Consider the following 288,358-nt stretch of genomic DNA (forward strand, 5'->3'; position numbering starts at 1 on the left):
TCTTTTCCCATTCCTGATGAAACCTGAACAACATGTCTGGCTCAGTTCGTTGTTGCAGATTATAATGATCCTGTATGTTCACAGCATAAAGTTGTTCCTTGAGGTAACTCCACAACTCCAAAGTTAAATCTGGGGCTCTTGGTGCTGCTCAGCAGCCACGAGCAGTGTCCCACTGCAGCTCAGCACACGCTGTGTGCTAGGCTGCTGTGTGGGAGAGAGAAGGGAGGGGGACGGCGCCAGACCCGGGCCCCCGCCGGGCCCCACAGGAAGCCCGGGCACACAGTACCCTCTAGGCGCCCCTGTGTGCGGTGCACAGGGGGGCCCACACCGCACACCCTGCACCCATATAGCACACCCTGCATCCTTATACTTACTTGTACATAGTGCTACTCTGCAGTGCCGAGCCGGTGCTGCTGAGCAGCAAAAATCACTGGGAAAATGTCGGTGGCCAAATTCCCAGTGACCCGCGCATGTGCAGTACTACTGTCCCTGGGAAAATGGCACGGGTGCCATTTACCCAGAGACCCGTTCATGGGCAGTACATGGGCAGCACACTGCAGCCAGTAGCACTAATGTAGAGCTGAGCACCAGGCAGGCACCCTGCAGCCAGTAGCACTACTGTAGAGCTGAGCACCAGGAAGGCACCCTGCAGCCAGTAGCACTACTGTAGAGCTGAGCACCAGGCAGGCACACTGCAGCCAGTAGCACTACTGTAGAGCTGAACACTAGGCAGGCACCCTGCAGCCAGTAGCACTACTGTAGAGCTGAGCACCGGGCAGGCACACTGCAGCCAGTAGCACTAATGTAGAGCTGAGCACCAGGCAGGCACCCTGCAGCCAGTAGCACTAATGTAGAGCTGAGCACCAGGAAGGCACACTGCAGCCAGTAGCACTACTGTAGAGCTGAGCACCAGGCAGGCACCCTGCAGCCAGTAGCACTACTGTAGAGCTGAGCACCAGGCAGGCACACTGCAGCCAGTAGCACTACTGTAGAGCTGAACACTAGGCAGGCACCCTGCAGCCAGTAGCACTACTGTAGAGCTGAGCACCAGGAAGGCACCCTGCAGCCAGTAGCACTACTGTAGAGCTGAGCACCAGGCAGGCACCCTGCAGCCAGTAGCACTAATGTAGAGCTGAGCACCGGGCAGGCACACTGCAGCCAGTAGCACTACTGTAGAGCTGAACACTAGGCAGGCACCCTGCAGCCAGTAGCACTACTGTAGAGCTGAGCACCAGGCAGGCACACTGCAGCCAGTAGCACTAATGTAGAGCTGAGCACCAGGCAGGCACACTGCAGACGTAGAGCTGCCCGGAGCATCCTTAAGACACTGCAGTCAGTGCTTTACTTCCCAGAGCAGTCGGCCCCGCCTCCTAGTCATGGCTTCACAGTGTAACAGGTTTAGGGGGTCGGGGCTAGCTCAGGGTGCATTGCCACCATGTTATGGTGAAGGGTGTGCCCGCCTCCTATTCCTACCCTTGGTTTGGTAGTCATCACCATCACTGTGCACTTCCAACAGCCTATACTAGATGCAAAAGATACTCTGAGAATATAACACTGGCTTCCTCCCACACGCATTGGTAGTTACATTGACTTCTGATTATTACATAGCTTCAATGGGGCAGGGATTGATGTGAATGATAAATATTCTGTTAATAATAATTCACAAATTATAATGAATGTTAATCACAACATCTCACAATTTTCCTTATATTTATGCTGTATTGCTTTCCTTATATTATGCTATTAGAGTAACTCAAGCTTATAATTATATCTAATTGTATCGAGAAACACTTACTGTATCAGTATAATGGTGCGTACAGATGAGACGATAAACAACGATAACGATATCGTTGTACGATCTTCCGGGTGTGCTGGACAATCAATATCGATCATCCAGCACACCACCAACTCACCAACGACTATAGAGATCCGCGATCAACGATTTTGGGTCCCTATAATAACCTGGTCAATATCAATATCGTCCATACGTCCCCGCGCATCGCAGGTCGTTGGGCACTGAAAAATGAACGATATGAACTATAACGATTTGATCGAGATCGTTATCGTTCATATTGTCCATTTTAATCGTACAGTGTGTACACACCTTAAGCCATTATCTCAAGAAAATCTTAATTATCTGCCTATGTACCTCTGGTAACAGAAGTGGGTGCTGTCATATTGACTGATTAAGTACTGAGATAATATTAAATATTATTCATGGACTACAATAGAAGATTTTTAGTTGGCTAAACAACAATTCTTTAAAAAAAATATTGGTTGTAAAATAATATATATATATATATATATATATATATATATATATATATATATATATTTTTTGTCTAATGTCCCTTTAAAAACCCATGTTTTTCTAAAGCTTGTATTTACTTATTCCCCTTCCTGTCCTCCCTCACATGCACACATGACACAGCAGTTCACATGCACACATTTCCTCTAAGCTAACCGTGTCTGGCTCCCGGCACAGACTCTGTGTCTGACCCCTGATACTTAGTGCAACAGACTGTATACAATTATGTTATTCGTACTCCGGCAAACACTTGTCACTCATATGATAATGGTGAATGCATATTTCTACTGGAGTTCAGGGGTTAATAAACCGTATTTGGAGCATGGATTGATATGTTCCTTTGTAGCCATAAAGCAATGCTTCCCACTCATTTATTTTAATTTAGAGCTGTACAGGATCCCAAAGAGTAGGGGACTAAGGGCCTGATTCAGAGCCGGACGCAATTAGCGCTCGCTCGTCCAGAAAATAGGGGTGGCTATTCAAATGAACCGTTCGCTCTTTGCGGTCTGTTCACGCCTCTAGGTCTGAACGAGCGAACAAAACTTGCGGTCGTTTTTTGGAAACTACGCCCCCTGGCCGCTCGCATCCTTCGTCATGTCCGCTATTTATTAGATTAATCGAGTACATCGACCAGCGTATGAACTGCTCGCTATTCTTGTGGTTGGTTTTTGCTACCACAATCTTGCGAGCAGTTCTGGCTATAAAATAACCCAGTGACGTGGTCAATGACGCTGCTGTTTTAATTATGCACACCCATAAAACGCCCGTTTTGACCTTTAAGCACGCCTGCGTTCTGATCTCCACTCCCCGTTTTCAAGCACCTTCCCCTGTTACCACCCACATACGCCTCATTCTGTCACTCAAATTATCAGGCATTCGCTATTTTGCGAGCACATGAATTTCGACCACACTGACTGGTTCATGCATGCGTATAACGATCTGTACGCATGCGCAGTTGGGCAAACATCGCTCGGAGCGAACGAGAGGCTGCTTACGAGCGGCTCTGAATCAAGCCCTAAAGCAATTATGTGAATGAATATAAAGACCCAGGGCTGGATGCATCAAACGTAGAAATGCGGTCAGACCCCCAAAATGCGGGTTTGACCGCATTTCCCATATGCACCAAGCCCAGAATGCGATGCACTCCGACGCTTGGTTGCGTTGGGTATCTCCCTGATGGCATTACCCTACAGAAGCCTATGGGCCTCTGGGCCTGATTCTGACCCGGTCGTGAGCGCCGTGCGCTCGCAACCAAGTCGATGGTGGGCCAGTGCGCATGCGCACGACAGAGCCAACTCCGTCGTGCGCATGCGCGAGACCCGGATAGCGACGGGCAATCCGTCGCTCCGGGTCTCGTACCAAAGGGGGCGCGCTGTCGTTGTTGAGTGACAGCACGCCCCCTTTGGTGGGCGGGCCGGGGGAATGGCTGCCCAAACCGAGGCGTTCCCATGTGAACGCCTCCGTTTTGGGCCGACCCCACTGACATCACGAGTGATGTCAGTGGGAGAGATTTCGGCTCTGTGTGAGCCGAAATCTCTCTGGAGCTTGCGGCAACGAGACCCTACCACAAGGGTCTCGTCACAAGCCCGATGGCCGCGATGGTCTTGTGGTCACCCACAGCTATGCGAGCGGCCAGGAGGCTGTTCTAAAAATAAAATAGCCCGGCCCTGATGAAGAGCGAGCGCTCTTTCAGAGCGACCGGCTCTGAATCAGGGCCTCTATCCGCAGAGTGCCCCCCCCCGTGGAGCGTGCATCCTTCTGCACTTGTAAAGAAGGAGGCCAGAGGGGCTTCTGGGTCAGACCCGGAAGTTCATCCATCGCAAAGGGCCGCTCTTACCGAGAGCGGTCCTTTGCGGTTTTCGTCATGCATCCCGCCCCCAATAATTCCGTATGTACATTGACAGATATTGATTAGTTTGTAAACCTTTCCCAGTATAATACCCCTTTTTCACTGCTGCAATAACCCAGGTTATTGCTGGTTCTTCCCAGGTAACGGCTCAGTGGAAAAGGGTTTCTGAAAAATAACCTCGGTCAAGTGACCCGGCAATCCAACCCAGGTAGCTACCAGGGTCAGACCCAGGATGGACCTGGGTAATGGTGCAGTGTAAATGTAAAAGTAAAAAATATATTTTTCAACCCAACATGCTGGGTTATGCTTTTGAAGAAAACAAGATTTAAAGGGTCTATTCATTATGTTAATTACCGGGGTCCGAGCAGACCCCGATAATTAACTTTCCTACTCGCGACAAGCGCTGGAGCAATTTATCATTATTCTGGTGCGGAAACAGCTGATCCGAAAATCAGCTGTCTCCCCAAACGGCTTCACTGCTCCTTCAGCTACTGAGGGGGACAAATGTTTCCATTGGCAGCGCAGGGTGCTGATTTTTCTTGTGTTTTCGGAGGAGGTGCGGCCATGCCTCCTGGATTTTCTCCCCAGTACCCGGGCTCCATTCAGCTCTCACCGGCCCAGCATAGGACATACAGGGCCTGATTCAGACCCGCTCGCAAGCGGGTTGATGGTGGCCCAGTGCGCATGTGCACGACGGAGCCGGCTCCGTCGTGCGCATGCGCGAGACCCGGATAGTGACGGGCAAACCGTCGCTGTGGGTCTCGTACCAAAGGGGGCGTGCTGTCGATGTTGAGTGACAGCACGCCCCCTTTGGTGGGCGGGCCGGGGGCGTGGCTGCCCAGACAGAGGTGTTCCCATGGGAACGCCTACCGTCTGGGGCCGGCACCACTGACATCACAAGTGATGTCAGTGGGAGTGCTTTCGGCTCTGGTAGAGCCGAAAGCACTCTAGGGCTTGCGGCAACGAGACCCTACCACAAGGGTCTCGTCGCAAGCCCGATGGTCGCGATGGTCTTGACCATCGCGACCATCTTCCTGGCCGCTCGCTATAGCTGTGGGTGGTCACCCACAGCTATTTGAGCGGCCAGGAGGCCGCTCTGAAAAACAAGAAGGACGGCCCTGATTCAGAGCGAACGCTCTGTCAGAGCGTCCGGCTCTGAATCAGGCCCACTGTTCACTTCTAAATGATCTAATATTATATTACAGTGACATCCATGTTACCAGTGATTTAGCACAGTGTTTACCAACTCCAGTCCTCAGGGACCCCTAACAGACACAGTGCAGGTATTACAGATCTCCTAGTTGGCGGACACATTAATAAATATCCACACATGGAGCTGGTTATATGACTTGTGATACTGAAGAGATCTGGAAAACATGCACTGATTTAGCAGGTTATCATTTATTTAGATGTTGATTTCATTTTAATGTGCTAACTGCAAAGTATGGCTCCATATGTTCAGTACATTACCCTGCTAAGCACTCTGTGGTGATGAGTTTCAGCACAGTGCTGATTAGTGCTCTCTGTGGTGATGAGTTTCAGCACAGTGCTGATTAGTGCTCTCTGTGGTGATGAGTTTCAGCACAGTGCTGATTAGTGCTCTCTGTGGTGATGAGTTTCAGCACAGTGCTGATTAGTGCTCACTGTGGTGATGAGTTTCAGCACAGTGCTGATTAGTCCTCTCTGTGGTGATGAGTTTCAGCACAGTGCTGATTAGTGCTCTCTGTGGTGATGAGTTTCAGCACAGTGCTGATTAGTGCTCTCTGTGGTGATGAGTTTCAGCACAGTGCTGATTAGTGCTGCTGTGTCTGCTTTTGAGCATCATTAGATAACTCCCTGTTTGGCCATATGGCTTAGTGCGGCCAATTTGCTTTATGTGCTGCAGCTCCCAAGCGCGGAGGAAAGTCAACTCAATGTGCTTCTTCCTTTCTCATTAAATAGGACTGTTTCCTGAGTTCTTCCACTTATCCTTATTCATTACTAAGGGTACAGTGTACTTGTAATTATCTGCATTAGGCATATTTGTACAGCATGTAATACTGAACACATGGATTTATTGGTGCCAATCTGAATATAATAAACAAAAAAACCCCTAAAAAATTAAATCTAAAAAATAACTCATATTAAATATTTGTGAATTCATTTTGAGAGGAAACGATGTACTGTATTCTCACTTATCACCATCATACACTGGCAATAACATAAAATACATTGCAGCGGTGCATGTACCAGTCTAAATAGGCCACCATGGAGAGATGCAATCATACAGCCCGAGGCGTTATCCAGTGGCAAACACAGGATTTCTAGAGGGGGGTTTCCAAATGCTTGATTTTAGAGTGAGTGTGGCCAGTCCATGAATAGAGCATAATTACCACTTATCCAGCTATAATATGCATCAAACAAATTGATTTGTCATAATTTCAGCATATACAGGACCAGTGATCACAGTAAGCCATTAAATGCAGCAGTAGGGCCATCCTGCCTGAGCTGAATGTTTTTATTTTAGATGTGGGCACCATTCCAGGGCTTCGGAGCAAGTCCGGGAGTCTGGGGGAGCAGCAGAAGAACCTAGTACTGCCCTGGACATATATGTACATATTGGGCTCTATAGCAGTGCATCCCTAATACCTCTTTTACTCCAAAAACACAGGTCCGACCTGGGTTTTTGGACATGGTTCCAACCCTGGTCAGACCCAGGTCAGACCCATTTACACTGCACCTTTGATCTTGGTTACTCCCAGGTCAGCCCTGTTTACACTGAACTCAGGTCTGCCCTGCTAAACCTGTGAGGTCATAAAAAGTGGGAGGTGAATGCTCCACAACCACCAATCCTCTCATTTTAGGCATGATCCAGGTCAGATAACCTGGGTTGCACCGTTTACACTGCACCATTACCTGGGTCCATCCTGGGTCCAACCCTGGTAGCTACCTGGGTTGGATTGCAGGGTCACTTGACCCAGGTTATTTTTCAGAGACCCTTTTACACTTAGCTGCGACCCGGGTAGACCCAGGTTTTTGCTCTGGTGTAAAAGGGGTATAACAGTGCATGTTTTCCAAATCCCCTAATTGGTGCACAGGTTATTTATTACAGGCTGATACATGTTAAAAGATCCACAAGTGATGCTATTTATTTCATTTATGACACTGAAAAGAACATGCAGCGCTAGTAAAATTCCATTATATTACTATTTCTATTGTGGTCATGGTGTGGGCTGGGGAGGGGGGTTTCCAGGCAGATGGAAACCCCCCCTGCGTGTGCCTATGTTATCCCCAGCACTAATAACAATAATGAAATGGGCAAAGTGAGAATAAGTTGGCAGTATGGCTTTTACTCATTTGTCTGTAACTCCTGATTATGTCAGCTGGCGTTTTTCATACAGTATGTTCTACTGATCTGAATGACTGTCCTGCGGAACACATGAAAAACACATATGTACTTTTCATGTGAACAGAAGACAAAGGCTCCTTCTGTCCACTTGGGGGTTTATTTATCATTGGTGGGTCTGTGGGTGCATTCTGTATTGCTGCATATAGCATGTAGCTGCATATCGCATTGCTCTTCTGTATTGCTGCATATAGCATGTAGCTGCATATCGCATTGCTCTTCTGTATTGCTGCATATAGCATGTAGCTACATATCACACAGTTCTTCTGTATCGCTGTATATAGCATGTAGCTGCATATTACATTGTTCTTCTGTATTGCTGCATATCACACTGTTCTGCTGTATCGCTGCAATTAGCTGCATATCGCATTGTTCTTCTGTATTGCTGCATATCGCATTGTTCTTCTGTATCGCTGTATACAGCATGTAGCTGCATATCGCATTGTTCTTCTGTATTGCTGCCTATCGCATTGGTCTTCTGTATCGCTGTATATAGCATGTAGTTGCCTATCGCATTGTTCTTCTGTATCGCTGCATATAGCATGTAGCTGCATATCGCATTGTTATTCTGTATCGCTACATATAGCATGTAGCTGCATATCGCATTCTTCTGTATCGCTGCATATAGCATGTAGCTGCATATCGCATTGTTCTTCTGTATAGCTGTATAAAGCATGTAGCTGCGTATCGCATTGTTCTTCTGTATCACTGCATATAGCATGTAGCTGCATATCGCATTGTTCTCTGGTATCACTGTATATATCATATAGCTGCATATCGCATTGTTCTTCTGTATTGCTGCATATCACACTGTTCTGCTGTATCGCTGCAATTAGCTGCATATCGCATTGTTCTTCTGTATTGCTGCCTATCGCATTGTTCTTCTGTATCGCTGTATATAGCATGTAACTGCATATCGCATTGTTCTTCTGTATCGCTGTATATAGCATGTAGCTGCATATCGCATTGTTCTTCTGTATTGCTGCCTATCGCATTGTTCTTCTGTATCGCTGTGTACAGCATGTAGCTGCATATCGCATTGTTCTTCTGTATTGCTGCATATCGCATTGTTCTTCTGTATTGCTGTATATAGCATGTAGTTGCATATCGCATTTTCTTCTATATCGCTGTATATAGCATGTAGCTGCATATCACATTGTTCTTCTGTATTGCTGCAAATAGCATGTAGCTGCATATCGCATTGTTCTTCTATATCGCTGTATATAGCATGTACCTGCTATCACATTGTTCTTCTGTATCACTGCATATAGCATGTACCTGCATATCACATTGTTCTGTATTGCTGCAAATAGCATGTAGCTGCATATCGCATTGTTCTTCTATATTGCTGTATATAGCATGTACCTGCATATCACATTGTTCTTCTGTATTGCTGCAAATAGCATGTAGCTGCATATCGAATTGTTCTTCTGTATCACTTCATATAGCATGTAGCTGCATATCGCATTGTTCTTCTGTATTGCTGCCTATCGCATTGTTCTTCTGTATCGCTGTATACAGCATGTAGCTGCATATCGCATTGTTCTTCTGTATTGCTGCATATCGCATTGTTCTTCTGTATTGCTGTATATAGCATGTAGCTGCATATCGCATTGTTCTTCTGTATTGCTGTATATAGCATGTAGCTGCATATCGCATTGTTCTTCTATATCGCTGTATATAGCATGTACCTGCTATCACATTGTTCTTCTGTATCACTGCATATAGCATGTAGCTGCATATCACATTGTTCTGTATTGCTGCAAATAGCATGTAGATGCATATCGCATTGTTCTTCTGTATTGCTGCATATCGCATTGTTCTTTTGTATTGCTGTATATAGCATGTAGCTGCATATCGCATTGTTCTTCTATATTGCTGCAAATAGCATGTACCTGCATATCGCATTGTTCTTCTATATCGCTGTATATGGCATGTACCTGCTATCACATTGTTCTTCTGTATCACTGCATATAGCATGTACCTGCATATCACATTGTTCTGTATTGCTGCAAATAGCATGTAGCTGCATATCGCATTGTTCTTCTGTATCACTGCATATAGCATGTAGCTGCATATCGCATTGTTCTACTGTATTGCTGAAAATAGCATGTAGCTGCATATTGCATTGTTCTTCTGTATCACTTCATATAGCATTTAGCTGCATATCGCATTGTTCTACTGTATTGCAGCAAATAGCATGTAGCTGCATATCGCATTGTTCTTCTGTATTGCTGCCTATCGCATTGTTCTTCTGTATCGCTGTATATAGCATGTAACTGCATATCGCATTGTTCTTCTGTATTGATGCATATAGCATGTAGCTGTATATTGCATTGTTCTTCTGTATTGCTGCATATCGCATTGTTCTTCTCTATCGCTGTATATAGCATGTAGCTGCATATCGCATTGTTCTTCTATATCGCTGTATATAGCATGTAGCTGTATATTGCATTGTTCTTCTGTATTGCTGCAATTAGCATGTAGCTGCATATCACATTGTTCTTCTATATCGCTGTATATAGCATGTAGCTGCATATCACATTGTTCTTCTATATCGCTGTATATAGCATGTAGCTGCATATCACATTGTTCTTCTGTATTGCTGCATATCGCATTGTTCTTCTCTATCGCTGTATATAGCATGTAGCTGCATATAGCATTGTTCTTCTATATCGCTGTATATAGCATGTAGCTGTATATTGCATTGTTCTTCTGTATTGCTGCAATTAGCATGTAGCTGCATATCACATTGTTCTTCTATATCGCTGTATATAGCATGTAGCTGCATATCACATTGTTCTTCTTTATTGCTGCAAATAGCATGTAGCTGCATATCGCATTGTTCTTCTATATCGCTGTATATAGCATGTACCTGCATATCACATTGTTCTTCTGTATCACTGCATATAGCATGTAGCTGCATATCACATTGTTCTTCTGTATCACTGCATATAGGCCCTCATTCAGACCCACACGCGAGCGGTTGTCCGCTCGCAAGTGGGTCGATGGTCCGCACTGCGCATGCGCACGACGGAGGGAGCTCCGTCGTGCGCATGCGCGAGACCCTACGAGCGAAGGACTTTCCTTCGCTCGGAGTGTCTCATCAAAGGGGGCGTGCTGTCGATGTTGACTGACAGCACGCCCCCTTTGGTGGGCGTGCCGGGGGCGTGCCTGCCAGACGGAAGCGTTCCCAAGGGAACGCCTACCGTCTGAAGCCGGCCCCACTGACATCACTAGTGATGTCAGTGGGAGTGATTTTGGCTCTGATAGAGCCAAAATCACTCCTGGCTTTGCGGTTGAAAAACTCAACCGCAGGCTTCTGCTCGCAGTTTCGATGGTCACGATGGTCAAGACCATCGCGACCATCATCCTGCACGCTCGTATATGCTGTGGGTGGTGACCCACAGCTATACGAGCGTCCAGGAGGACGCTCCATATTAATGGAGGTGGGCCCTGATTCAGAGCGAGCGCTCTGGTCAGAGCGTCCGGCTCTGAATCAGGGCCATAGCATGTAGCTGCATATCGCATTGTTCTTCTGTATCGCTGTATATAGCATGTAGCTGCATATCGCATTGTTCTTCTGTATTGCTGCCTATCGCATTGTTCTTCTGTATCGCTGTGTACAGCATGTAGCTGCATATCGCATTGTTCTTCTGTATTGCTGCATATCGCATTGTTCTTCTGTATTGCTGTATATAGCATGTAGTTGCATATCGCATTGTTCTTCTATATCGCTGTATATAGCATGTAGCTGCATATCACATTGTTCTTCTGTATTGCTGCAAATAGCATGTAGCTGCATATCACATTGTTCTTCTATATCGCTGTATATAGCATGTACCTGCTATCACATTGTTCTTCTGTATCACTGCATATAGCATGTACCTGCATATCACATTGTTCTGTATTGCTGCAAATAGCATGTAGCTGCATATCGCATTGTTCTTCTATATTGCTGTATATAGCATGTACCTGCATATCACATTGTTCTTCTGTATTGCTGCAAATAGCATGTAGCTGCATATCGAATTGTTCTTCTGTATCACTTCATATAGCATGTAGCTGCATATCGCATTGTTCTTCTGTATTGCTGCAAATAGCATGCAGCTGCATATCGCATTGTTCTTCTGTATCACTGCATATAGCATTTATCTGCATATTGCATTGTTCTTCTGTATTGCTGCAAATAGCATATAGCTGCATATCGCATTGTTCTTCTGTATCACTGCATATAGCATGTAGCTGCATATTGCATTGTTCTTCTGTATCACATCATATAGCATGTAGCTGCATATCGCATTGTTCTTCTGTATTGCTGCAAATAGCATGCAGCTGCATATCGCATTGTTCTTCTGTATCACTGCATATAGCATTTATCTGCATATTGCATTGTTCTTCTATATTGCTGCAAATAGCATATAGCTGCACATCGCATTGTTCTTCTGTATCACTGCATATAGCATGTATCTGCATATTACATTGTTCTTCTGTATCGCTGCATATAGCTACATATCGCATTGTTCTTCTGTATTGCTGCATATCGCATTGTTCTTCTGTATCGCTGCATATCGCATTGTTCTTCTGTATCGCTGCATATAGCATGTAGCTTCATATTGCATTGTTCGGCTGTATTGCTCCATATAGCATGTAGCTACATATTGCATTGTTCTTCGGTATCGCTGCATATCGCATTGTTCTTCTGTATCGCTGCATGTAGCTGCATATTTAATTGCTATTCTGTATCACTGCATAAAGCTGCATATTGCATGGTTCTTCTGTATTGCTGCATATAGCATGTAGCTGCATATCACATTGTTTTGCATCGCTGCCTATCACATTGTTTTTCTGTATTGCTCCATATCGCATTGTTCTTTTACATTGTTCTTCGTCATCACTGCATATCATATGCTGAACATATTGCATGTTGCTGCATATTCCATTGCTCTTTTGTATCACTGCACATCACATGTTGTTGCGTGTTACATGCTGCGTATCATATTATTTTGTAGCGCTGCATATTGCTTGTTGCCGCATATCGCATTGTTCTTCTGCATCACTGCATATCTTATGTTGTTGCATATCGCATTGTTCTTTTTTATCACTGTATATAGCATGTAGCTGCATATCGCATTGTTATTCTGTATCGCTGCATATAGCATGTAGCTGCATATCGCATTGTTATTCTGTATCGCTACATATAGCATGTAGCTGCATATCGCATTCTTCTGTATCGCTGCATATAGCATGCAGCTGCATATCGCATTGTTCTTCTGTATAGCTGTATAAAGCATGTAGCTGCGTATCGCATTGTTCTTCTGTATCACTGCATATAGCATGTAGCTGCATATCGCATTGTTCTTTGGTATCACTGTATATATCATATAGCTGCATATCGCATTGTTCTTCTGTATCGCTGCATATAGCATGTAGCTGCATATCGGATCGTTCTTCTGTATCGCTGCATATAGCATGTAGCTGCATATCGCATTCTTATTCTGTATCGCTACATATAGCATGTAGCTGCATATCGCATTCTTCTGTATAGCTGCATATAGCATGTAGCTGCATATCGCATTGTTCTTCTGTATAGCTGTATAAAGCATGTAGCTGCGTATCGCATTGTTCTTCTGTATCACTGCATATAGCATGTAGCTGCATATCGCATTGTTCTTTGGCATCACTGTATATATCATATAGCTGCATATCGCATTGTTCTTCTGTATCGCTGCATATAGCATGTAGCTGCATATTGCATTGTTCTTCTGTATCGCTGCATGTAGCTGCATATTTAATTGCTATTCTGTATCACTGCATATAGCTGCATATTGCATTGTTCTTCTGTATTGCTGCATATAGCATGTAGCTGCATATCACATTGTTCTGCATCGCTGCCTATCACATTGTTTTTCTGTATTGCTCCATATCGCATTGTTCTTTTGCATTGTTCTTCGTCATCGCTGCATATCGAGCATATTGCATGTTGCTGCATATTCCATTGCTCTTTTATATCACTGCACATCACATGTTGTTGCGTATTACATACTGCATATCACATTGTTCTGTAGTGCAGCATATTGCTTGTTGCTGCATATCGCATTGTTCTTCTGCATCACTGCATATTGCATTGTACTTCTATATTGCTGCATATCGCATTTTGCTAAATATGACATGGTGCTGCATATCGCATTATTCTTTTGCATCGCTGCATATTTAATTGTTCTTCTGTATTGCTGCATATTGCATGTTGCTGCATATCGCATTGTTCTTCTGTATCGTTGCATATACCATGTTGATGCATATCACATTGTTCTTCTGTTTTGCTGCATATCGCATTTAGCTACCTAGCACATTGTTCTCCTGTATCGCTGCATTAACTTTTTGCTACTTGGTAAAAGGAACATACCTTGGAGTCTGCATAGCAGGCTATAGGAACCTCAGACAGATGCAACAATAGAGGGTCTGCAAAAGAAATCTGCAGTGTCCCTTTTAAATTGGGAGAAGTATCGATAACTCCTTTCTCTAGCACAAAAAAGTTTGAGAAATGGGCTATCACTTCTTGGTACATAGGGCCTGATTCAGAGCCGGACGCTATTTGCGCTCGCTCGTTCAGAAAAAGGGGCTGGCTATTTAAATGAACCGTTCGCTCTTTGCGGTCTGTTCACGCCTCTATGTCTGAACGAGCGAACAAAACATGCGAACGTAATTTTGAAAAAAACGCCCCCTGGCCGCTCCCATCATACGTCATGTCCGCTATTTATTAGATTAATCGAGTACATCGGACGGCGTATGAACTGCTCGTTATTCTTGTGGTTGGTTTTTCCTACCGCAATCATGCGAGCAGTTCTGACTATAAAACAACCAAGTGACGTGGTCGATGACGCTGCTTTGTTAATTATGCACACCCTTAAAACACCCGTTTTGACCTTTTGGCACGCCTGCGTTCGGATCTCCACTCCCCGTTTTCAAGCACCTTCCCCTGTTACCACCCACAAACGCCTCATTCTGTCACACAAAATAGCAGGCATTCGCTATTTAGCGAGCACACGATTTTCGGCCGCACTGACTGGTTCGCGCATGCTTATTAAAATCCGTACGCATGCGCAGTTGTGCGAACATCGGTAGGAATGAACGAGCGGCCGCTTACGAGCGGCTCTGAATCAGGCCCATAGACCTATCGATTACTCAATTTAAATAGCCAGCCCCTTTTTCTGAACGAGCGTCCGCAAATAGCGTCCGGCTCTGAATCAGGCCCAGAGTCAGTTGGGGTCTGTCGAAGCTGAATAATTGGCTGAGACAAGTTCAGTTTAAAATTTAATCGCAGTGACGCCATCTTGCGAATGGCCGCAAGACTCCATTTTAGAAATGAGATCGCAAGACGCCATTTTGCGAATAGCCGCCTAAGCGCCATTTTAGGTAAACTCACATTTTAGTACATGTGGCGATATTACTATTAGCACCATGCGATCGCATCTCTCATCATTTCTCATACACACAATAATACTCACAAGTGCGCTGTTAACTACTCGCATATTAGCGAATGCATAGGACTTTGTATGAAACCGCTGTAAAATTAGCTTTATGCGCATGCATCTGCCCCAAGTTAACTAGCGTCCTTATATCAAACCCTGAATACCCACACATTTCATATTCACACATAAGGTTCAATAAGCATTAAAGTGTATGATTTAGGTTGGTTCAGTTAGTTTAAATGCTGAGAAATAAAGGTATTTGAGAACTAAGGTATTATGCATGATAAGCAAGTTGTGTTTGGTTTTGTTCTGATGCGTATGCTTTTTACAGCATTCCGTTGTTATCGGTGAAGAGATCGCATCATGCAAACTCAAGTTATGGATCGCAGAACCTACAAGCAACAAAATGTTTTATTTCATGAACAACTGTTAGGATGTTACAGAGGGTGTGACTAGAAAGATCCCCAGCTGTTATGGTGCGTACACACCGGGCGATAAAGTGGACGACTGAACGATAACGATATCGTTATCGTTCAGTTGTCCACTTTATCGTCCATTTTTAACCCCAAAAAGATGAACGATAACGACAACGCGCGTTCCCGCGGGTCGTTCGTCATTATCGTTCATCGGGCTGACATGCAGGTCAACCTGACGATCTCGTCAGGTTGCTGCATGTTAGGGAATGAGGGAGAGAGCCCGGCGCTGAACGATATCGTTAATGATATCGTTCAGCGGCTGTGCTCAATGTCATGAACGACATTGAGCACAGCCTGCCGGGGACAACACTACACGATATCACTCAGGGAGCATATCGTGTCGTGTGTACCCACCATTAGAGGCAGGGAGAGTCTATTTGAACCAGCCTGTTAAATGTGCTGTAACATATGCTTCTCCTCTGGGAACCAATGACATCAGCAAGAAACTTCCCTATTGTCCTGTTTATTCTGGGGGGTATAAATATGTGTGCCCGAATGTTAGTTTTTAGTCTTCGTGCTGAATGCTGTATAACTGGGGTCTCTTACTGATGCCTATCTCCGTGTCCAGAAGCGCTGCGTATGTATACTGTACTTGGGTCTGTATTATTTCCTTTTACGCCTAAATTGTGTATAGATCAATTGCGTGTAACTGCCTGAAATTTTACCTGAATAACACTTGTCCTTTGGAACCACAGATTCCACGTCTAAGTCTTTATTTGCGATCTGACTGCGTACGCAAATTAGCGTTATTCTTAGAGGTTTATAGGAAGGATTTTAGAAGGTATAGGCAGGGGTATATAGAGGTTCTGATCCAGTTTCGTTAGTTGGGGGCTCGTAGTGAAGTCACTTACCTGCTCACACGGTACATACGGCCATCGATATTTCAGCAAAGGGTGGAGTGGCCACATGCAGGGTTTGCCTGCAACCGCTTTGTGCTGAAAGATCGCTATCCGTCTCCGTGTGAATCAAGGAAACTGACTAGAATCCAGGGACAAGAGAGGAAAAAGTTTGTTTTCCTCTGTTGATAGAACCTTGCGTTTAGAGGGGTGCCGCAGTATTGAGTACGCGGCTGAAACGCATTTTTGCGTACGCAGTTAAAAAGTCATAAGGTTGTGCGGTAGTCGCATTATTGTGTATGCGGCTGGTCGCACAATAGCGTATACATACTTCCGGTTGTGCTGCCACGTGTTTGAACTAAGCCATTGAGGTTTACATTTTTTTCTATTACCAATATCTGGGTTAACGTGTATTTTTCTGCGCAGGAAAAAAAGTGTGTAACTGTGAATATTTGTTGAACAAAGTTAAGGGTATCGTATGATCCTTAAGGGCTAGGTGCAAGGGCTAGCCTAGCCACTCGATAAGTAGCTTTACCGTTCTATACACAGTATCAGGTGTACATGTTGTCTTTGTTGTAGAGAGGTGCGTGAGAGTAGCCGACATATAAACGCTCATAGGTGTGGAAGTTGCCTTACTAAATCTTATCCGGGTGTGGAAGTTGCCTTTTTCAAATCTTATCCAGGTGTGGAAGTTGCCTTACTAAATCTTATCCAGGTGTGTGGGCGTCCACAGGTAAGTGAAAGTATCTTGATTGTCTTTTACCAGTTTAAATTTTTATTGAAAAGCGTAGGAGTTGTCTCAGAATGGGAGCCACGCAAACAGTAGAGATGTTAGGCAATGATGTGCTGCTAATGGAGGCACCGATTGGATCGGCCCGTCGTATCATGTATACCAAGTACGGTACTTATGCAATAAGGTATTGTGATTTATGGTTTAATATGACGAGAAAGAGTGTTAGACCGTTTCCCAGAATTGGTAGTTTTGACAAAAATGTGTTAGACAATGTCCAGGATCACATCAGTATGGTGCGCTCCCGAGAGAAAAATATTAAGTATTTTGAATGTTTAAAACTATGGCAGCATGAAGGGGATGTGTGGCTTAAAAATGTGCAAACGACGCAAACTAGCGGTGCGAGCGCATTGCCAGAAAATGCATCCGCTACGCTAAGTTGCAATACGGGCGAGCCGCAAATTGGCGCGCACGTGCGGCAAGGTAGCGTCGTGGAGAGTATTGCCAGCAGTTCACGCTCACCTCCCCCACCTTATGTGGAAGGAGGTGCAAGTACAGTTACCAAAAATACCCATAAAAATATAACAAGCAATTTGTACCCCCTCTTAAGCAACCATAAAGAAAATGTTTATGATGTGGATGATGAGCCTTTTGTAATGTCTGCCATTTCCCATGCTGTGCAAATGATAGATGCTGCATCACCACAATCACGGGTGGTGCCGCCTTCTCCATCAGTAACAGCAAGGGAAGTGTTAACACACTCTGCACCCATAGAGGAAGTTGTTAATACCATACGTAGCAGCAGCAGATTAAACCCCCAGCCAGGTAACCAGGTCAGAGGTAGCAACGCTGCCTGTCTGCATCCCATTCGGACAATAACTGTTCCGAATGGAAATGCGGATGCAAACGGTGTAGTGCCCACGAGGGAAGTAGTAATGCATTGTCCATGGACAAGAGCAGAACTAAATTCCATCATAAATGATTTCCCGATCCCAAAAAGGAACTAGCCAAATGTCAAAGATTTTTGAGAAATTTGGGTAGTTCTCATGAGCCCACTAATAAAGATTGACGTGTGGTGTTAAGGGCCTGTCTACCACGCAATACCGACGTGACAAAATTTATCATGGACTGTGTATTGGATGGCGACGTTCCCTTAACAGACCAAGTAAACCAAGGTAACATTTCCCGCATTGTGACTCAATTGGGTATATATTTTCCAGTAGTAGTTAACTAGAACAAAATCTTCACAATCAAACAAAAGGAGAATGAAACTGCAGAAGACTATTGCGACCGGGCTCTGCAGGCTATCACCCAGTACACTGGGATAGAAGATATTAAAGATAGCACTCACCACAGGGGAATGATAGTCACGATACTAATGGACGGTCTAAAAGAGAATTTAAAAACTCGGGTTCAGACCTCACAGCCTGGCTGGAGGGGACTTACAATAGATAACCTCATAGAGTCTGCCATAGAACATGACAAAAACATCTAAAAAAAGAGGGATCTCCAGAGCGAAAAATTAATGGCTGTCAGTATACAAGCTCTGGAGGGAATGACGGTAACATCACAGCCAACAGACACGCTTGCACTTGCACACACACTCATGTCAGAACAAGTATGTGCTCTCACTAACCCCACTCAACAACAAACACAACTCTATCCCACTAACCCAATGCAACCACAGGTCCCAGGCTATCCACCAACTTCTTATCCCCCACAATACCCTTACCCTCCCTATCCTTACTCATATCCACCACCTTTACCCTCTTCTCAAACTTCACAACAACACATGCTTTCACCTGAATCACGGACATGTTTTAATTGTAAACAAACAGGACACTTAAGTAGAAACTGTAAAAAGAGTATGGACCCCACATCAGGGGAAATCTGGATATCCCCATAAGGGATATGCACAGAGGCCAGCAAATGTTCAGCAGGCACCAGCTCCAATTGTAGCCGTAAATGCTTTATTGGAGAATGGTAGCCAACGCTAGGGGTCAGGTCATACCTGTAGTCTACAGATAGTCAGGTTAACGGGAAGTACTAGGGAAGAACCGGTCTTGATGGTTGATGTAGCTGGTACTGAATATCCTTTTCTTGTAGACACAGGGGCGACCAAGTCAGTGTGAAATCTCCTGTTAATTTACAGGTGACCAACGAGACAATACCAACAATGGGTGTGACAGGTAAAGTGGAACGTTATCCTTTAACAAAGTCCGCAGAGGTTAGTATTGGGCCGTTGCATACCAGACATTCTTTTCTCCTGGCTGCCACGGCTCCTACTAACCTGCTGGGCAGAGACTTGTTATGTAAAATGGGATGTGTTATATATTGCACCCCTGATGGTGTATATTTAGATATCCCAGAGAGAATGGTATACGAGGTGCGGGATATGTTAGACACTCCTCAAAGGATAATGTATCACTCTACAGTTTTAAAAGAAAATCCATCACAAGTAGATGAAATGTTGTCCCAAATTCCAGATTCCCTTTGGACTAAAGATGGACAGGACACTGGATTAATGGCAAACATAAGCCCAGTAATGGTAAACTTAAAAAGAGGTAGACAAGCTTCAAAAATTCCCCAGTACCCACTAAAACAGGAAGTAGAATTAGGGGTGTTTCCAATAATTGAGCGATTATTGCACAGGGAATTTTAGTTCGTACAGCTAGTGTAGCCAACAGTCCCATCTTTCCAGTAAAGAAGAGTGGTGGGAGGGGTTATAGACTGGTGCAAGACCTTAGAAGTGTTAATAAGGTAGTAGAGAGCCAATTCCCTGTAGTGCCAAATCCAGCTGTCATCCTGATGCAGATCCCACCAAATGCAACCCATTTCACTGTCATTGACCTCTGTTCTGCTTTCTTCTCTGTGCCTCTCCACCCCGACTGTCAGTACCTATTCGCATTCACATACATAGGTGTGCAATATACATGGACACGATTACCCCAAGGTTTCATAGACAGCCCCAGTATCTTCTCCCAGACATTGCATGACTGTTTACAATCTTTTCAACCTGCCAATGGATCGGTTCTAATTCAATATGTTGATGATTTATTGCTATGTTCTGACTCGTTTATGTCATGTGTGAATGATACTAAACTTTTGTTACTTCATCTCTCGCATACAGGACACAAGGTGGCTAAGGACAAGTTACAGCCGTGCCAATCCAGAGTAAAATATTTGGGACACTGCCTAACCCAGGGGTTACGACATCTTACAAATGATAGAATCCAGGCCATACAAAACATGACACTGCCGCAGAATCAACAGCAAATTCGTACCTTCTTGGGAATGTGTGGATATTGCCGAATGTGGATCCCAGGTTTTTCTATTTTGGCCTTGCCTTTACAGGAACTAGTCTCTTCCTCAAAGCCCGATTGTGTCATACACACAGAGGAATCAGAACAGGCTTTTTTTAATCTTAAGGATAGTCTGACAAAAGCTCCTGCATTGGGAATACCCGATTATGAAAAACCTTTTGATTTATATTGTACGGAAGCCGATGGTTGTGCTGCAGGTGTCCTTACACAAAAACATGGTGATGCCAGTAGGCCCGTAGCATACTACAGTGCCCAATTGGACACGGTAGCAAGATCACTCCCCACCTGTTTGAGAAGTGTAGCAGCTACCGCTTTATTGGTGAGTAAAAGTGAGGACGTAGTATTGGGCCATGATATGATTGTCTACACTCCCCATGCTGTATCTGCTCTGTTGAACTCAGCTCAAACCAGACACGTCTCCTCAGCTAGGTTCACCAAATGGGAACTAGCTCTAATCCCTCCTGCAAATATTACTGTCAAACATTGCAGTACGCTGAATCCAGCAACATACCTACCATATGTACAACATGATGTACAAAGGGTGGAAGGAGAGGAGTTGCTGGCGGGAGGTGAGTTCGGCAGACATGATGATACTCACGATTGTACGACATATCTGAATCAGACCTTTACTGCTAGACCTGACATATATGACACACCTTTAGAGAATGTGGATGTAACTTTTTATACGGATGGGAGTTGTCATAGACAAACAGACACAGGTGAATTATGTACAGGTTATGCTGTTGTAAATGACACAGACATCATAGAAGCTAAACCTCTCGGTCCTCCTCACTCAGCCCAGGTGGCAGAGTTAGTAGCACTGACTAGAGCATGTGAACTGGCAGCAGGCAAATCTGCTAACATTTACACTGACTCGAGGTACGCGTTCGGGGTGGTGCACGATTTTGGGGCTCTATGGCGTCTGAGAAATTTTATGACAGTAGCAGGCACACAAGTTGCACATTCCCGACAATAAAACATCTTTTAGAAGCAATCCAACTGCCCAAAGCAGTGGCAGTAATTAAATACAAAGCCCATACATGTGAGGATGACCCGATGTCACTGGGCAACAACAGAGCTGATGAAGCTGCAAAATGGGCAGCAGGGTTAAAAATGTTTTCTCCAACTGAAACAATTATGTCATTCCAAACAATTGATATGCTGAAATTAATTGAGATGCTAAATTTGTGTTCAATTCAGGAAAAATCCATTTGGAAGTCCAAGGGGTGTGGGCCAGAGTCCTCTGGGCTCTGGAGTGACGGACATGGTAAGCCAGTAGCCCCCAAGGCATATTACCCCAGCCTGGCTGAGGCAGCACACGGTCTAACTCACCTAGGTAAACAGGGTATGTGCAAGTTGGTGAGGGCATACTGGTGCGCACCAGGTTTTTCTTCACAAGCAGAGAAGATAGCAATGTCCTGTCTGACCTGCTTGAGAAAGAACATAGGGAAAGCGATCCCTACCGAACCGTCCCACATTCCACCAACTGATGGACCTTTCCAGGTGATACAAATTGATTTCATCCAATTACCACCCTGCAGTAACCTTAAGTATGTATTAGTGTCCACAGACGTCTTTTCTAACTGGGTTGAGGCCTACCCAGCGGCCACTAATATTGCTGCGTTTACTGCCAAGAAAACAGTCCAGGAATTTGTATGCAGGTACGGTATCCCTAAGATCATCGAGAGTGACAGGGGTACTCATTTCACAGGTGATGTGTTCCAAAATATGTGTAAGCGGATGGGTATTAATAGCCGACTTCATACCCCCTACCGACCGCAAGCCATTGCCAAGATAGAGAGAATGAACGGGACTATTAAAAATAAATTAAGTAAAATTATGGCAGAGGCTGGATTAGGATGGCCAGAAGCGTTACCTCTGGTCCTACATAGCATACGGACCACTCCTAGACCCCCTCTAAATCTGTCCCCATTTGAAATACTATTCGGCAGACAACCTCATTTGATTATAAGTCCTCAGGAAGACTTGAAGGGTAACAACAAGGTAACTGTAAAGTATCTTATATCAATGAGTAGGCAGTTAAAGCAACAGCAGCAGAAACTGAAATTGTTGTCTAATGATATGCCTGAAACTAACTGTCATGATGTTGAACCAGGAGAATATGTAATGATTAGAAATTTCTTGCGTTCAGGTTGTTTGACTGATTGGTGGGAAGTTCCATACCAGGTGCTGCTGACGAGTACTACATCTTTGAAGGTGGCCGAGAGAGATACCTGGGTCCATTCCACTCACTGCAAAAAGGTCAATCAACCGGTGGAGAAACAAGGCGGAGACAAGGCTGATAGTGTGGACCTGTCGCTCGCGAGCTTGTTCCGGGAGGATTGAAAAGGTCCTAGTGAGATACCTGAACTGAAAGAAATTTTGCAGGACTTGTTGTTAAAATGGACGGGTCTGCTGTGTTCATTTTCATATTCTCTTTTAGAGTGTTCACCATCCTGGTCAGTTCGGTAATATCCAGTGTCTGTGATGGGGGACCGATTGAGGAAACGGGAGCTGATGGCAGTGCTGATTGAGTGGAGACAGGAGGAGTGCAATGCCAATCAGGGGAGTGTCTTTCCATCTTAGTACTGTTAGTGTTAAGAGAGCTGTCATTCCGGATAATCGGGGAAGGTGTGGAGGTTTATCGTCCGAAGATTCCTGTATTTGTGAGCTCTGTGGGTCCCTAGTTGATGAGAACTGTATCCAATGGTGCCAACCTAAATATAATCCGTACTGGGGTGGGTATCCTTTAGAGGATTATCATAGCATGGTAGGCAAAGTGTTAAACCAAACTGATTGCTGGGTGTGTTCACATGTGCCACAGGGACAGCATAATGTAGGGTTGGTGCCATTTCCGCTAAACATCACGGAAATTTTAGAATTACAAAAAGGGAAAACCTTGGATGGAAGATTTCTCTCATCCAAATCACCTCATTTCAAACTCTACCAATTACAAGTAGATAGATCACTTTTGTGTTTACACATAACCAACCCCAATAAACCCGGAGGTTGGGATGTGACGGGGAATAATCAGACGATGACCTCACAAAGAGCTGATAATGAGTCCATAAACTATGATCTGTTACGCTCAATTAAATCAAGTGGGAAACATTTTAGGTACCGGTATACATTGAGTTCCACCAAAGAAATTATTGGTAATGTACCAGATGGTTATTGTGCTAAAATAATACAACCAGAAACTTGCATAAACCAGATGGAAGAGCATGAGATAGGATTGTTTGCAAGGGAAATGTGTTTAATGATAATGATGCATACCATTCCTTATGTTCTCCCCGATAATGTATATTTCATCTGTGGAAGAAAAGCGTATAAATGACTCTCCCCGAGTTCCGAAGGTTTGTGTTACCTGGGAAGAGTAGTCCCAGAAGTTATGACCCTCACACATGTTGAAATGCTGGGAATACATAAAAACACACCGTCACCATATCTTCACACACAATATGAACACAGAGGCAAGAGAAATATGACACCTGGTGCTATGCATAAAGCCGCTCAGTCAATTAGTGAGACAACTGGCTTCCACGTTTTAGTCGCACTGGATCCCACTAGGATTGCTAGGGGTACATTAAATTTTAGATATATTCAGGAACTTGCTAAATTGATAGATAATATCACCGAAATGTACGATGACACATTCAGGTACACAGGGAGAGATTTGCAAGCGTACAAGAAAGAACTGGTGCAACACAGGCTAGTGTTGAATTATTTAACTGCTGTTACTGGAGGGTATTGCGTAACATTAGCCACCCAATTTGGAGTAAAATGTTGCACTTATGTCACCAATGATACCAGCAACCCTAAGGAGGTGATAGACCGAAAGATGGATGAGATTCTGCAGCTAAAGTGGGAATTCCGTAAGAACCATAACGCTTCACTGGCTGAAGCAGGGGAAAAGATAAAAGGATGGGTGTCATGGCTGAACCCAGTGAAATGGTTCTCAGGCCTAGGGGAATGGGTCCAGGAAGTGATCGCCAGCATAGGCAAATTCTTGATCCTTATACTGATTGTCATCATAGTAATTGGCATATGCGTCCGGTGTGTTCCTATTGTGTTGAAGTGTGAAAAATGTAAAAACAGAGTGAAACGAAGGAATGAAACTATGATGGTGGTCAGAAATGATAATATGTATACCGAGGTAGATACAGAACTGCATTACAACCCTGAACTAGGAAATACCATAATTTAATGTATTATATTTAGACATGCATAGAATGTATTATTGAAATGTTATTTATAGAACACCTCAGACAATGTAAAGTCTCAAATTCCCCTTCAAGACTGCTGTTATAAGACTGGTGCATTCCCACACCGGTCACATGATCTTCCAAGATCCGCGGTGTGCGTATAATAGTAGTTTTATGTCCCCACCCAGAGACTCATTATTGATGGATTAAGAACCACCTTGTGCCATCCCAAAATAACACTAAATAATATGTAAATGTAAGCCTAAATTAAATTCAAATAGCAGATTGTGATAGCATGTTGTTTGCTATCAAAGGGTGGACTGTTGAAGCTGAATAATTGGCTGAAACAAGTTCAGTTTAAAATTTAATCGCAGCGACGCCATCTTGCGAATGGCCGCAAGACTCCATTTTAGAAATGAGATCGCAAGACGCCATTTTGCGAATAGCCGCCTAAGCACCATTTTAGGTAATCTCACATTTTAGTACATGTGGCGATATTAGTATTGGCACCATGCGATCGCATCTCTCATCAATTCTCATACACACAATAATACTCACAAGTGCGCTGTTAACTAGTCGCATATTAGCGAATGCATAGGACTTTGTATGAAACCGCTGTAAAATTAGCTTTATGCGCACGCATCTGCCCCAAGTTAACTAGCGTCCTTATATCAAACCCTGAATACCCACACATTTCATATTCACACATAAGGTTCAATAAGCAATAAAGTGTATGATTTAGGTTGGATCAGTTAGTTTAAATGCTGAGAAATAAAGGTATGTGAGAACTAAGGTATTATACATGATAAGCAAGTTGTGTTTGGTTTTGTTCTGATGCGTATGCTTTTTACAGCATTCCGGTGTTATCGGTGGAGAGATCGCATCATGCAAACTCAAGTTATGGATCGCAGAACCTACAAGCAACAAAATGTTTTATTTCATGAACAACTGTTAGGATGTTACAGATGGCGTGACTAGAAAGATCCCCAGCTGTTAGAGGCAGGGAGAGTCTATTTGAACCAGCCTGTTAAATGTGCTGTAACATATGCTTCTCCTCTGGGAACCAATGACATCAGCAAGAAACTTCCCTATTGTCCTGTTTATTCTGGGGGGTATAAATATGTGTGCCCGAACGTTAGTTTTTAGTCTTCGTGCTGAATGCTGTATGACTGGGGTCTCTTACTGATGCCTATCTCCATGTCCGGAAGCGCTGCGTATGTATACTGTACTTGGGTCTGTATTATTTCCTTTTACGCCTAAATTGTGTATAGATCAATTGCGTGTAACTGTCTGAACTTTTACCTGAATAACACTTGTGCTTTGGAACCATAGATTCCACGTCTAAGTCTTTATTTGCGATCTGACTGCGTATGCAAATTAGCGTTATTCTTAGAGGTTTATAGGAAGGATTTTAGAAGGTATAGGCAGGGGTATATAGAGGTTCTGATCCAGTTTCGTTAGGTGGATAAAAACTCTGTTAACCAGGAAGTGGGAAGAAAGGGCATAAGGGTTTTCCTACTGATGCTATTTGTATAATATAGCAGTAACTGATGCTCACTGTATTACATGGTAGTCACTGATGCTCTCTGTATTATACAGTATAGTGGTCACTGATGTTCTCTGTATTATATTGTGGCCACTAATGCACTTTGTATAATATAGTGGTCACTGATGCTATCTGTATTATACAGCAGTCACTGATGCTCTCTGTATTATAAGGTGGTCACTAATGCTCTTTGTAAAATATAGCGGTCACTGATGCTCTGTATTATATGATGGTCACTGATGCTCTCTGTATTATATAATGGTCATTGATGCTCTCTGTATTATATGGTGGTAGCTGATGCTCTCTGTATTATATGGTGGTAGCTGATGCTCTCTGTATTATATGGTGGTCACTGATGATATGGTGGTCACTGATGCTCTCTGTATTATATGGTGGTAGCTGATGCTCTCTGTGTTATATGGTGGTAGCTGATGCTCTCTGTATTATATGGTGGTCACTAATGCTCTTTATATAATATAGCGGTCACTGCTCCTATGTATTATATGGTGGTAGCTGATGCCAGACATGTTTGTGAGACAAAGTACAAGGCTACTTAATTTGATATCCAGTATAGAAAACTTTCACATTGTCCATGCAAAAAACATTTTTTTTGTTGCAGACTCTAGGGAAAGCAATGCTTAGCCCCTTGTCTGTCCTGGTGGCATCAGATGCGACCACGCCAAGCCGGCCTTTTCGCTAACTGCATCTGAATCGACTGTGTCAGAAACGCCCAGCATTGGCTGCTGGCCGTAGGTTTATACAGTTTTAGAAAAAGACTAACAAACCTTATATGTAAATAAGGGGTGTATCTAGGGATCCAAGCGCACCTGGCAATGTAATGGACTGGTGCCCCCCCCATGCAGTGCCCCCAGTAGTAACCCTCCAGTAGCAATCCCCCTATGCTGCATTGCCCCCAGTAGTCCCCCCTATACAGTGCCCCTAGTAGTAGACCCCAGTTGTAGTCCCCCCTATGCTGCATTGACCCCAGTAGTAGTCCCCACTATACAGTGCCCCCAGTAGTAGTCCCCCCTATACAGTGCCACCAGTAGTGGCAACCCCCCTAAATTACCCCAGTAGTGGCCACCCCTATACAGTGCCCCCAGTAGTGGCCACCCCCCTAAATTGTCCCCAGTAGTGGCCACCCCTATACAGAGCCCCCAGTAGCAGGCACCCCCCATAAAGTGCCCCCAGTAGAGGTCACCCCCTATTTCAGTGCCCCCAGTAGTGGCCACCCCTATAGAGTGCCCCCAGTATTGGCCACCCCTATACAGAGCCCCCAGTAGCAGGCACCCCCCCATAAATTGCCCCAAGTAGCTGCCACCACCTATTTCAGTGCCCCCCCTACACACACAAACACACACAAAAAAATACAACTTACCTGATCCCCGCTTCTGACGCGACTGCCGCTGTCCAGTCAGCGTCCTGCCCGCTCTTCTCCTGCATGGGAGAGACGTCATAAATAATGACGTCTCTCCCATCACATGCTGCGGGGGAAGCCGACACATGGAGCTCATGAGTGAGCTCCTGCCGGCTCCCTCCGCGGGCGACGCATTAGCAAATGAGAGTCTGTCTGACTCTCATTAGCTGGCTGCTATTACAAATACACAGCCGCCGCTGGCGGCTGCGTGTTTGTAAACTGTGTAGGGCAGACCGCTATCACTGCGGTCTGCCCTACACTTGTGGGGCCGAGGGACTTGTCCACCCCTTGGCTACTGGTGGCACTGCCGGGCGGCGCCCCCCCCCTTTGGTCGGCGCCCCTGGCGAGTGCCATCCTTGCCAATGGGTAGATACGCCCCTGATGTAAATGGATGTATAGAGTATATATATAATTTTAACACAGTAAATCATCAAATTATGTAATAATAGCTCCATAGCTATGATTTAGTATAATTTATTACTAAATCTGCATATTTGTTAAAAAAAAATTTAAATAGCTATTATGTACATAATTTGATAATAAAGAAATCAACAATTGTGGAAAAAATATTAGCCAGTTAAGTAATGCACTAGCCAGATGCCTGTGGTCTTTCATCAGCTCTACATGTAAAGACAGTGGAACTGATACAGAATTGGTTGAATCCCTGTTAAGTGTTAACAGAGTGCATCTTGTGTGTTTTTGCACTATACGTGCTCCGGAAACAGAAGTACACACTGCATTGCAGCTGCATCTCCACTTGCAACTGAGCAAATATAACTGGTCTGTAATGGGGAAGGCCTGCCTTGACTGCATTGGCTTCAGCCCCTAGATGCTGGGAAGGGCTGCCATGACTGCATCGGCTCCAGCCCCTAGTATCTGGGAAGGGCTGCTATGACTGCATCGGTTCCAGCCCCTAGTATCTGGGAAGGGCTGCCATGACTGCATTGGCTCCGGCCCCTAGATGCTGGGAAGGGCTGCCATGACTGCATTGGCTCCAGCCCCTAGATGCTGGGAAGAGCTGCCATGACTGCATTGGCTCCAGCCCCTAGATGCTGGGAAGGGCTGCCAGGGCTGCATTGGCTGCAGCCACTAGAGGCCGGGAAAGCTGCCATGACTGCATTGGCTCCAGCCCCTAGAATCTGGGAAGGGCTGCCATGACTGCAATGGCTGTAGCCCCTAGAAGCCGGAAAGGGCTGCCATGACTGCATCGGCTCCAGCCCCTAGAACCTGGGAAGGGTTGCCGTGACTGCATTCGCTCCAGCCCCTAGAAGTGGGTAGGGCTGCCATGACTGCATCGGCTCCAGCCCCTAGAAGCCAGGTAGGGCTGCTGAGACTGCATTGGCTGCAGCCCCTAGAAGCCAGGAAGGACTGCCGTGACTGCATTGGCTCCGGCCCCTAGATGCTGGGAAGGGCTGCCATAACTACATTGGCTTCAGCCCCTAGATGCTGGGAAGGGCTGCCATGACTGCATTGGCTCCAGCCATTAGATGCTGGGAAGGGCTGCCTGGACTGTATTGGCCCCAGCCCCTAGATGCTGGGAAGGGCTGCCGGGACTGCATTGGCTGCAGCCACTAGAGGCCGGGAAAGGCTGCCATGTCGGCATCGGCTCCAGCCCCTAGAATCTGGGAAGGGCTTTCATGACTACAATGGCTGTAGCCCCTGGAAGCCGGAAAGGGCTGCCATGACTGCATCGGCTCCAGCCCCTAGTACCTGGGAAGGGCTGCCATGACTGCATCGGTTCCAGCCCCTAGAAGCCGGATAGGGCTGCCATGACTGTATTGGCTGCAGCCCCTAGATGCTGGGAAGGACTGCCGTGACTGCATTGGCTCCGACCCCTAGATGCTGGGAAGGGTTGCCACGACTACATTGGCTCCAGCCCCTAAATGCTGGGAAGGGCTGCCATGACTACATTGGCTCCGGCCCCTAGATGCTGGGAAGGGCTGCCACGACTACATTGGCTGCAGCCTCTAGAAGCCGGGAAGGGCTGCCGTGACTGCATTGGCTCCAGCCCCTAAATGCTGGGAAGGGCTGCCATGACTGCATTCGCTCCAGCCCCTAGATGCTGGGAAGGGCTGCCATGACTACATTGGCTGCAGCCTCTAGAAGCCGGGAAGGGCTGCCATGACTGCATTCGCTTCAGCCCCTACATGCTGGGATGGGCTGCCGAGACTGCATTGGCTGCAGCCCCTAGAAGCCGGGAAGGGCTGCCATGATAGCAGTAGCAGCAACTTCCTATGTGCTCTCTGCTATCACAGTCTGGACTAGCAGACCCAGGGGGAGAAAACTCCTCACCCTGGGACTACCTGTCCATCATGTGATTAGGAGTGAGCGCTTCCAATGGGAAGTCACTGCCACTGCTAGGCTCTGCAGTCCCTGTGAGTGATGGATGTTACTGGGAGGGGTGGCGGGGGTTACTGCAGCCCTGCAGTCCCTAGGTAAAATCCACCATTCGTTAAAACCAAGTGTACTGTTAGGGCCGGTCTGTCTGTGGAGATGTACAATACATATTTAGTTCCGTGCACACAGGGTGCAAAGCAATCACGATTACATCAGCCCCTATGCCTGCAAATCTATCTATGGATGAAGGTAATATATGGGTTTGCATGTACAAGATAGTTATCAGTAAAGAGCATGTTCTGTTATCAGCTGGGATTGGATGAATCAAAGTCTAATTGTTGCGTTAGTTAAATATTTCCATGTGGACGTGATCCATGTTATCATTATTATTACATACCAAGGTATCTGAGGTCTTTTTTACGGTGTGTACAGGATACAATTGGAGTTAAGGTTGTTGCCTGACCTAATCACTTTGATGGTTACTAGTTTGTATTTAGATCCACTACCAGCTGCTACATAACACGGTATCACGCCACAATCACTAGAACAGAGGAAATAAAATACCAAAATACTGTAAAATAAATGATATGCCCTTACTCAAACTAAAGCTGTGCTGCCTTTACAGAGTCATTTATATATGTATAGGCAGATGTTGCTTTGTATTGTCTATTATTTATCTATCTTCTATCTATACATAGTATAAACTCCTGGTAGGCGTCTGCCTGTTTATTCGGGCTAATCTCATGAACCACCGGACGGATTTTTTTGTAGAGCATTTGTGGAGGAAGGTTTAGGTGTATGACAAAAGGGAGCCGAGCAGTGATGCAAGTCAATGAAAAAACAGACATCCGAGTGCTTTCCTGGCTTACGCTGCCTAAACTGTTATAGATGTACCACAATGATGGGCTTTATTTTATACCATGTAAATATTGATACTTTTATCCGGTTTCTCCAGAACAATTGATGTAAGCCCTGTTTACTGATACAAAATTTTATTTTTATGCTTTTTTATTATTGATATTTAATTTATGCAAAAAACGATTCATTTAATTTCAAATGAGTCCAATTCCCAGTCAGAAGGCCTGATTCAGTACGGATCGCAACTGCGAATGCAATAGCACACAATCTCACTGCGATAGTATGCTAATCCATTGCAATCACTATGCCATCGCAGCACTACACAGGGACACCCACCTTACCTTACACACATCCGTAATCCTTAGCAAGACTGCAAAACCATCGGTAACATCGAGCACCATCGCAGCCTCACGCACACTTGCACAAGCTCTGACCTTACTCAGGAATTGCTAACCTCGTCGTACGCAGTGAGTACACAAGCTGCGTAGGGCATCACAATGAATAATTTATGCACGCCTGTAACAGCGTTCAAACACACTAGCACGCCTGTGTTTCGCCGACCCCCCCCCCCGTCACCTCCCACAAATGGCCCTTCCTGTCAGTCACTCTGCGATGGGTCTGCATAGTCTCTGCAGTCCTGATCGCAGTGGCTACTTCACGCATGGGCAGATCGCAACAATTGGCCGATTGCGTGTGTAATCGCAGTTGCGATCCTTGCTGAATCAGGCCCGGAGTTTGCTTTGGCATAACAATAAATAAAGCACAGGGACAGACACAACATGGCTGGAGCTGACCTAAGTGGACACTGTTTTCTCATGGACAATTATTTATGGACCTTATACGTGATACAGTACGTCAAAAAAACGAAATCTTTTTGTGTTGAGGTTAGGAGGAAAAACGACTAATGTCGTCTACAATGAAATCTTATAAAACCTCGGTTATAAAAGACTATCGCTGCAAATTTTAAATTGCTCCTGTACGCAGCTGGGGTGGGTCGCTAGTTCATTTATACAGGGCAAGGGAGACAAATATCCTAAATATAGCCTGCTATATATCTTTGTACACCTTTGGTTCCTGCGAGTGAAGGAATGTACATCCCAGACATCTGTGCTTCTATCATTTGATCAGGGGCGTATCTATAATGGGTGCACACCCTGCACCCATAATAATATTTACCTCTCCGGAGTCCCGCCTTTTGCGCATGCACAGTACAGGGTAAATGGCCGCTGCGGACATTTTCCCAGTGACCTGTGCATACACTATAGACTCTGGGCACACTCTAGTGCCCAGAGGCTATAACTCCGGCGCTGGCCGCACACAGCTCAGTGCGCTGCTGGCCGCCAGGCAGAGAGGAGGGGGCCCGTGTTGGAGACTGCACACGGGCCCCCGCCTCTCTAGAAACACCCCTGCATTTGATTCAATAAAATAAATGTATTTCACCAACCAATTGACTGCAGGCTGAATACAACCAAGTGATGTGTACAGTGACGCTTCCATGCTAATTATGCACACCAATAAAACGCAGTTTACACGCCCAGGCACCTTTCCTTGTTACCACCCACATATGGCGCTGTCACTTAAAGTAGCGCTCAGTCTTTGTGCTACGAGCGCAGGATTCCCAGTCTCAGTGACTGGTCTGCGCACGCGCATTGTGATGCATCCGCATGCGCAGACGTGCAACAATCGCCCATAGCGAGTGATCGCGGCTTAGCGTCTAGGTCTGCATCAGGCCCAGAGTACGATAGAGCAAGTAACTGTGTACCTGGACAAACCATGTTGCAATGCAAGGGGGTGCAAATACATACATTTATTTATTTGTTTTGCATGCATGCAGGGTAAATTCTGACTGTTTTTGCATGTAGCCCCCAAATGCTGGACAGTTCTGTTTTTTTTTACACAGCAATTTAGATTTCAGTTTCCAAAACGACGTCAAACTTATGTAGTGCAACTGTACCTGTAAGCAGAGGACCCGTCTCACAAACAGCTTTATCTCCCAGATGTACTGGCGTTGGAATAGACAATTTACAGTACTGAGGGCCTGATTCAGCAAGGATCGCAGTTGCAAAGATGCACGCAATCGGTCTATTAATTCACATTGCGCATACGTATGCATCACATTGCGCGAAATAGCAATTACGATGGGAAATACGCTTGCAGAGGCTACGCAGAACCCGAGCACAGTGATTGACAGGGGGTGCCATTTGTGGGTGGTGACGAGGGGTGGTCGGGCGAACGCAGGTGTGCCAGTGCGTTGGGACGGCATTGCAGTAGCGTGCATAAATTATCCACTGCAATAACATACGCAGCCTGAGGCCTCATAGCGTGACCTGAAGTTAGCATTTACTGAGTGAGGTCTGACCTGCCTTAAATGTGCGTATGGGTCCGATGTCACTCGTTGTTACCGATTGTTTCGCTATGTTGCCCAAGTATACGGATGTGTGTCCTTATGGTAAGTTGTGGTCGCAATGCAATTGCAAACATTTGCATTTCATCGCTAATATTAGCAACTGCGCTGCGTGCGTTCTAGCAGAATAGCGATCCTTGCTGAATCAGGCCCTGAGATTGTGGCAAGGCCATCTTGAACCTTTCTGCATGGGGACAAGAAGGTGAGGGGCTGAGGGTACCAGGCGCATCCATCACTTTGCTGCAGCCTGACTGATATGACATTATATGAAACCACATGGTTTAAATGGTAAGGGGACAATTAAAGAACATGCACATGTCCAAAATCCACATAAATTGGGGTTAAGATTATAACAGGTGGAAGTTGGTCTATTGGAAGGACTCCCCACTGAAGTCATCCTTGTAAACAACTTAGGCCCACAGCCAGAACCTGGCCACCCATTGTGGTCCCACTGGCGTTCCACCTACAGCCCCAGGCATGCCTGATGGAATGATTTGATGAAAGTGATCGATGTCCTCTTACTGAGGAAACAAAATAAATCAATTGGTAGTGTTCACTGTCTTAAAGGGGAAAGAGGGATCCAGAACCTCTTTTTGAGACTCCTAGAGGTTGATTTACTAAATCTTCTAAAAATGAAGCGTGGTGGTATTGTCCATAGAAACCAATCAGATTCTAGCTATCATTGCTCTATTGCTTCTAGAAAATGATAGACAGAATCTGATTGGTTGCTAGGGGTAATATCTCCACTAGTCTGCTGTAGAAGGTTTGGTAAGCTTTCTCTTTGATTCATCTAATAGACATTAGGAAAGACAATTCCCAGTGATGCCATTAAAATTTTATGATATATAAACTTGATGATTTGGTATGGCTGGAATTATTGTATAATGGTCTTCTTTACAGATGATTCCCAATGGTATACTGCATTATGTCTTAGTCCTGAGCTTTTAATTGAAACTCAACGAAAAATGTTCTAAAATTAAAAAAGTAATGTAATAACAATATGCTGTCAGCAGAATTCCTTAGTGTGATGACCAGCTGCCTGGATGATCTTCAGCAGGACTCCTATCTTGTGTCTAAAGTTCTATACCATTAGTCTTATCTTGTGTTACCAATTAAGATTTCATCTAAATTGCAGCAATCACAAATTAACCTATGAGATAACTCCGGCAATCGTAATTATAAGAATTTGTAGAAAGTGATAATACAAGTTTACAAGGCTATAAATGTTCAAAGAACAGGTTGTTGTAATGTTGACACTTGCAGACAAAGTATTCCCATCTTTGCTAGGCCTTACAAGAACAGAATGAACATAAAATAATATAATTAAATCTCCATTCCCGAATAGGATGAAGAAATCACCCTACACCTCGTCCCCCTCGTAATCACCTTCCTCCATTATTACCGGTGCTTCCATGTTCATCTCACCGTCCTGGGGGACGCGAGGGCTGTGTGACACTGTAAGGGGGAGTGGGGCTGTGCAGGCCAATACTGACCATGCAATTTGCAGCTTTGTATGGACCTCACATCCATCTCAATTTTATAATGGTGAGCACTCTCATTGCAGCTTTAATGTAAATGAACGTTGTTCTTGGTCAGAGCGATCTGTTATATATCTTGTTATATAATCCCGCTCACTTGTCTTCCAGGTTGATCTAACCAATAGAAAGAACAGTGGAGCCATCATGGTGTAAAAACATAATTTCTGAGGATTTATATAAGCCCTTGGGGTAAAAATGTGATTTGCACGTACCACCGCAATTTCAGCAAGATAGCTGGTAAATTTAAAGCGGCAATTAGTTTTAAGGTGACTCTGCCGGCCAGCTTTTCCCTCACATGTTCCGTGCATACAGGGACGTGGGGCAGGGTGCCATGTGCCCACCGGGCCGCAGCGTCATGCGGGCTGCGGGCAGTCTGTGTCACTGTGACATAGACTGCACCGCTTGTGTAGCGCTGACCGGACGGAGTTCGGTCAGCGCTACACAAGTGACAAACACACAGCCGCCGGCTCCTGTCAGACTCTCATTAGCTGCCGTTGCGCCCACTGCAGGAGCCGCTCCATCTTCCGGCTCCCGCAGTGGGTAATGGGAGAGGCATCATGATGTCATGACGTCTCTCCCATAATGCAGAGCGGCCCAGCCCGGGAGGACAGACGGAGGAGCGGATGGCGACGGCGGGAGCGGGGATTGAGGAAAGTGTTTTTTTTTGTTTTTGTTTTTTTATTACGTGTGTCTACTGGGGGATGGGCGGGCACTAGAAGGGGGGGACTACTACTACTGGGGGCACTACAAGGGGGGAACCACTACTGGAGGCACTGCAAGGGGGGGACTACTACTACTGGGGGCAATACAAGATGGGGACTACTACTACTAGGGCAACACAAGGGGGGGACTACTACTACTGGGGACAATACAAGGGGGGGACTACTACTACTGGGGGCACTAGAAGGGTGGACTACTATTACTGGGAGCACTACAAGGGGGGAACCACTACTGGGGGCACTACAATGGGGGGAACTACTACTACTGGGGGCACTACAAGGGGGGAACCATTACTGGAGGCACTGCAAGGGGGGGACTACTACTACTGGGGGCAATACAAGGGGGGGACTACTACTGGGGGCACTACAAGGGGGACTACTACTACTAGGGGCACTACAAGGTGGGACTACTACTACTACTACTAGGGGCACTACAAGGGGAGGGGACAACTACTAGGGGCACTGCATAGGGGGAGGGGACTACTACCAGGGGCACTACGTAGGGGGGAGGGGACTACCACTGGGGACACTGCATCATGGGACCCCTGCTGGGGGCTCTATAAAAAGGGCAATACTGGGGGGAGACTACAACTGGGGCCACTATTTAAGGGGCACTGCATAAGGGTTACCACTATTGGGGGCACTGCATGGGGGGTGGACTGCTACTGGGGGCACTATATAAGGGGCTTACTACTGGGGGCACAAGGGGCACTGCACAGGGGGGACCACTACTGGGGACACTGTATAAGGGGCACTGCATAGGGGGGATCACTACTGGGGGCACTACTGGAGGCCTGCATAAGGGGGTCCTCTCCTGGGGCACAGGGGGGCACTGCAGATGGGCACCACGACGGGGCTGCCCCTAATCTTTATTTTTACTTTACATTAATCCCATATGGACCCGCCTCCTCCCTGGAACACTTGAGGGGTGGGGTGAGGGGGCACCGTAGCACGCACGTTCTTCAGGCACCCTGGCTACACGCTACTCCTCTGCCAGGGCCGCCTGCATGCATTTGCCCCCCAGGCTAAAAGTTGCCAGCCAGTCTCTGCGCATACTGTATCTGACTGATGTCATGCCTAGGGGGTGGGGCCGCTGGCTCTAGGACAGGAGTGGGGAAACTTTTTTCTGCCGAGAGCCATTTTGATATATCTAACATTATTTGTGGGCTGGGTGCAGGCCACGCCCCCTCCATGTTATGTCACATGGGGGTGTGGCCACAATCGCCGGTGATTACAGCAATGCCTGGAGCAGGATGCTCCTGGGAGCTGTAAGGGCAATCTGAAGGATGTCTGAAGCGTCCTTAGGACGTCTGAAGCGTCCTAAGGATGCTCCAGGTGGCACTGCTGCATAGATTCTGGCTGCAGGGTGTTATTCTATGCACCCTGCTAGCCAGATGAGGCTACAGTAGATGAAAAAAGCTCAGAGGGCCAGACCATGCCTTATATGGCCCTCTGAGGTTCCTAGAGCAGGAGGTGACCCATCCCTGCTCTAGGAAGTAGAGCTCCACAGGCTGCAGTGCTAGTCGTTACAGGGTGCTGTTCCAGGCAAGTCGCATCTAGGTGCCGTTAGGCAGTGATGGTGCCGCCCCAGGGCCCTGCACTGCTCGACACCCCTAGTTACACCCCGCAAGGTATGTCTGCAAAAGTGCTCTGCCTCTGATGGATGTGCAACCACAAGCTGCAAAACGCAACCAATTAAACTTATAGGAGAAGTCGAAATGGCTGTGTGCTCTTTTGCACTGCAAGTAACGCTATAAAAAAATTAACCCTTACTACCCCTTTATCTCATTTTATTAATCTCGCTACACAAATTAAAAAATTTAGCTTTTGACCTACTTGGCAAAGCTCACAAAACTGAGGTGCCAACTCCTTACTTGCGCGGAACGTCTACACTTCGACTATGTCCTCCCTTCACTCAGTCACATGCAGCGGTCTGATCATCCGCAGAGAACATGTTTCTACAAACTGGGCCACTCTGGTGCAAACCTAGGAGCACTTGTGCAAACTGGTCATTGGTGCCTTCAGTAAGTCTTGTGCAGTGTACTCAAGTTTATTATACCCCTTAGGGGTATGGTAAGTTTTGACGACATTCAACATGTTGATACCAGAATGTTGATATGGTCAGAATGTCAACAGGGGTGTTATGTCATCATGTACAGTGTCCATGTGCATAACGCTGACACGGTCATGGCGTCCACAAGACGACAGTCAGTATGTCAACATAATGTTTTTCCAGTGTTAGAGCCCTAACCCTACCGTAACCCTAACCCTAGTGGCAGCCTAACCCTAACCTTAAACCTAGACATTGTTCACTGTCATGTTGACATGTTCATTGTCGACATTTAAACCATGTTGACACTCTGAATGTTGACATAATGATGACTACTGTGACACAGTCAGATTAGGAGGTCCCTCTCCTGGGTAGGGGACTCCTTCCTTACACACACACACAGCAGCAGGGAAGCAGCACACCAGTCTGGATGCGAGTACAAGCTGGTCAGCGCCAGTCTTTATTGTACAAATGTCAGAAATAACATAAAGAAAACATAAACATAAATCCAAGCCCTGTCGGGGCACTAACTTTACAGGTGGTTCCCTCACTACCAGAACCTGGCAGGGCCTAATGCCCTCACCAGCAACAAAAGGCACAGCACAACACTCACAGTTGGTTTTCCAGTGTCTCTGAGCAAACTCCCTGTCTGCTCTCCCAGGTGAGACAATCAGCCCTAAACACACTAGGCTTATATTGGCCACTCTCAGGTGGAAAACTAACAAGCCTGTTACCAGGCTGCGAGAACCAAAACCTGGAGTGGCCGTGGGTGGAGCCCTCCCTCTCCTCTCACCCACAACCCCCAGGTCCCAAACCGGCTTTTCAAAAAGCCGAAACTCAAGCCTGCTACACTGCAGACTTTCTCCTGGGGGTTTAAAACACAAAAGACAGGAATCTGGGACAAATGTACCTGCCACAGACCACTTTACCAGTGATCCTATCACACTACATACAGTATCTGCCTTAGCAACCAGTCTCATTATGGGGTCTATATACTAAGCCTTGGAGAGAAATAAAGTGGACGGAGATAAAGTACCAACCAATCAGCTCCTGTCATGTAAAGCTTGGTACACACTGGTAGATATAACGCCCGTTCCATTGAACAGGTGATATATCTATAGTGCATCGCCGGGTGTGCACAGTAGATATGTCTGTGAACACATATCCGATCTGCTGTGCAGCACAGCAGATGACCGATATATCTGAAACCATCTACTGGTTTGTACGGGCGACCCGCCAATCGCCCGTACACATGCTGTAGGGACCCGGTGGTGATTGACAGGCCAACTGAGGAGGTTATTTAAATGCCCATCCAGTTGAGCTGTCAAGCCCGGCACATCGAGCAGACGATTGGACCCATCATCAGATAGGTCGACCTAGTGTGTACCAAGCTTTACAGGCTGTGTTTAAAAAAATGACAGGAGATGATTGGGCTTAGTACATAGGGCCTGATTCAGCACAGATTGCACGGCTGCGTTCCCATGCAGCCGGCCGATGTTTGTGTATGCATCGCAGTGCGCATGCGTGAACTGGCCGCTGCGATCGGGAGGTGATCGCAGTGAGCATGCAGAGTAATGGTGGAGAGGGGGAGGTCGGCAGAATGTAGGCGTGCCTGTGCGTTTGAACACCATTATAATTTAGCCCCTGCGATTGCATACGCTGCAGTGGCGTAACTAGGGCAGGGCGAGCGGGGTTCGTGCCCTGTAGCGATATATTTTTTTATATTTATTTAATAATTAATTATAATTTATCTTTATGTGTGTATATGTATGTACATATATATATATACATATGTATATGTGTATATATACGTTTATATCAATTCAATATTGTATTAACTATTGGTATAGTAGAACTACATATTAGTCGGTTTGTGGTTTAATGGTTAATTTTTACCTGAGTTCTTTAGAAGCTGCTAATGATAGTATGAGATCCACTGGGAGTAACTACAAACCTGCAGAATTGAACTCTTAATGAGCTCTATGGACAAAACAGACCAGACTGAACTAATTAACTAATCAATTAGCTGTGTTCTAGGGCTATTTATACCATGTAATGGACAATGGGGAACACTTGACTTGAAAAAGGCTACAGTAGTAGCCGAAACGCGTTGTCGTTCCCTGTCGGTGCCTGGAGACCTTACCTGCTATCTACATTCAGCGTCCGTCTGCACGCCTCCAAAAAGACAAGCTGGCAACTGTTACTCTGACCAACCTCCAGTCCATCGGGAGTCCTACTGCTTAAATAGCGGAGATTGTATCTACTAACTGAGCCGCTGGGACGCTCACCTCCTGCTCACCTCCGTATTCATTGTATGACCGCTACTTCACTGACACGACCATCACCCGGCTGCTATTTAGAGCCGAGGGACCTCACTGAGACGGATGTCATCTGGCGCAACATCTACAGGTGTAAAACATCATTCACGTCTTTCACCTTACAGTGTCCCGGCTGCTGAGAATTTGCTATGAGGTATTTGGCATACTCTGGAGTGGGCTGGTAGCTGGTATCACCTCACGTCGATGGTACATACCTGGCCTATATTAACTTATCCTGCTACCTACGGCTCTAGTTCTACATCCCCACGGCTATTGCTGTGCTTACAGAGACACAGCCGTGTGTATATATATATATATGTTGGAGGAGGCTGAATGTTGATATTTTTATTATAAATGTGTTTCAGTCAGCTGCGATATATACAGCATTGAGATATTGAGAAAGTACCTTCAGGAGAAAGAATCTTTATTATTACTTTGATATACTCCCTATATTGAATTCTATACGAGACTTTCCTTAGAAGGTTGGACATACCTTATCTGGTCATTTATATACGAGACCTTTCTCACTACTAAGGATCTCCAGGGTCACTAGTATCATCATTTTCAGTGTTTCTATATTGGTACACTCCAATATAGATTGGTTAACTATACCTCTTTGTGTCATTCGTGTATATATTTATTGTCTTAATACTGAGAGTCTGATCAACTCTCTTGCATGTAATTTATTGTGTATACAATTTTTGAATTGGCGTATAGCCTTATTACAATAAAGTGCTGTTTTTATTCTATTGTATGTTTTGAACTGATGTCCCGGCATAGACTCTAGAGCGCAGTCTTTCTCTTTGCTCTACTCCAATTAATAAGGTTGACATAACCTTATTTGACTGCTGAATTATTGTCAGATTTTTCTATTCTATTGGCGCTAGGTTTTTTTCTTTATTTGTTCATATTAATTTGTCATCCTAGCTGCCTGTTTGATAGGAGGATCAATATGACTGAACTATCATGGGTAAAAGAGAGGAGGAATAGGAGAGAGGATTTTCTATCTAAATTTGATGTGGAAATTGATGTTATTGTGGATGATACTAAACCAGATATGAATCGTTGTTTTTTGGAATTGGAATCCCTGCTATTGATTGAAAGTAGGCATTGGTTAGACAGTGTTTTTCTATCCAAATATATAGAATTGGATAGAATACCTAAAGGTCTACAAATAAATAAATATCTTTCTATTAATGATGACCCTGAACTAACCAAGGAATGGGAATCTGCTCTCAAACGATGCTCTGTCTCCTTAATTAAATCACTAATAAACTATAGAGAAAGGAAAATAGAAAAAGTTACAAAAGAGATTGAACAGAGTCAGAAAGATTTACTAATTTTTAAGGATGACCCAGATTTCAATAGGAGAGAATCAGAACTGAGTCAAACACTAATATCATTTGAGAAAGAGCTTATAATAAAGAAAAAGAAAAAATTGTCGAGAGATGAAAATCATTTACAGCCATACCCAAGGAGATTTCCTAATAGATCATATCCTAGACAGAGGTTACCCTCTAATCATAGACCAAAATCACCACAAATACCTTCCTTTAGATCCAGATTCAATAGAAACAATACCAATACTAATTCTATTAATGATCCCATAGATTCAGATAGGAATGTCGCTGCTCCGTATAGATCACCTAAATCTGATCTAGGAGCAAGACCTAAAAATAGAACAGACCAGATACATCAACAGGATTTTCCCAATCGAGACAAAGATTGGAGGACATTTCCTTACCGCAACCGTTATCTACCCCTTCAAGAAAACCCCCCAAAAAGAACAAGAGAGTTAGGGGAAAGAGGGGAATGGGAAGGAGGAGATCTAAGACGCCCAAGGTTCCAGTAACACAAGCTGGTGTGTTTAATCTGTCGAATAGGACATTAAATGATAATGAAATATCCTTACTCTCCAAAGGTCTGAGTTTTGCCCCGAGTACGAATCCTAATCTATTCAATTTATTTTCTGAACTTAATCGTTATGTCAGGTCTTTATGTAGACAGCGCTATTTTTTCTCCAAGACTAAGAAAGTTAGATTGGAGGCAAGTGACAGTCCAATTCTCCTGGATACAAGTGACTTAGAATGTCTATCTATTTTGGAAATGTTACAAGTTGAGGGAGGATCAAGAGATGAAGAAATTGCAATATTTAATATAAAAGATACTCTACCCTCTATAGATAGGAATAAATTTAAAAATAAATCTAATTTTTTCCCACTTAGCCATAAAAGCTCTAATATACAATTATTCTACAAAAATACTCTTAAAGATTTTCAAACTTTATGTAACTCTAACTCAAATAGGGACCTTGGTAAGAGGAACCTGTCATATGGTGAGAGATTAGCTTTGAGGACTCTTCAGGATGACGACTCCATTATTATCAAGCCCGCCGATAAGGGCGGTGGGGTCCTCATCCTGAATACTGAAGACTATATTAAAGAAGCCCTAACCCAACTTCAAGATGCTTGTTTCTATCAGATTTTGGGAAAGGATCCCACTTTAGGGTTCCAGAAAGAACTAAAAATTATATTGGATGATGCCAAAGAGAGAGGTGTTATAAATAAAGATGAATTTAATTTTTTGTTTAATAATCACCCTATTACACCGGTGTTTTATTATTTACCCAAAATTCACAAGTCTTTAATTTCTCCACCAGGGCGTCCTATTATTTCAGGGATTAATTCACTTACTTCTAATTTATCATTTTTTGTTGACCATTTTTTACAAAAGTATGTGGTTACTCAGAGGTCACATATCCGAGATACCTCTGACTTATTAAATAAATTAAGCACTATTACCTGGCGCCCAGGGTATGCCTTTCTTACCCTTGACGTCCAGGCTCTTTATACCAATATTCCACATGAAGCTGGGATTCTGGCAGTTGGAGAAATGTTCAACAAAGATAATACCATTTCCTATGCTCAACGAGATTTTTTGGTGAATTGTATTCGTTTTATTTTAACGCACAATAATTTTATGTTTGACTCCACCCACTATTTACAGATTCATGGAACGGCCATGGGCACCAGATTCGCTCCGAACTTTGCCAACATGTATATGGGTACATTTGAGGATAAATACATTTGGGATGGATCAGCCGGAGCGGGTCTGGTGTTCTATGGCCGTTACATCGATGATTTATTTTTGATATGGGATGGGGATATTTTTTCTGCCACTGATTTCACCTCAGTTTTGAACACTAACACTTTTAATTTATGGTTCACCTCGCACTTTAGTCATACTTCCATTGATTTCCTAGACGTCACGTTGTCGGTTGCAGATGATAAAATCATCTCTACTCTCTATACTAAACCAGTAGACTCGAGCTCTTATCTTCATTACCAGAGTGGACATTATCGTCCATGGATTGATAATATTCCTAAGAGTCAAATGGGGAGAGTTAGACGTAACTGTACGAGAGATGAGGATTTTCATCTTCATGCCGACAAATTAACTGAAAATTTTGTGATGAGAGGTTATCCTCTTGAACTAGTGGAGAATGCTAAAACTCATGCTGAAATGACCCATAAGTCTAGGTTGAAGGAGACTGGGCCTTATGCTAATAATACTATTGTACCAACTAATACCTTGGACAATATAGCCGATATCTCTCTACCCTTAGAAACTAACACTAAATCTATGAAGAAAGATGTTCCTTTGGCCTTTATATCTCAATTCAATAATAAATCAAATAAAATTAAGTCAATCATTAATAAAAATTATAAAATATTATTGTGTGACTCAGTTCTCTCATCCAATATTGCCTCAAAACCCATTGTCATTTTTAAAAAGAATAGGAATTTAAAAAGTTTTTTAGCTCCAAGTACTTTTTCTAGAAATATCAAAGAGAATATACATATTAATACTTGGCTTCCGTTGAGACCAAATGGATGTTTTCCCTGCAATCGTATGAGATGTCTTACGTGTAAACATATTAATAAAAATAAGCAAATTGTATCAGCCATAACAGATATTAAATTTGATATTACTAGTCACATTAATTGTGAATCTAGCTATATTATATATGCACTTAGTTGTGCTTGCTCTTTACAATATGTAGGCCGAACAACTAGGGCTCTCAAAGAACGGTTTCGTGAACATAGACTTAATGTCATTAAAGGTTTGTCGACACATAGTGTTTCCAGACATTTTTCTGAGGTCCATCAGAATAATCCAGCCTGTCTCAAGATTGCAGGGATAGAACACATAGGAATTACCAATAGGGGTGGTGATAGATTCAAAAGACTATGTGAAGCTGAATCCAAGTGGATTTTCAGACTTCAAACACTTTCCCCAGATGGCCTCAACGAAGCACTTGAATTTTATGATTAGTATGTTTATGTATGTTTATGTGTTTATGTGATTGTGTATGTACATGCATCTATATATATGTATACATGTTCTATATGTGGGTGCGGGTTAGACCGTAGCTGCTTTCTATGTACTGTCTGGTCAACCAAGCGACCATGGCCTACCCCCCACCCCCTTCCCCACTTGTTTTTGGTTCATTTGTTCTTGGTCTATTTACTAGACCTTGTTTGTGTATGAGTGGGCTATCATCTGTCCAACTTGCCTATTGGTATTTATCCATGTATTCATACACGCACATATATGTTTTTACATGTATGTGTGTATGTATTAATTTATATACGTTCGTTTGGGTCAGGTTGATTTTAGGATTGAGTTATTCCTATTTAATTATTCTTCTTTGACATCCGTCCAAGGATCTTTCCTCTCTTGCTATTTATTCTATTTTGTTTTATTTTATTTATTTTCTTTAATAGGTTTATATTGTATTAGTTCTAATTATCTTAATTATTGATTCTATTTTTATTATTATTATTATTATTATTATTATTATTATTATTATTATTATTATCATTATTATCACTATTTATTTATATTAGTTGTTTATTATTAATACCTAGATTCTTCAAGTCATATTTATGCCGGGACATCAGATCAACTTTAATACTATATAATATTATTATTAAAATATATAATTTCTATATTATCTTTTTATGTAGCGATATATTTTTTAATATTTATTTAATAATTAATTATAATTTATCTTTATGTGTGCATATGTATATGTGTATATATACGTTTATATCAATTCAATATTGTATTAACTATTGGTATAGTAGAACTACATATTAGTCGGTTTGTGGTTTAATGGTTAATTTTTACCTGAGTTCTTTAGAAGCTGCTAATGATAGTATGAGATCCACTGGGAGTAACTACAAACCTGCAGAATTGAACTCTTAATGAGCTCTATGGACAAAACAGACCAGACTGAACTAATTAACTAATCAATTAGCTGTGTTCTAGGGCTATTTATACCATGTGATGGACAATGGGGAACACTTGACTTGAAAAAGGCTACAGTAGTAGCCGAAACGCGTTGTCGTTCCCTGTCGGTGCCTGGAGACCTTACCTGCTATCTACATTCAGCGTCCGTCTGCACGCCTCCAAAAAGACAAGGTGGCAACTGTTACTCTGACCAACCTCCAGTCCATCGGGAGTCCTACTGCTTAAATAGCGGAGATTGTATCTACTAACTGAGCCGCTGGGACGCTCACCTCCTGCTCACCTCCGTATTCATTGTATGACCGCTACTTCACTGATACGACCATCACCCGGCTGCTATTTAGAGCCGAGGGACCTCACGGTCTGGCATTGTCTGCATCAGCGCCGCACTGAGACGGATGTCATCTGGCGCAACATCTACAGGTGTAAAACATCATTCACGTCTTTCACCTTACAGTGTCCCGGCTGCTGAGAATTTGCTATGAGGTATTTGGCATACTCTGGAGTGGGCTGGTAGCTGGTATCACCTCACGTCGATGGTACATACCTGGCCTATATTAACTTATCCTGCTACCTACGGCTCTAGTTCTACATCCCCACGGCTATTGCTGTGCTTACAGAGACACAGCCGTGTGTATATATATATATGTTGGAGGAGGCTGAATGTTGATATTTTTATTATAAATGTGTTTCAATCAGCTGCGATATATACAGCATTGAGATATTGAGAAAGTACCTTCAGGAGAAAGAATCTTTATTATTACTTTGATATACTCCCTATATTGAATTCTATACGAGACTTTCCTTAGAAGGTTGGACATACCTTATCTGGTCATTTATATATACGAGACCTTTCTCACTACTAAGGATCGCCAGGGTCACTAGTATCATCATTTTCAGTGTTTCTATATTGGTACACTCCAATATAGATTGGTTAACTGTACCTCTTTGTGTCATTCGTGTATATATTTATTGTCTTAATACTGAGAGTCTGATCAACTCTCTTGCATGTAATTTATTGTGTATACAATTTTTGAATTGGCGTATAGCCTTATTACAATAAAATGCTGTTTTTATTCTATTGTATGTTTTGAACTGATGTCCCGGCATAGACTCTAGAGCGCAGTCTTTCTCTTTGCTCTACTCCAATTAATAAGGTTGACATAACCTTATTTGACTGCTGAATTATTGTCAGATTTTTCTATTCTATTGGCGCTATTTTTTTTTCTTTATGTGTTTAAAAAAATGACAGGAGATGATTGGGCATAGTACATAGGGCCTGATTCAGCACAGATTGCACGGCTGCGTTCCCATGCAGCCGGCCGATGTTTGTGTATGCATCGCAGTGCGCATGCGTGAACTGGCCGCTGCGATCGGGAGGTGATCGCAGTGAGCATGCAGAGTAGTGGTGGAGAGGGGGGGGGTCGGCAGAATGTAGTCGTGCCTGTGCGTTTGAACACCATTATAATTTAGCCCCTGCGATTGTATACGCTGCAGTGGCGTAACTAGGGCAGGGCGAGCGGGGTTCGTGCCCTGGGCGCCGTTGGACCGGCGGCGCGGGGGGTGCCGCCGACCACGGTACCGGCCTGCCCGCCCTAGATAGCCAGTGTAGCGCCGACCGCAATGAGTGCGGTCAGCGCTACACATTTGCACAGGACCGGCGCTAGGCTTCAATAGCGCCAGGAGGCGGGCTCAGGCTGTGCATAACACACGCATCGCCGCCAGCGCTGGCGGCGATGCGTGTGTTAAACAGCAGCCAATGAGAGTCAGATAGACTCTCATTGACTGCTGCAGCACCCACAGTAAGAGCCGGACTTCCGTCCGGCTCCTGCAGTGGGTAATGGGACTGACGTCATGACGTCAGTCCCATAATGCTGAGCGCGCCAGCCCGGGCGGACTGGAGGGCGGGAGCGGCATCGGCATCGCGGACAGGAGCAGCGTGGAATCAGGTAAGTATATTTTTATATATATTTATTTATTTTTAAACCTTACCTATCTGCACAACGGGGGAGGGGTTGGCTACTACTGGGGGGGGACATCTACTGGGGGTTCCATTGGGAGGACCTCTACTGGGGGGGGGGCTACTCTACTTGGGACTACTACTTTGGGGGGGGGACTACCACTGGGGGCATTCTAAAAGGGGCCTAGTATTACTAGAGGCACTGCACTCGGGGGACCACTGATGGGGGCAATAATAGGAAGGGCCACTACAGGGACCACTGGATAGGGGGGGGGGTCACTACTGGGAGCCTGCATCAGGGGGACCACTACTGGGGGCACTGCATGGGAGGGGGGACACTACTGCTGGGGGCACTATATAAGGGACTTACTGCTAGGGGCACTGCGGGGACCACTACATGGGGCACTAGATAGGGGGGATCACTACAGGGTGCCTGCATAAGGGGACCACTACTGGGAAAACTGCATGGGGGGGACTACTGCTGGGGGCACTATATAAAAGGGCACTGCATAAGGGGATACCGCTACTGGGCGCACTGCATTGTGGGGACTGCTACTGGGGGCACTGCATAAGGGGGAACACTACGTGGGGCACTGCATTTGGGGGGGCCACTACTGGGGGTACTGAGTAAGGGGAACTAATTGAGGGCTGTATAAGAGGGACCACTACTGGGGATACTGTATATGGGGCACTACTATGGGCCTGCATGAGAGGGACAACAACTGCATACTGGGGGTACTACTGGGGTTAAGGTGCATATGGATAGGAATGTTCAGTTTGAAAATAAAGGGGTGTGTCATGTTAACACGCCCCATTTTTAAGTGACCACGCCCATTTTTTTTGCCGCGCGCGCACATGGGGGGGGGCTCCCTTTTTCAAATTTGCCCTGGGCTCCAAATACCCTAGTTGTGCCACTGATACGCTGCCAGAGGTCTAGATGGCGACAGGAAGTTTAGTAGCTTCTGCGGTAGGGTCAGGTCAACCACAACTGTGCGTATGGGTCCGATGTTACTCGATGGTACCGATCTTTCCGCTGACTTGCGGATGCATGTCATTGGAAGTGGGCAGGCTTTATACAGTGATGGGCGTCTTGGTATAGTGCTGCTGTTGCCGTGCGATTGCATTCATTAGCATATTTTCGCAGCTAGCGGGTGCGTGCGAACACAACCTTGCGATCCGTGCTGAATAAGGCCCATAGACCAATACAGCTATTATTTTTCTAATCCAGTTTTTAAAAAGAAAGCTAAAGAGGCAGTTCTGGGAAGTGATAAACTGGAGAGTGATAAACTACCAGCCACCCAGCTCCTAACTGTCATTTTTCAAACACAGGCCCCTATTTAATAACGAAGGCAGAATTTTTTGTTTAGTATCACTGTGATACAAACAAAAATTTCATTGGTAGTTGTTTACCAGTACTTACTTACCCCTATAGCACGGACCAGCAAAGTCTTCGTTCTCAGCGAGGTCTTTTGATGGGCTGCTGGTCCGTCTGCACATGTGTATGACACGGGGTCCCGGCAGTGCCTGGAAGACTTCGCTGGAGCCGGAAAGGCACCGCCGAGTCTCCATTGCCGGCAATGGGGAGTGCATCGTTCTCGCCATCTAAAAGATGGCGAAAGCGATGCTTGACAAACAGTGGTAATCTTAGATTACCTCTCTTTGTTAGATCCAGAAAGGGTGGTTATGCTAAAGGGGTTATGCTTCGTTGTTAAATAGGGGCCTGATTCAGAGCCGCTCGTAAGCGGCCACTCGTTCGCTATGAGCGATGTTCGCACAACTGCGCATGCGTATGGGTCGTAATGCGCATGCACAAACCAGTCATTGCGGTCGGAATTCGAGCGCTCGCAAAACAGCGAGGAGCTGCTAATTTGATTGACAGAATGTACCGTTTGTGGGTGGTAACAGGGGAAGGTGCTTGAAAACGGGGAAGTGGAGATCCGAACGCAGGCGTGCCTAACGGTAAAAAGGGCGTTTAATGGGAGTGCATAATTAGTAAAGGAGCGTCATCGACCACGTCACTTAGTTGTCATTTAGCCTGAACTGCTCGCAGTGATAGCGGTAAGATAAACCTACCACAAGCACTGCGAGCAGTTCAGATGCCTTTTCGATGTACCCGATTAATCAAATAAATACCGGAGATGACGTGTGATGCGAACGGCAAAGGGGCGTCTTTACAAAATAGCGAGCGCATTTCTCGTTCGCTCGCTCAGGCATAGAGGCGTCAACAAACCGCAATGAGCGAGCGCTCAATTTAAATAGCCGGCCCCTTTTTAGGAACGACCGTCCGCAAATAGCGTCCGGCTCTGAATCAGGCCCACAATCTGTAACGTGAGTTAGGAGCGGTGGTAGTTTATCACTTTCCAATGTATCACTTTCCAGAACGTAGTACATCTGCCCCAATAAGTATCAATTACAGCACATCTGTGCACATGTAATTAATAAGCCCCAGCCAGGACCTTCATTTACCATGCTTCCTGGCTGCATTTGGCTGTATGGTAATGTATGGTAGGGACAAGGACACCATTTGGCTTATTTACCCTGCATCATCCCACCATAATTTCATACTCTGTTTATGTACAGAAGTAAAAAATAATCTTGTTTTCTTCTCTAGTTCCAATGGCTGACAAACAAGATTGGCCTGTACTCATATCACAGGCTGGATGCCATAATTGCATAAAGACAAATGAAAAAAATTGGTAGGATTATCTCTACACAACACCTGCAAGGAAAGAGGATTACAGCCTTATCTTCTCCTTCCCAAACACGGTAATTACAGCTGTCCACTTTTACAATTGTAGGTTTGAGCTGTTTTTTTTAATAGATGTTCTGTATTGTGTACCTCAAAGAACAATAGTGTCTGTGATTTAGTGCTCATTTTATGGCCTGGTGACAACACAATGAAGCAGAGAGTGGTCAATGGCGTAGTGACATCACACACGAGCCATTAGGGATAAGCGGAGAACTTGTTGCAGAAATCATTTGAGGGAAGCACAGTGTTGGCAGCACCATGTCGGAGACTCACCTTCGGATGTGCCTGAGACTTATAACCCTGCTCCATCTTGCTTTTATAATCCATGCAGGTTCCACGCCTTGCTCCAAGTACCAGGTGTCCCACAACAACTCGTGCTATGAATTCGTCCGCCTTCAGCGCACCTTCCTCAGCGCCCAGTCCTGGTGTGAGAGAGGAGGGGGACATTTGGTCTATATTCATAATCAGGGGACGCAGGATTTTCTAGGCCAACATCTGTCTGAAAATGTGGATTGGTGGATTGGTCTTGCTGGCAATTTGCAACCCAGCAGTGACTCAAGTGAAGGTAAATTGTTATTGGAAAGATCATTTTTGTGTTCTTATGACAATAAGCATTTACGTGTCACTCAGTGAGTTTTCTAAATATGCGCTTAAAAAATTAGATGTGGATCAAGACTAAAAGATACAGTATGTAAAAGGCAATTAATAACATGGTGATATTAGATTCTAGCTGTCATTTTTCTGCATGTCTGATTTTGTGAGACCCACACCCATATTCCAAAATTTAGTGTAAAGCTGCTGGGGGACTGGACAGCAGTTTGTACCTAGCCGAGGTCATTCCAGGGTAGGATGTGAATAGGTCACACGGCGACCACATATACTCCTGTGATGTCCTTTTAGAACAGGTACTCCCACTGTTATCCATTCCCCAATATTCATCGTGGTCAGAGATGTCCTACCCCTGTAATTGTGCCTAGCATAGACGTGTGTGTGTGTACGTGAGGACTAAGTCTATGTTATGCCTCTACAGAGGCAATGAGGAGACTCATGGGGGCTCATGCCGAGTGGAACGTACGCCATTTGCAGAACATATCCTGTATATTTTTGTGCATGTTCTGGAACAAGCGTTTGAAAGCACGGGCGATGCTTGGTCGTACACACATTTCAGTGGCATCTCCACTTGCGACTGTATAGGCATCAATGGGCTCTAGCGGGGTGTTCTCCATGCAGAGTTATATGAACGTGTACATTCTCCATCCCCGGGTGTGTCTTTAGCTCCAAGTATAGGTTGTGCAAGTGCGCCCTGGTGATGATGGTGGATATGAAGCTCAGTGAAGTGGCAGTCATGCCGCAGTGATACATACAACTCTGCATGGGCAGGGTGTACTAACAGTACATTCCTCCACTTATCGGGTACATAGTGGCGATAATGTCACCAGTATGTACCTAGGAAATGGCAAAGGACATCTCTCCTGACAAGAGCTTGTCCTTTGCGATATAGGGACTTCCGGGCTTATGATCCAGAAGTTCATCTGGCATCCTTCTACGTATGCGCAGAGGGAGGCGTGTGCCACAGGGGGGAGCTGGTAGGGTTCCGATTGGATTCCTCACATGGGGAATTGCGGTAAGAAGCCCATAGGCTTCTATTGGTTACACATCGGGCAAAGCTCTGCAATGTATCCTGTTCCGGAACTTGGTGCATATGGAAATGTGTTCAAATTCCGAAAACACTCTGTATTTCACGTATTTCTTTAGTACATCCCGCCCCATATGAGCAAAATAGTATACGCATTTATTTCCATACATGCAATGCGACCAGCTTTCATTCATCTCTACATCAGCCCATTGTGTCTGCCACGCTGACTGTTTTTTGACATTTTTTCGCCGTTTCCTTGACCTGACTTACTTGCACTATCTACACCATCACGCGAATCAGATAAAGGCCTATAACAAGAACACGTATATTAATCCCTAAATATTTACACTGGACAAATACACGGTTAGAGTCACATTATATGAGCCTCACCAGAGCTCCTGAGTTTAGCATCACTAGGTGTAGCTGGATGGATAACTATACCGACTGTGCAATAATTGCTCTGAGAGACTTTGTAAATAGCAGGGTTTACAGCCCAGTCTCACCACCTCGCGACATTGGAGAAGTCGCTTTGATTGCCTGTGCTGCCGCAAGTAACAATATTGGCTTTTGGGCAGGGAACTTGTCGGAAACATCCCGATTACAGACCTACATAAGCTACTAATATGTGCCATGTATTATGTATATAAAGGTGATAGGTGCAATTGCAGCATTGATGCTTTCATTAAAGTCAAAAGTTGGTTCTTTCTGCAGAACCCCTGACCTGGCTGAATATGTCTAATGTAAGTTATAGTCACTGGAAAGGTGAAGATGCCTCTACCAGCCACGGGAAGTGTGGCTACCTAAAGAAAGAGTCCGGCTACCAATGGGCAACAACCGAAAACTGCACCCAAGAGTTATTTTTCACCTGTGAATTCGGTGAGTGATTCAACTTTCATAAATTTGTCTAATCTTTTGCATTGCAAATGCAGACATCAAAGCATTTACAAGTAATAGAAACTACACCATATTAATGTCATTTACAGGACATCTTTGTGGAGAGGTAGGAAAGCTGCCCCCTGACAAGAGAAGGCTCTTCAATTAGATACAGCTTGGCATGTTCATTGATAAGAGACATGGCCGTAGAGAGCCCAATTACTAACGAGGGCGTGGCCTAATCGTGGGAGGCGTGGCCAGGCCCCCTTAGGAAAAAAAACTTTTTGTAGCGCTGCTTCCCGCCCTCGGCCTTTAAGGGATGTGCATCAATGCCCCTACATGGTGCGGGCGGTCTTGCCCCTTCAGCAGGCTCCCTATCAACCTATTAACTATCGACCATGTGGCATTGCCCTATACAGTGTCGATCTTTCAACCGGAACCCTTGTTAGCTCCCTAATGTAACAGCCTTATTACAGAATATATATATATATATATTAGCACAAAAAAACGCACAACACCAAGTAATGTAAATATATTGGGTGCCAGGCCAATATAATCGATATATAGAACCGTCCACTTGAAGAGTGATCCACCAGGGGCTCAAGCAGAGACGAGGCCAGCACTCACAGGGCTTCATTCAGAGGCGGTCGTAGGATGCAAGTGGTCGCTCAAGACCATCGCGACCATCGGGGCTTATGATGAGTGTCCCCACTGATGATGTCAATGGGGACACCCACAAAACGGCAAGCGTTCCGAAAGGAATGCCTCCGTTTGGCCGGGCACGCCCCCTGCCCGCGCAGCAAACGGAGCGAGCTGTCAATCAACATCGACAGCTCGCTCCGTCTGCTTCGAGCCCGCTAACGACGGGTGATCCGTCGTTAGCGGGGGCTCACGCATGCGCACGACGGAGCCGTCTCCGTCGTGCGCATGCCCCGTGGACCAACATCGAGTCGGTTGCGAGCGCTCAGCGCTCGCGACCGACTCTGAATAAGGTCCACAGTCCTTTAAGATCACCAATAATTTAATCCAATTGTGTAGATCATAATAGCACTAGTACAAATAGTAAGGGCATCATCAGCATATCATACATATCTGGCATAAGCTGGGCTCCATCCCCCAGTGCCTAGTCCCTTGTCCCAAACACAAGGGACAAGGGATGTGATGTGATATGTATGATATGCTGATGATGCCCTTACTATTTGTACTAGTGCTATTATGATCTACACAATTGGATTCAATTATTGGTGATCTTAAAGGACTGTGAGTGCTGGTCTCATCTCTGCTTGAGCCCCTGGTGGATCACTCTGCAATTGGACGGTTTTATATATATATATATATATATATATATGTATATATATATATATATATATACTGTAGTCATTTTTTACATCCTTTTTCCAACTAAGTTAGCACCCCATAAAAAGCGATTATAAAAAGGTCTATTTAGTTAAATGAAAAGCAATAAAGAAATTAAAAAGAAAAGAGGACTAAGGGCCTGATTCAGACCCATTCGCTATATGTGTGCGCTTGCAAGCGGCCCGATGTTTTGCGTATGCGCATGCGTACGCTTCGTTCTGCGCGTGCACAAACTACTCACTGCGATCGCATACCACTCGCTCGCCCTGCAGAGACAGCCCAGGATAATGAGTGACAGGAGAGACCATTTGTGGGTGGTAACAGGGGCAGGACACTAATAACGGGGGAGTGGAGGTGCGAACGCAGGCGTGCCTGAGTGTTTCAACGCAGTTTTGGAGGCATGCATAATTAGCAGGCAGCATCATAGTACACGTCACATGCCTTTTTTTTACACTGATTTCCTCGCAGTGCTTGCGGTAGGGTAAAGCAACGCAAGCACTGCGTTTGCATCCGATGGTGCTTGATGTACCAATGTTTTAATATACTTCATGGAGATGACGTGTGCTGGTGGAGCGGCTCTGCCTGTGCAATTGGACGTACGCTCAGACCAACTGGCCGCTCGCTAAGACAAGGTGGGCGTGCTTATGCCTTGGCGAGCGTTCGCTTCCCATGGCGTCACTTTGACAAATTTGCATACGCATCCAGTGAGCGTACGCAGATAGTGAGCGGGTCTGAATCAGGCCCTAAGTACGTCCTACACTAAAAGTTTTTTTTTTTTTTTTATAAAATCTGAACTGAAATGTATCCTATTTCCACATACACTCAGGTCCATAAATATTGGGACATTGACAGAATGTTCATTTTTTGGCCTCTATTCACCACCACGATGGCTTTGAAATTAAACAAACAAGATGTGCTTTAACTGCAGACTTTCAGTTTTAATTTGAGGGTAATTACATCCAAATCAGGTGAACGGTGTAGGAATTACAACGGTTTCTATATGTGCCTCCCACTTTTTAAGGGGCCAAAAGTAATGGGACTATCAACTCAAAAGCTATTTCATGGACAGGTGTGGGCTATTCCCTCGTTATTTCATTATCAATTAAGCAGGTAAAAGGTCTGGAGTTGATTCTAGGTGTGACATTTGCATTTGGAATCAGTTGCTGTCGACTCTCAATATGAGATCCAAAGAGCTGTCACTATCAGTGAAGCAAGCCATCATTAGGCTGAAAAATCATAACAAACCCATCAGAGAGATAGCAAAAACATTAGGTGTGACCAAATCAACTGTTTGGAACATTCTTAAAAAGAAAGAACGCATCGGAGAGCTCAGCAACACCAAAAGACCCGGAAGACCACGGACAACAACTGTGGTGGATGACAGAAGAATTATTTCCCTGGTGAAGAAAAACCCCTTCACAACAGTTGGCCAAATCAAGAACACTCTCCAGGAGGTAGGTGTATATGTGTCAAAGTCAACAATCAAGAGAAGATTTCACAAGAGTGAATATAGAGGGTTCACCACAAGATGTAAACCATTGGTGAGCCACAAAAACAGGAAGACCAGATTAGAGTTTGCCAAACAACATCTAAAAAAGCCATTACAGTTCTGGAACAACATCCTATGGACAGATGAGACAAAGATCAACTTGTACCAGAGTGATGGGAAGAGAAGACTATGGAGAAGGAAAGGAACTGCTCATGATCCAAAACATACCACCTCATCAGTGAAGCATGGTGGTGGTAGTGTCATGGCGTGGGCATGTATGGCTGCCAATGGAACTGGTCCCCTTGTATTTATTGATGATGTGACTGCTGACAAAAGCAGCAGAATGAATTCTGAAGTGTTTCAGGCAATATTATATGCTCATATTCAGTCAAATGCTTCAGAACTCATTGGACGGCGCTTCACAGTGCAGATGGACAATGACCCGAAGCATACTGCAAAAGCAACCAAAGAGTTTTTTAAGGCTAAAAAGTGGAATGTTATGCAATGGCCAAGTCAATCCCCTGACCTGAATCCGATTGAGCATGCATTTCACTTGATGAAGACAAAACTGAAGGGAAAATGCCCCAAGAACAAGCAGGAACTGAAGACATTTGCAGTAGAGGCCTGGCAGAGCATCACCAGGGATGAAATCCAGCGTCTGGTGATGTCTATGCGTTCCAGACTTCAGGCTGTAATTGCCTGCAAAGGTTTTTCAACAAAATATTGAAAAGTGAAAGTTAGATTTAGGATTGTTTAGTTTGTCCCATTACTTTTGTCCCCTTAAAAACCTTAAAAAGTGGGAGGCACATATAGAAACTGTTGTAATTTCTACATCGTTCACCTGATTTTGATGTAATTACCCTCAAATTAAAACTGAAAGTCTGCAGTTAAAGCACATCTTGTTTGTTTCATTTCAAAGCCATTGTGGTGGTGAATAGAGGCCAAAATATGAAAATTCTGTCAATGTCCCAATATTTATGGACCTGACTCTATATATACACCTTTTATTTTTAGAATATGACTTAATGTACAGAACAAACCAGTTCACAATGGTGGAGGTGTCATTTACCTGCTTTAGATTGAACAAATCTGTTGTTTAAATATGTGTGCGTGTGTGTTTTATTATATATGTGTGTTTATATATGTTTATATATATATATATATATATGCACAGGTTGACTTTTGGCAGCATAACTGTGATAGTGAAAACTTTGCTTTTTGATGATTCAAGGTACACAAACTTTATTTAAGGCACAAATGTATTAAGAATATAGTATAAAATTACCATCAGGCTGGGCTGTGTGTATAAGGTGTATATAATACATAAATGCATTCTGTGTTTAGATTTGGGTCCCATTCCCAAGATATCTCATAATGGTATGCAAATATTCCATAATGTGGAATGATTCCAAAATTATTTATTTATTTTAGAGTCTGGACATACCATTGCCTGTGATAACCAGAATGCCACAGTACAGTGCGGGTCCGGAGAAGTGGTGCAGATTAACGATAGCTTCTATGGACGTAAAAGTTCCTATTTCTGTGCCCGGGAGAGTTCCACCGTTACCACAAGTGGATGCAGCTGGAACAGTGTGAGAGAGCAAGTCGCAGGTATAGTTGTGGGCTGATCCTATCACAGGCATATGCTGTATATATTAATGGGAATTGTGCCACTATTTTATGCATTTTGTACAGAACTAAACTTGAGACGGTTCCACAGATTGCATTACCACTGGCTTCCAACACAGTGACAGACATACTGATACACTAAATGCACTCCACTATGCTGCCCTCTAATCATCTAAAGGGCCATCCAATATCTTTACTCTCAGTCTCAGTAATAAGATAAAACAATGTATATAATCAAATAAGGAGACACACATCTGTAATAACTAATAACATATCCACATGCATATTAATCAAGTGTTACAAGCTATAATAAACAAATCTGACACTAAAGCTGGAGGGAGCAGGGGGTCGCAGGTGAAGGCTTGGAGGGCCGCATGCATATAAAGCTGGAGGGAGCAGGGGGTTGTAGGTGAAGGCTTGGAGGGCCGCATGCATATAAAGCTGGAGGGAGCAGGGGGTTGCAGGCGAAGGCTTGGAGGGCCGCATGCATATATAAAGCTGGAGGGAGCAGGGGGTCGCAGGTGAAGGCTTGGAGGGCCGCATGCATATAAAGCTGGAGGGAGCAGGGGGTCGCAGGTGAAGGCTTGGAGGGCCACATGCATATAAAGCTGGAGGGAGCAGGGGGTCGCAGGTGAAGGCTTGGAGGGCCGCATGCATATAAAGCTAGAGGGAGCAGGGGGTCGCAGGTGAAGGCTTGGAGGGCCGCATGAATATAAAGCTGGAGGGAGCAAGGGGTCGCAGGTGAAGGCTTGGAGGGCCGCATGCATATAAAGCTGGAGGGAGCAAGGGGTCGCAGGTGAAGGCTTGGAGGGCCGCATGCATATAAAGCTGGAGGGAGCAGGGGGTCGCAGGTGAAGGCTTGGAGGGCCGCATGCATATAAAACTGGAGGGAGCAGGGGGTTGCAGGTGAAAGCTTGGAGGGCCGCCTGCATATAAAGCTGGAGGGAGCGAGGAGAAATCCGACAAAAGTGCCTGGCGCGCAGCTGTTTGCCAGCTTAATGCGGCGGTAACAGCCACACACGCCCGGCACTTTAGTTGGAGCATGCCGGTTACCGCGCCTTAACACCCAGGTTAAGTCGCGAGAACCGGCATTCTCAGACTTACCTGCTTCCCGTCCAGGCAAACAGCGCGTTGAAATGAATAGCTGCGGGAGCTCCCTCCCTGCGGCTATTCAACATCACACTGAACTGCCCAATGTTCCCTTTAACTAATGGAGGGAAATTATGCTAATGATCCCATTTTAATGTACATATCTGTGTTTTTTCTTGCTTCATAATGGGGGTAAGGTGAAATGAGGGAGAGAGCTAGACTCTTTAGGGAGACAGGGAGATTGCTGCTATTTCAGGGAGTCTCCCTGAAAATCAGGGAGAGTTGGAAAGTACGCTGCAGTCCCAGGGAGCTTAACAAAGCTGGTGAGTGTTAACTATAAAATTATTACAATAAACAATAAACAAAGAAGATTGTTATAAGTTTTAAATATCTTCTTTGTGTTATTCTTGTCATTTTTATATCATATGTCAGGAGTATAACAGGGGAGGCTCTGCCTCTCCTGCCTCCCCTGACTGCATGTCCCTGCATACACGTCGCATCCAAACACTGCAGAGAGCAACTGGGGTGCAAACCATATTTGCCGACTTTGTATTTCTACAGGAGAAGCCAGGGAGGAGAAGCAGGTGGGCGGAGTTGGGGTCGGGGCCGACTGAAATTGTGTCATTAAGCCCCGCCCCCTCATGGCAATTCGCAACAACGGCACTTATTTTAATTAGGGGGCGGAGAGAAATGACGCGATTCTCATAGAATCACGTCGATAAGGCCCAGCCCCCAATGCCTGAACACGCCGATCGCCCCTAAAAGTCACCCCATTCTGCCTACTTCACTAGGATGTGGGCAGAATGCGGGAGATGTACCTACCATTGCGGGGTTGCGGGGTGTTACCCAAAAAATCGTGAGCCTACCGCAAATTCCGGGAGAGTAGGCATGTATGGGGCAAATCAACAGCTCGGGAAGCGCTGGGCACGCCTGCAGCGTGATGAGAAAACAAGGCGTGACGTGGCCATGCCCCCTACCCTCATTCTGCCTCCCAAACATTGGGAAGTAGGCAGCCGTGCTTGTCGCCATGGTGCCCATTAGGTTGTACTATAAATCTTACATCAGGTTGTAACTTCAGGAGAGTACTGCTACGTTTTTTGTGAGTACGAATACGTTTCATTTTTCATGCAAAAAAGCACTAATAGGGGGCATATGAGTTGTTATTGGGGAAAAATTCAGGAAACGTTCAGTATAATAAGGGAGGATTACATATGAGGAAGTAGAACGTTTTGTGACCTGACCTTCCACCTTTTGAACTCTTATATATCCCCTATGTGTGCAGTGCACAAAATATAAACGGAGGTCAATAACATTGACATTGATGGGGCGTTTGCTGGATGAAAATCAAGTGCAGCAGTCCTAAACAAGATGGGACTTTTTCTCTTTGCAGTACTGAATTTCAACATAAAGACTAATGTACAGTACATTTTACAGGCTGTGTTTGATAAATGACGAGAGCTGATTGGGTGATACTTTATCTCTCCACGCTTTGATGAATCTCCCCCTTAATCCAGAGAGGGGGAATTAATGGAGTGCGATTGTACTGGCCAGTTGGAACTTGCTGCAAATCACAGGCAATTTTGGGCACCATACCACCAGAATTCATGCCCAGCGGTTTGGATGGTAAAAATGAAAACCGCTGCAATTTGAAAGGTCAAAATGGCTAGCGATATGATCCAAAATCCGCCAGGCGATTACTCTGGCCGGCGAGCATAGAGTTTGAGCAATCATTCTCACCAGACCATGATAAAGACTTCAATCATTTATATTTATTAGGGACATCTTAATTAATTAGTGATGAACCAGTAGCCAAACTATTCATCAGTGTAATCACCAGTCGTCAATCCCCTGCACTACAGAAAAATCATTGTCCAGGGATGATCGAAGATCTCCCTTAACATGGCTTCCAAAAATTAAGGGGTACTCAAATTAAAAACAGAGCAGACCTCTCCTTCAAAAGATTAGGCCCCTTAGCTCTTATTGCAAACTTGCCAAAACTCTGGCAGCCAGGCCGACATAGCGGGGGTGGGGAGGGGGGGGAAAGTAAGTAGTCAAATATGAATTACAGTCACCTGGAGATGGATAATCACTTTAAAAAGCAACGTAATTGTAATATGAGCCAAAGGCGTGCATGCCTACTCTCCCGGGAGTTGCGGGAGGCTACCGATTTTTCGGGTAACCCCCTGCACCCCCGGTAGAGTAGGCATTTCTTCCTAGTGAAGTGGGCAGGATGGTGAGAATTTCTGCGTCTCCTTGTAGGGGGTGACACTTAATAACACGATTCATAATTCGTGTCATTTTACCACACCCCCTATTTAAATTTGAGCCAATCGCGACAATTTACCACCAGGGGGCAGGGCTTAAAGATGTGTCTCATCAGGCCCCGCCTCCCAACACCACCCTCCTGCTTCTCCTCCCTGGGCTTCTCCCGGGGAGAGAAAAACAAAGGTAGGCAAGTATGGTCAAAGGGCTTGATTCATCGGTGCACATTATTGCAGCCTCTGCCGATGTGCATCCATTAATTACATTATCATACATTGCACCAACCCTATGGAAGCACAGGATCTCTGTCTAAACTTGGCCGCCAGTGCCAGTGCACCCCCTGTTATCACCCAGAAATGCCACCTGAAATTTCTTCTCTCTGCATTCGTTCTGCGGCTTTCACATGCGCAGTGCGACCAGGAAACATAAGCTGACTGAAAACATTGGCCGCTTGCGTGCAGCATCATAGAGTGCACTTCTGAATCCGGTCTATAGAGTGCTATGTCCACTGCACAATGTCAGTCAGGAAACAACCTGTTTTTTTTATTTCATTTATTTTTTTTACTAAAAATAAATGTTTGTAAGTTAAATGCATGTAAAAGAGTTGTAGGGGAAGTATTTCCTCCTGTGGGAAGGAAGCCGATAACTAATAATGTTTTTACCAATAAGGTCAGTGTCATGGGCTTCAGGCTTGCCAGATTTCCACAGACGCAGCGCTATTTGGAGATCCCTGCCCCGTCTCTGGCAGTTACCTCGCTGTTTGGTACAGCTGCATGGAGGGTAAGTGTGAAATTGCAACCTACAATGTGCCTACCCTCCAACATGACCCATTCCATTAGGTACAAAACACTCTGCTCCTGGACTTCCCACCTAATTAATGATTGCAGACACCTGTGTAGAACTAGGTAATTGATGAGACAGGTGTTTCAGCACAGGTGGCTGCAATCATCAATTAGGTGGGAAGTCCAGGAGCAGAGTATTTTGTTCCTAATGGAACGGGTCATGTTGGAGGGTCTGAATGTGTTACCTAATGCCGCTAGTCCTAGATGAAATTGCCTTCAAAATAAGATATAATTTTTTTCAAGGCCTACAGTATATTGTTTACAAAAACATAGGCTGACATATTCCTTTATATATACCTGACTAATATAAAATACGCTGTATCATATAACCGACTTAGCTTTCAGAAAATATGCTCACATTTTAGGCACACAGTGGCTTGCAAAAATATTCAACCCCTCAGAGAGTCACCAAATTTACCTCTATTATAATGACTTAAATGAATGTTTTCCGGCGGTGAAAAGGATTCTGGTGTGTGAAACCCTTGAATATATTAAGGTTTAGCGGCAATTGTATCTATGACAGCGAGTTTATGGCGGATCAAATCCCGTACACACCAGTACTATGAGTTATGAATGATTTAGGAATCTCCAACTAGTAAATCAATAAGAAATACGACTTTTACTAAGGTAAACAGCAAAGGGATGAAATAAATTCCAATCCCGTAAATATACATCAACATATTGCCACAAGGACACAAATTCAGAAGATTTTAGCATAAAAACGTTCTCACTATTAAAGACAATAAAATGACACAAGTGAATAAAAATGTAATAGAAACAAGAAAAATACTATAATAAAATCACTATCACACAGGTAAAAATAAATATAGCATATACAATTATAAAACATGAAAAATAAAAAAACAAAAATAGAAAATTCACTGAAGGTCTACAACGCGTTTCACGGCACTGGGCTACTTTCTCTGGCAGTTGGAACTGAGGGCCTGATTCAGAGCCACTCGTAAGCGGCAGCTCGTTCGCTCCGAGCGATGTTTGCCCAACTGCGCATGCGTACGGATCGTTATACGCATGCGCGAACCAGTCAGTGCGGCCGAAATTCATGTGCTCGCAAAATAGCAAATGCCTGCTAAATTGAGTGACAGAATGAGGCGTATGTGGGTGGTAACAGGGGAAGGTGCTTGAAAACGGGGAGTGGAGATCCGATCGCAGGCGTGCTTAAAGGTCAAAACGGGCGTTTTAAGGGAGTGCATAATTAATCCAGCAGCGTCATTGACCACGTCACTGGGTTATTTTAACTCAGAACTGCTCGCAAAATAGTGGTTGAAAAAACCAACCACAAGAATAGCGAGCAGTTCATACGCTGGTCGATGTACTCGATTAATCTAATAAATAGCGGACATGACGTATGGTGCGAGCGGCCAGGGGGCGTATTTTTCAAATTTACGTTCGCATGTTTTGCTCGCTCGTTCAGACTTAGAGGCGTGAACAGACCGCAAAGTGCGAACGGTTCATTTGAATAGCCACCCCTTTTTAGAAAACGAACGACCGCAAATAGCGAGTGGCTCTGAATGAGGGCCCGAGTCTTTAATTCACTGTGTAATTTGTAATTATTAATTATTATGTTGTTGGGTTTAACTGCCTGTTATGTACTAAATATATTATGTAATGAATAACTAGCTCCATATACAGTACATACATAATAGGTTTTCAGCCTAAAAGTATTCAAATCCCACATCCCAGAAAAAAGTCAACATATTTGTCACAAATCTGTTGACTTTTTTGGTGGGTCGGGGGGTTTGAATACTGCAAGTCATTGTATTTGCTGAAAACCTATTATGTATGTACTTAATGTTATGTTCTGGGTTGTTTGTGGACCCGGGGTGGTAGCAGGAGCAATCACAGAAGCGGGTTTGAATAAAAAACTAGGTTTTTTAATATGTGCTTGAGTAGACATAAACTATGGCAGTAAATCATACTTACCTACTTTGCTGGGCAGCTTTCCGGGAGCAGCAGGAGGGGACCTGCTGCTCTCCTCTTCGGGGGGCGGGGACAGACGTTAGACGGCATTAGGCCCCACCCCCTTTACAGAAAACCCCCGTGATTCGCGGGTCCATGAGGAGGGGGCGGGGCTAAATGACGCAATTTGCCTAATTTAGCCCCGCCCCTTCCCGACGGACCCGATAATTTCAGGTAAAATCTCCCCATCCTGCCCACTTCACTAGGAAGTGGGCGGGATGTGGGAGATATGCCTACTCTTCCGGGATCGCGGGGTTTACCCGAAAAATCGGGAGCCTCCCGCGATTCCCGGGAGAGTAGGCATGTATGCAGTAAATAAAAGTCCAGGAATATATAAATGTGCACAAAAGTTCTGTGGTGGGAGCAATGGGTTAATGTCCAGGCAGAAACAATTAGAGCAGTCCAGGTGTGCAGGTAGTGAGACTGAAAATGATCAAGCAGGTATACAGGTAGTGATGCAGGAAATAGAAAGCCAGGTATGCAGGTAGTGAACTAAGGCAAAAGAGCAGGATGTCAGCAGGCTCAGGCACTCAGGTATGGGCAAGGGTGATGGAGGAAGTGGGGTAGTCCAGCGGAAGCTAGGGGCTGACAGGCAGACTGGCAGACAGCGAATTCACAGGAACAGGATAAGCACAGAGAACTCCCTCTCAGCTAGGCTGAGATACACGTTGCACTGGCAATGCAAGGGAGCTCTGAACTCCCTTAAATCCCCAGTGCTCAGCCGTGAATGGTCAGAGAGGAGCATGTCACACAACAGGATAGGGCAACTAGGTCACCTGACCGGAGACAAGATGGCGGCGCCCATGCCAGAACGGAATGGAAGCACCCCCAGGCCTAACCAGACCAGAGTGACAGTATGCCCCCACAGAACCACGCACAGCCAATGCTCTTCGCCAGGCACCACTGCCACCGCCAGATTCCCCTCGCCATAGCGTCCTCACAGGTATTACCCGTCGACTACCATGCCGAGAGACCCTGGTCGTGACAGTACCCCCCCCTTTATGGGTGGCCTCAGGACACCTTCTAGGATGAGCCAAGTGGATTTTGTTGACAGGACTGAAAATGTGGATATCCTCAGCTTTGGTCCAACAGGAACTGGAAACTGAAAACCCCTCCTGGGGTACGAGACTTGAGGCCCCCTTCCTGGGGTACTAGATTTGAAATCCCCTCCTGGGGAACAAAACTTGAAACATCCTCTCGAGGTATGGGGCTGAAAACCCCATCCTGGGGCTGGACACTCAGACATCCCTTAAGGGGCTGAGGCTCTAGAGACCTCCTTTGATGTTGAGACCTTAGCGACATCCTCTGGGGTTGAGGCTTTGGAATCACCCCTCCTGGGGCTACAAAGGACTTCCCAACAGGCGGTTGTAGTTGTATAGCTGTCAAAACTTTTGCCCCAAGCATGGGTGTATTCCGTAGTGTTTCCAGACCACTATCAGGTGATAATGACCGTGACAAGGCGTCGGTCTTCGGAAGGCAAGACGCTTGACATTCCACACTCCATGACTGAACCTGCATAGTGTTCCAATCAATTCTGGGGTTGTGCTTACACAGCCACGGGTATCCGAGTATAACTTCATGGGAAGTCTTGGGTATAATGAAAAAACTGATATGTTCAACATGGAGGTCTCCAACACGAACTAAAACAGGTTGAGTTCTTTTAGACACAAATCCATTACAAAGAGACTTACCATCAATGGAGGTCCAGGAGACAGAATGATCCAAGGTGCTGCAGGGAATTTGTAATTTATCTGCCAACCGAGACGACATGAAATTCCCCGCTGCCCCAGAGTCCAAAAGGGCAGACACTAACACAGGGCTAGAATTAATGTCTAAGGCTATGGACAACACAGAGTCAATACGTTTGGAGGACGGAAGAATTGCTCCTAGCTGAGTGCACCCAGAACTAGCTAGAAACGGGACGCTCTCCGGCTTGTGGGTACAGGAAGCCACCAGGTGACCCGAGTCTCCACTTGTATAGACAAAGGTTCTCTTTAAAGCGTCTCTGTCTTTCTTCATTAGAGAGACGGGTATGATTTACCTGCATGGGTTCTTCCTCGGAAAGGGAGGGAGTGGGACGGGTAGGGGAAGGGAAACGCTTAGCTCTGTGTTTTTCATCTTGGCGCTCTCTAAAGCGTATATCAACTTTATTACAAAGGGAAATTTAGATCACTAAGACTAGAGGGTAATTCACGATAGACCTTGCCAGAAGGCCAATGTCAAGGCTTCTTCGTTCCACTTGAGTTCAGATGCCAAAGTCTGAAACTGAATGACGTACTGGCTGACAGGATGGGTCCCTTGTTTTAACTTCATAATAATGGAGGAAGCAGAGGAAGTTCTTCCAGGCTCGTCGAAAATCCTCCTGAATGTTGCTAGGAACTCTGTGTAATTGTCCAGAAGCGGATCTGAACGCTCCCAGAGCGGAGAAACCCATTCTAGGGCGGAGCCGGATAACAAGGACACAATGTAAGCCACTTTGGTTCTAGGAGCAGGAAAATTAGAGGGTTGCAAAGTAAAGTGCACATCGCACTGATTGAGAAATCCACGACACAGTTTTGGAGTACCATCAAACTTATCAGGTGTAGGAAGATGCAAACGAGGAGTAGATCCAGAGGAAGAAATCACAGGAATGGGGACAGGAGTAGCTGCAAGCACACTAGGAGCCGTTGAAGTAGCTTGTACCCCCAGGCCTAACCAGACCAGAGTGACAGTATGCCCCCACAGAACCACGCACAGCCAATGCTCTTCGCCAGGCACCACTGCCACCGCCAGACGCCCCTCGCCATAGCGTCCTCACAGGTATTACCCGTCGACTACCATGCCGAGAGAACCTGGTCGTGACACTTAATATGACTTATTTGTCACAAATCTGTTGACGGTTTGGTGGGATTAGGATGTGAATACTTTTGCAAGTCATTGCATTTGCTCAAAACCTATTATGTATGTACTGACTAAGGTTATTCTGTACTGATTAAGGTTATGACTGGCTAGTTATTCATTACATAATAGGTTTAGTACATAACAGCCAAATAAACCCGACAACATAATGGGTGCAGAGCCCATGAGTCATGCGGGTCCTACTCCTGCCATTTGATTGGTTGGCCCACTCTGCACCTCTCGGATGAGACCGTCCCCACCTGTTGGCTATCTCCAGTGGGGCGCACTGTCTGGTTCTCTCCCTGGCGCAGCTTGGAGAGCTGGAATCCCATGGTATGTGGCAGCATGCAGTCACTGTCAGGCCTGGGGCGTGTTGACAACCGATGCATCCCGTGATCTGGTGCAAGGACTCTAGGAAACATCTTTGAATATAGTGAAGGAGAAAGAAAGTAGAAGTGGAGGGATGGTCGGGGAAGGTAAACAACACAACAAGGTAAAAAAGGGCGCTGAGGGTGAAAATAAGGAGACAGTATTAGAGGAGCAAATACACGCACCAGAAACACATTAATAGAGGGGAAAAGATGCAGAAAGGACTCAGAGACAGGGCAGTAAGGACAGGGTAAGAATGGGAGAAGTAAAGAGACCGTAAACAGAATGTGTGCGAAGGAAACAACGGAACTAGGACCAAACAATGTGCACGTGTACAATGGGACTTATTTCTAGGTGTACTTTGATTATTAACCATATTAAACAGGTTTATGCCACTATGCCACTGTAAACTTACAGCCTGGTACAAAACTGGAGATAAAGTGGGTTTCTAGCTATTGTCGTTTTTGTGTTTCTTTTTCCCCTTTAGTAAAGGAGGATTTACATACACCACTTTGTACAGTCTGCAGCCAGCAGCACATTATTACTTTGTTATAGTTATCCCATAAAACTCAGATGAATGACTGTACTCTAATCTGCTGTCGCCTTCCCCCCAGGTTTGCAGCTGGATTTAGCAGATAATTGTCTCGTGTTTGATAATGTAACACTCACTGTCAGATGGCTGCTGACCCCTTACACTGGCAATCTATCCTGCATTATAAGCACCGGAGATGGACACACCATTGATCCCTATCAGCCGGAGAAGTAAGTTACTGTTAGCCCTGAAGGACAGCACCTACGGTATAGCTGAGTCTGTGTAAAGGCCCCCATACATCAGAGATTGATTGCAGCAATTGTGCAATTTGCAATTGATTGTGTATAAAAATCTTTCCCTTTTTCAATCGATTGCAGATTGCAGAATTGCCATAATCGATTGAAAAAGGGAAAGATTTTTATACACAATCAATTGCAAACTACACGATTACTGCAATCAATCTCGGATGTATGGGGGCCTTAAGTGATGTGAAGCAGGTGTCACTATTACGTGCCTATTATCATGAACTGTTATCCAATACCTATGCTCTTTTGCAATCACTTCCTCTTGCTTTGTATAAGTGCAGAATACTATTTAGCTATGATACTGATGACTGAGACTGTTCTGTAGTTATGTTTCTGTAATACCGCAGACCTAACATTAGCCCTAGTTACAGTAATAGAGTCAGCGCTGCTGTGTTCACTATACTGACCCATGAAGATATACATATAAAAGTGTAGTCTTCACAGATACACTTTTAATTTTTTTAATTTGGCGTGTGACAGTCATACACACAGTGGCATCACTATGGGGGTGCAGGCGGCACCCGGGTGTCACCCACGGAATGACAGGAGCCGGGTGCTGCAATGTGACATTCTCCTGCAGCACTCGGCTCCTGTCACAGAGGAGGAGGTGACAGGCACTAGTCTCTGGGATCAGCCCAGCATCCCCAGAGTAATGTGACCAGGATTTCCTGTGAGGACACGCCCCTTTTTTGTATACCTCGTCCCCTTTTTGGGTGCACGCAGGCGTCTTCCGACACAGATTTCCTGGCCGCGGTTAAGCAGTTCCGTTGCCCATTCTGCGTCTTTGTATCACCATCGACTACTGCTGTCAGGAGGCGTCTTTTGTGCTCAGCAGCAATGAGGAGAATAGCGTACATCTCTGTATCAGGCCCTATGTTCCTTCAGAAGTTATCTTATGATTTGTCTCTGTCCTGGAGAGAATTTCTCCAAAGGATAACATTCCCCTTGTTGTCTGGGTGGCAGCCTGTGCTCTGTAACTTGTAGTTCGCGCGGGTAAGATTTTGGAAAAAATGGAGAGAAATGGCGCCCTATAGGTCATACATCTGAACCCGCTGATGAAAAGACCCTACGTTTTATTGAAACGTTGGTATGTTTCATGTATAATATAAGCTCATTTAATTGAACCGTAGAGTGCCGCCTGTCTCTTCACGTGGGGGCCTGTGTGCTCCATACTAGTGGGATTACAACATAGCGGAGGAAGGCACCCCGGTAATGGACTTTTTTGTCCAGATTGGCAAACTTCACAACTCTGTGTGTATGTAAACTATGTAGATGTTGATATATATATATATATATATATATATATATATATATATGAGTCCGGCACTCCCGTCCTTAAAACCATTAAATTGCGTCCGGTACCCTCCGTTTAAACTCCCAAGCAAATGGGAGAGAAACATGTAGACAGTCACTGTGGGCGGCACTCAGGACGGCTACTAAATGAAACACATAGACCGCAGGTCAAGCAGATCGACGTTTCAATGCGACGGGTATCCTGAAGAAAATGCTGTCGCATTGAAACGTCGATCTGCTTAACCTGCGGTCTATGTGTTTCATTTAGTAGCCGTCCAGAGTGCCGCCCACAGTGACCTGTGTATATATATATATATATATATATATATTGTGACACAGTCAGGTTAGGGGGTCCCTCTCCTGGGTAGAGGACTCCTTCCTTACACACACAGCAGCTGGGAAACAGTACGCCAGACTGGATTCGAGTACAAGCTGGTCGGCGCCAGTCTTTATTGTGCAATGTCAGAAATAACATAAAGAAAACAAAACATAACTCCTAGCCATGTCGGGGCACTAACTGCACAAGTGGTTCCCTCACTACCAGAACCTGGCAAGGCCTAATACCCTCACCAGCAACAAAGGCAAAGCACAACACTCACAAGATAGGTTTTTCCAGTGTCTCTGAGCAAACTCCCTGCCTGCTCTCCCAGGTGAGACACTCAGCCCTAAACATACTAGGCTTATATTGGCCACTCTCAGGTGGAAACCCTAACAAGCCTGTTACCAGGCTGCGAGAACCAAAACCTGGAGTGGCCGTGGGTGGAGCCCTCCCTCTCCTCTCACCCACAACCCCCAGGTCCCAAACCGGCTTTTCAAAAAGCCGAGACTCAAGCCTGCTACACTGCAGACTTTCTCCTGAGGGTTTAGAACACATAAGACAGGAATCTGGGACAAATGTACTTGCCACAGACTACTTTACCAGTGATCCTATCACAATATATATATATATATATATATATATATATATATTAACTGAAGTACCCGGCGTTCAAGTTAATAAGTTTTATGTGATGTAATCCAAATCCTCAGTGAAGTTTTCTTTCAAATCCATCCAGTGGAAGGGTTTGGGAAGTTTTGGGCCAAATCCATCCAGTGGGAGGCTCAGAACAGGCTCTCCAAGTAAAAGTTCTGCCCAGTGTACACCAACAGGAGGTTTGACCGGGACCCTAACCCCCCTAAAACCTGTCCAGGAACCAACTGGACCACCTCGCAATGGTTTCATCCCAATCGGTGCAGGGGGTGTCTGAATGCATAACCTGACAGACAAACAAACAGACCAATTCATTTTATATATAAGATATACAGTGTATATATATATATATATATATATATATATATATATTATGACCTATAAATAAAAGGACAGCACAAGTCCTAAATTGTATTTGTCTTTCAGTGTGTCTAGCAGTATAATTCACAGCTACGAATCTCCTGGAGAATATGCTGTATTTGTGGAATGTTCGAGCAGTGAATGGCACGTGACAGCGCAGCGGAACATCATTGTGGAAGAGAAGAGCGGCACCCTAAGTGTTACCGGATGTTTCAGCCAACTTCCACTCCAAGATGGGGATTGTAGAGCCGTGTACGGAGAGACCCTCTGGATTCAGGTAGAGCTGAGTGCAGGTGAGAGAAAAGACCCTTTGTTGTTATACATATAAATATTCCCAGAATGCCGTTTGCACATAAGCATTTCTCTCCATGTTCTCTGTCACACTCACATCACACATAGTATAGGTAAGGGTGAAGCATTCATTCCATACTTGCTATCATTCCGGGTTGTAAATGAAGCCCCGCCCCCTGCTGGGCAATTCTGCAATTGTGCCTCTGAGCAGTGGGGGGTGGGGTGACAGCACATTCCCAATTCTCTGGCGAAATGGGCAGGATCCGGTCTACTCTCTCGGGAGTCTGGGAGAACTCCCCCCAAAAAAGTAGGCAAGCCTGATTCATTATATTATTAAAATAGTACCGCACATATATTATGTGTGTGTATGTGTGTATGTTACTGATCGTCAGCTTAGCTCAATGCTCTGCTCTTTGGAGTCAAATAATGTATAACAGTCATTATTAATTATTGTCAGTCAACAGGAAAGCCAACATCCAAACATTGCATGCAAAACCGTACCAAACCTCGCTTAAAAGTTAGGCCCTGATTCAGAGCCGGACGCTGTGACCAGAGCGCTCGCTCTGAATCAGGGCCGTCCTACCTAAAAATGGAGCGGCCTCCTGGCCACTCGCATAGCTGTGGGTGACCACCAACAGCTTATGCGAGCGTCCATGATGATGGTCGCGATGGTCTTGACCATCGCGACCATCGGGCTTGCGACGAGACCCTGCGGTAGGGTCTCGCTGCCGCAAGCCCAGGAGTGATTTTGGCTCTATCAGAGCCAAAATCACTCCCACTGACATCACTACTGATGTCAGTGGGGCCGGACCCAGACGGTAGGCGCCGGCGTTCCCATGGGAACGCCTCGGTCTGGAAGCCACACCCCTGGCACGCCCACCAAAGGGGGCGTGCTGTCAGTCACCATCGACATTGGTGCGAGACCCCGAGCAACGGCTACCCCGTCGCTCGCCGGGTCTCGCGCATGCGCGCGACGGAGCTCCCTCTGTCGTGCGCATGCGCATTAGGGCACCATCGACCCGCTTGCGAGCGTCCTGCGCTCGCGAGCGGGTCTGAATTAGGCCCTTAGCTCCTTGTTCTAAATGATACCTGAATCTAGCTATCAGCAGCAGTGGTGCAGTATAACATTAATACGCCTAAAGCAGCCTTTGGAAGCCACTCGCCTGGCCTGATTTAGATCAAAATGTCATTGTTCACGCAGTTGGTCGATTATTTGCACTGCGCGTGCCCGAAAAGTCCGGAAAACTCCTCTGTTGCTTGTGTTACAGAGTGTACGCAGAACGGTTCTGTTGTGATCGGGAGACAGACAGTACCATGATTCATATATGGTATTTAAATATTAATTTCCAAAGGATTATGGGATCTATGTACTAAGCCTTGGAGAGGGATAAAGTGGATTGAGATACAGTGTCAAACAATCAGCTCCTATCTGTTATTTTTGAAAGACAGCCTGTAAAGTGACTGGAGCTGATTGGTTGGTACTTTATCTCCTTCCACTTTATCTTTCTCCAAAGCTTAGTACATAGACCCCTATGTGATCTGGCTAGAGTTACTAAGCTTTTGCATGCTGCCCATGATCTGCGCCTATGACCCACACATTTAAAGCAGCTATATTATTAAATGCAAAACTAAAAGCATCCAAAAGCCACCGCTTAGCCAGGTGTCTCCTAATCACATTTTAAGTTCATTTTAGTCTACATATAAGCAAGACGACACTCTTTAAATACCCCCTATACAGTGAGACCAATATAGGGTTATAATATGGAGGCCCTCACTATACTGAGCAGCACCTTAATCAGAATGGACTAGTTTCACCTATATTTTGCAAGTTAACTACTGTAATAAATATAAACTATTATAAAGATATATGTGGGTAAATTAATGCCCCCCCTCTTTTATATTCTAGGTAACAACATGAGTTTATTGCTCTTAGCAGATAACATGACTTTAACTGAGTCCAGGGTAAAGAGTGGTGACACTTCCCACAACCTGACCCTGGACCCCGCATCACAACGCCTTATTGGCCCAGGAGTCCAGAAGCTGCAGATCATGGCCTCTAACAACATCACCAGAGTCAGACTCAATGCCAGCGTCACCGTTCAGCTCATTGAGGCTGTGTCTGGCTTAGAAGCCCAGTTGTCCACCAGCATCATGGATGCCGGGAAAGACCTGCACATAAATATGTCCTTATCCCATGGAGCACCGGTTGAGGTGAAGATTGAAATCAAGGGACCTAATGAAACCTTCACACACTCCAGACAGTGCTCAACCCAGCAGCTACAAATACACAATATTACGATTGACACAGAAGGTACGGTAGTTTATTATTAAAAATCATTTAAAATGTATCATTTTATATCTATGGTAGTCTTGCCGATCCTTTCTTCTTTCCCGTTGTATGTCCTGTCTTGGTGTCAATCAGTGTTTGGTTTGTCTCCATCATGTCACATACTTGTGGATTGTGTTGGCACGTTACAGATTACTGATAATGAATAAATGGCACCACTTTGTGATATCCGGCAGACCCATTTCATGATTAACTGTATGTCGCTTTGGTGGACGCAGGCACTTATATGGTGAAGGTTACAGCTGGGAATGCAGTGTCAAACATGAGCCTGGACATTGGAAACATTACAGTAATGAGGAATTCTTCTCAACAGGAAGGTAGGAATGCGCTGATCACTCCCGCATCCCATCCTGGGGCAGGACTACCTACCTACAGTGCATGTGCTAGCGCTTTTCTCTGAATTATTTTGTATTTTATTTTTTATATGGGCAGTGTGTAACTAATTAAAGAGATCCCCCTGGCACTCAGGGGCAATATACTCCTAAAAAGAGCAAAGAGTGGAGTAGTGGGCCAGTGGAGAAATTGCCCATAGCATTCAATTAGCTTCCACCTATCATTTAATAAGATGTTCTTGATAAATCAAAGCTGATTGGTTGCTATGGGCAACTGCTATACTAGTCCACTTCTCCAGTCTTTTAACTGCTTGATACATCACACCATATGTTACATGAAGTAGGCGTGTGCACCGCAGACAGCATCTAATAGGCTATCACATTGACCAATTAGAAACTGGCAACACTGCATTGAATGCTTTAGAAGAAGACGAAGAAACCGGAACGATTATAGAAAAGGTTGAAGCCGAGGAAATTATACGTTTGTATTACTGTGTGTTTTGATCAGTGCTGTGCATATTACTGGCATACTGTAGTATTGGGCTTGTATTATAGGCATTACTACTAATGGACATTTTCGTGCACATTACTACCGTTGGTCATATTGCTATTAGTTTTTTGCTTATTACTGACATATTACTACCTACAGTATATGCTAATTAAATGCACACTACAGTATTTCTAATGGGCACTAATATCAATGATCATCAGTGGCAAACGCAGGATTTCTAGAGGGGGGTTTCCAAATGCTTGATTTTAGAGTGAGTGCGGCCAGTCCATGAAGAGGGCATAATTAGTACTTATCCAGCTTTAATATGTGTCATACATAGTGTATTGTGTGTCATAATTCCAGCATATACAGGACCAGCGGTCACACTAAGACATTAGATGCAGCAGTAGGGCCATCCTGCCTGAGCTGAATGTATTAATTTTAGATCTGAGCACCATTCCAGAGCATGGGAGCAAATGCGGGAGTCTGGGGGAGCAGCAGAATAACTTAGCACTGCCCTGGACATACTGTATATGTACATATTGGGCTCTATAGCAGCACATCCCTAACAGTGCATGTTTTCCAAATCTAGTTGGTGCACAAGTTATTTATTACTGGCTGATACATGTTCAAAAGATCCACAGGTGGTGCTAATTATTTCATTTGTGGTACTGAGAAAAACATGCAGCACTAGTAACATTGTATTATATTACTATTTATATTGTGGTCATGGTGTGGGCTGGGGAGGGGGGTTTCCAGGCAGATGGAAACCCCCCCTGCGTTTGCCTATGATCATGTTACTGGCATGTTGCTGCTGGTGGGCATACAATTGGACGTTATTACTATTTTCCCTGAGATTATATATACACTTTTATAAGTTTTTAATTTACACACTTGGCCTGCCACCATTCCACACTTGGCCTGCCACCATTCCTGATCCACAACGGATGCACAATACACTTTATGCATTGTGTCTATTTGGTTATTACATAAGGCTAATTTTCTTGGCACACAGAGACACAAGACAAGCACAGAATGCCAGGTACAGAGGAAAAGGTGAGTGTTTTTATTTATATTTTTATAAAAGTACAAACCCATGACAACTAACCTAGGAAAGCAATCAAGCAAGCTAGGACATATATAGGAGGATGTAGTCATTAGGTTGACATTAACAATTTTTGTAAATTTTTCAATATTCATATTATTGACACGATAATGTCAACAGTTGTGATGTCGATATTGTTATGGGTTAGGGTTAGGCATTCGGAAGAGACAGGATTAGGCTATGTGGGGGTCGGGAGTAGGGATATGCATTATGGGGTGGGTTAGAGTTAGGGGGAGCATTTAGGGTAAGAATAGGCATAGACTACTCACCGGAACGGCTCCTGTGCACCGGAAGTCACACTCACATGACCCGGAAGGCGCTGCTGGAGCCGCTGCAGCCGTCGGGAGCAGGTAAGTCACCGCTGGACCATTAAGGACAATATGTCGACATTCTTACATGTCAACACTTCATCAGTGTCTACATAATGAATGTCAACATGGTCAATGATGTTATGACTGTCAACATATCATAACACACCCACTATATAACATCTGCCCATAGTGCAAAATAGTGATCAGCAGCTGACTACGAGGAAAGCACCATCAGTGCTCACTATGCTGTTTCCCAACACATAATAGATCATGAATAGGGTTTGCTCAAGTTATGGCTTGTAAGGCCAATTAGAAAAAGTGCAGTGAGCAATTAACGTGCATTCCTCATAATGATCAATTGCTCACTAGTCTGAGGTCTTCTCAAACTGCATTCATCATCTGGTGCTCCTACAAGCCAATAATGGCCACAAGACATGTATACATACTAGTATGACTATGGTGGTCATTGGAAGATCTGATTATTGTAATTTAGGGTGGGATTTATCGAACCTTCTAGACAGATAGTACAGAAGCTTTTATTTTATGGAACATCCCAGCATGCCCTGTCCCAGTTATAGCATGCCCTAACAGCAAAACTGTGACGTTGCATGCAGGGGTGTGTGCTTCCACAGCAGTTGGAGTGCCACATATTGCCTACCCCTGTTCTATACAACTGTAGCTAGTATCAGATATTAGTTGCTGTAGTAACACCTCCACTTGTGCTCTTATAAATCTCTCCCTAAATCATGCTCATGCCATTGCACTGCTCTGTGATAATATAATTATCTTTTCAACTATGTCTCACAGGATATCGTAAAGAAGCAATGGTCAATACAGCTAAAATCCCGCAGCCATGTCAGTCCCTTCTCCAACATTACCCTGCAATGGCCCAGCAGCCCTGGCACTAGTATCAGCTGGTCATGTGGTAAGTGCTGACTGGGCAGCTGCAGTGTATGTCACTGGCGCAATGAATGACTTTGGCTGCACACGTGATAGAGATCATGGAGAAGCCTGTGCTGTTTCTTTCTGTAGGATATTGCTGGTTTGGCTGGTTTGAGTGTGTGGAGCAGAATCTGATTAACACCACCTCCGATAAGATTGTGATCCCAGCTATCTGCCTGCCGCCCCCCAGCGCTGCATTCACTGTCCGGGCTGCAGTGGTGCACAGTGAGCAGGGCTCGGCACAAGATGAGAAGTGCTTCTATGTGACGGCCAAGAACCAGCTCCGAGCCAAAATCAGGTGTGACTCAAGTACATACACTACCGTCCCGAGGAAAAAACACAACTATTAATTCACTGCAATATTGCCATATGAAGGTAGATTTTGAAATAGAGCACATCTTCCTGTCTCTTTATGACAATAAGGGGCTTATTTATCATTCAATATTTTTGGCATATCCCCCGAAAACACTAATTTTCGGGGGATACCTGTAATTATTAAGTATCACCCCAATGTATGGAGGAAGGACAGCAGCAGGTATGGAGACATCCCTCCACTTATGACAGCAGCCACAGCCCCCACGTGTTTCTGTTGGGGCTGCAAAGCTGTCAGATTTTCCATCTAGTTTGGCACCTGCAGCTAATGCCAGAGCCGTAACTAGACTTTTTGGTACCCTGTGCCAGAAAGAACATTGGCGCCCCCCTCATTCTTCAAAGGGACATAATGCACCCAAAGAAGGGGAATGGCCTCATGGGGAAGGGCCAGGGAAGAGATAGGGGAGGCCAGGAGATGCTGGGGATGAAATAAGAGGAAGCTACAAGTGAGAATGATAATAAACAGAAATTTGACAGGCCCAAGCAGCGCCCCCTGCCCTGTGGTGCCCTGTGCCATGGCACCGGCCGCACTACCCTAGCTACGGCCCTGGCTAATGTTATCTGAAGATAGCGTTGTGCTGCTGTAGCCTATGGAATCGTCCCCAGCAATGGCTGCCGGTGCCACACATGAGTAGTCAGTGGACTACGCAGTCACATGTGGGGTCCCGATAGAGGAGCGAAGTGACCGCTGATGCCATCACTTCACTTCTGGTAACCCGGGTCGTCCCGGCACTTGGAGATGATGTCATCTCCACTCCAAGTGCCAGTAGAAGAGTTCCACTGCTCACGGGCACAGTGTGAATGGAGCTGACCCAGGAATAACTTGGGTTGGTGCCACAGTGTGACACAGTGTGAAAGAGGTATATAAGAGAGAGCTGAATTTATTGATGATCAACTGTGCAATAAACCTCTATAGCTGACACACACACAGGAGATCTGTTCAGACGCCAGCAGATCCCTAGTTATAGTTATTGAAATGGGAATTCTGTGAGCCTAAACGTTTGTCTCAGAGTTTAATTTACACATTTTCCATTTCGGATATTTAAAATTAACCAAATTTAAAAGAAAAACAACAACAAAAAAAAAACTGTTTTGTTGGAATTGTGAATTAATTTTTACATTTTTTTTATAGTCCCAATGGACTGTTATTTTTTTACGTCTGCTGTTTTTGTTATTTGTATTATTTACTAGCATTTATGCTTTATTGAAAGATCTCATTAATCTTCTTGCTTCAGTTGTGAGACCAACTGCAAGGATGTTAACCTGTCCAATGCCATGGTGTTCCGTGCTGCGTGTGAGGATTGCGAAGACGTAACATATAGCTGGTATCTTGATGCTAGCTCAACAAAAGTAAGTTCCTCCCATCCTACAAGTGTTTAAAACAAGGATAGAAAGCCTATGTCTGCCCAACAGGTGGTATCCAGGGGTGCCAAGAGGAGGGAGCGTAACACAGAGCCCTGGCCTCTCTGGGGGTCCGGTGGGGTCCTGAGCGTGCCAGGGAGGTGCAGCCACACTCTCTTCAGTGGTGGCACAGCATATGGAAAGGATTCCGGTAATCACAATTGGGGCATGGCTACACCCACACACCTAGTATCGGGACACAAAAGATAGGATTTGCAGGAATAGACGATTTCTTCCTGTGGGGGGAGCTGTAGGATAAGTACATGACTAACATGATTAATAAATGAGTTAAGAACTAATTTTTGCTTTGTGGAAGGAGATTACTTATATAAAATCCAAGGGTTGGAGAAGTCGCATTCAGGGACAATCCCTGCTGAGAGGGGGCTTTCATTTTATGGTGCTCAAGAGGTGCCAGTAATATGGAATCACCCTATACTTTATGTGGCCCATACCTTGCTCAGCCCAATTGTGTTGCTGTGAGAGGAGGGGGCCCTCGACGGGGGATGCACATGAGCCCCCTCCTCTATAAAGACGCCCCTGCCCCCCCAGGGGTGCCTAAACCTAACCCCCCTATCCCAGAGGACAGTAATACTTAGCCGGCATCCGGATGTTCGGGATTCCGGCAGTCGCTATCCTGATCTCATTCATACTTATATATAAAAATGACAAGACTTTAATAGATTTATATCATATAGTTTTGTACAGTTTTTAGTTGATGATATTCAGACCACGAAGATTAAATTCCAAATATGTTTCATAACTTTTTTAATCTTTTCCTTTCATTTCAGCCTGCGAGCCTTCCTGCCGTGTGCCACCAGCGTGATTTCAGACGGAGTCCTGTGATTTTGATACAAAGTAACACGTCCACCTTGGTGCTGAACAGCATTTTCTTACAGAACCAATCAGACGGCGTTTTCAGAATAAAGCTGATAGGTGAGTGATAACTATTGCTGTATCAGGTACTTGTAGTGTAAGAAGTCTGAGGAAGGGGGAGGGATAAGGACAACAAGGGAACCTTGATGAACAGTATGAACGGGTGACTTTAAATCATTCATTTATACATGCCTTCCTGCATCTTCTACAAAACACATTGTTCTATTTTTATTATATGATCAGGTATGACACTGCTCTTGGATATGACACACATGTGTCCAGTGACCTTCAGCTATCCAGGAGCATTGTGGAAATATAATCTCTTGGATGATATAATTATATCCCTGAAAACCACAGAAGGAAACTAGAAAGAAAAGCAATATATTGGTATAGTAAAATTTCAGGGATGGCAGTTAGTGGGCAATAAATTAAAGCCATTACATATAGGGGTGGGCAACAAGTGTCCCTCCATCTGCTGATGAACTACATATACCAGAATGCTTTGCAAGATTTTAGCATGGCCATATAGCAAAACTGCAGCAGGGCATGCTGGGATATGTAGCTCTACAACAGCTGGGGGGGCCATGCTTATTGCCCACCCCGACAAGGTGGGGCACGCTTTTAAATTCACAGTTATACACTTTCCTCAATGTTTTATGCTGCAATCTTCCCACACAAGGCAATAACAATCTTTGGTTGTTTCTTTTAGCCAAGAACATACATGAGTATGGGGAGGAAACGATTGTTGTTAGAACTCTGCCCCCTCCAGAGGTGCCGAACTGTACTGTAGATCCTAATGAGGGTTCTGCATTGACCAGTTTCCGGATCTCCTGCCTTCCGCCTTGTTCTCTTACTGACTCCTGTATAAAGGATGATCATATCGCTCTCACTTACTGCTTCCACCCCAAGCCAAGTAAGTGTCACTTGATGAGAGAGTGTAAATCTCTTGAACCTGGACAGAGATTCCAAATCAATAAAATAGACCACAGGTTCTCAAACTCGATCCTCAGGACCCCAAACAGTGCATGTTTTCCAGGTCTCTTCACAGAATCGCAAGTGAAATAATTAGCTCCACCTGTAGGTCTTTTAAAATGTGTCGGTGAGTAACGAATACACCTGTGCACCTGCTGGCTGACCTGGAAAACGTTGACCTGTGTGGGGTTCTGAGGACCGAGTTTGAGAACCACTGAGTTAGATCAATGGAAGCAGATGTTGATACTTTTTACTGCATTTATTTTTTACACCCACGTGAGTATGTCACTTCCATTAGAGTCGCCTCTCTCAAATTGCTTGTCTCTTATATGCTCTAGAGTCTCAGCTGTACTGTGGCCCAAATCGAGAACTTCCCTCAGTTTATTTACAACTTGGAGAAGAAGAGAATGGCTTCATGTTGAAACATTACGGTTACTGTCACTAATAACTATGGAGATTCTGTCAACACCACAGTGAAAGTTAAGGTGACCTATTCATAAATACATAACTTTAAATCACATTTGCAAAGGATTTATATATTTTTTCCTATTTTATATTTATAAGGTGGGGTACACATTAGACGATATATTGGACGATTTGTCGTTTTGAGGCAAATTGGAAAGACATATTGTCCCAATTGCTCAGTGTGTACACTCAATCGTGTGTTCACGTATGCCGTCAGCGACGTCGCCCCATCTTATTTTGCTACACGTCAGATGGGCCGACGTTGCTGACGACCGTATGTGGGTAAATGTAGGATAGAAGGGTATATCGTGAGGTCATACAGCGAATCGTGCACTGTGTATGGTGCCTGATATAGCCTTCCATTGGGGTCGGGTGTCGGTGAAGTATTTTGTTTAAAAAACACTTTTATAGTCTACAAAAACAATGGGGTCTATTTACTAAGCAGTGTTAGTGTTATGCGCAATTCTTGATATTACCACTATAACCTGTATGAGCCTTTTTATATCAGGGGCGTATCTTCCTATTAGCCAGGATGGCACTCGCCAGGGGCACCGGATGGTGGGGGGGTGCTAGCATTGCCCGGCATTGCCACCTGCAGCCAGTTCTGTCTGTCAAAAGTCTGTGCTATTGCTGCTAATCTCAGTCAGAAGCATCAGCACTGGGCGTCGAGGGAGGGGGAGGGCGATTGCCGCCCGTACAGCCACCATGTCTGTTTACTAACTGCCAACAGGGTGGGGAGGGGGGCTCCAGTCCCCTACTTTGCCAGGGGCGCTTAGACCCCTAGATATACCCCTGTTTTATATGTCTGCTGCTGATGTTGTTTTCGATAAAAACAGATTGCGTAAAAAATAATGATAAAAACAGTTCTCACTCTCTGTCTGTGTGATACATGCACTAAAAATTGGACTGAATAAGGATAATATAATTTCTATGTATTTAGGCTGTGGGGCTGTTAACATGGAGAGCTGCAATGGGGTGGGGGCATGGGGCCTCACAGAAAAGGCTGGTAAAAATGTTTAGTCCATTCCTGATTAACTTCCATTGATCATGTAAGAGACTCAGATATCAGATCCAATGTTCTAGGTCAGACCTGATGAGACGAGCATCGGCGACCTGGCTTCCTTCCTGTCTGAGAGGTCTGCTGACATTGTAAAGGAGGGGAGTGACAGCAACTCACTAATCCAGCTGTACAAATCAGTGTCTTCTGTCCTAAACCAGGAAGCCCCTGTGGACAACGGCAATCTGTCACTGCAAAGAGACAACAAGAAAGAGGTGGGGCTTATTTGCAGGCGCAATAATGCTGCGTAGTTAATGGATAATTACAGTCAATGTGATACTTATTCTCAAATTTGCCTACTTATCAGTAAAAATGCAAATAAAGTGAACGTTACAAAAGTTAATTCTAGTAATTATAGTACAGGCTTTCATATTTAGGGTCCGATTTATCAATGGTACACTCGCTAAAGGGGTTATGTAATGTCATTTTTTCAATACATAACAAACAGGCGTAATATAAGATTACAGCTGTCTGACACTATATGCCTTCCACTGGCGGCTCCAGTACTATGATTTGAACTGTGGCCCTGACTGAGAGCCGGATGCTCTGACAGAACGGCCTCCTGGCCACTCGCATAGCTGAGTGGCCAGGAAGATGGTCGTGATGGTCAAGACAATCACGACCATCAGGCTTGCGACGAGACCCTTGTGGTAGGGTCTCGTTGCCGCAAGCCCCAGAGAGATTTTGGCTCTTACAAGTGATGTCAGTGGGGCCATCCCCAGACGGTAGGCATTCTCATGGGAACGCCTCCATCTGGGCAGCCACCCCCCCCCGGTCCGCCCACAAAAGGGGGCGTGCTGTTACTCAACATTGACAGCAGGCCCCCTTTGGTACGAGACCCGGAGCGACGGATTGCCGGTCGCTATACGGGTCTCGCGCGTGTGCACGACGGAGCTGGCTATATCGTGCGCATGCGCTCTGGGCCACCATCGACCCGGTTGTGAGCGCTCAGCGCTTGCGACTGGGTCTAAATCAGGCCCTGTATTTTACCACCATTAATATCTACTAATTTGGAGTTTCATATCCCTCCGCCACTGGGAACAGACATTTATTTGTTCTAATATAATTATTCCATTGCTACAATTGTGGCAGTTGATACAATATAACATTTATACTTACGAATATCATTGATGCAGTTATTTTACATCCATATATGTCAATATTTTATTCAGTCTTTTTGCTACGTAGCAATGTTTATTTTTATGTCTAATAAAAGATTTATGTATTTACATTTATCTCATGTTTAATATGTGTTTCTAGCGCCATCCCACCTATACTTGTTGTATTGTTAGAGAGTAACCTACAGATCTGTCCTCATACATCCAGCCTTAATACGCCATGCAACGTGGGCTGCCTGGCATGAGGGAGCCGCCAGGTCCTGTGTGACTCTGCTGGCGCCGAGCATCTATTTCACCTGAAAATGTGAGGAGATGGTGCTAATTCATTTGATGTGAGACACTTGTACATCTGTGTGCGAGTCTGTATACGCAGAACTTGGCGTACGAAAAAGCCGCGGATGCAGCATCGTAGCTTTTTAGATATGGATTCTAACTCAGTCACACACAGATAATGTGCATCCTGAAAGTATTCACAGCGCTTCACTTTTCTACATTTTGTTATGTTACAGCCTTATTCCAAATTGGAATAAATTCATTTGGTCTACAATCGGGAAGCCGGCTGCCTTAATACCGGCAGCCGGCTTCCCCACTGTCATATCCTGGCGAGGGTGAAATGCCAGGCGTCTAGATGTAGACGCCTGACATTTCTCCGACGCCGGTAGACCGGCACCCGGCATCCCAATCGAAGAGATGCCAGGCGCCGCGGGGGGGGGGGGAGGGTTAGGTTTAGGGCACCTGGGGGGGACTTAGGGTTAGGCACCCCCCCGGGGGACTTAGGTTTAGGCAGCGGGGAATGGGGGGGGTTAGGGTTAGGCACTTAGAGGGGGGATAAGGGTTAGGCACTTGGGGGGGGGGGAGGTTAGGGTTAGGCAGCCCTAAGAAGGGTTAGGGTTAGGGGGTTAGGTTAGTCAATACTTACCTATCGACGATCGTGATTTTCAGCGCTGTCGGGCTTCCGCTGCCGGGAACTCTGCTTTGGTCGGCCAGGCGCTGCCGGGAATCGAACCGCCGGCCGCATTCCATTGATTTTTGTCCTCAGAATTCTACACACAATACCCCATAATGACGTGTAAAAAAATTTTGTTTAGATGTTTGCAAATTTAATTAAAAAACCCCCCAAAACTTAGAAATCACATGTACATAAGTATTCACAGCCTTTGCCATGAAGCTCAAAATTGAGCTCAGGTGCATCCTGTTTCTACTGATCATCCTTGAGATGTTCCTACAGCTTAATTGGAGTCCACCTGTAGTAAAATCAGTTGATAGGACATGATTTTGAATGGCATACACCTGTCTATATAAGGTCCCATACTTCACAATGCATGTCAGAGCACAAACCAAGCATGAAGTCCAAGAAATTGTCTGTAGACCTCCGAGACAGGATTGTCTTGAGGCACAAATCTGGGAAGGGTACAGAAAAAGATCTGCTCCTTTGAAGGTCCCAATGAGCACAGTGGCCTCCATCATCCGTAAATGGAAGAAGTTCGGAACCATCTTCCTAGAGTTGGCCGGCCATCTAAACTGAGCGATCGGGGGAGAAGGGCCCTAGTCAGGGAGGTAACCAAGAACCTGATGGTCACTCTGTCAGAGCTACAGCATTCCTCTGTGGAGAGAGGAGAACCTTCCAGAATGACAATCATCTCTGCAGCAATCCACCAATCAGGCCTGTATGGTAGAGTGGCCAGATGGAAGCCACTGCTTGGTAAAAAGCACATGGCAGCCCGCCTGGAGTCTGCCAAAATGCACTTGAAGGACTCTCAGACCATGAGAGACAAAGATTGTACTCTTTGGCGTGAATGCCAGGCATTATGTTTGGAGGAAACCAGGCACCGCTCATCACCAGACCAATACCATCCCTACAGTGAAGCCTGGTGGTGGCAGCATCATGCTGTGGGGATGTTTTTCAGCAGCAGGAACTGGGAGACTAGTCAGGATAGAGGGAAAGATGAATGTAGCAATGTACAGAAACATCCTGGATGAAAACCTGCTCCAGAGCGCTCTTGACCTCAGACTGGGGTGACGGTTCATCTTTCAGCAGGACAACGACCCTAAGCACACAGCCAAGATATCATAGGAGTGGCTTCAGGACAACTCTGTGAATGTCCGTGAGTGGCCCAGCCAGAGCCCAGACTTGAATCTGATTGAACATCTCTGGAGAGATCTGAAAATGGCTGTGCACCGACGCTTCCCATCCAACCTGATGGAGCTTGAGAGGTGCTGCAAAGAGGAATGGGCGAAACTGCCCAAAGATAGGTGTGCCAAGCTTGTGGCATCATATTCAAAAAGATTTGAGGCTGTAATTGCTGCCAAAGGTGCATCAACAAAGTATTGAGCAAAGGCTGTGAATAGTTATGTATTTGTGATTTCTTAGTTTTGTTTTTTTTATTAAATTTGCAAAAATCTCAAAAAAACTTTTTACAAGTTGTCATTATGGGGTATTGTGTGTAGAATTTTGAGGACAAAAATGAATTTATTCCATTTTGGAATAAGACTGTAACTTAACAAAATGTGGAAAAAGATGCAAAAAAGCGCAGAATCATAAGGGACCTGGGACCTCATTCAGAGTCTCTCGCAACATGCGATTGGGCCGGGTATGCAGGTGAAGCGATCCCTCTTTGCGCTATAAGGATGCTTTCTATGTCTTAGTGAGCGAAGGCAGTTAGCGTACGCTGGGCTATAAAACCTCCCACCTGTCACTCGCAGCACACGTCATCTCCGGGAAGAGTCTGATTAATCGTGAAAAACGAGGGCCATCGGAGCTGCTCGCAGCGCTTAGGGTTGACCTAAGCTACCCCAAGCACTGCGAGCAGTTTAGGCTAAAAAACAACCAAGTCACATGTACAATGACGCTACTTTGCTAATTATGCACACTCATTAAACGCCGTTCTGACGGTCAGACACGCCTGCGTTCTCACATCCACACCCCCGTTCACAAGCACCTTCCCCTGTTACCACCCACAAACGGGCACTATCTGTCACTCAAAGCAGCGACCTGAAAGTGGCTTGCGAGCTAGCAAAATCAGATCGCAACGAATGACTTGCGCACGTGCACTGCGAATTATACGCATGCGCAGATGTGCGATTATCGCTCCCAGTGAGCGAGCGTGCCCTAGCGAGAGACTCTGAATGAGGTCCCTGGTGCGCTCAGATTGGCTGTTTGAGGTGACTGCAGCAAGAATTTATGAGGACACATCTGTATTCCAAAATAAAAATATTATTCTGTTTAATGAATACAGCCTTTGCTGTTTATCATAAGGACGGCCTTTATTTAGACGACAGTATATGACTCACTGAAACCTTTTTCTTTCCATTCTAGTTACGCGAAGTAATGCTAACAGCGCTCTCTGGTGTTAATGTCACATCACTGCACACAGCTCTCCAGATGTCCGAGGTGCTGAAAGACATTACATTAAGAAGTGAAGAATTGTCTTCATCAGCTCAGGTCAGGACATAATATACAAACTGATCCTTTATTTGTCAGCTAGGTCACTGAGCACATAACAGACACACTGTCATGTTAAATATTTTGCTACAATAGTTTTACTGCACACAACCTCTTCCTCTCTACCTGTTCAATTCCAGTCCCCAGCATGCATTGCAAACCCACAGATATACACTGCAAAGTTGAGTATGTGGTGGAAAGTTATATTCGCCATGTGGTTCCGCAAGTCACCTTCAAATATATCCTACATTTCTTTAAGGTGGAAGCCATGACTGTACTGAAAGATGTCAGTCAGTCCTTATTGACCTTAAACGATGAACAAGACCAGTCAAAGGAAACAACAGCAAACTATCTCTTTAATGCTATAAGCAACGTCCTGGAAGCCACTGCGAGAAATGGGACTGCTGGGGATAGCCGGGTAGGTATATGTAGGTAATGATGAGATGATTGCATGTTTGTTAAAGAAATCCACTAAAATACTCACATTAGGGGGAAGAAAAGGTATTGAAAGGGGATGTCTGCTTTGCTGTAGGGATGGACTGGATTTGATGTCGGAAGCCCAGCAAACATTTGATGCCAGGCTTCTCACATCAAGTGATGCGATGGCTGCTAGCCATCGCCTCACAACCATTCGATGGTATAACCATTGATGGTTATACTTTGGTCATGCATAGAAGCAGTGAAAGCTTTGCAAATGTGCACTTTAGCTGAGCTGTGGTCACCTCTTCTGGGTGTCCGCAGCTGAAAAAAGCAACCAGGCATCGGAAAGGTACAAAGCCACAGAGTAGCTGCAAATATATCAAAATAAATAAAACTAAGATTTCTTGACTAGTAAAAGGTGTAAAACAACTATTTAGAGAAGAAACAAAAAATTATATATCTAAAAAGTTAACTGCTTTGCGGTCGGAAATGGAGGGATATCTGCTGCAGTCCCTCCATGGTACATCCAGGGGTTCCTTAATATTTTCGGGTACCCCCAAAAATGTCTGTTTTCGATCAATATTCTGTAAATATTGTTTAATAAATATGCCCCGTGATAAGTTACCTTGCTGGTTTGAAGCATGAATAAATGAATATTTTTTAAGATATCTTGAATATTTTACCATTCATGTATGAAGTTTGTAGATTACTGTAAATGACAGATACATTGAGGATAGGAATGTGTACATTAACTGCACCCTCCATTTCTGTAGAGCACAGTGTCACATCATTTACTGAGTGCAGTGGAGAATCTGCAGAGTGCATTACTCCTCGGAAAAGTACCAGATAATGAGCCCACGGTATTGATGGCTCCTACAGCGACTATGTATATAAACAGGTGGGTCTAGGAAATGTACTGTATCTATTGCTTTCAAACTATTGCTGGAATATGAGAGGACTGATTTATCAACGAGTTTTATCACTCACAATGAGTGATAAAACTTGTTATGATAAATGGTGCTCCAGCCAATCAGCTCCCAACTGTCATTATTCAAACAGATGACCGTTAGGAGCTGATTGGCTGGAGCACCATTATCATACGCAACACTTTTTACCACTTGTTGTAAATGATAAACTCTTGGATAAATAAGGCCTTAGGATAATACCTCTTCTTCTGTTAGTGGCCAACTCCTATTTGAGGTTCACTATTAAAAGAAGTCTCTCAGAACTCTGGGCCTGATTCAGACCCGGTCGCAAGCACTGAGCGCTCGCAACCGGGTCGATGGTGGCCCAGAGCGCATGCACACGACGGAGCCGGCTCTGTTGTGCGCATGCGCGAGACCCGTATAGCGATGGGCAATCCGTTGCTCCGGGTCTCGCACCATAGGGGGCGTGCTGTCGATGTTGAGTGACAGCACGCCCCCTTTGGTGGGTGGGCCGGGGGGGTGGCTTCCCAGACGGAGGCGTTCCCATGGAGGCATTCTGTTTGAGCCGAAAGCTCTCTGGAGCTTGCGGCCACGAGACCCTACCACAAGGGTCTCGTCGCAAGCCCGATGGTCGCGATGGTCTTGACCATCGCGACCATCATCATGGCCGCTCGCTATAGCTGTGGGTGGTCACCCACAGGAATGCGAGCGGCCAGGAGGCCGTTCTTAAAAAAAAAAAAAAAAGACCGGCCCTGATTCAGAGCAACCGGCTCTGAATCAGGGCCTCTATGTGCTCCCATAAAGCTTATATCGTAGTGTCACAAATGTCATATCCCGGCAAACAGAAATAGGGAACTGATTTCTCCTCATTAGATGGACGCTTAGCTCCCACTGATGCTGTTCGTCACTAATTAGAGACTTTATCAAAGGCATCCAGACTAAGGCCCGTATTCAACTAGTTTCACGTATGCGATAAAGTTTCGCCTGCCAGAGTTTTCGCCTACATCGCGACTTTTAGCCACGGAAACTTATTGTGCGCATACCCGCGATTCACCCTATTCAATTCCAAAAGACGCGAAAACGGAGACACGCGAAGTCAGAACAGGCGAAAAATGATGTCTGATTCGGGGATCAGCCTGAACCCCCCAAAAAGATGCAGAAACATTGGTGATCAATGCAGTTTGGGGTACTTAAGTTCGCACAATTGCCACTAATTAGCGTCTTTGCACAAGTGGTGAAGAATGGCATAAAGCAGTATTTTTATGAGAACATAAGTAGTCCTGTCACATTTGGGGTACATGAAAATGGGTGCAAGCATATTTAAAAGTTGCCAAAGTGAAGTTATAAGAAACGTAAAAAACGCACCTTCAGCAATTACCTGCAATTAAAAAACACCTCACACATACTTGCAGACCCCCCAGAAATCTATTTTGCTACTTTTTATATTTGTACCCCCACTTTGCACTTTTTCGCCACCATTTTTAAAGTGCTTTTTTGGGGTGTACCTCACTTTGTTTTAGATTTTTTTTTGACAGTTATACTTTGGGGGCTGTACGAAGGGTGCTGAGTGGTTTCCCAACCGTGGCCCCCCCTAAATAGCGATTTTGCATTTTTTTTCTCTACCTATTCGTAGGCGAATCTATTTTGCCCATTACATTGCATTGCGTTTTCGCGTACACAAAAAGTGTTTACAATTGAATACGGAGATAAGTTTCCGACTGACAAAAAGTCGCAATCAGCGATACTTTTTCGCGGATCTCGGCTTTTCGCTTCCAATTGAATACGGGCCATAGTGTCACTGCTTAATAACCCTCCTTAGAATTTCAAATTCTTAATTGTAGTTTTTACATATATACAAACATACAAGAAATTCAATACATGAACTGTAAGGGAGCCAAGCAGTCATACATGTAATAAGGCACTTTATACTGTAAATTATATGGATATTAATAGTCATCAAGGAGTTCCGTGACCAAATCATTATACAGATAAAGGTAAATCCATAATAAGTGACAGTACAGGGCCTTTTATTACACAAGTGTTCATTGCGCACATTAGAACTGTTATATAAGCCATGATATCAGTTCTCACTGTTTATACAGAAATGATTGGACTGGCTTAGAGGTGGACGCTAATGCCAGCGCGACTGCAACTTTTTACGCAGAACTACCGATACTTTAGGCTAATGCCGCAGCCAATGGAATTCGTACAGACACCCACCAGCTGCGGGGATCATCCACCTCTCTGCGTAAAAAGTCGGTGCATGTGCACCAATGAGACGCACGTAGGTCGCAGCATCTGATATTGCACCAGCCCTTTGGAGGCGCAGAATTTCCTTCTCAACATGGCCGCCGATATCATTGCAACTGCAGATAAAGTTTCAGTCGCTGACTGCGACACTCCCGCGTCTGGCTGGCCGTACCCATGTGACCTTCCAAGAAATCCCACTGAAATTGCCTCTCTCTGCGTCACCCAGTGGTAACCATCGGGACATATGCATACTGGTACTCGGATGCATGTGCAGACTGATAACATCGGCCGTTTGCCCCCGATGCTGCAATCAGGCCCTATATATAGGAACTTGTGTATCAGTATCTCTGCAATAAATTAAGCATGTAATGGCACCAGAAGTCATATTTCAATAGGAAGAACTTTGAACCTTGCTCAGAGAATGTGCCTGGCAGGGCCGTAAGTAGGGTAGTGTGACCAGGGCAGGGGGCGCTGTTTGGGTCTGTTAATCTTCCTGTTTATTATCATTCTCATTTGTAACTTCCTCTTTTATCCCCAGCATATCTCCTATTTTATCTCCTGGCCTCCCCTATCTCTTCCCTGGCCCTTCCCCATGAAGCCATGACCCTTTTTCAGGTGCACTATTTTTTTGTCCTTATTTAAAAAAATTGGGGTGCCAATGCTCTCTCTGGCACAGGGCACCAAAAAGTCTTGTTACGGTTCTTGTGCCTGGTTTTATGCCTGATAACAGCAGACTAAGGACAGGCTCTTCCATAACAGCAAGATGGGGAAAACTCCTTCCACTTAATTTCAGATAACAATCAATCAGACTCCTGCTCATTCCATCTCCTACAGCCCTGCGCTATGAGTGAGCAGCCATTTTTGTAAGCGATCCTAACTTTAATCACTAAAGTTTGGTTGACTTATCATCTGCTGTGAGCCCCCTCTTCCCCATGCCTAAAGTGTCTTCTCCAGAGGTTTCTGGTTTAACATACTGGGATTATGTTTTCGATTTGCAGAATCCCGGGAGCACACCTCAAAAAAAGGGAATTCAGAATTCTATTTTCTTTCCCTTTTTTCCTTGTGCATTTCCTCCTTCCAATAATGGAAACTGGATTCTCCCTGTCTCAGAGGGACAAATAACATTTTGCAAAGGATTTGCCTTTAATTGTAATCTCTCCATGTCCAGGAGGGCCTATCCGCGTGCGTTCATATGAATCACTTGCATTACGCAGCACTTATGTGACTCACATTCGAGGACGAGGCTGTTTGATGACTGATTCTGGCAGGCAGACAATATTCCCATCTGACGTACTTATTGCTTTCCACATTCATTACCAGGGAGTAGGATGAGCAACGTTTATGTGAGATGAATCTAACATTGTGTGTAATGTGCTACACTCAGAATTTATTACCCGAATTCTCCCCATTGTTATGAATGTGCCAATTGTTAGCGGAAAAAGAACAGAGCAGTGATCCCTATTGTAAGATCACGCAATCTGTAAAGGTTTCTGTAGCTATTAATTGTACTTACTCTTATTATGTAGAAGAGCATAAGATACTGGACCTCATTCAGACCCGCTCGCAAGTGCTGAGCGCTGGGAAGCAGGTCGATGTTTAGGGCTGCGCACGCGCAGCGGCCGCGCTGCACTTGCGCAAGCCCCGGAGCAAAAGAGAAATTCTCTCGCTCCGGAGCTCACTACAAAATGGGCGGCTGTCGATGGTGATCGACAGCTCGTCCTGTTTTGTGGGCGGGGGGGTGGTTTCACAAACGGAGGCGTTCATTAAGGAATGCCTGCCGTTTTGTGGGCGGCCGCACTGACATCAGCAGTGATGTCAGTGGGGAGTTTCCATGCTCGATCAGAGCAGGAAGCTCCCTGGGGCTTGTGGCTGCCGAGACCCAACCTTAGGGTCTCGTTACAAGCCCTGATGGTCGCGATGCTCTTGACCATTGCGACCATCAACCTGGTCGGTCGCAAAAGCTGTGGATGGTAATCCACAGCTTAGCTAGCAATCAGGAGGCCGCACTTAAAAATAGAAGCGGCCGCCCTCTTTCAGAACCAGTGCTCGCTTCTTGCGAGCGCCTCTGAATGAGGGCCACTGTCCTTCCCATGTACACCTCTATTTTAGGTTCTCGTTGGCCTCCTGTGGTTTCCCTCTTACATTTGGACAATAGGCCTGGTGAACATAAAAATGTAACCTGTTTCCCTCTTGAGCACAGATTTAAGGACATTTACATACTGTATACAGTCTATACAAGAATGTTACATAAAGTTCAGTTATAAGGGACCTGCCTTTGCCTAAAGTATAACTTAATCTAGAACTAATTAAGGAGTTTGTTAGGATCAAATAAAAAGCAATATACTTCCTTTTCATGCCCCATTTGCTGTATCCATCATTGTTCCTGAATGGGGGTAACAGTCTAACGGTGGACTCCACTTGCCACTTACCATTTGGCATGTAAGACGAGTAATGCGGGATGTGATGCCCCAAGAGCTTCTCACTAATATTGAATAATGAATACTTATAGTCATGCTTGTGTTGTGGCTGCAGGTACTTCAGGCCCGATTCAGACCCGCTCGCTAGGAAGCGTTCGCACACAGCCAGCCTAAGTTTGCATTCTGCGCATGCGCAAACCAGTTTGAGCGATCGGAAAGCGTTCGCTCGCTGCGCATAGAAAGCCCGGCTGATTGAGTGACAGGAGAGGCCGTTTGTGGGTGGTGACAGGGGCTGGCCATTAAAAACGGGGGGAGTGGAGGTGCGAACGCAGGCATGCCTGAGCGTCTTAACGCTGTTTCAGAAGTGTAATTAAGAGGCAGCGTCATAGTACACGTCACTTGGCTGAATATTACACTGAAGTGCTCGCAGTGCTTGCGGTAGGGTATAGTCAGCCACAAGTGCTGCGTATGGATCCGATGGTTGCATACACTTCCTGGAGATGACGTGCGCAAGTGGGCATCTTAAGACAGGCTGGTGGCCATCTGCTTACACAATGCGATCGCACGCCAAGACATAGTGGGCGTGCTAATGCCTTCCCCTGTGAATGCCTGCCTTTGACAGATTTGCATACGCTGAGTGCGTGCGAACGAATCTAGCGAGCGGGTCTGAATCGAACCCTTTATTCCATATACTCCAAAAACATACTGGTTGGTTAATTGACAAAAATGAATGTGTGTGAGTGTGTGTGTGAGTGTGTGTGTGAGTGTAAACATGATTAGGGTAAATATGGGCTGAGTCAGAGATGGTTGGAGATGCAGAAGCCCGCACAGCCGCTCTCTTAGTAGCACTTGCGAGAATATGCAAATGCTAATCTCAGCCTTCCTTTGTGCCGGACAGTGCAATGGAGTGTATGAGCGGTGAGACCCCACTTTCAGGCTGCGTGGTCTGTGCATTTGAGATGAAGATTGCAAACACTCCAACATTGTCGCACTATCGACATTTGCAGTAGCCTAGGGTGTACTCTCCTCTAATCCAACTAAACATGGCCTCTGAAGCTTTGATACTCCCATAACACGTCTGTGACACTATCCTAACACGTCTGTGACACTCCCATAACAAGCCTGTGACACTCCCATAACACGCCCATGTCACTCCCATAACACGCCCGTGTCACTCCCATAACACGCCCCTGACACTCCCATAACACACCCCTGACACTCCCATAACATGCCCGTGACACTCCCATAACACGCCCGTGACACTCCCATGACACTCCCATAACATGCCCCTGACACTCCCATAACACGCCCCTAACACTCCCATAACACGCCTGTGTCACTCCCATAACACATCCTGACACTCCCATAACACGCCCCTGACACTCCCATAACACACCCCTGACACTCCCATAACACGCCCGTGACACTCCCATAATACGCCCGTGACACTCCCATGACACTCCCATAACATGCCTGTGACACTCCCATAACACAGCCAGGAAACTGCACCTTTTTGCGATCACTGTAGATCACCTCTCTGTATTTATCCTGAAAACGCCCAGGGATCGCAAACCCCTTCCCAAGAGATAGCGATGCCATACGCAATTAAGAACGGCGTAGGACACTTTGCTTCGCGTGTAAGCAGTAAGGGATTCCTGGACTTTTTGTGCATGCGCAGCAGCAAAACATCGCTCAGTTGTGCTAACATCGCCCCTGGCGTCCACCTCTGTATTAGGCCTATAGACTCTATAGACTGTAAGCTCCACTGGGACAGGGACTGATGTAAATGACCAGATATCCTCTGTAAAGCGCTGCAGAATATGTGTGTATATAAATAACTGGTAATAAATAACTAGTAATAAGTCTCATTACACTGAGGGCCTGATTCTGACCCGCTCGCGAGTGCGTCGATGGTGCCCAAGTGCGCATGCGCATGACGGAGGCGGCTCGATGATGATTGACAGCACGCCCCTTTGGTGGGCGTGCTGGATGCGTGGCTGCCCAGACGGAGGCGTTCCCATGGGAACGCCTACTGTCTGGGGCCGGCCCCAACTGACATCACTAGTGACATCACTAGTGATGTCAGTGGGAGTGCTTTTAGCTCTGATAGGCATTCTGGCATTCTGTTTGAGCCGAAAGCTCTCTGGGGCTTGCGGCAGCAAGACCCTACCGCAGGGTCTCGTTGCAAGCCCGATGGCCATCATTTTGGCCGCTCGCTATATGCAAGTGGCCAGGAGGCCGCTCCAAAAAGGAGGAGGGACGGCCCTGATTCAAAGCGAGCCTTGGATGGAGACAAAGTGAATGAAGATAAAGTAAAGTTAGGAGCTGGTTGGTTGGTACTTTATTTCCGTTCACTGTATCTCCATCCAAGATTTTATAAATAGACCCCTTAGGGGCGGATTAGTCGTTTAAATAAAATGGGTGGGCTTAGGAAGTATGGGGTGGTGCTAAAAGTAACGGTGGCCGGCATGCCAAGTCCTGCTGGACTAAGCAGGAGTTACACAAGGCCTATATCATGTAGGTTTTCCTGGTAAAGGAGAATATGGCATATTATTTATGATATCATGCACTTGTTATTGCTGTATTACTCTATGCTATGTATCTAGATAGTCTTGTTTACCACGCACACACTTATCATTGATAAATGTGTGTCCAGGCAAACTAGTTCTCCAACAACAAAATGGAGGATTCCCCACCTGTGTATACATCATTACCAGTATAACTATATCTCTTTTCTGTGTCTCGCAGGCTGCAGTCTGACCAAGTAGAGGGAACATCGGTGAATATCCCAGACATCAGCACAGCGACGTTCACCCTACCGTCACTCTCCTCTCTGAGCATCCCCCTGGATAATGAGGAAGTGCTGGATCTTCGGGTAAGTGTAACATGGCAGCACAACTTATGTGATAGGAAGAAATAACACAGGGTCCCAAATGTAAAGGCACAGTATAATGGGAAATAACACAGGGTCCCAAATGTAAAGGCACAGTATAATGGGAAATAACACAGGGTCCCAAATGTAAAGGCACAGTATAATGGGAAATAACACAGGGTCCCAAATGTAATGGCACAGTATAATGGGAAATAACACAGGGTCCCAAATGTAAAGGCACAGTATAATGGGAAATAACACAGGGTCCCAAATGTAAAGGCACAGTATAATGGGAAATAACACAGGGTCCCAAATGTAAAGGCACAGTATAATGGGAAATAACTCAGGGTCATCATAGGCAGCCTCCATTCCTTCTGCTAGTCTAATGCCAAATCACACATTTCATTTATGCATATCAAACACATAGATAGGGCATACAGTATGTGACACATGTCACAGTATCATCTTCAAGCTACTTTGTACAAGATACAAAACATTTGAATGGAAGAGATCAGCATCCCAATAGCGGCCTCACAGAGCAGGATACCAGCTAAGGAAGAGGCTCTTTAGACTTTCCTTCTGCTAACAACACACACGCTGTTATATCTAGTAGTAACATATCTATAATGGGTGCAGGGTGTGGGGTCATACTGGCCTAGCCCTCCGCACCCCGGTAGAGTATGCACTTCTCCCACATCCCGCCCACTTGCTAGAGAAGACTTTGCTTCATCACAGTTGGGACAACCTACTATGCAATTTCATAGTGATCCTTTGCCGTCCGCTCTCATTATTGATAGATAGATCCATATGGGGAGGTGGACCAAGCCTTGGAGAGAGATAACGTGGAGAAGTTGCCCAAACCAACCAATTAGCTTCTAATTGTCATTTATCTAGCACAGTCTTTGAGTTGACAGTTAGAAGCTGATTGGTTTCTTTGGTCAACCTATCCATTTTATTTCTCTCCAAGGCTTGATCCATCTTTACCTAGTGTGGACCATATGTAAGAGGGGTGTGGTACGCGATGTTGCCTGTTACCGCTGTACAGGACCCTATGCTATGTGTCACCATACTACACACTACACTCATCTGCTACAAACAGGGCCCTCAACTAACTGGCTAGCAAGTGGGTCGATGGCTGGGCAGTGCGCACGCGCGAGCCCCGGAGTGAGTGAGCACTTCACTCGCTCGGGGCTCGCAGCAAAACGGGGCGGCTGTCGATGTTGATCAACAGCTCGCCCCGTTTTGTAGGCGGGTCGGGGGGGGGTGGCTGGCCAAACAGAGGTGTTCCCGAAGGAACGCCTGCCGTTTGGGGGCGGCCCTACTGACATCACACGTGATGTCAGTAGTGAACTTCCTGCTCTATTAGAGCAGGAAGTTCACTGGGGCTTGCGGTGGACGAGACCCTACCACAAGGGTCTCGTCGCAAGCCCGATGGTGGCGACCATCGCAACCTTTACCTGGCCGCCCGCTAAAGCTGTGGGTGGTCACCCACAGCTTAGCGAGCGGCCTGGAGGCCGGCCAAAAAAAACCAAAACAGGCCGCCCAGATTCAGAGTGAGCGCTTACAAAGATGGTCCGGCACTGAATCAGGCTCTGGTGTCTGACCGCACAGCTAGTCAGGCGAAGCCGGTGCCGTGGTGAGTAATGGACGATTCCAGCCTAAATCCTGACAGCAACCTATTCTAGCTCTTTATTAAACTAAATATTCCCTTCATGCTTACAACATTAACAATTATACAATTCAAGAATAACCCAATACACCAATTATGTTATTGTCTTTGTAACACCTGCCTCGTGAGCCGTCCCTTAAATACTCTCCTGTCTGTATACAGCTGTTCCTGTAAACCACCTATGCCAAGCCAGCCAGCTGCTTCTCTAATACTGGTGGTTATGGCAACCACCAGCCAGTTGCGTGGGGCTCAACATCCCTCCACTTCAGGGGAAAGGGATGTAACCAGAGGGTGGGAGCTCTACCACCTGCCATATGTGTGCACGGGCTGCCTATCTTATCACACACTTATTTACATAACCTGGACCTAAGGCCCAGATTATTCAGGGCACCAGCCTATTTAATTACTAAACCTTAAGTGATCTGGGCCTACTGCCTTGTCATTCACAGGGGCTTCCTATCCAATTATATCTATCTATATATATTTAAATCCCATTTTTACAATGCTCTGCGTTATCAACGCTAAACTCCACAGTCAGGGCAAACGCAACTTATATCCCTCCAGGAGGCTGCATTTGAGACATTCGGTGGCCAATTTAATCACCTTTACGACTACTTGCCCAAACCACGTCCTTACTGTACCGTAGCTTGCAACTGCGCACCCGATGCACAAGGACTCCGCGCCCATTCCAGCCTCGCCCTCAGCCCCCAAGTCATACACAATTTGAAAATAAGATGTAGATTGCGAAAATTTCCACAGACGCAATGAAAAAAGGAAACTTAAATAAAAAAATTGGAATTCGATCTGACTCTAAATAAGGCCCTTTATTTGCACAAAACAAGAGGTCACCTGCCCCGCACATTGCACATACAGTGATGCACACTTTTGCACCACTAGACAGAAGCTGACAACTTGGTATGCAAATGAGTGTAAACAAAAACTAGAGCATTTGCACAAAACTAAGGGGTATATTTACTAAAGTGAGAGTTTATAGAACTGGAGATGTTGTCCATAGCAACCAATCATATTCTACTTAACATTTAACTAGCACCTTCTAGAACAGGGGTCTTCAACCCATGGCCTGCAGGCCATGGGAGGCCTGCGGAGCCATTCCCCGTGGCCCTGTAGTGCAGACAGTGAGTGCACCACACAGAAACAAACACACTGCCGCCGACGCTGGCAGCAGTGTGTTTGTTTTGACAGCCAGTCAATGAGAGTCAGACAGACCGTCATTGGCTGCTGCGCCGAATGCAGGAGCCGGGCTGGAGCTCACTCATGAGCTCCATCTTCCGGCTCCCACAGTGGGTAATGGGAGAGATGTCATGATGTCATGGAGTCTTCTCCCATAATTCAGAGCGGGCCGGCCGGGAGGACGGAGGAGCGGGCGGCGGCAGGAGTGGGGGCAGGGATTCAGGTGTTTTTATTTTTCTTTACGCGTGTGTTTGTCTGCACTGCTGGGGGGGGGATACTGCTGGGGGCACTGCTGGGGGTGCTCTACTGGGGGTACTGCATCGGGGAGGACTACTACTGGGGGCACTGCATCAGGGGGTTCCACTACTGGGGGCACTTTATAGGGGTGGAACTACTACTGGGGGCACTGCATAGGGGGGACCACTACTGAGGGCACTGCATGGGTGGCACTACTGGGAGCACTATATAAGGGGCACTGCATAGGGGGGGACCACTGCTGGGGGCACTGAATAGGGAGGACCACTACTAGGGGCACTGTATAAGGGGCATCACTACTGGGGGCTTGCATAAGGGGGACCACTACTGGGGGCACTGTATAAGGGGCACTACTGGGGGCCTGCATAAGGGGGACCACTACTGGGGGCACTGCATAGGGGGGACTACTACTGGGGGCATTATATAAGGGGCACTACTGGGGGCACTGCATAGGGGGGACTACTACTTGGGGCACAGCAGGTGGGGACTACTACTGGGGGCACTGCATAGGGGGTACTACTACTGGGGGCACAGCAGGGGGGGACTACTACTGGTGGCACTGCATAATGGGGACAACTACTGGGGGCATTGTTTAAGGGGCACTGCTGAGGGCACTGCAGAGGGGGGCAGTTATGGGACATAATTAAAATTGTAGGAGGGGGCAGTTATGGGTCATAATTGTGTTAGGAGGGGGCAGAGTTTAAATACCGCAGTATAGCTTAGTGGCCCTCGGCTTCGTTTAATTTTTTAATGTGGCCCACACTGCCTTAAAGGTTGAAGACCCCTGTTCTACAAGATAATAGACAGACTCTGATTGGTTCCTATGGGCAACATCTCCACTTCTAAAAACACTCACTTTAGTAAATATACCCCTAAGAGTATTTCTGCGCTTTCATAGAATGGTCCAGGCTTTGACTCCGCTATCAACCTTCAGACAGAGTCCAAAGCAGGCAGCACCCCTCTACGTCTTTTTGGAAGTGGCGCTTTCTTTCATGTGATATTCAGGAATATGGCGCATGGTCAGGATATAGCAAAATCTTGATTGTAGTTAGTTACTGGTTCTGCTCACTTCAACTAGCAGCTTCCAGCTAGTTAAATCTTGTCTGTAAGTGGTAGCGCAGCTTTAAGAAATCCAGAAAGATAAGGCAACTAGTAAATGTTGCAAACAGTCATATGAAATGAACTAAATTTGTCTGAAGACATGATTCAACACATTTAACAATGCAAATGTTTGACTACTTACTGTGTGGATTTTTGTGTAGTAGCGTCTGTGATGCACAGAAATGAAATGTGTGCACAGATTGGATAAGTAATCCTAATATTTCATAGCTAGTTTATATTTTACAAGTTAGAAAGATAATGATCTGGTGCCATCTAGTGGAATATTAAAGTAAATCAAGACTTAGCAGTGACAAATTCATATTATTTTTTTCCTTGTTAAGTATTGGTGCATACAGACAGGACGATCGACCACGATAACGATATTGTTGTTCGATCTCCCGGGTGTGCTGGATGATCGATATCGATCATCAAGCACACCATGTACTCACCAACGACTATAACGACCCGCGATCAATGATTGCGGGTCCCTATAGTAACCTGGTCGATACCGACCAGGTTGGCCTGAAAGCTTGGGCAATGGTCGATATCGACCATATGTGCCCACGCATCGCAGGTCGTTGATGGCCGAAAAATGCACGATATCAACAATAATGATATGATCGATATCATTATCATTCATATGGTCCATTTTAATCGTACCATGTATACGCACCATAAGTTAGACTGACCAATATCAGTTTTGAGACATGAATCTGCTCATGTATCTAACTTGTTAACCACTAACCCAGATTAATTCTGCAGGGATGTCATTGGTTGGAGTGATGTACATGCTATCAGTACTGTATGTTATCTGCTACATGTTTGCTGTCCGAGCAATCTACCAGAACATCAGTTTTACATCTGACAGGGCCATAACTAGGGTAGTGTGACCTGGAAGGGGGCGCTGTTTGGGCTTGTCAACTTTCTCTTTATTATTATTCTTACTTGTAGCTTCCTCTTATTTTATCCCCAGCATCCAGGGGCACCGAGAGGGAGGGGGAGCGGGTACAGATTACCCAGGCCCGGGCTTCCTGGGGGGGCCCGGGTCCGGCGCCGCCCCCCCCCTCCCTCACAGCAGTCCAGCACACAGCTTGTGCTGAGCTGCAGTGGAAGACTGCTCGTGGCTGCTGAGCAGTCTCCTATGCCTGTGGGGGAGAGCGATCACACTGATCACGCCCTTCCTGGCTTTGTGCAGGGCTGAGGAGGCTCAGAGTGCGCACACACCCCCCTCCCTCCCCAGCGCGCTGTAAAGCTTTTTTTTTCTTTTCGGGAAGGGGGCATGGCCACGCCTCCCACAATTATGCCATGCCCCCTGTTACCCGGGCCCGCCGCTGCTCTTGGCGGGTCTGCCAGCATCTCCTGGCCTCTCCTATCTCCTCCTCCCTGGCCCTTCCCCATGAGGCCATTCCCCTTTTTTAGGTGCGTTATGTCCCTATTTGAAAAATGAGGGGGGTTTCCAATGCTCTTTCTGGCACAGGGCACCAAAAAGTCTAATTACGGCTCTGACCTCTAATGATCTGTAGTGACCTCTAATGATCTGTAGAGTTGAGACAGGTTTTCATTACATGACCTCTTTGTTCCAGATGGTGAGTTTCTCAGTGAATCCGTTCTTATCTAGTGACACGTTTGACATCAGTGGATCTGTTGGAGGTCTGAGCCTCACCAGCCTGAATGGATCAGTTATCCCTATAAAGAATCTAACTGAATACATAGAGGTAAGAAGCCCTCCCCTTCCCCTCTCTTCCCTCCCCGATTCCCCCCCCTCCCCTACCCTGCCAAGCTTGTTAATAAAAAGCCAATGTAGACCAATTTGTGGGAGGATGCATAGGCCTGGCCTAGGGGAGAGTGGTTTTGCAATGTATTTATTTATACAGAAATGATGCAATTGGGGTTAGGATCACAGAGAACTATGCTGTGTAGGATGATAGAAATCAGGAAACCCGGAAAAAAGGGTGTAAGACAGCAAAAATGGTAAATCTGTGCCTAACTAATTAAGTTTGTGTGTTCATTGTTATTTGTGGCTGTGTAAACATAACTTGTCCATATTGATGTATGATCACAGATAATATTACCCAGGAATTCCACGGCTGACGGAGAGAAAAGCATTTTGTTCCTGGCTAATTTCACGTCTCTCCTGGTAAATGTAACATCGGCCAGTATGCCTCTTGTGATTCATCTAGAACTCAGCGAGGACGTACCTCTGGGACTGTACCTGGGGTACGAGTATCATCCTAACCAAACTAACTATGACATCGATATTCATCTGTCTAAAGGACAATATTCTGGAGGTGAGATTGAATGTATTGCTGAGTCAACTGCGATTACTAAATGCTGGTTCAATCCTCAGATTTGTGGACTGTAATTAGTTCCTAAATATAACTAGTACAAGTTAGTGAAATGAATATTTAAGAAGTTAACTTGGGGAGAATTTACCAGAAGTTACCATGGCTTAGCAAATGGGGTATAGCTAAACTTTTATCTATCTCAGCTATTGGCTGCATGTGTCTGCCACTGCCGAAAGTTGGTGAAATGGGTGGATCACTGGAGTAGATTGTGGTATTTGGCAGTCATTGCCTTGGTGAGTCTAGAAAGGAACACAACGCCCCAGATCTGAGAGGGCAGCATGTGATTGGTTAGCTTAGGCGCAGATCTAGGAGATAACCTGTAAACACTGATCTGTATAGCTGAGGATACATTCTGTACTATATTTACGTCATAGAGAAATTTCTCACAGTCATTATGTAATTTACATGGCTACTATGAGATTTTTGTTATTTTATTTACAGTAGGCATTCATTATTATTAGATACACAGATATTTGATTTAAAGCTATTAGTTTAGTGGCTTTGGAGATTAATGGAGATCAGGACCTGCTTGTCAGAGCGTCTACCATTGTTTCATCTCATAACTACGATATAGGAATAAGCATCAGTTCCTTGGAAGTGTTATTTAGTCTCTCCATATACAACAGGAACCCTGTAATACCATCTTGCAGTCACACAAATACGTAGCATTTAGTATGCGTCCAGTTAAGCGCAGTGCCAGCGAGCCGAGTGTATGCAGAATGGGCGCAGACGTGGTAGAGGATGACACATCGGTAAGAAGCTTACAGGTACTGGCCCTTATAAAATATAATCTCCACCAGAGCTTAGTGCCAGGACACTCATAGAATATTACCAGTAGAGATCCATGGGACGCCATTATACCCGTCCTGTGGGAAGAGACTGCCTTAGTAATAGGCACTGATCAGTGATTGGGGGTCAGAGGGTAAACATAGGAAATAAGGACCTGATTCAGAGCCACTCGTAAGCGGCCGCTCATTCGCTCTGAGCGATGTTCGCACAACTGCGCATGCGTATGGGTCGTAATGCGCATTTGCAAACCAGTCATTGCGGTCGGAAATTGTGCGCTCGCAAAACAGCGAGGGGCTACTAATTTGTTTGACAGAATGTACCGTTTGTGGGTGGTAACGGGAAGGTGCTTGAAAACAGGGGAGTGGAGATCCGAACGCAGGCGTGCCAAACGGTGAAAAGGGCGTTTAATGGGAGTGCATAATTAGTAAAGGAGCGTCATCGACCACGTCACTTGGTTGTCTTTTAGCCTGAACTGCTCGCAGTGATTGCGGTAAGAAAAACCTACCACAAGCACTGCGAGCAGTTCTGATGCCTTTCGATGTTCCGGATTAATCTAATAAATACCGGAGATGACGTGTGATGCGAACGGCAAAGGGGCATTTTTCGTTCGATCGCTCAGACATAGAGGCATCAACAAACCGCAAAGAGCGAGCGCTCAATTTAAATAGCCGGCCCCTTTTTTGGAACGACCGTCCACAAATAGCGTCCGGGTCTGAATCAGGCCCTAAGTCCTGATACCTTTACATACTGTATATATGTTGGATGTGCAATCATGCAGACGGAACGACAATGAAATACTTTGATTACATCTTTTTTTAAATCAGGATACAGGAAATATATTGAATATGAAATGGTAAAATGAAACACATTGATCATAATGTCACACTGTTGTCACATAACATTAATATTGTAATGTATAACGGCTCATTACTAACATCATTTCTCTCTAAGATAAAGTATATTCCTGGGTGATAAACCCTGAGGAGCTTTTTGGGGAGGGGACCTATTACTTGACTGTAACAGCAGAAGTGGAGGAAGATGTTCTCAGTATAAAGGACGTTTCCATATCAGTCACTTGTTTCACCTCCCAGTGCGTGTTCTGGGATGAGACCAACCAGGACTGGAACAGCACTGGGTGCCATGTGAGTATGTGACACAAGGAACCGTATACTGAAAGATTACTGGATACAAGACGTGTTTTGAATGGCTACTTTGTTTAACAAAAAAATGCCCGAGAGAGGGATGAATCACAAACCCAACAATCATGACTTGAAGCTATATAACAAAATGAATTATCCCAAATACACATATCCCACCAATCACCTTTGTACAGGATGTTTCACTCGCTTTTGACCCCAAAGTTTTTCTTATAACTTTTAAAGTAATTGACGTCATTTAGTGAAATTTGATACAACCCCACCTCGTGTCTGTGCGTTACGTGCTGATATGAACCGGTACACAGTTGAACGACGAGTATTTATTGTCAAGACGTAGTGGAAAACTGAGTCGATAAAGGTTCTTATCAGCATGCAACACACAGACACGATGAATGTGGACGCCTCAGTACACAACACCTGTCAGGTTGCAGCCTAGGATCGGCCACTACTCACCACAGCGCCGGCTTCCCCTGATTCCTAGGGTGGTCAGTCGCCAGGTGCGCTGAGCATTATACTTAGAGCCATGTGGACATCCATGAGCTGCGCTGTGCCTTGGTTGCTGCAGTTGCCATCTTGGACGCAGCCATGACAGTTCACATCACCTGACTACCCTTTACCCAATGGTAGCATGGTGGTGGTCAGCTGACACTGTCCACCAATGATCTGCTACCCTAGGGTATAAAGTCAGTCTCTGGACAGAAGGAAGTTGCCTGTGCAATGTTGTCGCTACCTTGTGTATACTTGCCGTTACCTCGTTCCAAGTTCCCTCATCAGGATATCCTCGAGTCTGCTAGTGTCATATCCTTGTGCAACAGTGCATCCGAACATCTTGCCTGTGTGCTATACAAGTGCCAACTCCTTGTGCAACAGTGCGTCATAGCATCTTACTGGCGTATAGTTACAAGTGAAATTCCTTGGAGCTATAGTGCATCAACACACCTTTGTCGGCGTACAGTTACAAGTGCCACCTTGTTGTGCAACTGTGCATCAAAAACCCTTTCCTTGTGTACAACTACAAATATTAACTTTTGGTGCAGCTGTACTTCTTCCTGAAGTATTTCTCTCGGGACATTGTTGTAATTTCTCTATTTCCCGTGGATATCGGATACCTGACCAAAGGACCGCGCCCTGCCTGCTGGGTGCAGCTTAAACTCATATCCCGCTTGGAGAGGTCACTGTTGAACACCTCCCAGCAGGTTAGACTCCGCACCTTTGGTCAGGTCTCGCCAACATCTGACTCCTCCCTCAACCCGACACCTCAGCTTTAACCCCCCTCAGTAGGGGATCCCCCTAAGCCGAACGTGACAACACCACTGTCAGAAGCAGGAATACCTACTGACTAGCAATGGCGGCTCCAGAGGTGGGGCTGCAGCGAGGTCCAAGATTCAAATAGGGGAACCACACCAACTGCCATCCTCACTGGCAGTTGGTGTGACTCCCCAATTTGAATGTTGGACTGCGCTGCTGACTAGGGTGGTGACCAGCTGCCCTTCATTTTGTGCATGCGTGACCAGCTGGCCTGGATGCTAATGGCGAACACTTTCTACACTTGCTATGACTTCCTCATGTTTTTCATAGACCAAGGTTTCTAACTGCCGGGATCCCGAGCGCCGGAATCTCATACCGTTTCCTCTGTAACTTGACAGTTAGGAGCTGACTGATTGGTACTTTATTTCTCTTGACGTTATCTCTCTCCAAGGATTAGCCATCATGAGTTGCGGAGAAGGATACTGAACTACCAGAGGAATTCAGTATTGCTACGGGGTGAGGACAGCTTCTCCGAAGAGCCCTAGCAACACCTTTTTCATTGCTAATTAGTATCAGCGACACTTTACACTGTCAGGTTTGACCCGGAAGTGTTACTGTGCACACATGAGTTCACACATAGGCACTGACAAGGGGGGGGCACATGGTCAGAGGAGACAGAGGGATCAAAGTCTTTGCAACCCGGACCTACTTAGAAATGAGCTGAGCTCTGGGAACTAACGACATCTGATGATGGCGTTAGTTCCCGCAGTCAAACTCTGAACATAGATGAATATCAGGCAGCCACATTTGTCCACGAGGAAACTAGTGTTTCCGGATATGTAACTGGCCCTTTCAGCTTAATGAATAGGCCCCTATATTTTACAACTATGTAATATGGACAGAATAATAATTTTAATTTAAATACTATGTTCATTTTTAAGCTATATATTTAGATAATTCAGACATCAAGCAAACCGTCTATTTGCTGTATAATTGTCTCTTTATTCCAGATTGGACCCAAAACTACTCCCCATAGCATCCAATGTCTCTGCAGCCACTTAACCTTCTTTGGAAGCTCATTCATTGTCATGCCAAACGCTATTGATGTGAGCCGAACAGCGGAACTCTTTGCCACTTTTGTAGACAATCCCGTGGTGGTGACCACAGTTGGGTGCATTGCAGTACTCTATGTGCTGGTACTGATCTGGGCCAGGAGAAAAGATATTCAGGATAATGCCAAGGTTGGTCCCACATGGATTTGATAGATTTATATACTTGCAAGGATGTTAATGACTTAGTTAACATATATATAATATATATAAATTGGAATGTGGTCAATATCTGACCGTAGGGATTCAGGCGCTCAGAATGCCGGCGCTGAAATCCCGACACTTGTCAGAATCCCGGCGCCGGCATCCTGAAGGTAAGTGGCGGGGCTGGGGGGAGGGTTAGCTTTAGGGTTAGACTAGGGTGAGGGTTAGGCACTAAGGGGGGAGGGTTAGGTTTAGGGTAGAGAGGGAGGGTTAGAATACTGACTGATGTCGGGATTCTGACAGCTGGGATCCCATACCCATCCCATATAAATTGACTGCAGTACTTCTCAGTCTGTAGTTTCTGATAAAACGTATCCACATTATTTTTGACCCAGGTGAAGATTATAGCACTTGAAGACAATGACCCATTTGCCCAGTATCGGTACCTCGTCACTGTCTTCACTGGTCACCGCCGAGGAGCTGCAACTACATCCAAGGTACATTTATTATCATTTATTTATTACCAGTTATTTATATAGCGCACACATATTCTGCAGAGCTTCACCGAGAATATTTGGCCATTCACATCACTCCCTGCCCCAGTGGAGCTTACAATCTATATTCCCTACCACAAGTATATTTTTGGATTGTGGGAGGAAACCGGACCACCTGGAGGAAACCTATGCAAGCACGGGGAGAATATACAAACTCCATACAGCTAAGGCTCCCATACACGGGGCGATTTGTATCAGATCTGATGGCACATACGATTTCTCTTGAAAATTCTACCTTTGACATTCTGTACGATTTGTGTTTAGAAAAGGTACGATTGTACAAATGACCATACGATCCGATGTAGTAAGATGTGTCACATCGTACTCGATCGGTCGAAATCTTTCTGCAAAACTATTTGATCTACGATGCCGATACACGACTGCTGGGACGTGCATCGGCATCGTAATAATTTTAGAAAATTCCATTTTTTACACGGTTGGTCGTTACGATCAGTCAATAATGGCCATATCGTGTGAAAGAGCTGTGGTGTGAATCAAACTCAAGACCTCTATGCTGTGAGGCAGTAATGCTAATCATTACACCAACTATACTGCCCATGTTGAAGACAATAGTTTTGACCAAGTTTCTTGTAAAACCGCAACTGACATCTCAAGTTCATAAAACCAGTAACACCTAGAACCTATGACCAGAACATGGTTGTGATGATTTTGTGATAGTTTTTGCAACATTATCCATAACTTGAGAACTTTTTAAGGATAGATTTGAGAACCACTTTATTCCTTATAACACATACAGAGCTTTTTCTGGTAGGTAACCCTTACGCTGTATGGCTCTGACGGAGAGAGTGAGCCTCACCACCTCTCTGACCCAGATGGAGCTATCTTTGAACGTGGAGGGTCTGATGTTTTCATGATGACAACCTTATTTCCACTTGGGGAGGTTCAGAGCATCAGGCTTTGGCATGACAACTCTGGAGCAAGGCCCTCATGGTAAGAATGAACTGTCCACACCACGACCTAGAGATGAGGAAGACATACATTCAACTTTGAGTTGTCATAGATAGATCATCTCTGGGGCTTGAGGTTTGGACTCAGTTATTCTAAGTTATAACTTCCAAAGTTCTCCTCAGATGTCACCCATGGACATGTCCTGAGGACTGTTATATTATAGTGTGACCTTGCTATTCAAGATCACATCAGCACACCTTTACCGTCCATAACACGATCGTGTGTAGATGATCAGCTTGTATTTTCTTATTGGATTGGAAATAGCAAAAAGTTATGGTTAAAATTAGGATGTGCAGTCCAAGCCCCCCATTCGCCTTTACTCTGTATTTGTGTATATAAAGTACACTTTAAGTTATAGACTCCTTCTGCCTGGTGCTAGCACCTCACCCATCAGATTCCTGCATTGCTGTCTACACATTAGAGTGGGCACTATTATGGTATGTACTTGATAAAGTGCTACACTGTGTTAGTATTAGGGATGTTCGGGACCCATCTGATGGGGTTTACCTTGGCGTGGTGGATGGGCATGCATTTTTGGCCAAACAAGTGCTAAGAACCTTATTTATACTCAGTGTTAATTGTAGAGTTCATCATAACTGTTTTGACTATCAGGACTCTTAGTGCTTAGAGTGTGCCCCTGCACCTATTTTTTGGGCCCATTTATCAATGAGTTTTATCATACGCAACAAGTTTTAAAACTCGCTGCATGTGATATTGGTGCTCCAGCCAATCAGCTCCCAACTGCCATCTGTTTGTAAAATGACAGTTGGGAGCTGATTGGCTGGAGCATCATTTATCATACACAACGAGTTTTAAAATTTAATTAATTCGTTGATAAATGGGCCCCATTATGTTTCAAGCTAGGGTGTGCGTCCTTTTCAAAAAATAAAAGTCCACGGTTTGTGTATAATATAAGAAAACATAAAGCAAACAAAAACCATGTACCCTGTCTGGTATGCGGAACTTCACAGTAGTTAGGGAGTTTACCTAATTCTATGTTGCAGAACCCAGTGGCAATCGCAGGATTTCTAGAGGGAGGTTTCCAAAAGTTTAATTTTAGAGTGAGTGTGGCCAGTCCAAGAAGAGGGTAGAATTAGCACTTAACCAACTTTAATATGCGTCATACAAAGTAAATCATGTGTCATAATTCCAGCATATAGAGGACCAGCAATCACAGTAAGCCATTAAATGCAGCAGTAGGGCCATCCTGCCTGAGCTGAATGTTTTTATTTTAGATGTAGGCACTATTCCAGACTATCAAAGCAAGTCTAGGAGTCTGGGGGAGCAGCAGAATAACCTAGCACTGCCCTGGACATATATGTACATATTGGGCTCTATAGCAGCACATCCCTAACAGTGCATGTTTTCCAGATCTCCTAGTTGGTGCACAGGTTATTTATTACTGACTGATACGTGATAAAAGATCCACAGGTGGTGCTAATTATTTCATTTGTGATACTGTGAAGAACATGCAGCAATAGTAAAATTCTATTTTTATTGTGGTCATGGTGTGGGCTGGGGAGGGTGGTTTCCAGGCAGATGGAAACCCCCCCTGCGTTTGCCTATGGAACCCGCTCTCAAATATGTAATTGTTATTAGAGTAGCTCCCATTTGCTCTCCTTACCCTAGGCCTCACCTGAATTCCTGCATAACATTAAGTGCATAGCTTTGCTGCTCAGTAAATAATATCTGTATAAACTTTACATTCTAATGTCCTGGCTTATAATCACTGAGCTCTAATACCGTCACTTCAGTGATCTTTAGAAGAAAAACTTGTATACTATAAGGAATAATCCCACCCCCCTTACTGTAAATTATAACTAATAATAGAAGTCGGATTTCTGTGACCTGTAGAAAAGCACTCGGCCTACAGGCTAGCACTTTTGCAATATAAGAAGTCGGACACTGAACTCCTCAGTGACTTCTAATAGTCATATAGTTTACAGTAGGAATTTATTTTAATTATCCCATGCAGTATATATTTAAGCAATCATGTATGTAGTATTAACATACTGTTCTCAGTAACTATTTATATCAATAAATTTTGTAATCCCGACTGTGGGGCCAATTCAACAGAGATCGCAATTACAACCGGGTACGCAGATCGGTCGATGGTGCGTACTGCTTATGCGTATGCACCGCAGTACGCCTGTACTTGATAGCAATGCGATCGCACTGCAATCACGCACGTAGAAAGAAAGCCATTGCAGAGTGAGTGACGGGACGTCAGCGATTGGGGGTAGCTGTCGAAAAAACGCATGCGTGTCTGTCCGTTTGAATGCCGTTACAGGGGCACGCATAAATTAGCCACTGTGATGGCATATGCAGCTTGTGTACTCACTGCGTGCGACAAGACTTGCCATTTCTGAGACAGGTCAGAGCTGCTGTAATTCTGCGCGAGGGTCCGATGTTACCGATGTGTACGCAAGACTGCGAGGTGTTATGGATGTGAGAAAGTGGCAGTGAGCGTCTCTATGCCGGCTGTGCGATTGCAAACATTAGCATATTTTCGCAGCAGACCTGAGTGCGATTATGCAGCCGAGATCGCAATAGCGATCAGGCCCTATATCCAATATTTTATTGGATTTGTGAATGTCAGTGTATTTCCTTTCTGGATATGGTCTTTCTTATGTTTACAGGTACGTGAACAGAGTTCTGGTACACGATGTGGAAATGGACCGGAAGTGGTATTTCCTCTGTAATTCCTGGCTTTCCGTTGAGGTTGGAGACTGTGTGCTGGATAGAGTGTTCAGTGTCGCCACAGATGAGGATATGAAACAGTTTAGGTAACACTAGATCTTGTCATAGTAACGTAGTAGTGGTAAAAGGTGCCAAGATTACATCTAATGAGTTGCCAAAAGGTTCATCTCAAAGCTGGCCATATAGCTGGACAACTGGCCAAATTGCCGCAGTTTCTGGTGTTCTGTAAGTGTGCCAGCTGCCAAGCAACCAGGCTGCAGAATGCACAACAATCCCTGATGGCTGATTGATCACTAAACAAACTGGCTGACGCTAGGGGGAGGGTCATAGTGCGCACACACTAGACAATATGCTCCCTGAGCGATATCGTGTAGTGTGTCCCCGGCAGGGTGTGCTCAATGTCGTTCATGACATTGAGCACACTTCTGAACGATATCATTAACGATATCGTTCAGCGCCGGGCTCTCTCTCCCCTTCCCCGACATGCAGCAACCTGACGACGTCAGGTTGGCCTGCATGTTAACCCGATGAACGATGATGACGAACGACCCGAGGGAACGCGCGTCGTCGTTATCGTTCATCGTTTTTGTGTTAAAAATGGACGATAAAGTGGATGACTGAACGATAACGATATCGTTATCGTTCAGTCGTCCACTTTAATCGCCCAGTGTGTACGCACCTTCAGGCTGTGGGGGGGGGGGGGGGTAGTGTTAGGCACCAGGGGAAGGGTTAGTGTTAGGCTATAGGTGGGGAGGGTTAGGGGTTCGGATTAGTCATACTTACTGCTGGGTCATCCTGACGTCACCTTCGGACCCGTAAGACACCGTTGGAGCCGCTGTACCTGCATTACCAGGTAAGGCACCACTAGACCACCAGCGACGTTTTGTAAACATTCTAATCATGTCAACATTTCATCAATGCTGCATGTCGACATTATGACCACGTCAACACTCTCATGTAAACATTATGAATGGTTGGGCAGGGCATGTAGCCAAAGGGAAAACTTATCTGCTACACGATTCATGCTAATAAAGAGATTACGCTGGAAGGTAGAATATTATGTGAATATATTTTAGGTCTATCTTTTTGAAATACTAACTAAAGAGGACAACCCCTTTTTTAAAGGGTGTGGTCCAAAAAGTCGACATTCAGAATGTCTATTCACTCTGTCGACACTGACATAATATCCACAAAGCCAGAATGTTGACATTGTAAATGTTGACAGTCGGCATGTCGACAATGTGTTTTTCCATAGACTTATGAACTAACACTAATTGCAGCCTAAACCTACCCATAACTGCCGCCTAACCTTAGTCACAGCCTAAACCTAATGATAGCCTAACCCTAGTCACAACCTTACACTAACCGCAGCCTAAACTTTACGATAGCCTAACCCCAGTCACAACCTTACCCTAACTGCAGCCTAACCCTAGTCGCAGCCTAACCCTAGTCGCAGCCTAACCCTAGTCACAGCCTAACCCTAACTGCAGCCTAACCCTAGTCGCAGCCTAACCCTAGTCACAGCCTAACCCTAACTGCAGCCTAAACTTAAGGATAGCCTAACCCCAATCACAACCTTACCCTAACCACAGCCTAACCCTAGTCACAGCCTAACCCTAGTCACATCCTAACCCTAACTGCAGCCTAACCCTAACTGCAGCCTTATCCTAATCGCAGCCTAAACCTATCCCTACCCACAGCCTAACCTTAGTTACATCCTAACCCTAGTCATAGCCTAACCCTAGTCACAGCCTAACCCTAACCGCAGCCTAAACTTAAGGATAGCCTAACCCCAATCACAACCTTACCCTAACCACAGCCTAACCCTAGTCACATCCTAACCCTAACTGCAGCCTAACCCTAACTGCAGCCTTATCCTAATCGCAGCCTAAACCTATCCCTACCCACAGCCTAACCTTAGTTACATCCTAACCCTAGTCATAGCCTAAAGCTAAACGCAGCCTAACTCTAGTCACAGCCTAACCCTAGTCACAGCCTAAGCCTAACCCTAGTCACACCCTAACCTCAGCCTAACCGCAGCCTAAACCTAACGATAGCCAAACCCTAGTCACAACCTTACCCTAACTGCAGCGGCCTCCTCGCTCGCACACCCCTAGTTACGCCCCTGTCTGTCAGTATCAACATTGTGAATATCAACAGTTTGAATGTATACCCTTTAAAACGTGTCCCCTAAATAGCAAATAGGTCTCTGGCTGTGTGGAGGGTGACTTAAAAGAGGGCAAGTTGTTGTTCAAATATATAAAAGCCTATCATTTTGGTGTAAGAGATAAACTTATTCCTGCATTGCTCTATTTTCTGCTTTCAGCAATCTGTTTTTCATGAAAACATCCAAAGGTTTCCGGGATGGTCACATCTGGTACTCAGTCTTCAGCCGCTCTCCCAGAAGCCCTTTCACCCGGGTGCAGAGAGTGTCCTGCTGCTTCTCCCTGCTCCTCTGCACCATGCTGACCAGCATTATGTTCTGGGGGGTGCCCACAGACCCTGCTGAGCAGAAGATGGACCTAGGTAAAATCATGACTATATCATTTGTTGGTGTGAAAACGCAAAGGTTCTATTTACAGTGTAATTTCATAAATCAGTTTATATGTAAATGTTTTAATATAGATAGGGATAGCAATTGTTGCACATGCTTCTTTCTCAGTGAAAAATATACTATGCTGCTAGTTGCGCCCTCTGACTGCTAGTAACCTGCGCTATAATTGGTTACCAGCTCTCCATCTGCTTCTCATTCAGTGAACTGCTGTAACCAATCAGAAATCACTGAATGAGAAGCAGCCAGACAGACAGTAACCTATGGAAGCACAATATAGTTTCAGCACTAGGCTGTATGTACGGGGCCTGCGGAAATCTCCTGGTGTTCTAGTACAGTTCCTGTTACAGGTGCATTTCAGTTTCAGCAGAAGGACGCAGGTGAGATACATAGGACAAAACATTGTGTTTTGGGGATCTATTGGGCATTTGGGTCTCTACTGGGCATTTGGGGCTATAATGGGAATCTGCCCTTATACTGGGCATTGGGAGTGTTTCAGAGTTGTACGCTAATTACTAAACTATGCTGCAGGAGGCTTCTTGTGTAAATAAGTGCCTCATGCTGGCTTTTGTGATCCGCAGCTGCGTCCAAGGATCCAGCCATTAGATCACTTGTGTGAACATTGCCCATCTGAGTAACCCTAGGGTTATGCAGGATGGCCGTGGGTTTCACTCTGTCGGAGCCAGAGACGCTGCGTTGGAAGACGCAACCACTGGCCTCGGGACACCTTGAAAACGGGGCTGATATGCTCCCATTTTCAAGAACACTCTCCAACGCTACCTCCCACCCTGCCGCCAAATAGCCACAGGTTATCAATCATGCTGCAGCTTACAGGGGACTGACTGCGATCAATAGAGCCTCTATTGCCCAGAGTGTAGTGTCCACTGCACTGCTGGGTAGGGAAGAGGGGGGCCCGGATGGAGATTGCCCAGGGGCCCCCTCTTCTCTTAATAAGCCTCTGATTCTCAGTGCATAGGATGAAGCAAGTACTGTACAATGTAGTGATTAGTAGTAACGCTAATGTGTAACTGGAATATTCACTTTACAACTCTTTGAACTGTCACTTGTCCGGAATTTCTGTACCGGGAGGATGTATCAGACAGCTGTTATGTGTCAGAGTAACACCGGAACAGAGTAGTAGTTTTGTGGGCAAATCTCTAACATTCTACTCACCTCCCAGGTAAAATCGAGTTCACCTGGCAGGAGGTAATGATTGGATTTGAAAGCTCCCTCCTGATGTTCCCCATCAACCTCCTGATTGTGCAGATCTTCAGAAACATCCGACCCAAACAAAAAAAGGAATCGCCAGAGAAGAAGGAAAGAGATTGTACATCAGAATCCTCACCAGTGGTCTCCAGCTTGACGCTCACCCCAGATACTATTCTGAAGGTATAGATATTACAGAACAGGTATCACAGATAGAACAAACAGTTATTGTCAGTGTTTGTGGGACAATGGATGGTAATGGGTCAGCGCTCAAACCAGGGACTTCAATATTCCAAATACCTGAACGCTCCACTGGATTTTGTCATCGGATACACAGCTTTAGAGCTCTCATATATAGCGATAGCGGCTCATTCTCTTCAACAAAGCAGATGAACGCTTAAGCCGTAAACATTTTATATGGTTGTGTATCGTACTTTGTATACCTATGGTGATGCTGTGTGTTATGCCATATTGGTCTGGAGAGTTTGTGGTTCTTTTCAGCAAGCAATGACAAGAATAACACGTCTGCAAGTTTTACTACAAGGTACTCATACATAGGGGAACTTTCTAAAAAGTTGACAAGTGGAGAAGTTACCCATAGCAACCAATCAGCTTATTTATAGCATTTATCAAGTACATTCTATAAAATTATAGGTAGAAGCTTATTGGTTGCTATGGAAAACCTCTTCACTTTTCCACTTCTCCATCTTTAGTAGGTTTGATAGATCTCCCCCATAGTCGACGAAACATACTGAAGAGGGTGGACAGTAAAAGAACAAATATGAAATGTTTCCAATTAAATCAGTTTACAAAAAGCTAAAACATGGCTTGAAGATGGTTCCTCGTTAATTAACCAAATTACAGTTGTCTTATCAGATGTCTATATTTTCCAAGTAAATAACAATTTATATAGTTACAGTACATAGCAAGCACGGTTGAAGATAACACAAGTACAACCGATGCGTACATACTCTAGAAGTGTTACTCCGGAGGAAGACAACATCATGTTGTTTTTGAGTCTGTTGAGACTAAATAATGTATTTTTGCCATTTTGCTCTAACCACACTGAAATGTGTCGATCTTTGTTCCAGGACATCAGGAGAATTGCCAGCTCCCTGTTTAAAGCCCAGAAGGCCCCTTTACCCGATGTACATTTTGGGAAGACAGCGGACATCAACAAACTTTTATCGCTGGTAGAAGACATCATCCTAAAACAGAACAGAGCTGGCCAAGAGTTTTATGATGAGAATAAGAAGAAGGAGAGGTCTTTGACCCTCAGCCTGGCCTCTGTAGATGGTAAACCGGCATGATGAGACACAAAAATATGGCCGTAAAACAAAATAAGCAGTTGCTAAATTAACAATATTATAAGAATTGTATATACATAATGACTAGGTTGTTCAATCAGGATGCTTTGCTTTGTGGGGCCAAATTCACCAATCCAGAACAACAGGAGATCATTATCGGTCAGATGTTGACCAGGTCTGGGGAAAAATCTGTGTGTGGCCCAGGTGGACATAGATCTGATCACTCAGCACTTGGGACATTTTAAAGAGTGTTGTACAGCTGTCTAAAAGAATGTGGATTGCGAGGGTTTGAGACTTGGGTTGTACTCTGTCATTGTACTTACATAGTTGTTTTCCCCCCAGAGGAAATGAGGAGCCCCACCCCAGAAAAAGCACTAGGAGAGAGGCCTCCCCGAGGAGATCAGAACCGCTATCTCTATCAGCAGCTCCAGCACATCGAGAGGAAGTTGGAGCTTCTAGGACACCATCAATTTCAGAATCCTCGGAGTTACAGCCAGGCTGTGTCACAAGTACAGCACATGAAGGAAATCTTGGAAAACCGAATCTATGCATCTGGTTCTGCTAGTGAAATGTGAGAACCAATGAACTAAGCCCTGAAAACAGTCTCCTGCTGCTAAATTGAATTAGAGTAGCTCTTAAATAAAAATAATATTTTACTCCTAGCATGTAAGTGACTGGGTAACCATGTTAGTAAGCATGACTATTACAGTTACTTCTTCAGAAACTTACTCAGTAGCACTACAAGATCTGGGGGTAATGCTGAGTGAGTAGTGTATCAGTTTCCATGGCGCATCTTGCGTGAATGTGGACTTCATATGCTCAGAAAGCGAATGCACGCATATGTGGTTGTGCAGAACCTCACGCGTTTGCACATACTGCCCTTTATGATTGGGGAGAGACGGAACTGGGCTTAAAGGGGTGTTTTTAAATTCAGTAAGGGCATGTTCAGACAAATACGCCCAGCAAGTAAGCACATATAGGCCTGTTAGAAGCACATATAGGCCTGTTATGATGGCTTCCCTCTCCATGCCCACTTGGATGGTAGGGAATGACGTTGGACACTGGCTCATGTTTACGCTAATGTCCAACATCATTCCCTACCATCCAACGTCATTCCCTACCATCCAAGTGGGCATGGAGGGGTAATAAATCCATGTGGCGAGTGAAGTGAGCCACCGTGCCCGCAGTGTGGCGAGCACAGTGAGCCCGCAAGGGGCCGAATAGTATTTCATGGTTATGCTACTTACGTATCTTCACTATTCAGTGAAGATATGTAAGTAGCGTAACCAGGGGGTCGCAAAGATACGGAAGTACCCTTTCGTTTTGCGTCATTTCTGCCCACTTTGCTACCAACTTTAAATGGTCTATACATTTTATTTTCTAAAAAAAACACATATGTTTAATAAGTATCCAGAGAGCCATAAAGGGAAACCTGGAAAAGTACAATAATAGACCCGATTGGAAGATGAATACATTAATAATGAGAAGCTGACAATAGGCAGTCTAGTACCTGATTTATTTTTTACACTGGCGGTTCCCAAACTCGGCCCTCAAGGCACCCTAACAGCCCAGGGTTTAAGGATATCCAGCATTGTGCATAGATGGCATAATCGAACTGACTGATGTACTAATTAAGTCACCTGTGCTTAAGTCGAACTGACTGATGTACTAATTAAGTCACCTGTGCTTAAGTATTGATATCCTGAAAACCTGGACTGTTAGGGTGCCTTGAGGACTGTGTTTGGGAACCTCTGACGTACACATAAACACTACACTAAGGGGGTCATTCAGACCCGCTCGCGAGCGGCAGTACGCTCGCAAGCGGGTCGATGTTCCCCACTGCGCATGCGCACGACGGAGGGAGCTCCGTCGTGCGCATGCATGAGACCCGGACTGCGACAGCTAAGCTGTCGCTCCGGGTCTCGCACCAAAGGGGGCGTGCTGTCGATGTTGATTGAACGCCTACCGTGGGAACGCCTACCGTCTGAAGCTGGCTCCGCTGACATCACTAGTGATGTCAGTGGGAGTGATTTTGGCTCTGATAGAGCCAAAATCACTCCAGGGCTTGCGGCAGTGAGACCCTACCGCAGGGTCTCCGTCGCAAGCCCGATGGTCGCGATGGTCAAGACCATCATCATGGACGCTCGCTATAGCTGTGGGTGGTAACCCACAGCTATGCGAGCGTCCATGAGGACGCTCCAAAAAAAGGTAGGAGGGCCCTGATTCAGAGCGAGCGCTCTGGTCAGAGCGTTCAGCTCTGAATCAGGCCCTAAGTGTACAGAGGGTATGCGTTCAGCATACTGGAGGTCTGGATGCCAAAGCAATTATTACCGGCGCCGAAATCCCGACGCCAGTCACAAGCCCCGCGCTGTGATCCCAACCACCGGGATACCGAAGGTAAGTATTGGGGTGTTAGGTTTAGGGTGCAGGGTTAGGCACTAGGGGGAGGGTTAGGCACCAGGGAGGAGGACGTTAGGGTCAGGCACTAGGGGGGAGGTTAGAGTTAGGCACCAGAGGGGGAGGTTAGGGTCAGGTACTAGGAGGGAGGGTTAGGCACCAGGGAGGAGGAAGTTAGGGTCAGACACTAGGGGGGAGGGTTAGGCACCAGGGAGGAGGAAGTTCGGGTCAGACACTAGGGGGGAGGTTAGGGTTAGGCACCAGAAGGGGAGGTTAGGGTAGGAAGAGGGGGAGGGTTAGCATACCAGCCAACAAGTGACGGTATGTTAACCCTTTCTAGATGCCGGTGTCGGGATTCTAACTGCCGGGATCCCGAGCGCAGGCATCTCATACCGATTCCGTACAAAGAGCTGAACAAGGGAAACTCTGCATTTTTCTTCTGTACCACAGATAATAGATTCTATGTCCGTCTGTAATACACACCGTTAACCAAATGTTACCTCTGTTGTGTCTGTAGATGCTCCTCCAGCGCCAGTTTATCAGAGGATAAGAAGAAGAATAAGACTAAGGGGTTACCTTGGTGGTTTGTGTTCGTTGGCTGGTTTCTCGTGGCAGCTACCAGCGGTGTATCTGGGTTCTTCACAATGCTATACGGCTTACATTACGGGAAGGACAGTTCTATCAAGTGGCTGATATCAATGGCAATCTCATTCTTTGAGAGTCTGCTCATCACACAACCTTTAAAAGTTAGTTTCAGAGAGAAGACGTTTCTGGTTAAATAATAAAAATGCATTATTTTGGTTTAAGTGCTTACAAGATAGTATTAATACTAGTCAGTTGTATCCTTCTTGCATCTGAGCCATTGGCTACACTGGGCCTGATTGAGAGGCGGAAGCAGAGCCATTGTTAGCGCAGTTGCGCGATTATTTGCTACTGCGCATGTGAGGAAAGTCCCGAGTGTACGGACCCTTACACTGTCGCATATGGGAGTGCTGGCATTAGGAACAGCGGGGCAAAACCATGGGCATTCCTGGGTAGTGACTGGGAGGTGGCCTGCGCTTTGCGGCGCTGCAAAACTTTTTTTTCCCCTCGAAGGGGGCGTGGCAAAAGAGAAAGCAAAAAAGGCTGTCTCATGGGCGTGGTGTGGGAGTATCATGGGCGTGTTGTGGGAGTGTCATGGGCGTGTTGTGGGTGTGTCATGGGCGTGTTGTGGGAGTGTCAGGGTGTGTTGTGAGAGTGTCATGGGCGTGTTGTGGGAGTGTCAGGGTGTGTTGTGGGAGTGTCATGTGCATGTTGTGGGCGTGTCGTGGGTGTGTCAAGAGCGTGTTGTGGGAGTGTCATGGGGGTGGTGTGGGAGTGTCATAGGGTGTGTTGTGGGAGTGTCATGGGTGTGTCAGTGAACACGGCTGCGTAATGAAACACAGAACCACAGCCACAGAGGCCATGTTTAGTGAAATATTAGGAGATACTATGCCTGCCATAGGCTGGTACAAGTGTCAATGGTGAACAGGATGGTGTGCCAATGGTGGAGTGTTTGGAACCACAGGCAGCACCATGCACGGGCATTGAAGTGAGTGTCTCAGAGCTTATTGTCAAGTAGTTTAGAGACTCAAAAACTCTGCTACATGCAATGGTCCTGATTGGGAGCCGGACGCAGCCGTGACTGTGTGCTCGTCTTTTACCAGTCGCATGTGTGTAACTTTTGTGATAATACCGCTACAAGCCCTGCCCTTGTGTACAGACATGTGTATGACTGTGCAAGGAATGAGACACCCACTTCCAGTGTCTCCAGACGCTGCAATCCTGCTTGGTGCGTCTTTAGATGCCACCAACGGTTGCACCATCGAAACTTGCACCAGCCCCATGCTAGGTGCAGATTATCACCCCCATAACCATAACATAGCACTTCTCAAACACACACAATGACAGCAGGGTAAGGAAAAAAAGCCGGGTCTAGCAGGACACGCTCTGGCCAATCAACAGAGCATGGGGAGGTGTAGTGTGATTTCCCGCTCTCCCCCCTGCTCCACTGGATACTGCGTAGCTCCGACAGTCATTAGCTACAATTATAGGGAGCTGTAAATCGGCACTAGAAAATATGCGGCTGTCAGGTGAAGACCCTTAGGGTGGTGGTGCCGCAACCCATTTTGTCGAGGTCGCATCTAATGCTCTCTGAGTGGTCTAACAGTCAATTTCACATTCTGCCTGACAGCTATTGTGACCACCACTTCAATAGGCTCTATCAGTAGAAAATATGTGAGAAGCGCTGCCATAACACACCCATACAACAGACCTGCATCTGAATAGCCAACGCCTAATACATTATCAATATACTTCTGCGTGTGTCTGAAATTGCTACTGTGACTCTGTACGACCACGATTAGACGCATTTGCGGTGTTACTTAGACGCATGCCCAGTAAAAGAGACAAAAATGCTCAACATCGGCAAAGTGTGCGATTGAGAATCACTCCCAGCGTAACACTGACATGGAAGAGCGGCAGATGATCACTTCCCATGTAAGAAGCCGCTGGCTGATTCTCCTTCATACCAAGAGCTGACACTCTGATTTAATGTCATTCATACATTGACCTGAATGCCCAAACACGCTCATCTGGGGACAGATACAGATTTGTGCACAAATCCCCCTTTCCGAACGGATCTTGCGACCTTTTAGCAATGTTCCCCTGCTCCATAGCCGAGCATTACGCATCTGTGAGCGAATATGAGGTATTCAGAGCCGCGTCTCAGCCATATCGCTACTTGCAGCTCAGTGGGCGTAACTGGGCGTTTGCACATTTGTCCTCATAGGGCGTCATAGGTGTGTAGGCAGAAATTTCTAACCATCTAAATTCATAAGGATGTCTTGCACCAAACATAGGGTTGGTGCAATTGCGTGCAGGTACTTATGACGGCCACTTTCACAAGCACACAGATAGGGGCGGAGCGGATTCATAGATGCGGCCAGCTCTGAATAAGGGCAAAGCAGCATTTATTTTTTAGCAGGTAAAGCAGCCACATTTGCAGCCAACTTTGAATCAGCCCCTCGGCGGTTTAAGTGCCCCTAAATATTTGTGCCTGCTTCGTCTAATAGTAGCATAGCCACTTAGATGAATAATAATTCAGGGGACGTTATGTATACCTTAAATGCATAAAAATCAGATTGCGGGTTCAGACCTTACCGTTCTTTAAGCCATGCTCTTTATCAGTGTGGTCTTAGCAAATTGCATTTGCAGCTACGGTTGAGTCATGCGCATCTCCGTTGCCCCTCCTCTTGCGGCTGAATGAGCATCGCTGGGTGGTAATGGAGCGTTCGCATGTAAGCTTAGCGAGGGTGTGTTGAGGCAAAGTATAAATATAAATTTTCATGTGGATCCCTTGCACCAGGGATAGGGCTTGTACAAGTGCATATAATGTGGACCTGATTCTAAGTCGCACGCAGAACCCAACACAGCAGCATCTATTGGCCATCACCCGTCTGCGACTTTATGCAAACAGAATACAAACTCCTTCCCTTGTGTACATCTGTTTGGCCGAATGTGCAAAGACTGAGGCGCCCACTTTTAGAGCCTGTGCACGATTGGTGCGTCCTTATACGTCAATATCGGTCGCACCATCGAAACTTGCACCAGCTCTATGGCAGTGACAGTTTCTCCGCCTGAACATGGCCTCCCATGCTTGTGGCCGTGAACGCAGCCGCTTGCATTGACACGCCTGCGACAGATTTTTTTTGTGTTCATTCAAAGCCACCTGGGCTTAATAAAATGCTGCTGCTGCTGTGTGGGGGCCCCGGGGCGACCGCCCCTGTTGCCCCCCCCTTAATCTGGCCCTAGTGATCAGGACCTTTCGTGCATGCGCATTGCCTAAACATCGCCATGAGCAATAAAAGAGTCAAGGTCAAATGCAGAACGCAGGCAGAAGGTCACAACACGAAATCCAAAAATAAACACACTGGGGCGAGTTATCCTTGCAACGGTATTTCCACGCCATTGCTGGAACCGCAACTCATGGCCTGGATTACACAAACAACCCACGAGTCCAGAGGTACCGTACGTACGGCATTTATAGAGTAATTTGTGGTTAATTGAATCAATCCTATAGATTGTAAGCTTGCAAGCAGGGCCCTCTTACCTCTATGTCTGTCTGTTATTACCCTGTTTTGTTCTATCAATATTTCCAATTGTAAAGCGCAACGGAATATGCTGCGCTATATAAGAAACTGTTAATAAATAAATAATAAATAAATCAATCCTATAGGGTCAGAACTAGAGTCACAGGAATCAGGAACTATCACCAGCATGGAGCTGTCAAGATATAGGACTGAGTGGCCAATGAGGAGCAGACATTCTGTCACGTGACTACCTGCAGTAATACTGCTAATAGAATAGCCTGTCTGCTCTAATACTGCTAATAGTACAGCCTGCCTCTGTAATGCAGATAATAGACAGTCTGTCTTAGCTGCAAATAGAGCAGCAAAGCAGCTTCCTTGCATGCTAAAACTGCAGAGCGTCTCCGAATAACACTGTGCAGGTGTTGTTATTAATGGGCTTCCTTTTATTGTACTATGATTATCTCAACTGGTTCATGCATGATTTATAATAGATCCTTTCTGTAAAAACCAGAACCCTGTTAGGGACTGTGGGCCTGATTCAGACCTGGACGCTATTTGCGGGCGCTCGCTGGCTAAAAGGGGCCGGCTATTTAAATCATGTGCTCGCACTACGTCGCGTAAAGCCACCCACTAAGTAATAGTGAGCGGCTGCACTATGCACTCGCACCTGTATAAAGACGCCTCTTTGCCACTCGCAACACACGTCATCTCCGGCAGTTGTAGGATTAATCGGGAACATCGAGAGCCATCGGAGCTGCTCGAAGTGCTTGTGGTAGCCTTTTCACACCACAACATTGCGAGCAGTTCAGACTAAAATACAACCCAGTCACGTGTGTAATGACACTACTTTGCTAATTATGCACACCCACTAAACACTGTTCTGACGGTCGGGCACCCCTGCGTTGGCACATCCACACCCCCGTTTACAAGCACCTTCCCCTGTTACCACCAACAAATGGCATTATCTGTCACTCAAAATAGCGGCCCGACTGCGGGCTACGTACGAGCACTTTCCCATCGCAATGACTGGTTCACGCACGCGCATTGTGACTCATACGCATGCGCACATTGCGTAAAATCACTCAATGCGAGGGCAGCATAGTGTCCGGGTCTGAATGAGGGCCAGTATTTTCGCTGAACATTTAAGGCTAGCCTACTAACAAATATCTGTCCCCAACAATGAATGGACATTTTAAATATATTGCTTTTACTAATTTGATATTTTACATTTTTAGGTATTGGGTTTTGCAGCCTTTTTTGCTCTAGTTCTTAAGAAAGTGGAACCAGAAGATGAGGAAGAAACAACCCTCAATGGAGACTACTCTGCACCAGGTAGCTCCTGGCATCAGTAACTCGGCACAGGCAGAATTATATATAATCCTTATCAGAAATGTTGCCACACTCAGGAGGCAATAGACGTTTATTGTATTGGGTTATATTATACGGTATGATAGTAATATTGTTGGTATAGTGGTTCATTCTAATTGGATTAAAATAGGGTTACCACCTTTTTATTTCAAGATTCCCAAACAGGTGGCCTGGTTAGGGGTGTGGCCAAAACCGCAGTAGGGTCACGGCCATTTTCTTACCAATCTAATGAACACATGACCATATGCCAGAGCCCCCTCATGCCTCTTTATATGCCTCTTTATATGGCATCAGAACCCCCCTTATATGCCTTAAGAGACCCTTCATGCCCAAATATGTGTAAGAGCTCCCGCATGCTATGCCCATGTATGTGCTATCAGAGAGAGACCCCTCACATGTTCCCTTATGCCAGAACAGGAAAAGAGGGTAGAATGCTACCCAGCTCCCGGCGCTAATAGGATTAGTAACAAAACTGTCAGTCGTGATCAGCTGCAACTGCTTGGAGTTTGGTGTGAACTCCTGATATAATTACAAATAAAACGGCACAGGCAATGCGCTGTGATCACATCTGATTAAATAGAATGTTGTTTCATGCAATGGAACACACAATGTGTGAATGAAAATTAATTTTACTTGTAAAAAATACACAGATTACATACAATATGTGGAACATATAAAAGGACTGAGCATATGAATAAAAAACAAATAAAAGAAACAGTTGTATCAAAATAAATGATTGGTAACAGAAGATGGATCTTCTATTTGGCAAGTATGAGGCCGTTAAAATGTAACAAATCAGTTCAATCAAATCACATCAAATTGGATGGAATTGTGCTGGATTTGTCTTTGTGCATGCTGTTTATAAATGCTGCATTCTGACACCTGTGTTAAACAACTTAGAAAGTTGGATTTGGCTTGTTGGTAAATAAAATGGTAATAAATCGTGCTGGCGTCCCAGCATGTAATTGACTTTGTAAAAATCAGTTAGAATGTGAGACTTCTGTTATTAAGAAGTCTCCCCGTAGGAGAGTATGTCTGCTGACACAGATGTAGGATGAGTGGCAGACAGATAGTTTCCCTCTCTCCGTGTGGATGTAGGGAGAGAGTGTGTCTTACCGCTATCAGGAGCTGAATAACAGCGCTCTCCGGGACCAATGTAGTCACTGTGAGGGGCTGGATGGTAGCGCTCTGTGAGAACAATGTCTCTGCTGTCTGTGGCTTCACGGTTAGCTCCGGAATCTCTCCAAAGGGTGCAGGTGTGTAGAACGCAGTGGAAGGGCTTGGCGGCAATGACGTCAACGCGTTTCGTCTCTCTAGTCCAGAGACTTTTTCAAGACTGACATTACAATGATGATTGCCGTATTTATCCTTCACTGAAGTCCGCCTTTGTAATTATTTTAATCATGGACAGCTGACTTGAATCCAAATGAACTTGGCAGCTGTGTTTCACAGTTCATTGAGTTTATGAATGGTATATAAAAAAACATGACTATTTAACATAATAAATACAGTTTTAAAACTCTGAAAAAAACATGTGTGATAACACGCGGAATTCACCAATAAGTATTAACATAGTATAATAGAAATAATGATGAATGATGAAACTGTCAACATAATGATATTGACAATGTAATGGATGATATAAAAAACTGGATAATGATCGCTTATAAAGAAATGAAATGATCAAAAATAACAATTAGGAATAATAAAAAAAATAAAAAATTCTTTAATGAATGTGAAAAATTAAAAAATATATATATCAAAAATGTGATATATCAAAAAAATATATATTATGAACATATGTTGTACACAAATATTCATATTTATATATTTCATATACATAAGTCAATTAATTAATAAACAAGATCAAATGTGTGCAATCTCACATATATGTCAGAAATCCAGTACACACTCATTAAATAAATTTTTACACAGGTCTGATATATTTTACATATGTTCATAATATATATTTTTTTGATATATCACATTTTTGATATATATATTTTTTAATTTTTCACAATCATTTATTTTGATACAACTGTTTCTTTTATTTGTTTTTTATTCATATGCTCAGTCCTTTTATATGTTCCACATATTGTATGTAATCTGTGTATTTTTTACAAGTAAAATTCATTTTCATTCACACATTGTGTGTTCCATTGCATGAAACAACATTCTATTTAATCAGATGTGATCACAGCGCATTGCCTGTGCCGTTTTACTTATGCCAGAACAGAGGATGTATGTAGTTCCGCTTTGGTGCTTTCCCTGATTACATATTTTCATCAGTCCATTTCAGATAACATGTAAAAAAATAAAAACATATTGCATAGCTTGTATATAATCACAAACACCATTTTGTGAGGGGCAATGATCGAAAAGGGCCTTCAATTATAGGGTCACAGTCTGCTTATTTATCTCTTTTATGTGTGAATATCTAATCCACATTCCAACTGGATCACTTTTCCCTTTAGATGAACTTTGTCATATCCCTGGCATGTCCCCTTCACAGCACTTATGCCTCACATGCCATCGTGTATGCCCCACATGCCTCCTACACAGCAGCTTATTCTTCACATGGCCACCTATGTGCCCCATATGCCCAGCTTTTCTTTGACATGCCCCCTCCACAGCACCTTATTTCTCACATGCCACCATGTTCCCCACATGCTCCCAGCTTCTCCCTCATATTCCCCCCTCCATAACAGCTTATTATTCACATGCCCTATGTGCCCACATGCCCTCAGCTTCTCTCTAACATGCCTCCTCCACAACAGATTACTCTTTACATGCCCACCTATGTCTCCACAAGCCCTTCGCTTCTCCCTCACATGCCCTTTCCACAGCAGCTTTTTCTTCACATGTCCACCTAAGTCTCCACATGCCCCTCACTTCTCCCTCACATGCCCCTCTACAGCAGCTTTTTCTTCACATGCCAACCTATGTGTCCACATGCCCTTTGCTTCTCCCTCACATTCCCCCTCAACAGCATCTTTTTCTTCATATGCCCACCTATGTCTCCACATTTCCCCACACATTCATATGACCAAATATGTCCCCATATGCCCCTCGCTTCTCCCTCATATGACCCATCTCCACAGCACCTCATTCCTCACATGCCACCCTGTGTGCCCCACATGCCCCCAGCTTCTCCATTACATGATATCTCCACAGCTGCTTCTTACCTTAGAGTCTCCCTTCCATTGCAGTAGACGACCAGAGGAAGCACTATGCTACAGAAGCAGGACTCAAACTGTGTGTAGGGCACCCTGATTTGTCACATGACCTGCTGAATCATACTGGCTCCGGGAGATCAGAGGAGGCGGCCCATGGGGCGGAAAGCAGAGCAGCTGCTGTAGTGACGGAGTACTGTGATTTCTGGGCACTGTCCATCTGGGATTACCCAGCCTTCAGACCCCAGACAGCTCTTAAAGTTTCCGGACTGTCCAGAGGAATCCCGGATGGGTGGTAACCCTTAAAATATTGCAAGAAATCAGCTTTTTCTTTCCCAAGGAGCAACAAAAACTCTTATCCACAGACTCATCATTTTCCTCCTTGTCTACTGCAACTTCCTCTTATATGGTACTCTCCAAACCCTATCTATCTCTGGTTCAGTCCAATTTGTTCCTAAATGCCATGGCAATACTCATTTTCCTCTCTCATTTTCCTCTCCCATTTTAGCATGGTATGAAATGGTTTAATTTTGATACCATGGCTAAATTTACTAATCATCGGTTTTGCAGTCAATTGCAAACCGTTGTACATCGCCTTCAGTTTAGTATCTAAAACTACATATTTACTAAGCATCGATTTTAACTGTCATTTTAAAACCGCCATCAATGCCCATCGGTTTTTAAGCTCCTATCCTGCTGCAAACAATGTGCCAACAAACCGATGAGAATCCACCGTATATCCGCCTTAGTTTTAAATAGTATCTGTGCAGGCCTTTATGCAGCATGTCAGCCAGCTCCAGACTGGTCAGCCCAGAGCTGGAATACACAGGAAAGTGGGGTTTCCCCCAAAAATGAGGTCCCCCCCCTAAGGAAAACCAGTCCTGAGCTGAAAGCCCAGGAATCTTCTCTTCTTTGTACCACAGGGGCTTTGGGTATATAGGTAATTATAATTTAATGTTAATAATATTGTTCTATACAGGCGGATTACTGGTCCCAACAAGACTGCCTGTGCCTCACGACACTTGGAGAACTACAAGTGCCAGCATCAAAGGCCCGTTGACTCCTGCAATCCTCATGTAGAAATTGTTTAAAATAAAGACAGGATACACACACCATAGGAAAAGTATTTTATTAATTATACACTCCCCCACACCCCTCGCTTAGACTTTTATTATTTAGGTTAAAAATAACTTAAAATGAAAACTTTTTTTTTCTCTGGAGCCTCTCTGTATAATCATTAAGATGTAGAGGGAAGCAACTGATTTCTGTTACCTTTGTATCCACAGGTGATCCAAATCCGTTGCTAGAGTGTCGCAGAGACAGTAACATTTACCAGCCGCCCCCTCCGACCGATGTCTCAAGGATGAAGAATAACTTTATAAAGGAACAAAAAGTTTTTGCCTTAATCAGAGAAATACTAGGTAAGCGCTCACTGATTGCTTGGTACACTGACCCATAATCGTCTTCAGTAGGGTCACTTATAAAGGACAGTTACATACTTGGATCAAGTGTGAAAATGGTAATAATGATGCTCTAAGAGCGCATACACACTGGACGATATCCATGAACGATATCGTTGAACGATATATCGTTCATATAGTCCAGTGTGTATGCACTCACCGACGAACGATGCACGCTCCAGGGTTAACGATGACCCCAGTCGGCTGTACATTCAATCTGTCCTATCAGAGCAGAGATAATGTATCTTTAGATATTGTTGATTCAGCTTTTGTTTTAGTTATTTTAGGCTAAACCTAACCCGAACGATCAACAAACAAAAAAGGTGTCGACATCAAATTGTGATATTCTGATGTGTTGAAAGTTTAGCCATATCGGCCTAATGACCCTGTCGACATTCTGAGTGTCAATAAGTCGACCGGATGCCGTTTATGTGCGTGCGTGTTGCTTAGGTGAACAAAATGACATACAGGTTGAGTCTCCCATATCCGTAATTTTATTAACCGAAATATTCCAAAAACCGAAGTTTTTTTTGGCAGCCGTGACGTCATGACATCACCTGGCGTCATGACGTCACAGATCAATGACCAATCACTATCGGCGTGGGCGTGGTCTATATGCTGCGCTCCCCCCCAGGCACTTCGTGACACCCGCCGGACTCCCCCGCAACACCTGATGGACCCTATTGCAGTAGCCACCCCCGCCGCCCATGCCAGGACTCACATGACACCTGCCGGACTTCACCCGACACCCGCCGGATCACTCGCGACATCCACCGGACACCCCCGCAGCACACGCCAGGCCTCCTGTGACACATGCCGGACCCCTCCGCTGCACACGCCAGGCCACCTGTGACATCTCCTGGACCCCCCCTGCAAGGTATTCTGAAAAACGAAATTATCCAAAATCCGAAATGCTCCTGGTCCCGAGCATTTCGGATATGGGAGACTCAACCTGTATTACTTTGTTACGAAAGATAACAAGATAATTATTGGGGAAACAAAATTGGAAAAACAAAGGTGTAATTTTTCTATATAGTACAGTAAAGTTTCCCAATAAAGTTATTTCAGTATAAAACCAATATGCTATGCGAGCAATGATACACAGATTTATATATACGTAACCTACCTCTGTGACTGTTGTCTTTCAGCCTACTTGGGATTCTTGTGGATGCTATTGCTGGTGGCATATGGGCAGAGAGACCCCAATTCATACTACCTAAATAAACATATTAAGAATAGTTTTACTGATGGTCTTGGAGATGTCTGCAGTTACCAAGATTTCTTTACCTGGGCAAACACGACTCTGATCAACAATCTCTATGGAACTTATACAGGTATGTTTAGGGGTCAGGTTTGGGATACCTACCGACAAATGTCAGTATCCTAACCCTGTCAGGATGCCTGCGTCTGGATTTTGACCGCTGGGATTCCGAGTTCCGGCATCCCGTACCCAACCCATGGTAAATTGACGCCATAGTGATTTCCATTAATATAGATTTTGCCCACAAAATGGCTGCCTAAAATGTATATATGTAACCAGCATTCCCAATGAATATGTGCAGTATTTTCACAATAACATCCCTAGTATTGTATCCTGACTTCATTCATTTTAAAACCTATGTTCCTATGTATCTGTAAGTAATGTAATTGCTTATAAATCACTGTTTAATAGTTTCTACTATATAAGGCTAACTAGAGCAGTGCTTCTCAAATCCAGTCCTCAGGGACTGCTAACTGCATGTTTTCCAGGTCTCCTCACAAGTAGAGAAATGAGTACCACCTATATTGTATTAGTAATTACTATACCCTTCCTGCAGCTAGGAGATATGGAAAACATGCACTGTTAGCGGGTCCCTGAGACCCAGATTAGACACTGAACTAGAGTGTGGGCAAATAATGAAAAATACCTCAGCATACGTAGATCAGATGATATCATATTTTGGTTCTGCATCATTGGAGTATTTTTGCTTCTATTTCTTAAGAAAGGTCAAGTAGGTAGAACGATGATATAAACTTGAAAATCACGTTACTGAAAGTCTGTTTTATTTGCTGTGAACTAGGTTTCGTAACAGATGGTAACTCCAAGTTGGTCGGAGGAACGAGAATCCGTCAGGTTCGTGTTATAAAGGATTCTTGCCCAATAGCTCTTACCCTACGGAGCACAATTGAAGACTGCCGGACTCCTTACTCTCTGGATGCAGAAGATATGGGGCTGTATGGTGAAAACTGGAATAGCTCTGCTTTCAGCAACACAACTGATGCCAACTCAGCATGGCACTACCAGAGCCAGTCCAAACTTAGGGGCCACCCAATCTGGGGCCGAATGACAACGTACCGCGGAGGGGGCTATGTGGTTGATTTAGGAAGCGATCGTGCAACTGCTTCCAGGTACTCCTAAATAGCATGCATATATATATATATATATATATATAAATATTTGATAATATAAATTTTTTCACTCTTTCCAGAGTTTTGCAGTATCTCTTCAGCAATGTCTGGCTGGACACTTACACCAGAGCAGTTTTTGTGGAGTTTACCATTTATAACGCCAATGTCAACCTCTTCTGCATTGTCAGGCTGATGTTTGAGACAAATGCATTAGGTAAGAATAATGGTGCTGGATTTAGTAAGGTTCGATTTTTATCGACATCACAAAAACAATTGCATTAGTGGTTGCAACAGAATCGCTGTAAGTAATAGTTTCATCAACTGAGCACCTAACACTTTTTGTTTTCAAGGCACCTTCCTGACACATGCTAATCTGCAGAGCGTCCGGCTGTATCCCTACACTGATGGCTTGCACATCTTCGTTGTGGCAGCGGAAGTTATATATTTCCTCTTTGTTATTTACTACATGGTGGTACAGGTAAGAATAGTAAAGTCTAACAAGGTGACAAACGTCTAATGTTAGAATGTAAGCTCTTTCGAGCAGGGCCCTCTACCCTCTTGTGCTTCTCCCTACTGTATTTTCATTTATCTCTTACTCCCCACTAGGGCAACTAACACTTGGCTGCTTATGTGGGTGTAAAGGTCGCTAATATATAGCTATGTTTATTATACATGTCTGTGTCCTGCATTGTATTGTATTGTAAGTCGCTGGTTACTTATTTGTTTATGTAGTGTGTAAGACACTGTGGAACACTTGTGGCACCATATAAATAATGATAATAATAATATTTATATCCATCCATATGATATTACTACTAGTCTCCGCCCACTTCCCCCGCTCTGCCCTATCCCGCCCTCCACTCAGTCTGGCTCTGTTCCCACCCCCTTAGGCTTCCCTGTCCCGCCCATCACTCAGCCTGGCTCTTCCCCTACTTTATCACGGGTCCCCTCCACAGCCCCATTATGACCCCACCCTGTTGCCCTGACCCACCCTAACTAGCGTAGAGCAGCAGCATTGAGGACAGATGTGAGTGGAGAGAGATGGGGAGCAGGGAGGCCAGGTAGGAGGAGGTTACAGTAGTCCAGTCTAGAGATGACCAGTGAGTGGGTGAGGGGTCATTGTTGCCTTATATCTCTAATGCTGTATCAAATATCACATGCAGGGACAGAGCTTGCGAGAAATCTCTGTGAATCCTTTACGTACACTTTTCAGGGTATTTTTAGCAAATAATAATACCCTGAGAGTGTTTCTGTGAATGTTCTGCCCCCCAGCTCCCCTCCTCTTCCCCCCACCTTCGTCCTCCCGCCCCAGAGCTTACACTTACCTCCTTCGGATGATCAGTGACCCGGAGAGCTCCTCGGTGATCCGGTCATCTGATCGCTGTGCCCCAGCACAGCATCTCAGTTTACAGATCAGATAACCGGGGCACAGTGATCAGATGGCTGGGCCACCGAGCCGCTCACCGGATCACCAATCACCGGTCCCTGGGTACAGGTAAGTGTTTTCTTTTTTTCCTATTTTTTTTTCCACGGTCTCCTACTCTGGGCTCTGCTTTCCCTGGGCTGAGTTAGCGTAGGTGAGATGGAGGGGGGAATCCTGCTTAACACCATCTCCAGGTGGCATTATAATCGCAGGGCTCCCACCCCGATATTTTGTCACAATTCACTGTAGTACGTTTGAAGCAGATTCATTTCCCATTACAAGTATGGGAAATGCGATACTAAAAATATGCGAATTTAAGGGTTTAGAGGAGTTTTTTAATGAAATCTCCTCCAATTGCCTTTTCATACATTTAGGTGAAATTAGAATAGCGTGAAAAGGGTGTGAGAGGTTTATAACATATTCCATCCACAATAATCCGTATTATATAGACATTCCCTGGGATCTCTGATTCTTAGGGGTATAATTACTAAAGTGCAGGTTTTTAGAAGTGGAGATGTTGCCCATAGCAACCAATAAGATTCTACGTAACATTTATCTAGCACCTTCTAGATAGATAATAGCTAGAATCTGATTGGTTGCTATGGGCAACGCCTCCTCCTATAATAACCCGTACTTTAGTAAATATACCCCTTATTTTCTATGGAGTTGTATATAGAAAAGTACAGCAACTATGTGGCTTAGTCAGTTGGAAAGTGGTCGGACACTCTCAGGGAATGTCTTAGCTCAGAGTTTTCTGCTTTTGTAGTGAAAATAGATTGGGGGGGTTGCCTTCTTCACAAATGAATAAACTAATGGGGGCAGGTTAGGCTTCATGCACTTTTCCCAACCACGTATCTATGTTTCTGCATTATTTACAGGTAAAACTCATGAGGAGCGTAAAATGCAGACGGTACTTTCAGAGCAAGTGGAACTTACTGGAGTTCACAATAATCCTGATTAGCTGGAGCGCCCTCTCTGTCTTTGTGAAAAGGACAATTCTTGGGAACAGAGACATTAACTACTACCAGAGCCACAAGGACGAGTAAATTGTGACCACCACCACCATCATTCACCTTATACATTTTTCCATACTGTGCATGAATACCAAAATGTGTCCTTGTCTAGGTGTGTGCCTACCTTAGAATGTAGCCCCTTGCCCCATGGAGAGACAGAGCAGCTGTGGCAAAGTGTCAGTACAGATATGGTCAAGTAATAGTATCAGCAGGAGCCCTGGGGACGAGACATAAGGAGAAGTACAGGAGGGGCTGATGCAGCATTGCATGTAGGTCAGTTCTGCAGATGGATATTGTGATGCTTAGCACTGAGCATGCTCTATATCTCTACCGGGATGCAGTCGGCATCCTGGTGGTCAGGATGCGGGCGCTCAGAATACCAGCGCCTAGAATTGCAACAGCAGTCAGAATCCCAGATCCAGAATCCTGACCACCGGCATCCTGAAGGCAAGTATTAGGGTTAGAGGAGGGTTAGGTTTAGGCACTAGGGAGAGGGTAAGGGTTAGGCACTAGGGGGAGGGTTAAGGCTAAGCTGCGTGGGGGAGGGTTAGGCACTAGGGGGAGGGTTAAGGTTAAGCTGCGTGGGGGAGGGTTAGGGTTAGCCTACTTACCTACTTGTGTTGGTATTCTGACTGCCGGCATCCCATACCCAACCCTCTGTATCTATGATTTTGAGTCATTCGCATCTCAGTCACATCACCTAATTGTAGCTGAATGGGTGTATCAGGCATATTGAACATAGGCTAGGTGGAGTGAGGGCTTCTAGTCGGATCTGTCTGATTTCTGACGGATCGACTGCACCAGGTTTAGGGCTGGAGCAAGTCGGTGCTGATAATGATGACAGCTGTTTCCACAGGCGTATGATAGTGGCGCGGCGATCGCACAGATGTGTGTGTCTGACTTGTGTGCAGCTCCTCGAAATTAAGTCCAAATTGTTGAGTTAACACGAAACTACCTAATTCAAGCTTCAACCCACTGAGACAGTACAAGTGAATAACCTGTAACTGAATAAATCCCCCCAAAAAACCTCTGTTGGTGCTTAATAAGTCAGTAACCTCATATAATATTACTAATTTGTTGTCTTGTCCATAATATAAATGATGAATCTAGTTGACCCAAATCCTGACCAGTCACCACATGGTCTCTCCTAATTTAGTGTAACTGGGTTTTATTCCACCACCTGCCATTCCTTTCTCTTGTTCTATTTTTATTATTTGCTTAGTAAAACCTGCTAATAAAATATCTCTGTTCTCTGTAGCCTTAAGATGGTTTTCATAACTTTAGACCATTATACAGTGTTCTTGGGAAACTGCAAATCACATTTATGTGCGTTAAAGTACTGTAAGAGGATAAACAGACCAGTTAGTACGATTTCTTTGCCAAGAACATATGGACACAAATTTTCTTTTCTCAACTTCCTACAAGTGAATTATAATAATGACATTGGGATTCATGTCAAGTGAGTACGAAGCTAGTTTGCCCAGTGTATCTTACATGAGATCGCCCTGTGCATCCACAGAAGGTAAATACCTTATATGCTCCTGTGCAGACTTGGGCGACTGTGCACTGATGTCCTCCTGCACCAGGAAAGGTGGGGCATTAATGGAAGGGGCAATCTCACACCGGCTGTGTACAGTAAGGGTGCTCATACAATTACAAACCCATTCAGACCAGGAAAAGGACCGGGTGGTCGGGATGGGGCCAAATAACAGATAATTATGACAGTCGCTAACGGTAGCAAACTGCTTGTGATTGGCTGTTTGTGAATGTACCCATACGTTGTGTATTGTACGTGAGATGGCCTTGCTTCTGCTGTGTTAGAGATATTTTTTTGTTGTTTAATTGATGCCTGGTGACAAACGCGTTGGTTGCAAATAAAAGACAGGCTTTATTATATTGCTACAAGTAGGGCGTAAGTGTCTGTGACTCACATCTGCTGTAAGCCATTCACTGCTGATACTGGCTGGGACACCTCTCCAGCTCTGCAAATGGGTGCGAATATGCTATTTTTGCATATTTACACCCACTTTGCAATCAACTCTGCATAGGCATCATTAGAGACTAGAAAGTAGTTGTGTACCATGTACCAAAGTAGTTGTGTGCACTGGGAAGTACAGATTGGTGGTGCACATCTAGGGGCTGATTCTGAGTTGGCCGGATCTCTGGCGCAAATAGGCAGTTTTTGCATACAGCGCATTTGGAGATGTGAATTTACTATTTCTTTTTCATATCTTCGTCCTATTTTGAGTCAGATGGAACTCGGACAGATTTGCCTTTCTTTGAAATTGGACGTTTTGGGGAGGGAATTGGACGGCAACAATGCTAGCCCACCGAACCACCCTGTCCTGTGGGAGTGTCGTGGCGTGTATCGAAAGCTTCGTGCAGTTTTAAATTGTGCATATGGAGAAGGGAACCCTGTTTCTGACGGATCTCTGTCAACTAGCATGGGGCTGCCGCATGTACCAATACTAATGATGACAGTAGCATAAGATCAATGTGCGGCACTGGTTACCGCTTACAGGTGCATTCGCTGAACAGAGTCTTGGATTAGCATAAGGTAGTAAATCACGCTTCCGCGGCTGCCCGCAAACACAGCCACTTTGAGCCTGACTTAGAAGCCCCTACCATGCATGGTATTCCTTGTGCGGGTGACTGGCCCACTTTCATTTCATGTATGTCTCTTCCTTAAGAGAGATGTAAGGATCAAATAGGGTTGAAGTTGCCTAAAGGATACATGAAAAGGGGCAGACCAGATAGGCCAAGTGGTTCTTATCTGCCGTCAAATTCTTTGTTTCTATGTAACATTTTTGTTCTGCAATGTCCCTTTTTTTTTGCACTGACTAAGCCATGAAATAATGTCCTCATTTTGTTTCTTTCTCTCCTTTTATTTGAAGGTTTGTAAGTTTTAATGAAACTGCGGATGCGGATGCAGCTTTGGGCTACCTGATCGCTTTCCTAGTTCTTCTATCGACAATTAAGCTGTGGCATCTACTGAGGCTCAACCCAAAACTTAACATGATCACAGCAACTCTGCGCAGAGCCTGGGGTGACATCTCCGGATTTATCACAGTCATGGTGATAATGTTTCTGGCCTATTCCATTGCCGTGAGTGCCTAAATGTTCTATTACAGTACTTCAACCATGACATTGTTATTATGAGTGCAGTCCTTACAAGAGGGTAATAGTATGCCGTAGCGTGAAATAACTATTTAACTGATGTACTGTACAGAACAAGTTGCACTAATCTAAGAAACATAAGAAGATTATTGAGCAGTTTTTTTACTTTATTTTGTTACTGATAATCACTATTTTACTTAAAAGAGACGTTTGCAACATAAATACCTTGAACTGAATTGTGCCTGTAATCAGACAACTGAGGCTGTAGTCCCAGGAAGTGGCTTTTGGGTAGTAACAATAATAACCGGATATAGAATGTGACGTGAATAAGCAAATATTGATGGTTTCCACTTTTGATAGACCTTACAATAATGAAGAAGTTATTGATTGCATACAGAACACTACAGTAATAAAACTTTTTACGTTTCGTTAACACCGAAGCCATTGACAACACAGGGCCTGATTTACGTTTGGATGAAAAACTGCAACTTTTGCCAAGACGCATACTTACGTTTCTGTGGCGGTATTTTAAGTCGCTCGTGTATTAATATAAGTACAAGTTTAATTGTCGCATACGGATGCATCTGGATCAATAATGTCACTATCTTCATCATCAAGACACACCACACCTATAGAATTGGCGAAGGCGGCAGGTGTGGCTTTGCGTCTCCGATGGGCGCGTTTGGCTTGCGTCACCACGCCTTTACTGTATTGCGCTTACATGTGAAAACCTGTGATCTGCTGCTCCAAGCGCAAAGGGTCATAAGTGGAACACATTTTACGCAAGTCTTTATTTCTAGGTGCCAAATGAATTTGTGTCCAACTCTAAAACAGGCCCACAGTATTCACTAAGGACTGATAGGGGCTTATTCAGCTTTGGACGCATTTGTGAATCCTAATGCAGATTCCCGAATATCGGGAATCTGCGTAGGTGCAGTACCTGTTCTGCACATGTGACGAACGGATCTGCGATCCCGCACACAGACTGGCAGCAGACTTTCAGTGATTGACAGTCTGCTGCCATTTGTGGGCAGGGAGGGGGCAGCGACGGCCTCCGTTTCCCAAAACGGAGGTGGGTCACCATCGTTGGGGGGAGGGAAGAAATTAGGATTTCTGTCGGCTGGGATTTCCTGGCATTTTCTCTCATCTGCGGTGGCCGGCTTGCGTGACTCCATGGGTCAGCCGATGGTCACGCAGATTATCTAATGCTGTGTTGTACAACACAGCTTGGATCGGTAATGCATGCAGGTGGAGATAAAGAATCACTAATCCCCAAAACAACTGTTCCAACACATTGTCAAATCCTATAATAAAAACAAAATAGTTTTATCCAATAAGACAAAGGCAGATACAGAATGAAATAGAAGGTTCAGTATATTGGAAGTGCTCCAGTGTATGGGATCTCAGGCCTGTCTGATTTCATCTATTTACAGTGTAATTTGATATTCGGATGGAAGCTTAAATCTTACAAAACTGTGTTTGACTCAGCAAAGACTATGGTCAGCCTTCAGTTGGGGATCTTCAACTACGAGGAGGTACAGTAATGAACTAGTACAACAACCAGAGCACACACTAATATAAGGGAAGAATTTCCTGAATGGAATTGTAGAGTCTCATCTTCTGACAAGAGCTGTAAAGTTTCCTTCAATAAGTGTATCATGCGCTAGCAAGCAGATTGCAACTTTAGCTGGGTACACACCTGGGCAACCTGTCCGCCAACCCATGGATCCGCAGACCGAGCGGCCGATTGGTAAGCCTATACACAATTACCAATCTTCCGCTCCATATGTCTGTGCTGACATCACAACTGAGCCGGTATTGAAATTTGCTTGCCCAGTTGAGATGTCAGTCACCGGTGGGTCCTTGCAGCAAGTGTACGGGCGGTTGGCAGGTTGCCTGTACACACAGCCAGCTGCACCGATATATCTGCAAGATATATCGGCATCAGCTGTCTTGCAATATGTCTACGAAGTCGTTCACAGACATATCTTCTGTACAAACGTACAGATGCACTATGCGATATGTTGTTTGTCGGCTGATTGGACGACATATAGAATAGTGTGTACCCAGCATTTGAATCAACATTTGAATATTATTATTTTGTACCTAATTGTACAGTTTTTTAATTTAAGTTACAATAATATACATATTTTGTAGCCATCAGTAAAGTAATAAAACGGAATTCCTTATAATTTACAACATTTACAATTGGACCGCACAGTTTCTAACTTCACGGACATTAAAAAATCCAAACAAGTATTGCTTGGCAACATCGGTGAGTTCCTGGTGACTCTGCCCGGTGTTTCAAAGAAGCAGTAATTTAAAAGGCAAAACCAGGTTGGTTTTGCCTTTTGAATGATTGCCCCTTTAAAACAAAAACTCACCAATGCCTGCATCCCGCAGGCGATTACATTTACCCACTATATTCTTTATTTGTCCATGTTCTTCTGCTTTAGCTGGCCACAAGTTGCCTACCCCCAGTGTACTATTGTGTAGACTTCATTTTAGTATATAGCCCCATTGCCACACTATACCATATTTTTCATATGTCTCTTCTTTGTCAGGTATTGGATTATAATCCAATTTTAGGTTCTCTTCTGGTTGGATCGTGCATTATTTTCATGACCTTCGTGGTGCTGAATCTCTTCATATCAGTGATCTTGGTTGCGTTCAGCGAAGAGCAAAAGAATCATCAGGTAGGTGGAGATCTATCGCAACATAGCTCAATGTATCATAATGTACCACAACGTGCAATTCCACAGATACACAGGGGATGTCACGTGATTACTCAGGAATCGGAGAGCACTACAGGTGCAAATATGAATCACTGAGCATTTTTAAGCCTTTCGCTATGTACTATTATCTAAATACAATAAGAATATATACATATTTGCAATTGCACAATGTAGCTATATGAGATTACCCTATTTAGTTGTGTTTCACGCTAACTAGTTCATTTATACACTGATCCTACTCTCTGGACTGTAATCTCTCATGAGTAGGGCCCTCCTTCCTCCCCCGTTTTCCCATCCATTTCCGATGTCACCTACCACGTACGTCTTTGTATTATTTTAGTAATTATATAAATATGTGAGGTCTAGGGAGTTTAATGGACACACTACAGCTACCTTCCTGGCAGAAAGTGTACGGGGCACTTGTGATGTCATGACTGTCAGTGGTGTGTGGCACAACATGATTCGCTGTGGCAATAAACACATGACCTTATCGCCAACCCTCAACATGCTCCCAGCCGGGAGCATAAATAATCATCAACCCACAGAACAGACCAAACGTTGCCTTTTATTTGTACAGTACATATAGCTTTACAGGCACAGATTTTAGGGGGCTCATGCAGAGATGGATGGAAACGTCATTTACACCCACAAAATCCATCTTATTGTACTGCGTGTGTACCAGAATGCCTTGCGATAGACCAATGAGTCCGCTTATAATAGGAAAGGCTGATAATATATGATTGTGTACTTTTAAAATTAATCAAATGTAGTTTCTGCGTCTTGTTCAATTTCATATTTACATGTTCCGTGCAGCTGTATTACCTTTGAGTTTCACTGTCCAAGCATGTGATCTAGTTTGTGTATGTATTGTATACTTGTCTTTAAGCTTTTCCTGCTGTCGCTGTGAGGCCACACCTCCCTGTTTATTCCGGGAGCACCTGTTGTCTGCAGGAGTGAGGAGGCGCAGTTGGCTAGGCACGCCGAGCTGGGCGCATATTGTGTTTCTGAGCAGCTCTACATAAGTGGCAAATATATGTTTTTGTCCGGAACGTATTTCATTTTGCGATTAGACCCAACTTGCACCAACACAAGCCCCTGCACTGTGCTGCATCATCTCCTCTGCTTCATTCATAGGTTTTTTCTTTTACACCTAGCTAGTTTTTCCAGGATATAAGGCCTGATCCAGTAAGGATTGCTAATGCGATCACAGCTGCGATTTCAAATGGAACACAGCAGCGAAAGTATGCTAATGACTACCAAAGCACTGCTAGCATAAAGATGCCCCTTGCTGCCTTCTCACATGCGTATGGTGTCATGCGTAGGGTGTCGCTTACCTGCATTAACATCTGTACCATCGAGGCACATCGGCCAGTCACACACATTTACAGCAGGTCTGACCAGTCGCAGACACTGCAAGTCTCATTGCACACAGTGAGTACTCAAGCTGTGTATGGTATGCAATCGCAGTGGCTAATCTATGCACGCCCATGCAACGGTGTTCAAATGGACAGGCACCCCTACGTTTTTCTGACCACTCCCCTGTCACCACCCCCAAAGGCTCACAGCCTGTCACTCACTCTGCGATGGCTTCCTCTGTGCGTCCGTAATCGCAGTGCGATTGCAGCGCACATGGTCATATTATATTATAAATAATACCTATATATTGTATTAATCACAAACTCGTCCCCGTACGTGATTAAAAGAATACACACACAAACACGCAATGGCTTGCAAAAGTATTCAACCCCCACAAATTTAGTGTGAACCTTTAGGTACTGTAATTACTGTATATTCATTATTTGTTTGCACATTTTTTTTTTAATTGCTGTTTTCATAAGTATTCATAACATTCTAATTGCTTGGGTATCCCAGCACAGCCGTAACTAGGGTGGTGCGACATTTGCAGTGGCACAGGGCACCGCAGGGTAGTGGCGCTGTTCGGGTCTGAGAATTTTCTGTTTATAATCATTCTCACTTGTAGCTTCCTTTTCTTTTATCCCCAGCATCTCCTGGCAGCTCCTATCTCCTCCCGGCTGACTTCTCCTCTATCTGGTCATCTCATCAAGCACCTTCAGTCCTCTTTTATTTACACACACATTTCAAAATACTCATACCTGGGACTCAGGACCTCATTCAGAGCCGCTCGTAAGCGGCCGCTCGTTCGCTCCGAGCGATGTTCGCACATCTGCGCATGGGTCGTAATGCGCATGCGCCAACCAGTCAGTGCGGTCGGAAATCGGGTGCTCACAAAATAGCGAGTGCCTGCTAATTTGAGTGACAGGATGAGGCGTATGTGGGTGGTAACAGGGGAAGGTGCTTGAAAACGGGGAGTGGAGATCCGAACGCAGGCGTGCCAAATGGTCAAAACGGGCGTTTTAAGGGTGTGCATAATTAACAAAGCAGCATCGTCGACCACGTCACTTGGTTGTCTTTTAGCCTGAACTGCTCACATGATTGCGGTAGGAAAATGCTACCACAAGAATAGCGAGCAGTTCATACGCCTTTCGATGTACTCGATTAATCAAATAAATAGCGGAGATGACGTATGATGCTAACGGCCAAGGGGCGTCTTTACAAAATAGCGAGCGCATGTTTCGGATGCTCACTCAGACATAGAGGCGTCAACAGACCGCAAAGAGCGAGCGGTCAATTTAAATAGCCAGCCCCTTTTTCTGAACGAGCGAGCGCAAATAGCGTCCGGCTCTGAATGAGGTCCTCAGACCCATCACCTCTCACAAGGCAGTCAGACACCTTACACATGGTGCTATCTGCCGAACAATTTCTGATGGTTGGCCCATGAGACTGGCATCATAAATTGTGGAATTTTGGGGTTCGCCTCTTATGTCCTTATTTGAAAACCGGGGGGGGCACTGCCTAGACAAGGCTGTCCCTCATAACTCAGAGTCTGAACTGAAAGGAGACTTGGGGGGAAGCCACAGAGAGGCCATCTATCACCACAGAGAGGCCATCTATCACCGTGCAGGAGCTACAGAGCTCAGTGCCTGAGCCAGGAATGACGGTGCATCAGTCACCCATATAAAGAGCTCTGCACACAACTGGTCTGTATGGGAGGGTGGCTGGGGGTGGCAGCACCATATTGTGGGGATTGGGCATCTTGTTAAAATTGAAGGACCAACGGATGCAGGGCTGGATTAACCATTAAGCAAAATAAGCCCGTGCTTAGGGCATCAAGGGAAGGGGGGCACCATAGAAATGTTCCATTGCCGGATTTACCATATTGTACAAAACTGCAAATGGTGCAGCTGAACCAGGTTCCAAAAAAAGGGGCTATATAAAATAAAAATAAAATGGTAATAAGTGAGTGGAGCGGCGCTTAGCAGTGTTTCCAAATGGGGGGGGTGTCCAAATTTGGAGGATTTTAAAGGCCTTCGCAAGAATTTTGGCGATGTTACTTTGTGGGGATTTTTGGGGAACACAATATATATGGGGGCACCAAAATCATTTAAGTGCTTAAAGCACCTAAAGGTCTTAATCCGGCCCTGGATGGATGGTGCAAAATACAGGGAGATACTGCAAGACAACCCGCTTCAGAGCCTGATGATTCATTGCAGATCGCTATTGCGAATGCAGCTGCGATTACGCACGCAGGTCCACTGCGAAAATATGCTAATGATTGCTATCGCAATGCCGTCGCAGCCTAACATAAAGACGCCCACATCCCCTTACATCATTAGCAAATTAGCGAAACCATCGGTAACATCGAGTACCAACGCAGCCTCACGCACAGTCGCACAAGGTCAGACCTTACTCAGGAATTGCTAACCTCGTCCCACGCAGTGGGAGCTCAAGCACACCATCGCAGTGGATAATTTATTCACGCCCCTCTAACGGCATTCAAACGCACTGACACACCTGTGTTTCGCCGAACACCCCGTCATCATTTCCAAACGCTCACTTCCTGTCAATCATTCTGCAATGGACCTGCGTAGTGTCTACAGTCGCAGTGTGATCACATACGCATGCGCAGAACGCAACAATCAAATAAAGCTTGCGAGACGGTTGTCCTCCCAGCAGGACAATGATACCACGCACAGAGCAACACTGACGTGGTTGAACAACAAAAATGTGAATGTTCTACAGTGGCCAAGTCAAAGTCAAGGGGTAAATTTACTAAAGGTCGATTTGGCATTTTGAGTGATTTGAGGTGCGATTTTTAATTCGATTTGGATTCGATTTTGGTTTTGAGTATTTACTAAAGGCCATGTCGCATGTAAAATCGGACTTCAAATCGACTTTGGACTCAAATCGCCCTCAAATTGACCATCGGAAAAACATTGGTACTTTTACATAGCCCAACACACAAAACCCTCATTTACTATCATTTGATTTGAAATCGTCCTCAAAATCGGACTTCACTCTTCAAATCCCCAATACAATAGACCTGCTTCATGCTTTCGATTTGAGCATGAGCAGTTCGGATTCACACAGATGCATGCAGACATCAGTAAGATGTTTGCATGTATCTCACTGCAAAAAGCAATTAAAGAGTTAAATTAAGAAAAAAATTGACGTGAGGTCACCCCCCCAAAACACAACCAGCCCTGGACTATGCCAACCCAGTTCTGGTTGACTAAGTACAGCGAAAAAATGATGTAGGGTCTCCCTGTACTTAGTACAACCAGCACTGGGCTATGGGAAGCAGAGCTGGTTCTGGATTTACGGGGAAAAATTTGCATAGGGTTCCCCTGTAAGATCCAGAACCAGCCCTGGACCCTTTCTAATGGGGGACTGATGGCATAGCCAGGGGAGCCCTATCACCGGGCCCCCAGCCGCAGCATCAGCCCTGACAGTCAGCCCAGGCCAGGGATCCCTGGGGAGTTGGAGACCGCTTCAAAAAAAGGGGTCTCCTTCTCCAGGGAACCCCTAGCCTGGGCTGATAGCCCGGGGCTATCTCCGGCACCCCTGGGCTGTGGGTTGATTGTGACAGTGTGGTGTAAAAAGGGAAATAAATAAACATTGTCTTTCCAGTAGAACTGCAGGTCCCAGCAAGCCTCCCCCGCATGCTGGTACTTGGAGAACCACAAGTACCAGCATGCGGGGCATTTAGGGCCCACTGGGACTTGTAGTTCACCTGTAAAGAAATGTCCCAAGAAACACAAACACACACCTTACAAAGTATAACTTTAATACATACATACACACACAACCTCACACAATACTCACCTATCTTACCTCCAGTGGTCCCCTTCTCCAGTAGGCATCCATGGGTTAAAATTATAAAACGCAAAAACCAGACCCTCGCATTAAGGAGTAATCAGTCTAACCAGACTGATTACTCCTTCCCGAATGAAGCGCACAGACGTGGCTTCATCCTTTGAAGCTCCGTGTCTGTGCGTTCATTGGCTGAAAGAGGTCAGGCCCCGCCTCTCAGCCAATGAACGGCTCCCTCCATTGAAGTCAATGGTGGGAGCCGCAGGATAAACTCTTTTTACACCACACTGTCACAATCAACCCGCCACCCACCGCCCAGGGGTGGCGGGGATAGCCCCGGGCTATCAGCCCAGGCTAGGGGTGCCCTTTTTTTGAAGGGGTCTCCAACTCCCCAGGGATCCCTGGGCTGACTAACGGTCAGGGCTGATGCTGCGGCTGGGGGGCCCGGTGATAGGGCTCCCCTGGCTGTGGCATCAGTCCCCCATTAGAAAGGGTCCAGGGCTGGTTCTGGATCTTACAGGGGAACCCTACGCAAATTTTTTCCTGTAAATCCAGAACCAGCTCTGCTTCCCATAGCCCAGTGCTGGTTGTACTAAGTACAGGGAGACCCTACGTAATTTTTTCCCTGTACTTAGTCAACCAGAACTGGGTTTCAATAGTCCGGGGCTGGTTCTGTTTTTTTTTTAAATTTAACTATTTAGACACTTTTTCCAAGCAGATACATGCAGGCGTCTCACTCACTGATATCTGCATGTATCTGTGTGACAATGAACTGCTCATGCTGAAAGTGAAAGCATGAAACAGTTCGTTGTGTCAGGGATTTGAAGGGTGATTTGCCATTCGATTTGGACATGAACTTGCCAAATCGAACAGCAAATCACTCTTCAAAACCGACTCAAATCGAATTTGTTTTGCAAATCGCAAAACAAATCGACTACTAGTAAATCCAGTGAAGAAATGGTTTTCACTGCATGCGATTTGAGAAGTGCTAAATCACTCCTCAAATCGTGCTGCAAAACGACCTTTAGTAAATTTACCCCCAGATCTTAATCCAACTGAGAATCTGTTGTGTCACTATGTGAAAATTGCAGACCACAAGCGTCATGCGACCAACCTGTACTGGAGTAGATCTGCAATGAAGAATGGACAAAGATCACTCCTATACAGTGGGCCTGGTTCAAAGATGGAGGCAGTTTCCATATTCCTGCAGTGGAGGCATTTAGTACTAAAGTACATGCGTAAAATGTCAGAGAAATCCTTACTGCGCACACGCCAACCCAAATGCCCGACCGTAATTGCAATGGTGTACGGCATCAGCTAACACTTGAGAAGGGGTTTGCGATCCCTGGGCGTTTTAGGGTGGAGACTGGGAGGTGACCTAAAGTGATCATAAAAAGGGGCCGTTTCACGGGCGTGTAATGCGAGTGTCATGCTACCACGTTCTCAATTACAAATCCAGTGCTTCAGAGGCCATGTTTAGTTGGATTAAAGGAAAGTAGGTAGAGTAGACCCTAGGCTACCGCAAGTGTCAATGCTGCGACCGATGTTGCATCGATTTTGCACAAACCACACAGCCTGACAGTGGGTGTCTCATCGCTCACGCACTCAATCACACCAACCCGCACAGAGGGAAGGCTGATATGAGTATTTGCATATTCCCGCAACCGCTGTTGCGAGGGCGACTGCTGCTGCATTACCAACTGTCTCTGGATCAGGCCCAATGGGTGCAGTCAACACTTATCTTAAAGCTGTTATTGCAGCAATTGGTGGTTCTACCAAATACTAGACTGCAAGTGTCATTTGTAATAGACAATATTTGGGGTATTTTTATTTATATATAATTTACTTGCCTCTCAATCCGATATATAGAAATGAAACGGTTTCTGCAGGCCTCACATTCACTTTCTATGGTACATCTAATCCACATTCTTGGACTTGTTACAGGCATCAGAGGAGGAAGAAATAGTAGATCTCATGCTGATGAAAATATGCAGCTTTCTGGGGCTACGACACAAGAAGGAGGATGCAGAGGGTTAGTCTACAGAAGAGCTCAGCAAGTGATGCTTTATGATGCTCTGTACAGTATGTTACCTTACAGAACAGGTTCTGTAACCCATAGCAACACACCAGACAAATGACAGCTAGGGGTATATTTACCAAAGTGCGAGTTTTTAGAAGTGGAGATGTTGCCCATAGCAACCAATCAGATTCTAGCTATGATCTTCTAGAAGGTGCTAGATAAATAAGTAGAATCTGACTGGTTGCTGTGGGCAACACCTCCACTTCTATAGAAACCTTTAGTAGATATACCCCTAAAGACTGACACAGCAACTCTCATAACAACCTATCAAACACTTACACGTGCACTCAGATTTTTCATTTTTTTTGTTAAAAGTTTTATTTCTTCAAACTTATGTGAAGCTGCCCGTAGTTGTTTGTGTTCAATTCATTATCAGGCATAGATGTGTCAAACCTTGGAGAGAGATAAAGGACTCAACTCATTTTTCAAACACAGCCTGTAACATGACGATTATAAATTGATTGGATGGTCTCCACTTCATTTCTCTCCATGGTTCGATACATCGCCCCCAGCTCATGAGAGTGGTGACTAAGGGATACACATTAGCTGTTTTGTAGCAACTGTAAAGGTGCCTACACACATGGCGATTTTTTACACGATCTGCCCGATTCCGACGCATCGGAATGACAGATCGTTTAAAATATGTCCTAATCTTGAGTGTCCACTCACGATCAAGATGCCGATGCGCGTCCCTGCTGGTCGTACATCGCATCTTCAGTTCTTGCCGTGCTGTAGGGCAGATCTGACATTCTCAGCCACGATGCACTGGAATAGTTAGGAGGCACGATAGATCGTGGGCCAATTTGAATAGCTTTTAACATTAAATCGTGCCCACGACTGCCGGGGAAGAAATCGGACACGATATTGGGTTGTGACCAGATCGCCTAGTGTGTAGGCACCTTAACACAGTTTATTCTTATACACAATTTAAGTTATTTCATATTATGAGTAAAGTTCATATTTATCTGAAACTATTAAACTTTTTGTAATGTATTTTTTTTCAGTGCAATAATGTATTGTGCATGTACAGGACCTACTTAGTTTAAGCATATATGTACTGGCTTTTGTAATGTACACAATAAACTATGAGTATTGCAACCAAATACCAGTGGCCTATATTACACTTGTCATTATTTCCAAGTAGAAGGACTTTCTCTGTATCAGTCTGGAGTGTTATTACTATAATAATTATTAGTTAGTATATTAAGTTACATCATTTATGTACAATTAAAATAAAAGATGAAGTACAGATATTTACACGAATGAAACCTTATCATTGTAGCGGTTACAATCTAAAGTTTGTGCTTTATTTTTAAAATCCTGTAGTAATCAGGAAGGGCAAATACAAACTCCCCGTCATGTGGATGAAAGTGTAATGTGTTATTGGAGGCTTTATAATCCACTTGGTAAACCTGCCAACATTAGCTCCTGTGTCCGAGAATTTTATAACATTGGACCTTAGCAATCTTATTTATATGTCTAACCCTCCCATGGCCACCACGCAGGCCCCATTTATCAAGGATCGCTTTTGCAACGCAATCGGGGCATGCCAGTAACGCCCATGATCGCATTGCAAAATGCGCTCATAGCGGCCGGGACATGCATGGACACAGGCTCCGATAGGAGCCCGTATCTGCGATGTCTCTGGAGAACTGCTGACCAGTGCAGGGGGTGGTGTGCATGCGCAGTCACGCTGACTGCACGTGTACAGCCGTCATAGCCGGGGACGGTTCTGGCGGATCCCTCCACCAGCTAATTATGTGCGGTGTAGCCCATAGGCTACAACGGCTAACGCCACCTTCAGTTGGTAAATTTAGCAGGATTGCATCCCCCATAGATACCTATGGGGGATGCGGCTGCCTGCGGTAATGGAGGGCCCTGCTGCGGGCCCTCCTTAATACATATGGGGGAACTTAATATTTGAGGTAAACCTCCAAAAACTGCTGATTATACCTCAAATACACTTTGATAAATGGGCCCCACAGTCTTATATTTAGTATACAGAACTATTCAGCAGAAGATGCTAATGCAATCACAAGTGAGGGCCTGATTCAGAGACGCTCGCGCTGAATGAGGGCGTTTTTTTTTTTTTGGAGTGGCCTCCAGGCCACTCGCATAGCTGTGGGTGACCACCCACAGCTATAGCGAGCGGCCAGGTTGATGGTCGCGATGGTCAAGACCATCGCGACCATCGGGCTTGCGACGAGACCCTTGTGGTAGGGTCTCGTGGCCGCAAGCCCCAGAGAGCTTTCGGCTCTAACAGAGCCGGAAGCTCTCCCACTGACATCACTGGTGATGTCAGTGGGGCCGCCCCCAAACGGCAAGCGTTCCGTTGGGAACGTCTCCGTTTGGCAAGCCACCCCCCCGGCCTGCCTACCAAACGGGGCGTGCTGTCACTCACCATCGACAGCTCGCCCCCTTTGGTGCGAGACCCGGAGCTGGCTCTGTCGTGCGCATGCCCAGTGGGCAAACATCAACCCGGTTGCGAACGCTCAGTTCAGCGCGAGCACTCTTACGGATTGCAGTTGCTATAATATGTTAATGCCTTGCAAAGCTTAGCCGAGCATAGGGACGCCCACTGCTGTCTTCTCATATCCGTTTGATGACGTTCTATCCAATGACGTTTTACAGCGTAAACATCGGTAACGTTTGGCAGTCACACAGCATGTAAGTCACGTCTGACCACCCGCAAGCACTGCAGCTCTCCTGGCACACAGAGAGGTCTCATGCTGCGAAGGAGACCGCAATGGCTAATTTATGCACGACCATGACACGGCGTAAAAACGGTCAGACACGCCTGCGTTTCCCTAACACCCCCCCCCTGTTACATCCCAGAAATGCTGATTACCTGTCACTCACTTTGTGGGTGATTCCTATGTATGAGAGTAATCACAATGCAATCATTGAATGTGCGCATTCACATATGCGCAATAGCAAACAATTCCTCGTTCTGCGAAGATTTCTGCATTGCGTCCTCTGCTAAATCAGCCCCATGTCCAGTTACAGACTCATGTCCGCCATACAGCCCAATTACCAGCATACAGCCTTGTGTATAGCATGTAGCCCTCTATGTAACATATAGCCATAAATCAGGTTTAGTATATAGTAGTTTGTGTTCTTGGCCCACTTTCTTTCGGGTGTGGTATAAGAGATAGACAATGTCTAGGTAGACACCAGATATTAGACAGCCAATAGGTCGACACACAGAATGTCGACAGGGTCAAAAGGTTGACACAAAAATGGTCAACACTTTTTTTCTAGCCCTAATCTTCACCCTAACAATCCCCTTGGTGCCTAGCCCTAACCCTCCCTCCTGGTGCCTAACCCTAACCATCGGGGTAGGTACCTGACCCTAACCGTCCCTTCTAGTGCCTAACCCCAAACCTAACCGTAACCCTAAAAAAACAAAAAAAATCATGTGTCGACCATTTGTACCTGCCGACCTTCTTACATGTCGACCTTTTTTCGATGTCAAACTTTTGTCTAACATCTGGTGTCTACCTACGGTGGTGTGTCCTGTTGACACGCCCAGTGGCCACACCCCTTGTGGCATGTGGCCACACCCACTGTTCTGCGCATGCCGCAACATTATACCTTTTGTAACTACATACAGTACAAAAGAGAAAGAAATAAAGAATATATTTATGAAGCATTGGGATGTACTAGCACTATATACCATATTGAAGGAAATATTACCAGCTAAGCCGCAGACTGTTAGAGGTCCAAAACTTTGAAAAACAGATTGGCTCCAATTAATCTACAGCAGTTAAGTAAATGAGTATGAAATGGGATAATTTCCTATCCAATGATAAGGGTGCAACCAAATTAAAGTCCCCACCGAGTTGTATGGCCCTGCACCCAGCTCTTTAAGCAGTGTCTGACTATACAGAAGCGAGGTTAAGCTGTTTCTGCCTCATTTCTCATCTCCCTGTAGTCCCAAGGAGCTCCACAAAGCTGGTGAGTGTTAACTATAAAAATGATTACAATATCTTCTTTCTATTCTATCAAATCTCAGGAGTATGACAATGGAGGCTCTTCCTCCTCCTACTGCATGTCCCTGCTCTTAATACCTGAGGTGTCCATCATTCCATGGATTTATGGCACGTCCAACTGCAGCTAAGGCCCAATGCCAGAAAGGGAGCTACCACCTGCCCTGACTACAGTGGACCCTGAGCCACCTCCAGTACTACCCCAGTTATTTCCACTATATCATCTGCCTCCACCCCACCATCCTTCTGACTCTAAACTGCTTTCCTACGCTGAGGTGGTTAGGGCATGGGTAGTAAGCTGCACAGAAAGAGAGCTAATAGAGGCATGCCTCTGAGTATGGGGGCGTGCCTTGAGCACTGATGGATACCTTGGATGTGTTATGTGACCAGGAAGTGCACTGCAGTGTTTAAAGATTGGAGTATTTAAAGATTGGAGTCAGCAGCAGCTAGAGAAGACACAGTGATGCAGGAAGGAGAATCAAAGGACACTGAAGCTTAGTGTAGTGAGGGGAGGGTTACAGTGAGTAGGGAGTGAGACAGGCTCCCAGCACTCAGACCCATCTCCATGTGTGCCTCCCCAGCCATTGGCCTCACCGCACGTCACTGAATAAGAGACCAAAAATACCACTGGAAATATGAGTCAATTAGCTACTACAATGGAAAATGTAGCACAGGTCACCTGCCAAACACTATCAGTCCATAATGATAGTGAACAAAATAAGAAAAAAAAAAAAAAACACAACTGACCAAAAGTATGATACCACGTGAGGGTTATTAAAGTCAAGCCACCAGGAACTGTGGACATCCAGGCTATCTGGGAGATTATGGGACCATTTATCCAGCAACAAGCTGACAAGTTCATGACTGCTGTTACTGAACTGAAAGAAGACCTGCGCACTACCTCTCATCAGGTCTCAGTTAAAAAGCATCGGATAGGGTCGAACTGTCATGAAATCTCTGAGCTCAAACAACAGGAGCTTTCTTTCTACCTCCATTTATTGGCTAAAAGGACATTCCAGAAAATAGGTCACGTCGTAATAATCTTCAGCTGGTGGGTCTCTCCGAATCCTACAAAGGTCCAGCTATTTGGAAATTCCTTTTACCCAATCTCCCTGTGTTGTTAGATGTAATGGCTCAGCTGAAGAATTTGGAAATAGTTTTACACCTAGATGCTCTTTGTTTACTACTTTCTCAATTAGCTATACTTCTTTTATTTTTCCTAGTTACGTTAGCCATGGTTACTTTGTTTTATTTCATACTCCTTCAATGTATATTTTTTGTACAACTGTCCCTATATTGGTACCTTTTCTTCAGTCCGCACTCATACTTCTTTACTTGTTTATGCTCCTAATTTATTTGTATTTTCTTCTTCATATTGCCTTTCAGAGTCCAAATTGATAGGTTATTCAGACTGCCAAAACTATCCTAATGGCAGTGAACTTAAGGCTGTATAACACAGCCTCCAAAGCAGTATAGCAGAGGAACTTGGCTGGCTGCAGGTGATAAATAGCTACCGTCACACTCCCAGCAGGCTCTCCCAGTAGACCGAATAACGGAGACCACCGAAGCAGTCCAGTAGCGCCCTGACAACCTCAGATTAGAGCTATGAAGGACGGTTAAGTATGGGCCAGATGTGAGCGTGTTTTAGCTGGGCTGCGTAGATGGGGTGCAGCAGTGGCAGCTTATCACAGCTGGTGATGCCGGTGGAGATCCCCCGTCACGGTTCCTGGGGCCACAGATGGTGTAGTGGTTGCAGCTGGGATCGGAGTTTACCCAGAGGTGTGGTTGTTGGTGAAAACGTAGCCGCTTCAACACCGGAGCTCCAGCGCCATGTGGCCGCTCATCAACACGCCTGAGCCACTCCCCCGGAAGGGCCTTGATAAAGGGGTTGGGTACGCGATCTCGGTGCTGATAATGCCGGCAGCGGAATCCTAATTGTGGAAATCCCAAATCAAGCAGGTAAGTATTCTAACCCTACCCCAAACCCACACCTCCCACAGCATAACTCTAACTTTCCATTAGGCAGCCTACCCCTAACCATCCCCCCCTTCCCCGCAGCCTAATGGGGCATACACACTGTCACAATTGGTGCTCGAGGGTTACCTGTATCAGGTGATGAACTGGAAACACTGGAGGCCGGCTGGACTGGAACCATGGGGGACATGAATAGCTCTTTTAATAAAAGAAGTGGGTAGCAGTGAGAACTGCCTTGGGTGATGAGTGACTGGAACTGGAAACTTGAGAGGTTGGAATGAGACCAGAAGGAATTTGGAGGGACCGGCAGGTAGGCAGACTGAGCTGGTCGGGGTACCAGTAGATGAGCTTGCAGACGGATGGTAGCGTGGAAGCTACTTGTTGTGGCTTGGAAAGCCGTGGGTAGACGTGGTAGCGTGGAAGCTACTTGGAGCGGCCTGGGAGCCGTGGGCGAGAGGTGGTAGCGTGGAAGCTACTTGGTGCGGCCTGGGAGCCGTGTGGAGAAGCTGGTAGCTGGGTAGCCACTTGGAAAAGCTGGTAGCGTGGAAGCTACTTGGAGCGGCCTGGGAGCCGTAGGCGAGAAGTGGTAGCGTGGAAGCTACTTGGTGCGGCCTGGGAGCCGTGTGGATAACTGAACGTAGCAGGCTGAGAGCCACAGGTGGGCCTGAGGATAGAAAGATGCAGGAGGTCCTGGGGATGGGGAGGCCCAGGGGGTCCTGCTGAGAGACAAGGGGGCCTGGAGAAAGAGAGACATGGAGGCCTGGAGATAAAGAGACACAGGGGGCCTGGAGAACCACAGGAGGCCTAGGGATGGAGACATTGGGGGTTCTGGAGTAACACTGGGGTGCCTGGAGAGACACAGAAGTTTGATCAGGGAAATTCACATTGTTCCTGCACAAAAGCTTCTGTTACTACAGTATATATTATCTGGTTATGATGATGACATGGGTTATATTTTTACATAAACAGGCATCTTCCAGACAATGTGATCTCCTACATGAATAGTGAATACCGGCTGAAGACACTGCCCAGTGAGGCTCAAATTCCTCAGAGGTTCCCTGTTGCAGAGAAACTACCATATAGGTAAGAAAAGACTTTCAAACTGACTGGGGCCCCAAAAACCCGCTGAGGGGTGACACCAAGGTGCAGGGCCGGCGCTAGGCTGTGCTGCGCCCAGCGCCGTCCTGTGTTGCCGCCCTTTCCCTCCTCCGCTCCCTCCCCGTGAGCTTAAATATGTCCTATAGCGCTAGGAGGGAGGCGGGCGTTTCCTGAGCCCTCCAGAAACAGTAGCGCTCCGGGCGACGGATCTGCTTGCCCGTGCAATGTAGCATTAAATGCAGCACTCAGCTCCTGAAAGTGTGAGGGAGCCGGCACTGCACAGTGCTTACCCGTACTTCTGCCACCCCCCACCACACTGTACCACAGGGGTTCAGGCAGGAAGGCCACACCCCTTCCCAAGTGACCACGCCCACTTTCCGGCGGCGCAGCTACGCCGCGCACACAAGGTCCCTCCCTACACAGAGTAACATCATGGGGACAGACGCCACTGGAGTGTGTGTGTGATATTGTTTTCTTTTCCAAGAAACAGTAACTGCCAGGGCCGCAACTAGGGGGGGGCTAGAGGTGCACGTGCACCGGGAGGGGATTGCTTGGGCGTGAAAAAGCAGACTCTGCCATCTGAAAATGGCCGCTGCCGAAGAGGAGACTAATGCTAGAGGTCCTTACTAGAGGTCCGCATGGACTCTGCTGAAAACGGCCATCCAAAAATGGCCGCCGCCAAGGAAGAGACAGATGCTAGAGGTCCTACTGGATCTCTAGTGTCTGTTAGCAGAGCGCAATGCACACAGCGTTCCCGGAAGTGCCGGGAACGCTGGCGCTGCAGGGAGAGGATGCTGAGAGCTGCATCTTCTCCCTTCAAACCCCCCTGGCTGAGCATAAACCCCCATGGCAACAAGCATGGAACCCCATGGCAACGAGCATGGAACCCCATGGCAACGAGCATGGAACCCCTGACAACAAGCATGAAACCCCCTGGCAATGAGCTTAAATCCCCTGACAACAAGCATGAAACCCCATGGCAACGAGCAGGTAATTTTAAAGTAATTAGAAGCATTACTGTGGGGCATAAAATGGTGTCGGGCAAATATGTAAGTGGCACTTTGGTAATAGGCATTACAGTGTGTGGCATAATGTGTAATGGGCATTATGGTGTATGGAATAATGTAAGTCACTATACCAGGGACGTCTGAGTAATGCACTGCCTTATGGAGGAGCAAGGACAAAATCCAGGTACGGGAAGGGGGGGAACGCAAAATTGCTGCGTTGCATCGGGTGACATATCCTAGTTTCGGCCCTGGTAACACAATATCTAGCATGCTAAAACTGGGACCACCCATTAAAAGATCTCTAGTTTCGCCTATGGTGCAGGTGACCGTCTCACATCTGGTGCAAGTTGTGCACATCCTTAGGGCAATGCATTTTGGATGAGGAACAAGCTACATATTTTGCAAATAGCAACTACACCAGAGTTTCCCAAACTTTGCCATTACAGTCCAGATTTTAAGGATATCCATGTTTGAGTCCAGATGGTTAAATCAAATTGACGGGGTACTAATTAAGTCACCTGTACTCAAGCATGGATAGCCTTAAAATGCAGACTGTAATTGCAGAGTTTGGGAGCCTCTGAACTGCATCCTCCCCATGGTGCACAGCACACTGACCGCCTGCACTGTATCAGCAGCATGACCCATAACTGTCCTGTCTCCATCATCCTCGTCAGGCGCCGGGCGGGCAGTGCGCATGAGCAGTACTTGTCACACGCACCAGAGCTAGTTACCTATGTATTACTGTCATTATGACATACTATTATCGCTGTGTGTGTACGTGGTATTATTATTATTATAGACCCCCCTCTGCAGCTGTCCGCTTTCTCAGGCACTCTCTCCCCGCTGCCGGGCGGCGCATGCGCAGCAGGGCAGGTGAGGAGGAGACCGCGGCGGCGGCGGCAGTGTGAGTGACTGATCAGTGCTGCTGCTGGCTGGGGCGGGCGCTGACGCTGTGTAAGATGGCGCTGCGAGCGGTCAGGAGCGTGTACAGTGCCGCCCGCCTCGTACCCTGGAGCGGCTGCTCTGCCGTCAGATCCCTAAGCTACTCCTCCCGCCTCCTCTCCGGTGAGTGCTGAGTTGCCTGTCTGCGTATAATGTCCCTGCGTGTGAGCTGGCTGGGTGCTCCGGTTCTTGCAGGGAGCAGGTCCCCGCGCACCATCCACAACTAACTCTGACTTGTGTAACTCCTGTGTGCTGCCCCTGTACAGCAGCGGCTCCTATAAGATACCCGTACAACTCCTATGCAACTTGTCCAACAACTCCAGTGTACTGCTCCTGTACAGCAACTCCTACATATATCACTGTACAACTCCTATGTGCAATTCCTGTGTTCTGCTCTTGTACAGCAACTCCTACATATGTCATGTGCAACACCTACATATTTATTACCAGTTATTTATATAGTGCACACATATTCCGCAGCGCTTTACAGAGAATATTTGGCCATTCACATCAGTCCCTGCCTCAGTAGAGCTTACAGTCTTAATTCAGTATCACATGCACACACATACACACTAGGGTTAATTTGTGTTGGGAGCCAATTAACCTACCAGTATATTTTTGGAGTGTGGGAGGAAACCCACGCAATCACAGGGAGAATATACAAACTCCGCACAGGTAGGGCCGTGGTGGGACATATGTCATGTGCAACATTTCACTGTACAACTCCTATGTGCAATTCCTATGTGTTGCTCATGTCCAGCTACTCCTAGGCATCTCCTGTATCGCCTACGTCGCTCAGTGTGTACGCAAGATTGCACGCTCCTGCGGTTGTTGGCGACGATGTGCTGCACATCAAACCTAGAGCTATCGCTAGCGGCCAGTGCATTGTTAATGAATGACGGAACATTAAAGTCGTCCAGTGTGGGCGCGCAATGGCTATTCACAGGCATTTGTTCCGATTTGGGAAGGAATGCCCGTCGCTCCAGTGTGTACCCAGCTTTACTCCTGTGAGTAGCTCCTACCCAGCTTGTCAGCAGTCACTCATGTGCCATGTCCCATAGCTTACTTCCCCAATGTCACACAGGGGATGTAGTTATTGTCCCTGACGTCGGCGCCAAAATCCCGACACCAGATTCGATGTATGATGTGGTAACATCACTCCTGTAACGATATATCGCTTCATCGTAAGTCAGATTATGTAGTGTGCATGTGGTATCGGTATGTTGTATCGGACCGTCGCTAGATCAACGTATCGTTCAGGTGTGTACCCGGTGTAGACCTACCATGGGCAATAGAGCGTGTGCTGGTCAGTGCAGATCCACCAGGTGCAATGAGGGGCGTGCTGGTCAGTGCAAACCCACCAGGGGTGATGAGGGGCTTGCTGGTCAATGCAGACCCACCAGGGGCCTATGGGCCGTTCTGGTCAGTGGAAACCCACCAGGGGTGATGAGGGGCGGGCTGGTCAATGCAGACCCACCAAGTTTAATGAGGGGCATGCTGCTTAGTGCTGTATGTGTAGTTTGCTGAGTACTATGTTTGATATCTGCCACCTAAACAAATGCCAAACATTCACGGAATCCACTTTATGATGATCAAAGTCCAACTTTAAAACAAAGTCTGATGTTTCTCTGCTATCTATCACATTGCTCTGTGCCTGTGTTTTATACACTACAAATAAAATATTTTATTTAGCACTTGTTGCTTTAACTTTTTATGCATATGCCTCCTGCGTATACCTAGCTGCATGCACTGCAGGCTGAATACCAATGTACAGACATAACTTAATATCACCCAATAATGCATGTTTGTGAGACATTTAAAAAAAACATTACGTCGTAGAGTGTGCTGTCTATCTTAAAAGAATTGCCAAATACATGTATACTACAATATACCATAGTTGGGGAGCTAAAAATTATTCTACCTATATTTTGTGGGGTATATATAATGGATTTCTGTGTATGCATCTATTTAATGGCTTCACAAAGTCTAATAATATAAATGAGTTTTGTTGGCATTTGGATTCTACAAGACTGACTACACCTGTACTATCACACCTTAATGCCTGCCTGTACTATGCACACCTTAGTGCACGCCTGTACTATTTGTCATGTTGACATGAAATATGTCTCGAGCTAAAATTATATATATATATATATATTTTTTCCCTTTATAATGCGCCACAAGGTTTCCATTACAGTACACTATACATAAATATATCTGAATCAGTGTTTTAGTACTGTTACCCGCAGAATAGTAGCACAGATAAGACAATGGAAGTGTCAATGATTGGCTCTCTTACTACAGCCGTGGCCAAAAGTTTTGAGAATGACACCAGTATTGGTTTTCACAAAGTTTGCTGCTTCAGTGTTTTTTGACCTTTTTGTCAGATGTTACTATGGTATACTGAAGTAACATTACAAGCATTTCATAAGTGTCAAAGGCTTTTATTGACAATTACATTAGGTTTATGCAAAGAGTCAATATTTGCAGTGTTGACCCTTCTTTTTCAAGACCTCTGCACTTCGCCCTGGTATGCTGTCAATCAACTTCTGGGTCACATGCTGACTGATGGTCACCCATTTTTGCCTAATCAATGCTTGGAGTTTGTCAGAATTTGTGGGTTTTTGTTTGTCCACCCGCCTCTTGAGGATTGACCACAAGTTCTCAATGGGATTAAGGGAGTTTCCTGGCCATGGACCCAAAATTTCAATGTTTTGTTCTCCGAGCCACTTAGAGAACCTTGCCATAAGGCAACTGTGATAACTATCATGCTGAAAAAGGCATTGTTCCTCACCAAACTGTTCTTGGATGGTTGGGAGAAGTTGCTCTTGGAGGATGTTTTGGTACCATTCTTTATTCATGGCTGTGTTCTTAGGCAAAATTGTGAGTGATCCCACTCCCTTGTCTGAGAAGCAGCAACCCCACACATGAATGGTCTCAGGTTGACAAACAATACCTTTTCCAGCATGATGGAGCACCTTGCCATAAGGCAAAAGTGATAGCTAAGTGGCACGTGGAACAAAATATCGATATTTTGGGTCCATGGCCAGGAACCTCCCCAGACCTTAACCCCAGTGAGAACTTGTGGTCAATCCTCAAGAGGCGGGAGGACAAGCAAAAACCCACAAATTCTGACAAACTTAAAGCATTGATTAGGCAAGAATGGGCGGCCATCAGTCAGTATGTGTCCCAGAAGTTGAGTGACAGCATGCCAGGGCGAATTGCAGAGGTCTTGAAAAAGAAGGGTCGACACTGCAAATATTGACTCTGTATAAACTTAATGTAATTGTCAATAAATGCCTTTGACACTTATGAAATGCTTGTCATTTTACTTCAGTATACCGTAGTAACATCTGACAAAAAGGTCTAAAGTTATTGCTGGCTTCTAACCTTTGAGGCATTAGTATTATTGCCAATCTTTACGGGATCCCTAATGCTGGTTACACACTGGGGTTTGGAAGCACCATTGACAAGGGATGTCAGTGACCTACAGTAACCGACACTTTGATCAGGGGATGGTCAGCAGAATACCTTCCTTTGACCCCTTCACGTTCACTTGCAGTGACTGTGAGTAAATAGTAGTCAGCACCCATCATACAAGCACAAGTGGATTTGAAGATAATCGGAACCCAATATGTTCCATCTCATCCATGTTTATTAGAAATATATTTAATGCTAATAAAAGCATGTAAACACACACTATTTTCCCTTTGTGAGTAACATCATGCTGACTTGTAGATCTTACTGAGGAATTGGTATGATGTGCCGGCGGACATCTCAATGGTGAAGATCCCGACAGGGGCCCTTAACCCTGCGTTAGGCACACCTCTGGGACTCCCAGGTTCAGGCGCAGTGCGCCTGACAGGCGCCTGTTATAAAATCATCATTAGCACCTAATTAACTCAATTCTAACGCTCTTAAAGTGATCACTGACCATCATTAGGATGTACAAACAGAGAATATATGGAAATCTGATTCACAAAATCACATTTATTAACCTTAAAGCAAGTAAAACAAAAAATACTACATTCTAAGAGGCCACCCTGGACAAACCTACATATTTCCACAAAATACCCACAACCTTTGTAATTTTTATTCATAAAATAAGCAAAATACACAAAATTGTGAGAAAATAAAAAGAAATGCGTACCTTCAAAAGTCGGACGAGTTCGGGCGCAATGAGCCGAGGAGGCAAGGAAGGTCACTACTGCACTCCACGCAGGCGGCGGGAAAACTGACTAGGGGGGCTTCAAACAGCACCTAGAGATAGGAAGGTACTAGGAGGGGCAGGCCCCTGCGCCCCCTTGTGGCGGAGATGTGAGCGAGAACAGTTTTGTGGAGCCTGTCAGGCCAGCTGCGCCTGACGCAGGGTTAAGTAACCTAACATTCCCCCTGTCTCCCCTTGGAGCCTACCGCTAGCCTCTCCCCGGTGGTGCCTTAACCTAACCCTCCCGGGCGGTGCCTACCCCTAACCTCCCCCCGGTGGTGCCTAACCCTAATCCCCCGCCCATCCCTGGCCTAACCCTAAACCTAATCTGCATGCTTACCTTCGGGATGCCGACGTCGGGATCCTGACCCCCGGCATCTTGACCGGATCCTGTTGCTGACTATTCAGCAATATAGCTAGGTTCTGCTTCTTTATGCATTAAATCAGTAAAGTCTATGCTTAGTTTCTGGGCTCTGTAAATGCACAAAATAAACAATTAAATTAGGACTCATTAGAACCAAAATATATACACACACCGCTTGTTACAAACATTGAAATTGCATCCTAAATAGGATAATAAGGTGGACAAGTCAATAATAGTTATATTTAGTGTACAATGATATGAGAATGTTTGTCACTGATACAGGATGTAAAGTGTAATTTGTTTATATATATATATATATATATATATATATATATATATAATTATATATATAATTATATATATATATAATATAATTTATGTTTACATTTTACAATGGGTTTTCTCACCGTTAGAATCCTGCTTATACAATTATCATCTTTTCTCTGTGTCAATCCTATTATATTTTATTATTGTGCTTTTTAACACTGGTACTTTCTGGTTCATCCGAATCTTGTCCTGAGCTAATTGTGTACTCAGTCAGGATCAGGATTTGTGGACATTAGTTTTGCTACAGTTGTTTTGCAGGAGAGGATAGTGTAAGCCATGCAGGCTCATCCAAAATTCCATATGTACTTATGCTGCTCTGTATTGTTATACTCTGATCATTAAAGAGAATATACATTTCTGGGTGATTACTGGTCTGTTTTTTTTTTTCGTTTTTTTTTCTTTTTAACCCAGTGCTAATTTTAGTGCTGAAATTAGTGGTGTTGTAATTGTGAGCTTGATGTACAACTTATCACAGGGCGCGAGCCGTTGAATCCTGCTGTTGAATGTACGTTGTGTATATAGAAAATGATCAAAATCCTATATATATTCCTGTGAGCTGCTTCTACCACCTCTGTAGACAGCAAAGTCTGTATCAGAAAGTGTCCCTGACTCTCTATGCAGCCTGTGATCTGGTTTAAGCCAGTGGTTTCTTGCCAGAGTCGCTGAGCATATACTGTAAATTATAAAAGACTGCAAAACAAAATGTGCTGAGGAACGTGAAATGATGTATGTATGGGAGGGGGACACAATATTCATCATATCAGGAAGTCTGCAAGTACAAAACAGAAGTATGTGCTCATTTTATTTTACATGTCATTGCTGGTTTTATAGAAAGACGTATAGTGACAGGATGGGTTACAGATTGTGTGTAGGACGGTTCTTTCTTACAGTCACCTGTTATTACTGATCATTGCTTCTGGTGCTTCTTGATAACCGATGGTCCCTAACTGTATAAGGCCTAATTCACAACGGATCGCAACTGCGATTACAATAGTGGTTATGCACGCAGTTTAACTGCGATAGTATGCTAAACCATTGCGATCGCTATGCCGTCGCAGCACTTCACAAGGACGCCCACTTTACATCACATCCGCAAAGTTTAGCGAGACTGCAAAACCATCGGTAACATGGAGTACCATCGCAGTCTCACGCACACTTACACAAGCTCTGACCTTACTCAGGAATTGCTAACCTCATTGCACGCTATGGGTACTCAGGCTGCGTAAGGCATCGCAGTGGCTAATTTATGCATGCCCCTGCAACGGCGTTCAAATACACTGCGTTTCGCTGACCACTCCACAAAAGACACTGCCTGTCAATTACTCTGCGATGGGTCTGTGTAGTCTCTGCGATCGCAGTCCCAATCGCAGCAGCTGGTTCATGCACTGCGATGCAATCGGCCGATTGCGTGCGGTATTGGCAACTGCGATCCTTGCTGAATCTGGCCCTACGTCAACTGTGTTGTAGGAGAGCAGTCGCTGCCACCATCAAGCTTGTTCTGCAGAGGAAGTGGGGTGTAGCTGCTGCAGCACCTCTTTGCTGGCAACGTTGAGTTCTGAACACTCACTGTGGTATGGGACTGCTGGGTAGCAGAGCATTGAACAGTTTGCAGGATTCAAGACGTTATGCCCCTTTCAGACCAAAACCCCGGGTTCAGCCCAGGTCGCTGAACATGGGTTTCAAGTAGTGTCACAGCGGCTTGAAACCCGTTCACAATTCAGGCTGGACCCGGTTTATGGCCGGGGCTTCTGCTCTGCCGGCGCTTGGAGATGACATCATCTCCTAACGCCGTTGGGCCTCCCCTCCATAGGGTGGTAAGGGGACCCGGGTCAGATGACCCAGGTCACCTGTTCACACTGCCCAGTAACTTGGGCTATTTTTCAGAGACCCTACCACACCAAGACGTGACCTGGGTTAACCCGGCAATAACCCGGGTATTTGTGGCGGGGTGAAAGGGGTATTAGAGCGTCAGCTTTTATCAGTTGGTCACATGAACAGGACAGTTATAGCCTTCTCTTGCATGTATCGACCCGCATAGGTGTAGGCGTTACATATGGGACTACATACACCTATCTTTAAATCGCAGAATTTAACTCGCTATGTACTATGCAACTAAGCCGCATCTTATTGGCATCACTAATGCAGCTAAAGTACAGTGCACAGGTATGCTGGAGACTGGCATTGCATGCAGCGGCTGTATGCCACTCACCTGGGTAAGAAGGCAAATGACTGAGGCCCGATACAAGAGACTTGCGTCATGCATCGTGCCATCTGCGACTTTCTACTCATACTTTGCAACGAAAATCCTAAGTGCCCAGGACACTGTAATCTCTTTAGATACAGTCCTTATGCTAAGGAGCATATTTAATACCGAGTGATATTCTTGTTATCACTTGTTACTAATCTTACATGGTGCTCCAACCAATCAGCTCCTGTCATTTTTCAAAGACATGACAGTTAGGAGCTGATTGGTTAGAGAACCATTTCAGATTAGTAATGAGTGATAATAAGAATATAACTTGTTTATTAAATATGCCCCTACATTTAGAAAAAAATATGGTACTTGTGTACTTTATGGACTCATTGCCGAGAGAACCCAAGTGTCCTGCACTCATTATTATCAATCACGGTAATGTCTAAATCCCCTTCACGTAGAGGACCTTGATGTCATCAGCCAGTGTCCAGCGTCATTCCCATTGTCCAACATCATTCCCTACCATCCAAGTGGGCATAGAGAGGGAATATAACCTTGTAGTGAGCCACCGAGCCGGGGACAACTTTCGGTACTTGTGTACGTAAAGTACACAAGTACCATGTAAAACATTCATTGGGTTCTCTCTGCAATGAGTCCGTAAAGTACACGAGTACCAAAAATACAAAAGTCTGTGTATGAGGACACATCTTTATGTTTATGGTTTATGCTGCTTTACATTTATCCTTTAAAACTAATTAAAGTACTATGGTCCCCAATGTCGTACTTCCCTCTGAGCTAAATATGGGTCCAGGCGGTGTAGGACCCAGAACTCTGTGCAGCTACTGCTGCTGCCACAACCAGCTCTTGGAGCTCAACTGTGCTACTTAGTTCCTTGGGGCAGGCAGGGGTGCAGCTCTCCTTCACGATTCATAGTATCCTCCGAGTGCTACCAGAATCCTGTGCTGGTGCCTCCTATATGGGGAATCGTTCTACAGTATCACAAATACTGCTGGTTCCCTTCTTACACGCACACTCCTGCAGGGCTCATGTGAATGGTGGGTAGAATTGCTCTCGGTTTCCCAGCACTGTCTTCTCTTAATCCCTGTATTTGGAAGCGGGCAAGGCAGCTCAGACACTGTTGAGACCCGCTGGACCATCAGGGTGAGTGATGTTGCAGAGATGGGATTGATACTCTAGGGAACATTAATCCCTATATGGCAGGGGTGGGCAATAAACTGCCTTCCAGCTGCTGTTGAACTATACATCCCAGCATGTCCTGGCACAGTTTTAGCATGCCCTGATGATAGCAAACCTGTGGCAGGGCTTGCTGGGATGTGTAGTCCCACAGCAGCTGGGGGGCCTCTTATTGCCCATCCCTGCTATAAGGGATAACTTATGTCTTTGCATAGTACAGGATGATAAAAGAAGTGCTTACGTGCTTGCCCACAAATCCCTTCTGTTTCCTGTGAGTTGTTTGGACCACAGGCCGTTTCACATTTTATCTGTCCTTGCCTGTAAAAGCGCTACAAATATATTGCAGACCTGTTAATATCATGCTCTGCAATCCCAAAATAAAATTTATGCAACTATGGGGTCAATCCAATTAGACGCGAAGGGTGTGAGTTGTCGTTGCCACGATGTTACAGCGAAAGAACCGCATGTCGTGGCCCCGCTCCCAGCCCGAATACACTCCTCTGTGCTCACAGCCCTGCGGGGCTGCAAGCAGTTTTGAGCAAATTCAGGCTGCCATAAAGCACGGCTGCCGATCGCACATGTGACTGTATCGCGGCTAATTGTACTGGGACCTGTGTAGTGAGTCCCACTGTTTGATATAATAAATTTACTACAAAGTGTATTTTGATTTTCTTTAAAAGTTTGTATTTACCAATCTTTCCTGTCCTATTATTTCAGAAATCGAGTATGTGCCCGTATATAGTATAGGTTTTCTTTTTTGTTTTTGATAGTACAGTATATATTTATGTGCTGAAATAAATGAGATTTAACTTTGCCTGTATGGTGTGTATTTTACCTTTGCAGCTCGGAAGTACACAGACAAGCATGAATGGATATCTGTTGAAAATGGAATTGGGACTGTGGGAATCAGCAACTACGCCCAGGTATATACTTGTTAGTTAGGAATGCTCCTGTCTGTGATCTTTGAAATCTGTTAATTCAGCAGAAACCGTCTTATCTGAAATTTTGTGACGGACTTTGTCCATTTTTTTTTTTTTTTTCTTATATCAGCAAAGTGTTTTTCCTAGTTAAACTTGAAACTTCAACTTGATCAAGTCTCTCGCTGCCTGTCACCCTGAGCTCGCTGCCTGTAGTTCTTTGTTGAACTGCCGGTGATCTGATTAGAATGTACGGGCAGCGCTGAGCGGATTGGTGACCATATAATAACAAGCACCAAGTTATGTAGAGTTCAGGAGGCAATTGATAGAGTACTGTCATATATTTTGCCAATATTTTGACAAGTTAGACGTGTGTGTGTGTGTGTTATATATATAATAATGTGGCAAACTGGCGTCACTCTGAACGGCTTGAACAAAATGAAACTGACACCACTTAGTGCAATCCTGGCTTCCCGGCATATATATATATATATATATATATATATATATATATATATATATATATATTCCTTCGTGCACGGCCAGAGTTTTGTACCTAGCTTCACCAAATTTGGCATGGTGATGTAGTTTGACCAGGATTAGGTTTTTTTCCTAGGTTTGAACTTAGGGCCTGATTCAGAGCCGCTCGCAAAAAGCGAGCGCTCGCTCTGAATCAGGGCGGCCGCTTTTTAAATTAAATAAAAAAATGGCCTCCTGGCCGCTCGCTAAGCTGTGGGTCACCACCCGCAGCTTTTGCGAGCGGCCAGGTGATGGTCGCGACCATCGGGCTTGCGAAGAGACACTTGTGGTAGGGTCTCGTCTGCCGCAAGCCCAAGTGAGCTTCCAGTTCTAATAGAGTCGGAAGCTCACTACTGACATCACTGGTGCTGTCAGTAGGGCTGCCCACAAACGGCTGGCGTTCCTTCAGGAACGCCTCCGTTTGTCCAGCCACCCCCCCACCCCGCTTACAAAACTGGGCGAGCTGTCGATCAACATAGACAGCCGCCCTGTTTGTCGTGAGCTCGGAGCAAGTGAATTTCTCACTCACTACGGGGCTTGCGTGCGCAATGCACAACCTTTGACCCGCTTGCAAGCGTGTCTGAATGAGACCCTTAGTCAGCGCTGCACACTGTCACACGATCCCATAGACCCGGGACACTCTTAAATTACACAGGTTCTGGGGCTGAGGGGCTGGCTTCATATACACACATCTCTTCCAAAGTGCTGTGTGATATCACTTTTCCATACATGAAATACGGAGTTAGTCAGCCACCTGTGTTTGCCTGATAAACTCTGACTTTAAACAGTGTGCATTATTAGCATCCTGATAAACTCTGACTTTAAACAGTGTGCATTATTAGCATTTCACTCACAGGTGGCCATTCAATTGTTGTGTGGGCAGCGATAATTAATGGGCGCTCAGTGTTGAAATTTAATTGTTTTGGGCACCCATTAATTATCGTTGTCTTCACGCTCTATTAGGCCGTGTTTAGCCACGTAAAACGGCTAAACCCGTCTAAAGTTCTGGTTAGGGTGCCCTAACCACGTGTTTATTGCACATTTTTGCTTGCACCCTCCTGAAAGTACAAGCAGAAATGCCAGCGGCTGAACGGAGCAACAATTGAATTGCTCTGTAGGGTGCCCTAAAAGAAAAATCTGTTTTATAAACAATTGAATTGCCCCCCTGTCTCATCTTACAGCAGCTGCCCCGGGGGTCTTAGCTGAGTGCCTGGTAGGCTCATGTGCAGCTCAGCGCTCGATACATTCAGACTGTGGCAGACAGCATAATCAATCCACAATCTTTGATCCTGGCAAAGTTTAGCATATGGAGATTTTAAACAGCAGGGAAGATTGATCGCAACCACACAGTGCCACTGCGGGCGGGCCCCCTTCTGTCCAGGAACAGGACTCCAGTCTTGACATTTTGCCCCTGATGGCAGCCCTGCAAGACATGGGGCCAAATGTAATAGGGTGAGAGTTTAGAAAATGTGAGAGTTTAGCATTAAACTCTCACATTGGTTGAGTTTTATCTTCAAAATGGGAAAACATCTGAATGAGATTTTAAATCGTGAGAGTTTAAGTCTAAAAAAACATGCAAGTTCGCTTTGTTACTTTGTTTTTGGACTCTATTACATTGGTTTAAAAAGTTTAAAAAGTGTCAAACTCTCACTTTTCTAAACTCTCACCCTATTACATTTGGCCCATTGTCTTTAATGTTGGTTTGCAGAGTGATATTAGGGGGCGATTAAGCTGTGGATGCAGTGACAGGGGATCACGCAGATTCCCGATTATCATGAATCTGTGCATTCGCCTAACCAGTATGGTGCAAGTGCAGTACAGGTCTGCGATCCCATGCGCAGTCGGTAGTATACTGTCAATGTTTGACAGTCTGCTGCCGTATCTGGGCAGGGTGGGGGCGGCGCTGCCCTCCGTTTCTCAAAATGGAGGCGTGTCGCTGCCGTTGGGGTGGAGTGGAGTGGTCAGCATCTCCATCGGCTGACAGAGACTGCCTGCCCTCCATCAATTGTCTGCTGCGACCGGCTTGCGTGACCCCATGGTCACTCAGCCGGCCGAAGGGATCGCAGATGATCCAATGGTGCATCCTTGAACGCAGCTCGGATCAGTAATGCATGAAGGACGCCTCCTGCTGCATTGCCATATTACAGCTATATTAGCTGCGATAACATATCCGTCCTCAGCGGAATAATCACCTACTCTGTTCTGCAGTGATTTCAGAAACTCAGGTAATTTTGGATCTATACTAATTTCTGTTCTGTAAGTCAGTCTGCTCCTGATATACCCCATTCTAAATGGTATGAGAATACGCTGCCTGCACTGTCATTTACTCCTAACTTGCATAGTTATCTAGGTTATAGGCGAGGACAATGTAAGTCAGTCTGCTCCTGATATACCCCATTCTAATTGGTATGAGAATACGCTGCCTGCACTGTCATTTACTCCTAACTTGTATAGTTATCTAGGTTATAGGCGAGGACAATGTAAGTCAGTCTGCTCCTGATATACCCCATTCCAAATGGTATGAGAATACGCTGCCTGCACTGTCATTTACTCCTAACTTGCATAGTTATCCAGGTTATAGGCGAGGACAATGTAATAAGAATGAAGGCTGCAGGTGTACTTCAGGGTACAGTCTTCAACCCGGACAATGCTGGGTATCCCATCTGGTGTTAAATATATATATTAGAAATATAATATTAAATGGTAACATTTCTTACCTCTAAGGCTACTGTTGCACAAGAGGGTTTTCAGTTATGAGTTGAGAACTTACGGTTCATTGTTTAACAAAGACAGTGATTTAATGTGACTTTATGCTATTAATCAGCCAAAGGAAAACCAAAATCCACTATTCTCCATTTCAAACCAGCGAGATGAGATTTGCCCATGAAATTGTAGGTGAATTTAGCCTGATGTTCATGTCAAGAAATTCCAACACTGAGAAACTGAAGGACCATGCAGAGATTGTAGCACAGCCCACTGGAAACCATTGCAAAACAAGTGATCCCTGTTATGAGATTAATCTCTTAAGCATTGAGAGGCTAAACACTGCCCATGTAGTCAGCCCATACCGATGAAACTGGCTTTAGTGCATAATTCAATTCACTTGACTCACCCATGCACCAAGGTACAGTTGTTTACTCAGCCTTCCAAATACTCCTAAATATATTTTATCCTCTTCTGTACAGAGTATAGTGCAGTAGCTGAAAGTCTTTGTCTGGAAATTTGGTCACTAGCTTGAATTTTTTTTTTTTTTAATAGATTTTATATACTGCTGTCAGCCTTATTAATTGTTTATAGAGCCAAAAATGTCATCCTCCATTTTCTCAAGGAAATACATTACAAAGGCATCTTAGTCTGCTCCTCATGGGCTACAGGCTTCATGTGTGTAGGCTGTTCCTGTATAATCCAATAGTTTTACCAGATCTATTCAGTTAAACACTGAAAAACTAAAATGAATAGGTGCAACCATCCTCACTAGAGATTTCAGTAGTGTACTGTGTTGGGTTTATTTTTGGACCTACAGATGTGTCCTTATACAGACGTATATATCTGAGTCTCTAAATCTGTATACAAAATGCTACAATGTAGCGGCAGAAGAGTTTTACATTCCAAGCTCTGCTGTGCTTCATATACACAGTCAGTCACACACATACATAAGTGTCACATATCAAATAAATCTGTACAGTCTGCTGGTGCATCCTAGTCACATCGCATTGCAACTTAGACGCATTTTTGGGCTAAAAGACACCCTGTGCTAGCAGAGCAGCACAGGACCTGACCGCTCACTCACTTCAGGCAAGTCACGCTGCGTGGCGTATTGAGGCTCCATGTATGAGGACACATCTGTAGATGTCTGAGGATGGATATTATTATTATTATGCATTAGTTATATTGCACCTGTATCCTTATTTTATTTAGGTGCATTAATCAATACTAAAGTCTAGTTTATCAAATGATTGCTAGCATTTAGCTTCTGGGAATGAGTACTGTTGAAGTCAATAGATCAAATCCCGACGACGGCATCCCAGGAAGGGTGAAGATCCCGATCGTCCCTAAGGTAAGTATCGCTAACCTAATTCTACCCCCTAACCCTCCCTTAGAGGTGCCTAACCCTAACCCCCCTCTAAGTGCCTTAGCCTAACCCTAACCTCCCCCTGGGGGTGCCTAACCCCCCCCTAGCCTAAACCTAACCCTCTCGGGGGGGGGGGGGGGGGGTTAAGTCCCCCCGGGAGCCCTAAACCTAACCCTCTCCCGAGTTTTCAACGCCTGTCATTAGTACCACGCTGGGATTAGAGAGTCTGGAAGCCAGCGATCGGCATTGAGACCGTCGGCTTCCAGACTACATCCCGTTTTACAGCCCTACTCCTGAACTCTACATTCTCACCCTCCTCTGCATTAGGTGGATAGGAGGATAGGATTGCTAGCTCAACCACTTAAAGCTTAAAGAGGGCCTACCAGATATGCAGTAATTATATTTCACATTTGTCCTGTGTAATCTATGCTACTACGCAGTATGTTCATTTTGAACTCATAATATTGAGCAATAGGTGGCTTGTCAGCATATGGTATCTGTTATTGCATTCTGACTGTACATACTTGAGAGGTGATTCAGTGCTGCTGTAAAGTACACAGGACACGCTACGCACTTGTGAAGGGCAAGTAACCTAATGTAAAGCTGCAAAGCAAAGATCGTCTGGTTTCTTAATGTCTTCTCTTGTCAGTTCATTTGCAAAGCCCAGTGTACTCTTACTCCCGCCATAACCCTTATGTATGACGAAGCATGCCTGGGCTTTTATTATTTGGTAACCACAGTATAGCCAATAGTTGTCCCTTCTCTTAACAGTGTTATTTATATTTCAGGTGTCATTAGGAGATGTCGTTTACTGCTCTCTTCCAGAGATCGGTACCAAGTACAGTAAAATGGGTACGTTCATGTCCTTGACCTTGCTCAGATCTAAACTATATTCAACGTACAAATGTGACTGGATATATTTCAACTCTTGAAGGCTACGTTATATTTATTATATTTAATTAAGCGCCACAAAATGTCTGCAGTGCCTTATGGAGTAAGGGACATAAAATAGAATATGCAGAGAGGGGGGTCAATGTAGTGCACAGTGATTCCGTACCCAACATCCGAGGGGTCAAATTAGTTCACAGTGCTCCTGTAAACCAACATATGGAAGGGGAGTCAATTTAAAATTAGTGCGCAGTGATCCTGTACCAAACATATGAGGGGGGAGGGACGACTTTAGTATGCAGTGCTCCTGTACCCAAAGTATGTGTGAGAAAAACACGTCTGGGTCACTGGACCGTCACTCCAGTCTGAGGTCAAGAGCGCTCTGGAGCAGGTTTTCATCCAGGATGTCTCTGTACATTGCTGCATTCATCTTTCCCTCTATCCTGGCTAGTCTCCCAGTTCCTGCCACTGAAAACATCCCACAGCATGATGATGCCACCACCATGCTTCACTGTAGGGATGGTATTGGCCTGGTGGTGAGCGGTGCCTGGTTTCCTCCAAACATAACGCCTGGCATTCACGCCAAAGAGTACAATCTTTGTCTCTCATGGTCTGAGAGTCCTTCAGGTGCATATTGGCAAACTCCCAGATGGGCTACCATGTGCTTTTTACTAAGGAGGGGCTTCCGTCTGGCCACTCTACCATACAGGCCTGATTGGTGGATTGCTGCAGAGATGGTTGTCCTTCTGGAAGGTTCTCCTCTCTCCACAGAGGAATGCTGTAGCTCTGACAATGACCATCTGGTCCTGGTCACGTCCCTGACTAATGCCCTTCTCCCCGATTGCTCAGTTTAGACGGCCGGCCAACTCTAGGAAGAGTCCTGGTGGTTCCGAACTTCTTCCGTTTACTGATGATGGAGGCCACTGTGAACATTGGGACCTTCAATGCGGCAGATATTTTTCTGTACCCTTCCCCAAATTTGTGCCTCGAGACAATCCTGTCTCGGAGGTCTACAGACTATTCCTTGGACTTCATGCTTGGTTTGTGCTCTGACATGCACTGTCAAGTGTGGGACCTTATATAGACCGGTGTATGCCTTTCAAAATCATGTCCAAACAACTGAATTTACCCTAGGTGGACTCCAATTAAGCTGTAGGAACATCTCAAGGATGATCAGTGGAAACAGTATGCACCTGAGCTCAATTTTGAGCTTCATGGCAAAAGCCGTGAATACTTATGTACATGTGATTTCTTAGTGTTTTTTTTATTTATTTTATTAAATTTGCAAAATTCTCAAGAAAAACTTTATGGGGTATTGTGTGTAGAATTTTGAGAACAAAAATGTATTCCATTTTGGAATAATGCTGTAACATAACAAATGTGGAAAAAGTGAAGCGTTGTGAATACTTTCCAGATGCACTGTGTGTGTGTGTGTGTGTGTGTGTACACACACACGTCCTCATACATGTAGCCTCCTTGCGATAAACAGCCCTTCTAGTCAGGATGTGACTCTGTAGCGCCGAGCGTCCTTTTGTGTGACTTTTTACCTTCAAATGCGTCTTATTTTCACAGTGATGCGAATAGTTAGCACAAGCAGCTCCTGCTCAGTAAAATGATATGCGGCATGCCTATGTTCTGTGTGTGACTGCGGGTATAACTACATGTGAAATGCTACGTTACAGTGTCACCGGCTGTAACACTGTAACGTAGTGTTTCACATGCAGATACACCCGCAGTCACACACAGAACATCTGTGAAAGCAGAAGCTGCTTGTGCTAAATATTCGCATCACTGTGCGAATAAGACGCATTTGAAGGTAAAATGTTGCACGAAAAGACGCTGGCGCTACCAAGTCACATGGAGCTCCAGCGACATGTAGCGCACGGAGGATTAGATGTATGTGGACATATCTGTATATATAATGCATATTTACCCTGTGTCAGTGCAGACAAGTGGAGTGTTTGTTCCTTTACCCTTGTGACTTAGGGCAGTCTATAGATAGAAGCTTAGATCTGACACCTCCTCCTGGCTTTTGACAGCTCTTCCTACAGTTCTTCTCTGTCAAAGGGAATATTTCTTATTATAGATCTGTAGGTACTCAAATTCTATTCATATCCTCCAAAGATTTGTGATCTCTACCATTTGTATAAATGCAATAAAAGCATGTGACCACCTACTACTCAGCTGTTTCTGTACGATCAAGACAGTAATTCAGGGCATACTAAAACCTAATTTCTTAGAAAAGTTTTGAGTTATCACCAGGTTCTCAATCTGAGCTCCCTCCTATCTGAGTGCAGTGTCCTCACTTAAAGATGGAGGGCCTGATTCAGAGCCGGACGCTATTTGCGCTCGCTCGTTCAGAAAAAGGGGGTGGCTATTTAAATTAACCGTTCGCTCTTTGCGGTCTGTTCACGCCTCTATGTCTGAACGAGCGAAAAAAACATGCGAACGTAATTTTGAAAAAAACGCCCCCTGGCCGCTCGCATCATACGTCATGTCCGCTATTTATTAGATTAATCGAGTACATCGGACGGCGTATGAACTGCTCGCTATTCTTGTGGTTGGTTTTTCCTACCGCAATCATGCGAGCAGTTCTGACTATAAAACAACCAAGTGATGTGGTCGATGACGCTGCTTTATTAATTATGCACACCCTTAAAACGCCCGTTTTGACCTTTAAGCACGCCTGCGTTCTGATCTCCACTCCCCGTTTTCAAGCACCTTCCCCTGTTACCACCCACATACGCCTCCTCCTGTCACTCAAAATAGCAGGTATTCGCTATTTAGGGCGCACACGATTTTCGGCCGCACTGACTGGTTCGCGCATGCGTATTACAATCCGTACGCATGCGCAGATGTGCAAACATCGCTCGGAACGAACGAGCGGCCGCTCACGAGCGGCTCTGAATCAGGCCCGGAGTCTCAGCTAATTAATTCCACAGAAGAGGACTTGTTCATGGCTTTCATCAGTCTGCAGCCTACCTATGTGTTCTGAGTCACCCCATTACACTTTGCAGAGGAAAGTCAGTACTTCCAAGTCAGATCCTCTCCCTTTTGGTCTTACAGGATAGAAATTGTAGCAGCTCGTCTTTGGAAAAGAGCTAATGCTGTATATGTAGCCTTACCACCAAGCTCTGTGATATGCGCAGCATGGCTCGCAGGTGGTTCAGCCGTTTGGCTGGCTAGTGAATATCTAAGAAGAGTTCTCTCGAGCCATCGCAGGCAGTCAAATTTCTAAGAGTTCTATTCAACTTACAGAGCCGGATAGTATGTTTACCACCAGTAAAGTCATCCAGACTTGCATCTCCCAAGTCATCCAGACTCGCATCTCCCACTCTCTGCTTTCCGGTTTACCCAGGGTCTCTGGCAACAACTGCCTCCACCATCTTTGTCTCCGTTACCCTATCATCATCTTCAAACCACTCTGTTAAATTTAGGATACGAGAGTTTTTGCATTGGTACCGAGGATTCCAGGTCTTATGAATGGCCTTAACTGAATTGTTTAGTAGCTCAGAGGTATATTTCCCCTGAGGCTATTGAGTACAAGTTTCATCGCTGGAAACACTTGGCTCATCACCCATTTCTTTGCAGCTTGATGTGTATTAAATTATATGTGATGAGCTTATTCAACAATGTCCGAAAAGGGTTTAGAAGTCTGGCCAACAACCGCAATCCTTTTCTAATAACCCCTTTCAACATAATACAGCCCCTATAGCCAGCACTCTATAGTTGTTACATCTATTACTCTGTGTAAGGTATATTTTCCTTATACATCATGTTTAATCATCCTAATCCTGCACATCTCTATGCTTACTTGTGTAAAAGTTAACTTTGTAAGCAGTGCTCCGCCAGAAGACAAGTCCTTTCTATTGCACTACATGAGACTAGTGTTCTGTCCTTTGTCATAGATGAGTTTGGGACCTTAGAAAGCGTAAAAGCAGCTACGGAACTATTTTCTCCTCTGACCGGAGAAGTTACAGAAATAAATGAAGCCCTAGCAGATAATCCAGGCTTGGTGAACAAATCCTGCTACGACGAAGGTAAATAATGGGCTCTTGATAAGTCCAATTACTAAATAAATGTAATAGTGACCCATACCGTAGTTTTACAAAACCTTCATCCACGTCTATGTTACAGGGTGGTTAATAAAGGTGACGGTGGACATTCCTTCTGAGCTGGATGAACTAATGAGTGAGGACGCCTATGAGAAATATGTAAAATCGATTGAAGAGTGATCTGTTGGGGGAAGCGCATCCAGAGAAGAGACGTTAGTCCTGTTTAGATTGAGTAGCTGTATACAGGAGGGTTCCTCTCCACGTGGGTGGTATTTGATTACTACAGCAATAATGGTTAACCAAGCTTCCCCTTCTTGTAGCTTAATTTGGACTGGTCAGTACTGAAGCAACTCCCGAGATCCCCTGTTTAAATGTTTGCTCAGTTTTTCTTTTCTTTCTCCTTTTTTTTTTTTTTTTGTTTTTTTAACCTAAAATTTTACAGTGAATACAAACATAAAACATAACATAATTAACTAAATCTCGGTTACCTGTTTGGTTTCGTCCTGTTTTCGATGCTGCGGCAGAAAGATAGATTTGGCACTTTCCAAAGACTTTACCCCTTGTACCGGAATTACTTGTATAAGAGAACCATTGCATCTTTGCTAGAGATTGTATCTTCTATCATGGTGATGCGTGTGACGCTAAACACTTCATCTTCACTGCAGCTGTTCACCGATACTGTGTATAAATAAAAACACGATCTGGAAAATGGGTTTATCTTTGCGTTCATTTCCCCTGAAGACGGAAATCCATGGAGGGTGATACTTTAGGGCAGTTCTATATTTGCAAGCTGTGGAGAGACTGCACAAGTCTCGCATTATGTCTGGCTCCTTGTCCATTAATATAACCGCCACTACATACGTCCATTTATATTCTGCACAGATGGATATGAAAATCATAAACTGATTTACCGCCGGACCCATGCCCGGCGGTTGGCATCCCGGCAGAGGAGGAAATCCCGATCGTCAAAGGTAAGTATATACTAACCTATTTCTACCCCTAACCCTCCCTTCTGCTAGCCTAAACCTAACCTCGTGGCTATCCACGCCCGGCGTACCTTCGATTGGGATGCCGGACGTCGGGCTCCCGGCGTATGTCTGACAGGCGTCGGCATATTGACGCCTGTCTTTAGACCCTTGCCGGGATATGACAGTTGGGAAGCCGGCTGTCGGGCTTAGGTGCGTTGGCTTCCCGACTGCATACCATTCGGGCCCACCTCTGAATTAGACAAAGTATGCACTCGTCCCCTAGGTTAGTAAAAGGCCTTCATATTCCTAAGCAGGGGCCATAGCTAAAACTGTGTGCCGTAGCCCCCACTCAGAGCACCAGCGTACAGAGCTTGTCACCCGTCATTTTTCCTTTTTTTGGTGCTTGGCCTCTTCTCCGGGACCAGTCCCCTTGTTCTGTACGCTATGAATCCAGGATCCATTTTGTCCTCCCCTTCCCTGTCCCTTTCTCTTCTCTCCTTCATTCTTCTCTCCTTCATTCTTCTCTCCTTCATTCTTCTCTCCTTCATTCTTCTCTCCTTCATTCTTCTCTCCTTCATTCTTCTCTCCTTCATTCTTCTCTCCTTCATTCATTGCATTTCATAAGGGCCTTGCATTATTTCAACATAAACGACCCTACTTTTTTTTTTTTTTTTAACATCTAGTGCAGTCATTTTAACATTTTATACAATAATTTGGCCTAAGATGCCTCAGATCCAACGTTGTTGAAATGTCAGTGCCTTACTCAGCTCCAAGTGTTTTCCCTGCACAGAAACCAGCAAAGCCAAGTGCAGTGTCTCCAAACTTGGCTGCTGTTCTGACTCTATATCTACCTGACGATTTTGTTTGAGCCATTTCTGCCAGTTGGACAATGACCAATGTGATGCTTCCAGATTTCCAGGTGGAATGTTACACTAAGTCCTGGTGGCTGGTTCAATGTTACTAAAGGTGCCCATCCACTAGCAGACATGAAAACGACCGCACGATTACGACGTTGTAATCGTGCAGCAGTTTGTCAGTCTGTGATGAGCTTGCACTGAACGAGCAGTCGTTCAGTGCAGGCTCATCAATCATCTACAAACATGCTGATCCTGATGTTATCGTTGTCCAGCATGTTTGCAAGATGATAGATGTCTAAATGAACCGCGGGCACGCGCATCACTGGTCATTTTAGAAATTTTTTAAACAATCTGCAAACTATTTTCAAATGATTACCGAACGATTATCTAACGATATCGCTCAATTAAATCATCTAGTGGATGGGCACCTTAAGGGAGGTCACTAAAGGGGAACAACTTAAGCTATCTCATTAGTGTGACATTAATGGTCAATATATCAAACTACTACCCTATGAGTCTTTCTTCTTTTTTTTTTTTTTTAAAACACTAAAAATATAGTAATACGGTGCCTCCATCATAATTCTCCCCCTTCTGTGATGCCATCTGTGCTAAAGTATTTTACATCACTTTTACATCAAAATCACTTAAACTCTATGGCAGCCCTTCTGAATGGGTTAATCCTTGTTCAGCTGAGTAGACACAGGACAAAGTGTACACCCATGGACAGTATATAGTGTGACTTCTCCCTTCCCTATCTCTTTCCTGTCACGGCAGCTGGGCAAGAACACTTTTATTTATAAGTGAATATTCTTTTCTTGGTTATCATAAACAAACCTATACATACTCCTAATAAAATAAAACCACAAACAAAAAATACAATTAAATAGAAAAAACAGCACATAATACAGAAATTTGATACCATTAAACAAAACCGCATTAAAACGTATTCATATAGTCGTAATGTAGCCATTTATACAAAAGACTATTACATATAGTAGTACTAAAACCAAATATAAATCACCTTAACACTCTTATTTAGGGTAAATGAAGGATCATTAAAAATATGACTACAGTATGTCACTGGAATCGGTATGAAATACCAACTGCTGAATAGCTGCCAGTTCTCATACAGACGCCGGAAGCCTCTGATAGAAGGACATCCTGACAGGGGCACGCAAGTACGCTAACCTTCCCTTAGAGGTGCCTAACCCTAACCTCCCCGCACCCTAAACCTAACCCGAAGTCTCCCCGGGTGTGCCTAATCCTAACCCTCCCAACCCCCTACCCGCGCGGCTACAACCTAAACTGTCCACAGCTCATCTCGTTCGGAATTTCGCCGTGGGGCTAAAAATAGGCGTTGGCAATTCAACGCCTATCTCTAGTCCCAGGTCGGGATTCCGACAGCCTGCGTTCCAGGCGGCAGTAAATTAACCGCATCCCTATGTCCTAATCATCCACATTATCTAGTAGTCGGAATATGGGAACGTCTTACTTGTCGTCTGATTTAGCATACCTGGATTTTAGCCACCTACGATTTAGCCAAATACTATTACATTTAGATTCACCCTTCTGGGCAATATATAGGTATCGTTCGTGGGACACTGTGGCATATACTAGAGAAACCCATTCCTGAAAATTCAGGAACTGTGGTAGCCATCCATGTAGGTGCTATGCAGATTTTGGCCAGGGAGCACGAACTAAGAATACACTGTCTGGTGTAACGATCAATGGTATCCTCGTCCAGAGTACCTAGTATGCAAACTACCGTTGTGGGAACCGACTGAGAAATACTGGTAGAGGCAATCACTCAAATCACCTGATTCGAAAAACCATGAACCTGTGGACATGTCCACAGGAGATGCCAAAAGGTACCTGGAGTGTGTCCACATTTGGGGCATTTAGCATCAGTGCGAACTCCAAATTTGAGGGAAATGTTCAGGGGTGAGAAGTTCTATGGCTTATAAACAACTGAATCTTTTGGAATCTAATAGATGCTATTTATTCTTTCTGACTTCCCAAGGCCAATGACCAATAGTCATTGCACATCGGTCCAATATCTTCCCACTGTGTTTTAAGGCGTGGTAGATTAGAAGAGTGATGAGCTGCCATTATTTATGAGCATATAGAAGAGAGAGTTCTTTTAGAACTAATAGAGGTAAACGTAATAGTGGAGAGTCTTGTATATTGGGTGATGTCCCTGAAAATTGAGCTGTTAAAGCGTGTCTAGGTTGTAAATAACCGTAAAAAAATCGCATGAGGAAGCAAGTACTCGTTACGTAGCTGAGAAAATGTTTTCATTACATTACCCTCATAGATATGTCTAGCCTGAGTAAGCATCTGGGGACCCAAAAGGTATTCCCGGCCTGTAAAGGTGAGTGTCCAGGTGAGGCTTGAGCTACTAGTAGCATATGAAGAGCAGCCACCGAGGTATCCTGTAGCCAGAGCCACAAATGCGATAATTGGGCGGCATAGTAATAAAAACGGAAATGAGGTTAACGCTAAGCCCCCATCCGTTTTGGCTCTAGTAAGAGTATTCTATCGAATTCGAGCACGACTGTCCACCCAGACCAGAGAAGTGACCAGACCCTCCACCTTGTGTAATAATTACATTGGAAGATACATTGGTGAGTGATGAAAATATAAAGAAGGTTGGGTTGGACGATCAGCTTAACCAGATTTACTCTACCAGTAAGAGTGAGAGGCAATTTGCTCCATAAATGGGTTTTGGCCTTTAAATAAACCACCTGTGGTTGGACGTTTGAAGCAACGTAATCCGACGAGGAGTTACTTATACAAATCCCTAAGTATTTGAATTTCTCTCTGGAAAGATAATTCAGAGTATAGGGTATTGTATGGTCTACTTCTCTCCTTATCTTGCGCCCTTTATGCATATAGTGTGGTGAGTGGGAAGATGAAAGAGTAATTTGATGTAATGCTTTTTAGATACTTCCGTGCTGCCTTAAGTGCTGATGGTCTCTCCTGTGCCAAACAAATACTAATGTTTGAAATATATGGTTTAAATGGCACACAGAAAAGTATAATAATGATATGCACCATGGGGGAAAAATTTTATTTATTAGGTGTGGTATGAAAAAAGAAATAATATAAACGAATTAATTTTAATTTAACTTATGTAAAATGTATAGCATATATTTAGTGGGGGGAAAAGTAGTAAAAACAAATGATTAAGAGTTAGTATTGTTCTTACATTAAATTTTTTAGTCCAACTGTGTTCTAATCCCAATTACAAAAAAATAGCATCGTCCGATAAAAAAACCAAGATGATTAGAGGAATGTCCATAAATAAAAACAATACTGATTAAATTACAAAAGATAAAAAGGGCAATAGAAAAACCTGGTGCACGCACCTCTTTAAAAGATGCTATAATGGGAGAAGATCCTTAGTACAGGATTATGACCTGTTTGTATAGTCAGCTGTTAGGCGTTCCTAAAGAAGTCCCCGCAGCTTGTAGTGTCTGTCAGTATAATGTTCCCCAGCTTGCTGGTGCCGGGATCCTGCTCCGTGATGTCGAGTCTTACCTCTTCTGGACACCAGGTGTAGTGCCGGGATCCTGCTCCGTGATGTCGAGTCTTACCTCTTCTGGACACCAGGTGTATTCAGCGTCATTGAAGATTCGTGCCGGTGAGCCGGTCTGTATGAAGAGACATCTGGCGGCGAGTGTGCATGCTATTACTCACCGCTTGTCACTTCCCGGTACACTGCAGAGAGGGGTGTGTTGTCAACGCATTTCACCTGTCCAATGGCATCGGGCTTCGTCAGGGCGGTGGGGTGTGTGTTGTGGTTCCCCTTAAATGTGTGCTTTGGCTCCTCCTTCTTGTTATCCGGATTGGCAGACGGCATGCTTTGTTGAGGCAATGAAAAAAGATTCTTGCGGTGTTTGATTGATCTCACTGCTGTTAATGGTTACATCGTTTCTTGTGCCTATATTCTCTATTGAGCATCGTATATGTGATAAAGAGGAGATTTTTCTTCTGGGACATGAAATCCAGTATCTAAAGCATTGGCAAGAATGCATTTGTGACAATAAAAAATAAATGAAATAAAAGTATATTGTCATGTTATTTTTATAGTGAGGTTTAATATTGGTTGATATTTCCTTATGGTATCCTAATTATGTTGTAATGGAGAAAGATGTGGGAATGGAAGAAAATCCTACTGTTAATAGTGATAATAATGTTAATACTTGCAGGAGTTGTGAAGAAGGTAATTTTGTTTTTTTTAGATTATTTGGTTGTTCTGTTACCATTTTATATTTTATTATCTTAATATTTTTCATGCATCAAAGAGAAGTCACTGTTAATTATACGTTCATGTATTTTGAAAAAATCTGGTCAGTAGATGGTTCTCTCTTCCTTTTATTACATTCGGTACAGCGAGTTAAGTTTTGAGTCATCTACTTATGCTTGTGTGGTTTCCAAAGTTTTTCCAAAAACTTTTCCTGTACGGTATGTTCTTTGTTATCTTCTCCCTTCTTTAGGTTAGTCTCTGTCTTCCCATTATTCCAGAGGGTTTAGGACATAATTTTAAGATCTAACTACATAAACTTATCTTCCCAGGAGGTCCCCCATCCTGGTACTTTTCAGGCCCTACCCTGTTTAGCTTCCAACTACAGAAGTAGTTGGGCATTCTCCGGGGGGGGGGGGAAGTAGGGATCTTTAAGATGTCCTGCCCTTCTTACAAATATTTGGGAGACTGGACACTTGATCATATGTAGTTTTTATCTTAAATCTTGCAGGAAGCTGTTCAATTCAAAGTCGATGTTGAGGCCTCGTGTTAATGTTCTCATCTCGTGGACATCATTTTGATGTGGTCTCCTCTCCTCCAGGGTTTTTTCACTATCTTAATAGATTGGAAGGATAGAAGGCTTGGATCTCCGTTATGAGCTTTAAAAATTATCAGATACACTGTGTGCTTCAAACTTCCTATCAATATTTCTAATGTGTTGGCCACACCCCCCTCTCTTCAGTGTACTGGAAAGTGACAAGCGGTGAGTAATAGCATTTACACTCGACACCGGACATCTCTTCATACAGACCAGCTCACCGGGGCAAATCCTCAATGACGCTAAATACACCTGGCGTCCAAAAGAGGTAAGACTAGACATCACGGAGCGGGATCCTGGCACCAGCAAGCGGGGGAACATTATACTGACACACTACAAGCTGCCGGGACTTCTTTAGGAACGCCTACCAGCTGAACTATGGAAACAGGTCATAATCCTGTACTAAGGATCTTCTCCCATTATAGCATCTTTTAAAGAGGTGAACGAACCAGGTTTTTTCTTTTGTCCTTTTTATCTTTTCTAATTTTATTCATTATTTTTTTTATTTCTGGACACCTCTAATCATCTTGTTTTTTTTTTTTGTCAGACTTTTTTGTAATTGGGATTATAACACAGTTGGACTCCAACATTTCATGCAAGAACAATACTGTCTCTTAATCATGTGTTTTTACTAGGTTTTTTTTTTTCACAAAATCTATGCTATTCATTTTACATAAACTATTTAATTTTACTTATTTGAATTCTTTTTTCATACCATTCCTAATAAATAAATTTTTCCCCCATTGTGCATATCATTATTATACTTTTCTGTGCATTAAACAATGTATTTCAGACATTTTGAATTTATCCAACGGAGGGAGAGGGGTATCAATGGATTATCCGGACAGGAACCTCGAAAGGGAAGGGTATGTCACCCTCCCAGTTTGTTGAGAGGCCAGAAAAAGTAGCAAATTGGGACATTAACTGAAGTACAATGGGCATAGATGTAGAAGAATCTGACAAAAGAAGGTCATCGGTATATAATGCCACTTTCTCTTCCTACTAATCTAGCTCCCAGGTGTGCACGCAGTAGACAAGCCAGTGGCTTAATAGCTAGCGCAAATAAAGCAACAGGCAGGACACCCCTGGCTAAATCAAAGGAGGGGGATTTATATCCGTTACTATATAATGCTCCAAGAGCTAGATTATCTATTTACTGCACCCATTTTAAAAAGATAGGGCCTATACCAAAACACTTCATGACCTCCCACAGGAATGGCCACTCCACAGTCATGCTTTAGCTGCATCCAGAGATACAATAACCGAGGAGGACTCCTCCCCATGGGACGCCTGAATATGAGTAAAAAGTTGCCTAATATTCACTGCAGTGGACTGCCGAGGCATCAAACCAGTCTGGTCTGGGTGGATGATAGTGGTTATTACCCTATTTAAACGGAGGGGCAAAATTTTCGCATCCGTGGAGATTAGTGAACGAAGGCGATAAGAATCTGGCAATTTAGGATCCTTCCCCTGGTTTTGGCAAAACTACAATCAATACTTCCGACATAGAAGAAGGAAAACGAACCTTCCTAAAATAAATTGTTATATAATTCCAATAATTGAGGGATAAAGACTATAGCATGTTTTTTTTTTATAAAGTTCCATTGGGATACCATCTAGTCCCGGAGCCTTTCCACCCGGAAACGATATACAGGTTGAGTCTTCGATATAAAAAAAAGCTTTATGTTTCATATACACCTTATACACACAGCCTGAAGGTGATTTTATACAATATTTTTAATAATGTGTGCCTTAGACAAAGTTTGTGTACATTGAACCATCAAAAATCAAGTTTCATTATCTTAGTCATGCCAAAATTATTCCGTATTTTGGAATATTTGGATATGGGAGACTTAACCAGTAATGGCTATATCTACCTACTCCTCCCTAAAGGGGAGCATCCAAAACTTCTACATCCTCTGCTGACAAAGAAGGTAGGCCCACAGCTTCAACATATGATACCAAATCAGTGTGGCTACAGGACAATCTGGAGGAATTTACAGACCGAAAATAAGACAGAGACACTTTTGCTATATCAGAAGTACTGGAAACCACAGAGCTTTTGTCATTACTTAGTTCAGCTACTATAATGGAGGGGCCGTCTGCATTTACCAAACGAGCTAAGTATCTCCCCGTCCTGTCAGCATAAGTATATTGTGAGTGTGAGGCATATAACATTTAGCTTTATCCTGCCACTATGATGTCCAAGCAGCCTGGGAGGTCAGCCAGAGAAGCCTAGAGGATTCTAGCCTATCCCCCAAATATACTAGTTCGTTATTTTTACAAGCTCCTCTTCCGTCTATAGAATAATTTAATTTCAGCTACTTGCTTTATTATTAATGTACCTCTTAAAAAGGCATCCCATGTTATAGCTACTGAAACTGAGCCCTTGTTATCAGCAAAAGAGCGGACCAAAGCACCTCCAAATCAAATCCCGTCCCCATCTGTAACCAAATGGGTTTAACTTATAAAAGTATTGGCCTCGAGGGCACACAAAGTCTACTACCATACTAAGTGGAGATTGATCAGCTTTACCCCCTGGTTTCATAAGCAATATGCAAAATCCTGGGTAGCAGGCTATGAGAGGCCAGGGCCAGATCAATCCTCCAGAAGGAGTGGTGTGTGAAAAACAGGAAAACTGATGAACATTGGGATGCTTAGTTCTCCACACCTCCATCCAGCCAAGTCCAGTCACAAGGTTGGAGAATCCACTCCCACCCTGCAACTGTGATCCAGCTATTTCCCTCCATCTGGCCAGAGTTTTTTATTTATTACCAGTTATTTATATAGCGCACACTTATTCCGCAGCGCTTTACAGAGAATATCTTACCATTCACATCAGTCCCTGCCCCAGTGGAGCTTACAATCTATATTCCCTATCACATGCGCACACACATACACACTAGGGTTAATTTTGTGTTGGGAGCCAATTAACCTACCAGTATATTTTTGGAGTGTGGGAGGAAACCGGAGGAAACCCACGCAAGCACAGGGAGAATATACAAACTCCGCACAGGTAGGGCCATGGTGGGAATCGAACCCACGACCTCAGTCCTGTGAGGCAGTAACGCTAACCATTACACCGTCTGTTGAATCTAACACATTATTAAAGTCCCCTAAACAAATAACTGGAGTGGTAGGGGAGTGCGCTATAAACTCTGCAGCCTTTCATAACACCTCATAAGAGAAACGAGGGAAATATATACAACTAAAAGAAATGTAGGAGTCTCATTGAGCTTACAGTCTAAGAATACATAGCGTCCCACCGGGTCAGTGGGTACTGCAGTTAAAACAAAAGTACTGAATACTGGAACTGCCCTAGAAGCCGCCGTGTGAGAGGCCTCCTTCAGTGCTCTTACTGCACCTGTAGAGCGAGACGGCTAGCAAATCTCTAGCGCGTTTCGAGTCTGCCGCTTGCGTACACAGACGCACCAACAATCTTCTGAGCAACCCTACAGTCACTCAATGTCTGGCGGTGGTAAGGAGCCGGAGCCTTAACTACTGTTTATGAATTTGCGGACACTGCATCCTAGCCCTCACTGCAACTGTCATTGGTAATGAAGCTTGGCGCAGGTGCATCACAACTCATGCGCAATATAAAAAATATTGTTAAAATGTGCAAATATCGGCACTAGGCCCACCTCTCAATCAGGCCCCTGTGTCCCTGTGTACGGACTGAACCCATAAGCAGACTGGCTAAGTGCCTGTATGATTCTTTTTTCTACCTAAGGACAAAAGTCCTACAATTCATAGGACCCAGTTTTGAGTTGCGCGTAATGCGAACGCAGCTACAGATGCAGACGGAATGCTCCTGCGACTACACACATTCTGAGTGGCAAGCCTCTTTGCGAGCTCAGTGCTACAGTCGCAAAAGCGACCATCATCACTATCATTGGCACTTAAGCTGGGTACACACTAAATGACTTGTGTACCCAGCAATGCAACCAGCGACCTACACCCCCTGCATATATATATATATATATATATATAACAAACGGTATGGGTGGCACTCCCATGTACTATAAACAATGTTCCAGGTGCCCTCCGGAGAAGCTCCACAACGGGGGCTCCAATATATAGACACACCGGCGGCACTCTGTATAAATAAGGACTCAGACCAGCAGGCAGGATAACTTCAACGTTTCGATGTTATTCCATCGTCATCAGGATATCCTGATGACGATGAAATAACATAGAAACGTTGAAGTTATCCTGCCTGCTGGTCTGAGTCCTTATTTATACAGAGTGCCGCCGGTGTGTCTATATATATATATATATATATATCTATATATATATATCTATATATATATATATAGATATATATATATATAGCAGCAATCCTCATATAGGACACTAATGGCTGGATATATAAACATACATATAGGTTTAACATAGGAGTACCACAGAAAATAATTTGTTGTTTTTAATAGTTGGAATCTATCCTCATACAAACCATTAGGGGTAAATTTACTGAAGTGAGTATTAGAAGTGGAGACGTTGCCCATAGCAACCACTCAGATTCTAGCTATTATCTTCTAGAACAGGGATGAGGAACCTCAGGCCTGGGGGCCGTTTAAGGCTCCCGGAATCATTTAGTCTGGCTCCCTGAGCTTTTTTCTGCTATCCTCATCTGGCTAGCAGGGGGCCTAGAATGACACCCTGCGGCCAGAATCTATGCATCAGTGCCGCCTGGTGCGTCCTTAGGATGCTACAGATGATCACACTGTCACAAAAATCGCAGATCTTGAGTCTCTTTTGCTATTTTGAGTGATTGAAAATGTATGTTCCACAACAAGTGACTGTGTTATTCATAAGCAGGTCTGCAATTTGTTACATGTGATTTGGTAAGCATGTAACAAAGTGTCAATCCAGAGTTCTGATAGAACGTGAGCATACACACTGATGAATTAGCTGGCCGCTATCAGTAAGCCGTCTATGTAACTACTGGCGTCCCAGTATTACAATATATGGTCCAAACAATCTCCGCTATATTGTTAGGTTCCCCCACTCACAACCAGCCAATGGGACAGTGTTTATGAAATTACCATTAGTCCATTTCACCGCGTGTCCAAGCTCATGGTTTCCAAGGACCGAGCGCTCTTTGTCCTTATAAAACAGTGGCTGGAGATAGGGAGATGTTAGCGGCAGTGTGCAGACGCCGCTGCTATTTGTCCCGGCTGCTGCTTTCTCACGTCCAAGCTGCTCACCAATAGTCAATGCTTGTCAGAGCACTAGCCGGAGGTTTCGGAGTATCAGGGATAATAAATCAGGTCAACATGTTTCGTCCCGTGGAATGCCGGGACTTTTTCAAGACTAGTAGGTTAGGGTTAGGAACCAAAGAGGAAGGGTTAGCATAACGTGTTAACCCTGCTGGAATTCCAGTGTCAGGACTCAGACCGACTGGATCCCAACTATCGGCATTTCATATCAATCCCACCAGCAACACAAGGCAGTCTAAGCTGCAAGAGTAGGTATGAGAGAGCAGAACTACATTGAAGGTGATCTAGTGCGTGTAAAGGGACTAGGTGTGCCAGGACTGTAACTAGGGGTGGGCAAGCGGTGCCGTCGCACTGCCGATCACCCACTGTCCCTTCATTTGGCTAACAGGGTGCCATTTAGCCAGAATCTTCACAGCAGTGCCGCCCGGAGAGTCTTTAGAACGCTGCAGACATGCACACCGCTGCCCTTACAGCCCCCCCGGAGCATCCTATAATTCACAGCGATTGTGGGCCCACCCCCTCTGCATGACATCATGTGGAGGGGGCGTGGCCTGCTCCGGGACCCACAGTTCGTTGCCCCACTGCTTGCATACAGCATCTAATCCTACCACGATTGGGCGATCTCTCTTGCCCAAGGACTAAAATGCCTAGTTATGGCACTACTCCGAGGTGTTTGTCAAACGTCATCAGACCCCTGATGTTCTGTTTTCTGAAGGTATATTGCTTCAATACATAGGAGCCAGTGTCTTCTGAGTGACTGTACACAAGGAGTATACTTTTCTATGCACTCCCTAGAGCAAGTGTCATTTTTAGTGTTTATTCACATCACATTCATTATTATAACATAAAATACATGCCATTGAGTGTATTATACACACATGTAAACAGCAGGGTATTGAGGACGACATCTCTTTTAGGGGTCTATTTACTAAGCCTTGGAGAGAGATAAAGTACCAACCAATCAGCTCCTGTCATTTATCAAACACAGCCTGTAACATGACAGTTAAAAGCTGGTTGGTTGGTACTTTATCTCTATACACTATCTTTTCCCAAGGCTTATACCCCTTTAATCAGCTAGATGGAAATAGGCTGGAGGTATTATAGAATAGGGATCACTCCTAGGAGTCCTCCGGCTAGTATTTATGGAGTCTGTGGATTGTGGAAGTCCCTCCATGACCCTGGTCGTCCACGCTCTCCTCTCATACATCTGGGCCTCTTCATTGATGGTGCTAGCAGTGAAATGCCTCTTATTCATATAAGCGACAGTTTCATCCCGCTTGCGGCTTACGTACCCTTCTAGTACGGTGTTGTAGGGTTTGTCCTTCAAATTGGGCTGCAAGGTTTTATATTTAAACTCCTTCCTTGTGATGACCGGTAATAGGAAGCGGCTTGTCCGGCTCTTACTGACATCATCATCTCCATCAGACTGTCCCAAGGTGATGGCCAGGAGATGGTCCGGAACCGGCACCAGGTCACTGCCAGACACCTCATCTACATACTCTGGTTGTGTCTTACGCACGTCTCCTACGTCCTTCAGGGACTGTTCCCGTCTCTTTTCCAAGTCCAGGACTATGCGGTGCGGGTAATTCTCCCCGAAGGTAACGCCTTTCAACAAAAGAAGAGATATATAAGTGTAGGATTATTTATAGAGCGAGGACACCTTGGGTCTGCTACAGAGTGATACAGATATACACAGACTATAAACACAAATAAAAAAGTGGCATCTGTTCACATTTTCATACTTGGCTGAATCAAATAGGATTTGGAAATCCTTACAAAGTACTTTCAATTCCAATGAAAACCCGGCTGCACTCAGTTGTATTGAGCATTTACAGAATTAGTTGCACCTGTACATTTAAAGCGTTTCATTATGTGAAAACTTCTTCCTGTATTTTTATTTTTAAATCATTTGGTGCCCATCACCCTATATGTGGAATTTTACGCTGACCGCCCCAAGCACATTGATGTAGTATTCTAATTTTCTCATTACACATCAACTGGAATTCTGAGTGTATGTTCTTCTGCAGTAATAAAGTTCAATTTGTTGTTTAAAAAACAATATGTAAGCTTACAATAACCGTATAGGGTCTTCCATATCTAAAATGCTAAAAACCAGAAGTATTTTGGATATCGGATCTGTCTGTATTTTGGAATATTTGCATACCATAGTGAGATATCCTGGCGATAGGACCCAAGGGCCTGATTCAGAGCCGGTGGCAATTAGCGCTCGCTCGTCCAGAAAATAGGGGTGGCTATTCAAATGAACCGTTCGCTCTTTGCGGTCTGTTCACGCCTCTAGGTCTGAACGAGCGAACAAAACTTGCGGTCGTTTTTTTGAAAAATCCGCCCCCTGGTCGCTCGCATCCTACGTCATGTCCGCTATTTATTAGATTAATCGAGTACATCGACCAGCGTATGAACTGCTCGCTATTCTTGTGGTTGGTTTTTGCTACCACAATCTTGCGAGCAGTTCTGGCTATAAAATAACCCAGTGACGTGGTCAATGATGCTGCTGTTTTAATTATGTACACCCATAAAACGCCCGTTTTGACCTTTAAGCACGCCTGCGTTCGGATCTCGACTCCCCGTTTTCAAGCACCTTCCCCTGTTACCACCCACATACGCCTCATTCTGTCACTCAAAATAGCATGCATTCGCTATATAGCGAACAAACGAATTTCGGCCGCACTGACTGGTTCGCGCATGCGTATAACAATTCGTATGCATGCGCAGTTGGGCAAACATCGCTCGAAGCGAACGAGTGGCCGCTTACGAGCGGCTCTGAATCAGGCCCCAAGTCTAATCAAAGAATGCATTTAGGTTTCATATACATCTTATATACACAGCCCTGCAGGTAATTTTATGCAATATTTTGAATCATTTTGAGCCCTAAACAAAGTTTGTGTACACTGAGCCATCAGAAAGCAAAGGGGTCACTATCTCAGTCGAGCTAAAACAAATTTGTATTTCGGAATATTTGGATAAGGGAGACTCAACCTGTACAGTGTTTTAGTAGCATTAAACGCCGGGTGTGGTAATACACAAGGTACTATACAAATAAAAGAAAACCATATTGAACCAGACAGATCTGCTACATAGAATAAAGTAAAAAATAAAATAAAATGTAGTACAGTTGTTACATAATGAGAAACCGCTCTGGCTATGGATGGGATGCAGTCAGGAAGCCGACGGTCGAAATGCCGACCTCCGGCTTTCCGACTGTCTAATCCCCGCAGGGGTCTAATGACAGGCGTTGAGATCCCGACACCTGTCATTTTACCTACGCCGGGAGCCCGACACCCGGCATTCCAATCGAAGGTAAGCCGGGCACGGACAGCCGCAGGGGGGGGGAGGGTTAGGTTAGGGGCTCCGGGGGGGGGGACTTAGGGTTAGGCGCCCCCTGCGAGGGTTATGTTTAGGCTAGGGGAAGGGGGGGTTAGGCATCCCAAGGGGGAGGTTAGGTTTAGGCACCCTCCCAGGAGACTTAGGTTTAGGCTGCGGGGAAGGGGGGAGGTGAGGCTTAGGCACCCCTAAGGGAGGGTTAGAGGGGGGGGTTAGGTTAGTTAATATACTTACCTGTCGGGATCTTCACTGCCGGTCTTCCGCCATCGGGATTAAAACCGATCCCCTATGGATACCTTAGTACCTTTCGCACCCATTGCCCACCTGCCAGTTCTACCATCTTACACCAATATGGTCACTTTCCCCCTTGCAGTGAGTGTCCCAGAAGTCAAATTAAACTAAACATAATTCCTAGAAAGAAATATCTAAGAAAATGCCCAGATGTCTGATCAATCCATGCCACCCACCCCAAAAGTAAAGTCATTATACAGAAGACTATAGCATTATTACCACACATGCTTTGTTCCTTACTGAGTTCAGTCATGTTTCTATGGTTTAGTATTACTGTACTTGCTAAATTACCATTTCCTCAGATTACTGTACAGAGAATGATAGAGATGCACTAATTTATGTGACCAGCAGGTGGCGCACCATTGCATTCAATATTTTTTTTTTACATCTCTAGAATGTCAAAAACGAAGATTTCATGATGAATGTAATGTTATACTTAGCGCTTATTTGTTGGTCGGCTAATACAGACACCTGCAGCAAAGGTTTCATTTACCTCTACACTAATTGCAGCTTACATAATCTAACAGGTACATGGTGGCAAGGAGCCCCCTTAAGAATTATTAGGCACAGTGCTTTGCATTGGGTTACCAGTGATTTCATTCTAACTGTGGCAAATCAGACGATATTCTGAAGGTTCTGTTGTCCTAAATAGAAGGTTCCCCGAGGTCTGAATTGATTGGGCTGAGAAAACAACAATCTCCTCATGCATAGGGGCCTATTTATCAATCATGATTTGCAGACTAAACACCCACTTATATTAAGTTTCTCCTGAATGTATGTAAGGAGGACTGCAGCAGGTATCGGGGGAGGACTGCAGCAGGTATCGGGGGAGGACGGCAGCAGGTATCGGGGGAGGACGGCAGCAGGTATCGGGGGAGGACGGCAGCAGGTATCGGGGAAGGATTGCTGAAGTTTCCCATTTTTGATAGCTAGGGTGGCTGCTTTATTGCGGAATTGATCAAGTTACCGAATAATTTAGAAGATACTGGGGGAGATGTACGAAGCCCAGAAACGGTATCAGCGCAAGTTATGTGTGATCGGGGGTCTGGGTAAATGACAGGGGTGCTATGACCGTTCGGCTGGCTGTAGCTGTTATTATCGACAGCTACAGCCTGGCGCTAGCCTATCCCCGCAGGAGGGACAGCGCTGTCCTTGCTGCGGCGGCTGCCGGCTCCAGGCTGCATGCGGGGATCTCGCGATACTTGTGAGATCCCGCGCATGCTCAGTGGAGCCGGCCGGGACAGAGACACAGCGCATCAGCACTAGGCTGATGCGCTGCTGTCTCTAGCGGGTAGCGCCGGAGGGGGGAGTTAACGCTCCCCCTCTCCGGCCGATGAGATGTTTATACATCTCATCGGTAGTGCTTCCTGCTCACCTCGGTAAAGAGGGGAAGCGTTATAGCGGCACGTTAAGTGCCGCTATAATACATCTACCCCAATGTGATCACACACTGTGGGGACGGGCTGCGACAAGCGGGTGGCGATAAGCAGCAATATGGAATTTAATTATGGGGTCTAGAACCCGCTAATTTATAAATCTGCCGCATAGTGTGATGTCAAATAACCTGATTCTACCCAGATGATGATAAGCAGTGGTGCCAAGAGAGGGGGGGGGGAGCGGGTACTAATTACCCGGACATGCTGGAGGGCCGGGCCCCGCTCTCCCTCCCTGCTGTGTGCTGGGCTGCAGTGGGAGACTGCTCGCGGCTGCTAAAGCAGAAGTCTGAGCAGTCTCCTATGCCTGTGGGGGCAGCGATCACGCTGATCGCGCCCCCAATGGCTGTGCACCGGGCTGAGGGGCACACAGCGCCCCCCTCCCCAGCGTACAGCGCATGTTTTTTTGGAAAGAAAAATAAATGGTAAGGGGTGTGGCCTAATTGTGGGCCTGGCGCGGCTGTCGGCGTCCCTGATAATAAGCTCTCAGTTCCTCTTTGTAGTCACTATGCTGTACTGCCAGATGTGCCTTCACCCATGCCTGCATGGGAGCTGGTGTATGGTCACTTAGATACTAGAAACATTGAGGGCCTGATTCACAGTTAGGGGCAAATTAAACAAAAGAAGCACAATAGAAGTAGTTTGCTCATAGAATAAACCATGTTTCAATGCAAGGGGTGTAAATGCAATTTTTTTTTCTTGCATACTTTGAATCAGGTCCTAACGTTGTAAATAGAAAAAATCTGCCTGAGTGAAGCAAAGCAGACTAAATAAAAGGCAAATGTCCGTTACAGCATACATTTCCTCTCAATCACTTTAAAACCTGTCCATTTCCATGTAAGCCCCACCCCTTTCAAGGCATGCAAATCAGGACAAATGGGCGGTAAGCATACAGACCTCCCCACATGTCCCCTTCACTGAAAGTCTAAAATTACCTTCCCACATGTCTGGCATGGATCGGGTCAGTCTGGTTTTTTTTGCCAAGTACGGGGATGCTACGGAGAGCGGCGCCAGGAGAGAGGAGAGTATGGGATCTTTTTTCCAGGTACTCCCAGTGGTTTACTACTTGGAGAAGGGGACAGAACGACGGGCAACAGGTAAGTGTGTGAGTAAAGTAGGTAGGTATGCAATAAAGTTGTACTTGTCACGGTGTGTGAGTGTTATGGTTATTTAACTATTTAATTTACAGTGGGAGTACAGGTGCTAGCCGCCTGCTGGCACTTATAGTTCCACAAGTGCCAAAGGGCAGGCATGCTGCCACCTGTAGTTCCACTGTAAAATACAATAGTTTCACTATTTTTACAATGCTTTTACCCCCGTACCTACAGCCCGGAGGTGCGGGGAAGAGCCCCGGGCTTCAGACTAAGCCTGGGGTGTCGGGAGAGGGAGGACACCCTCTTGGGGTGGTCCCCACCTCCCCTGAGATCCCCGGCTTGGCCTGACCGGCTTGGGGTGCGAATGCTTTGGCTGGGGTGACCTGGTGATGTGGTCCCCTGGCTGTGGCATTCCATAGTTGAGCACAGGTAACTTAATTAGTACCTCAGTCAATTTGATTTAACCACCTGTGCTCAGCCATGGATACCTCTAAAACCTGAACTTCTGGGGAGCCTCAAGGACCGCGTTTGAGAACCTCTGGTCTAGTGTATAGCCATAACAGTTTTGTTTAACGAGGTCATAAATGGAAGGACCTCTCGTAACCAAGACAATGTTCAGTTATGGGGTGCTACTGTTCCAGGTTTTGTAGTTTACCAAAGTAAATTTTGGTTTGTTCATCCGGGATGCAGTCAGGAAGCCGACGGTCGCAATGCCAACCGCAGGCTTCCCGACTGTCAAATCCCAGCAAGGTACTAACGAGAGGTTTCGAAATCCCGAGGCCTGTCATTAGACCTATGCCGGGTGCCCGAAGCCCGGCATACCGAACGAAGGTAAGCTGGGCGTGGGGGGGAGGTGGGGGGGTTGGGAGGTTAGGTTTAAGGGCTCCCGGGGGGGACTTAGGGCTAGGCACCCCCGGGAGGGTTAGGTTTAGGCTATGGGCAGGGGGGGTAAGGGTTAGGCACCCGGGGGGGGAGGTTAGGTTTAGGCACCCCCTCGGGAGACTGAGGTTTAGGCTGCGGGGATGGGGGGGTTAGGGTTAGGCACCCCTAAAGGAAGGTTAGGGTTAGGGGGTAGTTATACTTACCTTTTTAGCTGTAAGGATTTTCACCCCTGCCGGGCTTCCGCTGCAGCCAGCGGTATTACATACTGATTGTTTATCCCAGAGATAAGGTTTCTTTTGGTAGCAAATTGCAATAAGGACCTTATTCAGAGTCGGTCGCAAGCGCCGATGCGCTCATAACTGACTCGATGGTTAGTCGCTCGGTACCAAAGGGGCGGCTAGCCCCGTTTGGTAGGCGGGCCGGGGGAGTGGTTTGCAAAATGGAGGCATTCCTTAACGAACGCCTACTGTTTTGTGGGCGGCCGCACTGACATCATCAGTGATGTCAGTGGGGAGTTTCTTGCTCAAACAGCAGGAAGCTCCCTGGGGCCTACGAGTGCCGAGACCCAACCCAAGGGTCTGGTCATATGCCCCGATGGTCGCGATGGTGATCACCATCGCGACCATCAACCTGGTTGGTCGGTAAGCTGTGGGTGGTAACCCACAGCTTAGCGATCGACAAGGAGGCGGCCGTTCAGGATGCAAGCGGCCGCCCTGATTCAGTGCGACCGCTTGCAACTAACGACCTCCTCTGAATGAGGTCCTAAATCCCTATAGGGCTTTCTGTAAACCAGTTTATGACCTTCTGCAGTGTCTCCAGGCCAGTGCAGTTGGCTCATGACTCCCTGGACAAATGGCAAATAAGGCATCAGCCATGTGCTCAGGATACGTCAGCACCAGAACAAGAACCCACTTACTTAGTTCCTGCCCACTCAGAACACATCACTCACAAGGAATTCATAATTCTGCATCAGGGCAAGGAAGGTTGCTAGGAATCATGGTCACAGAGACACCACAAGGAGACCAGATGTGATCTCCTGACACCCATGATATTAGAGCTAATCAAAGCCGCTATCTACATACCGCTAGATCTAGCAGTGTTGGGTGTGCAGTGAGATCCACCAGACCCTCCTCGTTCTAAAGGGTCTTCCAAAGAACAGAAAGAAAACAAGTAATGAACTTCTAACATTTAAAAAAAAGAACAAAACAGATGACAAATTCTAAATGAATAGCAATACGAATAGCAAAATATGTGAGTGTTATACAGAATGATGAGTTATCCTTTAATCCTATAACAATATGATAGTATACATATATCTGCAGGGGTGGATTGGGCCACCAGGACGCCGGGCCAGTTCCCGCTGGGCCGGCACCCCTCACCCTTCAATGACTGACCCCCATCCGGCTCTCCCCCGTAGACATGCCGCGAGCAGCTGAACTGCGCAGCAGCACGGCTCGCCCTTCAACAGTTTGTCCCCCCTTCCCGCGGTCTTCTCTATGCCGGCAGTCCCACTTCCGCGATCGGGTAGCTGCTGCACTGTAGATATATATACAGGTAGGCATTACTAGTTTTAACCCCTAGCTGCTGGTCACATTAGGGGTATCCCCACCCCTTTGCACAGCTTCTGCGCAAGTGCAGAAGCTTAGTGACACTGTTGCCCGACGGGGGAGCTGCTGCGCATGCCCAGCCACAGCAGCTCCTCCCATAAGCCTTTGCAGAGCCCGGGCCGTGAACACTGATGGCCCTGCCTCCAGCCCCTCCGCAGCCCGCCTCCAGCCTCCTACACATGCACAGATGCAAACCTGGAAGCTCCTCTATGTGCAGTGTCCCCATCCCTTAGCCTCCGTTGCCTTCCCGTCAGGCCTTTCTTTGGGCCATCTACTCCTGTTGGGGCTGCAGAGGACGGGGTGTGTGCAGCTGTTCTTGGGACTGAGAGGAGCGGCCCGGGACACAGATGGCAGCGGCTTTCCCAACACACTCTGGATGTCAGCGTGGAGAGAGAACGACGTCGGTGAGCTGAGATGACCCTGGAGTGGAGGCGAGTCTTGTTCAGCTTCTTTCACTCCTATCCTGCTCCACACCACCACTCCCATCCTGCCCCCTGCTCCACACCACCACTGCCATCCTGCCCCCTGCTCCACACCACCACTGCCATCCTGCCCCCTGCTCCACACCACCACTGCCATCCTGCCCCCTGCTCCACACCACCACTGTCATCCTGCTCCACACCACCACTCCCATCATGCCCCCTGCTCCACACCACCACTCACATCCTGCCCCTTGCTCCACACCCCCACTCCCATCCTTCCCCCTGCTCCACACCACCACTGCCATCCTGCCCCCTGCTCCACACCACCACTCTCATCCTGCCCCTTGCTCCACACCACCACTCTCATCCTGCCCCCTGCTCCACACCACCACTCTCATCCTGCCCCCTGCTCCACACCCCCACTGCCATCCTGCCCCCTGCTCCACACCACCACTCTCATCCTGCCCCTTGCTCCACACCACCACTCTCATCCTGCCCCTTGCTCCACACCACCACTCTCATCCTGCCCCTTGCTCCACACCACCACTCTCATCCTGCCCCCTGCTCCACACCACCACTCTCATCCTGCCCCCTGCTCCACACCACCACTCCCATCCTGCTCCACACCACCACTCCCATCCTGCCCCCTGCTCCACACCACCACTCCCATCCTTCCCCCTGCTCCACACCACCACTCCCACACACTTCGCACCCTTTTCTTGTTCTTGTGGAGGACAACGTGTTTTATTCTTTTCCATGGAGGCTATGTTTTTTTTGTTTTTTTTTACTGTGGGGGTCAATGTGTATCTTTTTTTTGTGAGGGCCAATATGTTTTTACTATTTTACTGTGCGGGATAATGTTTTTTTTTTTTTTTCTTGTCTGGGTTCAATGTGGGGGTTTTTTTCTGTGGGGGGCAAAGTGTTTTATGTTTTTCTTGTGCATTGTTTTTGATCTGCACATGTGTCTGAGTGGCAGTGCAGGTACAGATGCATGCACCAAGAAGTGTATTATAAATGTGTTGGGTGTTCCTAGGCGGTTACAGGTGGTTGGCCATAGGGACGCTGAATTGCTCACATTGAAGGCCAGACTTAGATGGATGATCTGCACCTAGCATAGGGCTGTTGAAAGTTCCAATGGAGCGACTGATGGTGGTGTCGGAAGCGGTATGATTTACCGCCGGACCCCTGCCCGGCAGTTGGAATCCCGGCACCAGGAGGCCGGCAGAGGAGGAAATACCGATCGTCAAAGGTAAGTATAAACTAACCTGTTTCTAACCCCCTAACCCTAACCCTCCTTTAGGGTGCCTAACCCTAACCTTCCCCCCCAGTGCCTAACCATAATCCCCCCTCTAAGTGCCTAAACCTAACCCCCCCTACCCCGCCGCCTAAGCCTAAGTCCCCCGGGGGGGTGCCTAACCCTAAGTCCCCCCCGGGGCTGCCTAACCCTCTCTCCCCCCCCTTAGCCTAACCTCCGGGGGGGGGGGGGTGCCTAGCCCTAACCTCCCCCCAGGGGTGCCTAACCCTAACCCTCCCTCCCCCTAGCCTAACCCTAACCTCCTGGGGGGGTGCCTAACCCTAAGTCCCCCCCCCCCCTTCCCCAGGAACCCTAAACCTAATCCTCCCCCCCGGTGGCTGTCCGCAGCAGCGCACGGCATCACTTAGATCAGGATGCCGGGCGCCGGCCTCCCGGCGTCAGTAAAATGACAGGCGTCTAGATTATCCCTCGCTGGGATAAATTAGTCGGAAAGCCGGCTGTCGGGATTAGGTCCGCCGGCTTCCCGACTGCATACCCTATAGTCTTAGGGGTCTACTCACTAATCCTTGGAGAGATATAAAATGTAGAAAGATTAGTCCCAGCCAATCAGCTCTAAACTTTCATTTTCCCTGCCCCCTCGATGGACCCCCACCTCCTCAACAGCCACGCCCCTATTAGGGCTGCTTCCATAAATTTCCCGGGCTGGTTTTCGGTCCCAATCCGCCCCTGTATATCTGCCACCTTTGTATTGGAGAGAACTAGCTCATTGCACTTTGGGATAAATATTTAGTATAAGCATGTTTGGCTGAGGACAGTAATATGGGGAAAGGGAAGAATAAAGAGAGGGCCTGTAGCTTGTGCCACATACACCAACAGACCCAATTGGTTTCTGACTGTGGGAGGTCATACAGGCTCCAGACAAATCAGACCCTGGTCTGATCTGAATATACACCATCAGCGCTGTGAGGTAGCAATACTAACCACTGTGCCACCACACTGCCTATAGCATGGTTGGAAAAAAAAAATTTAGATTTCAAATTATGGCTACATTGCCATGTTATATAAATATACCAGAACTGTATTTACCATCTTCAAGGAACTTTCCCAAACATGTAAAAGCTCCATCTTCATTGAAGTCCAAGTCGCTGCCCAGTCAATCTGCAGAAACACCAAATAGACAATGTATCAGAGAAGTTCCATGGTGTATATTCTAGATGTAGAAAAGCTGCTAAAGCAATTTGGCTGTACTTAATCAAACCGAGCTCCAATGCCTGGGCCCAAAATGACCAGTGGTATCAGAATTTAACAAAGAAAAGCAAGGTGCTTCCGAAGTACTAAAGGAGATATCAGTAATATAAATAGAGTAGAACAAATTTCCACTTGCTGCAGGTCAAAAAGAACCAACTGTGAAGGCTCTAAAACAATTATAGACAACAAAAGAAATTATAAGACCTGCACACTGGAAATTAGCATTTAACGCGAGTATCTCATAAATATAAAATATAATTTAATATAAAGAAAAAAACAGGATACCAGATTAATAACATATGATCTAAAATATTAATAGGTAAACATCTAAAAGAGGTATGAAAAATAAAAAAATAGGGGGTCAGAGAATTCAGCGGTCTGCTGAACCAGGGATATCCCTTAATTGCAAGCCAGACAGTGCGATCGCGGGATTTGCATACCCGGCCCCTTTTGGCAGCAAGCGAGCGCAGCTTAGCGCCCGGGTCTGAATCAGACCCTGTGTATTTGTCGGCTATTTGCCGTCATGTGCTGTTAACAGAGTGACACTCTTATCTATGGGCCTGATTCAGAGCCGGATGCTATTTGCGCTCGCTCAGAAAAAGGGGCTGGCTATTTAAATGAACCGTTCGCTCTTTGCGGTCTGTTCACGCCTCTACGTCTGAACGAGCGAACAAAACTTGCGAACGTAATTTTGAAAAAAACGTCCCCTGGCCGCTCGCATCATACGTCATGTCCGCTATTTATTAGATTAATCGAGTACATCGAAAGGCGTCTGAACTGCTCGCTATTCTTGTGGTTGGTTTTTCCTACCACAATCTTGCGAGCAGTTCTGACTATAAAATAACCCATTGACGTGGTCAATGACGCTGCTGTATTAATTATGCATACCCATAAAACGCCCGTTTTGACCTTTAAGCACGCCTGCGTTCGGATCTCCACTCCCCGTTTTCATGCACCTTCCCCTGCTACCACCCACATACGCCTCCTCCTGTCACTCAAAATAGCAGGCATTCGCTATTTAGCGAACAAACGATTTTCGGCCGCACTGACTGGTTCGCGCACGCGTATTAAAATCCATACGCATGCGCAGTTGGGCAAACATCGCTCGGAACGAACGAGTGGCCGCTTACGAGCGGCTCTGAATCAGGCCCTATGCTCACAGTTTATATCAATACATACCTCGGCTTTGACACACGAGAACAAATCTATATTAATAATAATACAGTCTCTGAGGACGCTCGGACAGACTTACACTATATCTGTGCTCACACTGGACTGCTCACTGTTACGAGCGGGACTCCGGGAACAGACGGAGAAACTGTCAGTCTATAAACCACCTGTTCCAACGAGTCTATTTGCTGACATCGGAACCTCAGGTATTTACGGAGGGAGTGCGTATTTGTCGGCTATTTGCCGTCATGTGCTGTTAACAGAGTGACACTCTTATCTATGCTCAGAATTTATATCAACATATACCTCGGCTTTGACACATGAGAACAAATCTATATTAACGCCGCTGATGGTGTAATGACACCTTGTCAACATTAGACTCATGAGTGCTTGAACATTGCAATTAAGAGATATCCCTGGTTCAGCAGACCGCTGAATTCACTGTCCCCCTTTTTTTATTTTCCATACCTCTTTTAGATGTTTACCTATTAATATCTTAGATCATATGTTATTAATCTGGTATCCTCTATGTTTTTTCTTTATATTAAATTATATTTTATATCTATGAGATACTCGCGTTAAATGCCAATTTTCAGTGTGCAGGTCTTAGAATTTCTTTGGATCTCAGAACTTGCAGGGAAATTCGTGAAAATACAGATAGACGATGAATGCAGTTGGTATACGGGCAGTCGTGTAGTGAAACGTTGATTTCTATTTTTCGTTTGGTTGGTAAATTAAGAGGAATAAATACCAGCTGGAGTCACGGCACACACAGAACCTTACCACACTGCCATCTTTCCTTTGAGGCATCTTGTCACAAGCGTGGAATTTAGGAGCTGTGTTCCCGGACTGGGCCTTGGATCTGTATTACTTGGCGCAGACGCTCGCTGGAGGAGACTTGGCTTAATGAAGTTTCTCCGCATGAGAGGGTGCAGCGAACTGACAGGAGTTTGAGGAATGCGGCAGTAACGAGGTAGCTAGGAAGCTACGTGGAGCGGCTGGATAGCCGAGGGTAGACGTTGGTAGCTGAGTGGCTACGTGGAGCGGCTGGATAGCCGTGGGTAGACGTTGGTAGCTGAGTGGCTACGTGGAGCGGCTGGATAGCCGTGGGTAGACGTTGGTAGCTGAGTGGCTACGTGGAGAGGCTGGATAGCCGTGGGTAGACGTTGGTAGCTGAGTGGCTACGTGGAGAGGCTGGATAGCCGTGGGTAGACGTTGGTAGCTGAGTGGCTACGTGGAGCGGCTGGTTAGCCGTGGGTAGACGTTGGTAGCTGAGTGGCTACGTGGAGCGGCTGGTTAGCCGTGGGTAGATGTTGGTAGCTGAGTGGCTACGTGGAGCGGCTGGATAGCCGTGGGTAGACGTTGGTAGCTGAGTGGCTACGTGGAGCGGCTGGATAGCCGTGGGTAGACGTTGGTAGCTGAGTGGCTACGTGGAGCGGCTGGATAGCCGTGGGTAGACGTTGGTAGCTGAGTGGCTACGTGGAGCGGCTGGATAGCCGTGGGTAGACGTTGGTAGCTGAGTGGCTACGTGGAGCGGCTGGTTAGCCGTGGGTAGACGTTGGTAGCTGAGTGGCTACGTGGAGCGGCTGGATAGCCGTGGGTAGACGTTGCTTAGCTAAACTAAGAAACTAGTTGCACTGGCAACTTGTGTGAGCATTGGGGATCCTTTTATAGTGGACACTGGGAGCTGACAGGCTGAGAGAGAAGGAGAAGGCTCCTCATTGGTGGTAGTGGGGTCACATGGGCAATCCAAGATGGCCGCGCCCATGGACCGGAGGACAGCGCTTCCTGGAGGTAGTCAGCGGGGACCAGCGGTCAGCAGGAGCCGGCGTGGGAGCAGCACAGCAGCGGGACCCTCCAGAGGACAACAGCGGAGACTGCCTTGAGAGATGAGGAAGGAGCGTACAGCGCGGGAGCCAGATAAGGTAAGCCGCACAGGTAAGCGACGGGGTCTGATTCTGGGGTCTCCAGGCCGGCGTGTGACAGTACCCCCTTCTTCAAGAGTGGCCACCGGACACTTCCTTGGTTTATGAGGAAATTTCACATGGAACGCTTTGACCAGACGGGGTGCATGGACATCGGAGGCATTTATCCAGATTCGTTCCTCCGGACCATAATTCTTCCAGTCGATGAGGTATTGAAGACGGTTGTATCGACAACGGGAATCTAAGATTCTGTCAACTTCGAACTCCTCTCCCTGCTGTGTTTGAACACTAGAAGCTTTAGGCAGGACCTTCTTTAAGACTAGTGGTTTTAAGAGAGAAATATGGAAAGAACTTGGAATGCGAAGAAATGGAGGAAGCTTTAACTTGTAAGCCACAGGATTCAAGACTTTGATGATTGGGAATGGACCAATGAATCGCGGAGCAAATTTCATCGAGGGTACTCGGAGTCTTAGGTTTCGGGTAGAGAGCCAGACCATATCCCCAGGTCGGAAATTTGGAACCGCTCGTCTTTGGCGGTCAGCAAATCTCTTGTACCGGGCTGACGTTTTAGTCAGAGAGGAACGAACCTTTTCCCAGATGTTGGAGAACCGTTGAAGGGACATTTTGGCCGCAGGCACATCTAATGTGGGAAGAAGAGGGAACTCTGGTACTCGAGGATGTTGACCAAAAACTGTAAAAAAAGGAGTTGAGCTGGTGGATGTGTGATAATGATTATTGTGGGCAAATTCGGCCCAAGGAAGAAGTTCAATCCAGTCATCTTGGGAGGAGGAGACAAAAGTGCGCAGGAACTGTTCCAGGTCTCGATTGACCCTTTCGGTCTGACCGTTGGTCTGGGGATGATAAGCGGTAGAAAATTTGAGTTTTACCTGAAGGGCTGAGCAGAGTAACCTCCAGAACTTCGCTACGAACTGTACTCCCCTGTCGGAGATGATCTCTTGAGGAAGGCCGTGGAGCTCTTTTATAAAGCTCTGGGCGAGTAGAGGTGCAGACGGAAGCCCAGTAAGTGGTACGAAATGAGCCATTTTAGAAAAACGATCCACGATAACCCAGATTGTGTTGTGGCCCCGAGATGGAGGAAGATCAGAGATGAAATCCATAGATAGGTGAGTCCATGGCTTAGATGGAATTGCAAGAGGTTGGAGTTGACCGTGTGGAACCCGCCGAGGTATCTTGTGTTGGGCACATTTGATGCATGAAGACACATAAGACCTGACGTCCTTTTTCATCGAAGACCACCAATAGGACCGCTGGATAAATTCTAGGGTTTTATCCATACCCAGGTGACCAGAGAACCGGGAAGCATGAGCCCAATGCAGTAACTTCTTGCGGAGTTCCGGAGCGACGAAAGTCTTCCCAACCGGGGGTATAGAAGATAATTAGGTAGAGGCGAAGAAAGCTGAATTCAAGATTGGTTGGGGCTGTTCCATGGGTAGATCAGGGTTGCTCGTCATGGAACGGGAGAGTGCGTCGGCTTTGAGGTTTTGTGAACCGGGGCGATAGGAGACTTTGAAGTTAAGTCTGGAGAAAAACATTGCCCACCGGGCTTGACGAGGGTTCAAGCAATTTGCAGATTTAAGGTAAAGGAGGTTCTTATGGTCAGTAAAAATGGTAATGGGGTAATGAGCTCCTTCTAGAAGATATCGCCATTCTTCGAGGGCTAGTTTCATGGCGAGTAACTCTTGATCTCCAATGGTGTAGTTCTTCTCTGCAGGCAAAAACTTCCGGGAAAAGAAACCGCAGGGATGAAGTTTTTCATCTTTAAATCGCTGGGAGAGCACTGCACCGACACCTTCAGAGGATGCGTCCACCTCCAGGATAAAGGGCCGGGTGGAGTCTGGTTGCTTTAAGATGGGAGCGGAGATGAAGGCTTGCTTAAGAAGTTGAAATGCAGAGGTAGCTTCGACGGGCCATATAGTTGGATCTGCTCCCTTGCGGGTGAGGGCTGTAATCGGAGCTACCAGAGTCGAGAAACCTTTTACAAACTTGCGATAGTAGTTGGCAAATCCTCGGAATCTTTGTATGGATTTTAAGGAAGAAGGAAGAGACCAATCAAGAATGGCTTGTAGTTTTGACGAATCCATTTGAAGGCCTGTTCCGGAGATAATGTATCCCAGGAATGGTACACTTGAGACCTCAAACAGACACTTCTCTAATTTGCAAAACAGTTGATTGGACCGCAACCTCAGAAGGACTTGTTTGACCTGGTCTCGATGAGTTTGGAGGTCTTGAGAAAAACTCTAAATGTCGTCTAAGTAAACGACCACACACTTGTACAAGAGGTCCCGGAAGATTTCATTGACGAAAAACTGGAAGACGGCCGGAGCATTACAGAGGCCGAAGGGCATAACGAGATACTCGTAGTGCCCATCCCTGGTGTTGAAGGCCATTTTCCATTCATCGCCTGGACGGATACGAATTAAATTATAGGCTCCTCTTAGGTCGAGTTTGGAAAAAACTGTGGCTCCCTTGACTCTATCAAATAACTCTGTAATGAGAGGAAGAGGGTAGCGATTCTTAATAGTTATTTCATTAAGACCCCGGTAGTCAATACACGGGCGCAAGCCACCATCTTTCTTTTTTACGAAGAAAAATCCAGCCCCTGCTGGAGACGTGGAAGGTCGAATGAAGCCTTTATTTAAGTTTTCCGTAATGTACTCCGACATGGCCTGAGTCTCAGGGAGAGATAGAGGGTAGGTTCGGCCTCTAGGAGGATTCTTCCCGGGAATCAGATCTATGGGACAGTCCCAATCACGATGGGGAGGTAACAGGTCTGCGCTCTGTTTACTAAAGACGTCCTGAAACCCATCGTAGGCTTTGGGCAGGTCTGTAGAATCCCGTACAACGGAAGATCTGATAGGTATTACCCGCTGAAGGCAGCCTTTGAAGCAATTGGAACCCCAGGAAATTATTTGCATGGTGGTCCAATCGATTTGAGGTGAATGTCTCTGTAGCCAGGGTAATCCGAGGACTAAAGAATGAGAGGCTTTGGGAATCACTAGGAAGGATAGTTGTTCGGAATGGAGCACCCCAATGGTAAGTTTAAGTGGTGTTGTACGATGGGTGATGGTTCCACTAGAAATGCGACTACCATCGATGGCGGTTAAAGTGATGACTCGAGGCAACGCTTCCATGGGGATTTGATGCTTCTGGACAAATTCAGTAGTGACAAAGTTATCTGCCGCTCCGGAATCCAGGAGAGCTAATACAGCTTTGGAACCTCGAGGACACTTTAAATGAGCCTGGATGGTGGAATCAGACTTCCTTTGTGATTCAATGGCAACTCCTAACTTAACCTCTCTTTCATAAGTTAGGAGGAGGCGTTTCCCGGACGAATGGGACAAGTTTTAACTAAATGTTGAGGAGATCCGCAGTACATACAGAGGTTCTGCCTCTGCCTCTTCTGCCGCTCCTCAGCCGATAAATGAGAGCGGTTGACCTGCATGGGTTCTTCGCCTAGAGGAGGAGAGGGTAAGCGGGAAACTGGACGTGGCCTTCCACGATCAAATCTGCCTCTTTCCAAGGCACGCTCCCTGTGACGGAGATCCACCTTGTTGCAGAGAGAGATTAACCCATCCAAACTGGTTGGAAGGTCACGGGAAGCTAGGTCGTCTTTGAGCCTTTCAGAAAGGCCACTCCAGAAGGCAGCGATGAGGGCATCCTCGTTCCAATTGAGTTCTGAAGCCAGAGTCTGGAACTGGACTACGTATTGGCCGACGGTCCTGCTGCCCTGACGGAGGCGTAGAATATCAGCTGATGCGGAAGTGGTTCTTCCGGGTTCATCAAAGATTTTGCGAAATGTGGCAACAAATTCGGGGTAGTTGGAGAGCAGGGGATCCGACTTCTCCCAAAGGGGCGAGACCCAATCGAGTGCTTGGACAGAGAGTAGAGAGATGATATATGCCACCCTGGTTCTGGCCGTCGGAAAGTTGGCGGATTGTAGCTCGAATTGGATTTCGCATTGGTTTAAAAAACCCCTGCATAATTTGGGGTTGCCATCGAACTTGCTCGGAGGGGAGAGCTGAAGACGAGCAGGAGGTAGAACCGGAAGAGCAGGTGACACCACAGGAGGAGAGGCGGCTTGGGAGCCAGCGGGAGCGGGATGAGCCAGTAAGGACTGAATGTTGTCCAGGCGTGACGACATATCTTGGATAAATTGGATCAGCTGAGCCTGAGAGGTCTCCTGTCTTTCCAGACGGGATAGTACATCCTGCGAGGCTTCTATCCCAGATCCTTGACCACTTGCCGAGTCCATCTGGCCAGTGCAAACTGTCACAAGCGTGGAATTTAGGAGCTGTGTTCCCGGACTGGGCCTTGGATCTGTATTACTTGGTGCAGACGCTCGCTGGAGGAGACTTGGCTTAATGAAGTTTCTCCGCATGAGAGGGTGCAGCGAACTGACAGGAGTTTGAGGAATGCGGCAGTAACGAGGTAGCTAGGAAGCTACGTGGAGCGGCTGGATAGCCGAGGGTAGACGTTGGTAGCTGAGTGGATACGTGGAGAGGCTGGATAGCCGTGGGTAGACGTTGGTAGCTGAGTGGCTATGTGGAGCGGCTGGATAGCCGTGGGTAGACGTTGGTAGCTGAGTGGCTACGTGGAGCGGCTGGATAGCCGTGGGTAGACGTTGGTAGCTGAGTGGCTACGTGGAGAGGCTGGTTAGCCGTGGGTAGACGTTGGTAGCTGAGTGGCTACGTGGAGCGACTGGTTAGCCGTGGGTAGATGTTGGTAGCTGAGTGGCTACGTGGAGCGGCTGGATAGCCGTGGGTAGACGTTGGTAGCTGAGTGGCTACGTGGAGCGGCTGGATAGCCGTGGGTAGACGTTGGTAGCTGAGTGGCTACGTGGAGCGGCTGGATAGCCGTGGGTAGACGTTGGTAGCTGAGTGGCTACGTGGAGCGGCTGGTTAGCCGTGGGTAGACATTGGTAGCTGAGTGGCTACGTGGAGCGGCTGGATAGCCGTGGGTAGACGTTGCTTAGCTAAACTAAGAAACTAGTTGCACTGGCAACTTGTGTGAGCATTGGGGATCATTTTATAGTGGACACTGGGAGCTGACAGGCTGAGAGAGAAGGAGAAGGCTCCTCATTGGTGGTAGTGGGGTCACATGGGCAATCCAAGATGGCCGCGCCCATGGACCGGAGGACAGCGCTTCCTGGAGGTAGTCAGCGGGGACCAGCGGTCAGCAGGAGCCGGCGTGGGAGCAGCACAGCAGCGGGACCCTCCAGAGGACAACAGCGGAGACTGCCTTGAGAGATGAGGAAGGAGCGTACAGCGCGGGAGCCGGAAGACAGCGCGGGTCAGAGCCCGCACAGGTAAGCAACGGGGTCTGATTCTGGGGTCTCCAGGCCGGCATGTGACACATCTTTGCCAAGTTCAGCCTGTCAAGGTCCACCGAGTCCGGCCAGCATGATGGGACAGGGAGGCTTGTGGGAGCTTCAATAGGAACGCCAATTGGGGTCGATGAGTTCCTTTTACAGCAGGCCATAAAATGGCTGACAGAGCCGATACCTAGACAACAAGCAACAGAAATGGCCTTTGTCGATAAAACAGAAAATGGACAATTGTTTATCACAGATCATGAGAGCTCACTCAGATTGTACCAGGATAAATAATAAAGAGAAAAAATAAAAAAAAGGGTGACTGCCTACCTATACGACACTGGAACCAGGCTGCCTTAGGTCGCAGTAACCCTTGGATCACCCATGTTTCAGCTATGAAAGACACAGCGAGTACAGAGGTGAGAGTGGCAGAACCTCCTTTCTATACTATACATTATTGTTATGTCTGCGCTATTAGTATAACTGGGCCTGGTCATTAAAATACATCAACACTTTTTGTGACCGAGCAATAGACTTTCTGGACTTAAGTTTATAACATTGTTTAACTCCATTGCCCTCAGGACTGACTTTGATTACATTACATTTGATTTATTTTATGTTTGAGTGATTCCGTCACTTTACTTACTCCGTTCCAACCCTCACTAATCCTCTGGCCCATCTTATTCCCCTAATGACCTCATTATGACATTTTATTTGAAAGGCGCCACAAGTGGTTCGCCGCTCTGTGCAAAAGGCAACAGTAGGACAGTACAGGGTGCACAGAACATAACATTACAATACATTACAGTGATTAAAACATTAACAGAGCACAAGTAACAATTAGAAGAACACACACTCAGTACACAATACAGCAAGGTAAGCGAAGGAGTAACCGGCGAAAGGTGGAACCGGTCTCCAAAAGTGTCAGCACGACTAGTAGGAGTAGAGGCACTGGAAGAGACAAACTTCTACGAGCGAGAGGAATTCCGGGTAGGTGCAGGATGCTAGAGAAGAGGGCTGTGAGAACAGGAAGGAGGAGGAAACATAGAATTTGACGGCAGATAAGAACCACTTGGCCCATCTAGTCTGCCCCATTTTTAAACATATTGTTACCTCAAACCTTATTGATCCTTACTTCTTCTGAAGGATATCCTAGGACCCTGATCCTAGGTGCTTACAATTAGGGGAGACAGATGACATGGGGAGTGAGCATGTTGACGGGGACCTGAGGGCAGGACGTTGGTGAGGTAGAGATGGCTATGGCAGGAGGGTGGGGTGAGCGGCCTGGGGACAAGGTTATGTGGCAGAAGGGTACGCTTTCATGAACAGGTGGGTTTTCAGTGCACGTTTGAAGCTATACAGGGTTGGGGAGAGCCTGATAGAGCGAGGGAGCTTGTTCATCGTTGTATAGCACATATGGATCTTTTGGATGCTCAATTTTAGTTCATAGATTGTTACATTTTTATTTTCTTCATGCATGTGCTTCATTAACCTTATTCCATAGAGATGTATATTGTTTTATTTATAACTCCTCGCCTTTATTTCCTTTTGTATCCCCCAGTTCTTTGTTTGCTGAAAACTGTAAAAGAAAGAAAAGAAAAAAAAACACCCCCTTCAATTTCCAATACACTTGTATCCATCGCCCCTTCCCCTCAACCAAATTTTATTCTTAGTCTTTCTAGAACCTTCGATATTTGGTCAAAACCCAATAAAAGGAAATAGTTTTATTTTAAATCAAGTCTCTACATGTACAGAGATCAGACACGAATTGTTCCCACCCGCTGAGTACCCTCTGAGGCCCATTTATTACCCCAAGCAAACAGTGGTAGAGATACCCGCAGTTCAAACAGCAGGAGGGGGGATTAACATACCAGCTCTCTTTTGTAGGGCACAGAATCCAGCAGGAAAGTTGGGGTTAACAAAGGTATTAATGGGCCTTATGTACGGAGCAGTGTACAATGTATGGGGGTGAATACAGGGATGGAACGCAGAATGGCTGGGCCACATTGCATAATTTGGAGGACCCCAACGTATGCTCAAATAGCTCTGGCCACCTCACCACCGGGCCCTGCAGGACCCACATCCCCCGCAGGTCCCTAAATTCCACAATAAGGTGTCATATGCATAAGCACTGCAGGAAAATGGAGTTCATAGATATTTTATATGGTTGTCATACAACAACACACCAATGACACCCTACCTGGCTCCATACAATCATAAGCCATGGGATTTCCACTGCAAGAGAACATACCTTAGACCAACACCCTCTGTACTGACTGAGTTTGGCTCATATAGACAGTATGAATGGGACCTTTTAAATATCACTCCTCTCCTCTTTAACGTCTCTGAAATAGAATCGTCTCTTTCTTTTAACCATGGCTCGTTCACTGCGTTCACTAAGACAGTGTCCGCCCCCATCTCCTCCACAAGAGATACAAGTTCTTCAGCACACTTGTGGTTCACCCTAAAGACTATGTGGCTGCTGTACATCTGTACCAGAGACTGGTTGAGCTGGAATAAGGCCTGGTGTAGCCAGTATTTGGTAGCTCCACCAATGGCCAATGTGAAGTTTTGTCCAGTCTCCTCACTCGCACTCCACAGGAACACAGGAATGACCGGTGCTCCAAACTCCAGGGGCAATGATTAAGGCTGGGTTATCGTGAAGTCTTAGGTCTCTCCTAAACCAAACCACCACTGGTCTCACCGACCCAGGACTCCTCGACACACATGACTTTTTCTTCCTCCGGCTCCTCCTACCCCTTTTTGTCTTATTTGGTTTTGTAACTGGGGACTTTATGTGATAAATATCTCCACCATCGCAGCTGAGAACACAGTCCTCTGGCTCAGGCTGACCGCTATATGAACTGTCTATATCTGTCCTCTCGCAGTCGACGATGCAAAGTCTTGCCAGGTTTTTTGAAAGCTCCACACCGGCCATACCAGCATCTAGTTTTAAGTCGCTCATGATAGGTGGGGACTTGTGCTAATTTTTCTGGTTTTGAAAAGTATTTTTTTTAGCAGCATCAGCAAAGAAGAGCTTAGAATCAGAGATGCAATGTTGAATGCAACAACCATTGTCAACCAGAAGGTGGTTCGTATAATGAGGGTCGTCTTCAAGAGATAGTGCCATTGCAATCTCCAACTCTTCATCATAAGCCTTAGGGTCAGAAGGTTCCTACAGACAATAAATGGAGATTGGTTAGCAACCTCTAGTGTAACATAATCGCCTCATAAAACATAAGCTAAACTTAGTTTACTCTAGGTAAGACGATGGTTATGGTTTCTAGGGAAGCCTACAATCTTACGTCAGGTTTTGCCAAGCCAAACTAACAATACCATTAAAATCCAAATCTAACTATTGCCCAATGACATCAGTGAAGTACACCAATAGCTTACAGGGCAACCAGACAATTTTGTAGGCTGAACCAATATTCATGTTATTGTAGCCTACTAAGTTAGTGAGGTATGAGACACAAAGGCAAGTTTGGCAACATGTGGTTCCCCAACCGCTGCAAAACTACCTGCAATGTCCACTAGGTGTCCCATCCTACTGCTCTTTAGAGCGTATCTTGTTTTATTAGCCAGAATTGCCTAATTACCACAATCCAGTAGGAAGAGGATATAGATAGCACTCAACTCTAGGAGGTGATCGCCATCTATATCCGCTTTCCTACTTATCAGGGAGGCTGGTGACCTCCATGGCTTAGCCGCTTTCACATCCCCACACCCTGTACCCTAAATATGCACACCGACCACCTCTACAATTTAAACCGCAATCCAGTGCTGACCACCTCACCCACATGTTCTAGACTACTCCGTTGCCCTGGGCAATGTTTGATGGCACTCCCAGTTTCCAGCTAGTATAGCATTCAGTTATATTATAACAATTATATTATAACACAAGCTATAATGTACTGTCAAACTATAGCACATTCTAATTTGCAAAAATGGTAGCTGGAAACCCATCAATCACCTTCCTGAAAGCGACTGCTTCCTTCACTGAGCTCTATGACGTGGAAGAGAAAAACAAGTGTTATAGATTATATTTATAAAATAAGAAACAAGGGAGCGCTAATGGTGCCGACATCATTCAGGTGTATGGATAAATTGCTGAATAAATACACGGAACTTATTCCAACTTGTTTCAAACAGTTTATTGGATTATGCGGAACATTAACATTGGACAGTTTCACTGCTCAAAGATATCCAAAGCCAGCCAGTAGAAGGAAAGCTACCCAACTAGTGTATTACCATTTTTTTTTTTAATGATTAAAAAACATAAACTAGGTTCACAATAGTGCATAGAAATATCACCTTATCTGATAAGCGAAGAATCAAGTCACATGATCACTGCCGGTCACAATCAATAGGATCACAGGTATGTGGAATCAGGGCCGACAAGCAGGAATCACCAGAGAGCGGAGGAGGACCACCAGCACGGTTCATCACAAGACTTTATCAGGGGTGTCTTTGTGACGAAACGCATTGTGTGGTTATTAGCGCTCCCTTGTCTCTTACTTTAGATTTCTGTGTACTAATCATGTGGTTGGCGTGGATTTCTTACAAGGTTTGTGCTGCCTTCAATATTACTTTGTATGCGATGATCTTGCGGTTGCGAATTATCGCAACAACAGCCGCACCTGACGGCAGCCCCATAGGGCTCCGAACAAAATTGTGTGAATTCGGGCTTGGAACGGGCTACTTGGGGTGCGAGATGTAGTGCCGTTGTCAGCGTTTTAACGCCGTGGCAACAGCTATTCGCATCCTTTGCAAACAATTGGATTGACTCCTAATACTGAGGAACATTATTTACATTAGCTTTAGTAACAACTTACATCCAATACTATGATAACCATAAGCATAACCGACAATTTGAATAAACTGTGTGGACATCTTGGAAAGCCCTCTCCCTGTGACAATCACACACATCACATATGACACAACTTGGGTTCCGGACTATAGATAGAAAGGTCGACAATATCTAGATATGGCACCAGATGTTAAGACAGTCAGTAGGTCGACTGGGACAAAAGGTCGACACACTAAAGTTTGATATGTAATATGGTCGGCAGGTACAAATGGTCGGCCGGGTCAAAACGTTGACAAAAAAATGGTCGACACATTAAAATAATTTTTAGGATTAGGCACGTACCGGAAGGTTAGGCACCAGAAGGGAGGTATAGGTTTAGGCACTTACCAGAGGGTTAGGGTTAGGCACCAGGAGGGAGGGATAGGGTTAGGGACTTACTGGAGGGTTAGGCACTAGAAGGGACGGGTAGGGTCAGGCACCTACCCCGACGGTTAGGGTTAGGCACCACGAGGGAGGGTTAGGATGAATATTAGGACTAGAAAACAATAATGTGTCGACCTGTTGACCCTGTCGATCATTTGTATCAGTCGACCTTACATGTCGACCTTTAGTGTGTCGACATTTTGTCCCTGTCAATCTTTTGTCCCTGTCAACCTATTGACTGTCTAACATCTGGTGTCCATCACTGTCGACCTTTTTACTGTCTATCTGTTAATCCACACCCGCACAACTTGAAGTCAATTTGAGGCGAAAAGTCTGGATCCGCGATACTTTTTCGCCGATGACGTCAGTTTCACCTGTTTTGCTTTTACCCCATATTCAATTTGAAAGACTTTCCACCTAGACAGAAAGTCAATGCAATGTACTAGGAGAAAAACTTTTGCCTATGAATAGCAGGCGGAAAAAAGTGCAGAATTGGGGTTTTGGGGTGCAACGTTGCAGGGACCTCCCCAGGGGCGGAAAAAAAAAATCTTGGGGTACAAAGTTAAAACCTAGTGAACTTGGCTCTGGGGGGGGGGGTCCCCAAGTATGCCACAAGTGTTTTTTTGATGGCAGGCAGATTTTTCACGATTTTTTCAACTTCACTTTAGCAACTTTTAAATATGCTGACCCCCATTTTCAAGTACCCCAAATTTGCTGGGATAAGTTATTTTCAGGAAAAAATACTCCTGAATACTATTCTGCACCACGTATAGAAAAACGCTATTTAGCAGCTATTAAGGCCGTTTAAAAAGACCAAATACCTTCAGCAAGCCAAATCGGGGGGTACCATAGGTAACCCCCATGTCAGAGCATCTTTTGGGGGGTGTCAGACTGATTTCCCAAATCTGACAGTACTTTCTGCCTGTTCAAGTTTTGCCGGGTCCCATTTTCGCCTACTTTCAAATTGAATACGGGGTAAAGTGGGCACGTGCGCGATATTTTTCCGCCTACAATACAGGCGAAGTAGGCGAAAAGTCTGGGACGCGAAAAAGTATTGCGGCTCGGCTCAAATTGAATACGGCTCTTAGCATAGCACAACTTGTGAAATATTAATGTTAGAGTGGCTGAATGGGGGATAGAATAATAACAATACATTACCTTCATGAAGTAATGCACTGTACATGTGCAGCAGCTGTGAATGCAGAACAGGGTTGGTCTTGTTCAGGGTCTGTATAATGTCCGGGAACTGTGAATGAGTTGAGGGCTCCCCCATGAAGGACAGGACCATACAGAAGAACTCCTCAGCCTGTATAGCACCATCCAGCAATTGCTGCTTCATAGTCTACCTGTAGCAAACCAGTGGGCTCTGCTCTGTCCATTCTGATGCACTCTATTATCTGTCTTTACTCCCTGTAACCCTGTTACACAAGCACCAGCACTTCATCACAGTGTTTTATAATAACTCTGGTGTCAAGCTGTCTCAGGCTGCTTTCATGTTACAAAACCAAAATTCCCAGCGCGCATACTCAGATCAGCCGGCTAGCTCCAGCGGCGGCCATCTTTGTAAAGGGCGCTATGCCTTCTGAGTAGCAACACGCAATGGAACTACAAATCCCATGTTCCTCGGCCAATGCAAAACAGGATACAGCCCCCTTAGGAATTATGGGAATTGTAGTTATTTTGTGTTTTTCGGATTCTTACCACAGTGTATATATACGAAAAGTAGATTACTTAGGGGTCTATTTACTAAGCAGTGTTAGGAGACAGAGTGAAAGGTGCCAGCCAATCAGCTCCCAACTAATTTTTCAAACACAGCCTGTAAGATTGCAGTTGAGAGCTGATTGGCTGGTACCTTATCACTGACTTATCACTTTTCACTCTGGACCAGATGTACTAAGCTCTGGGAAGTGATAAACTGGAGAGTGATAAACCAGCAGCCAATCAGCTCCCAACTGTCATTTTTCAAACACAGCCTGTAACATGACAGTTGGGAGCTGAGTGGCTGGTGGTTTATCACTCTCCACTTTATCACTTCCCAGAGCTCAGTACACTGCTTAGTAAATAGACCCCTTATTAATTTATTTTTAAACTGAGAATGGCCCTCATTCAGAGCCGCTCGCTAGCGGCAGTACGCTCGTTCCGAGCGATGTTCGCACATCTGTGCATGCGTACGGTTTTTAGTACGCATGCGCGAACCAGTCAGTGCGGCCGAAAATCGTTTGTACGCTATATAGCGAGTGCCTGCTATTTTGAGTGACAGAATGAGGCGTATGTGGGTGGTAACAGGGGAAGGTGCTTGAAAACGGGGGAGTGGAATTCGAACGCAGGCGTGCTTAAAGGTCAAAACGGGCGTTTTAAGGGAGTGCATAATTAATACAGCAGCGTCATTGACCACGTCACTTGGTTTTTTTTAACTCAGAACTGCTCGCAAAATAGCGGTTGAAAAAACCAACCACAAGAATAGCGAGCAGTTCATACGCTGTACGATGTACTCGATTAATCTAATAAATAGCGGACATGACGTATGGTGCGAGCGGCCAGGGGGCGTTTTTATCAAATAAACGAGCGTATGTTTTGCTCGCTCGTTCAGACTTAGAGGTGTGAACAGGCTGCAATGTGCGAACGGATCATTTGAATAGCCACCCCTTGTTTTTGAACGACCGACCGCAAATAGCGAACGGCTCTGAATGAGGGCCAAAGTCAGTTATATAAAACTTACTTGTTTTTATTCTAATCCATCAGTTTGCTCCTGTGTAAAAATAAGAAACACAGCAGGATCCTTATGCGTCTACATGTGCAAATGGAAAAAAAAAGAATTCATGTTTAGATACAGGAAAAAGAAAAGTGTTTGTTTTTAGACTGGGGGGTTTAGGAGAGCCACATTGTATTTCATTATTCTACTCATATGATTTGTGATCCTATAGTGGTGTGTGCAGGGTTTCTCAACCTGTGTTAGCCCAGTATGTTGTTGACCACTGTACAGTGTGCCTGAGATGCATACTCTCGCTGCTGTTGATGGTATGCTGGGCCTGATTCAGACCCGGACGCTAAGCTGCGATCGCGGTCTATGGGCGATGGTCGCCTGTCTGCGTATGCATTGCAGTGTGCGTGCGTAAGCCAGTCACTGCGACCGGGAATCGTGCGCTCGTAGCACAAAGACCGAGTGCTACCTTGAGTGACAGACAGTGCCGTTTGTGGGTGGTAACGGGAAGGTGCTTGTGAACGGGGGAGTGGTGAGAACGCTGGCGTGTGTGGGCGTCAAAACTGGGTTTTATGGGTGTGCATAATTAGCATGGAGGCGTCATTGTACACGTCACTTGGTTGTTTTTCAGCCTGCAGTGATCGCAGTGCTTGTGGTGGGGTAGGGGCTACCTCAAGCGCTGCATGCAGCTCCGATGGCTCTCGATGTTATTGATTAATCTTACACTTCCTGGAGATGACGTGTGCTAAGAGAGGAAAGTGGCCGTCTTCATACACCAGCGTTCGCTCACTGCCATCGCTCTATATGACATAGAGGGCGTCCTTCCGCCACACAGTGCGATCGCGAAATTTGCATACCCGGCCCCTTTTTGCAGCGAGCGATCGCGGCTTAGCGTCTGGGTCTGAATAAGGCCCACAGTGTGAATGCATTGTGCGTAAGCATCGCAGGGCGCGTGCACATACCTTAGCGAAAGTTCACAATGCATTCGCTCGCTGCGCATAGACAGCCCAGCAGAGTGAGTGACAGGGGAAGCCGTTTGTAGGTGGTAACAGGGGCTGGCCATTAAAATTGGGGGAGTGGATGTGCAAACGCAGGCATGCCTGAGCATCTCAATGGCGTTTTAGAGGTGTGCATAATTATAAGACAGCGTCATAGTACACGTCACCTGGCTTGTTTTTACACTGAAGCGCTCGCAGTGCTTGCGGCAGGGTGTGGTCAACCCCAAGCGCTGCGATAGCATCCGATGTACCGATGGTTGCATACACTTCCTGCACATGACGTGCACAAGTGGGCGTCTTAAAACAGGCTGGTGGGTGTCTGCATACACTGTGATCACTCTCTAAGAAATACTGGGCGTGGTAATGCATTGCTGTGCGGTAGCACTGCTTACGCAATTTGCATACACATCGTGTGAGCGATCTCCTCTAATGAGCGGCTCTGAATCAGGCTCAGTGTGCAAAGTTACAGTATACCATACTTGCCTACTCTCTCAGGACGCCGGGAGCCTCCCGAAAATCGGGTGCTGCTCCCGGGCCCCCGTAGGAGTACGCAAGGCTCCATGAAAATCCTGACACCAGCCAGAATCCCGGCACCGCCAGCATCCTGACGGTAAGTGATGGGGTTAGGGGGAGGGTTAGGCACTAGGGGTTATGGGTTAGGCACTGGGGCGGAAGGTTAGGTTTAGGCAGCGGGGAGGGGTAGGTTAGGATACGTACCGACAGGTCTCGGTATCTTAACCCTGTCGGAATGTCGGCGTAGGGATTCTGAGTGCCGGGATCCTGAGCGCTGGTATCTCATACCCAACCCAGCTTGCATGTCTATGATCTAACTACAGTGTAGGCATGGACATTGGAAGCCGATGGTTAGCAGCCATCGATGTTTCTGAATCGATGGAAGTACTTTTCCCATCAAATAGCGGAATTTGATGGCTGGCTGTTTTTTTTTCAGCTGCGGACACCCGGAAGTTGCGTCCGCATCTCAGCTAAAGTGCGCAGACGCAAAGCTATGTATGCTTCTGCACATGCACAAAGCATAACCATCGCAATGGTTGCTATGCGATGGCTGGTTGCCTTCGCATCGCTGGTTTTGATGTCGGAAGCCTGGCGACCATTCGATGCCTGCTTCTGATGTTCATCCCTACTGCAGTGCTTGCAGCAATGCAGCAAGTTATTTGTTGTCGTACTGACGATGCTAGCCTGGTGACCCCACTTCATACTTACCTATCTTTAATAATCTCTTCCCGGGAGAAGCCCGGGTAAGAGAAGCAGCAGGGGGCCGATGGGGGCGGGGCCTAACGATTTGCGTCATTAAGCCCCCTCGTGGCAAAACTGCTGCGATTGAGTAAAATTTACATAGGGGGCGGGGCCAAATGCTGTGATTCATACATAATCACATCTTAAGCCCCGCCCCCTTCACGGAGACCCGCGATCGCCGTGGGTATTCTCATTCTGCCCACTTCACTAGGAAGTGGGCAGAATGCGGGAGAAATGCCTACCCTTATGGGGGTGCGGGGGGATACCCGAAAAATCGGGAGCCTCCCGCAAAAACCGGGAGGGTAGGCATGTATGCCCCACTTATTGCACTATCACCAACTGCAGTGTTGGACTGGGGCATGAAGCCCCACCGGGGGAAGGCAGTGGTAGGGGCCCATACTTAAGGGATGTAGCCAGCCATCACAGAGCTAACCATTAGAGAGGACATAGCCTGCAGACAACATGGATACAATACTGCATGATCTGTTCATTCCAACTCTACCTGGTATCAGACCCTTTAATAGAGTAACAATATAAAATTTAAGTGCGCAGTCTGAAAACTGACATTAGAAGAGGAGGGGTGTGGCCCTCAGGCAGTGGGGCCCACCGGGGATTTCCCCTGTACCTCTGTGGGCCAGTCCGACCCTGGCCAACTCTGAGGCAAAGCTAGGCTTTCTTTCACCCAGGGCAAAGACCCCGAAACTGAAGCTTATTGTGGATAAAATGAATGCCATGTTTTAAAAATACTGAGCAGATTATGCTACATGGAAACATTTTTTATTTTAAAGAGTGACAGAAACTCTTAATTTTCACTTACCTATCTGCAACTGTGCTGTCCAATAGGAGGCAGCTCACCAGTGCAATAAATCATTAGAAAAACTACCCCAAGCTACAATTACCAATAAGGCTTCCCAGTCCATTTCCTTGCCACAGAAACAATGTTAACTTGCCAGACAATCCTCTCAAACTTACAGCCAAATAGGACATTATAGTACATAAATGTGTCCGAACGACCACATGGATGCACTCATCATTATTCCTTCTTTACCTTTTATTAAAACGTAACCTTTATTGGTATTCAGTAAAAAATAAGTAAAAGATAATAAGCCTATTTGGTAGCAAAAATATAAAAAATATGAAAGTGTAAACATAGAAATAAGTGATTTATAAAAATTGTCAGGGATCCAATGTATTGTGTGATTCACTTTATTTACAATCTCTTCTAGGTATGACACACAGTGAGCGTCATTGGTACAATTGTAATGAAATTCTCAAAGGGTACATTAGGCCTGATTCAGCAAGGATTGCTATTGCGATTGCGCACGCAGTCTGACTACAAAGATATGCTAATGATTGCAACCGCAATGCCATACGCAGCCTAACATAAGGACGCCACACAGGGGCAAACGCAGGATTTTTAGGGGGGGGGTTCCGTTTCATATATATATATATATATATATAGTGAGACATACGCAGCACACACAACATATACACACAACATACACACACACAAAACACACACAACATACACACGCACACAAAACATACACACACACACAATATACATACACATAGCATACTTACACACAACCTTGTTGCCAGGCTGCTGCTTGGGTGGCCGTGATGATCCTCCCCTTTCCCTGGGACTCCTATATCTCACACACACACATCCCAAACACCCTCCTCTCCTCCCTCCCCAGGACTACAATGTCACACACACATACATCACACACACAAACACATACAACACACACACATACAACACACATACCACCTACCCTGGCCAACACTAACAAGAGTGACCTGACCTGATTCTTCAGCGTTTGAGCCACTCAGTGCCGTGCCGCCTTCCCGTGCCGTGCCCAACTGCTCCTCCATCCCTCGTCAGCACTGTGGGAGAGGAGTTAAGTCACTGGAGAGACAAGGGGGAGGCGGAAGTGGGAGCCGGGGGAGGCGGAGTGCACAGAAGGGTTGTGGATAGATCCCCTTCCGTAGATGTACCTATGGAAAGGGGATCTATAAACAACCTTCCCAGCAGTCAGGACTAAGCTGGGTGCGCCGCTGATATACATCACAGCGGGCGCCCGGCAAATGCATATTGCAGCAGCTGCCGGGTCTGGCTCTGTCTGTAAAAAATAAATTTTTTGGGGGGCGGGGGTTTCTGGGTACTCAGAAACCCCCCCTGCGTGCGCTAGTGCCACCCTTACCTTACACCAGTGGTTCACAGACTTTTTCAAATCATGGCACCCTAGAGTATCAGCATTTTTTCCACGGCAACCCTGGGCCAAAAGTTTCTTATTGAGAAATTCAGCAAAAAGTAAATGAAGTAAATTGTGCTTATATGTCACCCTTAGGGTCAGTTATATGGTGGGGGACAGAGCTGTGCTTCTATTTGTCCACATATTTTTTAATTTGCAGTCATTAGCACTGGTTTTGCCTATCACACTGACTAAAAATCATTTTATTTGGTTCTGGACCACCAACCGAGGTGCCCCTGTAAGTGCCCTGGGGCTTTGGGAACAACTGCCTTACCCACATCCATAATACTTACCAAAACTGCAAAACTATAGGTAACATCATGCACACTTGCACAAGGTCTGACCTTATTCAGGAGTTGCTAACCTTATCGCACGCAGTGAACACCCAAGCTGGGTATGGCATCACAGTGCCTAATTTATGCACGCCCCTGTAACGGCGTTCAAACACACTGGCATGCCTGCGTTTCACCAAACCCCCCCCCCGTCACCACCCCCAAACAGTGCTTCCTGTCAATCACTCTGCGATGGGTCTGCGTAGTCACTACGATCGCAGTACCGATCGCAGTGAAATCTTTGCGCACTGCGATGCATTCACATGTTCAGAACGCAACTATCGGCCAATTGCGTGCGTAATCGCAGTTGCGACCAATAATGAATCAATAGTATCTATGGGCTGCTTTCCGCAATTCCCCCTGAGAGAGATCCAATCGATCCCTCCCAGCACCACCCACGGCGCACATCCTTCCGAGCATGTGCAGAAGGACGCCAAAGGGTCCTCTGAGTCGTAAACCCGGAAGTCCCTCTATGGCAATGGACAGATCTTATCGGGAGAGCTGTCCTTTGCCATCTTTTAGGTACATACCAATGATATTATCTAGTTATCATTATAAAATGATAAAAGCTGATCACACCCCAGCAGCAGGAATCTCGGGAATTGTGCAGTGGGGGTACGGCTACAATGATGCAATCATGTGATCACACCCCCCCCGCTCCACCTCTAATGCCAGGTAATGTCCACACACATGCCCCCATATGCTGCATCACACCCCCTCCCAACCTCCCCCAGCTGTGCCGACCTGGCTGCCCCTGGGCATTATGGGGTGAAGTTGGTTTAAAGTGGTTAGGGCTGTAACAAATCAAAGTTTCAGTCACCTGCAAGCAGAAGTGTGGTTAGGATCAGTCACAGATGCCCCCTACTGGCTGTGTATTGTGTTTACAGAAGTATTATCTACATTTCATGAAGTACTAATAATTAAGATATACAGCCAAAGAAACAAAATATACTTGTAAACACACCTCCATATGCAAAATGGTGAATAAATCAGCCTATTTCTCATTGCACAACAATAACTGTGCACAGTGCTTAATCATATATCTGCTACAATAGATACCATGCTGACAATACATCTGACTGATCCCAAATGACAGTAGCTGTCCCAAGACTTTAATGTGCTTTTCACAGCAGAGATTTCCTCCATGCTACTAATTTTCACCTATTGAACTACACGGGAGCAATTCACCATTTCCTGCGTACGTTATGTGACACTGAGCCCCGGCTACACATCAACACACCATCAACACTCAATAGAAACATTTATCACCTGACAAAGCGTGTGATGTCACCTGGCTTTCTGAGGGAAACCGCTCACACTAAAATGAAAAACAAAACATGCATGTTCCCTTGTGCCTGTTCCATTTAGTGACAATGCAGTAATGAGTATTATGAACCCAAGAGTTGGGGGTCTATTCATGAAGAAATACATTATAGAATTGCTACTTATCACTATACTGTAGATCGCAATCCGGATGGAGATGACCCAGTCACATTACAATAGCGTGGGCCAGCGGGGGCTGCCGGCAGCCAGCACTGCAGGAGGGCAGAGAATAGGGAGAAGGCAGCAAGACAGCTAAATAACGTCATGTAGGGGGCGTGGCAGATGGTAATTAGACCACCCCCCAGAGGGCGACGACTACCCAGTCGGTACAGGGAGCTGCTACCCCTGGAGCCGGCCCTATTTACAGGTGCAGGTGCCTCGCTGGAGAAGTAATAAGCTTCCCCTGCGGTATCCTGCTCTATGAATAGCACAAGGCAGAGAAGTGCCCGGTTTTCAGATAAACTGGACACTTCACTGCTTCATGAATAGACCCCATGGTCATATAAGTGCTGATGTAGCCTGGGATTGTCCCATCTGTATATGGTTCTTACATATGCCTAGTGTAACAGAATCAGCCTCCAAGTCTCAGTCACTCCCTAAATTGTCATTACTCCCTGAGACTACCTAAAAGAGCAGCTTAGGCCACTGAAGGAACTAGGGGGCATACTGTATTTACTAAAGTGCGGGTTTATAGAAGTGGAGATGTTGCCCATAGCAACCACATTCAACTTATTATTTAGCTAACACCTTCTAGAAGATAATAGCTAGAATATGATTGTTTGATATGCTTCTATAAATCCGCACTTTACTAAATATACCCCTAATACTGTTGATATTAGACATGTCCCAGCAGCTGTCCTTTTATCTAGAGATGTGCGCCGACCCCTGTGTTTTTGTTTTGGATCTGTATCTCCTTCGTGTTTTGGATCTGGATTTGGTTTTGCAGAAACTGCACTTTGCGTGTTTTGGTTTTGGATCTGTATAGTTTCTAAAATTCATAAAAACAGCTGAAATCACATAATTTGGGCCTGTTTTTGTTCCAACAGTATTATTAACTTCAATAACATTTATTTCCAGTCAATTTTGACCACCTCACAGATCACAGTATTGATTTCATCCAGTTTAAACCAAAAGGTTACGTCGAGCTAGCTGGCTGACTAAGCTAAGTGACAGCAGTGGGCGTCACAAACATGTGGCAGTTCAGCTTCCAACATGGCACATCTAGGAAACAGAGTGGCACTGCAGTGGCAGACAGGATAGCAGTTTAATAAACTATTGACCCCATAGGAAGTTAAAACCAAGAATGTGTTCATTAATCAAGAACTAGGTCAGAGGCCCGAGGGAGGGGGAGTGTGTCTATGGAGTAGTTAAAAACAGGGAAAGAATGGAAGGATTGATTATATTGTTCATTTATTTATTTTTGATTCTGAAGAAAATGGATGAGGTAATATCAATGTAGGAACAAGTTCTTCAATTCCTGAAACACATCTTTGATCTGGAGGAGGTTAAGTATTCGCGCGTGAATAGTTTGTCAGAAGATATTATGCTGTGTCTGCACCATCGCACAGAGATTCTTGGGGCATATATGGGAGCAGGCTCACTGAAGCTCACTTGTGTCCAAACCTATGTGAACCAACCACCTAAAACCTGATCACCTAAGTGATATCTGCAGAGCAACTGTTGCTAACACACAGTGAGGGCAGCCATTTTGTTCCACATCCTGATTGAATAATGATTTAGCCCATATAAGCTGTATATTTTTTACATCTAATAGAAATGCTTTGGCCTTGCTTGTGGAGGTGCTGCTAAATAGTACACACTGTAAACAGATGTTTACTTTGTGCTCAGGGAGGTGGTTGGGGATAATGGGACCAAGACTTGCTGTTTCCATCAGAGGAAAGCAGCCTGTAGCTCTCTACCTGAACTACAATTCCCAGCATCCATGATGTTTGCCGAGCCTACTGGAAGTTGTTTGTCAACAACAGGTGGCGTGTCTCAGGATTTATTCACGGTATGTAACATGTAAATATGTATTTATGTGACCAATATACACAACTAATTTTTGTATTAAATGTATTTGCACTTTATTGCACACATCCTGGCAGGAATATGCTCTGTGCTGCTGCTCATATTTCTGGTCTCTCGCATGTCACCCACTATCTACATTATCCAGTTATTGCTCTTAGATCCACCTACATACAAAGGAGACAGGTGTTTATTGAGCTGAACCATTATTTATAATAACAGTCTATCAATTCACCAGGGTCCAGGGGCAAGCAGTTGGGGTTGGGGGAGAGGAGCAATTAAAACAACTGGGTAAATTTAAATGTTTTGCCCACCTCATCAACTTGGTGGTTCAGAATTTTTTTTTTTTTTAAATATTTATTGAAGTATATTAATTGTGTTCAACATTATAAAAATTACACAAACACAATTGATATTAACATTAATAATAACATATTTGTAGCATATACATAGAAAAAAAATAGCATCTAAAGACTGATATAATAAATAATTAATCAGTAAATATTTTCATCAATATATCACTACAATAAAATATATAAAACAATATAAATGTAAATAATATTATTAAAACATTCGTATAGTGCAGTGTTGGCTAACCTTGACACTCCAGCTGTTATGGAACTACATAACCCAGCATGCACTGCTACAGTTTTGCTATTATGGCATGCTAAAACTGTGGCAGGGCATGCTGAGATATATAGTTCCACAACAGCTGGAGTGTCAAGGTTAGCCAACACTGGTATAGTGTGAGCCCAGGTTCTTGATATCCCTCCACACCTCTCATTGGGATGATTATATAAATTTAAAGCAATATCGGGGGATCACGTGTTTCATACTAGAGCGTATTCCTAAAACATTTCTCTAATTGTTCTTTCAATGGTTGGGACAATGGGCCTGATTCAGAGCTGAACGCTCTGACCAGAGCGCTCGCTCTGAATCAGGGCCCTCCTCCATGAAAATGGAGCGGCCTCCGGGCCGCTCGTATAGCTGTGGGTGACCACCCACAGCATATGCGAGCGGCCAAAAAGATAGTTGCGATGGTCTTGATCATCGCGACCATCGGACTTGCGACGGAGACCCTGCGGTAGGGTCTCCCTGCCACAAGCCCTGGAGTGATTTTGGCTCTATCAGAGCCAAAATCACTCCCACTGACATCACTAGTGATGTCAGTGGGGCCGGCTTCAGACGGTAGGCGTTCCCATGGGAACGCTTCCGTCTGGCAGGCACGCCCACCAAAGGGGGCGTGCTGTCAATCAACATCGACAGCACGCCCCCTTTGGTGCGAGACCCGCAGCGATGGAAAGCCCGTCGCTCCCCGGGTCTCGCGCATGTGCACGACGGAGCTCCCTCCGTCGTGTGCATGCGCAGTGGGGAACATCGACCCGCTTGCGAGCGTACTGACGCTCACGAGCGGGTCTGAATGACCCCCAATGTTTCAATGTAACTTTCCCAAGTGGAAAAGAAAATTTCTCCGTGAACTTTTCTTTCTGCAGTGTGGCCTCAAGCCACCGCATTCGGAAAATATGGAAAAGCTTTCCCTGAAACATCGTTAATGTGGGTGCTGTGGCCTGCAACCACACTTGCAAAATGCATTTCTTTACTACTGCTGAGATAATAATTAACAACTTTTTAACCCCTCTTGATACTTTAGTTTCCTTTGGAGTGATACCGAAAATTGTCCACTCAGGTGTTAAAGGTAAACAATTCACCAAGTATCTATTAACATAATTTCCCACCATGACCCAAAAGCCTCGTATTATTGGGCAGTTCCATAAACAATGCATCAGTTCTGCTTCCTGCGCTCCACAGCGAAGACATTTAGAATCCCCCAACAATCCCATTACATATCTACTATGGGGGGCGAGATAGGTTCTGTGTAATATATTTAAAAAAAGTTCTGTGTAGGAAGTTGCTGGCACTAGTTTGACCGATTGCTCAAATGAGCGTAGTAATTGGTCCATGGTTAAGGATGGAAAATGTTCTTTCCATTGTGCCAAGCCTGTGTGTTGGGTATTATAATCTAAAGGATTATGTAAAAACAAATAATGTTGTGAAATAGCTTTATTTTGGGGATTCTCCGTAGCAAGTAAAGTATTTAGGTCATTAATGTAATCATTCAGCGCTAACTTTCTGGAAAGTTTAGCGATGTAATGTTGTGCTTGAAAATATGCTAGAGGTGAAGAACTGACAACTGGATATTTGTCTCTAGTTTGGATCAGAGTCAAGGGTTTTCTTGAGGTAACATCCATAAAGTGCCGGATGGAAGTAATTCCTCTCCTATGCCATAGGGTAAAGGGGAATCCAGCATTACCATGTTGGAAATCTGGGTTGTGTATAAGTGGGAGGTGTAGGGAAAAATATGGGTTTAATGTATGTTTGTGACGTAAAATATGCCACAATTTTCTGGTGGTCATCAAAAGGGGATTAGTCTGTATTGACTCTGGAATGTCCTCATCATGTAAGTGTATAAAAGATATAATATTAATGTTACCCAAAAAAGCAGCTTGTAATGTTGTATTGGCATGTTGATTTTTGTTATGAATCCAATCCCTCAACGCAAATGTGCCGCATGACTATACAAAGTTATATTTGGCATATTGATACCCCCATTCGATTTATGTTGTTGCAGTCGTGTCATGCCAATTCTGGCCCTTCCACCCTTCCATATAAAAGTTCTCATCAGTTTTTCTATTTCGGATGTGTCCCGTTTGGTCAATAAGATGGGAAGAGATTGGAGTGGATAAAGAAGTCGGGGAAATAGAATCATCTTTATTAAATTGGCTCGACCCAGATAAGAAATGTTGAGATGTTTCCATCTCTCTATATCATGTTTAATGCTGTACAGAATATGTTTCATGTTGAATGTGTATAAGTTTTGTAAGTATGTTCAGAATTTTTTTAAAAAATGAAAGGGGCATACAGGAGATGATGTCTGTGGCCATAACATGGCACATCAGGAAACAAATGTTTTCTACTTCAGGGTCCATAGGATATCCACAGGATACCTTGGGGATATAGGTGATGACGTCAGGCATCGGGCACCATAGAGTTAAGTTTTCAGCCTCCCAGGATGCACTAGGGTCCCCCTCCTATACCCCGCCCCCGAGCCAAGGCATCTCAGTTTCGTGTGGTGCCCGGCCGGAGTCGGATGCACCTGCTAGAGGGGAGCTTAGAAGAGCCCCTGAAGTTTTCTTCATTGCAGCTGTGGCTGCACATCTGGAAGTACAGCATGGACAGTCAGTACTGACGTCCATGCTGTCTTCCCTACACCCCCGCCGGTACCAAAACGCTGGTACCGATCCGGGGATACTGGTAAGCATCTGGGGTCACAGCTAGCGGTGACCCCAGATGTTTTGGACCATGGCCGGATCTAAGGGGGACAAAGGTAAGCAGCAGGGGTCCCGCGGTGGGACCCTGCTGAACATGGTCCAAAAGTCCCCAGGCAGGGGGCTCCCTGGGGACTGGCTGCAGCATGGAGCCAGGTATTAACCTGCGCTTCCACTACCCCCCTGGGACAGCGGACCGCGGCAGAGCGGTAGCGCTGCGGCATCCCAGGGGTTAAATGCATGCCAGTGGAGCGCGCCTTCCCTGTCTCACAGCCGGCGCCACCCCGCTGCACACAGCCCTCTCTGCACACGCCGACTGGCCCTGTGGCAGCGCTCCTCCCCCAGGCAAGCCCCCTCTATGCTCCTCGGTGGCCATCTTCAGAACGCATGGTGAACGCTGCTGGAAGCCTAAGATCGGAGGCATCGCGGTCTGGGTCCCCCCGCATACCTCTCCTCCGCTTGGTCAGGTCTGTGTATGCAGCGCTGTGTCCTACAAGACTCTGTGTCTGTGTAGTTGAATATCACCGCTGATAGTGCAGGATTTATTTTCTGTAGAAGCATTGTATGTGACTGTGCTAGCGCTGCTGCCTGTACTTTTGATTTCTTACTGTCAGCCTTATCACTGTCCCTGTTCTTTCTGCTAAAGCCCTTGCGGTGCGGTGCTGCAGGGTGGTATCTCGCTATACTAACGAGTATTGTGAGAGGGGTCACATACTTTCCACCATCATGTCTGAGAGTGACTTTCCTCTCCAGCTTCAGTGTACTACGTGTAAAGTACCTATAGCAGAGGGGGAGGGTAGCGTGGAGGGGCTATGCCGGCAGTGTTTTTTATTGGCGTGGCCACTTACGGTCACAGCACCGGTACAGGAGCTGCCCTGGGCTTGTTTCGCTAAGGCAATCAGCAATCAGTGGTGTCGCCACCCATGCAGGGTTTCCCGAGGCAATTGATGGTACCCCACAGTCTCCCTATTTCCCCTCCCCCGGTCTCTCAGGAGCCTGCGTGGGTTAATTCCCTGACTAGTTCTGTACAGCACTTGTCGGATATGTTACAAGGGGAGTCTGTGTTGCGGCCACATAAGCGGCCGGTGGCGTCTCTGTCTGCTCCTTATGAGGATGACGAAGTGACGTCTGATGATGGGGAGATTCTGGATCTTTCCGACCAGGAACCTCTACGTACTAAGGAGGCGGACGCTAGGTCCAAGGTGTATATTCCTGGACTTATTCGGGCAGTCCGCACAGCTTTGGTGACTGAGGACAAAGATCCTCCGGTGTCCAAAATATGCCTTTTTTAAGGATATTATAAGGGTGATGCCACAGTGTTTCCTCTTTCGGGTCATTTGGTGGACCATTTAGAGGAGACGTGGAAACAGCCTGGCAAACGATACCAGCCACAGAGGCGTTTGGCGGTGGCTTATTCGTTCGCGGATAATTATTTTTCTAAGTGGGAATCCCCTCCACAGGTGGATTCTCATGTGACACGCCTAGTCCGTAGTGCCACATTACCTATGCCATCCATGTCTTCCCTTAAGGATGCTACGGACCGCAAGGTGGAGATCTGCCTAAAGTCCGTTTATTCCCTTGCGGGGGGGGGGGCATCTAGGCCGGCTATGGCCATTTGCTGGGTTGCCGGAGCTATGGAGCGCTGGGCTGACACTTTGGAGGCGTCCTTCGATTCCGACTGTTCGGCTGAACAGATGGAGTTGATCGGCAATCTCCGGGATTCGGCCGCTTATATCAACGAAGCGGCCTTGGATATCAGTACCCTGGCGTCTCACATTTCTTCGGCAGCTGTAGCTGCTCATCGCACCTTATGGTTGCAATCTTGGAAGGCAGACGCTGATTCCAAAAAGGTCTTGGAAGCGTTGCCTTTTGACGGAGAAGTTCTATTTGGTCCGGACCTGGACAAAATTGTAGCCACACTGGCGGCAGCCAAATCGGCATATCTCCCGTCTGCTGCAGTTCCTTCAGGTTCAGGTACGTCATCCTTTCGGCCTTATAGGGCCCAGGGTAGGCCTAAAGCACAATCCTTTCCCCGACAGGCTGGCCACAAAAAATCGGCCAAGCCCCGGAAGCAGGCCTGGAGTACCAGGCGTCCGGCCCCTAAGCCAGATGACAAGCCTGCGGCCTGACGGTCCGGGCCTCCCTTTGGGGGATCCCAAAGTGGGAGGCCGCCTGCTGCAGTTCGCCCGGTGTTGGTCAGTCACCACGACAGACACTTGGGTTCTCGAGGTGGTTTCTCACGGGTACGCCCTCTCCTTCCGGCACAGACCCCCGTCTCGATTCTTCACCACGGGTCTGCCATCAGACCGGAACAAAGCCTTGGAACTGCGGAAGGTTTTGCACACAATGCTCCAGGCTGGAGTTATAGTGCCTGTTCCATTCTCCCATAGGGGCCAGGGTTTCTATTCCAATTTCTTTTTGGTGCAGAAACCCAATGGGTCGTATCGTCCGATACTCAACCTCAAAGCTCTCAACAAGTCTTTGCGGGTGCCGAAGTTTCGGATGGAGTCCCTGCGGTCCATCATTCTGGCGCTGGAACCTGGGGACTACATGGTGTCGTTGGACATACAGGACGCTTACCTGCATGTTCCTATTCTTTTACGCCATCAACAGTTCCTCAGGTTTGCAATCCGCAGCGACCACTTTCAGTTCCGGGCGTTGCCTTTTGGCCTGGTGACAGCACCACGTGTTTTCACCAAGGTGATGGCGGTCATGGCGGCTTCCCTGCGGCTGCAGGGAGTCCGCATGTTACCGTACTTGGACGACCTTCTCTTGGTGGCAGGATCTCCAGAGCTCCTTCTACGCAACTTGGACCTGACCATTGCGGTACTGCAACGGCACGGCTGGTTAATAAACTGGCAGAAGTCCACCCTGATCCCGTCTCAGCGGATTCTGCACCTCAGAGGCTTATTGGACTCCGGACAGCAAACGATCTTTCTGACGGGGGAAAAGATCTCTGCCTTGCAGTTGAGGGTGCGCAGTTGTCTGTAGAGCCGCCGGGTGTCTCTGCATTCGGCGATGAGGTTACTGGGCTCCATGGTGTCGGTATTCGACATGGTGGAATATGCACAGTTTCACTCCAGACCTCTGCAGCACCTGATCCTGTCCAAATGGAATGGGCGGCCTCAGTCTCTAAAATCCCAGACGATGGTGCTCACTCCGGAGGTTCGCCTGTCCTTAGCCTGGTGGTTGCAGACAACCCATCTCAATGAGGGTCGTCCGTTCTGGGTGGCGAATTGGGTCCTGTTGACAACGGACGCCAGTCTCCGGGGCTGGGGAGCAGTCTCGGGTCCACACTTGTTCCAGGGCAGGTGGACTCAGGGCCTGATTCAGAGCCGCTCGTAAACGGCTGCTCGTTCGTTCCGAGCGATGTTTGCCCAACTGCGCATGCGTACGGATCGTAATATGCATGCGCGAACCAGTCAGTGCGGCCGAAAATCGTTTGTTCGCTAAATAGCGAATGCCTGCTAATATGAGTGACAGGAGGAGGCGTATGTGGGTGGTAACAGGGGAAGGTGCTTGAAAACGGGGAGTGGAGATCAGAACGCAGGCGTGCTTAAAGGTCAAAACGGGCGTTTTATGGGTGTGCATAATTAATACAGCAGCGTCACTGACCACGTCACTGGGTTATTTTATAGTCAGAACTGCTCGCAAATTTGTGGTAGCAAAAACCAACCACAAGAATAGCGAGCAGTTCATACGCTGGTCGATGTACTCGATTAATCTAATAAATAGCGGACATGACGTAGGATGCGAGCGGCCAGGGGGCGCAGTTATCCAAAAAACGACTGCAAGTTTTGTTCACTCGTTCAGACCTAGAGGCGTGAACAGACTGCAAAGAGCGAACGGTTCATTTGAATAGCCACCCCTTTTTTTGGAACGAACGACCGCAAATAGCGACCGGCTCTGAATCAGGCCCTCAGGCAGAAGCAGAGCTTCCAATAAACATTTTGGAGCTCCGCGCGGTGTTCAATGCTCTCCAGCAGGCACAGCGGGTTCTCCAAGGTCACCCAGTGCAGGTCCAGTCGGACAACGCTACCACAGTGGCCTACATAAATCGGCAGGGAGGAACCCAAAGTCGGGCGGCTCTCGTAGAGGTGTCCCGAATCCTGGTATGGGCGGAGCGCAAGCTCCCGGCTTTATCAGCAGTATTCATCCCGGGAGTGCTGAACTGGGAGGCGGACTTTCTCAGTCGCCAGGACGTTCATCCGGGGGAATGGTCCCTGGACCCGGACGTTTTTCAACTGCTGGTGGACAGGTGGGGTCTTCCAGAGATCGACCTTATGGCATCCCGGCACAACAACAAGTTGCCGGTGTACGGGTCTCGCACAAGAGACGAAAAGGCGTCTCTGGTGGATGCTCTGTCCGTCTGGTGGACGTTCCGGTTCGCTTATCTGTTTCCTCCGTTTTCCCTTCCGCGGGTAATCCGGAAATTCAAACAGGAAGGAGGGATGCTTCTGTTGATAGCTCCTGCATGGCCCAGACGCACTGGTTCTCAGACCTTCAGGGTCTGTCCGTGGACAGTCCTCTGCCGTTGCCGCTACGACCGGACCTTCTGTCACAGGGTCCCTGTCTTCACCCGGACCTGACTCGGCTGTCTTTGACGGCGTGGCTGTTGAGACGGCCATCTTAAGTTCCAGGGGTTTTTCCAGCTCTGTAGTGTGAACCATGCTCAGAGCTCGGAAACCGTTTTCCACAAGAATATATTATCGTGTGTGGCATACGTTTTTCCAGTGGTGTCGGCCGAGAGGTTATGCACCTAGGGAATTTCGTCTGTCTAGAGTACTAGCCTTCCTACAAGCGGGACTGGACCATGGGCTTCGCCTTGCTTCTTTGAAGGTGCAGGTTTCTGCCCTGTCTGTCTGGTTCCTTCGTAGGATTGCTACAATCCCTGATGTGCGCACCTTTATGCAAGGTGTTCTGCAAATTCAGCCGCCTTTTGTTCCACCTGTGGCGCCTTGGGATTTGGCTGTGGTCCTGAGGGCTCTCCAGGGACCGCCGTTTGAACCACTGGGCTCAGTGGATCTTAAATGGCTAACAGCTAAGACTGTTTTCCTTCTGGCCATCACTTCGGCCAGACGTGTTTCTGATTTTGGGGCTCTCTCTTGTAGACCCCCTTTCTTGATTTTTCATGGGAACAGGGCAGTGCTGCGCACTCGTCCTGAATTTCTTCCCAAAGTTGTTTCCCGGTTTCATATTAACGAAGAAATCGTTGTGCCGGCTTTTAACTCACCTGGTCTTTCAGTGGGTGAGGCCAATTTGGATGTTGTGCGGGCCTTAAGGACTTATGTTGACCGCACTTCTTCATTTCGGAAGTCGGACGCCTTGTTTGTCCTCTATGGCTTCCGTAAAAAGGGTTGGCCTGTTTCCAAACAAACTTTGGCAGCTTGGATCCGTATGGCCATTTCAGAAGCTTATCTTCATGAAGGCCTGCAGGTTCCATCCTCTGTGAGGGCTCATTCCACTAGGTCTGTGGGTCCCTCGTGGGCAGCTCGACGTGGTGCCTCTGCAGTCCAGATCTGCAAGGCTGCCACGTGGTCCTCTGTCCATACCTTTGTGAGGGATTACGCGGTTGACACCTTTGCCTCTCAGGATGCTTCCTTCAGGCGGCGGATTCTCCTTTCAGCACAGGAGCATCCCCACTCTTGAAGGATACTGCTTTGGGACATCCCCAAGGTTTCCTGTGGATACCCTATGGACCCTGAGGTAGAAAATATGAGATATGGTAAGAACTTACCCTTGTTATCTCTATTTCTACGAAGTCTATAGGGTTCCACAAGACTCCCGCCCTGTCGCACCTGTGCTGCAGATGGGCTTTGCTCTGGTCACCGGTTTTTCCATCTCCCTCTAGTGAGAATGTGATTCTTGTGTGTGTCCAGATCTTTCTTCTCTCTCTTCCTTCTCCTCCTCCGGCCTATGGCTTGGTACGTAACTGAGATGCCTTGGCTCAGGGGCGGGGTATAGGAGGGGGACCCTAGTGCATCCTGGGAGGCTGAAAACTTAACTCTATGGTGCCTGATGCCTGACGTCATCACCTATACCCCAAGGTATCCTGTGGAACCCTATGGACTTCGTAGAAATAGAGATAACAAGGGTAAGTTCTTACCATATCTCATATTTTCTGTGGCCATAACATGGCACATCAGGAAACAAATGTTTTCATTCATCAAGAAGCCTGAGGGAGATGGAGTATGTATGTAGTTGAAGGCAGGGAAAGGAAGGGTTGTTTTATAGTAAAATTTAATTAAAGTTTTGGATTCCGAAGCATACTTATGAGGGATGAGGGGAGTAATTTACAAAGAAAATTGACTCATTCACACCAGTCCTTGCCACAATTGAGCTCTTTGGTGGTTTCACAGTTTTTTCTTAGCAGCTACACTTGCTGGAGAAAATTAAGGAGGAGCCATTGCTGCATCACATGCGGCTTGATCTGACAATTTGCTTACCAACAGCTCTTTGCATCTTTTCAGATCTGTGCCTGTTGGGAGGAAAGACACAACATTGACTTAAACCTAGGATCGAGCACGGTCGCCAAAATATATTGATCCGATTGGAAGACCGTGACAACCCTTGGATCCTGGCAAAGTGCATAAAGGGTTTGATCTACAAGTCCGACATAGCGGAATTGCTTTGTTTCAGCTCCTCCTTCAGTTTCTCAACCTGCTTTTACAGCAGTCTAATTAGGGGAATTACCTGACTCAAGCTGGCAGTGTCTGAACTACTTTGATGGGTTTTAGCACTTTTCCCAACACAGAAAGTACTTTCTACTGAGCTTGAACAAGGTACATTTCCCCTCCTTTTCCTGTGTCATAGTTCATTTGCTTTGGATGGCTTTTTGCTCTTCCTCCCTCCGCTGAAGCATATAAAGGGTGGATTTTCACCTTGTAACTACCTCTTGCTTCTGCTGGAGGCAGGGCAAATTCAACATTTCTTGCAGGTGCTGCAATCTTCTACATGCACCTGCTGCAGGGGCGTATTTATAATGGGTGTAGTGTGTGCGGTGCACATCAGGCCCCGGGGTCCAGGGGGGCCTGCACCGCACACCCTGCACCCATATTATGTAAAACTTACCTCTCCGAGGTCCCACGTTGGGTCTCCCAGCACTGCTCAAATGCCATAAAATGGCAGCTGCAGCTGTTTTTCTGTCGCTTTGTGCAATCGCTGTGAGGAAATCGTCAGTCAGCTGCCGGCCACTGGAGTGAGAGGAGGGGGCCCGTGATGGGGGATGCACATGGGCCCCCTCCTCTCTAAAGATGCCCCTGACCTGCTGAATGCTGAAAAAGTCCAGAAATTGTTTGGGCCACAGAGAACATATTCTGCACTGCCCTGTCATTTAAAAAAAAAAAATTGCACCAAGTTGATTGCGGGAGCAAAACAGGGGACTTGTTGGAATTCACCCAGCTGTAATGCTCTCACAAAATTGGTGGTGTTCTCAGAAATCACAAATCCAAAGGAGAGTCCAAGTGGGATAAGCCATTTTACAATGACATCACTGAGTTTTTCTAAAAGGTTGTCAGCGGTATGCCCCTTAGTGAAACCGGTGATACACAGAGTAGCATGCCTCTGAATGAGCTGCTGTTTCTTAGATGTTGCTGCTGCTGTTGGTGCCGCTGAAGACAATACACCCACCCGGTGGCCTGTTACAGTCATGTCATGTAATGTTTAGTTTGCCCTGTTCCGTTTGTCCACAAATCTGTGGTTAAGTGGACAGTGGGCGCAATGGCATTTTGGAGGACACTAATTAAGTTTTTTTAACGCCCCTGTACAGGCTGGGAATTTGCATTTCTAGTGAAGTGGAACTAGATGGGATTTGGTAGTGGGAACACAGAATTAACTGTCTAAAGCCCACTGCATTAATAGCGGATATTGGACGCATATCTAATACCAGCATAGATGTTATGGTGTCAGTGATCCGCTGTGCAACTGGGTGACTGCTATCATACTTGCTCCCCAGTGCAAAGGATTGTTTAACAGTCAATTGTTTTTTTTAAACCATTACTAGTAGTCTTCCTGATCCACTTCTGGGATGAAGATCCACACCCAGCAGCAGGCGTAGCACTCAAGGATTCTTCTGAGGAATCCTGGATAGGGGAGGACTGAGTTAGCTTTATCAAATTGGATACAGGACTACTTCTGATCATGATTGAGGATATTGTTGATGAAGGTGTTGGTGGTGAAGATGGCAGGTGCTTGGATCTAGGAAAGATAAAGGAGCTAGCTGCCGCTGGGCTGCTTGTTATTTTTTTAGCCAAAGGTTCTGAATTTGTCAAAAATTTCTGATGGATGCGGTGCAGATGACATAACAGGGAGGAGGTTCCTAGATGGTTAAGGTCCCTACCTCCACTTACTCTGAATTTACAAAGGGTACAGATGGCTTGACAATTGTTGTCCGGATTTGGGTAGATATAATTCCACACGTAAGAAGTGGATTTTTTTGTCTTATGCCCAGGCATGACAATGGGCTTTTCCTTGTCATGGGCAACAACTGTTTCCACTGGTGCCTGGTTTACACAAACAACATCCTCATCAACAATATCCTCATCATCATCAACATCCTTATTAGCATCAACTACACAAATATCCTCCTCATCCTGGTGCACTTCAACAGCAGCATCCTTGATTTCTTGTCAGAATGTTGACTTGTGCTGCTCATCCCCACATTTGCAGAGGCACTCGTTGACACATTTAGACTCTCCTCAGGGATTTGTGACATTTCTGAGCACACGGTTCCTGTGCCTTAATGATTTTCATTATTTTTTTTACTTTTACAGAGAGAAAGGCTTACATCATCATAAGAGGCAGAACCACAGTCATAAATAAGGGCCAAGGCCTTAGCCGTTCCTTATCATATTGCCAATTTTATATCTTTCTGCAGCTGACTCTCCCTTTGATATTTTTTTCTTTACCACTGTAAAAGATTGGTTATTTGATTTTAGATGCCATGACTTAAGCCCTCTATGCCCTTGGGCATTGGCTTTAGTAGATGACGTTGATGGACTAGTATCCTGACTGGTGGCAGCAGCTACAGCACTAGTATGTGGTTCCTGCTCTCCATTCAACTGATCGTTCTCCATATCAACAAACATGAACGAAGTGAGGTACAGCACACACCACAATTTGTACCAAAAATGTTTATTTTTAACTTTAACTTCATTTTAAAATTTGTTCACAAATGACACTGCATGGTCACACCGCTTATGTGAATGCACTGGGGTAGAACCTACAGCATCAAATACTAGTATGAATATTATACTGCGATACGGGTGTCAGAATACTTGTATGAATAATACACTGCGGTATGAATGACCTACAGTGTCACAATACTTTTATGAATATTACACTGCTTTATGAATGACCTACAGCATCACAATACTTTTATGAATATTGCACTGCGGTATTAATGACCTACAGCGTCACAATAGTTGTATGAATATTACACTGCGGTATGAATGACCTACAGCATCACAATACTTTTATGAATATTACACTGCGGTATGAATGACCTACAGCATCACAATAGTTGTATGAATATTACACTGCGGTATGAATGACCTACAGCATCACAATAGTTGTATGAATATTACACTGCGGTATGAATGACCTACAGCATCACAATACTTTTATAAATATTACACTGCGGTATGAATGACCTACAGCATCACAATAGTTGTATGAATATTACACTGCGGTATGAATGACCTACAGCATCACAATACTTTTATGAATATTACACTGCGGTATGACTGACCTACAGCGTCACAATAGTTGTATGAATATCACACTGCGGTATGATTGACCAACAGCATCACAATACTTTTAAGAATATTACACTGCGGTACGGCCAGCAGTGTCGCAGTGCTTATATGGATACACTGGTGGGGTGCGGCATACAGCTTCACATTGCTTATATAGATACACTGGGATACAGCACCAAAAAATATATTTTTAACTTTTTTTTTTTAAATTATTATTATTTTTAAACTTTTTTAAACTTTTATAGAGAAATGGACCCGCTCATCTCTACTTTTATCTTATTTATTTTCTGTACATACTAAGCACAAAAGGGATAATTAGGTTATGGCTCCCAAGGAAGTTGTACGAGCTGCCGTTAAGTCGAGGGTTTTGGTAACAAAATTTTGGAAGTTTATCATTGTGATTGTATTGTAGGAGTTATTGATCTGGGAGTTAGTCATGAAGTTAATGGAGAATTAAGTTTACTGCTCACATAAATGGGAGGTGCATTATTCTATTATTATTATCCTTTATTTATTTGGTGCCACAAGGGTTGCGCAGCGCCAACAAAGTACATAAGCAATTGAGCAGAATAAGAGAACAGTGATGTACAGTACAAGACAATGCAGGACAAGTACATGTATAGTATAAACATTGCTGTAAAAGCGTACATAACACTCAAATGAGTAGTACGGTGGCAGAAGTCAGGGGTTATGTGCCGTAAGCAATAGTAAGGGAAGTATTTACTTGCATGGTAACTACTGTTGAGAGGTAGATATTATACCCATTAATGAGTTTTCAGCGATGTAGAAACAGATAGCTTAAGTGTCCTGGAAAGTTGTGTCTGTCCATAAGATGGAGGAAGATATCATGGTTCATATCACTGCAGTGGTTCCTGAGGAAGCCACCATAACTCTCTCAGTTACCTCGTACATTTGATTGACTGCCCCCACATGAGAACCCGACATACACAACATGTAGAGGCCAATGCATCAAGCAGTGATAACCAGGGCCGTATTACCCCATTGTGGGGCCACTAGCCTCTCAGGTATTTCAGGCCCCCTCCAGCACTTACATTTTTCAGCCCACTACAGGCTGCCTTCTGAAATTGTGGGGGCCGGTACTGCCAACATAGGCAGCCCCCCCCAGGTTTTGGGCAGAGTTGGACGGAGCTGTGGATAATGTGGGTGGTGCTACTTCAGAAGTGGTGCATCAATTGGAGTGTAAACCAGGGATTGCTAGATATGGTGGAGGGGAGGTGGCACAGGGCAGGGAAGGCTGGACATTAATGGGGGGCACAGGGCAGGGAAGACTGGACAAGGGGGGCACTGGACTGGGAAGGGTAAACTGGGGGGGCAAAGAGCAGGGAAGGCCGTATGGACTAGTGGAGGGGTAGGGCAGGACAGGGAAAGCAGGAAGGCTGGCTGGACATGGGGGGGGCACAGGGAAGGTTGGCTGGATTGGGGCATGGAAGACAGGCTGGCTGGACTATGAGGGAGGATGCAGGGATGACTAGCTGGACTTGGTTAGGGGCAGGGAAGGAAAGCTGGCTGGACAAGAAGTCTCTGGACTGGGGGGGCACGCACAGGGAAGGCAGGCTGGCTGGACTGGGAAGGGGTGTAGGGAAGGCTGGATGGACTGGTGTAGGGGCAGGGAAGGCAGACAGGCTATATGGAAAGGGGGATGGGGCAGGCAAGGAAGGCAGGCTGACTTGGCTGGGGGGGCGCAGGGGAGGCAGGCTGGAATGGGGGGGACAGTGCAGGGAATGCTGGCTGGACTGGGGGAGGACAGTGCAGGGAAGGCTGGCTCGACTAGGAGGGGGAGGGGCACTAGGAAAGCAGGGTCAGCATTCATGCTTTCTTAGTTTTCCTGAGAGAGAGGTGGCCTGGATGGCAGCGGCAAGGAATGTACCGGGTGGCAGGCACGGAGAAAGATTATCTGCTCTGCAGCATTTGAACAATGGAGCCGGCTGCGTGCCAGTCACAGCTCGTGGAGCGGCTGCCATTCTGCGAGCTGTGATTAGCTCGCGGCCGGCTCCGTAGTTCAAATGCCGTAGTACCAATGCTTTTTCTCCCTGCCTCCCACCAGGTGCATTCCTCGCTATTACCCCCTCTCTCTCCAGACCCGGGACTGGAGTCCCAGCAGTCCCCCCCTGATGGCGGCCCTGTCTGTATATTGAGTGGATCTGATATGCCTGAGTGGAAAATGAGCAACAGTATATGGCCTATTACAGCATAGCCATAATGGAGTGACTATACACAGATAATCCTCCTGTGCTCCAGATAATCCCTATAAACTGTACATTAAATTATCGGAAGACTGTTGTCAGAGAGGTTGTTGGTGAGATAGCTGGCTCCTGTAGGGTGTTCTACTGTCCGTGTTCCAAATAGTGGTGATATCTCCCTGTGGTGTGTCTACAGTGTAGCTTCTACTGGCAATGGGATGTGTAAGATGACCCTTGCTGGAGGGTGACCTCATCTCATATGTTGTGCTGCCGTACGTCTCCCTCACCTTAAAGTTCGTTAGGGTTTTTGTTGTCCTTGTGTTTGTTGTAGCGGTGTCCCGCATCAGTAGGATGCTAGAGAGACCTTCCTGGTATGTGCCCACCGGATCTTCAATCTAGTTAGCTCCACCCCTATGCTGAGGTATCTTTGCTCTGCGCTCGGTGGTGGATCACTTGCTCCATTCATCATTAATATGTGATATCGTCCGGTTGGTCATTCAGCACGGCTGACCGGACGATATCACAAACAACAGCAACAGTGTGCAAATCGGGCATACACACCAAGCGATATGCCCAATTTGGCCAAATCAGAATGACATCTCTCCGGTGTGTACCCAGCTTTACTATACCTGTACATCCCTGTGTCTCTATGCTGCCTTTTGGTATCTGGCTAAATAAACCTGAGACCTGTTTAAGCTGTACCACGTGTGGACTAACCACTAACAGAATCATCATACTGCTCTAGTCGCCATTATACACTCTGGCCTAGTGTATTGTCTTCCAACTGGACAAATATAATAACACCCAGTGTACTTCCCAGTCACATCTTCTGTATTCTGCTAATTGGTTGTGGACTACAGTGTCCTACCCTGTGATACTCTACTAATAATGGATAATAATGGATAATAGTTCTACAGGGAAATTGTGTGAATATTATAGGGAAAAATGTGGTAATACTTCAGAAAACTGCAATTTTCGGAGGCTTTTCTGCAACACATATAGTTCCCCATACCAGGGGCGTATCTATAATGGGTGCAGGGTGTGCGGGGAACACGGGCCCCTGGGTCCAGGGGGGCCCCTCACCGCACACCCTGCACCCATAATAATACTTACCTCTCCGGAGTCCTGCGTCGGTGCAGGCATCCGGCACTGTAAAACGACTGGAAAATGGCCGCGGCAGACATTTTCCCAGTGACCTGCGCATACACTATAGACTCTGGGCACACTCTAGTGCCCAGAGTCTATAACTCCGGCGCTGGCCGCGCACAGCTCAGTGCGCTGCCGGGCAGAGAGGAGGGGGCCCGTGTCGGAGACTGCACACAGGCCCCTCCTCTCTAGAAATGCCCCTGCCCCATACATATAATAATGGAATCTGCAGCATAACATCAAGCCTAGGAAAGCTTAACTTTCTGAAGCTTGAGCCCAATAGGCAATTCCATGTATTGAAGCCTATGGACTTCTTTATTTAAGAAGTCCCCGGAGAGGGATCCGAAGGATCCTTCTCTGTCCCTCCACTGTTTGAGCATGTACTGTCCGGGGGGCCACGTATACGCCTTAGGGCTCCCGAGTCATAGACCCCGGAAATCAGAACTTCACCAGGACAGCTCTATATTGGTAGGCATGCGCGTAGGGATGGGATACATCCCGCCATATGTGTTATCGGGAGCGGAAGTGGTGTAAAATACTTTTAAGCATGTGGGATAATAATGAGAGTTGTGGTCACCATTAGCATCTGCACCAGCTCCATGCTGGATGCATGAGATCCATCAGAGACAGGCTGCCCTTCCTCGTATGCACAACTTAGAATCACACTGAGATTTTGATTCATGCCCACTACACTCCCATGCAGTGATGGACTGGGAGTTCTCCTGCATGTGCAAAAGGGCGTGACCTCACCTGAAAGGGGGCGTGGCTTCACATCACGGGGGGTGCTGCAAGTCATGGGGGCCTGGCGTCGCAGCACGTCCCCGTATTTCAGTATCACCGGTCGAGCAGAGTGCCGGGAGGCGGAGCTGCTTGGCCGGGGTTTGACGCCGGACTGGCCCATCTGGCCATCGGCCCATCTGGCATTTGCCAGAATTGCCAGATGGGCAGTCCGGCCCTGCTCTCATGAGACTGCCACAGATCATGTGTTTCCGTGTGATCGCATTGTCGCTGAACAGTCCCCCCGTTTTCAACTAAAACATCCAATTTCACGGAAAGACAGATCCAGCCAAGTTGCAACCGACTCAGAATAGGACAGAGAGACATAAAACTGCGTAAGGTCACGTGGCTGCGCTGTATGCACTCGCGGTTTATGTCCGTGGAGAGAGATCCGCACGATTCAATATCAGCCCCTTTATGTGGATTCTATGTCATACAAACAGAGTTTGGATGTGCATATACAACTGTAATGTGAAGAATGATTGTTTGGGATGTACAGTATGATTAATGGTGAGTGATCCTAATTTTAAAAGAAACTGGGATATATCCACACAAACACTGACACATGTACCATCTGTGCTAGTCTGTTTTATATTATGTGCAATATTATTTAATATCTTAAATAAAGCTCCATTTTACCTGCAACCGTTCCCTTACAGTATATAAGTATCACAGGCCCTGATTCAGAGCCTCCTGGCCGCTCGCGTAGCTGTGGGTGACCACCCACAGCTACAGCTCGCAACCATCAGGCTTGCGATGAGATCCTTGTGGTAGGGTCTCGTGGCCGCAAGCCCCAGAGAGATTTTGGCTCTAACAGAGCCGAAATCTCTCCACTGACATCACTGGTGATGTCAGTGGGGCCGCCCCCACACGACAGGCGTTCTCATGGGAACGCCTCTGTTTGGGCAGCCACGCCCCCGACCCGCCCACCAAAGGGGGCAAGCTGTCACTCAACATCGACAGCTCGTCCCCTTTGGTGCAAGACCCGGAGCGACGAAGTGCCCGTCGCTATCCGGGTCTCGCGCATGCGCACGACGGAGCCGGCTCCGTCGTGTGCATGTGCTCTGGGCCACAATCGACCCGGTTGCGAGCACTCAGCGCTTGTGACCGGGTCTGAATCAGGCCCACTGTCCCATGCATTTAAGTACATATGATTATCTAACCATACAGTATATAGTATATAGTGCTACATACAGAGGTCAGTTAGAGGAAAAATGTCATAATATTTCTTGGGCTAAAAGGGAAACTTTATTTGCAATTGGTTAATTAAAGAGGTCAGTTGTAAATAGTTATTAGTACATTTGCCTTGCTATTAGGCTCCCAGTGCGATTAGCATGTCCCTTAACAATGGTTATGGATGGAAATACTGTAAATCCAGACGGAAGCCTTCAGGCAGAAGAATAGCAGAATCATGTTGCCAAGACAATGCAGATAGAGGCAGGAGTTTTGTGAGCAATGGTGCAGCAAATGCAGAGCAGGGCCAGATATGACTCATCAGACCGATCAAATTTAGATTTAGATGAGCAGTTTTGTTTGGACGCACTATGGACCTCATTCATAGCCGCTCGCAAGAAGCGAGTGCTCGCTCTGAATGAGGACGGCCGCATTTTTTTTTAAAAGCCGGCCTCCTGGCCGCTCGCTAAGCTGTGGGTGAACACCCACAGCTTTTGCGAGCAGCCAGGTGATGGTCGTGACCATCGCGACCATTGGGCTTGCGAAGAGACCCATGCGGGTCTGCCGCAAGCCCCAGTGAGCTTTCGGCTCTAATAGAGCAGGAAGCTCACTATTGACATCACTGGTGATGTCAATAGGGCTGCCTACAAATGGAAGGCGTTCCTTCAGGAACGCCCCCGTTTGTCCAGCCACCCCCCCCACCCCGCCTACAAAACGGGGCGAGCTGTCGATCAACATTGACAGCCACCCCGTTTGTAGCGAACCCCGGAGCGAGTGAATTACTCACTCGCTACTGGGTTTGTGCACGCGCATTGCGCACGAGACCCTATATGAGGGACACTTGTCATGACAACAGTTCAAGTTCCACACAGAAAGGAATACATTTGTCTGATTTGAGAATTTGTAGTAATGTTTCCTCAATGTGTACAGTAAAGCGCACTGAGCAGTGTTACTACAGGCTGTTTGATAAGCATCTGAAGTGCACAAATTATAGCTGGTTTTCAGGTACAGCTCACAGTACTTGTAGCAGCATCATGGAAGATGGAGCCTAGCGGGAGCCAGAAACTATTGTCATATCAGCCAGACCACAGACACAGAACTCAGGGCCTCATTCTGAGGTGGCCAATGTTTACGCAGTTGAGCGAATTTTGGCCACAGGCACATGTGCGAAAAGGCCACAAAACCCATACTGTGCACACATGAACCTAACTGTACGATAGCAGTCGCAGTTGCATGCGGGATCGGTGTCATAAGAAAATTAGACTGAGAATCATGGACGTTTCTGGGTGGTGACTGGGAGGTAACGTAAAGTGAACAGAAAAAGAGGCCTATCAGGATGCAGCCTGGGATCGGCCGCTACTTACTACTGCGCTGGCGTCCTTGAGCTTAGGTGTTCTGTCACTGGGAGTGGAGGTGAGTGGTGGCTGAGTATTCTCCCCGGGGTCTGTGTGCGTCCTGGATCCCGGCGTGGCGGGCATGGGCGCAGCCATGTTGGTCCATATCACCTGACTAGTCTCTCCCAATGGTAGTTGGCACGACCAGGGCTGTATGTGCTCAGGGGCAGCGGACCTTACCTGTCTGGACGCTATGGCGGGCTCCCACTGGTGGACGTGCGGGCACTTGGAGATCTGTGCTGCATGCCAGGGGGTTCGGGAGACATACTGTCCTGAATGCTTGTGGTGGGTCTGGGTCAGGTTTGGCAGTGTGCTGCAGCATGACATGGGGGCTGCCATCTTGGAATTCATCATGTGACACATTCCAGCCAATCCAGGCAGAGCATTCCGGGAGTCCTAGCAACCACTCCTGCACTTCCTCTGAGTATTTAAGGGCTGATCTGCAGTCCTTTCATTGACAGTGCAACGTTATTCCCAGCTCTTGCTGGGTGCTAGTTCTCTGTGCTCCTTTGCTGTGTTTCCAGTCCAGTTTGCCATTACGACTCTGCTTGCTTCAGGATCCAGCTACCATCGTTTACCTCCGTGTGCAGCAGTGCTTCTCCTGGCTCTCGCTCCCAGTTAGGATCCCTGCTAAAGTCCACGACATCAACGTCCCCTCCGGCTATCCAGCTACTTACAGTCGTTACCCACGTGCCTTTCTGGGTAAACGGCCTTCTGAGACACTCACTATCTAACGGGCCACTCATGAGCAGTACTCCTCTCATGCCTGCGTCCTTCCAGTATCAGAAGACTGTCCTTAAATCCACTCCGGATCCAAGTCCGCAACCAATCGTGACAGTAGTCCTGAGGTCACTCAGCTGATCCTCTGATCCAGTGACCAACTACCTAAGGGTATTTAGCCTGACTAGGAACAGGAAGTTGCTGTTCAACTTCGCTTTCCCAATGACTACGATGCCAGTATTTGTTCCAGGCTGTAGGTTACTTATTAGTGTATCCCACAGCTAGTCTGCGCCGACTCCTTAGTATTATTGGAGCCAGCTCGCGTCTCAGTCAATTGTGTCTTCCTGAGCATATCCGGATTCCTGGTGTCTTACTTTGTTGAATCTCAAGTTTTGCTTCAGTTTATCCTCCTGTGTTTATTCAGCTCCGTCTCATTTACAAGTTTCCTGTGTCTCCTCCTGTACCATTCCCAAGCACTAGTTTCTGGAGCCTTCCCTGCATCTGGATTCACGAAGCACCTTCCCTTTTCCCCACGATTGTATCTGCAGTGCATCAAGTTCATTCATCAGCGTCTGAGTTCCCTGCACAATTGCTTGTACTCCGAGACTATCTACAGTGTAACAAGTTCATTCACCAGCGTCTAAGTTCTCTGCACAGTTACTTGTATTCCGTGACTGTATCTACAGAGTCAGGGGCATATCTATAATGTGTGCAGGGGGGCCCCGCACCACACACCCTGCACCCATAGTATTACTTACCTCTCCGGAGTCCCACGTCGGCGTGGGAGTCAAGCGCTGTAAAAACGACTGTAAAATGGGCGCCGTGGCCATTTTCCCGGTGACCTGCACATACTCTATAGACTCTGGACGCACTCTGGTGCCCAGAGTCTATAACTCCGGCGCTGGCCGAGCACAGCTCAGTGCGCTGCTGGCTGCTGGACAGAGAGGAGGGGGCCCGTGTCAGAGACTACACACGGGCCCCCTCCTCTCTAGAAATGCCCCTGTACAGAGTGTCTTCACACTAACCTGCATCTGGGTTCACTGTACACTCAGTGTCTCTCTGTGGACCTCATTCAGAGCCGGACGCTATTTGCGGTCGTTCGTTCAGAAAAAAGGGGTGGCTATTCAAACGAACCGTTCGCTCTTTGCGGTCTGTTCACGCCTCTAGGTCTGAATGAGCAAACAAAACTTGCGGTCGTTTTTTGGATACTTACGCCCCCTGGCCGCTCGCATCCTATGTCATGTCCGCTATTTATTAGATTAATCGAGTACATCGACCAGCGTATGAACTGCTCGCTATTCTTGTGGTTGGTTTTTCCTACCACAATCTTGCGAGCAGTTCTGACTATAAAATAACCCAGTGACGTGGTCAATGACGCTGCTGTATTAATTATGCACACCCATAAAACGCCCGTTTTGACCTTTAAGCACGCCTGCGTTCGGATCTCCACTCCCCGTTTTCATGCACCTTCCCCTGTTACCACCCACATACGCCTCCTCCTGTCACTCAAAATAGCAGACATTCGGTATTTAGCGAACCAACGATTTTCGTCCGCACTGACTGGTTCGCGCATGCGTATTACGATCCGTACGCATGCGCAGTTGGGCAAACATCGCTCGGAACGAACGAGCGGCCGCTTACGAGCAGCTCTGAATCAGGCCCTGTGTCTGGATTCCTGAGCTTCCTTTACACTACCCTGCGTTCAGATCTTCGGAGTTACCTAAAGCATCCAGTACCTTACCTTCCATCACTCTCAACTAGTTTGTCCTTGGATCTCCTGTGTCACTTCCTGGCGTATCCAGCCTATGAATCCTGCCATGTTTCATAAAGCATACCAGTGCACCATTCCATTCATTATTTCAGTGTTATTCGCTATTCTCCGCGTCACTCCCAGGTACCTAACCAGAGGGCCGCGACCTGCTCACTTGGTGCAGCGAAAACCCAAATCCCAGTAGGAGGGGTCACTGGTGAAGACCACCGAGTGGGTTAGACTCTGCGTCTCTGGTTAGGTCTAGTCAACACCTTGGTTTGACCTTTATTGAGGATACTAGCACTGTCACTTCCCTCACTGTCGCCTAGCTGTCTCTTAGTCATCCTAACCTCCCGACTCCCTGTCCTCCACAGAGGAATTCCTAGCATCAAATCGTGACAAGGCCGTCTTATGGGCATGTTATGGGAGTGTCATGGGCGTGTAAATGCAGCCACAGAGGCCAGTTTTTGAGGGACTTGAGATGGATATATTGTATGAGCCAGAGCTACAGGCTGGTCGATGGTGCAAGAGATGGTGGAGTGTTCTTTACCACCAGCGGTTTGTACTGTGCTCATATTGTGGTAGCGGACATCTCACACCTTCCTATCTCTCCCCATGACTGACCATAAAAGCAGGTTTATATACCTTAACTCATCTTAATTGAAGAAAGGGTATGGTTCTTTCCTGGGCCACAGAAGGTTATTAACCCTTTCTTCAAATGTGGGAGATTTCCACCCTGCTGCACTGAATCTATAAGATGCCGAGGTCCTGTGCCAGTTATTAACTGACACCTTTGTCAATGTGGTAAGGGCACATAAAAAAAAATAGTATCTTCATAGCAATAATAGTACTAGTGGGGGGGGAATAAGTCCATTTATTAAATGTGAATGCTATTTATTAAACGTCAAGGCAATAAGGTGATGGAAATAGTGATATTTAATAAATGGGAATGCACTTAATTTAATGTTGTGGTAGGTTGGGGACCAACCGGTTTATTTATTACATGAGAATGCTAATAATTTAAATGTGGGCCAGTATGTTGGAAAGTCATTGATGTTGCATAAGATCGACATTGGTTTACTGCTTCAATATACCTTACCAACTTGATAGCTTACTTAATTTAATAACTAATAAATAAAGCCACAAACACCAGAGCTTGGCTAAAAAGGTCACAGCTTTTTATTTATAATTAATCAATCAACCTAACTAGGGTGGCCAAGAGACGCTGCAAACTCAGTTCTAGGCTTCACCTTGATCAAATACTTGGAGGACGACTTAAACGCCCACCCTCTAGACGTACTAACGATGTGAGAGTATCACTTCCCTCTTGGGCCAATCCGAGGTGCTACCGTACAGCCAGCACCCGGGTCCCCCCGCGCAGAGAAGGACAAATTCACCAAGGGCAACGAGGGTCAGTGCCCCTACAAAGTTGTCTTATGCCACCTAAAGCCACTGAGTTGCAGCGTACTCCCGCCATGCTGTGCCTCTCCTGAATTGGAAAAATAAAATTAGTGTACACAACTAAACAAAATTGGGTGGGATGGTGGGTTACGAAGATCCACTACAAGAGACTGAGCTGAGCTTTGTCAGCCCTTAAATAGACCTAACCTAGCTCCTCCTTCCAACAAATCACTTAGGATAAACCCTCAAACTGACACACACACACACTTACCCTGCAACTAGGCTGTCATCAACACAAACACCAGCAGAAAACCTGCAATCTTATCTTTCCTCAATTCTATACAAATTTCGTCTTCCATAAGATCTACATAGGTTTACTGCTTCAATATACCTTACCACCTTGATAGCTTACTTAATTTAATAACTAATAAATAAAGACACAAACACCAGAGCTTGGCTAAAAAGGTCACAGCTTTTTATTTATACTGAATCAATCAACCTAACTAGGGTGGCCAAGAGACGCTGCAAACTCAGTTCTAGCCTTCACCTTGATCAAATACTCGGAAGACGACTTAAACGCCCACCCTCTAGACGTACTAACGATGTGAGAGTCTCACTTCCTTCTTGGGCCAATCCGAGGAGCTACCGTACAGCCAGAACCCGGGTCCCCCCGTGCAGAGAAGGACAAATTCGCCAGGGGCAACGAGGGTCAGTGCCCCCACAAAGTTATCTTACGCCACCTAAAGCCACTGAGTTGCAGCGTACTCCCGCCAAAGCCAGGCCCTAAGAGAGAATGGCCCGCCACCCAAAGAAAACTAGCCCAAAAACGAGAACAAGTCTTTCACAAACAAAGCTGTACCCACATCGTTCAGATGCACTCCATCCTTCCGAAAAAACGTCCCAAGCTCGCCTACAAGAAAACCATGACTAATCACCACTCCGTCGACAGACTCATCATGCCTTGTAATCGCTACATTCACCTTCCGAGCCCTCTCCAACGCACCATGCTTACGAACCCCTCTCCATTTCAAACGAGGCATCATTTCCAACCATACAATCCGAACAGATGGCCATCTCAAACGAATCTCACCCAAAGCTTCATGAAGCCTCACAATCAACTCCACACCTTTCATCTGACCCACATCATTCCCTCCAACATGCAACACCAAGAATTTTGGGATTCCCCATTTCGACACTGATGACACGATCAACACCGACTCGACTCGCAAACCTCTCACACCAATCCATCGAACACTAACACCACTTGGCCACAAGGCCTGACTCTGGGATAACACATGCTTTTCCGCCCAAAAGATATAAGAGTGGCCCACAAGCCAAACTGTCCCATCTTCCTTTGCCATTGCTGCGGAAAAAGAGAGACCCTGACTGTGAGAACCACACCAAACTCAAATTCAACAGCACAACTTTACCAACACATGGCAACTAACTAGCAGGGTTGCATATATGTGGGGAAACTGGAACCCGAGTGAAGAAGAAAACCCAAAAAACCTTCCCATGAACCAAATTGGGCCAGATCATGGCTAACGGGAGGAAAAATTAAAAAATCCCTTCACACCCCCAATTGTTCAACGCTAGCCGTTGAACAATTGGCGGGTAAGCAACGCTTTCGGGTTAACGCAAGGTGTTCATCTATACCTTATCGCAACGCACATATTTCTTGAAAGCAGCCGACTTCCAGCGGCCTACGTGCTGAATAGACTCCGCAGATGCCCCTGATAGTGCAGCGCAAGTAGCCACACCAATGCGAAATGAATGAGTACCATATTCTGCAGGATTTACACCTAACTCCAGTAAACCTTTCTTAAATACCGCTGTCCGCATATAGCAACCATTGAGATCCTCCAGAATGGCGTAACTCCATATACTGAGAAGCTAAATGAACCGGACAAATAATCCCGTCCCGCTGCTGATTTAAAGTAACCCACTTGCCCCTGCCTGTTTGATCGGTTTTAGAGAAACGAAGCTTGCAAAGTACCGCCGAGTCTCTAAAAATGATATCCTTTAACAAAAGAGCAGAGGAACTGGATGCTTTACTGGAAGCCACCAACTCACTAACCCTAAACGCTCCAAAAAATGCAGCTGCAAATGTAATAAGTCACTAGTGGTGGGGTGTTGGTAGGTGAGTCGTACCTGTTTCCCTGCAGAAGTCGTCAATCCCGGCCTTCCAAATAGTCTTTGACCTGCTGCTGCTCTTGGATTCTGTAGTGGTTAGGCAGAGAGATGGGAACCCCCCAAAAACTCCTGACAAGTCACTACACGTGTGGACAGTGACAAAATGTTTTATTTTGCCTGAATGGTAGATCACTGTAATGTTAATTCAATATAAATACACAGTTTAGCAATATGACTTTGTTAACAGTAAACTCAGTTTCACACAAATGTATAGTTTAACCTTTCATAATAAGTTATAGCAATTTTACAAAGAACAATACAATGATGATAAACGCTCTAATATCTCACAAATAATCTAACAATCTGGCATTACCATTAGGAAATATCAGGAAGTTCTGCAACAGATAGTTTTCCCTTAATGTAGTCTCCCTCAATAACACATATTGCACCAAAGTCTTAATGGCTACAGGCAGAAAGCAAAAGAGTTCTCTCCACACTTTGGACTGGGAATGTCAACATATTACTATTATCCACAAGGTGGTGGCACTGAGATGATATCTTAAATGAATCCAGACTAATGGTCACGTTGCTCTCAATGACTTCCAGATGGTAGAATATATATATATATATCTGTTCTGTCCTTGATAACTGTATGCAAAGGGAGTAACACCCTGTTCTCTTGGTTGTCTGCTAACAGGATAAATATCACACAGTTCTGTTCTTGGATTGAGTTCAAAGAGGTAAAGTATTTCAATTAGGTTAACTGTGTACTATGCAGGCTGTTATTCTGACCAGTTCATTAAACAGCATGAATCCCAAGTCACATACAATGCACACCACTGGTTACTATAGACTGGTAGCTGGTTGCTTTGCTTTCTTAAGGTAAATATCCCTTGGTAGTAAAGGGAGGGAAAATAAATCTTGGATAAAATTCAGTTTACAGTGCTGTAAGGGTTGTTACTCACTGTGCCTTACTGAGTCTTTCATAATAGATAATGGGTGCCACAGTACACTTTAGGATATCACTGTGCCTCTGAACACTGCACCTGCTCCTTCTTTCTCTGTCTCACTGGGAGTCTCTTACTTCATATTGCTGGCTACTTGCTGCCCACTGCGTCCTCTGACCTGGCAGTACAGCTTCTTCACTCCACGGCTTGGCTTCTGGTCACAGCCCTGCAAACAATGCCAGGTGCTGCACTCCTCACAGCCTACTTCTCAGTCCCCTCACACACCAGACATGTGCTTTCTCAGCCAATTTCAGGGTCCTTCTCACTCCTCCCCTTTTTGTTACAGTTTTTAGTCTGAGCTCACTAGTGAAGCACACTCTGCCAGATTTCCTGGGTCCTAGTGCACCTCCTCACTTCAGTTCCAGAACATTCTCCAGCTCAGGGCAACATACAAATGTCCACAAATATGGGGTCTTTACAGGGTATCACACAAAGGCAAGACGAAACAAAGAAGTCTCAAAACTGTCGGAAGCTACCTTCCCCATTACTCTTAACAAACCCGACAATAATTGCAGATCCACTGGGCGTCGTGAATCTGAGCGAGCAGGTGACCCTTTAGCCCATCCCTTCATGGCCTTTGCTAATACAAAAGTTCTGGTAGGGTCGTGCAAACCCTTTAGCCTGCAAAAAAAGGAAACCCCTGCAAACGCAGACCCCATGGAGGCCCTGGACCTAACCTGATGATATCTTTCCCAAACAAAGGAAGAAATCTACTCAACCGACGACTTACCCTCCTTCTTTAGAAGTGCACCATGTGCACACCAATCCTGCCAAGCGGCCAAGTAAGCCTTGAGAGTCGATGGGGCAAGCGATTGTAACGCCAAACCTTCTAAGCCGGCCTGATCATCTGCCACACAATCGAGGGGCACACCAAACCAACATCAGAAGCCGACGGGACAAGCGCTCGGAAACGTGCAATTTGGAAACGAGACAAAGCATCAGCAATCTCATTAAATATACCTGGTACATGTCTAGCTCTAAATCTGATATTGACCTCGAGGCAGCGCAAAACTAAATGATGAAGCAAATGCAAAACCAAAGGTGAGGAGGAATGTTTGTTGTTGATGGCATGACCCACACCCAGATTGTCGCACCAATATACTACATGGCAGTTACTCAGTCGCACGGACCAGAGTTCAACTGCTACAACAATTGGGAACAGCTCCAACAACAGCAAATTACTCGTCAAGCCTTCCTCGTGCCAATCAAGTGGCCACTGAGCAGCAGACCATGCCCCAAAACCGGTCACCCCAGCCGCATTAGTAAAAAGCTGAAGTGTGTTGTTTGCCAAAGGAGGTGATGGCCAAATACGTTCCCCATTGAAATGTAACAAGAACCATCTCCAATTCCTAAGATCCTCCTTGATCTCCGCTGACAGGCGAACATGCTGATGTGGCCGTGTCGACCCGACTGTGGCTCTCTCCAATTTTCTACAAAACACTCTACCCATGGGAATGATCTGACAAGCAAAATTTAAGGAACCTAGAAGTGATTGAACTCTGCGAAACCTAACTGAGTCCGCTGATAAGCAAACTGCAATAAGATCCAGCAAATTTTCAATTTTGTCACGTGGTAATCTACAAAAACCAGCTGCCGTGTCTATCTCGATTCCTAAATATGCTAAACAAGACACCGGACCCTCCGTCTTCTCATGGGTGATAGGAACTCCTAAAACTTTAAACAACGCTTGCGCAGAAAGTAGGAGATCAGAACAAACCTCGCTCTCTCCTGGACCAATGAAGAGAAAATCATCCAGATAGTGTGCTATGCCCGTCTGACCTGTACCGGCATGAAGACACCATTGAAGAAAGGAGCTAAATTTCTAAAAATAGGCACAGGAAACCGCATAGCCCATAGGCAAACATTTATCTACAAAGTACCCTGAATCAAGACAAAGCCCATGAATTGCATGGCTTCGGGGTGCATCGGCAACAAACGAAATGCAGATTCAATGTCTAGCTTCGCCATCAAAGCACCACACACAAAACTGCAAACCAGGCCTAAAGTATCATCAAATGACTGATACACCACTCTGCAACATCTTCGGGTATGGCATCATTTATGGAACTGCCCTGAGGATGGGAGAGATATTGTATCAAACAGAATTTTCCCGGGACCTTCTTGGGGACCACTCCCACCGGGGTTATGCAAAGGAGGACGGCGCCCTCCATCCTCCCACGCAAAACCTACGCACCCACCTTATCCGTTCCCCCGGAAAATCCCTAGCAGATCGCAAGTATAGAGATGACCTGATAAACAAAGGCCCATCAATAGGTAAATGAAAAAAACCAACTGAAAAACCTTCTAGCAAAAATAAAGCGTCTTCCCTACATGGATATAACCTTAACCATCTAGAAAGAGAAGCCAAACATATAGGAGAATTAGCTTTGACCAATTCCTTTGTGGCCTTCGCCTCTATCCTGGGAAACGTTTCCTGCTCCCCATCGACAATCCTTGGCAGGGTGCTCACCCCCGCAGAGATGACAGGAGTGGCGAAAACAACATCCTGACCCTCTCGTACACTTGGAGTCGTTGTAGGCAAAACATTTACCTCTACCACCTCCTGCCGTGCCCTGCCTACTGTTGGCATAGCTCTTACGAGGAGGCGCACCGTCTAAGGGAGGTTGGCGCTGCTGAGATACTTCCAGCCATACCTCTACGTCCTTAACACCAAACGGAATGACGAGAGCCCTGTCATTTTTCTTCCTAAATTCCACGTCATATTCATGCCATGCCAAATTGCGAGACCGGACGAACATGTCAAGCACCAAAAATAAATATCTGATGATATTTACGTGTTCCTCAGTCCTGGTCTCCAAGTAACATATCGCGAATATGAGCATTCCCTTAAGCCATGAGTTAAAATTGCAGAAGGCATCTTCACCAATGCCCCCCGACTTTTTAGCCTGAGTAAGACCTTTTTTCATTTCGCGTGTGAGTGAAGAAATGTCCACAAATTTTCCCCTACAAATCCTGCCTTTTACGCAAGCTGCGAAGAACGGCAGTATTCGCACAGTGTACTGTGTCTGCTGCTAACTCCTGCGCCTTAGCCCCTGTCTCATCATCCTTCCTAACAGCGCTACTTGATTTCTTAGCCAGCCGCCGCACTACCATTCTAGCAATCTTCCGGGGGCGTGCGGGGTAACCAGGAGAGTGTGAGGAAGAAGAAGAAGAATCAGGAGAAGAAGACATAGCATTATCATACTCACCGGAACCGGATGGTCCTGGAGCCGCCTCACCAGCTTTTTCTCTTGACGCCGCCACTGTATCATTTACCAGGGTTGATTCTTCCTGAACTGGATCAGGCAAAGTAGAAACCGCAGATGATACTCCAACGAGACCACTCGTAATCTCAGCACCTGCAACTATAGAAGAAACATCTGATGGGGGAGGAGGAACCGGGGCAACGAAGGGAGGCAGAGTGGGCGGGGGCCTTGTAGTCAATGCTATCAGGGGCAGACGGGGTAAATGGAACAGTGTTCGTGTTTTGAATTGGAGCCAGGGGGTTGATGCGGGGGTGCCGAAGTGGCTGGGGGGTAACATTGCCACGGCGGAAGGTAAGGATAGCTCCATGATGCATGACCCCAATTTGCAATTTGGGCTGGCCACTGACAAGGGTGCTGGCGTGGTAGATGTGGTGGCATGGCTGCCTGCTGCTGTGTACCATGGGGGCTGACTATAAGAAGGCGCCATGTAATTAACCGGAACCCCAGGATTGTGAAATGAGGTTACTATGGGCGGTGCTAAACCCCTGTTACTCTGACTATAAGCACCTGAAGGATAGGGATATCCGGCACCTAAAATGGCTGCCTGTTGTGAGATGGCCGCCGGACCCGCCGCGTGAGCCAGGCCTGCGGGACCACCCTGAACCAGCGCAGCGGGTGACAAGGAGAGTGGGGATGAAAAAGCAGACCCCGACCCAGCGTAAGGCCAGGCGGAGGCCTCCGTCATGTGTACTAAACTCCCGGAGGTGGATGGAGCGGCCGCGCGGCAGGGGCTAGCGAGTCCCACACGCTGAGGTGGGAACTCCTGATGCGCCGGGATTGGGGGAATCACCTGATGGAGCAGTGCGCGAAGCGGGGCAGGCGCATGGCCATGAGCGGAGCTGGAAGTAGCGGGGTGGGGCCTGCTTGAGTGAGGAGAAGCAAGTTGAGCCGCGGTGTGTGTGAAGGGCTGGACGGGATCATGGTAAGGTGACGGGGGGGCTGAGTCAGAGGGAGGAACACCCGGGGAGGGAGCAAGTGCCTCCGTGTGGACAGGGTGCCCGGCCGCTGGGGAACTACAAGAGGGGGTGACGGACGTACCCGGGGACAATATGAGCGGGGATGACGGAGGAATGGGGGATAAAGGTCGGGCTGGGATTGCCCGCAGTGGGCAGGGAAACTCCGCCAGCCGGTGGGGTGGGGGAGCATCTCGACGTGGATGAGACATTATAAGAAAAGGGGCAAAGTAATATCAGTGTATACAGAAATGAAAAGCTCAACAGCCTGTGATACTTAGCTGGTTAAGAAGATCCACTACAAGAGACTGAGTTGAGCTTTTTCAGCCCTTAAATAGACCTAACCTAGCTCCTCCTTCCAACAAATCTCATAGGATAAACCCTCAAACTGACACACACACACTTACCCAGCAACTAGGCTGTCATCAACACAAACACCAGCAGAAAACCTGAAATCTTATCTTTCCTCAATTTTATACAAATTTCGTCTTCCATTGTGTGTACTACAGATATGACCACTTATGTAAGTTTTAACCTCTGATAATAAGGTGTGCACTCTTTTAGCACATATTGCATTTTGGGCATGTTTGTTTCTGTCCCTCTGGAAGGAGTACTTACAAAAAGGGATATACAGATAAGAATAACATGGATTTCATAAAAAGTACTTACATTTGATATTGCAGATATTCATTTTCATTTTTGCTCTTTCAATTTACTACAGTATTAGCCTCTGTCTGGCCAGCCCCTCTGCTTCCTCCTTCTCTCCTAGTAATCTACAGGCTGGCAGCTAGGAAAGAAGTCCAGATAAGCCCTACAATTACTATATTTAAGTACGCATCTTTAATGTATGCTGAGGAATCCCATTGATGGAAATGACTACACTAACAGCATCCTTTTAAGGTGTGCTTACATCCAGCGCTGCAGAGAAGTCCTTTCCTGGCTGAGGATTCCAAGGGAGGGAAGAGCTGCCTTCATTTGTCAGCTACACTGTTACTTATTTCATTCATGTGGTTCCTTCTGTGATTAACCAAGTGCTCATTTGTACTGTATCAGCAATGTGGCAGGAATGTGTGTATATAATATATATATGTATATATTATATATATATATATATATATATATTATACACACTGTATGTTATTCATATTGCAGTTGGTTTCATTAACCAGACATCCAGTGCCAGAATAGATAACTATTGATTTCTGTAAGGAGCTAGCAATCTCTATGTGTACAGGTAATGGATTGTATCTCTTCCTTGGAGACCTTTTCCAGTATTCTTCTTTTGTGCCCGTAACTATGGCAACTGTCAATAGTGTGTGTCGCCAGGTGGGAGTAAATCATACACATATACCCAGAGGGTGTTATGACATTTCCATTATACAGCGTTCCCTATGTCACGGATCACTGATTACAATGAGATCTGCTAGGAAAATATTTGAGTAACCACCATCCCGGAAATTATATATTTTATTACTCTGTAACAGTTATGGTTTCAGTTAAATATAAGTTGTTATATCGTAAAATATTGAGTATTAATTCATATTACAATTTACATAGCTGTGGTTGATTCATTGTGGACTTACCATATGTATCAGAGGTGTGACCCCGGCATGCTCTGTCAAAGCAGGCACAACAAAATCCAAGGCCCCAGCATTCAGAGCAGAGCCCACTGGAAAACACAAAAGGAGAATCTTGGCGGCCATCTTGCTCTCTTGGAAAACAGCCAGCAAGAGAAGCGGAGCTGGTGGAGGAGTCGGTCATATAGGCAAGGCCCAGCGCTGTCATACAACAGAGAAAAGAGCATCTCCTACTAGAGACAAGACAAAAGATGGCGATTGAGCTCGTCAGTGCTTGGATGCTGCTGGGTTAAATGAATTGTGGAAGCCGGATGATTGGCTGAGACCAAATCTTTTAAATTAATATCTGGCGACGCCATTTTGCGTCGTCAGCACGATACCATTGTTTACGACGCTATACTTGGTTATTAGCGTCGTGAGTCTGTTTTGCTACTGCATATTGTTGAAAGTCCAATCAAAACCTATACGCACATTAGATAATACATATAAAATATACAAATGTGAAATGTAAAGTATATGATATTTAAGGTACAGAAACATAGTAGACATGTAATGTTTGGTGCCATTCTAAATCCCTGTTTATTCACAGATCTCCGGTTCTATCGGCAAGGAGATCGCATCATGCGTCCGCAAGTTATGAATTATAGGGAATTAGTGGTTAGAATGTATACCTCTGTATGAAGTGTCTTTAGCTAGTTTAAACCAGTTCTTCCGTGGGGAAACCACACAAAACAACTTCTGAGGAACTGGGACATACCCCTAGTGACACTGTATGAACTGACCTATGACCTGCATCGTACCAGAATGTCCAGGAGCAAGAACCAATGGAAATCTGTCAACTAGTTTATTTGTTAGAACTGAACTCTGTAAGGTACATACCCTGCATGCTGATTCTAGTGTACAGCCATTCTCCTTAGATGACCGTAGGCTTCTGGATTGACGACTGTATACTGGGACCAGTGCGCACGCGTATGTATCGGCTTGTACCTTGTATTTACTTGCTTTTTGTGCTAATTGTTTAGATCACAGCTGTCACGGCTTGGAGCAAACCTGGATCCAGAGTGGAGTCGGAAGGAGTTTGAAGGGTTGCTTTTTGGTTCTGGAAGGCAGCCGGTCTTATCGGGGTGTAACTCATGAATGGGGAAGTAGTATCTGGAGTCGTATGTAGGGCGAGGTGGGCTGTAGAGTTACCGGCAGGACTAGCAAACCGGGGTCAGCCGGGCGTACAGTAGATGGTGAGTGCCGGGAGCATCTGGCGACCAGGAGCTAGACTGGAAGCAGGCTACGAGACAGAGGTGCTGGGAAGCACTGGTACTGGAACACACTGGTACTGTGGAATACAGAGACAAGGGAGCGCAGAGAACTAGCTCACAGCATAAGCTTTGATAGATGTTGCACTGGCAACTAAAGAGCCTCTTGACTGCCCTTTAGTGCCCTCAGGTAGTGCAGGATTGGTTGCTAGCACTCCAGCCCAAGCTGCAAGCTGATTGGCCCAAAATGGACATGTGACCCGGATCCAAGATGGCCGTGCCCAGTGGTCACAACACGGAAGCGCTGCCAGTCACATCCCCTCTCACCTGTCTCCAAATGGAAGCCTTCAGTCTGTAAAGACTCCCTGTGCCCAGCGCCGCTCTCCAGGACCCTGCACCCCTGCTGGATGCCCCGCGCCAGAGCGCCCGGAGCGGTAAAGACTGCGATCTCGCCAGCCCCTCAGCCCTGATCGTGACAACAGCGTGTTATACTTTTTCTTGAATTAAATAACTTTTTGTGCTTTGGAACCACAATTGGATTGGAAAGCAATTATTTCTTAAGCGACTTGCAGCGCTGACAGCGTATAGCGACTGTTAGGATTCAATATTTGGGGGATCGTAGTTTTGGAGGTCACGCTACCAAAAAGTCGCATGATAGCGTAAGGATCTCGATTTGTCAACAAAGGGTGGAAGGCACCATATGCAGGAAACAACGCACTGTGGGCCTGATTCAGAGCCGCTCCCTCTGAATCAGGGCCGGGCTTTTTTTTGGAGCGGCCTCCAGGCCGCTCGCATAGCTGTGGGTGACCCATCGCAAGCCCCAGAGATCTTTCAGCTCTAACAGAGCCGGAAGCTCTCCACTGACATCACTGACAAATGGCAGGCGTTCTCATGGGAATGCCTCCGTTTGGGCAGCCACTCCCCGGGCCCGCCCTCCCTTTGGTGCGAGACCCGGAGCGACGAAGTGCCCGTCGCTAGCCGGGTCTCACGCATGCGCACTACAGAGCCGGCTCCGTCGAACGCATGCGCTGTGGGCCACCATCGACCTGGTTGCGAGCGCTCAGCGCTTGTGACCGGGTCTGAGCAGGCCCTGTGTTCAAAACCTGTACCATCTAGTGTTGTGAAACCGATATCCGTTATTGTGTGATTTAAAGGAGCTCTTGCCAGGACCTAGGGACAGGATAGAAAAGTCTGTTTCTTTCAGTGTCTGTCTTGGCGCTAAAGTGCTATTCGCACAATAGCGTACATGAGTGTTCTGTATTGATGCCACTTGTTTAAACAATCATTTAGCTAGTAATATTATAGTCATAACGTGATTTCTTGTTAACCTCTGAATCGTACTGCCATAGTAGCAGAAGGTTTATTTTCTTTTCTGCAGAAAACAAAAGGTGCATGAAAGTGAACGTATGCATATGATGTGAATAGGTACTGTGTATCAGGCCTATAATAGGTTACTGTTTGTCAGGGCCTAGGGAAACTCGGTAGGTGTCTGACGAGGCAGGAAAGCTACTGGGCCAGTATACATTGTGGTATTCGGGAGAAAACGGAAGTAGGTTCCCGTGTGTCAGGGAATACGGAAGTTAGCTCTCGATTGGCTCCCCAATAGTAATCGCAAAGTCCATTGATCAGTTAGGTTCTCTGGCCATTGCGATTGGACCGCACGGTTGGGTAGACCGTGATTGTGACTTGGGGTGTGGTGGAGGAAATCACTGGAAAGGGTAAGTGTTATTGGAACACTTAAATTCTACCAGGTGAGAGTAACTCAAAAAGGGAAGCTAGCGGACAAAGCTTGTATCAATTGTGTCCGGAAAGGTTGAGTAAGTGCATAGGCAGTATTCTGCTCCTTGTTGTGCACGCTGTCCACCATGCTTAGCCGGCCAGTTGTGCACAACGGGAAGGAATGCGTGAACATAGCTTGTGAAATCATTCACCGGTCGAAATTCTCTAGTGATAAGCTGCTAAGCGTTTTTCCCAGATGGGAGCAAAGCAGATGCTAGTAATGGTCGACGATAGGCTGCTCATGGAAGGACCGACAGGGTCGCCAAGGCATATAATGTTATAAGATTGGCAGTTTTGATTTGCAGGTGTTGAATAATGTTAGAGATAGCATCTGTGTGGTGAAATCTCTAAAGAAACGAGTAAAATACAATGACTATTTAAAGTTGTGGCAGCACGAGGGGAACACGTGGTTGCGTGACGTGCACGCAGCGCAAAACTGCATCGTGCATGCGACGCAAAAGAGCGTGCACGTGACGCAAAACAGCATCATGTACGCGCTGCACGGGAGCACAAACGCACCGCAAGGTAGCGCTTCCAAAGGTAAAGGGGATCGCGCATGCGCACCTTCACCGCCTTATGCGGTTGATGGTGATGGTACAGCCAATACCAAAAATGATAAAAATCGTAACATATAACCTAATATCCTGTTTAATTCACCTCTAGGAAAAATGTAACTAAAAAAAAAAAGTGTTTTAAGTCACCTCTAGGAATTGCACCTCTAGGAGTTTTTCAGTGTGTGCAAGCTTTAGTCATTGTGCAGTGTGGAAAAGATCAGGTGTCCTTGTTTACAGTAAATATTGAGATTGAGAACTGAGGTCAGAATAGCTACTATATATGTTCATTTTTCTTTGAACTACTTGAAAGTCTAGACAACAGATCCATTATCTGCAGTGAAACTTATGCATTAAGGTACATGTACAGTGCATGTTGTAAAAGTACTGGATAATTCATAAATAATCACAGCACACCCAAATATGAAAGTTCTATATGTATAGTTTGTACTTGCTGCATATGATAATTTTCTGTGTGGAGTTTTGTATGTGCTCATTTGTATGTACTTCTGAAAAATCCTTGCAATACAGCAGTTAAGGAATTCACTTCTGAGTAAGGTAACATGTGGTGTGTTATACTGCATTATCTGTGTATTAGATCGCATGTAAACCACATATAATATTGCAGTTATAACTGAGTATGATTTGAAGATTTGCTCAATTTGTTGTTGTGCTCTGATTTGTTTATGTCATGTTTAAATGATACTAAACTATTGTTGCTTCATCTCTCACAGACAGGACACAAAGTTGCAAAGGACAAATTACAGCCATGCCAGACTAAGGTTAAATACTTGGGACATTGTCTAACCCAGGGGCTACGACATTTGACAACTGACAGAATACAGGTCATACTGACCGTGACACTGCCGCAAAACCAGCAGCAAATCTGCACCTTCTTGGGCATGTGTGGATACTGCAGAACTTGTATCCCAGGTTTTTCTATTTTGGCATTACCATTGCAGGAATTGGTGTCATCCTCAAAACCCAATCGTGTCACACACACACTGAGGAAACAGAGCAGGCTTTCCTTAACCTTAAGGATAGTCTGACAAGAGCACCTGCCCTGGGAATACCAGATTATGAAAAACCTTTTGAGTTATATTGTACTGAGGCTGATGGCTGTGCAGCAGGTGTCCTCACACAAAAACATGGTGATGCTAGCAGACCTGTAGCACACAACAGTGCACAATTAGACACTGTGGCAAGATCACTCCCAACGTGTTTAAGAAGTGTAGCAGCAACCACTCTTCTGGTCGATAAGAGTGAGGATGTAGTATTAGGTCATGATATGATCGTTTATACACCACATGCTGTATCTGCTTTGCTAAATTCTGCCCAAACCCGACATGTTTCTTCAGCTAGGTTTACGAAATGGGAACTAGCTCTAATGGCACCTGCAAATATTACCATTAAACGGTGCAATACGTTAAATCCAGCAACATACTTACCATATGTGACTCGTGATGCACAAAGGGTGGAGAGAGGTGAGTTGCTGGTTGAAGGTGAGTTTTGCAGGTATACTGACACACATGATTGTATGGAGTATTTGAATCAGACCTTTACTATAGATACTTTACTTTAGATATACGTGACACACCACTTGAAAATGCAGATTTGACATTTTACACGGATGAGAGTTGTCATAGACAAACTGACACAGGAGAATTATGCACAGGTTATGATGTTGTAGATGACGAGGAAGTTGTAGAAGCCGAACCACTTGGTCCAGCTCACTCAGCACAAGTGGCTGAACTGGTGGCATTAAGGAGAGCATGTGAGCTGGCAGTAGGTAAGTCAGCTAATATCTACACTGACTCCAGGTACGCCTTCGGGGTAGTATATGATTTTGGGACTCTTTGGCATCTGAGAAATTTTATGACAGCAGCAGGCACACCAGTTGCACACACTCACACCACATAAAAGGACTCTTGACAGTGATCCAGCTACCAAAGGCAGTAGCTGTCATCAAATGTAAAGCCCACACATGTGAAGAAGACCCGGTGTCATTGGGCAATAACAGAACAGACAAAGCTGCCAATTGGGCAGCAGGGTTACAGATAAATTTAACAAATGATAAAATTATGGTCTTTCAGACAATAGACATGCAGGAATTAATTGAGATGCAAAATTTGTGTTCCCTACAGGAGAAGGCAGTCTGGAAATCAAAGGGATTTGGTCAGGAGTCCTCTGGACTCTGGAGTGATGGAGAAGGTAGGTCGGTTGCTCCCAAGGCATATTACCCAACCCTGGCTGAGGCAGCACATGGTTTGACTCACCTAGGAAAAGGAGGTATGTGCAAGTTAGTCAGAGCATACTGGTGTGCACCTGGATTTTCTTCTCAAGCTGAAAGAGGGCTATGTCCTGTTTGACTTGCTTGAGGAAGAATGTCGGGAAGACAATCCCTACAGAACCATCCCATATCCCTCCGACAGACGGACCTTTCCAGGTAATACAAATTGATTTTATTCAATTACCACCCTGCAGGAATCTCAAGTATGTATTAGTTTGTACTGACGTATTTTCTAATTGTGTATTTGGATAGCAAAATGGCTACTGACAGCCATTTCTATTCATGGTTCTTATGTGTGTATCAGACATGAAGTGGTGTATTAGGCATGAAATGGTACAGGAATGTGGAAGCAGACAGGCCATAAATCCACAAGGCGTTGCTACTGCGATGTACGCTTGCGTTAAGTTTTAGAAAGTCCTTATCAGTAGTTAACCAATAAAGTAGTTTGAAGTAGGTTTATGCCCATATTAGTAGAGTTAGATGGGTATGACAAGTAGGATGCTATATAAACAAAGAACAAAGAAACTTCCAGTGGCCTGCCCTATGCCTGGACCAGAGACTGCAGCTGGTGGCCAGCTCTATTCTGAGCTCTATTGTGAGAGGAGGAGCTCGTTCCAGCTCTATTCTGAGGAAGCTCCTGGATCGTGTAACCATCTTATATTCCGAAGCTAAGTAACTATTATTCTTCCATATCTTGTTATTTGTTGTAATAAATTATATCTTTTTTTCAAGATACTGGTTTGTGTGGCTTAATTAACCTTCTGTATCCAAGAGCCTTATCTTGCTCCACCGGGAACATTAAAGTGGTGTCAGAAAGTGGGATACGGAGAGTTAATAGTCATAAATCTGCTTGGAATGTGTAGTGGATTGTTTTAGCATTGCTGTGCAAACATAGTGTTGTGCAAATGCAGGGTTGTGCAAACCCATGTAAAAATCCTCTGTCTCATGAGTGAATGAGGGAGGTGTGACCTGATCAGTCACAGAGTGTATACTGTACGTCACAGTATATCTGTATGTTGTCTGTTTACTGTCTTTGTGTTTGTGTTGTTGAAACAAACAAGAATAATGCATTTTAAGATTTTCAAGAAATATGCAAATATGTTGAAAAATGAATTAGGATTTCAGCTGGCTGATTTCCAGAAAAAGCATAATGTTGGTTTTTCACTGCCTGGTATTGATAAGAGTAAAAATAGTGACATTTTACGTAGACCAATATATGTTGAAAGAAGTGTAAAATCTGTTGAGAAGAATGCAGTTATAAGAAAGCCTGTCTCACAGACAGAGAGAGTAAGCCTGAATTCACATTGTCCCAGAAATTCCATAGGGAGGGGGAGTGAATCTTCACAAGTAAGAGTTGAAATGTCAGCTAGCGCAGAAATAAGTGCTGATTTATTACACACAGAAAGTGTAGAAATTAGTGAGTTTGAGATACACAGAGAAGTGTGTCAGAAAGAATTTGAAACAGAAATTGTGTTTGATCAGAGGAGTTGTGTGATGGAAATGTCTGCTGATTTGACAACATGTGAACAAAATGTTGAAATCCATGAATGCAAAGAATATGTCCAGAAATCAGAGTCAAAATTGAATGCAGATGAGGTTTCTGATAACATGCCATTGGTTAGTGATACTCTTAAGGTGAATGATGGTATGTCTGACTTGTCCAGGAGTGTCCCGTTTGCTATGCAATGTGAACTGATTGAAAAAAAAGATGTGTTTGCATGGCCATTGAGAGGGGTGCTGCTGAGTGAAGGGGTGGTGATGTCTTTTGCTTTGCCCAATGAGACAAAATGCAAGGGGTGGGCATTAGGCAGGATTGCAGTTATAGACCATACCCCTGAGACTGAAGACTCCCCCTGTGACATTACTTTTACATGGCATGATCAACGAGTCATTGTTGAGTTTAAGAATGCAAAAAGTGAACAAGATGTGTTTTCTGATGAAACATCCATTGCCAATGATGTTCATGGTTTACTTGCTCATTGTGAAGGAGGGGTTGGTGGGTACACACTGACCAACCACAAGGGGCTTACATACATCACAGACACACTGATTGTGGGAATATTTTGTGACAAAGTTGCAGATTTTGTGTTTGGTAATGAAATTCTGAAATTCGCATCCCAGTGTATTTCCTTATAAAGCCTTACCAGCCAAAGGTTTTAAAGCAGCTGAAAGACACACAGTTGCTAACAACAACGGCAGAAACTCTGATGCTGATTGATGAGTTCAAAGTGATACTAGCTGGCCGAGTGAAATTTAAACCAATGTTTGAACTGTCCATACTGGATTTCTTTATGATCAAAGCTCCACAGTGGTGGGAAGATTTCCAAGACAGAGAGCATTATTGGTTCATGGACTATGGTGCTACCTTCACCCACACAGGATTGTTGTGGATTTTTGCTGAAGCAAAGCAGCTTTCTTTACAAGCTGACAGCCGATAGCCAGAAGAAGGGGCTAGTGAACATGTTGCATCTATGACTGTTTTCCAAGTCACTGACAAGACTGGATGCCCTGAAAGTCTTCACACTGAGAAATGGACATTTGACACAAAGTCTATATGGACTACTGCTGTCCAAAGCTGGAAGATCGACGAGGGACATGCTGATACATACACCTACAGCTTCAATGGTGTGTGCACAACTGAACTGAGCACAGAACATGGTGTGCAATTCACTGCAAAGACAGCACTGATGGTGCTAGAACTGTTAAGCCATGATGGAGCTGACGCTGCATTCGAGCAAGTTCAAATCAACGGGATTCCTTATATCCAAACCATGGTCAGAGACTTTGCAAACACCTATTGTGTTTGCCAACAGCTGGAAATTTGGCCTACCTTGCTTGTTACTGATAAAGGCCTCATATACTATGAAATGACTGCACAAGTCTGGCAGTTTGAATTCATCGTTTGCCACCAAGAAGATGGAGGACGAGTGCTGTTCTGACCAGCTACATAACACTGTTATTCAGGAGTGAAGTTGTCTCAAGCAGAGTGATACAAGATAAGAGACTTTCCTGAAGATGTGACACAGACTGACTTGTTGATATTATGGGATGTCTGAGAAGATTCAAGCAGACAAAGACACCCATTTTACACAACATGGAGTATATTGGGTTTTTCTATGCTTCATACCATTCACAAAACTGACATCAGTATGATTGAATGAATGGATGTGTTGTTTAGGAAGCAGGAATGTTCATATATATATATATATATATATATATATATATATATATATATACAATGTTGGGTTTTTAGAGCAGACTGTATACAGTACATATATTTTGATAACCGGAGTGTGGTAAAAGGTTGAACTTTAAAGTACGATATCTGGTGCACAGACACAAACACTTATGATAAGGTTGTGAAGAAATGTTTAGTAGGAAGAGAAATAGAGACAGGTGTAAGAGATAATTGCAGCAGGATAAGTAAATGCTTATTTTGTTTTGTTGTTATGGTTTATCTCACACTGTTTCTTTGTTTAAGCCAACAGGTTGCTGGTTGGAGCAGGAGATGAGAGAACGTCGCTGGAGGTGTGTCTAAGATGACAATGGCCTGAGTGATTTCTTATACAAGAGAGAGACCAGGAGGACAACAGAGTTATCAGATCTGACAGCACAACCATTACATACATCTATGTGCATTGTGCAAGACTGAACTTGTGCCTTATATTGGTTGGATCCACACTCACCAATATTCTCAAGACTTTTTCAAGATTTCACTGTACTGAGTTTTACTTTACTGATATTATCTTATAAGCAACTGATATATTTGATATAATTATATGTATTATTCATTGTTTTATTAGAGTATTCACATATAAAAGGGGATTGTTTATGTTTGAGTGCATGGTGGGTAGGAAGATATTTTAAATACGGGATGTAGGAGCTCAATTGGTTAATAATACTGTCAGGGAATGGTGGGCTCTGTTAAACATTACACATAATTGTAGTGATACCCCTGACATGATGCAATTAACACTTGATCCTGATAAGAGCAGAGATCTTTTGGCCATTGTATACACTGTGGTGGCTAATATTCCATATATTCTTCCAGATGATGTGTATTACCTCTGTGGGAGAAAGGCCTAAATATGGTTGCCCTATGGGGGATTTGGTAATTGCACATTGGGATGTTTGATACCCACCACATTCTTTACAGATGGGAATCAAGTTTATACCAAACAGATTCCACATAATTTGTTAACCAAGAGAGCAGTGCGGCCTTTAAAACAGTATTATGAGGAAAGTTGGTTACGGTGGTTCAACCCTGTTCAGGAATAGGGGGTTGGTTCACTGGTTTACTGCATATGCTCATCTATGGAATCATGATTATAATATGTATGTAACTTGGGGTCAATGGATTATTTCTTTGTGCAGGAAAATGTTGTAACATGCTGGATTCTGTTAAATTAATGCCGATTAGGAGGAAAGATTCCTATGAGAAAATGATATACATGTCTTCCACACCATAAGCCCAAGGGTGGATTGTATTGGGATAGCAAAATGGCTACTGGCAGCTATTTCTATTCATGGTTCTTATGTGTGTATCAGACATGAAGTGGTGTATTAGGCATGAAATGGTACAGGAATGTGGAAGCAGACAGGCCATAAATCCACATGGCGTTATCTACTGCGATGTACGCTTGTGTTAAGTTTTAGAAAGTCCTTATCAGTAGTTAACCAATAAAGTAGTTTGAAGTAGGTTTATTCCCATATTAGTAGAGTTAGATGGGTATGACAAGTAGGATGCTATATAAATGAAGAACAAAGAAACTTCCAGTGGCCTGCCCTATGCCTGGACCAGAGACTGCAGCTGGTGGCCAGGATATTGTTCGTTCCAGCTCTATTCTGAGAGGAGGCTCCTGGATCGTGTAACCATTTTATATTCTGTAGCTAAGTAACTATTATTCTTTCATATCTTGTTATTTGTTGTAATAAATTTTATCTTTTTTTCAAGATACTGGTTTGTGTGACTTAATTAACCTTCTGTATCCAAGAACCTTATCTCGTTCCACCGGGAACAAATTGGGTTGAGGCATATCCAGCTGCCATTAATACTGCTGTTTTCAGGAATTTGTATGCAGATACGGCATGCCTAGAATCATAGAAAGTGATAGGGGTACTCATTTCACTGGTCACGTCTTCCAGAACATGTGTAAGCTCATGGGTATCAATAGTAGGCTTCACACCCCCTACCGACCGCAAGCCAGTGCCAAGTTGGAGAGGGTAAACGGTACTATTAAGAATAAATTGAGTAAGATCATGGCTGAAACTGGGTTAGGATGGCCAGAAGCCTTACCGCTAATCCTCCATAGCATCAGGACCACTCTTAGACCACTTCTTTTTCTGTCCCCCTTTGAAATACTGTTCGGGAGACAACCTCATTTGATTATAAGTCCACAGGATGATCTGAAGAGTAATAACGAGGTTACTGTAAAATATCTTATAAAAATTAGTAAACAGCTGAAACAGCAGCAACAGATTGAATATGTTATCACCTGATATGGCAGAAACAAACTGCCATGATGTTGAACCTGGAGAATTTGTTATGATCAGAAATTTCTTACGTTCAGGTTGTTTGACAGATCTGTGGGAAGGTCCGTATCAAGTGCAACTGACAAGTACGACATCCTTGAGAGAGATACCTGGGTCCATTCCACTCACTGCAGAAAGGTCAACCACCCGGAGGAGATACAAGGCAGAGTCGAGACAGATAACATGGACCTGTCGATTGCGAGCCTGTTCCGGGAGAGTTAGAGACTGCAGTGGAACACCTGAGCTAGGGAAATTTGCAGACCACTGTTCCCGCAATGGAGTGGCAGGCTGGGTTTGTGTTTCTGTTTTCTTCCAGGGTTCTCATCATCCTTATTTGTTTCTGGATTTTCTGTTTCTGTGACGAAGGACAGACGCTGGAGAGGGAGGTTGATGGTGATATCGATGGAGTGGGGTCAGTAGGAGCAATAAAACAATCAGGGCGGTATATGGCAAAACGCAGTACAGTAATTGTTAAGAGATCTGTTATCCTAGAAACTCAGAGTCAGTGTGTAGGGCTATTGTCTGAGGAATACTGTATGTGTGCTACCTGTGGATCCCTAATCGATGAAAAGTGCATCCAATGGTGCCAGTCCAAGAATAGTCTGTATTTGGGTGAGCATCCTTTAGAGGATTATCATTCCTTAGTGGGTAAGGTCTTAAACCCAGTGGCGTAACTAGTGCAGGGCGAGCAGGGTGCGTGCTCTGGGCGCCGTTGGACTGGCGGCATGGGGGGGGCGCCTCCAGCCACGGTACCGGCCCGCCTGCCCTAGTTAGCCAGTGTAGCGCCGACTGCAATGAGTGCGGTCAGCGCTACACATTTACACAGGACCGACGCTAGGCTTCCAGCGCCAGTCCTGTGTTGCGCGCCTGAGCCCGTTCCCTCCCCCTGAGCGCTTGCCCAATAGCGCCAGGAGGTGGGCTCAGGCTGTGCATAACACACGCATCGCCGCCAGCGCTGGCGGCGATGCGTGTGTTAAACAGCAGCCAATGAGAGTCAGATAGACTCTCATTGACTGCTGCAGCACCCACTGCAAGAGCCGGACTTCCGTCCGGCTCCTGCAGTGGGTAATGGGACCCTTTGTGTCCCTTAATGCTGAGCGCGCCAGCCCGGATGGGAGCGGCGTCACGAGCAGGACCAGGAGCAGAGATTCAGGTAAGTATATTTATATATATATATATATATATATATTTTATTTTTTTAACCTATCTGCACAACGGGGGAGGGGGGTGGCTACTACTGGGGGGACCTCTACTGGGGGAGGGGTGGCTACTACTGGGGGACCTCTACTGGGGGAAGGGTTGCTACTACTGGGGGGACCTCTACTGGGGGAGGGGTGGCTACTACTGGGGGGACCTCTACTGGGGGAGGGGTGGCTACTACTGGGGGCACCATTAGGAGGACCTACTCTACTGGGGACTACTACTTGCGGGGGAACTACCACTGGGGGCATTATAAAAGGGGCCTATTACTAGAGGCAATGCACTCGGGGGACCACTACTGGGGGCAATAATAGGAAGGGCACTGGATAGGGGGGGATCACTACAGGGTGCCTGCATAAGGGGACCACTACTGGGAAAACTGCATGGGGGGACTACAGCTGGGGGCACTATATAAAGGGCACTGCATAGGGGGGGACTTCTACTAGGGGCACCATATAAAGGGCACTGCATAAGGGGATACCGCTACTGGGCGCACTGCATTGTGGGGACTGCTACTGTGGGCACTGCATAAGGGGGAACACTACGTGGGGCACTGCATTTGGGGGGGCCACTACTAGGGGTACTGAGTAAGGGGAACTAATTGGGGGCTGTATAAGGGGGACCACTATTGGGGATACTGTATAAGGGGCATTACTATAAGAGGGACCACAACTGCATACTGGGGGCACTGTATAAGGGGTACTACTGGGGTTAAGGTGCATATGGATATGGATAGGAATGTTCAGCGTGAAAATAAAGGGGTGTGTCATGTTGACACGCCCCATTTTTAAGTGACCACGCCCATTTTTTCCCGGGATCAACATCTCGGGATGTTGGGTGGGGGGGGCTCCCATTTTAAATTTGCCCTGGGCTCCAAATACCCTAGTTACGCCACTGCTTAAACCAGACTGAATGTTGGGTTTCATGTGCCTCAGGGACAACATAATGTAGGATTAGTACCATTCCCGTTAAATGTCTATGAGATTCTTGAATTACAGGGGGGGAAACGGTGGACAAGAAATTTAACATATCTAACACCCCAATTTGAAGCTCCACCAGTATCAGGTAGATAGATCCCTGTTATGCTTAAATGTCATCAATTTCAATAAACCAGGAAATTGGGAGGTGACTGGGAACAATCAGGCAATGACCTTCTCACACAGAGCTGATAATGAACCAATAGATTCTGAACTTGTCCGCAAAATTATTGTAAGTGGGAGACACTTCAGGTACAGGTACACACGTAGTTATGTTAAAGTAATGATTGGCAGAGTACCAATAGGGTACTGTGTAGATATTATACAACCGGAAATGTGTACCAGTCAGATGGAGGAAAGAGGGGCAGGATCCTTCATTAGAATACTGTGTTCCATGATAATGATGCATTCTATTCCTTATATACTCCCAGATGATAATAGGATTTTGGTGCTTACAGATAAATCCCTTTCTCCGATTCCACAGGGGACACTGGAACCTCAGTACAATGGGGTATAGAAGTGGGTTAGCCGGGAGCTGGCACCTTTAATAAAAAAACTTGAATGGTGGCTAGCTCCTCCCCCACTATACCCCCCCCCAGATAAGTCTAAACAACTGTGCCCGAGGGGAGCTGGAAAGTAAGGAGAAGGAAACAGAGAAGCCATGGCATTCATATATAAAGAAGGTTAATAAAAAACAAACCAACATTCCAATCAGACAACAGTAACATAAACAACCGTCTGAAACTGGAAATAGTAACAAATGCAGGTAGAGCAGCGCAGGATGGGTGTCCTGTGTCCCCTGTGGAATCGGAGAAAGGGATTTATCGGTAAGTACCAAAATCCTATTTTCTCCTTCATCCACTAAGGGACACTGGAGCCTCAGTACAATGGGGATGTCCCAGAGCTCACATCCCGGGTGGGAGAGTGCTAGGAACCCTGCAAAACTGCACGGCCAAACTCTGAAGCAGAGGCCGCAAAAGTATCAAAACGGTAGAATCTTAGAAACGTGTGCTTGCCGGACAAAGTGGCTGCTCGACAAAACTGGTTTAAAGAAACCCCACAAGCAGCCACCCATGAAGGTCCTACCGTGCGCGTAGAATGCGCCGTAATAGCAGCCGGTGGTTGCCTGGAAGCCACCGCATAAGCCTGTTTGATAGCCAGATATATATATCTGGAAATAGTTTGCTTGGAAGTCGGCCAACCTGGTCGGGCCAAATCAAAACGAACAAACAAAACATCCGATTTATGGAGCGAAGCAGTCCTGTCGACATAAATCCGGAGCGCTCTGACTATGTCTAAGGATTTAGAAGCTGGAGAGTCATCCTTAAACACAGGGACCACAATTGGTTGATTTATATGAAAGGCAGAGACTAGTTTTGGGAGAAAGGATTTTTGTGTGCGTAATTCTGCCCTATCTTCATGAAAAATGAGATAAGGAGGGCGGCATGATAAGGCCCCCAGTTCAGAGACATGCCTCGCTGAGGCAAGTGCCAAAAGGAGAACCACCTTCCAAGTTAAGTACTTTAACTCCACCCTCTGTAACGGCTCGAAAGTTTCAGACTGGAGAAAAGCCAATACCAAATCTAAGTCCCATGGTGCCGTAGGAGGCACAAAAGGAGGTTGAAGTCTGACTACTCCTTGGAGAAAAGTCTGGATATCCGGCAATAAGGCCAATTTTCTCTGGAAGAAAATGGATAACGTGGATATCTCTACCTTTATGGAGCCCAGACGAAGACCTGCTGTTAAGCCATCCTGAAGAAAAAGAAGTAGACGTGATACCTTAAAAACTGATGGAGGTGAATTGCGTCTTTCACACCAAGTGACATAAGCTTTCCATATTCGATAGTAATGCTTAGACGTAATATCCTTGCGAGCCCTAATCATGGTAGGAATTGCACTAGATGGGGTTCCTTTCTGTCTAAGAATTGCCCTTTCAGTAGCCATGCAGTCAAAAAAATCCGCCTTAAGTCTTGATAAATAAATGGCCCCTGAAGCAGGAGGTCGTTTTGAAGAGGAAGCGGCCACGGCTCGTCTACCAACAGATTCCTTATCTGCGAGTACCACACTCTTCTGGGCCAATCTGGTACTATAAATAGCACACTGACATTCTCACGTTTGATTCTCTAAAGTAAGCGAGGACTTAGCGGGAAAGGAGGGAATAAGTATATGTAGCGGAACCTCCACGGTGCTGTCAGTGCATCCACTGCTGCTGCCTGTGGGTCTCTGGTCCGGGAATAGTAAATTGGCAATTTGTGGTTTAACCTCGATGCCATGAGATCGGCCTGTGGACGACCCCACCTGAAAGTTAGTTGGTGAAATACCTGAGGATTGAGTGACCATTCCCCCGGATGAATATCTTGCCAACTGAGATAATCGGCCTCCCAGTTTTCCACTCCTGGAATGCGAATTCCTCTACCCAAAGCAGGATTCTGCCTACTTCCCTCATGGCGGCTCTGCTTTTGGTGCCACCCTGTCTGTTGATATAGGCGACCGCTGTGGCATTGTCCGACTGTACTCGGACTGCCTGACCCTACAACAGAGGCTGCGTCAGTTGGAGAGCATAAAATATTGCTCTTAACTCTAGAATATTTATGGGTAGACCTGCCTCCCTTTGAGTCCAGTGCCTCTGAAAATGTCTTCCCTGGGTCACTGCTCCCCACCCTCTTAGACTTGCGTTTGTGGTGAGGAGAATCCAATCTCATACTGCGAACCGTCGTCCTGTCAGCAAGTGCGATGGATTCAACCACCAAGTTAGAGATGTTCTCGTCTGGGGAGACAAGAGGACTCGCTGGTGGAGAAATAAGTGGGATCCTGACCACTGGGAAAGAAGGTCCAACTGAAAGGGGCGGGCATGAAATCTCGCATATTGAATTGCCTCGAAGGTCGCCACCATCCTTCCCAGCAGGCGGATACAGAGATGTACTGATACTCTGCAAAATCAGACGCACCATGCTTTGAATGGAGAAGACCTTGTCTTGGGGCAGAAATACGTTCTGTTCCGCTGTGTCCAATATCATGCCCAGGAAAAGCAGACGTTGTGTCGGAGTCAAGGAGGATTTTTTGAAATTTAGAATGTACCCGTGTTGCAAAAGAAGATTCTGGGTTAATTGAATGTCTATTAACAATCGAGCTACTGATGGAGCCTTGATCAGTAGATCTTCTAGATAATGGACAATGACTACCCCCTGAATCCACAGCAGAGCCATCATGATGGCCATGACCTTTGTGAACACTCTTGGTGCCGACGAAAGACCGAAAGGTAGGGCCTGAAATTGCCAATGCGAGTCTAGGACCACAAATCGAAGAAATGCTTAATGAGGAGGCCAGATGGGTATGTGGAGGTAGGCATCTTTTATGTCTAGGGACACAAGAAACTCATCTTTCTCGAGTCCTGCTATAACAGACTGGAGAGACTCCATCTTGAACCTGAAGGCTCAAAGATAAGGGTTTAGATCCCTGAGATTGAGAATGGGTCTCATAGAGCAATCCTGCTTGGACACCACAAACAAGCTGGAATAAAAACCCTGACTTCTCTGATGGGTCGGAACTTTCACTACCACCTGGGACAATAACAGCTTCGGTATTGCTTCTAGAATAACCTCTCTTTTTCTGATGCCAGTGGTAAACCGGTTGTGAAAAAACGAGAAGGCGGATCTATTCTGAAGTCCAACTTCAGACTGTGGGTAATGATGTCCCTCACCCAGGCGTTCTGGCAAGACTTGATCCACACTTCCCTAAAGTGTAAAAGACGAGCTCCCACCCTGTGATCCCCCAACTGAGAAGGGAGAGAGTCATGCGGAGGGCTTTGCTGTTGTCTTGTCCTGCTGGGACCCGGATGTAGAGGATGTTGCAGTTCTACCATGGCCTCTAGACCCTCGGGAGAAAGCCGGAGCGCCTCTGGAGCGTCCTCTAAACCAGCCGGGGGGACGAAAGGACCGAAAGGAAGGACCTGCAGGAGGTCATCTAGGAGGGGGAGCCGCAGATGGTAGGTAGGTGGATTTCCCACCAGTAGCCTGTGAGATCCACTTATCCAACTCCGTCCTGAAAAGAACTTCCCCGGTAAAAGGACTCTGCATCTGCGTGCCATTGATGCAGCCAAAGGGCTCTTCTGGCTGATATAGCTAAAGCCGAAGATCTAGCAGAAAGACCACATATGTCCTTAGAAGCTTCCCCAAGGAAAGCGGCTGATTCTGCAATCTGCTCAGCAAGCTGAATGAGATCTTCAGTCTGCGTTCCTGTCCTGAGGCCCTCTGCAAGTTGTGTAGCCCAGGCTTCGACAGCTTTATTTACCCAACAGCTAACCAGTGCTGGACGCTGAGATACTCCTGCCACTGTATAAATGTATTTTATAGTGTTTTTTCCAGTTTTCTGTCGGAGGACTCCTGTAAGGAAACAGCCCCCGGAACGGGAAGCACCGTCTTTTTAGAAAGGCGGGATACTGAGGGATCTACTGCTGGGGGAGTTTTGCATAATTTCCTACTATCTGGTAGAAATGGATAATAAGATAAAAGTCTCTTAGAGATTTGAAACCTCTTCTCAGGGTGTTTCCACGCTAAGGTTAGGATATCATCCAATTTCTCTGAAGCTGGGAAAGTGACAGCCTGTCTAAATCTCTTACCAAAAAAAGACGGTTTAAAAGTCACCTATGAGTCTTCTATATGTAAGGCCTGGCGTACTGCAGTGATTAATGCATCTACGCCCTGTGATATAGGTTCTGATTCATCAGGAAGCTGAACCTCTTCTTGAACCTCGCCCTCCTCTGGTTCCTGCGCTTCTTCGTCATCCGAATCATCCCAATGTAAGGGATTCTGGATAAGTCTCTTATTAGGGACATTATATGATGAGGCAGCAGGGGGGCCTGGAACATAACTTTAGTAAGTCCCTCCACAGATATGGCTAAAGAACGTGCCCAATCTGGTTCAGGTGATCTCTGTTTGATCACCTCCCTGTCTCTGCAAGCTGCTTTAAGCTCTTCAGACAGTCTTGTCATAACAGAAGTTATTTGATCAGACCATAACGGCTGGGATGGTGTGTCGGCAGCCTGCGGCTGAGACACACACTTGTCACACAGCAGAGAGGAGCTAGATTTTTCTTGTGTGAACTTCTCTGCACATTTTTTGCATGCGAAGGATTTTTGTGCAGCCTTAGATCCTTTGGAAGCCATGCTGCAGCACTCTGTCATACACACCACACACACAGTAGGTGAGAGGACAGATACAGAGACCATACAGTATCAAAGAGGGGGCAGAGAGGGAGATTGCTATGCACCCTTTGCAGCTCTATTAATAGAGCTATAAACAGCCCTTAAAAGAAAACTTTTTTACTGGCCTTATTATCAATTTTGTGCAGTCTCCACGAGCAGCCCTTCTAAAATGGCCCCCAGTGTCTACTGCAGAAGCGCTGGGGCTGCTGGGAGGCAGGAGCAGAAGCCGGACTTAAGCTCCGCCACCTCCGCTATGGCGCCTTTACAGCGCAAGCGATGCTGCTCCTGATTACCCACCTGAATGAAGTCCTGGCTCTCCCGCTAGTCGGGGAGCCAGGACGCACTGACCTTCACACTGCCAAGGCTGCTGGCGGCGGGGTTTGTGCTGGGGGAAGCCCGCGATGAGCGCCGCATGCAGCGCGTCTAGGGCTCCCCAGAGAGAGGTCTCTGTAGCTGGAGACCTCAGCGCGGACCGCAGGCAGTGGCGGTGAGGTCTCCCCGGCAGTTCCAGCGGTGCAGACAGGCAGGGGCAGTTGGCTGCCTGTCTGTATCCTCAAATGAATTTCTTTAAAAGTGCTCTTAGTGTGCCTTAATGGAGCATAGGTCCAGCTCCCAGGGCACAAATTTTAGACTGACCTGGGGGGGGGGGGTATAGAGGGAGAGGAGCTAGCCACCATTCAAGTTTTTTTATTAAAGGTGCCAGCTCCCGGCTAACCCACTTCTATACCACATTGTACTGAGGCTCCAGTGTCCCCTAGTCGATGAAGGAGAAATGTATTTTATATGTGGAAGGAAAGCGTACAAGTGGCTCACTCCGAGTTCTGAAGGTTTATGTTATCTGGGAAGGGTACTTCCAGAGGTTATGACCATTACACATGGTGAAATGCTGGGTATTCATAAAAACACACCATCACCATAACTTCATACGCAGTATGAACACCGTGACAAAAGAAACATGATACCTGGTGAAGTACGTACAGCCACACAGTTACATAGCGAAACAACTGCCTTCCAAATTTTGGTAGCATTGGATACCACCAGGATCACTCAGGGTACTTTAAATTTTAGATACATCCAAGACCTTGCTAAATTAATAGATAATATCACCGAGATGTACGATGACACTTTCAGGTACACAGGTAAGGAGCTACAGGCCTATAATAAAGAACTTGTGCAGCATAGACTAGTGTTAAACTATTTAACAGCTGTTACTGGTGGATACTGTGTGACTCTGGCCACCGAAATTGGTGTCAAGTGTTGCACGTCCATCACCAATAATACTAGTGATCCCAAGGAGGTGATAGACCGGAAGATGGATGAGATTCTGCAGCTGAAATGGGAATTTCGAAAGAACCATAATACCTCATTGACTGAGGTGGAGGAAAAGGTAGAAGAGTGGTTCTCGTGGTTGAACCCTGTATAATGGTTCTCCGGTCTAGGACAGTGGGTCGAGGAAATGGTTGCTAGTGTAGGTAAACTGATCCTCATATTAGTTGTCATCTTAGTAATTGGCTTATGTGTCAGAAATGTACTGCTAAGGCAAACAGGGAGATTGAAATTATGATAGTGGTTAGTAGTAACAGTATGGATATCAAGGTAAATGAGAACTGCATTACAATCCTGAACTAGAATGTACCATAACATGATGAAAGGTGGATAGATTCAGCCATGCATGAAAAGTATTATTGAATGTTACTTTAAACATCTTAAATAATGTAGTCCCTATCCCCTTCAAGACTTCCTTTATAGGTTAGGTGCATCCCCACATCTTTCCCATGATCTTCAGAGATCCGCGGTGTGTGTATAAGGGTAGATTTATGTCCCTCCCAGGGGCGCATTATTGAAGTTTTAATGACCGAATTGTGCCATCACATAATATAACATTAAATACTATTTTATAGTGTATGACTGAATAGATTAAGACTAAAGTGTGATAGCGCTTTGATTGCTATCAAAGGGTGGACTGTTGAAGCCGGATGATTGGCTGAGACCAAATCTTTTAAATTAATATCTGGCGACACCATTTTGCATCGTCAGCACGATACTATTGTGTACGATGCTATACTTGGTTATAAGCGTCGTGAGTCTGTTTTGCTACGCATACTAGCGAAAGTACACAATATTCTCACACTCATGCATGCACGCACTTATAAAAAGATTCTCACATTAAGTTTAATATTAGAGGTTTTATTAGCAAATGCTTATGTTGTGAAATATAAGCTAGTAGATATGTAATGTTTGGTACCATTCTAAATTCCTGTTTATTAGCAGATCTCCGGTTCTATCGGCAAGGAGATCGCATCATGCTTCCGCAAGTTATGAATTATAGGGAATTAGTAACTAGAATGTATATCTGTATAAAGTGTCTTTAGCTAGTTTAAACCAGTTCTTCGGTGGGAAAACTACACAAAGCAACTTCTGTGGAACTGGGACATACCCCTAGTGACACTGTATGAACTGTCCAATGACCTGCATCGTACCAGAATGTCCAGGAGCAAGACCCAATGGAAATCTGTCAACTAGTCTCTTTGTTAGAGCTGAACTCTGTAAGGTATATAACCTGCATGCTGATTCTAGTGTACAGCCATTCTCCTTAGATGACCACAGGCTTCTGGATTGACGACTGTATACTGGGACCAGTGCACACGCGTATGTATCGGCTTGTACCTTGTATTTACTTGCTTTTTGCACTAATTGTCTAGATCACAGTGTGTTATACTTTTTCTTGAATAATATAACTTTTTGTGCTTTGGAACCACAATTGGATTGGAAAGCAATTATTTCTTGAGCAACTTGCAGCGCTGATAGCGAATAGCGACTGCTAGGATTCAATAGAATTTAGGCACCATCCTTCATAATATGGCAGTGACAAGAGGGAAGGACAAAACCGACCTACTACCTTAAATATCCTATATGAAGGACCTGTTTTACTCACTAGGAAGGGTCCTCCTTGGTCACTAGTACCTACACTGTGTCATCACACAAATCCAGTACACCATATCACCTCCATATTGCCCTGCAAGCTGACATCAGTATCTGCCCGAGATACCAGCATTGTACACCCCGTGGAACAATTGTGCTAGTGCAGGCGGTAGCAGTGTGTTACTGGGTGTATTGTGTAGGTCAGTTAAATATTGGGAAATATATTATTTACATTTGTCAGCAGTCAGGTTGTGGGCTGAGGGAAGGGTCTGATGTCCATATATTACCAGCGTTGTACTACTTTGGAAACTAAGGGGCAGATTTGATTAATAGCTATGTATGAGTGAGCACCTATATTACAGTAGGCTTCACATTGCAAATTTTCCTGTGCACCTCTATGGGCACATCGCGGCTGAGGCGTTACCTGAAACGCCCCCTGGGAGTGTTATATTTATTTATTTATTTATTAACAGTTTATTCCGTTGCGCTTTACAATTGGAAACTTTAATAGAACAAAACTGGGTAATAAAAGACAGACATAGAGGTAAGAGGGCCCTGCTTGCAAGCTTACAATCTATTTCCATGTCATACCTTCCCTCATCCATTTCTCCCATTCATATATCTGTGCTTTAGAAGGAACTGGGTGAGTCCTGGCACCGCTCGCTCACCCCTAGTGACAGTCCTGATCTGAACAGCGGCTGTTCTGGCAAAGCACTGACTCCATTGTGAAGTATTTTGCATTGCGTTAGTTGCTCGGCAAGAAGATACTGCGCATGCGTGGCAAAACTGGTGTAATTGGGGCCTATAGGCTAACACCGCCCGATAGCGTTCACTTTCAGGGGCAAGCTCTGAATAGCAAAGCTCTTTGAAGCTTGCTAAATTAAGCTCATTAAGAGTAATGGTGACTGCGGTCTGCAGTGTTATTTGCGTAGAAAAGGAGATCACTTAATTTTAAGGTCTATCCTATTTATGTGTGAGCTGGAGAATTCATCTGACATGTATCAGATGAGTAATAAAATTTAGTACTATGGGTTTTCGCACACCCCTTTCTTCATAAAGAGAAGCTGATGGGTTCAAGGTCTCCTTCATATGTATGTGCTGGGAAAAGGTGTAAAGTAAAATTCTGCCCAAGTAATAATGCTGCTATTAATGTTATAGATGGACCCCGTATTGATGAAAAAAATTGGAGATTTACGTAAATGTAAAATTTGTGTAAATCTCTAAATTAGTCCCTACATTGGCGGTGCTACTACTGACAACCAATAGGAGTAATTGCAGACAAACACAGAAGAAAAATAAGTTGTCCTGGAGTGGCGCACAGATTAAAATATAACTTTTATTATGTTTCATATAAAACATCAAAGCAAAATATTTGATAGACAAACACAGAAATTTGTGAGAACCAGTGTGAAAAAAAGAATCAGATTTGTGATTAGAAAAAGAGTGCCTCGCTGTGTGTTTATTTTTATCCTGTCTCTTGCAGATGTGTGTATTTATTACCTTAATGGGTAATAAAGAATGGAAAGTAGGAATTCCTACAAGAATATATAATGTTTGTATCCGTTTCAAATCACAGAACATTCTGTATTTTTAAGTGTCAATAAATGTGCATTACTGAGATGTCTAAATTAGAGCTATTGGGCCTGATTCAGACCTGCTCACGAGCACCTGCACGAGACCCGTACTGCGACGGCAGCTCCGTCACAACGGGTCTCGCTACAAGACAGGGCGGCTGTCGATGTTGATTGACGAGTGATGTCAGTAGTGGACTTCCTGCTCTATTAGAGCAGGAAATCCACTCGGGCTTGCGAGAGCTGACACCCTATCACAGGGTCTCCTCGCAAGCCCGATGGTTACGATAACCGCGACCATTGCCAGGCCGCTCGCAAAAGCTGTGGGTGGTCACCCACAGCTTAGCGAGCGTCTCGGAGGCCGAAATTTTTTTTATAAATCTCCGCCCTGATTCAGAGCGAGCGCTCGCAAACAGCGAGCGGCTCTGAAAGGCCCATTAACCCAACAGTATGTATGCACAGATCCTAATATTATAGGTATTATTGGGCCAAAAGAAAAAAAAATGTGTGTATATATATATATATATATATATATATATATATAAAAATAAGTAAGAAGTAGGAGTTTTGTCTTTTAATAAGTCGCATATCTCTTAAAAGAACTAAAATTACTTATTCTAATTGTGACTACTTATTCAATTGTGGCTTTCATATAATAATGGACGGGATGTAGTAACGGGAAAAATGCGGCAAAACCCTTGAAATGAAGTTTTCAGTTTTACCACATTCCCTATATGTACAAAGCACCAGAATGGCTTCGTCTCGGTGGGGAAACGCCATCTTCAGGTGGCGTTGCCCAATAGAAGCCTATGGGCTTCTTATTGGGATGCTTCCCTGTGGGAGGGATCCAATCGGATCCCTCCCATCACCCCCCTCGTCCTTCTGTGCATGCGCAGAAGGACACCAGAGGGACTTCTGTGTGTTAAACCCGGAAGTCCCTCTGTCCAGAGCCATCGCAAAAGACAGCTCTTATCAGGAGAGCTGTCCTTTGCGATATTCTAGGTACATACAGCGGTATGTACCCAAAGACAGGTGAGATGTACCACATCGCGGATGTGATGCTTAGTACATCCTGTCCAATATCCGTTATGAGGAACCACAATTGAGTGGCAGCACCCTTCTATTAGGGGCGAAAATAATTTTTTACCTCAGGATTGGAAAAATTGTACAGCTATGTATCTCAAATCTGCTATTGTGTGAAATGTTATATTTTTTTTATAATTTAATCATTTTGATATTATCATGTGGCCACAGGCCTGAATATATTGGGTGTTGATAAAGGTTCAAGTCTAGAACCCATAGATAGATTAGTTATTAAAGGCATTGAAATGGAGATGAATCCATGTTGGAATAAGTAATTTTAGCTTTTTGAAGAGATATACTCCTTTTTATTACTTAGCAATAAAAGGCAATACTCCTCCATCAGATTTTTGTGCGCCCTCGCAGTGTATATTTTTAAAGTCATTGCTAACAAGAGACCCATTGAGAGAAGCAGCCATTAGTTTAATATTGGCGCAAGACAAGGTTATTTCTGAAGAATATATATAATATAGGTAAAAAGCAGTGCCTGTAATCCATATTTGGTCATAGAAATAATTTGTCTCTATATATTTAACAGATAGTCTAACATAGATATTCACTACACATAGATCCAAATATATATGTACATATAAAGATGTGCCTGTCATCTGTATTTGCCCATAAAATATAAAATAATAAATAGAATTTGGCTCTATATAGTTACCAGATATACCGTTAAATATATAGAGCCAAATTATTTGGAATGCTTTTTCTGTGTGATACAATGCAATACAGTCGCTTGTACAGATATCAGGTGTTAAATGTATAAGAAAAAGCACAATACGGTATTAGATTTCTGGAACAGAATGGTGGCTCGTTCATGTAAGAAACTAATCATCTTGATTTGAGAGCGGGTTTCCAGACCTTATTAATTGCTGAAAATTAAATAGGTGTTTAAGCCCTAAATGCTGTTTTTCTACCTCAAACCAGAAAAAAAATAGTAGAAAAACGACTAGTAATGTTTGCGGAGTATTAGACAATATGAATATTGAAAACATACATTGCATTGTATTGGCCCTTATTTCGTTATCCGTGGTGTTCGGCTGCGCACAACATGTGCCCCAACATCAGCAATTTCAATGGGTGCAAGACGAAACTTTGGCTGTAGCTGGATGCAATTCTTCAGTTCTGGAATGGCAAATCGCTTCCTTCGGGCTGAATTGAATTCCCTCTCTATGGGTCCATGTCATATCCCGGCATATCCCGATATGCCGACGCCTGTCATTAGACATACACCAGGAGCCCGACGCCCGGCATCCCGAAGAGACACCGGGCGCCGAGCGCGGATAGCCGCAGGGGGGGAGGGTTAGGTTTAGTGTTCCCGGAGGGGACTTAGGGTTAGGCACCCCCCCCAGGAGATTAGGTTTAGGCTAGGGGAAGGGGGGGTTAGCGTTAGGCACCCCCAGGGGGGGACTCAGGGTTAGGCACCCCCCCGGGGGACTTAGGTTTAGGTGGCGGGAAAGGGGGGGGTTAGGTTTAGGCACTTAGAGGGGGGATTAGGGTTAGGCACTGGGGGTAAGGTTAGGGTTAGGCACCCCTAAGGGAGGGTTAGGGAGTAGAAATAGGTTAGTATATACTTACCTTTGACGATCGGGATTTCCTCCTCTGCCGGGATGCCGATGTCGGGATTTGGTAAATCATACCGATTCCCTTTAGACTATTGTCAGCACATTTCACAGTGTTGGGTGTGCCATAATACAACCAGGACAATTCCTACAATATTAATGAATGGAACTTGAGAATAAGTTTAGATTAAGCAAATTAATGCAGTATGATCTGAGTTGGCACCCCTACTGGGTGGCATTCTATCACCTGTTCTCATATCGGAGGCTTATAGAGATACAAGAATGGTGTTATTACAAAGGGGATGGGTACGGGATGCCGGCGCTAGGGATCCTGGCAGTCAGAATCCCGACGCCGGCATCCCAAAAGGGTTAGAATACTGATCGACAAGTGTCGGTATTCTAACCCTCTCCCTACCTTAACTTAACCATCCCCATTGCCTGACCCTAACCTCCCCCCCCTAGTGCCTAAACCTAACCTCCCACTCCCCACACCCAAATCCTAACCCTCCCCCCTTAGTGCCTAACCCTCTCCCTAGTGCCTAACCCAGTGGCAAGTAGGTCCGTCACCCGGAGCGCCATTGTCTGAAGGGCAGTGTTTGCAGTCCTGGCCGGCCATGGAAAATCCCACCCTCCCGCCCGGCGCTGGTGTAAGTGAAATAGGTTCAGGGGGAGGGAAGGGGCGGCAGCTCCATCTGAGCGCCGGAATGCCCGCGGTCGGTATATTGACCGCATCCCTTACAGAGGGCAGAGTGACAAATGTGGTATCTCAGATCATCCCATTGGTTTTTTAACCAAATGAGTATTAAATAATTAGTCTTTACAATGATTTCAAACCTTTATTTCATGAATCTAGTGCACACTCTGATGCCATGCTTCAACACATTAGACCTATTATGGTGCTACAATGGGAGTACAGCACTGTAAGAGGCACAATAATCACATTGAAACATATAGTAATAGAGATTTATTTCAAAATGTCATGTTGTTTCCACACCTCTCTTTACATATATACGTATATAAATAGGAACCAGCCTGGTGGCAGGTGGGTTAGATAGCCTACAGTGAACAGCTCTCTTAAAATGAAGCACAAATCTGCAAAGATGCATCACAAACAGCGTAAAACACAGTGTAAAATGAAAAAAAGGCCATGTGTCCGCATGTTGTTTTTGTGTATTTCTTATCTTTTAGCTTCTGCCTATAATCTGCAATGTTTTCTACTTTTGGCAAAAGGTATCGTCATTGTGAGGTTTCATTAGTGTCTACCTGAGTGCAGATATTTATTTTCCTGATCATTTTGCACAGATGTACTACACAAATACTGTAAGGAGCAAAATTACTGTACAAACATACAACTACACACACACATACATTCAACAAGAGTATGTTTCCGTTGTGTTAAATACACGTGTTTAAGACAGCTTTATAGAGAACAGCAAGGCAAATGATGTGTGTATACATTATACAGCACACGGTTCCCATGACGTTGGTACACATAAACAATAAAAAAACAGTATACAGAAAGAAAACAAAAGTACAATGCATCCAGTGCACACGAAACAGGAACTGCAGTATTTCACAGTGATCAACTGTAACGACAGCTTTGCGGACCTCCATGCTTGAGGCTTATAGTGCTGCATATTTGAAAGTGACCTCGTCCCCTACACACAGTGGACCCTATTTACCATATGCACACGATGCGCAGTGCAAAGCGCTGTCGTTTTGTACCGGAGCATCTGGAGAGTCCGACCTGTACGCATCAAGGCAACGCCCTGCTCTTGGAAGACGCCTCCAGAAAGAGTCCACAAAGGTGTCCAGAGGGGCGAAAATAATCTGGAGAGGAGTAAACATCACATCAACAGTCCAACCTGGTATACTTTAATGACACCCCATTCATTCATTAATACAATTAAAAAAAATGCTTAGATGAAACTCATTTATGGTTTACATTAATTTTGAGAGTGAGAGGACACAGGGACAGTTGAAGCTTTGTTGTACATTAGGCTAAGTGCACCTATAAATGAGTTTCTCCACTGAAACGCAAACGGAAGGCCCCACGCGCGTTTCATTAAAAGTATAGGTCCTCTTGCTGAGTGCAAATGGATGCTTGGCTCTCTGTGCAGCAAATGATATGCACCCTCCAACCACTTTATCTCACTTCAATAAATGTGCACTTGCACATATCTAGGCTCCCAGGACCTGCAAACACTGGATATTACACTGCGCGCCTCCCGTTTGAGCTTTGTAAATAAGGTGGAGGCAGCCATTTTCTTGTCTGGGCAAATATTTAGCCTATTAATTCACTAGTTCCTAGTGACATCATTGAGGCATGAGGCACAACGTAGGCAGCATTCTCATGAATATTTGTTTGCCCCACAAATTGGCTACCTCCACTATGTGTAGGTCAAAACGTACAAATGAATATGGAAGTTACTGCAAACATCACCTACATTTCACCGATTATTAGGGACTAATCTTAAAAAAACATACAGACATAAAACAAGCCAGATAATATTGTATGTTACATAATAATATAAAAAGTGAAGAAAAAAATCTAGGGCCGAAACGTCCAGCGGTCCCCTAAAAGGACACTAGCGTATCTCCCAAATGTTCCTATTTAGGCAGAACAGTAGCGACTTAAGGGGTCTGTCCCACCACTGCATGGTTCAGGACATTTGTCCCAATTCTAGATATGGATGCCAGTTTCCCCTATTCCCCTTCAAAAATGAGTGCACCAGTCACTGAAGGGGTGTTTTTCAGAGAGGGGTACAGGGCAGAGCGAAGGATGAAGGGGGAGTCTCTTCTTATGTACTGTTCTGATTCCAAAACCCTAAGATTTGGGAAGCATGTACTAGGCCTGAACCAGCCCTGTAGTAGACTGTTTGTATACACTCCTGGTGAGCAACAGGCTGCCCGAGGACCCTCTGGAAGATTGCCACAATATCCTGCTGACCACAAGTGAGTCAATCACAATCTATTATGTTATGCAGCCATACCCTGTAAGGCCCCCTTGTGATGCCATATAAATATAGGATAATACTAATATATCATATCGTGAAGTATACAATGACCAATCATTTGATCGTATTTAGCCTAATGCAGAGATTGCCGCAATTTCCTCCCGAAACGCAACGCAATTTGCGCTGACTGAAAAAGGCTACAATTGCATGTATATGTAAAGCTGCAACTAACATAAGGTACGTGCAGGTTGGCACCAGTAGCAGATGTCCCCTGCTTAGCACCAGGCATGCGTGCCATCCACGCACAAGTTTATAGCCATTTGTTTAGCTTGCAAAACATGCGTCCGCTGTTAGGCATCAATGTCTTCTCTAATACATCAGAGGCTTCTCCATTTCCATCTCACGTACGAGAGCTAAAACAAACATTTACTTAAGCACACACAAAAGTATAATATAGACCAGGGCAACAAAGAAAGCACCAATCAGCGTCAGCGGTGCAAGTGCAATTAGCCAATCAGCAGCGGCTGTCATCATTCTTCTCTCCCCCATAATAGCTCTTCTGGCAGAGATAGGCATGAGTGGTGACATCAGAGATATCTACCCAGACGCACATGCATGTGCCCACTTTTCGGGTCACGCCTAGAAAGATTTCAGGCCAGGTTTGTTATACCAACTGACGTACTCACTGTATTGTGCCCATTCTTCTCTACAGTTTCTGATTGCAGTGCATTGTTCACATTCAGTACTCATGTAACTTGCTAAGTAAAATGGAGATACAACCCTATTTTACATAACACCCACTTGGGGGTGGTCCTTCACGAAATGATTATCTCTGATTTTATTCATTTAATTGCAGACCCTCGATCAGCATCACGAATTACTCTATTCAGAGTTAGGTGTACAGGATCATACACACTAGGCGAGAAATTGGACGATAACAATATCGTTTTCGTTAATATCGTTCAGTGTGTATGGCCAATGTCGTTTGCCCGGGCGAGCCCATGCAAACAAGGCTTAACACTTAACGATATCGCTCATGGAGCATATCGTTAAGTGTGTATGAGTCTTAAGAGCAAAAAATAGGTGTAAGAGCAAAAAAAGGAAAAAATCTGTTATGCTGGGTACACACTTGGCGATATATATTGCTCGTTCCATCAATGGGTGATATATCGCGAGTGCATCGGTGGGTGTGTACACATTGGGACGGCCCTGCAGCACAGCCGATGTTGATATATATCGGTGCATCTGCATACGTGTACGGGTGACCCAACACTGACATCTCAACTAGCGGGCAAATTTAAATGCCCGCCTAGTTTTGATGTCAGCCCAGACATATCGGGTGATCGATTGGTAAGGGTGTATATCTTACCAATACGCTGCTCGGCTGACCGATTCGTTGTCAAAGACTGTACCTAGCGTAAGACTGCAGGTGGCGCAGAAGTAAAATATGCAGAGAGTTGGGAAGGACTGTGGGGGTCATTCAGACCCGGTCGCAAGCGCTGAGTGCTCACAACCGGGTCAATGTTTCTCCACTGGGCATGCGCACGTTGGAGCCGGCTCCGACGTGCGCAAGCGCGAGACCCGGCTAGTGACGGGCGCTCCGTCGCTACGGGTCTCGCACCAAATGGGGCGAGCCGTCGATGGTTAGTGACAGCTCGCCCCGTTTGGGAGGCGGGCAGGGGGTGTGGCCGGCCAAACGGAGGCGTTCCTGACGGAACGCTAGCCGTTTGGGGGCGGCCCCACTGACATCAGCAATGATGTCAGTGGGGAGCTCCCTGCTCGATCAGAGCAGGAAGCTCCCTGGGGCTTGCGAGTGCTGAGACCCAACCTTAGGGTCTCGTCGCAAGCCCCAATGGTCGCGATGGTCCTGACCATCGCGACCATCACCCTGGTTGATCGCAAGAGCTGTGGGTGGTAACCCACAGCCTAGCGATCGACCAGGAGGCGGCACTTAAAAAAGTAAGTTGCCGCCCTCATTCAGAGCGATCGCTTGCAGCAAGCGATCGCCTCTGAATGAGGTCCTGTGTCCTAGCTTCATTCTAAATTCCTATTTGTAGAAATAAAGCTACTCAGTATTCTTTACTACAGGCAGCCAGTATTTACCCTGCAAGCAAAAATAATAAAATAAATGCATTTGCACCCCTTGCATTGGAACATGGTTTGCCCCAGCAGCAGTTTGCCCTTTGCACCTTTCGTTGATCTTACACCTAACTCTGAATAAGCCCCTAAGAGAGAGCTCCTCCAAATAATTTACTAGGTTTACCCTTGTTGTAACCAAGCTGCTATTACACACACACTTTATCCATTCCAGTTTGTGTGACATAACATTAATGATTTACATCAAAGGTATTTTGTTTACCGTTGCATAAAACACATCGGGCAGCGAGGATTATTACAGGCACACATCTCCCTTTATGCAGCGTAGAGCGAGGATGAAGCACTTTTGTTGATTAACATTCATCCAAGGAGGGTTAGAGATTACAGGAAGAAATACACTACCCTTTGGTGATACTGAGTGTACTTGTAAAGGAAGCACTGATAAGATGAAGTTTGGGGAAAGGCTTACCACCAAACACCCTACCAATAAGTCATTTGCTGTATATTTTGGGGAAGAAACGCCACAATGGGGCTGCTGCAGACATAAAATGCTTAAGATGCATCAGTTACATATATGCCAGGTTCACATCACACATATGTCAGATACACTTACACCCATGTTTTAAATCATTTGTTTTGACAGTGAAATGTGCATTTGCTGTTAGGTTTGAATGAACAGGAAAAAGCTCTTTCCATCTAGTGTCAAAAATAATCTAGCTCACAAAGTCATATAATATATGCACGAGCAATAGAAAATAAAAAGCCCCAATCAGCTTCAGAGATGAATCTGTCATCAGCCAATCAGATTGTTAGTCTTGGCGGCTGCCAATCCCATTGTGTATTTGCTCCAGCTCTCAGGCACTGTGTTTCTGTGTGGGCCTGCGTCTGTGTGCAATTAAACACGCTCTTATGTATTGTACATATGTGCAAATTTACTTATGCAAATGCATGCAGCTTATTTACTGGGTGTGAGAGAAACCAATTTGCATATTTTATGCTACGCAAACTGACGTACCTCCAGTGCAGCATCAGCCTATATATGATATTACATCTAAAACAATTATGTGTTAGTGAATTTGGTATAAACAAACACTTCTTCAAGACATGCTGTTTATGCTGAAAGATGTTTCAACACTGATACAAAGTATAGAACAGGAGCTTGGTCTGCAACAGCTGACACACATTGCGTTCATTTCCATTTTAAATATATTAGCTTGAAAGGTCTGTACACATCATATAAAAATAAAATACTATTTTTAAGTAACCATAAACTAGTAAAGTAGGTATCTGTCACAGGAAGAACATGATACAAATCTGCCCTGAGGAAATTACATGGGATTATAGATATCTACAGCTGTTACAGAAGACTCTGAAAAGAATGCTGATTTCCTGTGCCTCTAAAGAACCCATGTCTAGCCCCTCGCAGAAGCTATGGTGCCATGTTAGTGCCCTCTATGGGTCACAGTTGCTGTTTCACTTCTCTAATTTAAAAATAGTCTCAACAAATGACACTAGGGAATAGAAATAGTATATACTGTATGGATTTTTATCGCTGTAACAGCAAAACATTCTTCACAGCAAATTAAAAGTCTAACCTCCTGCGATACTAAAACCAATACTTATTTCAAAACATAGTAAAAACAAATGTTGACAATGGTCATATCTGACCTTTAAATCTATGTGCAGCTCCCGATACCGAGAAGCTATGTACTGCAACAATAATACGGTCTCTAACACAATGAGACAGGACTACAGACTACATGCACGCCATATTTACACACTATCCCTTAGCAAGCTGATAAATACACACACATGCAGATTGCCACTATCGGCAGCTAGGTTTATTGGCAGGTCTGATAAAAATCAAGGTCAATCCCTAAAATGTTAGCTTTTTCTTTCTTGTTGGGACCAGGCAATGACAGATGGCAAACATGACCAAATTGCCCAATCCAGTAGCTCCATGTGTGGCCATCTATAGTTATATCATGACCCCACCAGCTCTTGCTGAGTTACTACAGCTGCACGCTATGAGGCCTCAGGCGGCCTCTGGTATCGCAGTGGCTAATTTATGCACGCCTCTGCAACGGCACTGAAATGCACTGGCACGCCTGCGTTCGCCCGACCCCCCCCGCCCGCCCCGTTTCCACCCACAAACGGCACTTCCTGTCAATCACTCTGCCATGGGTCCGTGCATCCTGTGATCGCTGTCCCGATCGCAGTAGCTAGTTCACGCACGCACACTGCGATGCATATGCATGCACAGTACAAAAACAATGGACTGATTGCGTGCGTATAAGCAACTGCGTTCCTTGCTGAATCAGACCCTCAGTCTCTTAATTTAACCATATGTGCTCAACCATGGATATCCTTAAAACCTGGACAGTAAGGGTGCCTCGAGGACCGAGTTTGGGAACCTCTGGTGTAAGCATTAAACTGTACAAGTCCTGCATTATATCACCAGGAGAGTGAATTGTTTAAAACGTCTGTTGTGTTTCAGTGCAGGATATTGAAAACGTTTAAAACAAGAGTTCACTTTGCACCAGCTGCTAACAAGTGGACTGTCAGCCAAAAAGAGCCATATAAAGTGCATTCACATAGAAGGGGGGGAGATGCACCGAGCCTTGGAGAGAGATATAGAGAAGTTGCCCACGGCAACCAATCTGCTTCTCAGAAGAAATGACAGTTAGAAGCTGATTGGCTGCGTTGGGCAACTACTCAACTTTATCACTGTCCATGGCTTGGTCCATCTCCCCGAGGTGCTGATTCTGAGCTGTACGCGTCTGCAGTCACTTTTCTGCTCGGCCCCAGCAGCTGTTTACTACCTTATGTAATGTTAGTATGAGAGTGATCTGTCTACGGTGCCTATTGTGCCATCTGCAGTTTCCATCCGAGTCCGTGTGCGTTTGAATGGCGCGTCACATGCGCAGACTGCGATTGCTCTCTGTGGCGCCTGCGTGGTTTATAGCTATCTGCAGGATTCCGTCTGCATTTGGACTTGCGTTCAATGCAGAATTAGCCCCGCAGTGATGAAATACACACTGACACCAACTTTACTTATAATAACAGTATCTCTCTATATATCTCTTTCTATATATTAATATATATTCATATAGATATTGTTCTGATTTAAATAATATATCAAAATATTATTTTAAAGAGTAAAAATTCTATAGTATCTAGTAGTCGAATATAATAAATATACTTTGGTGAAAAACTATCATTTTTGTTTGTACGGTAAACATTAGCTTACTATTACATCCAGATGTCGCAATTTTCCCTATGCCTTTAAAAGCAACAACTAAAATATTCATACCTATACACAATGAATAGTTTCCACGTGCTTCATTTATTAAACGCTATGTGCTATTATTGGAAAATATCAGGTAGGCCATATATATTTCGTAAGCATAACTGCCATTGTATTTGGTGGGGATCACATATTAGCCAGTGAAAGCCTCAATAAATGGGTAACAAGTAAAAACGAAATCTCACTGAGTTATTATTACATCATCTGCATAAGACGATGTCTTATAATTATACTCACTAAATATAAGATAAACATAAAACAAATTACAAAGCCTAATCGGCAAGAAATTCTATCGCAAACGACAACAACAGTCAATGGGAAGATTCAAAACAGACAGCGGATCCGCTGAGCTTTTTATACACTCATCAAATATAGATTATTAAAAACAACAAAGAGACAAGAAGAAATGACAGGTAAACCTGAAAGAGTTTCAAATAAAACTTTTTTTTTTTTTTTCATTTGCTTTTGTGTTTTTATATTCAGCTTCAAAGTGACCGCTGTTGTTTTTTTCTCTCCCTCTGCATGAAGAGGAAGTACAGTAACTGCTCCGGAACACAGGCCTGGCTGACTAGTCTCTCTGGAGCTATAGATAGTGGCGCTATATATACAAGTTCCTTTTTCTAAAAATGACAGCGATGCAGGTTTTGCTCTTGTGGACTTTGCAAGATGACTGGACACCTTTAGTACGCCACAGTCCCATCGACTGGACTTGTGAGTCACCAAGACCACGTATGTTACATGCAAACAGCAATTGCAAGACGTAAGGAAAGTGTTGCTTTGCATATGAAATCTGGGCACAAAATGAATAACAATATATTTAAAAGTATAACTGTAACCACTTTATAACAGAACTAGTGAAGGCGATGCATCCATGTTGTCAGTTGTACGAGGATTAAAAGTGACAATAAATCACCACCAAGAAAAAAGTATAAACAACAGCAATATATAAAATG

General features: G+C 45.6%; 2 protein-coding genes and 1 pseudogene across 2 annotated transcripts; 2 read left to right on the top strand and 1 right to left on the bottom strand.

Moving 5' to 3' along the window:
• Window positions 1-52,198: 52,198 nt before the first annotated feature.
• On the top strand, window positions 52,199-144,900 carry LOC148474587 (polycystin-1-like protein 2). Its single transcript, XM_088458398.1, is given in 43 exon segments — window positions 52,199-52,305; window positions 56,579-56,758; window positions 60,797-60,907; window positions 66,807-66,954; window positions 69,719-69,945; window positions 71,850-72,254; window positions 72,509-72,607; window positions 74,128-74,168; window positions 75,336-75,453; window positions 75,561-75,768; window positions 77,078-77,192; window positions 78,032-78,176; window positions 78,826-79,029; window positions 79,427-79,509; window positions 79,511-79,573; window positions 80,637-80,825; window positions 85,045-85,170; window positions 85,430-85,588; window positions 86,364-86,488; window positions 93,932-94,058; window positions 99,855-99,986; window positions 100,334-100,559; window positions 102,357-102,547; window positions 104,821-105,051; window positions 105,459-105,560; window positions 106,390-106,568; window positions 109,226-109,372; window positions 111,613-111,812; window positions 113,018-113,226; window positions 114,135-114,339; window positions 114,693-114,921; window positions 117,265-117,493; window positions 122,092-122,188; window positions 126,684-126,818; window positions 128,006-128,191; window positions 128,918-129,245; window positions 129,326-129,459; window positions 129,596-129,723; window positions 131,547-131,710; window positions 134,576-134,786; window positions 136,232-136,333; window positions 137,363-137,494; window positions 144,650-144,900. Coding segments are annotated over 41 exon segments (6,579 nt in total). The 5' UTR covers window positions 52,199-52,305; window positions 56,579-56,758; window positions 60,797-60,900; the 3' UTR covers window positions 144,743-144,900.
• An 8,803-nt stretch (window positions 144,901-153,703) lies between these two features.
• On the top strand, window positions 153,704-173,241 carry GCSH (glycine cleavage system protein H). Its single transcript, XM_088458378.1, has 5 exons — window positions 153,704-153,918; window positions 162,925-163,004; window positions 168,378-168,441; window positions 172,386-172,517; window positions 172,615-173,241. Exons 1-5 carry the CDS (start codon window positions 153,813-153,815, stop codon window positions 172,710-172,712), a joined length of 480 nt encoding a protein of 159 aa, XP_088314504.1. The 5' UTR covers window positions 153,704-153,812; the 3' UTR covers window positions 172,713-173,241.
• A 12,185-nt stretch (window positions 173,242-185,426) lies between these two features.
• On the bottom strand, window positions 185,427-211,033 carry LOC148474589 (uncharacterized; annotated as a pseudogene).
• Between the last annotated feature and the right edge of the window lie 77,325 nt (window positions 211,034-288,358).

This window comes from Taudactylus pleione, unplaced genomic scaffold (assembly GCF_031769625.1).
Source record: "Taudactylus pleione unplaced genomic scaffold, aTauple2 ptg000828l, whole genome shotgun sequence".
NCBI classification, from domain to species: Eukaryota; Metazoa; Chordata; class Amphibia; order Anura; family Myobatrachidae; genus Taudactylus; species Taudactylus pleione.

What these genes read in the sequence shown, in the direction of transcription:
- GCSH (XM_088458378.1), top strand. Translation starts at nt 153,813, where the DNA reads ATGGCGCTGCGAGCGGTCAGGAGCGTGTACAGTGCCGCCCGCCTCGTA. An exon ending in TACCAAGTACAGTAAAATGG is followed by an intron (nt 168,442 to 172,385) that starts GTACGTTCATGT and finishes CCTTTGTCATAG; the next exon opens with ATGAGTTTGGGACCTTAGAA. An exon ending in CAAATCCTGCTACGACGAAG is followed by an intron (nt 172,518 to 172,614) that starts GTAAATAATGGG and finishes TCTATGTTACAG; the next exon opens with GGTGGTTAATAAAGGTGACG.